The 244,895-nt window shown below is 43.4% G+C and overlaps 3 protein-coding genes across 6 annotated transcripts; 1 reads left to right on the top strand and 2 right to left on the bottom strand.

The window, feature by feature from the left end:
- The first annotated feature begins 21,607 nt into the window (after positions 1–21,607).
- On the top strand, positions 21,608–144,134 carry TMEM45B (transmembrane protein 45B). The gene is made up of 7 exons (XM_063436066.1): positions 21,608–21,672; positions 30,945–31,140; positions 34,126–34,338; positions 34,537–34,721; positions 38,477–38,622; positions 38,840–39,470; positions 144,079–144,134. Exons 2-6 carry the CDS (start codon positions 30,957–30,959, stop codon positions 38,952–38,954), a joined length of 843 nt encoding a protein of 280 aa, XP_063292136.1. The 5' UTR covers positions 21,608–21,672; positions 30,945–30,956; the 3' UTR covers positions 38,955–39,470; positions 144,079–144,134.
- On the bottom strand, positions 52,957–80,264 carry NFRKB (nuclear factor related to kappaB binding protein). 2 transcript variants are annotated; one of them, XM_063436698.1, is made up of 26 exons: positions 80,141–80,264; positions 75,416–75,560; positions 73,351–73,552; positions 72,461–72,588; positions 71,442–71,616; positions 69,478–69,579; positions 69,300–69,373; positions 69,000–69,084; positions 68,283–68,466; positions 67,866–67,974; positions 67,229–67,355; positions 64,959–65,024; positions 63,605–63,684; positions 62,980–63,023; positions 62,711–62,768; positions 61,777–61,951; positions 61,131–61,237; positions 60,412–60,535; positions 60,242–60,321; positions 59,659–59,867; positions 59,309–59,576; positions 58,963–59,154; positions 56,219–56,896; positions 55,910–56,016; positions 53,995–54,130; positions 52,957–53,580 (listed from the first exon to the last, which is right to left on the bottom strand). In XM_063436698.1, exons 2-26 carry the CDS (start codon positions 75,548–75,550, stop codon positions 53,455–53,457), a joined length of 3,771 nt encoding a protein of 1,256 aa, XP_063292768.1. In that variant the 5' UTR covers positions 75,551–75,560; positions 80,141–80,264; the 3' UTR covers positions 52,957–53,454. The 2 variants fall into 2 exon arrangements, with proteins under 2 accessions (XP_063292768.1, XP_063292767.1); XM_063436697.1 differs by having other exon boundaries at positions 62,711–62,771; positions 80,141–80,263.
- PRDM10 (PR/SET domain 10) lies at positions 91,360–132,509 on the bottom strand. Of its 3 annotated transcripts, none has more exons than XM_063436970.1 (23): positions 132,389–132,509; positions 121,247–121,440; positions 120,848–121,012; positions 120,128–120,187; positions 117,308–117,424; positions 114,873–115,116; positions 113,186–113,427; positions 112,659–112,859; positions 111,540–111,612; positions 110,434–110,551; positions 105,673–105,802; positions 104,885–105,112; positions 103,557–103,904; positions 102,179–102,334; positions 100,631–100,810; positions 100,433–100,543; positions 96,619–96,819; positions 95,628–95,759; positions 94,775–94,945; positions 94,511–94,651; positions 94,133–94,274; positions 93,328–93,437; positions 91,360–92,749 (listed from the first exon to the last, which is right to left on the bottom strand). In XM_063436970.1, exons 2-23 carry the CDS (start codon positions 121,319–121,321, stop codon positions 92,558–92,560), a joined length of 3,537 nt encoding a protein of 1,178 aa, XP_063293040.1. In that variant the 5' UTR covers positions 121,322–121,440; positions 132,389–132,509; the 3' UTR covers positions 91,360–92,557. The 3 variants fall into 3 exon arrangements, with proteins under 3 accessions (XP_063293040.1, XP_063293041.1, XP_063293042.1); XM_063436971.1 differs by having other exon boundaries at positions 132,379–132,404; XM_063436972.1 differs by lacking the exon at positions 132,389–132,509 and adding an exon at positions 132,297–132,339.
- Positions 144,135–244,895: the final 100,761 nt, after the last annotated feature.

Below are 244,895 nucleotides of genomic sequence, written 5' to 3' on the forward strand. Positions count from 1 at the left end.
CATGCTCAGCCATTCTTATACATCTTATAGGGAAACACTGAGACCTATAGCACATTCACAGCAGTCACCACGCTCAGCCAATCTGATACATCTCATAGGGAAACACTGAGACCTATAGCGCATTCACGGCAGTCACCATGCTCAGCCCATGTGATACATCTCATAGGGAAACACTGAGACCTATAGCGCATTCATGGCAGTCACTACGCTCAGCCCATCTGATACATCTCATAGGGTAACACTGACACCTACAGTTAGCCATTCTGATACAACGCATAGTCACAACGCTTAGCCCATCTGATACATCTCATAGGGAAACACTGAGACCTATAGCACATTCACAGCAGTCACCATGCTCAGCCCATGTGATACATCTCATAGGGAAACACTGAGACCTATAGCACATTCATGGCAGTCACCACGCTCAGCCCATCTGATACATCTCATAGGGAAACACTGAGACCTATAGCACATTCAAGGCAGTCACCACGCTCAGCCCATCTGATACATCTCATAGGGTAACACTGACACCTACAGTTAGCCATTCTGATACAACGCATAGTCACAACGCTTAGCCCATCTGATACATCTCATAGGGAAACACTGAGACCTATAGTGCATTCATGGCAGTCACCAGGCTCAGCCCATCTGATACATCTCATAGGGAAACACTGAGACCTATAGCGCATTCACGGCAGTCACCACGCTCAGCCCATCACGAGCTACCATAAACACTTCACCGGGACACTATAAGCACTTCCAGGCCTTACTCGCTGCAGCTTGGTCTCGCCGTCTCCTCCCACCCTGGACCCAAGTCCTGGATCCAGCTCCCAGTGGGTAGACCTCTCTTCCATAGAGTATAGCAGGTATAGCAATAAGTAGAGCAGTATAGCATCCTCCCCCCCCCCCCCACATGAGCTGAGGCTTAATGCTGGTAAGTCATCTGTTTATAACGGATGTGCATGGGCAAAAAATTAGGTTCATTTCGGATATTTGGGTAAGTAAAAACATTCGGGCACTTCAGCAATTCGGTTTGGTTCGGGACTTTGGCAATTCGGAACTTTGGCAATTCGGAACATCTGTGAGGCTCCCTACCCATAACCCTAACCCTACCCCTACCCCTGTCATCATTCACGTAATCCCTCTCTTATTTTGCCACTTTTCAGAAATCCGAGGTACTTAGGCCCCTCAGCACATCGGCAATTCGGCACTTCGGAGATTCAGAAGCATCCGAATGTCAGAATTTCCCGAAATTCACATTCAGAACGAAACAAATTCAAATGTTTACTGTTTAATGGAAGAATTTATACATTTTACAAACTCTTCCCCTGGGCCTGAGAGATAATTGAGTCAGGAACTGTACAAACTCAATTATCTCCAGGTACAGAAAAACACACAATTTCCAAACACCCCAAAAGAACCACCAAAATCCATGAAAATCGCACAAGAGTCACATCCCTGGACAGTCCCGATCTGAGTGACCAAAATATCCAAAAATCATTCAGATCGGTTCAGTAGTTCAGATTTTCTATGGAAGTCAATTCCAGGAGCATAAAAACGAACAAACTACCGAACATAGTCCATAGTTGTAACATGGAACTTGTTCACCCGATCCAATGCGAACGATTCCACCGAACAGTATCCTTCCAAGATGTAAAGAACCGAACTTAGGTGATGATGGAAGTTCAGCGGTGTTCGCAAGGCTGAGTGTCAGATTTTAGTTCCATGCACGTTACAAAAAAACTCAGCTGCCTGCGTTCGTGCAAACAAGATGGCCACCACCACATGTTCGTGAATACAAATGGCGTCCACCCAGCCTAACACTTAGAACACTGAGGTGTGAATCATTAAAAGGTGTCAATAGGGCTTAACAAGCCTTCGGGTGGTACTTAGTTCGTGAGTTTGTTCGGTTCTCGAACCATACAGGGTAATCCCACAAACCAATTATTTTAGCATGTCTTTTACATGGCCCATAGTCTTTGAGCAGGAGGCTAGCCAGCAGGCTCCTCCAGGACCTCGTTGCAGAGGTATCTTTGCCACAGGGAGCATTATTGCTGTGGAGCTCTGTTATTCACTCAGACACATTACTGGGCGTATTATTGCTGTGGAACTCTGTTATACACTCAGACACATTGCTGAGAGTATTATTGCTGTGGAGCTCTGTTATACACTCAGACACATTACTGGGAGTATTATTGCTATGGAGCTCTGTTATACACTCAAACACATTGCTGGCAGTATTTTTGCTGTGGAGCTCACATTACTGGGAGTATTATTGCTGTGGAGCTCTGTTATACACTCAGACACATTACTGGGAGTATTATTGCTGTGGAACTCTGTTATACACTCAGACACATTACTGGGAGTATTATTGCTGTGGAGCTCTGTTATACACTCAGACACATTACTGGGAGTATTATTGCTGTGGAGCTCTGTTATACACTCAGACACATTACTGGGAGTATTATTGCTGTGGAACTCTGTTATACACTCAGACACATTACTGGGAGTATTATTACTGTGGAGCTCTGTTATACACTCAGACACATTACTGGGAGTATTATTTCTGTGGAGCTCTCTTATACACTCAGACACATTACTGGGAGTATTATTGCTGTGGGGCTCTGTTATACACTCAGACACATTACTGGGAGTATTATTGCTGTGGAGCTCTGTTATACACTCAGACACATTACTGGGAGTATTATTGCTGTGGAACTCTGTTATACACTCAGACACATTACTGGGAGTATTATTACTGTGGAGCTCTGTTATACACTCAGACACATTACTGGGAGTATTATTTCTGTGGAGCTCTCTTATACACTCAGACACATTACTGGGAGTATTATTGCTGTGGGGCTCTGTTATACATTCAGACACATTACTGGGAGTATTATTGCTGTGGAGCTCTGTTACACACTCAGACACATTACTGGGAGTATTATTGCTGTGGAGCTCTGTTACACACTCAGACACATTACTGGGAGTATTATTGCTGTGGAGCTCTGTTATACACTCAGACACATTACTGGGAGTATTATTGCTATGGAGCTCTGTTATACACTCAGACACATTACTGGGAGTATTATTACTGTGGAGCTCTGTTATACACTCAGACACATTACTGGGAGTATTATTGCTGTGGAGCTCTGTTATACACTCAGACACATTACTGGGAGTATTATTGCTGTGGAGCTCTGTTATACACTCAGACACATTACTGGGAGTATTATTACTGTGGAGCTCTGTTATACACTCAGACACATTACTGGGAGTATTATTGCTGTGGGGCTCTGTTATACACTCAGACACATTACTGGGAGTATTATTGCTGTGGGGCTCTGTTATACACTCAGACACATTACTGGGAGTATTATTGCTGTGGAGCTCTGTTATACACTCAGACACATTACTGGGAGTATTATTACTGTGGAGCTCTGTTATACACTCAGACACATTACTGGGAGTATTATTGCTGTGGAGCTCTGTTATACACTCAGACACATTACTGGGAGTATTATTGCTGTGGAGCTCTGTTATACACTCAGACACATTACTGGGAGTATTATTTCTGTGGAGCTCTGTTATACACTCAGACACATTACTGGGAGTATTATTGCTATGGAGCTCTGTTATACACTCAGACACATTACTGGGAGTATTATTGCTGTGGAGCTCTGTTATACACTCAGACACATTACTGGGAGTATTATTTCTGTGGAGCTCTGTTATACACTCAGACACATTACTGGGAGTATTATTGCTATGGAGCTCTGTTATACACTCAGACACATTACTGGGAGTACTATTTCTGCGGGGCTCTGTTATACACTCAGACACATTACTGGGAGTATTATTGCTGTGGGGCTCTGTTATACACTAAGACACATTACTGGGAGTATTATTGCTGTGGAGCTCTGTTATACACTCAGACACATTACTGGGAGTATTATTTCTGTGGAGCTCTGTTATACACTCAGACACATTACTGGGAGTATTATTGCTATGGAGCTCTGTTATACACTCAGACACATTACTGGGAGTACTATTTCTGCGGGGCTCTGTTATACACTCAGACACATTACTGGGAGTATTATTGCTGTGGGGCTCTGTTATACACTAAGACACATTACTGGGAGTATTATTGCTGTGGAGCTCTGTTATACACTCAGACACATTACTGGGAGTATTATTGCTGTGGAGCTCTGTTATACACTCAGACACATTACTGGGAGTATTATTGCTGTGGGGCTCTGTTATACACTAAGACACATTACTGGGAGTATTATTGCTATGGAGCTCTGTTATACAATCAGACACATTACTGGGAGTATTATTGCTGTGGAGCTCTGTTATACACTCAGACACATTACTGGGAGTATTATTGCTATGGAGCTCTGTTATACACTCAGACACATTACTGGGAGTACTATTTCTGCGGGGCTCTGTTATACACTCAGACACATTACTGGGAGTATTATTGCTGTGGGGCTCTGTTATACACTCAGACACATTACTGGGAGTATTATTGCTGCGGAGCTCTGTTATACACTAAGACACATTACTGGGAGTATTATTGCTATGGAGCTCTGTTATACAATCAGACACATTACTGGGAGTATTATTGCTGTGGAGCTCTGTTATACACTCAGACACATTACTGGGAGTATTATTGCTATGGAGCTCTGTTATACAATCAGACACATTACTGGGAGTATTATTGCTGTGGAGCTCTGTTATACACTCAGTCACATTACTGGGAGTATTATTGCTGTGGAGCTCTGTTATACACTCAGACACATTACTGGGAGTATTATTGCTGTGGAGCTCTGTTATACACTCAGACACATTACTGGGAGCATTATTGCTGTGGGGCTCTGTTATACACTCAGACACATTACTGGGAGTATTATTGCTGTGGAGCTCTGTTATACACTCAGACACATTACTGGGAGTATTATTGCTGTGGGGCTCTGTTATACACCCAGACACATTACTGGGAGTATTATTGCTGTGGAGCTCTGTTATACACTCAGACACATTACTGGGAGTATTATTACTGTGGAGCTCTGTTATACACTCAGTCACATTACTGGGAGTATTATTGCTGTGGAGCTCTGTTATACACTCAGGCACATTACTGGGAGTATTATTGCTGTGGAGCTCTGTTATACACTCAGACACATTACTGGGAGTATTATTGCTGTGAAGCTCTGTTATACACTCAGACACATTACTGGGAGTATTATTGCTGTGGAGCTCTGTTATACACTCAGACACATTACTGGGAGTATTATTGCTGTGGGGCTCTGGTATACACTCAGACACATTACTGGGAGTATTATTGCTGTGGAGCTCTGTTATACACTCAGACACATTACTGGGAGTATTATTGCTGTGGGGCTCTGTTATACACTAAGACACATTACTGGGAGTATTATTGCTGTGGAGCTCTGTTATGCACTCAGACACATTACTGTGAGTATTATTGCTGTGGAGCTCTGTTATACACTCAGACACATTACTGGGAGTATTATTGCTGTGGAGCTCTGTTATACACTCAGACACATTACTGGGAGTATTATTGCTGTGGGGCTCTGTTATACACTAAGACACATTACTGGGAGTATTATTGCTGTGGAGCTCTGTTATGCACTCAGACACATTACTGGGAGTATTATTGCTGTGGAGCTCTGTTATGCACTCAGACACATTACTGGGAGTATTATTGCTGTGGAGCTCTGTTATACACCCAGACACATTACTGGGAGTATTATTGCTGTGGAGCTCTGTTATACACTCAGACACATTACTGGGAGTATTATTGCTGTGGAGCTCTGTTATACACTCAGACACATTACTGGGAGTATTATTGCTGTGGAGCTCTGTTATACACACAGACACATTACTGGGAGTATTATTGCTGTGGAGCTCTGTTATACACTCAGACACATTACTGGGAGTATTATTGCTGTGGAGCTATGTTATACACACAGACACATTACTGGGAGTATTATTGCTGTGGGGCTCTGTTATACACTCAGACACATTACTGGGAGTATTATTGCTGTGGAGCTCTGTTATACACTCAGACACATTACTGGGAGTATTATTGCTGTGGAGCTCTGTTATACACTCAGACACATTACTGGGAGTATTATTGCTGTGGAGCTCTGTTATACACTCTGACACATTACTGAGAGTATTATTGCTGTGGGGCTCTGTTATACACTCAGACACATTACTGGGAGTATTATTGCTGTGGAGCTCTGTTATACACTCAGACACATTACTGGGAGTATTATTACTGTGGAGCTCTGTTATACACTCAGACACATTACTGGGAGTATTATTACTGTGGGGCTCTGTTATACACTCAGACACATTACTGGGAGTATTATTACTGTGGGGCTCTGGTATACACTCAGACACATTACAGGGAGTATTATTATGTGGAGCTCTGTTATACACTCAGACACATTACTGGGAGTATTATTGCTGTGGAGCTCTGTTATACACTCAGACACATTACTGGGAGTATTATTGCTGTGGAGCTCTGTTATACACTCAGACACATTACTGGTAGTATTATTGCTGTGGAGCTCTGTTATGCACTCAGACACATTACTGGGAGTATTATTGCTGTGGAGCTCTGTTATGCACTCAGACACATTACTGGGAGTATTATTGCTGTGGAGCTATGTTATACACACAGACACATTACTGGGAGTATTATTGCTGTGGGGCTCTGTTATACACTCAGACACATTACTGGGAGTATTATTGCTGTGGAGCTCTGTTATACACTCAGACACATTACTGGGAGTATTATTGCTGTGGAGCTCTGTTATACACTCAGACACATTACTGGGAGTATTATTGCTGTGGAGCTCTGTTATACACTCTGACACATTACTGAGAGTATTATTGCTGTGGGGCTCTGTTATACACTCAGACACATTACTGGGAGTATTATTGCTGTGGAGCTCTGTTATACACTCAGACACATTACTGGGAGTATTATTACTGTGGAGCTCTGTTATACACTCAGACACATTACTGGGAGTATTATTACTGTGGGGCTCTGTTATACACTCAGACACATTACTGGGAGTATTATTACTGTGGGGCTCTGGTATACACTCAGACACATTACAGGGAGTATTATTATGTGGAGCTCTGTTATACACTCAGACACATTACTGGGAGTATTATTGCTGTGGAGCTCTGTTATACACTCAGACACATTACTGGGAGTATTATTGCTGTGGAGCTCTGTTATACACTCAGACACATTACTGGTAGTATTATTGCTGTGGAGCTCTGATATGCACTCAGACACATTACTGGGAGTATTATTGCTGTGGAGCTCTGTTATGCACTCAGACACATTACTGGGAGTATTATTGCTGTGGAGCTCTGTTATACACTCAGACACATTACTGGGAGTATTATTGCTGTGGAACTCTGTTATACTCTCAGACACATTACTGGGAGTATTATTGCTGTGGGGCTCTGTTATACACAGTCAGACACATTTCTGGGAGTATTATTGCTGTGGAGCTCTGTTATACACTCAGACACATTGCTGGGAGTATTATTGCTGTGGAGCTCTGTTATACACTAAGACACATTACTGGGAGTATTATTGCTGTGGAGCTCTGTTATACACTCAGACACATTACTGGGAGTATTATTTCTGTGGAGCTATGTTATACACTAAGACACATTACTGGGAGTATTATTGCTGTGGAGCTCTGTTATACACTCAGACACATTACTGGGAGTATTATTGCTGTGGAGCTCTGTTATACACTCAGACACATTACTGGGAGTATTATTGCTGTGGAGCTCTGTTATACACTCAGACACATTACTGGGAGTATTATTGCTGTGGAGCTCTGTTATGCACTCAGACACATTACTGGGAGTATTATTGCTGTGGAGCTCACATTACTCAGATTATTAGTACTGTGGAGCTCTGTGAACGCTTACATACTGCACATTATTAAGAATGCTCATCCAGGTAAGTAGGAGATTAAAGGACAGTGCATGTGATGGTGATTTGGCCAAATTTCACCGATCCTTCAGTCTGATTCACTGCCAGCACCTGTTCCTGGCAGTGAATAGGTTAATAACAGGTTGCAATAGTATAAAAATGAAATAGATGGGGTGAAGTCCCCCGACCAGATTACAGCCTCTTGAGGGCACGAAATGATTAAAATCCAGAAACGGACTAAAACATGTCAGCCAACACTCCATTACAGTGATAGATAATCACAGCAAACTGGCAGCTCAGTATTCCGTCACAGTGATAGATAGTCACAGCAAACTGGCAGCTCAGTATTCCGTCACAGTGATAGATAATCACAGCAAACTGGCAGCTCAGTATTCCGTCACAGTGATAGATAATCACAGCAAACTGGCAGCTCAGTATTCCGTCACAGTGATAGATAGTCACAGCAAACTGGCAGCTCAGTATTCCGTCACAGTGATAGATAATCACAGCAAACTGGCAGCTCAGTATTCCGTCACAGTGATAGATAGTCACAGCAAACTGGCAGCTCAGTATTCCGTCACAGTGATAGATAGTCACAGCAAACTGGCAGCTCAGTATTCCGTCACAGTGATAGATAGTCACAGCAAACTGGCAGCTCAGTATTCCGTCACAGTGATAGATAATCACAGCAAACTGGCAGCTCAGTATTCCGTCACAGTGATAGATAGTCACAGCAAACTGGCAGCTCAGTATTCCGTCACAGTGATAGATAATCACAGCAAACTGGCAGCTCAGTATTCCGTCACAGTGATAGATAATCACAGCAAACTGGCAGCTCAGTATTCCGTCACAGTGATAGATAGTCACAGCAAACTGGCAGCTCAGTATTCCGTCACAGTGATAGATAATCACAGCAAACTGGCAGCTCAGTATTCCGTCACAGTGATAGATAGTCACAGCAAACTGGCAGCTCAGTATTCCGTCACAGTGATAGATAGTCACAGCAAACTGGCAGCTCAGTATTCCGTCACAGTGATAGATAGTCACAGCAAACTGGCAGCTCAGTATTCCGTCACAGTGATAGATAATCACAGCAAACTGGCAGCTCAGTATTCCGTCACAGTGATAGATAGTCACAGCAAACTGGCAGCTCAGTATTCCGTCACAGTGATAGATAATCACAGCAAACTGGCAGCTCAGTATTCCGTCACAGTGATAGATAGTCACAGCAAACTGGCAGCTCAGTATTCCGTCACAGTGATAGATAGTCACAGCAAACTGGCAGCTCAGTATTCCGTCACAGTGATAGATAGTCACAGCAAACTGGCAGCTCAGTATTCCGTCACAGTGATAGATAGTCACAGCAAACTGGCAGCTCAGTATTCCGTCACAGTGATAGATAGTCACAGCAAACTGGCAGCTCAGTATTCCGTCACAGTGATAGATAGTCACAGCAAACTGGCAGCTCAGTATTCCGTCACAGTGATAGATAGTCACAGCAAACTGGCAGCTCAGTATTCCGTCACAGTGATAGATAGTCACAGCAAACTGGCAGCTCAGTATTCCGTCACAGTGATAGATAGTCACAGCAAACTGGCAGCTCAGTATTCCGTCACAGTGATAGATAGTCACAGCAAACTGGCAGCTCAGTATTCCGTCACAGTGATAGATAGTCACAGCAAACTGGCAGCTCAGTATTCCGTCACAGTGATAGATAATCACAGCAAACTGGCAGCTCAGTATTCCGTCACAGTGATAGATAGTCACAGCAAACTGGCAGCTCAGTATTCCGTCACAGTGATAGATAGTCACAGCAAACTGGCAGCTCAGTATTCCGTCACAGTGATAGATAGTCACAGCAAACTGGCAGCTCAGTATTCCGTCACAGTGATAGATAATCACAGCAAACTGGCAGCTCAGTATTCCGTCACAGTGATAGATAATCACAGCAAACTGGCAGCTCAGTATTCCGTCACAGTGATAGATAATCACAGCAAACTGGCAGCTCAGTATTCCGTCACAGTGATAGATAATCACAGCAAACTGGCAGCTCAGTATTCCGTCACAGTGATAGATAATCACAGCAAACTGGCAGCTCAGTATTCCGTCACAGTGATAGATAATCACAGCAAACTGGCAGCTCAGTATTCCGTCACAGTGATAGATAATCACAGCAAACTGGCAGCTCAGTATTCCGTCACAGTGATAGATAATCACAGCAAACTGGCAGCTCAGTATTCCGTCACAGTGATAGATAGTCACAGCAAACTGGCAGCTCAGTATTCCGTCACAGTGATAGATAATCACAGCAAACTGGCAGCTCAGTATTCCGTCACAGTGATAGATAATCACAGCAAACTGGCAGCTCAGTATTCCGTCACAGTGATAGATAATCACAGCAAACTGGCAGCTCAGTATTCCGTCACAGTGATAGATAATCACAGCAAACTGGCAGCTCAGTATTCCGTCACAGTGATAGATAGTCACAGCAAACTGGCAGCTCAGTATTCCGTCACAGTGATAGATAGTCACAGCAAACTGGCAGCTCAGTATTCCGTCACAGTGATAGATAGTCACAGCAAACTGGCAGCTCAGTATTCCGTCACAGTGATAGATAATCACAGCAAACTGGCAGCTCAGTATTCCGTCACAGTGATAGATAATCACAGCAAACTGGCAGCTCAGTATTCCGTCACAGTGATAGATAGTCACAGCAAACTGGCAGCTCAGTATTCCGTCACAGTGATAGATAATCACAGCAAACTGGCAGCTCAGTATTCCGTCACAGTGATAGATAGTCACAGCAAACTGGCAGCTCAGTATTCCGTCACAGTGATAGATAGTCACAGCAAACTGGCAGCTCAGTATTCCGTCACAGTGATAGATAATCACAGCAAACTGGCAGCTCAGTATTCCGTCACAGTGATAGATAATCACAGCAAACTGGCAGCTCAGTATTCCGTCACAGTGATAGATAATCACAGCAAACTGGCAGCTCAGTATTCCGTCACAGTGATAGATAATCACAGCAAACTGGCAGCTCAGTATTCCGTCACAGTGATAGATAATCACAGCAAACTGGCAGCTCAGTATTCCGTCACAGTGATAGATAATCACAGCAAACTGGCAGCTCAGTATTCCGTCACAGTGATAGATAATCACAGCAAACTGGCAGCTCAGTATTCCGTCACAGTGATAGATAGTCACAGCAAACTGGCAGCTCAGTATTCCGTCACAGTGATAGATAATCACAGCAAACTGGCAGCTCAGTATTCCGTCACAGTGATAGATAATCACAGCAAACTGGCAGCTCAGTATTCCGTCACAGTGATAGATAGTCACAGCAAACTGGCAGCTCAGTATTCCGTCACAGTGATAGATAGTCACAGCAAACTGGCAGCTCAGTATTCCGTCACAGTGATAGATAATCACAGCAAACTGGCAGCTCAGTATTCCGTCACAGTGATAGATAATCACAGCAAACTGGCAGCTCAGTATTCCGTCACAGTGATAGATAATCACAGCAAACTGGCAGCTCAGTATTCCGTCACAGTGATAGATAATCACAGCAAACTGGCAGCTCAGTATTCCGTCACAGTGATAGATAGTCACAGCAAACTGGCAGCTCGGCTTTCAGTTGGCTGTTTTGTCCTAAAATTTTAAATTCATGTTGACTTCCCGGCAATAATCACTTTACTGAATAATCCTGTAATACTATAAATTGCTTGGAGTTTGGAGATGGTTTACAGTTTGACACTTTCTGCCTACATGATGTATTTTGCTTTGCACTAAGCAAGTTGCTGCTTTATAAACAAACACTATTCTTTAAGTTAGTAGTAGTTACAGTTTGCCTGTTTTTGCCTAAATTTAGCAGTTTAGACTTTTGGTAATTTCAGTGTGTAAACCAGGGATTGTGCAGTAAATGACGAGTTTTGTAAATGATGTCAGCCAAAAATTCACGGTTTAGCTGATAAGCCCTGTAGCTGTTGTGATAACAACATTCACTGCGCAAATCCCTTCCAGCTGCTCTGAACGAATCGAACCCCTGTTTATAGATGGATGACAACATCAATTGTGCGCGGCAATCCCAAATAAATCATTTAGTTCATCCATTGATTAACAGGGATTTATTTAGTCAATGCAGCCAGAAGGGATTGGACACAGTTCTAACTCACACTGAATTGTAATTAACTGAAAACCCTAAACTGATAAATTAAAAAAAAAAAAAAAAAAGCCAAGCGGTGACTGAAGCCTAGTTGTAGAATTTTTTATAAATTAGCACTTTTTGCCTAGATTTTGTAAATCTGTCTTCCGTTCAGTGCGAGTTTGCTGTTTAGTGAATAAACCCTCCTTTATCTGTCTCAAAACATTCCCCTCTCCCCAGGTGACAGTGAATCAGTTGACAATGCCACCGGGATCACGTGGAGTCCAGAGTCCGGCTGGTTTTGCAGAATATCCAGGGTGTGTTTCTCAGCCTGATTTACAGGTATTGATCTGATATCTTTGGGTTTCCTCGCTATGAGCAACAGTTTGTTTTTTGTCTATTCCTTCAAAGGGTTTATTTGCCAAACTCTGTAGTGTAACATCTTAAACCTCACATGTAAAATGAACCCTAAAATAGCCAACTAGGGGCAAATTCTCCATATTGTCACAGCTCTGCTGTTTGAGCCTGAATTTTGTAACTTGGATAAGAATTGTGTAAAGTTAGAAGGTTAGTGTACAGCTCTGAATGTGTGAGAGATGGTGAGATCTATCACAGATATTCATGGCTGGTTTTATTGTGAATGAATGTAATGATCTGTGTATAAGTTGTCACTGTCTTTCAAGCGGCGCTATTACAGTCTGGGGTCTGTAATTTGCAAAGACCCCCAATGGTGACATCACTGCTGGTGGTCATGGAGAGTAGGAGAAGGTAAGTTTTACTTCCCTGAACCTTTCCCTCGTGGATGCCGCCATCCTCTGCCAGGAGTCAACGTCTGTGCTGTACTATCACGCTTGCACAATAGTACTCCATTTTGGGCCGTAGACGGCTGCGGGAAATGACAAGCTTGGCAACAAATGCAGATAACGTAAACCCTAGATTCCCCGTATATGCTTTAACTGGGTTGGAATGTCAATGAAATTCCTATACAGTGAATCTGAGACTCAATCTTTATGAAATACTCATTTTGGAGGGGTTGGGGGGATGACAGAGGGTGTGTAAAGCTTGGATTGTTTGATGCTCAGGTGTGTTGGGTTCTAAAAACCCCTCCAGGGTGTGTTTCTGAGCCTGATTTACAGGTATTGATCTGATATCTTGATTTAAAATGAAAAATAATAATGCAACCCCCACTAATATCAACCTGCCCCCTTCACCAGCTGTAGAGATCCAGGGCTAATGACTTCGGTTCTGCCCTGTGCACACACTATCTGACCTGTGCACGCACACACACATTGTAACAGAGCTCCCTGTACCCCCGCCAAGGACCGCTTCCTAGCTAAAACAGGGGACTAACTGCAGCACTTCAGCCGACAGTCGCCGCGGCTTGACTGGGGTCCTGGAACCGCTCCTTCCTGGAGCAAAATGGGGAACTCGCTCTATCCATCCCCAGGCACTGGACGACACTCAGTCCTGGGAGCTGTAGTCCTTACAAGGACTTTTCCTGTTGAATCCTCCACACTGGAACCGTGATTAGTGATTAGCCCTTTCCCTCCCAATAACCAGACGACACATAGTTCTGGGAGTACAAGCCGGAATGCTTTAATCCGGCCAGATGACCTGCTTTTATACAGTTTAGACACAGTCAAATACACCCATAACACTCCCACACAAAACAGGATAATCCCTCCCCTGGATCTGAGAGGAGACTAGTTACAAGCAAACATCTAACATACTCCTCCCCTGTGCTTGAGATTATTATTGAATTATCTCTCAGTTCAGAAACAGGCAATATAACAAAAAAAAAAAAAAAATACCCCAAAACACAGAAAAATCCCACAAAAGTCACATCCCAGATAGCCCCGATCTGGGTGACCAACATATCCAAAAACCACCAGATCGGCATAGGGGTTCGGGATTTCCATGGAAGTCATCATTTTTACCGCCTGTGCACATGATCCTATGCCCAAAACAGTTCCATGAAATCAGTTGGTCAAGTTCGGTAGTTTAAAACCGAACAAACTACAGAACGGAATTTATAGTTCTACCCTGGAACACAGTGTCAATTCGGCTTAACAATCTCCCGGGTGGTCTCTCGTTCGTGCGGTTGTTCGGTTCCCAAACAATATAGTCCCAAATCACACGAACAGAGTAGTTTGCAGGGTATTTTGTATGGCCCATAATCCTGGAGCAGGAGGCTGGCTAGCAGGCTCCTCCAGGAGCTTGTGGCAAATGACCAGACTACAGGGCGTTTGATACACACAGTATACCCCAATGCACACTATGCCTCCTATACTCACTATACCCCCTTTGCACACACTATACCCCAATGCACACACTATGCCTCCTATACACACTATACCTCCTATGCACACACTATACTCCCTTTGCACCCATTATACCCCAAAACACACTATACCCCTTTTGCACACATTATACCCCAAAGGACGCTATGCCTCCTATACACACACTGTACCCCAATACGCACTATACCCCCTATGCACACATTATACCCACACACATTATACCCCAATACACACTATACCTCCTAGACTATACACTATGCTAGATTGTTTGTTTTATTTGTGTGACTGTCTAAACTGGTGTGAGACTAAGTGACATGTGTATATGTCAGTGAGAGTGTTTGACACTGTGTGTGTCCATCCCTTAAAGGGACCATGAAGTGCGCTCTCCTGCCACCTTGGGGATGTGTGCTTAGACCCTGTGCCCCATCTCTCTCTATGCCCACCCTCTCCTCTCCCTGACAATGTTACAACCTGCTAACAGGAGTAGTGTAATCGGGAAGTCCTTCAAGCCCAACTGTAGAACATTACGTTTTTCTACATTCTGGAGATTTTCGAACTTGCATTTCATACTTGGGTGTGGATAATCTCATGTGACAGCACCCAATAATTGCTGCAAGCTCTTATGCTCTTTATGCTCACACAATGTCTACATGACTGTAAACGGTTAATGAAATTGCCTAAAGGAGTGTTGTATTAGTATTGTCTTTATAATATAATATTTTCATGAGCAAATACTTTGTGACTAGTGATGTCGCGAACATGAAATTTTCCGTTCGCGAACGGCGAACGCGAACTTCCGCAAATGTTCGTGAACGGGCGAACCCGGCAAACCACCATAGACTTCAATAGCAGGCAAATTTTAAAACACACAGGGACTCTTTCTGGCCACAATAGTGATGGGCCCCCACCCACCTGAGCGGTGGGTGAGGGCCCTAAACAAGAATAAGGGGGGGGGACCTAATGTCCTCCCCCCTGGCCCCCACCCCTGAGCGGTGGGTGGGGGCCCTAAACACAAATTGGGGGCGACCTATTGTCCTCCCCCCCGGCCCCCATCCCTGAGCGGTGGGTGGGGGCCCTAAATACCAATAGGGGGGGGACCTATTGTCCTCCCCCCCGGCCCCCACCCCTGAGCGGCGGGTTGGGGCCCTAAATACCAATAGGGAGGGGGCCTATTGTTCTCACCCCCGGCCCCCACCCCTGAGCGGCAGGTGGGGGCCCTAAATACCAATAGGGGGGGACACCTAATGTCCTCCCCCCGGCCCCCACCCCTGAGCGGCGGGTGGGGGCCCTAAATACCAATAGGGGGGGACCTATTGTCCTCCTCCCGCCCCCCACCCCTGAGTGGCGGGTGGGGGCCCTAAATACCAATAGGGGGGGACCTAATGTCCACCCCCCGGCCCCCACCCCTGAGCAGCAGGTGGGGGCCCTAAAAACCAATAGGGGGTACCTAATGTCCTCCCCCCGGCCCCCACCCCTGAGCGGCGGGTGGGGGCCCTAAATACCAATAGGGGGGACGGACCTATTGTCCTCCCCCCGGCCCCCACCCTTGAGCGCCGGGTGGGGGCCCTAAATACCACTCAGCAACCCACCAAGGCAGCCTACCAGTTTCAGTTTCCCGCACAGCCGTGGTGAGGCACCTGGACATGGACAAGTTGGTCCCTTACTCAGGTGCAGTAACCATTTATTGTGGGTGGGCTGTACAGTTGATTGTTTTCTGTGGGTGGGTTGCTGGACTAACCAGGGCACTGACCGACAGGAGGTCCGATACCCTGTTAGTCTGATTGGTAAAGGGGAGACATGTGGCGGAACCAACCTCGCCACCGGGCACTGGAGAAGCCTGGTTGCTTGCCTGCTCCCTTTGGACTATGGCCCTGCATGTTAAAGCTTCTATTTTCCCTGCAGAAAGGCTTATTCGTGCCTTTCTGCCGGGGTGTTCGGTAGATTGTATCTACCGAACAAACTACCGAATGCACGACCACCTAGGAGCGGGAGTGTGCCGCCAATTGACCTCCCTGAAGCTGCGGTTAACCGCAGCTTAATTGACGATCGCTGGGTGGCCTTTGTTCATTTACCGAACACGTGGCGGCGGCCATTTTAAAGTCCCGGACGGCCAGCGGTGTTCAGCGCTTAAACTATGGAACTAAAAATGGACACTGATTTGCACGAACACTGCTGAGCCGTCCGCCTCCTGGTTCCTATTCGTAGAGATTTAGCCGAACACCGGTTCATTCGGTACTTTGTTATATGTGAATGTGTTAACCCAGATAGCACAGCCATGGAGCCCATTCGTGTAACGAAAGACTATGGGAAAGACTTTGGCTCCATGGCAATTAAACAGTATGTATGTGATCTGAGCGCCATTCGGTAGTAATGTGCACTCAGATCTAAGCTATCTGGGGATATGTAGAATGTATATGTTTTATATACTAAATGTATCAGAATGTAATTTTATGTCTTTTACTGTCTTTTTGTTTGCCATGTGGGTAATGGAGTTTTGCCTCTGTCCTTGGAGACAATTGGATTACTTCCCCAATTATCTCCAGGACAGAGAGAAGGGATTGTGATGCATTGTGGGACTGTTTAAAGGTGTATGTCTGTGATTGGTCAGTGTCCTATATGTTTCCCAGTTTCCCATCTGGTCCCCTAGGGGAGTGTCCACCAGGTGGGAGACCTGCATAAAAGCCGGGCAGTTAGCCCCAGTAAAGGAGATTCTGCTTAACCCTCAAAGTGAAGTGTCCTCTCATTCTTGGGGGGAATTTGATTGTATGCCGATTGCCAGGAGTGTAAGCTGTTCGTAGGGCTTTTCCTGTTTGGCTGCTTCCAGTGTTCGTGTGTCTCTTGTTCGGGAGTTGGTGAATTTGTGCAGTTTGTGTCACGATTCCGGGGAACCAAACACGCTAACACACACACAGACACACACACAGAAAGTGTGCAGTACCGGTCCTTAGAGTGGCCGGGCTAAGCACACACAAAATAGTCAGGAGACAAGCCGAGTAAGGGGAACCAGAAAACAGAATAACGAGAAACAAGCCGAGGTCAAAGGGTAGGAGAAAGTCACAAAGTCAGTATAACAAGCCAGAGAGTACGTAACCAGAAAGCACACGTTCAGAATCAATACTATAAAGCAAAGACCACAACAGGGCACTGAGAGACAGGAAAGGTAAGTATTTATAACCTTATCTTAATTCTGATTGGATAACTTCCGAATTAACAAACACACGTGGGGGATATCTATACCCCCCACTGTGATTGTTGCACTGTCGCTTTAACGCCGGATCACGTGAGTGACCCTGGCGTTCTGATAACAGTGCCGGCTCCCAGCGTGCAGCGTTAGACATGCTGCCACTGGGAGGAGGAGAGGAGGACGCGAGCAGCGTGTCAAGAGGAGAGGACGCCGCTCGCTGACCGCTAAGGGGAGAGGGGGCCGCGGGTAGCGACGGACCGAGGGTGAGTGCTGCGAGAGGATTGCAGCCTCCCCTCACCGCTGCCCGCGGAGCCCTGACAGTTTGCAGTTTGGGAGATTGGTGATTGCAGTAGCTGCTTGTCTATCTGGAAGGGGATTATCGCCTAAACGGTTTTTAACCTCTGGTGAGCGAAACGGTCCGTTACAATTGGTGGCAGCAGTGGGATCATTCCCACAGCCCAGAAGGACAGCTACAAGGTAACACCATTCCCTGGATTTACAAACTGAGGGCAACATTAGTACCCGTACAGCGCCCCTATCTACAAAAGAACCAACTTCGGCACAGCAAGCATGGCATCTGACTACACTCAGGAGGAGTTTGACAGAGTGGTTGCCATACGGCTGGCTTGCTATGGACCCAACCCCTCTGAGAAACGCATGCAGTTCGCAAGGAAATTAGCAGCAGAGTACCTGCAATTCCTGGCAGATCGAGCCAGGGGTGTCGTCCGCCCTCCCCAGCTGCGGAGTGGGTTCCGGGGAGCTGAAGGTGGCGTCCTTCCTCCTCAGCGGCAGTGTGTACCCCAGGGAGCTGAAGGTGCCGTCCTTCCTCCCCAGCAGCAGTGTGTATCCCAGAGAGCTGAAGGTGTCGTCATTCCTCCCCAGCGGCAGTGTGTGTCCCAGGGAGCTGAAGGTGCCGTCCTTCCTCCCCAGCGGCAGTGTGTGTTACAGGGAGCTGAAGGTGCCGTCCTTCCTCCCCAGCGGCAGTGTGTGTTACAGGGAGCTGAAGGTGCCTTCCTTCCTCCCCAGCGGCAGTGTGTGTTACAGGGAGCTGAAGGTGCCGTCCTTCCTCCCCAGCGGCAGTGTGTGTTACAGGGAGCTGAAGGTGTCGTCCTTCCTCCCCAGCGGCAGTGTGTGTCCCAGGGAGCTGAAGGTGCCGTCCTTCCTCCCCAGCGGCAGTGTGTACCCCAGGGAGCTGAAGGTGCCGTCCTTCCTCCCCAGAGACAGTGTGTACCCCAGGGAGCTGAAGGTGTCGTCCTTCCTCCCCAGCGGCAGTGTGTACCCCAGGGAGCTGAAGGTGTCGTCCTTCCTCCCCAGCAGCAGTGTGTACCCCAGGGAGCTGAAGGTGTCGTCCTTCCTCCCCAGCGGCAGAGTGTCCTACAGGGAGCAGAGACCGTCTGTCTCGCACCCCAGCCGCAGGACAAAATATTGAAAGGGGAGACAGTTGGTCACCCTCTCCACCAGCAGAGAGAGTGTCAGGGAGAGGAACGGGTTACCCCCTCTCCCCAGCGGCAGTCTACCGTTCAGAGAGAGGAGCTTGTTACACCCTCTCTCCAGAGGCAGCCTAACCCACCAAGGGGAGATGTTGAGACCCACAACTGTGCAGGCGTGGCTTGGAAACGTATGTGATGATTGTCACTGGGAAACCAACCGATATCTTGGTGTAGGAACATAAAATGAGAATTGATCACTCACAGCCTTCAGATATCATCTCCCAACTTATCTTTACATAGTAGTTTCCAAAGAATTGTCATCAAAAACCCATCAAAGGTAAAACAAAAACATGTAAACCCTAACTTCCCCCTTTACCTGGGTTGAGTTAATCACAGTTTCCTTCTAAACCCAATGTAACTAACATGTTATGTTCACGGGTTTACGTTGATGCTTAATCCATCCATTGTTCTCGTTCTAAACTCCCAACAGTCTCCAAACTCGATGCCTCTATTTGTTACATTGTGTTTCCAGGATATAAAATATTACACTGTATTCCGAGTGTCCCGGCAGATTGTGGTTATGACGTACGATCTGCTGATAATTTGATGATCATGCTGGGGCAGCTTATAGGAGTATTACTGGGTCAGTACGTTTTTACACTAATAGAAGATAAAGTATGGATTGGAGGAGAGATTGCACCAGGTAATAACAGAATACGATGATCCACTGATTGCATGGAGAGATCTGGCACAATGCACGTTGTGAAATTGTGTGACACGGATCCGTGGGCTCATTTCACGTGTCGAGTAAACTACACACGTCCTGTATGTTCCAATATTTAATATTACTCTGACATTCAGGCTTATTTACTGAAGAGAGAAATAAAAGTGGATTTGAAATTTAAGGTCAAAATAGCCAGACTAGAAAAAATTCAGTTAAACTTTCACTTCATCTGTTCCAGCCTTAAATGTGAATTTTATTTTATTTTGTGGTTGGGGCTTAAATGTTTTTATGTTTTTGTTTTTTACCTTTGGATTTTTTATGACACTTTAGAACCGTTAAGAATGGCAGGCGTACTATGTTGTCCTGCAATAGGTGGGCTTTTACGCCACGGGCCGGCATAGTACGCCCTGGGGATTGCCGTCCCTCCATACTTGCCTTACCCAGCGATCTGACAAACCAGGCAGTACCCCTACAACCAGTCTAGCCTTTCGGGGCCATGTGATTGCAATGTCATCGCGATCCCAGGATCGGCTGGGATGTCAGGCAATCCCCCAATGCTGAAATAATGAAGAGAAAATAATAATCATACACCTTTAATTTATTTATTTTTATTTATTTTTTTACATTCTTTATTTTTGCAGTGCTTATGAATACATGCAAACTTACAGACATTTTGATATGAGTGTGGACAGCAAGCATGGAAACAAGATCACCCCAAAACATACGAAATACAGCACTTTTATTTTATATGCAGAAGTGTTAATGCAGAATACCCTTCTTCATATATTGACAATAATAAACAAAAAAAACAAGCTGGGAATACCTGTCTTCACTAGAAACCTAAGTTATACCAATTGGTTAATCATACAACTTTATTATTAAAAAATAAAAAAAAACTAATCTAAACACTTTTATTTTTTTAAATTCTAAAATGTATTTTATATAGAATTTAATTAATTATATATTGAGGGACCTGTCTGACATCACAGGCAGAAATAACAGAGAATTTAATTTGCAAGCCCGATATTTGACCCTGTAATTCTCCATAATATCTGTACATTTGGGGGAGGGGGGTAAGGGGCAGGGGGCTATTGTGCTCGTGTTAGGTCACTAAACACAATTTATTCATTTATTTATTTATTTTAGAGCATTAAAACATATAATGACATTGATATCCTCCGTGAAAGTGTAGTTTGGACATACCCCATTTTGAATACCATGTGTTGTCTACTTTTGCAAATGGTATGCCATGATGGGGGTAAATTTAATTTCTGGGCTGCTATATACTCTCTAAGGCAACATAGTCCCAGAAAACCAATATGGCAAATTTCAGTGTGTAAAAATGGAAAAGGGGGAAACCTTATATTTGACCCTTTAAATTTCCAAAAACCCCATAAAATCTGTATATGGGGGGGTACTGTTGTAGTTGTGAGGTATGCTGACCACAAATACGTGTATTTTATTTTCACTACATTGCTCCAAAAGGTCCACACTCACTGCCATTTATAATACATAAACGAGGTAGTTCATACGTAGTGCATCTTTATTTATAAAAAAAAAAAAGTTATAACATGACATATAAATAGCAGGCAGACCTCGTAAACAGGGCGTCAAAATAACACGGACTCTTTATCATCATGTGTTTCTCATTGACTGACTGAACGTGTGACGGTTCCCCTCAATGATGTGACAATGCGATAATAATGATGGGATTAAACACCTATTCACTACCTGCTCCATCTCTAAATGTCACTCGCTGCCTTATCCTGTGTAAAGGTTACAAGGCACAGCCCCACCCAAGTTCCCTGTCTGTGCACCTGTACCCTGCTGGTTCAGTTCTGCTATACAATCCTGTATGGAGAACACCTGTGGAGATTACCTGGCACAGGTAAGACATGTTACATTGCTCTTAATTATACCAGCAGGATGCCTTGACGTAATTAGATTATAAACCTAATTAATTTATTTAATTTGATTGACACTTTACAATTGGGAAATACATCATCTGTTGCAGATACAATTAGAATTTGCTTAAAATTGTGTGTTTTCACCTTAGTTTGGATCAACCGCAACATCTGGTGCCTTCAATCTGTGTGTGTATACATTGTATATACATAGTGTGTGTATAGATTGTGTATACATAGTGTGTGTGTATATATATATATAGTGTGTATAGATTGTGTGTATATATATATATATAGTGTGTATAGATTGTGTGTGTATATATATATATATATCGTGTATAGATTGTGTATATATATATAGTGTGTATAGATTGTGTATATATAGTGTGTGTATAGATTGTGTATAAATATAGTGTGTGTATAGATTGTATATATAGAGAGTGTGTGTATAGATTGTGTATACATAGTGTGTGTATAGATTGTGTATACATAGTGTGTGTATAGATTGTACATACATAGTGTGTGTATAGATTGTATATACATAGTGTGTGTGTGTATAGATTGTATATACATAGTGTGTGTGTGTGTATAGATTGTGTATACATAGTGTGTGTATAGATTGTGTATACATAGTGTGTGTGTGTGTATAGATTGTGTATACATAGTGTGTGTATAGGTTGTGTATACATAGTGTGTGTATAGATTGTGTATACATAGTGTGTGTATAGATTGTGTATACATAGTGTGTGTATAGATTGTGTATACATAGTGTGTGTATAGATTGTGTGTGTGTATATATATATATATATAGTGTGTATAGATTGCGTATAAATATAGTGTGTGTATAGATTGTGTATAGATTGTGTATACATAGTGTGTGTATAGATTGTGTATACATAGTGTGTGTATAGATTGTGTATACATAGTGTGTGTATAGATTGTGAATAGATTGTGTATATAGAGAGTGTGTGTATAGATTGTACATACATAGTGTGTGTATATAGATTGTATATACGTAGTGTGTGTGTATATAGATTGTATATACATAGTGTGTGTGTGTGTGTGTGTATAGATTGTATATACGTAGTGTGTGTGTGTATAGATTGTATATACGTAGTGTGTGTGTGTATAGATTGTATATACGTAGTGTGTGTGTGTATAGATTGTATATACGTAGTGTGTATGTGTATAGATTGTATATACATAGTGTGTGTGTGTGTATAGATTGTATATACATAGTGTGTGTGTGTGTGTGTATAGATTGTATATACATAGTGTGTGTGTGTGTATAGATTGTATATACATAGTGTGTGTGTGTGTATAGATGGTATATACATAGTGTGTGTGTGTGTATAGATTGTATATACATAGTGTGTGTGTGTATAGATTATATATACATAGTGTGTGTGTGTATAGATTGTATATACGTACTGTGTGTGTGTGTATAGAGTGTACATACATAATGTATATATGAAATTGGAAATATTGGTATATATGCCAGAGAAGGTATGCGGGAAGAGAACGCTGATCTGGCAACTTGTTCTAACACTCCACACCCTGTGTGTACACCTAGCTTTATGTATTAGCTTTCTGCATGACGATCTGTAATGAGCCGATTAGGATCTTCTATAACAAATAAACGAGGTGTCGTGTTTAATGGGGTAATAATGGATGGGTGCAGTTACTATGTGTTTATTGAGAACCGCAAAGTTTCCACCAGGTATTAATCCCTTGGCATTTCCCTATTACTTTATCATTTATTGCATGCAAAGGAAAATGCTGGGGGGGCAAAGGTCTGAATGTAAGATCACCATAGAAACCGATGGAATGTTCCACTCACAGTAACTGTAACTGGTGATTTATATAATAAATGGCTCAGTTTATAGATGTGTTGGTTAACAGATGGCCGTGTGGATTATTTAAATAGTAAATGTGTGCACTTTGATAGACTTGTACTCACACTGTGCAACCCCCAAATGTTTGTGGATCACTCGTTGATGGTGAATTGTGAAATGCAGGATACACTAGCCACATTGTGGGCTATAGAACAAAGTGTGATTAGTTCATATTTCAGAGTGGCTATTAGCCACAATAGCCGAATTAGGAAATCCTCCTAGTCAGCCATGCTTCTAGTTCACCTGTTTTGACCTAAAAATGTAGATATATTTTATATTCACTATGATTCACACATCGTTAAATAGTTTTTACATTTTTTTAAGTAGTTTTATGAATTTTTCCAAATCATACTTTTTTAAAGCACTTTCCAACTTACTATAATTTGGTGTTAAAATCTAGTGAAACTGTGCTATTTTTGTATGTGTGTGTCCATCTATGTATCTGGAATACGGTCTCGTGGCACGGCAAGGGTTACATTTTACAATTATCCAGTTGATCTCGAATTTCTGACATTTTGTCGCCATTTCTGGAAGAACCTGTTTTCATGTTTAAGTTGTGTTGGAAATGTAACAAGTTACACATTACACAGTTACGCTGTTACCGGGCTTGTATTGTTTGCACTCTACTTTGAAACATTTAGCAAAATGCGTGTCTCTCTGCGGCCCTGCCCCAGGGAGATCTATCTGATTAGGGACCAAATTCCTCCCTTTGAGCCGGAGGATGAAATATTTCTGTTCAAACTGGACTGTGCTGATTTTCACTGATAAAGGGTCAGTGTAAGAAGCAGTTCTATTGGAGATAGGAGTGCCCTGGCACCCCCCCTGCTCCATTTTTCAATAGTTTACCATTCCCTGGGCGTCTGTGGTCCAACGGCCCCCTCAGACACTAACGAGGACTTTCTGCCAATTACAAGCTTGGAGCTAAAATCCAAACTTTGCACTGGGTTCATTGATGATTAATCAGAATGTAACACTTTGACTGGAATTCTTCCAGTTCTCTCTTGATGAATGTGACCCATTCTGGGGTAAAGTGCTTATTGGAGCAGTCACCACAGAAACCAATGTAATGCGGGTTGACTTGCTTTAGAACTTTGCCCCAGTTTCTGTTTTTTCTGTGGAACGAAGTTATGTAACTATCTCCATGTATGGTATGTTGAGTTTGGGCCATGTTCTAGTATGGGAGTTATGTGTTTCGTTTGTCTGTATCTGTTCATGAACATATACTGCGTTATTCGCGAAGTTTACTAGTGGTCCCGTGTATTCCTCTCTCACCTTAAATTCAGTATATACAGAGATAACGTAGCCAAAATACAATGCATATTGTGCTTTAGTACCCTCCTATTATTACATATTGGCTGTATGACTCTTCAATCTACCAACACCCAGCTCACAGCTCTAATTAGTATGAATAACGATATGGGAAGCTCAGCAACAAATCAACATTAATTAAAAAGCCAGGTGTGTACAATCCCAGAGGTGCGATCGGAGAAGGAATACGAGTCTCTGAGGGTTTAAGTTTCCCATATCGTGTGTGAGACCATTTACCTTGAGTACACATCACTGGGAGTGCAACACCTGTTTGGGACCTGTTCCTGTGTAAAGATAATACGTGGAGACTAATGTCCGCTTACTGTGACCACACTGGTGTCTCAACCAGGGACACGGGAAAATATGAACATTCAAACATACGTCGAAGATGGTTTGGATTGCATGGTTGATTAATCTGTGTTCATTTGACATGTCTCTGATTATCGTGCTTGTGTTGCTTACTGTAATCTCTATTGTTATCCCACATGGACGTAAAACATTGCACATCCGTTCACTGTTTTGAGTTTTCTGTATTTTTACTTTCTACAGTTGTAACATGCATCATACAAGCTAAATATGTTAGATTAGTGGTTACCAAACTTTTTTCACTTGTATACCCCGTGGCAGCCAAATTCCATAATTTGCTCCCTCATATTAACAAAATGTTTGTAATTAATATTGTTGCAGCTATTTCAGATGTGAACATTGTTCTCTGCCCCATCTCCACTTTTACTCGGCCCAGAGCTCCCCTGCTTCTCATCTGCCCCAGGCATATTAGTATATACAGTGCAGATACACAGATCAAAAACACTGACATATAGATACACTGACACACATGCAGATACAGAGACCTACAGATAAAAGCACTGACACACATGCAGATACAGATTTTGTTATTTTTTATTTTTATTTTTTTTAAACAGCTAATTTAGGCAAAAAATAATGGGGGTTTAGTTACATTATATGATCATACATTGCATAAGCCTGCCACAACGTCAATGTACCCCATCTTTGGCAGGTCCTACTCTAACAGCCAACTGTCTGCTAAATGAGCTACTCACTTGGGGGAAAAATTCAATCTCGAGTTATCTGCAGGACAAGGCTAGTCTAGCCAGCTCCTTGGATCTGCAGCCCTGCCTGTCACCGGTGCCTCATCCCATGGCCCTATTTAGCCTTGTACTGCAGATAACTTGAGATTGATTTTCTCCCCCAAGTAAGTAGCTCATTTCGCAGACATCTTATCTCTCCCAACGCTCATTCAGTGTCTCCTTTTCTAATGATACCTCCTCCCCTCATCCTGTCTCTATTGGAGTTACCCAAGGCTCTGTTCTTGGTACCTTTCTATTTTCTCTTTATTCTGCCTCTCTTGGCAAACTTATTTGGATTCCACTACCACCTGTACGCTGATGACACTCAGATATACCTCTCCTCCCCGGACCTTTTCCGCTGCCATCCTGCAACGTATCACTGCTTGCCTTTCTTCCATCTCTCTGGATGTCCTCCCGCTTTCTGAAACTAAATCTCTCTAAAACTGAGCTCCTTGTCTTTCCTCCTCCTAATACTGAACCTTTTCTTTCGCTCTCCTTTCAAGTTAGTGGTATCCACACCAGTCCATCCTTGCAAGCATGCTGTCTTGGCATTATTCTTTATTCTGGCCTCACCTTTTAGCCTCACATCCAGTATATTTCTAAATCCTGTAGATTCCATCTTAAAAACATAGCCTGCATCCGCCCCTTTCTTACACAAGATGCTACTAAGGACCTTGTCCATGCTCTAGTAATTTCTCGCATGGATTATTGTAACCCTCTCCTTATTGGTCTTCCTAGAAGCCGCATTGCCACTGTGGCGCAATTAACCCATGTTCCTTTGAGTGTGACAAACCCCCACGTCACTGGACCACTATGTTCCCCTATGTTTCCCTGGTTTGTTCGGTAAAACCACATTCACCTAGTTTTGATCCTTGTTTTGTTCGACAACCGAACAAAACCACGAAAGATCCCGACCACCCGTATGCTTGTTAACCTCTATCACCCCTGTTAACACTCCAATAATGGTTCACACCTCAGTGTTCTAAACGGTCGATTGGGTGGCCGTCGTTCGTATGTACGAACACATGGTGGCGGCCATCTTGTTCCCGCTAATGCAGGCAGCGGTGTTTGGTTGTCAAGTGTATGGAACTAAAATCAGACACGTGACCTCGCGAACACTGATGAACTTCCACCCCCTCTGCATTTGTTTCTATACATCTGAGAAGAACACTGTTCAGTGGAATCATTCCCACGAATGAGAGGCACACGAGCAGCATATGGGTTGAAGCATCCGTTCGATATTTTGTGTATTTTCGTGGCCCCGAAAGAGACCAACCACTACCCCGGATTCTATGGAACTATTTTGGGCAGGAGCCTCATGTGCAGTCAGTCAAAACTTTGCCCCGGTGGCATTTCGGCTGTGTTCGTGGGATGTGAGCTCTTTTTGAATATGTTGTGCGCTCAGATCCAGGCTATCCAGGGATATAAGACTTGAGGGGGTACATGGTTGTTTTATGTGTGTTTTGGGGTGTTGTAAAAATGTTAGATTTTTCTGTACCTGAGATGTAATTATGTTTTTTCCCAGGTAATTATCTCTCAGGCACATAGGATCATGGGAGGGATTACCCTGTAAGTTTGTATGGGAAACCCCATGTAGGGGCTTTTGCATAAAAGGCCTTGTTCAAACGAACAACCTTAAAGGAGCTATTGGAAGCAAGGGGTAAGGTAGCTAGCAACAAAACGAAAGCCACTCTTATCGCCGAATTGATGGAGGGAGACCAAGCCAGCAGCGCTGCACCTCCACTAACTATGGATGAAACAGCGTTCCAGAGGGAAGTAAAGACAAGGCTGGCATTTTACAGTGGAACTCCCTCAAAGTAAACAGTGACCTGAGTTATGGCAGACGCACAGGACTATTTAATGGCCAGACAGCAGCAGGCAACACAGCTACAGATGGCAGACCAGCAGACTAGAGAGGGATCACCAGCAATGTTTGTCATCTCAGAGGGGAAACCAAAAATCCCCTATCATGCATTTAAGTCTTTCTCGGACACGGAAGAAAAAATTAATGTCTTCCTCCAGGATTTTGAAAGGTTGTGCCACCTGCACAACATCGGCTGTGAGGACTGGGTACCCCTGTTGGCAAGAAAACTGTCTGGACGCATAGCCGAGGCATAAAGGGCAGTACCTGATGAGGACAGCAAAAAATACACCCGGGTCAAGCAAGCTATTTTAGCGCGGTATTCCATCGCACCTGAGGCATACCGATGGCGATTTCGGGAACTCAGAAAGCGGAAAAAGACTCACACGCAGAGTGGGCTTGTAGACTCCAAAGAGCTGCAATGGGGTGGGTGCAGGCCACCCAAGCCACAACCGTGGAGGAGCTGCTCCAGCTTATACTCATGGAGCAGTTCTTCAATGGGCTGGAACCAGAAGTACAAGAAGCAGCCCGGCTGGCAGACGAACACCACGACGCCAGGCACCACCACCGACCACCACCCCACTTATTTTCTAGCCAGGCTATTCCGCACCGGGACCACCTGCACCAGCACCACATTGTTATCTATTGTTATCTGTGTTCTGCTATCTGTGCTAGACAAGTTTGTTGGTTTATTTAGAATTGATTTTTCTCCTATTGTGACTGAATGTTAGTTCATTACAAACACTGAGTTGTTCTGAATTGGAAGTTGTTGGGTTTTTTTTCATTTATTTATTCTTTATTCATTTTTTGACTATTATTGACAAAAAAAAATAGAAAAACAGACATAGAAAAAATCGACAAAAAATAATGATTTGCAAAAATGCAAAAAAACAACCCTTGTGGCTATCAGAAGGGGAAAAAATATAATAAATATAAATACCCCAAATTAGGAAGTGCAAAAGACTCCTCAATGTCTTCAATATCACAAATATAAAACACTAAAAAGCACAACCTAAGAGATACAAAGGGAGACCAAGGTGCAAAATAAAAACAAAAAAATAAAAAACATACAATAAAAGAAAACAAAAATGCACTTACAAACAAAGGTATAAAAGGCAGGGTATGGACAGTCTTCTTCAAATGCTTCTTCTCCTCTCAGTATAGAGATGAATAAAACAAAAGTATAAAAGGCAGGGTATGGTCAGTCTTCTTCAAATGCTTCTTCTCTTCTCGATATAGAGATGAATGCTTAAAACAAAGCACAAAGACAAACCATAGTGCATAGCTGTATGGTATTAAAAAAGTAGCTTTATTGAATACACTTACAAAATAACAGAAGTAAAAGGGTTCTTCAAATCAAACTCGATGTCTTCCACCAAAGATAAATATAGCCATCATGATATGGAGAGATATGGAGACAAGGAAGATGGAGAGATCCACAATAAAAAAAGTATAAAATAAAGCTTGCCACCCTACGCGTTTCGTCTAAATGACTTCGTCAGGGGCTTGTGGCAACAATATACACATAATACATACACATACACTTAAATACCCTGCCTTAAAAAACATGTTCGTCAGGGGCTTGTGGCAACAATATACACATGTGGTTTATCTCCCAACATGTGGATGTGGAATCCAATATGTTGGACGGACAATCAGACCAGTGAAAAAAAGATTTTTAGAGCACTGTAATAATATTAAGAATAAATTATTAACCCATTCAGTTCCCGTTCATTGTAATAGGTGTCAAAATTTCAATCCAAATATTTTTTCGTGTATTGGGATTGAAAAGGTGTCGTTAGATGAGAGAGGTGGTGATTTGGTACTCAAATTAAGACAGAGAGAAGGTTTTTGGATTCATACTTTGAAAACTATGCAACCAGAAGGTTTGAATGTAGATTTTGATATGGCATGTTTTTTGTAATTAGTCCATTAGTAAAAAAAATATGACGATAATAGTTGGATAATGTTTTTCAAACCACTTATTTTAAGGGGGGAAAAACTTGTCATTTTACCAAACAATGAATTATAGTGAATTGCAATATCTAGACCAAATTGAATGAATTGTGCTTTGTTTTTGTTATGTTTTTTTATGGTTTTTAAATCTTTCACTAATCTTTTACTGACATTTTTCTCCTGTGCCATTTTTGACCTTGCTGAAATATGTACAACAAACTGTACTACTACCAAGCAAAGGTTCTGTTCTATACATTACATCACTAAGCAGTAGGTTTTGTCTGTTTGGGTGGCTCAGTATTATTAAAAACTATAATAATTACAGACCATAGCAATAAACCTCTCTGATAATGTAAAAATAATGATATTTAATCATTTCCTCTACCAGTAAAACTTACATCATAGCAGTAAAGTTCTCCCAACCCAGTATTTGAAGGAATTAATTGGGATTAATAGGGAAAGCAACACAACAGATTTACAAACCCAGATAAATGGAAATTCAGTAGGGGTAAAGTGATTTCCTAAAGAAAATGTTTTAGTGTCTGTAAATAAATGATACAGAATGAGTTAAAACTTCGAGAACCGTTACAAAGACAATGTGTACAGAGAGCCGTATTGCGCACACATTGTATGCGGATTGGAGACATTGTGGTGGAATTTGGAGAAGGTCTAAAAACTGGGCAGAAGACCATGCTCGCTGGGTATATCGAAGGCCAGAATGGAGACATGAAAAACCCACCACACTGTTTACACCCATTTGTGTTGGAGTGTCCCTATGAAAGCCCAGCTTGTATAATTAGCACTTGACTGTCTCAAATCAAATCATTTACAACTTCTGAGTTTGGATCTTACGTCTTCGACGTTCTCCTTCCTTCTAACCGTTCTCTGGTAGAAGCTTGCGCTCAATACGTAGTTACTATGTTGTAAAATGTCAGCTGTACAGAGTTATTAAATTGAGATATTTCACAAAAAAGGCTGCCTTATATGAAAACACAAATTTTACATATTGTTTTAGTGTGTGTGCGGCAATGAATGCGTTAAAAGTTCCATGTTCATTGTCCATTGATGGAAACATTGTGTGCGCATCAGCTTTTGGGAAACGCATAATTTGTCCATATTTGTGATGCACTTTTTTATTTTCCTCACAGATATTCCCATAAATGGCGAATTTTAAGGGTCACGCCCTGCCAGGCAGTTTCTTCATTGTCTTTGGGTTGTGGTGGTCCGTGAAGCACCCTATCAAATACTTAAACAAGAAGAACAAAGGTATCTCCCGCTTCAACAGATTTTATCAGCGGCTGGACCTCATAGAGGGAATAACCAAAGCTGTATTTGCACTTGTGGGTAAGTGATTGGCTGGGCAAGGCGGGGAGATATAAGGATGGACTATATGTTATTGGTAAATGATCGGCTGCCACAGTTTATTTAACCCTTTAAGGACCTCGGACATATCAGGTACGTCCGACAAAAAAACGGTCGTTAACGACCTTGGACGTACCTGATACGTCTGCGGCGAATTATAACGCTGGAAGCGATCATGATCGCTTACAGCCGCTCTGATGGTATTGCAGCGATGCCTCGATGTTGAGGCATCCTGCAATACCCCCCCTCACTGCCGGGCCGCTGGGTGATCGCTCCCCTGGAGCGATCACTTTCGGCTTGCTCCACGTGGCGCCGACAGTGAGGCAGAGCAACAGAAGCCATCAGGCAGGCTTCCGATGCTCTGCCTGTGCTGAGTGTCTTGAGGGGTCGAGGCACTCAGTGAAGAATAAAATAATTAATAAAATACAAATTTAAAAAATATATATATATATATATTAACCATCCATTCCTATTCACTTATCCGATTGCCTCCAGGTCTTCTTCTCCACTGGGTTGACTGTCTGACAGCCCAGACAATCCCCCCTCTGCAAAATAGGACCCCAAGGGCCATGTGATCGCTCATGGCCGCAATAGGCGTCCATTGTGTTGCCTGCAGGGGGACTGCCTGAACTAACAGGCAATCCCCCTGCTGGTGAAAAAAGTGTTTCAAAAAGTTTAAAAATAAAAAAATAACGTGAATAAATTAAATATAAAAAAATAAAATCTATATATAATATATATATATATATATATATATAGATATATTGTATATAACGTCATACTAAGTGTATTTGTATAATACATATATTAATATAAAAATACACAGAGTAGAATTGCACATGTGTATATATATATATTGTGTGTGTGTGTATATATATATATATATATATATAAAATACAAAAATAATGAATTCAAAATAAATAAATAAAATTAAAATACCCTTAGAATGAAATTATATATATATATATATATATATATTTATATAAATAAATAAAAAATAATACAAAATATACATTTGTCCATATACATAAATAATGCCATAAATATAAACATAGACTTCAAATATATCAATAGGTGTATATATTTAAATTCTACGTGCATATTTATGAGATTTTTACATAATTAAGTAATTTTATTGATTGCAATTTAGGGGACCTGCCTGACAACCCAGGCTGACAGTCCAGAAATTTTAATTTGCTAGCACTATATTTAACCCTCTAACGTTCCAAGACACCCTAAAACATGTACATGGGGGGTACTGTTTTACTCGGGAGACTTCGATGTACACGAATATTTGTGTTTCAAAATAGTAAAACATATCACAGCGATGATATTGTCAGTTACAGTGACGTTTTTTGCATTTTTCACACACAAACGGCACTTTCACTGATGATCTCATTGTTGTGATACCTTTTACTATTTTGAAACACTAATAGTTGTGTTCAGCGGAGTCTCCTCAGTATAACAGTACCACCACATGTTCAGGTTTTATAGTGTTTTTGAAGGTTACAGGGTCAAATATAAGGCTTGATTTTTTAAAAAAATTTAGTTTCCCAGATTGGTTATGTTGCCTTTGAGAGCGTATGGTAGCCCAGGAATGAGAATTACCCCCATGATGCATACCATTTGCAAAAGAAGACAACCCAAGGTATTGCAAATGGGGTATGTTCAGTCATTTTTAGTAGCCACTTAGTCACAAATACTGGCCAAAATTAGCGTTCATAATAGTTTTTTGCATTTTTAACACACAAACAAATATAAATGCTAACTTTGGCCAGTGTGTGTGACGAAGATGCTACTACCCCATATTGAATACCCTGGGTTGTCTACTAAAAAATATATGGTTTAATGGGGGTAAATGATATTGGCCGGCTTCAAAAATTTCCCAAATAGGACATGGGTGCATGATGACCAGCTGTGAAAATTCCAAGTAGGAAAACTGGAATGTGCACCCTTCAAATAAGATCTTTTATCCCCTACAGAACCCGACACACCTATACATGGGTGGTATCACTGTACTCAGGAGATGTTGCTGAACACATATTGGGGTGTTCTTTGGCAGTAACCCTTAAAGTTCTCACTGTATGTATTCTTAAATTGCTATGTATGTATGTAAAAGAAATCACCAATTATTATTATTTTTTTTTTTAATTTGGCATTGATTGGTGGTAAAATGGTTGAGTGAAAAGAGTCAAAATACCCCAAGTTTAATATCTTAGGTTCTCTTCTTTAAAAAAATATATACATGTGAAGGGTTATTCGGGGATTCCTGACAGATATCAGTGTTACAATGTAACTTTTGTTAATTTTGAAAAATAATGGTTTGGAAATAGCAAAGTGCTACTTGTACGTATTGCCCGCATTTCTTCAGCAAGCAGGCTCAGAACTCACAAGAATGCGCCTGTTCAGCTCCTCGGCTAATGCCCAGCTGTCTTGTGAGAACTGAAATAGGAAGAATATGATTTAGACAAAGTATTACACAAGCTCTTTTGTTATAACTGCAATTCTTAGATTATTCCCATCCTTAGGGGGCAAGGCTTCTGCTATTTATACCAAATCCTTCAACTATTATCACGCTCAACCAGGTGATACCTGCATGGCTGTATAGCTACAGTCCAGTATATCCAGCTACTTTCTAGATAAACCAAGACAGCCCTTAAACCTTTAGTGTGCTCTACTTTCTGATGCTTCCTAACCCTTGACCCAAATACCCACCAACGCCAGCACTAACAGCAACATTACACATGGTATAATTCTGAATAATGAGCTTATCAATGCTCACTGCAATGCCATGCACATTATTCTCTTTAGATGGACTCCACAGGGCTGCTGTCTGTTACAGTCATACAATGTGTGTTTGTGTTTCATTCTGCCCAGTATGACAGTACGGGTGGTTGGCTGACCGTCTCTGTTTCTGTTACTATATTTATAGTGTTTGTGTTTGTATTTTATGTTGTTGTCTGTAGGTATTCTGGCTGAGCAGTTTGTTCCAGATGGACCTCACATGCATCTTGTCAATGGGGAGGATCACAGCTGGGTGAAACTGATGAACTGGCAACATTCCACCATGTACCTGTTCTATGGCATCTCGGGGGTGGTGGATATTCTGACTTACCTTCCTCTGAAGGTGCCAATGGGCATGGACCGACTCTTCTTGAGCCTGGCCGTGTTCATTGAAGGTAAGTCTGCGGACTGACTGACTGACTTTGCCTCTCCAACAACTCGTACTGGATATAACTCTTAGCACCCTCAGACATACAATACAATTCTGTACATTCCAAGGGTTCCTGTAACAGAATGGTTTTAAAGGTGTTTAAAATCTGATTCTTGACTTGATGGCCAATGTTATACTTCAACGTCTTCCCTTTTTGCTGCAGGTCTGCTCTTTTATTACCACGTACATAATCGCCCAGCACTTGACCAGCACATTCATTCCCTGCTGCTCATCGCCGTCTTCGGAGGTTCAATCAGCATTATGATAGAAGTGTTTCTACGGGACCACATTGTGCTGGAGTTGTTCAGAAGCAGCCTGGCTCTTCTCCAGGGTACCTGGTTCTGGCAGGTGAGTCCCAGCAGAGGAGACTGGTCCATAGGGGCATGACATCTCCTTTCTTTTCTCTCTCTGTTGGTCTGTTCCATCTTCCCACTACCAGTTTCCCCAAACTCTCCACTGTCTGTAGGCTGCATTATACCTCCGGAAGGACCGTCCCTATTTTTGGTCAAAATACCTCCACATTTTTGATGTGTCTGAGTGTATAACAGATACTAAAATAACAGAGCTCCACAGCAATAATACTCCCAGTACAATACTACAATAAATGTGTTTAGAAATCAGTCTGTGTAAATAAGATACATTGTTCTTGTTCTAAATTATATTTTAGTTTTATAAATTGTTATTAGTAAATCACTTACAATTCCTCAGAATAGCCAGCCCCTGTCCACACCCCAAAATTAGTTTTCCTCTTTGTCCATTTAAAATGTTGGGAGGTATGCTGCAGCTGCACATTTGTGATGGGAGTTATCTGAGCAGTAGTTGTGATGGAAGTTACCTGAGCAGTAGGTGTGGTGCGAAGTTTCTGAGCAGTGGTTGTGATGGGAGCTATCTGAGCAGTGGTTGTGGTGCGAAGTGTCTGAGCAGTAGTTGTGATGGGAGTTATCTGAGCAGTAGTTGTGATGGTAGTTATCTGAGCAGTGGTTGCGATGGGATGTATCTGAGCAGTAGGTATGGTGCGAAGTGTCTGAGCAGTAGTTGTGATGGGATGTATCTTAGCAGTGGTTGTGATGGGATGTATCTGAGCAGTAGGTATGGTGCGAAGTGTCTGAGCAGTAGTTGTGATGGGATGTATCTGAGCAGTGGTTGTGATGGGATGTATCTGAGCAGTAGGTGTGGTGCGAAGTGTCTGAGCAGTGGTTGTGATGGGATGTATCTGAGCAGTGGTTGTGGTGCGAAGTGTCTGAGCAGTGGTTGTGATGGGATGTATCTGAGCAGTAGGTGTGGTGCGAAGTGTCTGAGCAGTAGTTGTGATGGGATGTATCTGAGCAGTAGTTGTGATGGGATGTATCCGAGCAGTGGTTGTGATGGGATGTATCCGAGCAGTGGTTGTGATGGGATGTATCCGACCAGTGGTTGTGATGGGATGTATCTGAGCAGTGGTTGTGGTGCGAAGTGTCTGAGCAGTGGTTGTGATGGGATGTATCTGAGCAGTAGGTGTGGTGTGAAGTGTCTGAGCAGTGGTTGTGATGGGATGTATCTGAGCAGTAAGTGTGGTGCGAAGTGTCTGAGCAGTAGTTGTGATGGGATGTATCTGAGCAGTGGTTGTGATGGGATGTATCTGAGCAGTAGGTATGGTGCGAAGTGTCTGACCAGTAGTTGTGATGGGATGTATCTGAGCAGTGGTTGTGATGGGATGTATCTGAGCAGTAGGTGTGGTGCGAAGTGTCTGAGCAGTGGTTGTGATGGGATGTATCTGAGCAGTAAGTGTGGTGCGAAGTGTCTGAGCAGTAGTTGTGATGGGATGTATCTGAGCAGTGGTTGTGATGGGATGTATCTGAGCAGTAGGTATAGTGCGAAGTGTCTGAGCAGTAGTTGTGATGGGATGTATCTGAGCAGTGGTTGTGATGGGATGTGTCTGAGCAGTAGGTGTGGTGCGAAGTGTCTGAGCAGTAGTTGTGATGGGATGTATCTGAGCAGTAGTTGTGATGGGATGTATCTGAGCAGTAGGTGTGATGGGATGTATCTGAGCAGTAGGTGTGATGGGATGTATCTGAGCAGTAGGTGTGATGGGATGTATCTGAGCAGTAGGTGTGATGGGATGTATCTGAGCAGTAGGTGTGATGGGATGTATATGGGCAACTGGTTTGGGTGTGATGAATGTTATGTAATTCACATTACAATTGGGCTAGTTTTGACTTTTTTGAGTCACTGTTAAAGTAACTCCATGATAAAACTGTTCCACCCTGCCTGTCTCACACTGACATTTTATAAGCTATTTTTCTTTTTTATATTTAACTTTTTTTATTTATTTTTTTATTCTCTTTTTATTGAGTTTTCAGATGAAGAGAAACAGGTAAGGTTCAGTGCACAGTATAGGTAAACATCGATTTTTTTTCAATTTGAGTTAACAAACGGAATAATGTAACAGGGTGAGAAAGCAATTAACAGTCAGCAATCCCTAAAGCGTCATCTTTGTTATTGTGAGGACAGATCAATTCGATAACTATTTTTTCCCCTTCCTTCCGGTGTCCCTAATTGTAAATCTTTGGGTCTATATAAGGTACAAGTCCAGAAATCTAGGAAGCGCTGTGAGCTCAACCATAACATAATGCTTTCCTAATGGTTGTAGATAGCCTATCCAAGTTTGACATGTTTTCCAGAAAGTCTCAGTTAGAAGCTGAGTCAATGGACATGTGTCCATAGGTGTGGTATTGATTGACAACAGCACAGTTGGTGCTTAGAAGAGCAAGTTGCTTGTTTCCAGTGAAGTGCAATCCTAGTTGCGAGTATAATTAACATATCCAATTTTTTATAAGCCATGGATGTACCCGCAGGAAAAAGAAGGAACAGATATGTATATAGGTCAGTAGGTAGGATTGAAAAGTGAACAGCCGTCAGTAGGTTTTTTAAATTTTTCCCATAATGGCAGAATTCCCATTATGTGTCATGGTGCCTTCATCTGCTCTACATCTCCAACAAAATGGTGGTACTGAGTCCAAAACCTTAGCATAAAGTTTGACAGGAGTGAGATTAGTCTAAAATGGTGTCATTGGGTGGGGAGTTTGCAGGGTTTCGGCAAGGTAGAGGTATGATCCAGTGACATGCTACAAGGTATAGCTCCTTTGGAATACCAGGAACTGTAGAGAGATGTTAGGTGGAGATAGGATGTATATGTTTGGTAGTAGAGATTTGAGAGACCATCTGGACCATGTGCTTTATGAACTGATAGTTGTTGTATGGCCTTCTTTATTTCAGGACACTCAAAAGGCAAGGAGTTGCTATCAAGGTCCTGTGGGAGTAGCTTGGGTAGATGCACTGTTGCTAAGGAATTAGTCATGGCCAGTGCAGGAGTGGGCTTAGAGCAAGGGTCATCATTAAGGTTAATGTTTACTCCTAGACTAACATGGTATAGGCTTGTGTTCTCTGGTTTTTTAGCATATGTTGGGCCATCTAGGGCAGGCATAGGCAACCTTCGGCACCGCAGATGTTTTGATCTACACCACCCATGATGCTTTGCCAGCATTATGGGGGATGTAGTCCACAACATCTGGAGTGCCGAAGGTTGCCTATCCCTGATCTAGGGCCTGATCGCGTGTTGGTGTTAAGGTCAATATCTTAAGTGCTGCAGATTTCTGCTTCACTTTTTTTTCTTTGGTCGATCTTATTAGCCATGGCTGGTAGGATTGGCAGTTATTTGCAGGTAGTCCAGTTTAGACAGCTAATTGCTAGTCTATTTGTTGTTTTGGGTCGGTACTCTGAGCAGCTAGCAGCTCATGCAACTATGTTGAGTTGCTAGGCCCTACATTTAACGTTTAAAAAAAAAAAAAAAAGGGATTTATAACTTATTTGCTTCATCAGACAGGTCAATCAGTCCTCTCCTCTCCCCAGTAAAATACTGTGATTAATCGAATAATTGTATAAAGATTGTGTAAAACTGACAATTGCTAGATGTCCATTTTAATGCTGAAAAACGGTCAGATTACACCTAGAGTTCCTATCTCTTGGTTAGATGAAGATTTTTATAGTGCGTTAGGGTGTTTAAAACAAATTCCAAGCCGAGCAGTATCTGAGTGAGATTATATTAACTCTGCCTTCCCTTCTAGATTGGATTTGTTTTGTACCCGCTTTGGGGGGCACCGGAATGGGATCAGTCTGATCACGGCAATATCATGTTCATCACCATGTGCTTCTGTTGGCATTACGCTGTGGCCCTTCTTATCATTGCCATAAATTATTCATTGGTGTTCTGGTAAGTGATATAGGGAAATTGGAAGTAAATTTTAAAAAATAGCATTTTTATAAGAAGAAAAAATGTCTAAAATCATTATTAAGAACAATACTACATTATTTAATAAAATCCATGGATACTATGACATTTTATATTGAACATGTTTGACCCGTATGACAGCCCCGGGTGCAAAATGTAAATCTAAATGCACCGTTACTGATTAAATATGTTATTGCAGGTGTGTGTCATGGCGAAAACAATTGTCCGGGGATGTGACTCTTGGTATTAAGAAGTTAAATGGCAACCATGCGGAGGCACAAACCTCTCTTCTTGCAGAGTCTGAAGAGGACTAGACTGTGCACGGTTTTAAATAATATGGGCAATAAGAATTGCCCGGACTCCCTCTGGTGGATCTGCAGGACGAACGATACCTGCAAGAATGAAGTAAATTTTTGGACAGAGCAAAATGGAGTTGTTCTAAACTCTTAATACCGAAAACAATTATTTAAAGGAAAATACGGTGTGAAAATACACTGTGTGTCAGTGCAGGGCAAACTCCACAAGGACAGAGTTCAGATTTGACCCCATATTAAAAGGAACACTCCAATCGCGATAACCACTACGGTTTTGTTGTGGTTATTGTGCTTGAAGTGTTACTTTAACAAGCGCTGTAGAACTATGACTGAATTTGTTTGTAGATGTTTTAAGATGTATCAAAAGGGTACAATAGAGGGCAGAGATTCCGATTTTGTCTAATGAAATCAGTGGAGGCTGCCTCCCTCGGACCATCTATAATTATTAAAGGAACACTATAGGGCAGGAACAAAACCATGTATTCCTGACCCTATAGTGTTAAACCCACCATTTAGGTGGCTTGCACCCCCTCAGCACCCTTAAAAGCAATTAAAACGCACCTCATTTCCAACTCTGCCCCCTTGGTGACTTCAGAATAGAATCAATGCATCTCTGAGGAAAATTCAGCGTCCCCATGCAGTGTGAAGACGCTGAATGGCAGTGGTGCACACTGTGCAGCACTGAGCCAGGAAGCACCTCCAGTGGCCATCTGTGGAGTGATCACTTTGGAGGTGTCCCTAGGGGCAATGTAAACACTGCCTTTTCTCTGAAAAGACAGTGTTTGCATGGAAATGCCTGAAGGCAATGATTGTACTCACCAGAACAACTAAATTAAGCTGTATATTATACATTAAGCTATATATTATACATTAAGCTGTAGTTGTTCTGGTGAATATAGTGTCTCTTTAACGTTGGAAAGTCAGAAATAATTCTAATATGTTGAAGATAAAATGTAATTAAAGTTAAAAAAAAAAAAAAAGTAACTACCAGAAGTGTCTTGATTGCCTTTTAAAAGGTGCAATGTCTACAGCAGCAATATATATTTTACAAAGTGTAATTCCGTTATAATGTTGATTGCAGAGTAAACTTTAAAGGACCACTATAGTGCCAGGAAAACAAACTCGTTTTCCTGGCACTATAGGGTCTTTGGGTCCCCTCCAGCCTCAGGGTCCAACTCCTGCCGGCACTGGGGACTCTCCTCCCTCTTCCCACGTCATCCGCCGCATGCGCGGCAAGAGCCGCGTGCTTTCAAACAATCCATAGGAAAGAATTTCTCAATGCTTTCCTATGGACGGCAGCGTCTTCTCACTGTGAAAATCACAGTGAGAAGCGCGGAAGCGCCTCTAGCGGCTGTCAATGAGACAGCCACTCGAGGCTGGATTAACCCTATTATAAACATAGCAGTTTCTTTGAAACTGCTATGTTTACAGCTGCAGGGTTAACCCTAGATGGACCTGGCACCCAGACCACTTCATTGAGCTGAAGTGGTCTGGTTGCCTATAGTGGTCCTTTAAGTATTTTACTTTCATCTTTTACCTTCAAACTATATTTGCTTTATATCAGTCTAAATCAATTTATCAGTTTAGTTCAACATTTATCAATTTAATATATTTTTTTTGGAGTGTTTCTAAGCTTTTGCATCAAAGCACATGCACCACATAATCACCCACATCAGATACCTGTAGAATTTTATTTTTTTTACTGTGTTATGCTTTTAATAAAAATTCTTTATCAAAACTTGCCTATTTTGTTTTGTCTTTTCTTCTTCAAATATGTTCCATTTGAAAATGGTGTAAAGTCAGAGACTATTGAGATCAAGGGCGATACTTTCTTGCAGTGCTTAGGAATGTTACTTGGCTGCCTTTGTTGGGTAGATCAGCCAAACGTCTAATTAGATTAGTAGGCCTTAGGCATTGTAAACTAGCCTTGTCAAAATGTTAGTTTACACAACAAGCTAAAATAAAATGGATTGTAAAAGAAGAGAAAATTAGCAATATAAATAGGAAAAGTTTGATGGAGCATTATACAAAGTGAAAGCTTTGTATAAATTATCACAAACTAAAGTGAGAATTTAATTTCAAATTTAAGGGCAAAAGCGCACAACAGGAACCATAGCAGCTTGGAGAATTTTTCAGTCTGGCTACTTTGGGCATGAAGGGATACTCTAGTGCCAGGAATACAAACCTGTATTTTCCCTTCAGATTAGAGGCAGTGCTTAACAACAGGGATTTCTAATCTGGAGGGAAAAAACAGGCAGGCAATCCCCAAAACTTTTTTAAATACCTCCCCCAATTCCATCTTGTCCTATAAATCGACACTTACCCCAAACAGCCCCAGTTCTTTGCCTGACTTCGGCAGAGGAGGTTCTCAGGTTTTTCCCCAGGAGCAAGGTGAGAGGGCTGAAGCTCGGGAGGCTCTGCTCCTTTTTTTCGGATGTCCTTCCAGGGGTAAGCACACCGGACGTCTTCATCCCCCTGTGCTTTATTCACTTCCGTCTATACCGTGCCGGGCAGACAATGGGCGCATGCGTGTGCTAACTGGGAGGTCCTGGCGGTGGAACGCACGTACAGGTTGCGATGTGTTCCACCGTGGAATTGCGGCGCACACATTTTTTTTTTTCTTCCAAATTTTGGTTTCCAGGACTTAGAGAGGCTATTTAAACAGCAGCAACTGTTTGCCGGGTGAACTCAGAATCTGTTGCAAGTGTGTTCTCACCTGCCCTCCAACACACTTTGAGGCCATTTAAACCCTTAAGGACCAAACTTCTGGAATAAAAGGGAATCATGACATGTCACACGTCATGTGTCCTTAAGGGGTTAAGGTAAGACGTTTTGCTTTTATCTTAAGTGAGTCTAGGGTGAATTATGGAGTTTTGATTTTGTTCAGCTTTTCTCTCTCTCTCTTTTTTCTTCAGTATGTCTAATCCTGATCTTCTGAGAGAGCTTCAGAGAGAGGGAAATGTTCTGAGAAATCCAAACATTTAAGCTGCGCTGCATGTTCCCAACCCATGCCAGATGGATATAAGCGCAAAATCTGTTCCAATTGTACTAAAGAGGCTTCTGAGGAAGCAAAGGAATCAGAAATGTCTACCTTCCTAAATTGGTTCAAGCAAAGTCTGCAACAAACCTTTGTTGAAATGCAGACGGCAGCCATTCATTCTGCTCAGGCCTCTGCTTTCCAGGATTCTACAGTATTAAATCCGGCTAATAAAAGGCCTAGATCCTGGGAATTGTCTGACGTAAGCTCTGCTTCTTCTATGTCAGAATCAGGAAATGAGGATTCTAGTGATTCGTCCGAGGAAGAATTTTCTTTTCCAGAGGAATCTATTGGAAAATTGGTAAAGGAAGTACAGTGCCTAATGGGTGATCAGGAACACTTCAGGAGCAAAGGAAAGAAATCCAAAGCTTTTCCGTTTCATCCACAATTAAAGTATTTGATTCTAAGGGATTGGAAATTCCCAGGAAGGAAGCAGTTTATTTCTAAACACTTTAAAGCTCTCTTTGTCATCAATGAGGATCCCGAGGGCCTCCTGGATCCTTAACCTTCAGTAGACGTCCCTCTAGCTCAGCTGGGAAAGAAAACCACGTTACCTACAGGGGATTCGAGTGGCTTAAAAGACGCCATGGAGAAACGCATTGATTCTTCCTTAAAGAAACTGTTTGTTTACTCAGCATCTCAACCCAAAGCACTGATTGCAGGTACCTTGGTGGCAAAGGCACAGAAACATTGTCTGGAAGAATTAGAAAAGACGTGAATCCAAAGAAGATCCAGTCAAGTTGTTGCAAAATATCAAGATGGCATCTGACTTTCTAGTTGATTCATCTTCAGAAAGTCTGAAGATCTCAGCTAAAACAATGGGTTTATCCACGGTGGCAAGAAGAGCAATTTGGTTAAGAAACTGGTCGGCTGACTCAGCATCCAAAAATTCTGTGTGTGACCTTCTATTTGAACCAGGCAGACTTTTTGGTTCTAAACTGGATGATCTTTTGAAACAAATGAAGGATGGTAAGAAGGCTTTAACTGAAGATAACAGGAAGAAGAATTGGAATAAAATATTTTTTTAGTGTCCAATCCGCTTACAGGGGATCCTTTCGAAAGAACACTTACAGAGGTCAACAAAGGAAGGTGTTTGATTACAGGAGAAAAGAAAAGTTCTCTGATAAAAGGAATAGAAATTGATGACGCCATTCCTGTTGGAGGAAGACTCACTCATTTCCTGGATTACTATCTCGGATCGCTGTTTTTTCTGTAATAAGGAAGGGTTTCTATCTGGATCTATCAGAGATCCCAAAAAGAAAATTCCTGTGCTCTACAGTCCACTCGCATGCGAAAGAAAAAGCGCTAGTGGGAGTAGTGTCAAAACTTCTTCAAGGCGGGACCGGGCGGCCATGCCAGGAGGCTGCATATCAACAGGGCTCCCGAGCAAACAACGGAAAACAGGGTATTTACCCACCTTACCTGGCTTATACTGACCCAGGGGTCCTTGGCACGAGGCTCTGGAGTGTCCCGGTGTAGCTGGGGCGCCCGCAGCAGGGTAGCCCTAGGTCCTGGTACGAGACTCTGGGGCTCGGAGATTGAGGCCTACACGGGAGGGGAGTGGGGCGGACGGCCGCTGCCTCGCTCTCCACCCCGACTACAATGAACCACCATCTACCTGGCGGCCTCCTGGTCCTGTTTCCCCCCCTGTGGGCCGGGGGGGTCATCCCGGTCCCCATAAGGCGGGCTACCGACTAAGCATCCCACCTAGATGGCCCGAAGCTGGAGGAGCGCGGCCTCCACGCGGTCACATCAAAATGGCCGACGGCTGCACAGCAACTGAACCGACTGAGACGGTGAGCTGAGCTGCTACCATGGGAGGTCCCTGAAGGAACATGAAACGATCCCAGACACTGCAAGCTGACAGGCGAGAACCACCACAGCCAGCACTTCCTCTACATGCCCATGCCAAAGCGGTAACCCCAGAAGCGCACTCTGGGCCACCTTGGACCGAGCAAGCTCCATTACTGACCAGGGCTGGAAGAACAAGCAGGACAATCAGCTTCTCCCACTGACCGCAAGGTGCTACAGCCCTCGACAGCACAAGAGCCCTCGAGGACTGCGTCTGGCTACCAGTTGGGATTAGACCGGGGTGTGCCAGACACAGAGAGCTGCTGCTGGACTCTCTCACCAGGCTCCTCCATACGGGAACTGCTCCAATTACTACCTGACCGTAATGTTACAGTCTTTGGGCTGCATTTACCTCACTCCCTGCAGAGTTATTAACTGCCTACACGTATATATGTTTAGATACTCCAGCTTCATATTGTCTAGCCTAAAGCCTGCAAGATATCTAACTTAAGAACGAACCACTAGTTTAATCAACATTGTTTCGACTTACTCATGTAGTACCCACAAACGTGTTAGCTTAATCGATAAATATAAAATTTCATGCTGGTTTCCTAACTGATGCGAGTCTTAGCTCTAATAGCCCTCAAAGTAAGAATTGCATGACTAGATAGTAAAGCGGTGTTACATAGGGTCATAAAAATGACTAACTCTTACCTAATGTTATGTTCTAAACGAGAAACATTAATCCATGAGCTATTATTAAATTAGCACTGTTAAGCGACGACGAGCTTAATAATACTCTATCGACCTCACTATATAGTCAAGCTTGCTAAAATCATATAATAACACTATGTTCTGAACGTAACTACCACAAAGCTTGTCTTATCTCTGTTGACCAAATGTTTAAAACCTGTTCCCTTAAAAAAAAAATGTGCAACGTACCTCTTTTATGTCAATATAAGCTATGAATCGCCTGAGCTGTTATTGTGGTACCACAGGCTTGTCTGTTAACTCTATTGCACGAAAAATAAAGAATTAAAAAAAAAAAAAAAAAAAAAACTTCTTCAAAAGAATGTCATAGAAAGTGTGCATTCAAAAGACATATTTCTGCGTACTTATTCAAGGCTCTTTTTGGTTCCAAAGCCAGACGGTTCTTTCAGACCCATTCTAGATCTCAAGGCTGTCAACAAATTTATTCTAAAAAAGAAGTTTCATATGGAAACAAAGTCCGCAACTCATATTATTCCACCAGAAAACTGGCTGATTTCTCTGGATCTAAAAGACGCCTATTTACACGTTCCCATTGCAGATCCCAGCAAAAGATTCCTTAAGTTCGCTATCAACTTCCAGAGTCGGACTCTTCATTACCAGTTCAGAGCTCTTCCCTTTGGTCTGTCTTCAGCCCCAAGAGTGTTCACAAAGATTCTGGTAGTCATTTCAGAAGATTTAAGGGGAAAAGGCGTCAATGTCATCCCTTATTTAGACAACTGTTTTTTGATTGCAGACTCAATACGGCTTTAGACACTTGAAAAAAATCATGGTTGGTTGATAAATTACGTAAAGTCGGAATTGGTCCCAGATCAAATAATTCAGTTCCTGGGTCTGATTATAGACACACTCGCTATGAAAATCTTCCTTCCAGAAGAAAAAAGAACAAAGATTTCTCTGGCTATTCAGAACCTCAGAGAAAGAAGTTGGTGCTCCATCAGATCGAAACAAGTGCGGGTATAGGCGCTCACTAAAATAACTAAATAACAGGCAGCAGTAAACCAGCAGGACTTCCCAATAACTTCTAATTATAACCAGAAAGTGCAAAGACGAAAGTGGTATACCGCGCCACAAACTTATTTAAAGTGTACGGAGTGCAACAAACGTATATACATACAAAGGTTTCTGGTACTATGGTGGTACATACACCCTTAAAAGAAACAAAACACAAAACAATGAAAGTGCAGATTGTCAATAAATTGTATAGTCTATAGTCTATACTGAGACCCCTTCAAAGAAACATTTTAAGCTGCTGGAACAGGCAAACGTACAGCTTGGACATGCCTTTGAAACTCAACAGTCAGGCGCTGAAGAGTTTTCTCTGGTGGGCCTCGTCTCGTTTTCTGCAAACAGGCCTCTCGTTCTAAATGAAGTCGGTCAAAGTTTTAACAATAGACGCCTTAGGTCGCGGCTGGGGTGCTCATTTGGGAGAAAAGAAGAAACAAGGAGTTTGGCAAGTAAAAGATTTAAGAAGTTCATCGAACTACAAAGAACTGAAGGCTGTCTGGCTCTCATTGCTTTTCGGAATCAGATCCAGAATCAACATGACCAGATCAGGTCAGACAATTCTACAACAGTAGCTTATATAAACAAACAAGGAGGAACAAGATCAACGAGTTTGGAAGATATGTGTTCCAGAATCATGCTGTGGTCAGAGTTCCACCTTCTGTCAATTTCAGCGGTTCACTTAAAAGGAGAATTCAACATACTGGCAGACACTCTAAGTCGTCAACATTTAACGCAAGCAGATTGGTCCCTTTCTTCCCAGATCTTCAGTCAAATCACAAAGAAATTAGGTTATCCAGAAATAGACCGTAGGGCTTCAAGATCAAACAAGAAAACTTGCATCTCTAAACCCGGCAGACAGACCAGAGGTCATAGACTCCCTTTCAATTCCCTTGAAGTTTGGCCTGGCTTACGTGTTTCCTCCTATTTCTCGTATTCAAAGAATTCTTCAGAAGATCAGGATAGAAAGGGTGAGAATAATCATAATTCTCCCTTGGTGGCAGAGAAGTTAGTTTTCAGTTCTAAATATTCCCGGATCAACCTTTTGGAAACTTCCCTTGTCAGTAGACATACTGGAACACTCCATGGTACCACTTCTGACTGTGAGGAAATTCAAATTGACGGCATGGTGTCTGAATACCAGATATTAAAGAGAAAGGGTTTGTCGCCTGATTAAGATTTTGATGGCTGCTAAAAAGGATTCTACTTCCCAAATTTATTCCAGAATATGGAAGAAGTTTTGTTCTTGGTGTGTCAGGATCAAGGATAATCCAGTCTCCGCTTCCATTCCAAACATCCTTAGTTTCCTACAGAAGGGCTTTGCGAAAGGTTTGAAACCAGCCACACTCAACGTCTAACTTTCAGCTTTTCTTTTCGTTCAGAAGTTTAGCTTCAAATATCCTAATCTCCAGATTTTTCAAGGCGCTGTCTCATTTGGTTCCTACCATCAGGGAAACTTGTCCTCCATGGGATCTTAATTTGGTCAGCTCTCTGCGAACCTCCGTTTGAACCTCTAGAAAAGTCTTCTCTGTGCAACGTTGGATGAGGAATAAGCCAGACGAATGCATTCCTTTAACCATCTGGCCAGAGATCCTTTTGAAGCCATCAAACCTTTCCTAGGGCAATGAAACAAGACAAAAAGTCTGTTAGATTTCTTAAAGGCCTTTGTACTTTCCAGGTACTGTAGCAGAGATCTCTTAACGTCCAGACAGTGGAATTTAACTTCTAACGCATTAGAAGTAGGTAAAATCAATTCTTGACTGATGGTAGATGAAGAATATACTTTGGGGATAAAAGAAGGATCCAACACTACTTTGTCTTGATGGAAGACTAAAAAAGGAAAAGTCGCATTAAGAGCTTAAAGTTCTCCTAATCTTTTAGCCGAGGTAATGGCCACCAAAAACAGTTGTGAATGATAAAACCTTAGTGCCTTTCTCCATTAAAACTCATTCTACCAGAGATATATCCACATCGTGGGCCCTGTGGACTTCAGCTACGCCTTCTCAATTTGTTCTGCAGCCACGTGGTCATCTCTGCATACGTTTGCTAAACATTACAAATTAGACATATTGGCCTCAGAAGACGCATCTTTTGGGCGCAACGTGTTACAAGCTGTTGTGAAATGAGTCCCACCCTTACGGGATTGCTTTGAAAATCCCTGTTGTTAAGCACTGCCTCTAATCTGAAGGGAAAAGCAAAACATTTTACTTACCGTAAATTTATTTTTCCTGAAGATTAGAGGCAGTGCTCACTTTCCCCCCTTAATAAACTTAATTTTGCAGTTACCGGGCTTTTGTATTTTCTGGAGCTGTTTGGGGTAAGTGTCAAGATGGAATTGGGGAGGTATTTTTAAAAAGTTTTGGGGATTGCCTGCCTGTTTTTTCCCTCCAGATTAGAAATCCCTGTTGTTAAGCACTGCCTCTAATCTTCAGGAAAAAGAAATTGAAGTAAAAATGTTTGCTTTCTGGCACTATAGCTCTCACTGCCCCCTCTTCCTGGTAAATACAGGATTAAAAACACTTTAATTTACTTATCTGATTCCAAGCGCCGGTGTCCCTCGGCATGGGTCGTCGTTCCGCCCCCTCAGACGTCACTTAATGAGTGGGTGCTGCCACGCAAGCATTAGACCTCCCCATAGGTGAAAACATGGTGAAAATCTGACAAGCGGTAGGATGTCCAGCGTCAGATAACAGACCTAATGTCCGTTACGATTCAGGAAGCGCCTCTAGTGGCTGTCTGACAGCCACTGGAAGCAGACTTAGTGTTTCAATGTAAACATTGCAGTTTCTCTGGAATGGCAATGTTAAACATTGCAGCACAGCACCCAGACTGCTTCAATGAGCTGAAGTGGTCTGGGTGCCTACAGTGTCCCTATAAATATCAAATTCACATTGAATTACAGACAATTGTCATTTTAGAGAATAGCCTACAGAGCAGATTATAACACCAGTATAGATGTGTCAATAACCACACTATTGGTGTCTGGCGGATTTATTAAACCTCACTCAATCTGTGCGCAGTCTTTCTAGCACACAGATGTAATAACACTCAGTGTGCGTCCTCATCTATATATTGCTCTACGTAGAATGTAAATATTTCCAAACTCAGGAAATGGATACACTGTGTAAATAGTAACTCTGGAGCTACCGCTACATTCAATTCATTGTCTGAAAACAGCAACATTTTCCCTTCATACATAAACTCTCTCCATTCTAGCTGCAGCCAAAAGGGATTAATAAGAACTGCATCCAAAGTGCAATCAATGCAAAGTTGTGATAAAGACCCAGACCGTGCTATTCTAAGGTGGAACATGAATAGGGTCATACCCTCCCTTTCTATATATGCTGGGTCTGGGACTGGGAGGTGGGCCAGCACACTGAAAAGGAAGTAGATGTGGGTACACAAAACCCTCCTTTTCTCTCTGTCCTGGCAGGGAACGTGAGGTAACTGGGTAACAGGTCAGCAGTGGGTACAGACAACAAATATACGGTCACTCAGACCAGATATAATCCTTGAACATATCTATAGGGCAGCATATCCTTATAGGGAGTGAAATCCAATCAATACGGGTACACTATAGACACTATAGCAGGTATTAGTATAACGGGTACACTATATATAGCAGGTATTGTATAGCGGGTACACTATATATAGCAGGTATTAGTATAGCGGGTACACTATATAGCAGGTATTAGTATAACGAGTACACTATATATAGCAGGTATTAGTATAGCGGGTACACTATATATAGCAGGTATTGTATAGCGGGTACACTATATATAGCAGGTATTAGTATAACGGGTACACTATATATAGCAGGTATTAGTATAGCGGGTACACTATATATAGCAGGTATTAGTATAGCGGGTACACTATATATAGCAGGTATTAGTATAGCGGGTACACTATAGAAGGTATTAGTATAGCGGATACACTATATATAGCAGGTATTAGTATAGCGGGTACACTATATATAGCAGGTATTAGTATAGCGGGTACACTATATATAGCAGGTATTCGTATAACGGATACACTATATATAGCAGGTATTAGTATAACGGGTACACTATATATAGCAGGTATTAGTATAACGGGTACACTATATATAGCAGGTATTAGTATAACGGGTACACTATATATAGCAGGTATTAGTATAGCGGGTACACTATATATAGCAGGTATTAGTATAACGGGTACACTATATATAGCAGGTATTAGTATAACGGGTACACTATATATAGCAGGTATTGTATAGCGGGTACACTATATATAGCAGGTATTAGTATAACGGGTACACTATATATAGCAGGTATTCGTATAACGGGTACACTATATATAGCAGGTATTGTATAGCGGGTACACTATATATAGCAGGTATTAGTATAGCGGGTACACTATATATAGCAGGTATTAGTATAGCGGGTACACTATATATAGCAGGTATTGTATAACGGGTACACTATATATAGCAGGTATTCGTATAACGGGTACACTATATATAGCAGGTATTGTATAGCGGGTACACTATATATAGCAGGTATTGTATAGCGGGTACACTATATATAGCAGGTATTCGTATAACGGGTACACTATATATAGCAGGTATTGTATAGCGGGTACACTATATATAGCAGGTATTGTATAGCGGGTACACTATATATAGCAGGTATTCGTATAACGGGTACACTATATATAGCAGGTATTCGTATAACGGGTACACTATATATAGCAGGTATTGTATAGCGGGTACACTATATATAGCAGGTATTGTATAACGGGTACACTATAGCAGGTATTAGTATAGCGGGTACACAATATATAGCAGGTATTGTATAACGGGTACACTATATATAGCAGGTATTGTATAGCGGGTACACTATATATAGCAGGTATTGTATAACGGGTACACTATAGCAGGTATTAGTATAGCGGGTACACAATATATAGCAGGTATTGTATAACGGGTACACTATATATAGCAGGTATTGTATAGCGGGTACACTATATATAGCAGGTATTCGTATAACGGGTACACTATATATAGCAGGTATTGTATAGCGGGTACACTATATATAGCAGGTATTGTATAGCGGGTACACTATATATAGCAGGTATTGTATAGCGGGTACACTATATATAGCAGGTATTGCATAGCGGGTACACTATATATAGCAGGTATTGTATAGCGGGTACACTATATATAGCAGGTATTCGTATAACGGGTACACTATATATAGCAGGTATTGTATAGCGGGTACACTATATATAGCAGGTATTGTATAGCGGGTACACTATATATAGCAGGTATTGTATAGCGGGTACACTATATATAGCAGGTATTAGTATAGCGGGTACACTATATATAGCAGGTATTAGTATAGCGGGTACACTATATATAGCAGGTATTGTATAGCGGGTACACTATATATAGCAGGTATTGTATAGCGGGTACACTATATATAGCAGGTATTGTATAGCGGGTACACTATATATAGCAGGTATTGTATAGCGGGTACACTATATATAGCAGGTATTAGTATAGCAGGTACACTATATATAGCAGGTATACAAATTTAAACCTAATTTCTCACTTTATTTATTTTGTTGGTTTTGAGGTTTTTACAGTAACATATTTACTGAAACCACACCCTACAAGACGATCTCACAGATAATAAAATAATTTACAGGATAAAAGTAGGTTAGACAACCACACGGACACACCCAATGAATAGAAAACCAAACCAAAAAGTGTTAAAGCGCACACAATGATTAAAATGTAACTTTTTAAAACAATGAAGAGGGTCTTGTTACATATGTTGAGATAAAAGGACCCTAAATAATATAAATATAACACAGAACAACCATAGTGCAAACTGTATATTTATAAATAACAGAAGATGGTTATAATGGCTCACTCTCAATTTCAAGAGCACTTAAAGGACCACTATAGTGCCAGGAAAAAAACTTGTTTTCCTGGCACTACAGTGCCCTGGAGGGTGCCCCCACCATCATGGCCCCCCTCCCGCGGGGCTGAAGTTGGAGGAAGGGGTTAAACACTTACCTTACTCCAGCACCGTGCTCCCTTGGTGCTGGGGACTCTCCTCCTCCTTCGGACATCATCGGCTGAATGCGGATGCACGGCAAGAGCCGCGCGCGCATTCAGCCAGTCCATGGGAAAGCATTTTCAATGCTTTCCTATGGACGCTGGTGTCTTCTCACTGTGATTTTCAGTGAGAGGCGCGGAAGCGCCTCTAGCGGCTGTCAATGAGACAGCCACTAGAGGCTGGATTAACCCTAAAGCAAACATAGCAGTTTCTCTGAAACTGCTATGTTTACAGCAGGCAGGGTTAACCCTAGAAGGACCTGGCACCCAGACCACTTCATTGAGCTGAAGTGGTCTGGGTGCCTATAGTGGTCCTTTAAAGAATGGCTCTGAACTGTATAGGCACTTCATCCACCATTGGGATTGCTGTAAGATCTTTTGCTGGAACAAGGAAGTATACAGAAGAGACAGGAATCAGATGATAGCTAGATCTAGCACTCAATACCCGACTTGCTATTCTAGATTTCTATGTACACAAAACACTGAATGCCACAGATAATGTTAAGTCAATAAACACACACCCCATGAGCAAAAACAGAAACTATCACCATGGAAACCAACTGATTATGTCATTGTCCCTTGCTCTTTTAAAAAATGTAGTACTTACAAATGCGATTGTTATTAACCCAGCCATTCTCCACATTTTTAATAATAGCAATAAATGTGGTCTTTACTTCCTACAGCTCGACAGCACATATGCAGACGACACAATTTGATTCTAGGGGTTAATTCTCTAAACGACAAGTTAATGTCTGAATGGCTAAATAGCTGATCTGTAAAAACCTCCCAACTCAGTCATAGTCACATTATATACCAAGGAAGAAAATGAATGGTGGGGTGAATCCATATTTTAGTCGATTTAGAATTCACAATTCAGCAAATAAACAGCACTAGCTCTACCCCGTCCTGTGAAATCTAAATGTATCTAGTATTGGCAGCGAAGCAGGAGATTACGAATAATGAATTTCAGCTGTAAAGCATATACTGGGTATTAATTCCTATAGTCAGCGATATTAGGTACTGATATTATTTTGTTCTGTGTCCCCCTAACCCACCTTCATTGGTGGAGTGAGGTTTGGATAATTCAGGTTTGATTTTTAACATTAAAGTTTAATATTATTTGCTCTCATATATTGATATTTGTCAGCCAAGATTCTCTGTGTAGAAATGTCAGATCTAGCCCTGTTTTTGCTCCAAAGTAAAACTGGACATTAAATGGCACCAGAATAAAGCAGAAAAGATAGAGGGTGTCTAAACCATTAAATGGCACCACTGAGGTAAAGCAACATCACACCAGATAGGTTGTCATTCTTAAATATATTTAACATTGGATTCCACAGCATAAAATACATGAAATATTAACCACAAACATATTGTATCCCTCAAAATGAGGAAGTCTCAAATGCCACTTATTCATTTAAGAAATGTTTCTCATTTTTATTTTGGCTCCAAAGAGGTTAAACCAATATTGCCATTATCTGTAGCAAGGGATCCTAGAACAGATAATTCTAAAGTTGGGTCTACTCCTAGGGAAATGGAGGGGCACCGCTCTCTGGAATTAGCGTGTCCAGAAAACATGTGGCCAGATTTTGATGACTTGGAAACAAACATGCACTTCTGGCAGGTGGAATGACTAACCCCAAGAGTGAAATGTCTGGATCAGAATGGAGCGGTCACAATCAACTCGCTCTTGTCATAGAAAATCAACCAATAGGGCCAAAGTCATCATATCGAAGCAGGATCACCAAAACCTTGAGCCTTCCACTGGCCTCTGGTATGACTTTGATGTTCTCACTTCACTGTGGGTCTTGGGTCAGTTTGGGTGGTGGGGTTGTTGTTACTACAACAGTGGACACTGTTTTGGGTGTTGCAGGTGATGAGCCTTGCTGAAGATGTTGAGCTGGGACGGTTTGTATTCGAACCTGTGAGGAAGGAATTCAAACATGATCAATGTCAGATCGCATAAAAGGTTTTATAATCATCTGTTCAACATTACAGGAGAAAACTAGATCACATTCCTTCAAATGTTACCAAGGCAGGGGCCTTTATTTGAACCAGCTACACAGGCAACTTCAGCCCCTACAGTTGGAAATCCTGTCTAAAAAATATGTGTAGAGAAACAACTATTTTATCTACATTCAAAAAAAAATGACTGTTAACGATACATTTATAAACCACTCAATATCTTCTTGGTTTAGCCATACACACAATTAGACAAATGTAACCACAAATTCCCTCCATTTACACATTAAACTTATTTTCTATCAAACCCAGGTAGTTGGTATGACTGACAATCCCTGTCTCAATAGGCGATCCTAGCACTTTGCCATCCTTACCTGGGTAGTTTGACCCTGCTGCTGGAGCTGCTGCAGTTGCTGGGCAGTTAGGAAGCTCAATGGCTTGTTACCAGTTATAAGTTTAGTACCAGCCGGTACAGTCGTTAGGATGATATTACGACCCAAACCACTAATGCTGCGGGGAGGGGGAGGGACAACAACAAAAAACACACAAATCAGAATAAACATGCCAGCACAGGAGATCAACAGCAAAAGTCCCACAACAGAGATGAGAAATTTTCTGACCGATGAACCAGTTTAATGACTATGTTAGCAGAAAATACAGAGTTATTTACCAAACAAAGAATGAAGCAAATTAAAATATGAATGGCAACGTTGTGTCTAAAATAAACAAACTACAGCTGAAGTGGAGAATGTATTCAAATCAGATTTAATACAATTTGAACTTTAGTTAAAAAATCTGGCTGCATCTGCCCCCAAACACAGGTAAGAAATTGTCCTTTGTTCCCGAGATAGATACGAAATGGGAATAGAATTTCCGTGATTAAAGGACATGCTAAATAATGCATTAATAAACAGGTAGCTCTGTACACTGTTTGACATCTAAAACCAGGCATTCTAGATTTGTCTCCGCTGTACTGCATAATTAATAACCCCTTGCACCCAACCTCAAAACCAAAAAGTAAAAGAAAAATGTTTTAATCCAGCCAGTCCCATACAAACACACACATGGGATGAACACCGAGCGTGCACATTATTGACACCATGATGGCGTGCGCATAGTAAGTTTCAATAGTTTCAATGTAGCCATCGCAGGCTCTCTCAGTGCTGGTGCACAGGGTAACACCTGGAAATGTATACAACTTTCACAGTCTTTTTCCAACAGGGTTTTTTTTATTTTCTTAATTGCCGATTGAAAAGGCGAAAAACCAAACACTATAGGATGTCATAAATGTTCAAATGAGTGCCTAATCCACTGATATTGGGGTTTTGTGACGTAGTGGTGGGCTTACACAAGCTGAATCCCCATATTTGTGTGTGGAAATAGGTGATTTTAAGTAGCTTTGTAAGATTTAACGGAAGCTAATGTGTGAGCTGAAACACTGTATTTCATGCATTTTGACCATTGCATTAACACCACTGCTAAGAAATGCATGCTCCAGGTGTGCCCCCAATTCCCTTTTATCTGGATAGTGTCCGCATGGGACAAGTAAGTTTACGTACTTTACCCCTTGTCCCGGCTCACCCCGCCTCCATCGCTGAGATCATCAATCTTGATGATCTCAGCCAATCCAATGCTTTCCCATAGGAAAGCACTGGAAGGTTATTTTGCACGGGCAACAAGATGCCACACTGTGCCAAGCAGCACCTCCTCATAGAGATGCATTGAATCAATGCATATCTATGGGAAATAGTCAGCTCCTCCATGCTAAACACCAGTGTTGCACTAGAAGTGACTGCATCTCTGAATAGACACCACAACCACTACATTAATGCATGGAAGCTATACAGGTACATGGTGTGTCCTTACCAGAAGCATTTCATTCATCATTATTCTCTACGTGTTACAAGTAACTATTCTTTAAACTAAGTTGCTCCGTGACAGAGACTGCCCACTACTTGTTTAAAAAAATAGTAAACAATACAACACAGAAAATGCTGGTGTAAATAATGTTTCACACACAAACTGGAGTTGGACGCAAGAGAGCTGTTACGAGATTTAGCCACTGGCTAATCTGTCAACTAAAATTGAGCGGTAACGTCTAGGCCATAATAATAATAAACCTGTTCTAAACTATCCAAATCTGTAAGCTGGAGAGTCTCTACCCCAGCCCCTTAGCTAATCTGCGTTAGATCTTGTACAGCAAATGTGATGTCAAACACTCTCTTTGGAGGATGCCCCCTTGGGATCCAATTTCCCTCTTTTTACAGCTCATTTAAAGCCAATACTTACTTCGTGCCCAGATTGCCCTTGATGATTGGTGTAGTCACTAAACTCTTTCCTTTCATTGGTTGCCCGAGTACAGACAGTGGCACAGTGATTCGCGTTGGAAGTTTACCCTGCATTGGAAAACAAATACAGACAATTCTTGTAAGCAGAAAAGTTGTTCATTTTACTGCACAGACATATGATCTGAGTAATACAGACACAGACTGTGACAACAGATAAAAGGTATTTTTGCCTCTAGTGTGGTTGCTTCCTTCTGAAAAGGTGTTTGTTTATAGCGAAGGCAGCTACATTCCAAAGGCCACCTCAAATTACCTGTTGAGATGTAGTCACAGGAAGCTGTCTGATAGTGGTGGCTCCCACAGTGACAGTGGTTGGTGTGGGTTTCACTCCAGTGCTGTGCATGGTTGGAATGCAGACTTGTTTGGAGTTGGCTGCAGTGTTTACTACAGTAGAGGATGCAATGGACACTGGCTTGGCAGTCACCGTGATGCTCTGCGATGCTGTAACCTTGGGGGGTACCATGCCAAGTCCCTGCATGATCCGGATGGTGGTGGCTGGTTTGGCTTCCACAGCGTTAGCGGGCTTACTTTTCTGATCCGCTACAGAGACGCCAAGAGCTGGCATCAGCCGGAATCCAGTGGCGCTCTGTTCTACTGCTTTAATGTCCGGTGTGACCTTGACGGTGGCGGGCGCAGGAGGGGATGGTGATGATGGGTTAGACGTTACTTGTAATAGACTCTTGCCAGTGGTGCTCACTGGGGCCGCAGAAAATAGTTCCTGTGATAGCTTTACAGCAGTGACTTGGGATTTTGCAAGTGTAGCCATCATGTCTGGTGTGATGCGCAAAATGGTCTGCCCCTTGGCATCTGTGGTGATGGAAGACGGTGGGAGGCGCAGCACATCTTTACCCTGGATCCGAATATTAGTGGTCGAAAGAGGAAGGCTCGAACCAGTTTGTGTTTTCATTCCTAGCTGCCCAGACAGTGCCACCTGTTGGTGATAAAGGCAATATGTCAAAAACAGCAATGGTATCACATCAGATAAGACAATAATGTAGTAGTCAAAGGCACTAACATTTCATGCAAAAAGACAACCTGTGTTGTGTTTTATAAATGTACTCTATTTCACAGTGCACTAAATATTTACTATGAAATTTCATATTTTACCATTATATTATCTAACACACATTTACGAGCACGCTGCACTGTATTATGCTTTGTTTACATCACACGATAATCTGGGGAGAGTATATATATCAATCACAATTTATTAGGGTTAATCCACTCATTCTAATGTCTATATGTGAGATGAATCCATCCCAATAGTTCCTCTACTCTTACATTTACAGAATTACCGTATATACTCGTGTATAAGTCGATCTCATGTATAAGTCGAGTGCAGTTTTGTGACAAACAATTGTGAAATATGCAATGCCTTGTGGATAAGTCAAGGGTAAAACTTGGGGCTATGAAATTCTGTGATTTTTATAATTATATACACACATACTCATACTGCATTATATATACACACACTCATACAAACACACACTCTGCATTATATACGCACACTCTGTGCGCGTATATAATGCAGAGTGTGTGTGTGTGTTTGTATGAGGTTGTGTGTATATAATGCAGTGTGTGTGTTTGTATGAGTGTGTGTATATAATGCAGTGTGTGTGTTTGTATGAGTGTGTGTATATAATGCAGAGTGTGTGTTTGTATGAGTGTGTGTATATAATGCAGAGTGTGTGTGTGTATGAATGTGTGTATATAATGCAGAGTGTGTGTGGGTGTGTATAAGTGTGTGTATATAATGCAGAGTGTGTGTGGGTGTGTATAAGTGTGTGTATATAATGCAGAGTGTGTGTGTGTATAAGTGTGTGTATATAATGCAGAGTGTGTGTGTATAAGTGTGTGTATATAATGCAGAGTGTGTGTGTGTGTATATAATGCAGAGTGTGTGTGTGTATATATAATGCAGAGTGTGTGTGTGTGTGTATATATAATGCAGAGTGTGTGTACTGGGTGGGGGGAGGGCGTTTTTATTATTTTTAATATTTTATTTTTTATTTTATTATTTACATATTTTGAATTTTAATATTTTAATTTGTTTTTATTGTAATATAATTTTTTTTATTATTAAAAAAAAATTTTGTCCCCCCTCCCTGCTTGATACATGGCCAGGGAGGGGGGGCTCTCATTCCCTGGTGGTCCAGTGGATGGGCTGTGTAGGAGCAAGCTGGCAGCGAGCTGTTAATTACCTTTCCTGCAGCTCCTGTCAGCTCCCTTCTCCTGCGTTCCGGTCAGCTCCCCTGTAAGTCTCGCGGTCTGAGTGCCGCACAGTAACCCGTGGCAACGCTCTGACCCCGCGGCTCTAGCGAGACTTACAGTGGAGGAGAAGGGAGCTGACCGGAACGGAGGAGAGAGAAGGGAGCTGACAGGAGATGACAGGAGCTGCAGGAAAGGTAAATTACAGCTCGCTGCCAGCCCCCAACAGGACCGCCGGGCTTGTAATGAGCCTGGCGGTCCTTGTCTGTATTATGGCAATGTAAGTTGCCATAATACAGACACTGACTCGAGTAAAAATGTGCTGAAAAACTCGACTTATACTCGAGTATATACGGTACCAACGCAAAGTCAACAATCTTCTTAAACGCAGCTTTATATTACTCACAGGCAGGAAGACACGACACATATTTAGGTTGTATGGTCTATCTGATAGGACACAGTAAGAATTACACTGCAATCCAGTCACCTGGTTAATTATCAACACTTGATAATAGTTATACTAATAAACAAAAATTGTGCTTTTGCTCAACTTAGGAGACATGTTACTGCAAAGGTGAGGTTTGGGCTATAATCATCATTTAAAGGCAACACACACACAAAAACAAACAAACACAGTGAGTTCTAAGAACAAATGACGTGAAGACCAAGTGACTGGGGGAAGGGACAGTGAATGCAAAGTAATGGACAATGAGCAGTTCTGCAATCTTAAGTTTTCTATGGTAACATGGTATGGTCATGAGGAGGAAAAGTGATTTTACTACTTCATACCTGTTTGATGATACTTTGTCCGGTGATGCTCTGAAGGATGGTGGGACCCGTATTTGATGGAGCAGTGACCACTGTTCTGGATATAGCTGAGGAACTCAGGGCAGTCACTGCTATTCCTCCCTGAGTGGTTAGGGAGGTCCCTGGACGAGCTACACCAACAGCGTTGTGGGCCTTCACCGGCATTGTCACCACCTAAAAACATAAAAAGACTGTTTGATAGATACCTAGAAATTATTCCTAAATATTTTTCTAATATTATGTATTATTATTATTTATATAGCGCTATCAAATTCTGTAGCGCTGTACAATGGGTGGACTAACAGACATGTAATTGTACCAATCTTACCTGTGGTATAACCTTGGTTGGTGTAGAAGTAACTGGCATTCTGATGTGGGACACTGTTGGAGAAAGGGCCTGGGTCACTATTGTTGGTGGTGGAGTCGCTGGAACTACTGTAGATGGTGTGACTATTCGTACTTGGGAAATTCCAGAAGAAGAGGGGACAGCAGAAGTGCGCCCGGATGTCTGTGTCACAGTCGTAGCCTGGCTTGTTGCAGACTGAGTCAGCAAAGTGCTCAGTTGTGGCATAGTGGGAGAAGACATCAGGAGGACACTAGGAAGGTAACAAAAACAATTCTGGTAAAACAGTAAGACTGGAATAGAAAATATGGATCCATTGAACAAAGAACACTCACCTTGGGCTAGATTTAGCTGTTTCGGGTCCAGTGTTAGTTACCATCTTGCTGACAGAGGATGAGGTTGATGGGGACAAAGGTGTCAAAGGAAGTGCAGGAGTGGTTGGGGTACTGGGGGTCCCCGGTGTAAGGGGCATGCTAGACTCATTCAGCTGCCCGGGTTCTGGTGTCCCACAGCTCTTTATGGGAAATTCCTTGGTGCCACATTTCTGGAAGTATAATAAAAGTTCAATGAGCACATAAATGCAGACAATGGAGTCTATGTATTAAAGTGTCAGCTCTGAAAAACTGTGCAAACATGGAAAAGATGCAGAGTCAACAATGGAATGTTCCTAGCTTGAATAAAATATAGTGTGGTCTACTTAGTTATGCATGTTGGATGGTACATGACGCTATTTATGCATAATCTCCTTTGACTTTAAGGTTTTTGGAGGAGGATGAGGTCGGTCTTTAACAGTTTTTCTAATGTGAGTGGAAAACATTTAATGATCACCATTAGTGAACTCGAGTTTTGTTAGGGCAAATAACTGCCAGGAAAGTTATCCGAGCAGTGGGTAACTTGTAAAGATGCATAGAGACGTACCATCTTTGTTGGTGGCTTGGGTTTTTGCTGAAGAGCTTTTTTCGCCTTGGCGGCTGCTGCCTGCACCTGGTGAATCCGCTCTACAAAATAAAGGAGAAAATCGACAATGTTTTTTCTGGTTACAACGAATGTGAAAGTAGAAAACACAGGTCCATATACTTGTTTCTCACCAAACTCTTCCTCACTGCGATCGCGATGGAGATAGATCCACAGCTTGCGTCCGATATCATACTTCACGCAGGGATCTTTTTCATAGTGCAGTCTGTCCAGAGCTCCACTTACCACAGTATTAACCTATTGTGTGTGAACATATGGTATTCTAATCAAACAACCTGAAATCACAGATGTTCAAAATGTATTATAACTATGTATATAGATATCCTACAGCGGTTCTTATACTTCATCCACCGGTTAAAAGTCTTACAGCAAGGGACCATATCACAAATGTTTTATAAAAGTTTAGAACCAGGAAGGACACAGAGGTCTGGGCAGAGATCATTACAGAAGCTGCAAAGCCTGTGGATTTAAAGCAAATCTAGGAACATGAAGTGTGAATATTTTTTATTTGTTGAGATGCATTGCCTTAAAATGCATTGGGAAAAAAATGGATCGAGCCCATACCAGAGTGTTCCTTTAACCCCTTAAGGATCAAACTTCTGGAATAAAAGGGAATCATGACATGTCAAACGTCATGTGTCCTTAAGGGGTTAAAGGGAAATAATTTGCCCCGTGTTTTTTTTTTTACCTACATGTAAGGTATTCCAGCTGACAAATAAAAGTCTTCTCAAACATTTTCTAAAGCAGAACCTCACTCTAAAAACACAACCAATCTCGGGGTTCAGTGGATGAGAAATATATTTCTATTTACCACAAGGAAAGGTGAGCTCACCTGGGCACTCGTAACGTCAGGTGCCAGGAACTGGGAATCTTTTAGTAATTCACAGATTTCAGCGCGCGTTCCCTCTCCATTCGGTAGCCGGGCTGCAGCATCACGGACTGAAGCAAAAAAATTATTAAATAAATCATTGTTAAAAAGTGTTCGGGTAAAACACTGGGAAGTCACAGGGTAAAATATGTGAAATAATCCCAATATATATTTACTCTCCACACACTGAACGTCTTTAGTTATTAAACTTTAATAACATTTTTCTTTTATAGAAGCATGTCACCTTTAAAGGAGTTTTTAAAATATGAATTTATTTTGCTCAGCAGTCCAGTTTGCAGGTTTTTTTTAAAAGCATTTAGCAATTCACAAAGTACCATTGTTCAAAACGACAGAGGATATTGGAATGAGTCACTTCCTTATATAAGATATTGTTCTACAATTACTGTGCAATTACAAACTTACTGTTATTAAACCGCATTAAAAAAAAAAAGGGAACAGTCTTTATAACCATGAGTAATAAACTGCCTTTCGGAGCAAGAGATAATGTGTCTCCTCAATACTGCTCATTCAGCATGTTAACTTTATGAAGCAAAAATATTGCAGCTGGTCAATTCAGCGCGAACAGACACAGCTCTGACAAATATCGTACCAAGAGACAAAATTGTGACGTAAGCAGGACGGTCAGAACGCAGGAGTGAGTGCTCTCGAGCTTTGTTCAGGGAGGTTTCCTTATCAAAAACACCTTTGACAGGGCCCACAATGGACTCAAAGCCATGCATACGGAAAGTGAAGGCCTTGTGAGGCTGGCTGTAGCGGTGACGCTCCTGCAGAAACAGACATGCAAGGTTCAATGTAAAAGAGAAACCAGCGGAGTACAATGGCTCAACACTAAAAATAACAAATTATAGACAGACATGTTAAATAAGTGGAAAAATACTTCTTAATTTAAAACTATTCATACAGTACAATTATCAAACAGTCAAAGAGCAAATTATATATCCGAATCAGATGGAATCGCAATAAGAAATCGTATTAATATGGGTGACTGGGGTCAGGAAGAAGTAAAATTATAAATACACTAGTGGACAGGAGGAATAAATGAGAAGGAATAGATATGGACTCTTGACTGGCAGGGCAAGGAAGGGGCGTCACTACGAAGTGTCAAAGAAGGTGTTAACGAATAGATGGCTTATTAGGAGTTTGTGAAAGAACTGAGAGAGATGGCAGAAACAGTGCTGGTAGACTATATGTCATGGAACGAAGACAAAATCTGTTCCAATCTGGCAGATGGGCAGTCATCGTATCAGAGATACAAGTCTTGCTTCAATAGTCTCCTATTGGCTATACGTAAGGCTCCAAAAATCCAGATAGATAAATTTGTACGAAATGTAACAGGGAGGTTTATAAGTACTTCATACATAACTTACACCAAGTAAAAAATCATATGAGGAACATTTGAGAAGAGAGATCATCTTTGCGAAGTAGCAGAGAAATCTGATAGACAATTCCTATCTGATCCAATACTTCCAGCCGACACGTTTGACAGCTGTACTTTGCAACATTTAGTGAATCACTTTCCTTACCTGCTCCTGAAATATGCGCTTTTCATCCCCAGAGCTCGGCCGCACCATATAATCAGTCCTTCTGGAAGAAAAACAAACAAGTTAAAGCTTAAATGATTTGATAAATTTGAATAACTAACGTTATTAGTGTCTCTTTAGTATGCATTCTGTAAATATTCTTGAAGGAGATAATTATTTGGACCTGCTTATTACGGGACACTTTTGCAGAGAGCAGAGCTTGCATTTAAAAACAGAATATTTTCTATCAGGATGTGTGTACCGGTACTTACACTCTAGGAACTGGAGTGCTGGGATCCACCAAGCTTTCATTGTCCTGTAAAGAGATGCATATATTAACATAGAGGAAAGGCCTTTTTAGATTTCCTACTATATATAATTCATATGTTATGCTGAGGTAGATTAAAAAATGTACTTAGCTGGAGCCCCTTCTCCCTTCTCATCCATACCTACCCCAAATTATGCGACTAACATCACACAATACCAAACATACGGATGTACGTTGTGTTTTGGGATACCACCGAACCCGGACTCCTTAGTTAAAATATTACAGAACTTTATAAGAAAACATGAAATCAATGTCATTCTGGGAACAGAGTCACATCTGGAGGGGCAGTCAGAGTTTAGCAAACGTAAACTAACTAACATAGTTTGGCAAAGGTTTTACATCTCTCAAGTATTTTTAACAAAGTATTATTGACATCGGGAATTTTCAAATTTCCCAATAGTAAAACTTGGTCCAAAACACATCCATAAATACTGATACTGAAAAGAAAAGAACCATTTAACAGACAGGAAACTATGGTATTCTTGTTTTGGACCAAACTTTTCTGGGTTTTACACTGGTACATGTGACTGCAGTACCTGGGGTTTTAAAGAGCCCATTATGTAGATTACCTTGCTAAATATCTGGTCCTTTGTCTCCAGCCACACATGAAACAGAGTCACAAGCTCCTTCTCATAATCACTAGAGGAAGCTGCAAATGAAAAAAATTCATAAATAAATGTAGGGTAAAATGCGTGCATTGTTACAGAGAGAAAGGGAAGTTATTACAGGGTAATTTAATACACATATATAAAAATTTTTTAAAAATTAAAAAATAAAGTTTTCATTATAAGATATTTATTGTGCAAAATATCAAATCATGTTACAGGAAAATACTTGTAAAAACACAAGACAAGTCGTCATGGCCAATAAAGCCACTTATAGCTCCATGTTACCATATAAAACAATACTAACCAAGGAAATCATTGAATGAACTCCTACATACACAGCTCAAACGGAGGAAACCAGGATTGGCTAAGACATCCAAGTCACTTCCTGATCAGATCAAGAATCAGATTTGTAACAAATGAGAGAACTCCATGTGTGGGATCAATGAGCGACTTTAAGCCGTGATCAAGTGCAGTCGTTGCAGACAGTCTCTGCTGATTGGCTGCAGAGCAGAATAATGAATTGAAAACTATGCAGGCAGTCAGCAGACACGAGGGGTGAGCAGGAGGGACTGTAAACCAGCTTTTATCTGTAAACAACTCAGCCCTATACTGATCAGCCAGCAGCATTGTTTTAACACCTCCTTCTATCAAATAACAAAATGATATATATATATGTAGATTGTAGCTGTAATAGTCCAGTGATGCAGATGTAAAATAACAGACAATTAGTTTCTTGTAATACCTTTTTTATTGGACAAACAGAATTTTGTAATGACAAGCTACATATTCATTTTAAAGGTTTGACATTACAAAGGTCCACCAGTTACTGCTTTAACGTTTATGGCCTAGGACATGTAAAGATCTTATCGATGGGTTTTATTCGATTTAGAAATGTATAATACAAACATTCTTATTATAGACATATATGTCAACACACCTCTTAAATCTATGTTTTGTCTAACGAAAATACAGATTCAGGAATGCTGTCTGTAGCTCCTAGCAATCATGCCTTTTATTTTTTTACATACACCATCTCTTTAATGCTTGTCTTAGTAATAAGAGTCTATGATTTATTATTTTTAGCAAAAAAAAGCTGATTAAATGAATTTCAGTAAATTTCCAAATTCTCCAGTATTGTTTAAAACCATAAGAAATTATTTATGTGAATCTGACATAGCTACAATAACAATTATGAGAAGCTAAACCAGTCTAAGTTTCATAGTGTTCAAAACCCTCTGCATTGTTGACACCCACTCAGAAACTCTCTGGTAACTTGAATAAGTCCGTCCGGATAAAGTATTATTTAAGCACCTACCGACTGCTTTCCACTGCTGAGTCTTCTCCTTGAACTCCACAAACGGAGTGAAACTGGAAGAGGTACCTGCACATAATGACAGAGAGAGGATTGTTTTATAAAGAAGAATTAAACACACAAATCAGGGGAAACAGGTCAAGAGTATCGAGTGGTAATGGAATAAACAGGGCGGGTATTTTGTTAAAACATCTTTTAAAATTAATCTTGTACATGGCTCAATCATTACAACTCATTTTTACCTTACATTTTATGGTTTAGTTTTCTAGGACACCTGACAGTCACATACAGATGATCCCTGTGTTCATGCAGCAGTGCACCTGATATTAAGGTTCAGACTGACAAGTACCGATCAGCGCCTTCAGACTGACAAGTAGTGATGAATGCTACCCCAACCAGATTCCATTCTAGCTTGACCATTATGGCAACCTATTCACTGACCTCCCAACAGGATTCATACCAAAAAGACCTAAATTATTGCTAATGCAAGTTTCTGCTGGATTAAATGCCAATCTGTGCGGCAAAAGGGAGCAGGAGGATGATGGCCAGCGCCAACATACACATAATAAAGGTTAGCAGTCACAGATACAAATGCCATACAGCAAACAGATGATTGGTTAACACAGGATAAAGTGCTTCAGAAATTAATGTAAGCAAAGCCCCAGGCCCATATGGTATTCACCCACGCTTCCATTGGGAACCTAGTGTAGAAATATCCATGCCACTGCTTTTCATTTTTCAGGATTCTTTTCTTTCTGGAACTGTACCAGAGGAATGGAGAAAAGCAGATGTGGTGCCTATATTTAAAAGTGGTGCCTATATTTAAAAAATGGTTTAAAAGCTCAACCTGGAAGCTACAGACCCGTGAACTTAACATCTGTGGTTGGGAAACTATTTGAAGGGCTGTTAAGGGATAATATTTAAGAATTCCTTTTAAACATGATTTCACGAAAGACAGGTCATGCCAAACTAACTTAAATGTGTTCAATGAATAAGTTAGTGGAAATATAGATCAGGGTGATCCGGTAGATTTGATCTACTTGAACTTTGTGAAGGCATTATTTAAATTTAGACACAAAAGGTTACTAAAACTGAACTGAAATCAGTTGGTTTATACAAAAAAATCGTTGGATAGAACATTGGCTTAAACGAGTGCAGAGAGTAGTTGCAAATGGAAAATATTCAAATTGGATAAAATTGGTAAGTGGAGTGCCTAAGTGTTCTGTCCCAAGTCCACTTCTCTTTAATCGGTTTATAAATAATCTTAGAGAGGGCACTGAAAGTCATTTGTCGGTACAACATACAACACTCAAAGTGAGGTCTCACCAGTGTTCTGTACAATGGCATGAGCACTTCCCTCTTTCTACTACTAATACCTCTCCCTATACAACCAAGCATTCTGCTAGCATTTCCTGCTGCTCTATTAAATTGTCTTCCTACCTTTAAGTCATCAGAAATAATTACTCCTAAATCCCTTTCCTCAGATGTTGAGGTTAGTAGGGTATAAAATATTCTGTACTCTGCCCTTGGGTTTTTACATCCAAGATGCATTATCTTGCACTTATCCACATTAAATGTTAGTTGCCACAACTCTGACCATTTTCCTAGTTTACCTAAATCATTAGCCATTTGGCTTATCCCTCCTGGAACATCAACCCTGTTACATATCTTAGTATCATCCGCAAAAAGACACACCTTACCATCAAGACCTTCTGCAATATCACTAATAAAAATATTAAAGAGAATGGGTCCAAGTACAGATCCCTGAGGTACCCCACTGGTAACTAGACCTTGCTTTGAATATACTCAGTTGACTACTCTGTTGCCTGTCACTCAACAATATTGGAATCCAAACTTAAAAAAACAAAAAAAAGGCTTGATTGCTTTTTTTGCATAAACATAAATTCAAGGATACTATTGATATCTATGTAAAAAGGTTGTTGATCCAACAAGAAATCTTAACAAAAAATCTGACTGCCATTATGGAGTCAACATTTTTCTCTCATTTTGTTACATAATTGGAAATGGCTACAATGATTTTTTTTTTTGCCTTTTTTTGGCTCATCAGCATAAAATAACGGGCTTCACTATTAAACTTGATGGACTAAATGAAACAACTTTGTAATAAACAATAAATCTATGATCTGGATTATCCCCAGTTCCTGTATTAAAAAACAAAACAAAAACCTTTTAAGTCCACTTCTCCTTTGCAAAAACATGTTCTACTTTGATTAGCACCAGTTTGCAGAGACAGTAGGAGATTGAAGCCTCACCTTTGCTTTCCCCAGATAGATAAAGAAGAGCCGGGTGGACCAGGTCGATCCAGTTGGAGTCGGCAGAGAACCAGCTGTTTAAGGTGCTCGCAGGTGACATCTGCCAATCAGACACCTTGTCTTCGAGCTGACAAGAAATTAAAGTACATTTTCAGTAGTACTGTTTTCTCACTTTAGTCACAGAGAAAAATTCCCTGAAACTTATTTTTGTTTTTAAACACAATGACCAATATGAAAAGTACAAGAACATTTATGCGAGAGTACCAGACCTTTATTCTCCTCAATTATAGGAGAGAACTAGAACCTTAGACCCCAGTATAGGAGAGTACCAGAACCTTTATTCTCCTCAATTATAGGAGAGAACTAGAACCTTAGACCCCAGTATAGGAGAGTACCAGAACCTTTCTTCCTCCCTGTACAGGAGAGTACCGGACCTTTATTTCCCCCTTGGTAAGAAAGTGCTGGAACCTTTATTCCCCAGTATTGGAGAGTACCAGAACTTTTTCTTCTCCTTAATTACAGGAGAGAACTAGAACTTTAGTCCCCAGTATAAGAGAACACCGGAACATTTATTCCCCCAGTACACTAACGGAAAAATAACGAATTTAAACGTATTGCCTGTAATTCCCATTCTTACCAGTGGCAGGCTAGACAGACCTTCCACCATCAGAATGTCCAGCAGGAGACTAAAAAAGCACGCAGAGATCTCATTAAAGGCGAGAGGGGGCTTTACGTCTTCCATTGGTCTGTAGAGAAGGAAAAAAAAAAAAGACAGAATTGAGATACAGTAATAATAAGAAAAAGGTTATTTCATGCAAAGATGCAAAATACGGTTCTAAACAAGGAACAGGTCAAGTAACAGACTATAAAGTGTGTAGACTAAAAAATAAAAAAAAAAATTTAAAAATGAATAACTGGAGAATATAGTTTAAATAATTTTTTTTAAAAATAAAGAGCAGGTGTAGTTAGTGTAGAATGAAATTAATTTGTAGATTCACAGTGTTAGGTAGTTTAGATTTATTATATTTATTATTTTCACAATAATAAAACCCACTCTTCCTTCACAGCTGCCAAGCTAACAGGGGGAGTCTCCAGGGGTAGGAGGGGAGGCATCACATCGGGCACATCAGGTATCTCAGGATAATCTTCCACCTCGGTTTTTATGGTCTTCAGTTTTTTTTTCTTCTTCTCATCTTTTTCCTTCACACGTTTCTTCATTGTAGCCAGGTCAAAAAGTGCTAAAACCATAAAAGTACGTATTAAGTGCAGAAATTGGCCCAGGTGCACAAGGACAAGAGTGACATCTAGTATGTCAAACCTGGCCGTGAATTATTGAGATAATTAAGGAGTAAACCCGGTCACAATTGCACCAAAATGTTAGGCCAAAAAATAATGTAATATAATGAAATGCTTTAAAAAAAAGGTAAAGAAAAAAGTGAAATAAAACTATTTACTCTCAGTCTCTGTGCCAGTCTATAAAATAACACATCGACAACACAAAGCCCTCATGAAGGACTGAGTGGTTTACTAAATAAAATATATGGCAACTGAAAATATTCGGCCAATATAGCAAGAATGGAAACATTTGACTTCTCAGCTATTTTGACCAAAATTTGCAATCCTCTTGTTAGTTTCACACAGTTCCTGTATTAGTAAATAAACACCTGAATAATGTAAGTGCTCAAATATACTGTGGACAATAATCCAGAAGCGGCTAGAGGGACAGATATGAAAACATGCAGTGGCTCGGGGGCACACCAAGCTTCCTTACCTGCCAGGGATCCCTTCCTTCCGACATTCACGCGAGACATGATATCATTCAATGTCAAGTCATCTGTCATAAGATCAGGGTGATCCTGTGCAATACAAACATTCAGTGTAAAATGAAACTGGCAAGAAATCATGGAAAAAAGGATTCACACAGAATTCGCTACATTTAATATTGACCAGGGGGGAATATATGACCTTTCTAACTAAGCACTAGGTTATGAAGAGAGGGCCTGGTGATCATTTCACAAAAAGGGCATCTAAGGATATCTCACAATTAAAAAAGTACACTTTAATTTCTTACCGGCTGACGTTTACGCTTTTCACAATGTCTTCTCAGCATCAGCTTTAAATCATCGTTGTTGAACTCCTGTTTGTCTTTAATAAAAGTAAATTGAAACAAAAGATATTCACATTACATCTGTAAACACACTCACACATACAGTTTATAGACGGTGAAGAGGATTGCATGTTGTGCTCACCTGCAGATTTCATGTCCTGGGTGGAGAGTGTGGGAACAACACGGACAGGTACAGCAGCACTTGGTGATTGGCTGGGAGACCCTGGCAGCCAGGAAGTTAAATCTACAGAAAATGCAAAATGGGATGAAAAATGCAGATAGTCCATGGAGACTGTCCTCAGGTAAAGAGATATGTAATCAGTCCAGACAGTAACATTCATATTTGGCTCCGATATATTAATCACAAAATAATGGGTTTCAGACAAATGGCATTGCACAGACTTTGCAATGCCTACACCTTCAGAGCCTGTCAGTCACATGGCACTTCAGACTAAAACAGACCTTGTAAAAGTTAACATCAAGCGTCAGTACGTAAAGCAAGTTGACACCAGTGGCTCGACGGTTGCTCAGTGCAATACTCAGAGCTTCTCACAGAGAATCACTGAATTGGTGGATTATAACTATAACCACCTATGTGTTATATGTCTCCAATGCTTCACTATGAGGATTGGATAAAAGTCTTCAAGATTCCACAGTAGGACGATTAGGAGATCACGTTTTAGTGAGGACTCGATCTTGGCGCTATATAACAGGTAAGTTTAATTGTAACTTTTTTTGTAAATGGATAAAAAGAACACAGTGGACAAAATAAATAAATACATATAAGGCTGTTCCTTTAATAGATGCAGAATTACATTTTTTAATAGCTTTATTTAAAATGTATACTGTGACGGACCCTCCGTCAATCGATGCTCCTAGTGTTCACCAAGGACCATCAGCATCGCACCAGACACCATAAGCACTGCACACCCCACGAACCGCCGCAGCTTGGTTGGGGTCTCACTGTCTCCTACCCACCCTGGACCTACGACAAGGCTCCAGTGGGGGAACCGCTCTTCCTTCAGACAACGAAACAGGAACAGCTCTTAAAAGAGCTAGTGATTAGAACCCAGGGGAGTATACAGAGTATAGCAATCCCCAATGTGTTTATAGCAGTTCCCTACAACACGAGACGAGACTGCGAGTTGAGGGTAAGAAGGTCTGACAGTTTAATGGCACACACTGGTCCTTTATACAAGTTTTACAGCAAAGGTGACGCCCAGGTGGACCTAGTTGGGCACCGAATACAAAACATACAAACCAGTAAAAACAGAGGTTTACATTCAGACACTCCCATACAGTGTACAAAATCCATCCCCTCTGCCTGTGATACAATTAACTCTAAGCAGAAAAAACATACATTTTTACCAAGTCTGGAAAACACCACATATCCCCATGAAAGTCATATTCCCTGATAGCCCTGATCTGGGTGAACAACATATCCAAAAATCACCCAGATCCGAGCAGGGGTTCAGAAACTCCATGGAAGTCTCTTTTTGACCCACCGTGCACATGGTCCCATGCCCACAACAGTTCCAGAGAATTAGGGCTAACGGTCAGTCTTTCTGTCTGGAATACAAAGTACACACTTCACATGAGAACAGAGCCTTTTAAAGTGCATTGAGCAAGGTATATTGCAGGGCCCATAGTCCTGAGGCAAGAGGCTGGCCAGCAGGCCCCTCCAAGAACCAGTGGCGAAGTTGCTTTCGTCACATATACTTTTAGTCTCAGATTGGTAAAGCCAAATTGAATGTCATCTTTTAATCCTGCTATTCAGCGCTTATTTATTGATTAGGCTGCCAATCTTCTAACAACCGAGCAAACTTGCAATAAAAAATTAAAACCTGTGGGTCATTCCCACACTTCAAGCTATAAAACGGACAGCTCTGTGAAGATGGCCAGATGAGGAATATAATAAATATGTTTCACAAATCTTTTAAAATCAGAATTGTAAAATGTAGGCTGAAATGGCTGCTTTGGAAATAGTCTCCAAACTCCCTTCGTCACAGACTATATTTTCCAATTCAATTTAATTCACTGAAAGTTTGAGTTTAATGAATACGCCTGAAGCATTTTATGTAAAGCATAGCCATCTTTATATCTTACCTTCCTCCTCGGAGGACAACGTGCTGTCCCCACATTCGGCCTGCACCTCGCGGAGAATCTTCAGGTATCTGCGTTGGGCTCTTCTCTCCTTCTCTTCGGGCATGGTTCTTGCTGATGGAGGCTTTCTTTTCATCATCAGGTCAGGGCCATTTTTTCTTGCCAGATCTAGCAGCACCTGTGAATGTCGATTAATCAAAAACAATAAAATATAAATTAAAACTATTTGTTCTATGCAATAAGTTGTAACTTCATAATGATCCTTAATTTATATTCAATCAAGGTTTAACCCAAGACAAGAGGATGAATGAGGGACATCACGAACGAACCACTGGTGATAGGACGACAGAAGTTAAATGAAAATCCGTTTTCCTGACACTGGAGGTACCCTCTCCCTCCCACCTCCCACTCCCCGGTTACTGAAGGGGTGAAAACCTCTTCAGTCACTTACCTGAGGCAGCGACGATGTCCTTTGTCGCTGTCTCCTCCTCCGCGCCGCTCCTTCTACTGTCTCTGTCGGCCGGTGGGCGAGACTGATCCCACCCACCGGCCGAGGAGACCTAATGTGCATGTGCGGCAATGCATTAGCGCTCCCCATAGGAAAGCATTGAAAAAGATTTTCAATGCTTTCCTATGAGGAAATGAGCGACGCTGGAGGTCCTCACACAGCGTGAGGACGTCCAGCGACGCTCTAGCACAGATAATCTGTGCTATGTGTCAGGAAGTGTCCTCTAGTGGCTGTCTCTTAGACAGCCACTAGAGGTGGAGTTAACCCTGCAATCCAATTATTGCAGTTTATAAAAAACTGTAATAATTACACTTGCATGGTTAAGAGTAGCGGGAGTTGGCACCCAGACCACTCCAATGAGCAGAAGTGTTCTGGGTGCCTGGAGTGTCCCTTTAACTTATTTCAAATCAATAAATGTGCTTCCACCTTGTTTATATAGTATTACAGGGTCTCTTGTGGAAGGACAAATGAGGGCAATGGATGATTTCAGTACACAGAATTGTTCTAAACAAACCTTTCGTGAAGCCAGGATCTGTTTTAGCAAGGTATGAAAGTATTGCTGCTGAGAGGTGACGTAGCGCTTGTACTGGGATTTAATGCAAAGCTGTCGATACTTCACCACTTCTGGGTTAAAATGCCCATCTGTCCCACAAAATAAAATATGTATATGATTAATTAGAAAAGCAAGCTCTATGGGATACATACATATTACATTTTAAGGTCTGAGTGACATTAAAAGCTCTTTTTCCTTTCAGCTAAAATTAGAGGAAGAAGACTGGCCCCAGATGTTGTAGAACAACTCATACAATGCTTTGCCAGCCTTAAAGGGATATTCAAAACTGGAAGCGACCTCGATCTATACATTGCATAGATAATGCATTAAAAAATCTGTAAAATAAAGTACATTTAAACCACACATTCTTTAGCAGAATGGTCCACCCAGATAAGGAAGTGGGTTAAATCTTTTCAGTGTCAGTGGAGAATATTTGACTTATAACTGAGCACTTGGCAGAATTGTCATTGATCAGATGAGATAAATAGGAATGCTTATAGCAGCTGCATTGTGGCTGCTTTCTATTTACTGGCAGCTCCAATCACAGTTGGATGTAAGAGGACTGCAGCACAAGCGCCATCATAGTGTGCAATGCTTGGACGGGCAGGAACAAGGAAAGTTTCCTCCTTGAATGCGAGGCAGAGAAGTGACTCTGAGTGCTCTAACTCTCTGAAATCACTGCAGCTGTAACACCCTTACCACCTATGCAAGAACTATACAGTTTATAGAAGGGTCCCTTTAAGACTGGCAAAGCAGTACGAGAGTCTGTCTCCTAGTCATCCTTGGGTTACAGCAAGTATCAAAACGTGTGGAAAATGGCACTGTGATGTTAAAAAAGAAAAAAGTCTTACCCCGGAATAGCTTCTGTGCAATTTGAAGGGGGTTACCAAACCGAAAGTTGTCTCCTCTGAAGAGTGACTTGATTGTCTCCTCCTGGTGCTCGTCATTGCCCTCCGGACAGGATGGAAGGAACTGTTTGAGATGTTCCCTCTGAGAGTCAGATAGGACATTCTGCCAAGTGTCCAAACTGACCACATCAAAGAACAGCTCAGGCTGTTGCAAAAACAAACACAGGTCAAGCAGGGACAAGCAACTGTCGCTTCTGCAGAATGTTGAAATTAAATAAAAAAACACAAAAAAAATCACTTAAAACGCGTATATACATTTTTCAGGAGATTCTCATATTTGTTTAGGTTTATATAAAAGATTGAGCAAATGAAACAATGGGTCTTCTTTCTCCACCTCTCTCTATACTGACTGCCAGGTGTAAAGGGCAGAGCTTATAACAATGACTGACAGAGAGCTAAGATGGAGGTGGCTCTCTCTATGCTGACTGCCAGGTGTAAAGGGCGGAGCTTATAACAATGATTGACAGGGAGCTAAGATGGAGGTGGCTCTCTCTATATACTGACTGCCAAGTGTAAAGGGCGGAGCTTATAACAATGACTGACAGAGAGCTAAGATGGAGGTGGCTCTCTCTATACTGACTGCCAGGTGTAAAGGACGGGGCTTATAACAATGATTGACAGGGAGCTAAGATGGAGGTGGCTCTCTCTATACTGACTGCCAGGTGTAAAGGACGGGGCTTATAACAATGACTGACAGGGAGCTAAGATGGAGGTGGCTCTCTCTATACTGACTGCCAGGTGTAAAGGACGGGGCTTATAACAATGATTGACAGGGAGCTAAGATGGAGGTGGCTCTCTATACTGACTGCCAGGTGTAAAGGGCGGAGCTTATAACAATGACTGACAGGGAGCTAAGATGGAGGCGGCTCTCTATACTGACTGCCAGGTGTAAAGGGCGGAGCTTATAACAATGATTGACAGGGAGCTAAGATGGAGGTGGCTCTCTATACTGACTGCCAGGTGTAAAGGGCGGAGCTTATAACAATGACTGACAGGGAGCTAAGATGGAGGCGGCTCTCTATACTGACTGCCAGGTGTAAAGGGCGGAGCTTATAACAATGATTGACAGGGAGCTAAGATGGAGGTGGCTCTCTATACTGACTGCCAGGTGTAAAGGGCGGAGCTTATAACAATGACTGACAGGGAGCTAAGATGGAGGTGGCTCTCTATACTGACTGCCAGGTGTAAAGGGCGGAGCTTATAACAATGACTGACAGGGAGCTAAGATGGAGGTGGCTCTCTCTATACTGACTGCCAGGTGTAAAGGGCGGGGCTTATAACAATGACTGACAGGGAGCTAAGATGGAGGTGACTCTCTCTATACTGACTGCCAGGTGTAAAGGGCGGAGCTTATAACAATGATTGACAGGGAGCTAAGATGGAGGTGGCTCTCTATATACTGACTGCCAGGTGTAAAGGGCGGAGCTTATAACAATGACTGACAGGGAGCTAAGATGGAGGTGGCTCTCTCTATACTGACTGCCAGGTGTAAAGGGCGGAGCTTATAACAATGATTGACAGGGAGCTAAGATGGAGGTGGCTCTCTATATACTGACTGCCAGGTGTAAAGGGCGGAGCTTGTAACAATGATTGAATGGGAGCTAAGATGGAGGTGGCTCTCTATATACTGACTGCCAGGTGTAAAGGGCGGAGCTTATAACAATGATTGACAGGGAGTTAAGATGGAGGTGGCTCTCTCTATACTGACTGCCAGGTGTAAAGGGCGGAGCTTATAACAATGATTGACAGGGAGCTAAGATGGAGGTGGCTCTCTCTATACTGACTGGCAGATGTAAAGGGCAGAGCATTTAACAATGACTGACAGGGAGCTAGGATGGAGGTCCCAGTTGAAGAATAAAGAGGTGTGGATTTCCACATTAAAATTAACATTTCTAACCTCAAAATACACACAGAGTTAAGTAAATACATTATTAAAAATCCAAAGATCTGACAGTTCTCTTGAATCTATCCAAGACTGTAAAGAAGGTAAATGTTTGCTATGACTCACATCTTCCAGAAGGTCTTCAGGTAGACTGACTCTCGTTCCCCTCAGAAGACATTCTTCCATGATTCCTGTTCCATTATTCTCTACACTTGGCCCCAAATCCAACGGGTCCGTCAGCATAGGATCAAGGGAATCCATTGTCAATTAACTAAAAATAAATAGAATGGTGTCAATATATTCTATTTCAACCAATGAGGTTCCTCCAATAAAAGGTCATGGGAACCAAACTGAGTGTCCTAACATGGGTGTTAACCGTCTTACTCCATCCTCCTAAACATGTCCTAAGATTAGTCACCTGTCTGCTCTCATAAACATTCCCTTACCCTCTTCTCCTACACATTACAGCTAGCTTATGTCCCTTCCAGCCTGTCCCCCACCCAGACATTAACCCTCTCCCTCCAGCCTGTACCCCCCCAGACATTAACCCTCCCCCTCCAGCCTGTCCCCCCCCCACATTAACCCTCCCCCTCCAGCCTGCCCCCCCACACATTAACCCTCCCCCCCACATTAACCCTCCCCCTCCAGCCTGTCCCCCCCACATTAACCCTCCCCCTCCACATTAATCCTCCCCCTCCAGCCTGTCCCCCCCAGACATTAATCCTCCCCCTCCAGCCTGTCCCCCCAGACATTAACCCTCCCCCTCCAGCCTGCCCCCCCACATTAACCCTCCCCCTCCAGCCTGCCCCCCCCACATTAACCCTCCCCCTCCAGCCTGCCCCCCCACATTAACCCTCCCCCTCCAGCCTGCCCCCCCCACATTAACCCTCCCCCTCCAGCCTGCCCCCCCCACATTAACCCTCCCCCTCCAGCCTGTCCCCCCCCCCCACATTAACCCTCCCCTCCAGACTGTCCACCCCCACATTAACCCCCCCTCCAGCCTGCCCCCCCCCACATTAACCCCCCCGCCAGCCTGCCCCCCCACATTAACCCCCCTTAAGCCTGCCCCCCCACATTAACCCTCCCCCTCCAGCCTGTCCCCCCCACATTAACCCTCCCCCTCCAGCCTGTCCCCCCCCCACATTAACCCTCCCCTCCAGCCTGTCCACCCCCACATTAACCCTCCCCCTCCAGCCTGTCCCCCCACATTAACCCTCCCCCTCCAGCCTGCCCCCCCACATTCACCCTCACCCTCCAGCCTGCCCCCCCCCCATTAACCCTCCCCCTCCAGCCCCCATTAACCCTCCCCCTCCAGCCTGTCCCCCCCACACATTAACCCTCCCCCTCCAGCCTGTCCCCCCCACACATTAACCCTCCCCCTCCAGCCTGTCCCCCCCACACATTAACCCTCCCCCTCCAGCCTGTCCCCCCACACATTAACCCTCCCCCTCCAGCCTGTCCCCCCACACATTAACCCTCCCCCTCCAGCCTGCCCCCCCACATTAACCTCCCCTCCAGCCTGCCCCCCCCCCACATTAACCCTCCCCTCCAGCCTGTCCCCCCCACATTAACCCTCCCCCTCCAGCCTGTCCCCCCACATTAACCCTCCCCCTCCAGCCTGTCCCCCACCCACATTAACCATCCCTCTCCAGCCTGTCCCCCACCCACATTAACCCTCCCCTCCCCACACATTAACCCTCCCCCTCCAGCCTGCCCCCCCATTAACCCTCCCCCTCCAGCCTGCCCCCCCCCACATTAACCCTCCCCTCTAGCCTGTCCCCCCAGACATTAACCCTCCCCCTCCAGCCTGTCCCCCCCACATTAACCCTCCCCCTCCAGCCTGTCCCCCACCCACATTAACCATCCCTCTCCAGCCTGTCCCCCACCCACATTAACCCTCCCCCTCCCCACACATTAACCCTCCCCTTCCCCACACATTAACCCTCCCCCTCCAGCCTGTCCCCCCCCACATTAACCCTCCCCCTCCAGCCTGCCCCCCCCCCACATTAACCCTCCCCTTCCCCACACATTAACCCTCCCTCTCCAGCCTGTCCCCCACCCACATTAACCCTCCCCCCACATTAACCCTCCCCCTCCAGCCTGTCCCCCCACATTAACCCTCCCCAGCCTGTCCCCCCCACATTAACCCTCCCCTTCCCCACACATTAACCCTCCCCCTCCAGCCTGCCCCCCCCACATTAACCCTCCCCCTCCAGCCTGCCCCCCCCCACATTAACACTCCCCTTCCCCACACATTAACCCTCCCTCTCCAGCCTGTCCCCCACCCACATTAACCCTCCCCCTCCAGCCTGTCCCCCCACATTAACCCTCCCCAGCCTGTCCCCCCCACATTAACCCTCCCCTTCCCCACACATTAACCCTCCCCCTCCAGCCTGCCCCCCCCCCACATTAACCCTCCCCTTCCCCACACATTAACCCTCCCCCTCCAGCCTGCCCCCCCACATTAACCCTCCCCACACCTTAACCCTCCCTCTCCAGCCTGTCCCCCACCCACATTAACCCTCCCCCTCCAGCCTGTCCCCCCCACATTAACCCTCCCCAGCCTGTCCCCCCCACATTAACCCTCCCCTTCCCCACACATTAACCCTCCCCCTCCAGCCTGCCCCCCCCACATTAACCCTCCCCACACCTTAACCCTCCCTCTCCAGCCTGCCCCCCCCCATTAACCCTCCCCCTCCAGCCTGTCCCCCCCACATTAACCCTCCCCCTCCAGCCTGTCCCCCCCACATTAACCCTCCCCCTCCAGCCTGCCCCCCCCACATTAACCCTCCCCTTCCCCACACATTAACCCTCCCCCTCCAGCCTGCCCCCCCCACATTAACCCTCCCCTTCCCCACACATTAACCCTCCCCCTCCAGCCTGCCCCCCCCCACATTAACCCTCCCTCTCCAGCCTGTCCCCCCCCATTAACCCTCCCCCTCCACACATTAACCCTCCCCCTCCAGCCTGTCCCCCCCACATTAACCCTCCCCCTCCAGCCTGCCCCCCCCCCACATTAACCCTCCCCTTCCCCACACATTAACCCTCCCTCTCCAGCCTGCCCCCCCCCCATTAACCCTCCCCTTCCCCCCCACATTAACCCTCCCCAGCCTGTCCCCCCCACATTAACCCTCCCCTTCCCCACACATTAACCCTCCCCCTCCAGCCTGCCCCCCCCACATTAACCCTCCCCACACCTTAACCCTCCCTCTCCAGCCTGCCCCCCCCATTAACCCTCCCCCTCCAGCCTGTCCCCCCCACATTAACCCTCCCCCTCCAGCCTGTCCCCCCCACATTAACCCTCCCCCTCCAGCCTGCCCCCCCCACATTAACCCTCCCCTTCCCCACACATTAACCCTCCCCCTCCAGCCTGCCCCCCCCACATTAACCCTCCCCTTCCCCACACATTAACCCTCCCCCTCCAGCCTGCCCCCCCCCACATTAACCCTCCCTCTCCAGCCTGTCCCCCCCCATTAACCCTCCCCCTCCACACATTAACCCTCCCCCTCCAGCCTGTCCCCCCCACATTAACCCTCCCCCTCCAGCCTGCCCCCCCCCACATTAACCCTCCCCTTCCCCACACATTAACCCTCCCTCTCCAGCCTGCCCCCCCCCCATTAACCCTCCCCTTCCCCCCCACACATTAACCCTCCCCCTCCACACATTAACCCTCCCTCTCCAGCCTGTCCCCCCCCATTAACCCTCCCCTTCCCCTCCCCACACATTAACCCTCCCACTCCACACATTAACCCTCCCTCTCCAACATGCCCCCCCATTAACCCTCCCCCTCCAGCCTGCCCCCCCCAACATTAACCCTCCCCTTCCCCACACATTAACCCTCCCCCTCCAGCCTGCCCCCCCATTAACCCTCCCCCTCCAGCCTGTCCCCCCCCCCATTAACCCTCCCCCTCCAGCCTGTCCCCCCCCCATTAACCCTCCCCCTCCAGCCTGCCCCCCCCCATTAACCCTCCCCCTCCAGCATGTCCCCCCCCATTAACCCTCCCCCTCCAGCCTGTCCCCCCCCCATTAACCCTCCCCCTCCAGCCTGTCCCCCCCCATTAACCCTCCCCCTCCAGCCTGTCCCCCCCCCACATTAACCCTCCCCCTCCAGCCTGTCCCCCCCCCCCCCCACATTAACCCTCCCCCTCCAGCCTGTCCCCCCCCACATTAACCCTCCCCCTCCAGCCTGCCCCCCCATTAACCCTCCCCCTCCAGCCTGTCCCCCCCCCATTAACCCTCCCCCTCCAGCCTGCCCCCCCCCCCATTAACCCTCCCCCTCCAGCCTGCCCCCCCCCCCATTAACCCTCCCCCTCCAGCCTGTCCCCCCCCCATTAACCCTCCCCCTCCAGCCTGTCCCCCCCCCCATTAACCCTCCCCCTCCAGCCTGTCCCCCCCATTAACCCTCCCCCTCCAGCCTGTCCCCCCCCCACATTAACCCTCCCCCTCCAGCCTGTCCCCCCCCCACATTAACCCTCCCCCTCCAGCCTGTCGTCCCCCCCCCCCACATTAACCCTCCCCCTCCAGCCTGTCCCCCCCCCACATTAACCCTCCCCCTCCAGCCTGTCCCCCCCCCCCCACATTAACCCTCCCCCTCCAGCCTGTCCCCCCCCCCACATTAACCCTCCCCTTCCCCACACATTAACCCTCCCCTTCCCCACACATTAACCCTCCCTCTCCAGCCTGTCCCCCCCCCCATTAACCCTCCCCTTCCCCCTCCCCCTCCCCACACATTAACCCTCCCCACACATTAACCCTCCCCTTCCCCTCCCCACACATTAACCCTCCCCTTCCCACACATTAACCCTCCCCACACATTAACCCCTCCCCCTCTCTGTATGAGTCCGGTCTCACCGTTGGTTTCCGCACAGCCCGGTATCGGACCCCCAGACCCAACTCCAGCCCCGGGGACCATCCTCCCCACCGCCGGTTTCCGCTCCTGACACCGGAAGTCGCTAACCCGGAAACAAACTGTAGCACGCGTGAATTACTTCCGGTCTGCAGCAGAATAAATCCTCGATCCTGCAACATCCGGCCCGTGTGAGAGCTGAGCCACTCGGTGCAGCACGTCTTCCGGTCAGACCTGGGAGAGCAGCCGCAGTCCTGGTGTAATCCCAGCCCAGTCTGAGTGCTGGGTGTAAACTGTAACATTAACAATGGGCTCCCTCTGTCACATTATAATATTATTACTCCCTCTGTCACATTATAATATTATTATTACTCCCTCTGTCATATTATATTATTATTACTCCCTCTGTCACATTATAATATTATTACTCCCTCTGTCACATTATAATATTATTACTCCCTCTGTCACATTATATTATTATTACTCCCTCTGTCACATTATAATATTATTACTCCCTCTGTCACATATTATTATTATTTAGCACTCCCTCTGTCACATTATAATATTATTATTTAGCACTCCCTCTGTCACATTATAATATATTATTATTATTTAGCACTCCCTCTGTCACATTATATTATTATTATTTAGCACGCCCTCTGTCACATAATATTATTACTCCCTCTGTCACATAATAATATTATTATTACTCCCTCTGTCACATTATATTATTATTTAGCACTCCCTCTGTCACATTATATTATTATTTAGCACTCCCTCTGTCACATTATAATATATTATTATTATTTAGCACTCCCTCTGTCACATTATATTATTATTATTTAGCACGCCCTCTGTCACATAATAATATTATTACTCCCTCTGTCACATAATAATATTATTATTACTCCCTCTGTCACATTATATTATTATTTAGCACTCCCTCTGTCACATTATATTATTATTTAGCACTCCCTCTGTCACATTATATTATTATTTAGCACTCCCTCTGTCACATTATATTATTATTTAGCACTCCCTCTGTCACATTATAATAATATTATTACTCCCTCTGTCACATTATAATAATATTATTACTCCCTCTGTCACATTATAATAATATTATTACTCCCTCTGTCACATTATAATATTATTACTCCCTCTGTCACATTATAATATTATTACTCCCTCTGTCACATTATAATATTATTACTCCCTCTGTCACATAATATTATTACTCCCTCTGTCACATAATATTATTATTACTCCCTCTGTCACATAATATTATTATTACTCCCTCTGTCACATTATATTATTATTACTCCCTCTGTCACATTATAATATTATTATTACTCCCTCTGTCACATTATATATTATTACTCCCTCTGTCATATTATATTATTATTACTCCCTCTGTCACATTATAATATTATTACTCCCTCTGTCACATTATATTATTATTACTCCCTCTGTCACATTATATTATTATTACTCCCTCTGTCACATTATAATATTATTACTCCCTCTGTCACATATTATTATTATTTAGCACTCCCTCTGTCACATTATAATATTAATATTATTTAGCACTCCCTCTGTCACATTATAATATATTATTATTATTTAGCACTCCCTCTGTCACATTATATTATTATTATTTAGCACGCCCTCTGTCACATAATATTATTACTCCCTCTGTCACATATTATTATTATTTAGCACTCCCTCTGTCACATATTATTATTATTTAGCACTCCCTCTGTCACATAATAATATTATTACTCCCTCTGTCACATAATAATATTATTACTCCCTCTGTCACATTATAATATTATTATTACTCCCTCTGTCACATTATATTATTATTTAGCACTCCCTCTGTCACATTATATTATTATTTAGCACTCCCTCTGTCACATTATATTATTATTTAGCACTCCCTCTGTCACATTATAATAATATTATTACTCCCTCTGTCACATTATAATAATATTATTACTCCCTCTGTCACATTATAATATTATTACTCCCTCTGTCACATAATATTATTACTCCCTCTGTCACATTATAATATTATTACTCCCTCTGTCACATTATAATATTATTATTACTCCCTCTGTCACATTATAATATTATTATTACTCCCTCTGTCACATTATAATATTACTCCCTCTGTCACATTATAATATTATTACTCCCTCTGTCACATTATAATATTATTATTACTCCCTCTGTCACATTATATTATTATTACTCCCTCTGTCACATTATAATATTATTATTACTCCCTCTGTCACATTATATTATTATTACTCCCTCTGTCACATTATAATATTATTACTCCCTCTGTCATATTATATTATTATTACTCCCTCTGTCACATTATAATATTATTACTCCCTCTGTCACATTATATTATTATTACTCCCTCTGTCACATTATATTATTATTACTCCCTCTGTCACATTATATTATTATTACTCCCTCTGTCACATATTATTATTATTTAGCACTCCCTCTGTCACATTATAATATTAATATTATTTAGCACTCCCTCTGTCACATTATAATATATTATTATTATTTAGCACTCCCTCTGTCACATATTATTATTATTTAGCACGCCCTCTGTCACATAATATTATTACTCCCTCTGTCACATATTATTATTATTTAGCACTCCCTCTGTCACATATTATTATTATTTAGCACTCCCTCTGTCACATATTATTATTATTTAGCACTCCCTCTGTCACATAATATTATTACTCCCTCTGTCACATAATAATATTATTACTCCCTCTGTCACATTATAATATTATTATTACTCCCTCTGTCACATTATAATATTATTATTACTCCCTCTGTCACATTATATTATTATTATTTAGCACTCCCTCTGTCACATTATAATATTATTACTCCCTCTGTCACATTATATTATTATTACTCCCTCTGTCACATTATAATAATATTATTACTCCCTCTGTCACATTATAATAATATTATTACTCCCTCTGTCACATTATAATAATATTATTACTCCCTCTGTCACATTATAATATTATTACTCCCTCTGTCACATTATAATATTATTATTACTCCCTCTGTCACATTATAATATTATTACTCCCTCTGTCACATTATAATATTATTACTCCCTCTGTCACATTATAATATTATTACTCCCTCTGTCACATAATATTATTACTCCCTCTGTCACATTATAATATTATTACTCCCTCTGTCACATAACATTATTACTCCCTCTGTCACATTATATTATTATTACTCCCTGTCACATTATAATATTATTACTCCCTCTGTCACATTATATTATTATTTAGCACTCCCTCTGTCACATTATAATATTATTACTCCCTCTGTCACATTATATTATTATTTAGCACTCCCTCTGTCACATTATATTATTACTCCCTCTGTCACATTATATTATTATTATTTAGCACTCCCTCTGTCACATTATAATATTAATATTATTTACACTCCCTCTGTCACATTATATTATTATTATTTAGCACGCCCTCTGTCACATAATATTATTACTCCCTCTGTCACATATTATTATTTAGCACTCCCTCTGTCACATTATAATATTATTACTCCCTCTGTCACATTATAATATTATTACTCCCTCTGTCACATTATAATATTATTACTCCCTCTGTCACATTATATTATTATTATTTAGCACTCCCTCTGTCACATTATAATATTAATATTATTTAACACTCCCTCTGTCACATTATATTATTATTATTTAGCACGCCCTCTGTCACATAATATTATTACTCCCTCTGTCACATATTATTATTTAGCACTCCCTCTGTCACATTATGATATTATTACTCCCTCTGTCACATATTATTATTATTTAGCACTCCCTCTGTCACATTATGATATTATTACTCCCTCTGTCACATTATGATATTATTACTCCCTCTGTCACATTATAATATTATTACTCCCTCTGTCACATTATAATATTATTATTATTTAGCACTCACTCTGTCACATTATAATTTTATTATTATTTAGCACTCCCTCTGTCACATTATAATATATTATTATTATTATTTAGCACTCCCTCTGTCGCATTATAATATATTATTATTTAGCACTCCCTCTGTCACATTATATTATTATTATTATTTAGCACTCCCTCTGTCACATTATAATATTATTATTATTTAGCACTCCCTCTGTCACATTATATTATTATTATTTAGCACTCCCTCTGTCACATTATAATATATTATTATTATTATTTAGCACTCCCTCTGTCGCATTATAATATATTATTATTTAGCACTCCCTCTGTCACATTATAATATTATTATTATTTAGCACTCACTCTCACATATTATTATTTAGCACTCCCTCTGTCACATTATAATATTATTACTCCCTCTGTCACATTATAATATTATTATTATTTAGCACTCCCTCTGTCACATTATAATTTTATTATTATTTAGCACTCCCTCTGTCACATTATATTATTATTATTATTTAGCACTCCCTCTGTCGCATTATAATATATTATTATTTAGCACTCCCTCTGTCACATTATATTATTATTATTATTTAGCACTCCCTCTGTCACATTATAATATTATTATTATTTAGCACTCCCTCTGTCACATTATAATATTATTATTATTTAGCACTCCCTCTGTCACATTATAATATTATTATTATTTAGCACTCCCTCTGTCACATTATAATAATAATATTATTATTATTTAGCACTCCCTCTGTCACATTATAATATATTATTATTATTATTTAGCACTCCCTCTGTCGCATTATAATATATTATTATTTAGCACTCCCTCTGTCACATTATATTATTATTATTATTTAGCACTCCCTCTGTCACATTATAATATTATTATTATTTAGCACTCCCTCTGTCACATTATAATATTATTATTATTTAGCACTCCCTCTGTCACATTATAATATTATTATTATTTAGCACTCCCTCTGTCACATTATAATAATAATATTATTATTATTTAGCACTCCCTCTGTCACATTATAATATTATTATTATTATTATTATTTAGCACTCCCTCTGTCACATTATAATAATAATATTATTATTATTTAGCACTCCCTCTGTCACATTATAATATTATTTAACCCCTTACTGACCAAACCGCCTGTCCATTTTCTTACCGTTTTTACCATTTCTGCGGTGTTTGTGTTTAGCTGTAATTTCCCTCTTACTCATTTACTAAACACACACATATTATAAATAGTATTTCTCGCCATTAAATGGTCTTTCTAAAGATACCATTATTTCCATCATATCATATAATTTTAAAAAAAAACACACTTTTTCTAACTTTGACCCCCAAAATCTGTTACGCATCTACAACTGCCAAAAGACAACCGCGCTAAATAGTTTCAAAATGTTGTCCTGAGTTTAGAAATACCCAATGTTAACATGTTCTTAGTTTTTTTTTTTTGCAAGTTAGAGGGCTATAAGTACAAGTAGGACATTGCCGTTTCAAAAATCTATATTTTCAAATGTATTAATATTGACATTGCAACACTATCTGTCATAAATCTCACATGTACATTTTTTTTTATTTTAAAGTAGACAACCCAGGGTATTTAATATGGGGTATGTCGCTTAGTCACAAACACTGGCCAAAGTTAGCATTTATATTTGTTTGTGTGTTAAAAATGCAAAAAACAATTATGAACGCTAACTTTGGCCAGTGTTTGTGACTAAGTGGCTACTAAAAAAGACCGAACATACCCCATTTGCAATACCTTGGGATGTCTTCTTTTGCAAATGGTATCATACCTGTCCTCTCCTGATCTCTCCCCGTCCCTCTTGACTAGTGTCTCTGACTGCCTCTCTGCTGCTTCTAACTGGATGGCTGCCCACTTCCTTAACCCCTTAAGGACCAAACTTCTGGAATAAAAGGGAATCATGACATGTCACGTGTCCTTAAGGGGTTAAACTAAATTTGACCAAAACTGAAATTCTGGTCTTTCCTCCCTCAAGTGTCGTTACTCCTGTGTCTGTCTCCCTCCAAGTCAACAGTGCTACCATCAGCTCCACCACGCAGGTTCGCTGCCTAGGTGTTCTCTTTCACTCCGACCTCTCCTTCAAGCCTCATGTTCAGTCGATCGCCAAATCCTGCCACTTCCATCTCAAAAACATTGCGCGCATCCGCCCCTACTTAACGCCAGATGCGTCTAAGGTGTTGGTCCATTCCACTGTCCTTTCTCGCCTTGACTACTGTAATCCGCTTCTCAGTGGTCTTACATGCTCCCAACTTGCGCCGTTACAGTCCATAATGAATGCGGCAACGAGGCTCATCTTCCTGTCTGCCCGCACCTCCCATGCCTCACCCTTCTGTCAGTCCCTACATTGGCTTCCTATAAAATATAGGGCTCAATTTAAAATTCTGGTTCTTGCTTTCAAATCTCTACATAATGCTGCTCCCACCTATCTATCCTCCCTTATACACAAGTATGTCCCGTCTAGCCCTTACGATCTACTGAAGACTTAAGTCCATCTTCTGTCCGTATTCCCACCTCTGATGCTCGCCTTCAAGATTTCTCAAGGGCTGCACCGTTCCTGTGGAACTCGCTTCCCTCCTCTGTTAGATGCTCACCCAGTCTCTGCTCCTTCAAAAAAATCTTTAAAAACTCACTTCTTCATAAAAGCGTATCAATTAAACTGTTAATAGCTCCTAACTGATTCCTCTTCTGCAACTGTCACTAGTCTAATACTATCCTTACCTTTTTGTGTCATTTTACCCCATTCCCTCTAACATGTAAGCTCATTGAGCAGGGCCCTCAACTCCTCTGTTCCTGTGTGTCCAACTTGTCTGGTTACAACTACATGTCTGTTCGTCCACCCATTGTAAAGCGCTGCGGAATTTGACGGCGCTATATAAATATCATAATAATAATAATGGAGGTAATTCTCATTCCTGGGCTACCATGCACTCCCAAAGGCAACATAACCAATCTGGCGAATTTCAATGTGAAAATCAAGCCTTACCTTTGACTCTGTAACTTTTAAAAACACTATAAAACCTATAAATGGGGGGTACGGTTATACTCGGGAGACTTCGCTGAACACAAATATTAGTGTTTCAAAACAGTAAAACATATCACAACAATGATATCAGTAAAAGTGACGTTTGTGTGTGAAAAATGCAAAAAAACTTCACTTTTACTGACAATATCATTGCAGTGATATGTTTTACTGTTTTGAAACACTAATATTTGTGTTCAGAGAAGTCTTAATTTGCTAACAAATTACATTTTCTGGACTTTTGGCCCCTCCTGTCAGGCATATCCCTCAAATTGCAATTTAAAAAAAACCAAAAAACTTAATTATGTAAAAATATTACATAAACATGCACGTAGAATTTAAATATACATATATATATATTTGAAGTCCACGTGTATATTTATGAAATTATTTATGTAATTATGTATATGGATATATATTTCGTATTTTTATTTATCTATACATCGATATATAAATTCATTCTAAGTGTATTTTGATATAAATGTATATATATTAATATCAAAATACAGTTAGAAAAAATAAATTTTTTAAATATTTACTTTTTATATTTTATAATATACACACACACGTGTAATTTAATAAGTGTATTTTTATATTAATATAAAAATACACTTAGATATATATCATACTATCATATATATATATACACACTTTTTTTTAAAAAAAAAAATTTTATTTTAACAGAAGCAGAGAGACTGCCTGTCAGTTTAGTTACCATGTACGTCCGGGGTTCTTAAGCACCGTTCTTGTCAGACGTACCTAGTACGTATGCGGTCCTTAAGGAGTTAAATGACATCGGGGGAAAAAACTGCGCGCACACACACACACACACACGTTTTTAAAAAGAGCAAGGAAATTTTTAATCATTTTCTTCTGATACTTTCCATGAAGCACAACACCAGAATAATCACAGATAGGAACATACATTGTTAAATAATAACACGGGCCTGCAGGTACACAGAAGAGCTCATTGAGTTTCATATTACAATTTACACTAACTCCCAACTGTGTCGTCTCAGGAGAACGGCGCAGTTAGCCGTAACCATTGCGATCATAATATACAATGATCTTATGTAAACAGGTAGCAGCGCTGCTTGCGGTCAGGAACCCATTTAATGCTAAGATAAACTCATAACCAGTCTAGAACCTGTTGGAATAGAATAAATTAGTGCAAAATAGGTTCTCAGTATGGTATATTCCCTTTATCTCAAATGGGCAATTTCAGTCTTCTGGGACAGCTATAGAGTCGGGTTTTAAAAGGCCATAATCAGGGTAAACAATGTCCCCCGTTTACATGCTAAATCCTTAAACCTTCTGAAATTGAATGAATACATATCAAGTCTTATCAGTCTGTGATGGCTGCAATTGCCTATAATTTAGCCACTTTACCCCAACTTTGTCACGTTCATCACGTTTGTTAAAGATCTTTACTTTGGCTCACCACACTTAACTGTTCAGGCCTGCAAGTCTTTTTTTTTTGCAGATAAGCTGTGATTTGGTGCAAGGTACAGCCCAATATGGGAAAGATATATATATATATATATATATATATATATATATATATATATATATATATATATATTTTTTTTTTTTAAACATAGTTCTGGGGTATTCTTGTACTACATACGAGCAATCAGAAATGTTGGGGCTCATTGCTCAGTTTTCAGAATTCTGACCCAGAGTTATTCTAAATAAACTATCTTTCATCATTTAATTATTTATGTAACTGCCCAGACTCTTAAGGAATGCTTTTCACAACATGTGTATTTATCAGACATGCTGATCTCCTTGGGAAAAAAAAAATTATAAACCTATAAATAAATCGGAATATTAAACTGGAAGATAAAACTCGAATGAAAGCAGCCAATTGCTCAAACGACAACTAATATAAATGAAATCCAGCACAGAATCAGCAAGCTTTTCAATAGGTGATCCAAATCTCCCCTTTAAGGGAACTTCTAAAATACACATCATTCAGGACAGATATCTAACAGCAGCCCTGTTATATTGAGATGTTTTCTATATTTCCCAGTTAAATGGAACATCTGAGAACCTTGCTTAATTTAGATCAATCTCTCCAATTCTGATGCCATAGACTACATATCCCATAACGCTCTTTACAGTGGGATGTGAAGACCAGAAAACTTAAAATGGCAAATGCTGCCATATGTAAAATATCTATTGCTTAAATTAGGAAGTGACATTTTGAAGATAAAAGTGAAAACAGTATGATCTACCAAATGACTTTTCTTAATAAACTATTTATTTAAATACCATTGAGGAAGCAGCAATTCTTCTCAATGAGATACTATTAAAGGAGTTTAGAGAGAGTTCTTATTGCTTGCTGTGAGCAGTAAGAGGACAAACAATATGGAAGAATGCTTTTATATGTCTTTTATTCTTTGAATTTCTGTGTATCACAATCTCAGAATAGAACCTGCCTAATATTAATATCACTGGAGCCACATGCTATCTCACCCCAGAATTAGCAGCCCTGTGAGTAGCAAGATTAAGAGGGTACCAGACAGGACGCTGGCCCTGTGAAATTAGCAAAGAGAAAGTGTTCCAGAATAAAACACACACCCTCTTTGAAAAGGGTAGATCTTCTTAAATACAGGATGTGAAGTGTACACAATATGCAAAGGGATACTAAATGCATCAATATAACTTATGTATTTTATATTTTTTGGCCCAAAATATTACCTGTATATTTTATATCCGGTTTTGTTGTTTGTTTTTGGAGGGGTGGGGGGTGTTATGCAGAATTCTGCATGTTAACCCCACCCTGCCCATGTTAAACATCTCCGTTCTAAAACACTTCCTCTCCTAACCTGCAATATATAATAACACAAGTGAGCATGGTATCTGGAAGGACAGCAACGCTTTTTGGGAGTTTTGGTTTAGCTAGTAGAAACAGAAAAAATGACCAAAAAGGGCTAAAACATATATTACAAAACAACCAAATAAAGTGAATAATAAAGGTTATGTACAATGCTTGATTCTACACCTATCTAGTGAGTTCTCAACCACCCCCACCCTGATATTTATATTGAACATACTGCACCATATATATTTATTTGCAGAAAATATTGTGATCATTTATCAGGTTGTACATAACTTTTATTAATCACTTTATTTGGTGGTTTTATAATATATGTTTTAGCCCTTTTCTCTGTTTCTGCTTCATTCTGAGTGTCTTAAAGGGAGCACTTTTTTTCCTTAAAGGGTGTATTTGTGTTTTAGAGCATATAGTGAATTTTTGTTTGTGTACTATTAAGTTTAGCTAGTAGTTAACTGAACTAAAATTCCCAGAAACGCTAGGAGCAGAACAGAGTTACTAAGCCCAGAGTTCATAGAATTCTAATCACTCCACTTGGTTGTTTTTTTACATTTCTAATAAATAAAAATTGGCCATGTCTAGCCTAGAGTGCCAAATTAATCAATGAGCTGCATTGATTCGATAATTGTTTTTGGTTTACCTGCAGTTTAAGTATGCTAAGGAATTACCATGTATTTCTTGGAAGCATAAATGTGTTTTTTTATGTGCCTAGGTCAGGAAAATATAGAGAAACTGGTAAACCTAAAACTGAGCTGGAAAGAGCCATTACAACAATGTGTCACACTAAGGGTTACACAAACAATCAAAAAGTCTGTAAATACAATTACTAAAAAAAAAAAAATTAAACATTTTGGGCAAATTTATTAAAATGGTGCCTGGATATGATTCTGTAATGGAAGTTACTGCAGTAATAATCAGGTTTAAGGTGTACCACATAAAAAAAATAAAAAAAAATTAGATCAAAATAATAATATAATCCCCCCCACCCCCCAACAATATCAGATAAATGTGGTTTTATCGTTTAAACTTTAACGTTTTTGGGCATTTTTTTTTTTTTTTTTTTTTAATGGAGGCAAATATTCTGTAATCTGCACCTTGCTTCCCTACTCTCACATCCAGATAATTGAAATAATGTTTTTTAAATGTCAGAGAAAAGGATTCCATCACCCTTTTGCAATTTTCTCCCCCCACAGATGGGTGGCTCCTAGTTATGGTAGCCTCACAACATGCTTTAACCTTATATTAACAGGTAGCCTCACAACATGCTTTAACCTTATATTAACCGGTGAACTGGGGGCATAAAATGTTCTAGTAAAAAAGTCAGGAATGAAAAAAATGTTTGATTGTACAGGAACAATAATAAAATCGGTTTCACAATAAAGTACGGGGTGACAGTCCTCATGTCACTGCCTCTGGGTGCTTGCTCATCAAAATATATCTATATATAGAACAAAAATGAATAGGTTCGTTAAATCACAATAATGGCATCTCACCCGCAGTGCAGTATACTGCCTGTGGTGCACTCACACTGAATATTAGAACTAGACTGAAAAGAAGTAGTCAGTTCACAGTGAAACGGTAGAATACTCTGAATTGGTTGAGCCAGTTGTGTCAGAGATTTTGTAGGATTTTATGCAATGCTTTAAAATGGGTGTTACAAAGAATAGGTCTGACTTTACCATCTAGCTTTTTTTTCCTCACTCACTCAGGCACTCCTGATAACCAATATAATATTATTTAGAATGTAGGTGGTGACTAATAGAAACCTCTGTCGGGTGTAAACATGGCTTGCTGTAAATCATTTATGAGCAAATACATTACAAGTTTAAAATCTACTTTTGAAAATAATACACAAGTTCATCTATACACCAAGAATCTAACAATCACTTGTCAAAATGTCCTTCTCTCTTGGGCATGCCTTGTGTGCTGCACAAACACAAATAAAAATATTCACATATCTCCTGTGAATCAGCTACACATTTAATCTTGGAAAATCTGATCAGATGTCATGGATGACTTCAATTTAAAAACGTTCATGGAATGCAGACACTTAAATCTTTTTTCTACCTAGTGTCGTTAACAGTAGTAGAAATAGAGGTGATGAATTATCTTTCTGCAGTATGTGGGATGGCAGATTATAGGGGTATTAAATAGCAAGGTGCCACCATGCTTTGCACCAACTTTAGAAGCTCTTAACACTTGGGTACCTTCTGAAATGTGCCCTTATGCCAAGATGGTGACATTTTCAATGACAATCCCATGCATCATGGAACCAGGAGAAAACGCTTTTTCTTGTAAGATGGTTTTAACAGTTTTTTTGAGCTCGTTCCTGTGATCACTTGGTACTGCCTGTTGCCTTGCCATTCTGATATTTTTTAGTAAGACTCCAATAGGTTGGTCCGGAGTGGCCACAATCTTTTCCCACTCAGGATTCCTCTATGAACAGAGGTGCTTGCAGTCTATACAGTGTTTCTCGGCCACCTTTGGCCTCTCTCAGGGCTTGCTAATATGCACCTCGCTGCTACCGTTCATGTTGGTGGTCGTGGTGATAATGTACTGTGTTGTCTGAGATGGATTGGCCACATGCTGTTCGATTTGATCTGGGTTTGTTGGAACGTCTTCTGCTAAAACAGCATTCTTCTTCATTTCTAGGTCATTCTGCCCGTCAGAGATCACATAGTGTGTCTGAAGGGAGATAGCAAACAGTATTATATTGCACTAGAATAACAATTACAATCATTAAGCAGAGATAGAAACATGGATAAGAGACTTAAAGCGGACACAAACTATATAATATGGTCTGAAAAATGCTCTCGATTCTGATATCTTCTATTATCAGAGTGTACTGTAAAATCTATTTACATATGGTTCTGAAAATAAACCTGCTGATTGCTACTTTAATCGTCTCAACAACACTTTCATATGTATCCAACACTCAAGCAGGTAATTACTCACACATGGAAATGTACAGGACAATTAATATATATGCGTGTATGCGGGAATGTTTTCTTCCTATTATAGCAATTTATAAACAAAGAACAGACTCTGTTGTGTTTATGGATTCTGAGCTGAGAGAGGCCCACCATTTTTGTTCACTGTAGTTTAGGGTCAAATTAAATTTTTTTTTTTTTGCTCAGACTGGTTTGATTACAGCACTCATATCTTCATCTTCCAGGCAGCCTCGCCGATGGTTTACACAGGGAAACACGCACAAAAAACAATTCTAATAATCAGTCTTCTCTTCCATTCAGTACAGTCCCTACCTGAGTAACTGCCTTCACCTGACTACTGGTAATCGGAGTAACTGGTGTGCCCACTGCGGCCTCTGCAATCACATATTGCCCTTGGGGTAACATCATCTGAATCTCAGAGGCTGTAAAATCAGAAAAGGAGAGATGAGGAAGCTAATTCATCAGCAGGCCATAATTTGTCAATAATAGAGACTTTTAAGTATTTTATTGTAAATAGAGGTAATTGCATCTGGCAGGTAAACAGTTTTTTACTATGAAAATTCATCACAATGTCTATTGCAATGCATGCAATAACAGAAGGTTATTATAATGTACTGTAGGTGCTTACTTTTGGCCATGGACTGGGAATACAAATAAAATTATGCATTGTTTAGCATCTCTATTGCTTACTTGGAAGAAACTGTGCCCTTTAATGTAGTTTGGTGTCACATCTCCTATAAGCACAAGGTTAACATGAATAACCTTACAGAATGTAAATCAATACAAACTGCAAAGTCTCCACAATTTATAGTGCTTCAATGTTCTAAATACACCCAGTGTGCTTTGTAAGGTGTAAAAAGCACCACAGTTACCATTACAGCTATTCTGAGAGTAAGTGCCTAGTAAAAAATAAAAGCTAGTGACATCAGCCTTCTCCAAGAATAGCTTAATTGTATTTCTGCACATACCTGAAACAGATCCCACCAAGCAAACATGAGAGAAGCTGTTGGGTAAAGCTGGCAATAAACTTTGCTCCCACTGGCTATGTCAAGGTATTATTTATACACTTTTTTTATTCCAGCGATGTGTATTTAAAACCAAACAACCAAAGACTTACAGTATGGGTTCCAGCCACTTGGCAGGTAGGTGTGCTGCACAGTGTTGTTTGTCTGTGTTTGAGAGGCTTGAGTCTGCATTTGGGATGGGCTGACACCTTGCTCTGCTTCCTGTGACGTGGGACTTAGAGGCTGTCCTGCTACCTGCAGTCACAATAAGAAACTTTCCATCAGCTTCAACAATGGGTGCATAGTCACATGCTACGTTATGTAAGGAGTTTCAGCACTTAATGTGGTAGCATTATTCCTGAGCATCACGCAACCAAAACATCCCAACTTCAAATCAAGCATGAGTGAGGCCTTTCAAGCTGTTCATTCTTGAAAACTGTATTGCAGCGTATATTTGCCCTCTCAAGATGATGGAGTAAACACCAGTTTACCTGAGAAGGTGCCTGGGTACTGGACGCTTGTTCAGCCACCTGGATATGTTGTACCTGAATGGCATGCTGGGTATAGCCCTGCGTCTCATGAAGCTGCCCAATGTCCACCGTTGAATGCTGGGACTGGTGAGGGGAGGGTGCCTGAAAAGAGAGGGATATTTTGAATTTTTGTTACAGGCAGCAAAGCGTTCGGAAGATCTGCTATTCCTGAAACTTTATGGTCACTTTAGAAACAATCACCCCCGTTACAGAACATGCTCTTACCTGCGCTACTTGCACCACCTGGAGCTGGATGTGCTGCGGTTGCTGCATCCCAGCCGTGGCCTGAGAAATTGGGATGTACTGTATGCGTTGATAGTCACTCTGCACTGTACGGTATTCTGTTGTCAGTGTTTGTGATAACTCTGTCATCGCTTGGGTCAGCAAATCAGTCGTCTGCAGGACCAGTAGAGAATTAGGAGTTAATAGGTACAGACTACCTTTATATATAGATACATTTTTCCTGAATTACGAGGTTTATAAATAAAGAGATATGATTTTGCTACACATTTTATGATTCACAAAATAACACACAATATATTTTATATTTTAGCAATTAATGGTAGCACGATAGTGTTAGGAATATAAACCTGTGTTCCTAACACTAGTGTCACTCTACAAGCAGTGCCCCTCAATGGCAAATAAAGAGTTAATAGAATTAAAAATAAATTCACTCATTCGATTTCAGCACTGATACCACTCGGTGCTGGATCGTACTCCTCCTTCACCGGCAATTTGGAAACCTAATGTCCAGCAAGCACTGTGCGTGCATTAGAGAGAAAAAGAGTAAATCTTTATATTTTACTTTGCATACACCATGTTTGGGATACATGGTGTGTTCAATGTATATGGGAGTGATTTCAGTTTCACTTAACGCTAGCATTTTAATACTCTTTATAGCAGTACTACCAGTGTACTATATTACAGCTATAAAGAAAAAAATAGAATGAGTTAGGTTGCTGACATGTAAAACATATATACACGCATTTACATATACATATATAAACACATAAAAACCAATTACTGGACATCAGGAAAGCCAACCACTGCAAGAATGATCACTAGCGTTGCTACTCACCATCACCGTTTCTCCATTGGTGCCATCAGCAGTAAGGACGGCTGGGGCTGTACTGATTACAGATGGCTGTGATGTTACTGGCAGCATAGAATATTGCGGATGTTTTTTCCTTATGTGTTGGACCATCTTTGTCTAATGACATAATCATTATTAGGGAAGACAAAAAAAGAAAAGAACAGGTACAAATTTAGTTTCCTTTCACACGATTTAAAGCTTTATGGATGCACTATGATTCTTCAGACATCTAACTCATTGATTAAAAACACAAATCTTAACTTCAATATCAGTTAATGCTGTCCATGGTTCCTCCAGCTTCTTTTATAATCTATATACAATGCCTAAAATAATAGGTCCTTCTCCACCCCCTACAGTTTCCTTTTATGTTTAGCTGACTATTTTATATTTTTCCTTCTATTCCTAAAATAGTGTAATAGATTATGTTGTAAATATCAAGCTTTTTCCAGTTCAGTATCAATTTAGTTTTCTTTTTACAATACTGTCTAGAATATATTCAGAATTTAAACCTATAAGTAAACATTTTGGAACATGTTACCATTCAACTGTTTAAATAAAGTTATTTAATTACCTTTAATGTGAATATAGGAAACATACTATCTGTGATTGGAAGACTTAAAATGAACAATACTTTTACAGCTGGTTCTAGCTGGTTGCATTTTTTTACACAGCACAAACTACGTAGTTTCTTCCGTTGATTAGACCTGTTCAGTTTCTCTTCTGATGCTGTGCACAAACTGATAGAGCACTGTTTTTGTAGGGTAACATGATGAAAAGACCCAAAGATATTGGGAGTTACAAGCAACACAAGCTATAATACAATATTATGTGCTCTATAATACATGGAGTATTCAGCTTATTGGAACTCCTGATACCAGCAAATGCATTCCAATGGTTTCCATCAAGAACACTTGGATTAATACAACATTTACAGAATATCAACAGCACCGGATCCAGGAAGGGGAATCCATTGTACCTTGCTGCTGTATTGCTTGGAGCAGTGGAGACAGCACACCGGCGGGGTAGCTATAGTTCCTGTAAGCTGAGTGTGGGTGCTGAGCATAGGATCAGGCTCTCCAGGACCTGCAGGTCGCAGCTTACGGATGCTCGGGGGGAGTTCTGCTCCAGGGTGGTTTTTCAGGATATGTGCTTTGCGCTTGCTGGCACTCTTGTAAACCTGTTAAATCCAAAACCATTTATTGCATTAAAGAAAACAGGAACAATGTATTCTGCTGAGACTGACTGGCTACCAGGAGACATCAAGGGGTCTGTAAAATGAGCCATGCTGAGACAAACTTCTAAATGAGGAACAATCACCATGGAAGTCAACAGAATGTTCCTTGTAACCAGACTAGCTCAACACTGTCCAAATATAATCAGAGGATACCCAAATCATTCAGTATCAAAACACTTTCTAATCCATGATAAAAACACTATACATCCAGAAATGTAAAGTTTCCTGGAGAGGTGGTGATGTCAAAAAAAAAAAATCATAGGTCAAAAAGAAATGTATCTTTTAAAAACCCTTGCCCCAAATGGATTAAATGTAGACTTTGACCTTTTTAATTTTCCTAATTTTTTTTATAAAATATACTTTTTCAAATATTCTATGGAGAGAATTCCATTTCTATATATATTTTTACGATATGTATTTATGTTCATATGTATTTATCTGTATTTTATTTTTGATCTTAGAATTATTCACGTTTAGCCTATTGTACCATGTCTAAAAAATATATATTTTATGTTTATATACTAATACAATGTAAATGTCAGATATACCATTTTACACAGTTATACATATATTAGAACGTCAATTCTGGACTCCAAAGAAGTTTTACCTACATTGCTATATTTTCTAATAATCATGAAATCTGTGTCTCCAATATCCCCTCCACTTTCCCTATTCCATAATATTCTTTTTATTATCCAGCACAGGGTAAGGTCTCTCCCTAAGGCTATTTGCCTGTTTAAAAATTATTCATTTATTATTAAGTATATACTCGAGTATAAGTCGAATATAAGCCAAGGTACCTAATTTTAAAACAAAAAACTGGGAAATTGACTTGAGTATAAGCCTAGGGTGGGAAAGGCAGCAGCTACTGGTAAATTTCTAAATAAAATTAGACCCCAATAAAATTACATTAATTGAATATTTATTTGCAGTGTGTGTATATAATGAATGCAGTGTGTGTGTGTTTGTGTAGTGTGTGTATGTGTGTATATAATGAATGCAGAATGTGTGTTTGTGTAGTGTGTGTATGTGTGTATATAATGAATGCAGAGTGTGTATTTGTGTGTTTGTGTAGTGTGTGTATGTGTGTATATAATGAATGCAGAGTGTGTGTGTTTGTGTAGTGTGTATATAATGAATGCAGAATGTGTGTGTTTGTGTGAATGCAGTGTGTGTTTGAATGATTGCAGTGTGTATATAATTAATGCAGTGTGTGTATATAATGCAGAGTTTGGTTGAGTGTGTGTGTGTGTATATAATGCAGAGTGTGCATTATATACACACACACTCTGCATTATATACACACTGCATTATATACTCTGTGTGCATATAATGCAGAGTGTGTGTGTTTGTGTGAATGCAGTGTGTGTTTGAATGAATGCAGTGTGTATATAATTAATGCAGTGTGTATATAATGCAGGGTGTGTGTGTATATAATGCAGAGTTTGGTTGAGTGTGTGTGTATATAATGCAGAGTGTGCATTATATACACACACACACACACATACAAACACACACTCTGCATTATATACTCTGTGCATATAATGCAGAGTGTGTGTGTGTGCATATAACACAGTGTGTGTGTATATAATGCAGAGTGTGTGTGTGTAAACTGGGTGGGGGGGGAGGGCATTTTTATTATTTTAATATATTTTTTTAATATTTTATCATTTTAATATTTTATTATTATTATTTTAATATTATATTATTTTTATTATTTATTTGTATCATTTTATTTTTTTGTCCCCCCTCCCTGCTTGTTACCTGGCCAGGGAGATGGGCTCTCTCATTCCCTGGTGGTCCAGTGGCATGGGCTGTGCAGAGGGGGGGGGGGGGAAGAAGCAAGAAGCTACTTGCAAATGTAGCAGCTCCTGTCAGCTCCGTTCAGCTCACAGTTTAAGTCTCATGGTCTGCGTGCCGCGCGGAGCATTGCCACGGTAACCCATGGCAATGCTCTGACGGCCGCGGGTCTCGCAGCTAACAGCTTGCTCCGGCCCCCAACATATATGAGCCTGGCGGTCCTGGTCTGTATTATGGCAATGTAAGTTGCCATAATAAAGACAGTGACTCCAGTATAACCCGAAGGGGGCCTTTTCAGCACAAAAAATGTGCCAAAAAACTCAGTTTATACTCGAGTATATATGGTATATCTACCAAGAACTATTTTGTATGTTTAAAAAAAAATGAAATTTTTTTAGCTCCTCCCCCTGCCAGCACGACCTCTACATTACCCATACTCCCCACGGCCGTCATCTAAGATTACTGCCACCATTCAAAATAAGTACATAGTCACATGACCACTTCAATACATCCGTTTTTATCGCATAAAAATAAGCTTTAAAATAACCAATATATTAATCCCATCTCTCTCAAAATATAGAGTATTAATTTTTAAAGGTATACAGTAGATTATCATTATGATAATGAAGCCATTTTGGCGCCAATTTCAAATTGACAATCCCTCATATGTCAGATCATTCCTTTTTATCTCCACTTGAAGAAGCCCTAGAGGCGAACCACGTTGTGGTTACTATTGATGTTGTTTTTTATCACTATTATTTTATTTGGATTTTATTTTATCTCATACTGCCTGGCACCTGATTTTTATCTCCAGTGAGTACTACTCCAAAGACATCCTTGGTGGGGATTATACCACCCACGCCTGATCCATAGAGCAGTCCGTCTGCTCTGGCATATATGAGTGCATTTCCATTTATCCTTAATCCTGGCATTTTATTCATTGAGCACTATTGTTGTTTCTTTTTATGGTCCTCCTACTACAAAGACTTGATTCTCACGTATCCTTGCAAGTGAGGATTGTACCACTGTATGCCATTCATACTGGAGCTAGTTCCAGCTCCATAAAACATGAGTAGGACTATATAGTTTTCCTTTTATTTTCCACTGTAAGAACATACTACTCTATTATTCCTTTCTGTTGTTTCATACGGGCTCCACTGCTGAACCCACCCTGCTACGCCCATTGAGGAATTACTCAGACACTTGGTAGAAAAATACTTCTGATAAGTGCATATCTACATTATCTCTAGGACTTGTTTTACCATTTTGGACTTTTTACTATATATTTGTTTATCTATTATGTAATACATACTGCATATATCAGTGTACATATCATAATTGTGTTGCTACCCCTAGCTCCTTTTTTTCCTTGTAATTGCACAAATTATCTCCCAAAACCAATAACATTCTCATGGTGTAACCGATCAGCTATGAGAGGGCACAAACATTTTCCTAATTTACAAAAGCAGCTACTAATGTGTGTTCTGTCTTGAACACAAACGTTAAAAAGAATATAATTGGAAGAGAAATAAGTGATTTCATATAAAAAAAACAAAATAAAATAAAATAAACACATCCTAAGAGGCCAGTGTGCACAGAAGCAGAGCACCAACTGATGTGCAATACAGAAAAATCATTTGAGTATTGACTTGATGCATCATTGCCCGGAATGTAACACAAGGACGCATGTAATTATTGACAGATGGGATTGTGTCACCTTCTGGAAACAAATCCTGGTTTGTGCACCATTACACACCTTTTCACAGTATTGGCAGTAATAGTCACGGTTGGGTTTGATAATGGGCAAGGTCAGCTCAGGAACCTCCTCAATCTTCATTTCCGGGTGTCTCTTTGACAAATGATTAACCTAGAGGAGAGGATGTATTAGAGAAAAGTTAACTGCGGAAACCCAGAGCATGCAGCGCCCTATCCACCGTAACTCCATTGTTATTACCAGCATGCCGCGTCTCCTAAAGCCCATCATACACACACGGCACTTAAACATGAAGCTTTCATAGTCCGTGGAGGCTAGACGTGGTTTGAAAGTCTTTGTGCGTCCCGTGCGATCAGCTTTCTTGGCTTCTCTCTCTGGATTGTGCATGCGTTGCATGTGTTCTCGCAACTTGTCCTTCCTCTGATAAAAAAAAGGCAAATGTATTCATAAAAATCTGGGGGAAACATTATTCAGCTTGAGTCCTTGTTGATAAACTCCAATATTAAAATAAATTTATTTCCAACAGTGTTCCATTGTCAGAGAAACATAAAAACTAATCTTCCTGTATGAGAAGCCCTCACCGCTATTTTGAACAACTGCTTAAAGGGACACTCCAGGCACCCAGACCACTTCTGCTCATTGGAGTGGTCTGGGTGCCAACTCCCACTACCCTTAACCCTGCAAGTGTAATTATTGCAGTTTTTCATAAACTGCAATATTTACATTGCAGGGTTAACTCCACCTCTAGTGGCTGTCTATTAGACAGCCACTAGAGGTCACTTCCTGGGTTCTAGCACAGGTTTCCTGTGCTAGAGCGTCGCTGGACGTCCTCACGCTGTGTGAGGACCTCCAGCGTCGCTCAAAACCCCATAGGAAAGCATTGAAATGATTTTTCAATGCTTTCCTATGGGGAGACGTAATGCGCATGCGCGGAATTTCCGCGCATGCGCATTAGGTCTCCTCGGCCGGTGAGCGAGATTAGTCTCGCCCACCGGCCGACGTAATCACTAGGAGGAGCGTCGCGGAGGCGGAGACAGCGGCGAGGGACATCGCCGCTGTCCCAGGTAAGTGACTGAAGGGGTTTTCACCCCTTCAGTAACCGGGGATTGGTGGGTGGGAGGGAGAGGGACCCTCCAGTGCCAGAAAAACGGATCGTTTTTCTGGCACTGGAGTTTCCCTTTAAAGCTAGTGAAGAAGAAAATTCTCTAGGATGTCTGATTGGGACAAATCTAAGCTATTCAATTTTACCAAACGTCCAACCAGGCATTATCCCTGGATTCATAAAATTACAGCAACAACATTGCTAAATACATACATGTTTTATGGAGTCATAGAAAGCACTAAACAATGCACATACACACGTTATACATCTCCGCAGACCAATACAATCTTGCAACCAATAACAAAACACAATTATAGCATTTTAATATCCTTGGATAATGCATTTCAGAAGGGTATAAATTAGCGAATATACAAAATGAATTGTGTTGTGATCATTGACAAAGGTCCAAAGTAAATTAAAAAGGACCAATATCATCTCACCATCACACGGCAATTATGAAACATAGACTCAAGAGAATATTATTGTTCTCAAACTTGGATAAATGTTAACGTATTTATAAATTTACTCAAACATGACATTTATTTATTATCCACTCCAACTCATGATAATGGGTCTGCAAACGTTTCAAAGATGCAGAAACCCCCAAAAATCCCTAAGTAAGCATTGAACATTATGTGGATAAATGACCTTTGTGATAATGTCGAGTCATCTGAAAATCGACTCACCTTAAATTGTTTGCCACATGTGGAGCAGAGGAAGTCCTTGCGATCCGAATGCCTGAGCATGTGAAGACGCAACTTGTCCGGTCGACAGAAAGCCTTATCGCATTCCGTGCACTGATAGATCTTCTCAGAGTGGAAACTGCGCACATGCTTTTTAACCTGATAGTCAGGAAAATTATATCATCGCAGGTAAACAAGCCAGCCACAGAGAATCTAAACTAAAATTTACACAAAATGTGTAGACAAAATTACTGAAAATAATAGTCATGGTGAGACTGAGACAGGACCTTTCAGAGTTAGAGAACTTGTATAGAAGTATGATATTTTGGCACTTTATTGCAAAAAGCAAATCTGTGCTACCTAACCAGTCAATGTTACATAGAAACATAGAATGTGACGGCAGATAAGAACCATTTGGTCCAACTAATCTGCCCAATTGTCTATATACTCTCATTAGGTCCCTGGCCTTATCTTATAGTTAGGATAGCCTTATGTCTATCCCACGCATGCTTAAACTCCTTCACTGTGTTAACCTCTACCACTTCAGCTGGAAGGCTACTCCATGTGTCCACTACCCTTTCAGTAAAGTAATACTTCCTGATATTTTTAAACCTTTGCCCCTCTAATTTAAGACTAGGTCCGCTTGTTGTGGTAGTTTTTCTTCTTTTAAATATAGTCTCCTCCTTTACTGTGTTGATTCCATTTATGTATTTAAATATTTCTATCATATCCCCCCCTGTCTCGTCTTTCCTCCAAGCTATACATGTTAAGATCCTTTAACCTTTCCTTGTAAGTTTTATCCTGCAATCCATGAACCAGTTTAGTAGCCCTTCTCTGAACTCTCTCTAAGGTATCAATATCCTTCTAAAGATACGGTCTCTAGTACTGCGTACAATACTCCAAGTGAGGTCTCACCAGTGTTCTGTACAATGGCATGAGCACTTCCCTCTTTCTACTGCTAATACCTCTCCCTATACAACCAAGCATTCTGCTAGCATTTCCTGCTGCTCTATTACATTGTCTGCCTACCTTTAAGTCATCTGAAATAATTACTCATAAATCCCTTTCCTCAGATGTTGAGGTTAGGACGCTATCAAATATTCTATACAAATCCAAACGTACAGGTAACATTGTAACAATATAATCAATGTAATTCACTTCAACTGTTAGTGGTTTTAATGTTGTGGCTGATCAGTGTAAGTCATATAGACCATGTAGTTTTTAAATAAAGTATAATTTGCCATTTGTGAGATACATGTAGTTATACATTTATATATACACATAGAGAGACAGACATATGTAAATTGCATATCTGATTCAAGTAACATCTTTCAGTTTGAAATACAAGGAAAACTTGAGTTAATAATTGTCAATTTCTCACCTGTATAAAATCGGAGAAACGTTTCTTACATGTTGGACAGCTGAAGCAGCCATCGATGACATGCACAGCGACATGATCTTTCAACATGTCCAAGCGATCGAAAGATTCAGGGCAGAAGATACACGAATAAGTCTTCTGGTCCAAATGGTACTTCATGTGTGACTCCAGAGAGCTGCTGCTGATAAAGCCTTTATTGCAGATATCGCAGGTAAGGGGACAATTACCATCACGGCCATGGAACCGCAGATGCTGATCCAGTTTTTCCTTCTCTCTGAACGCCTTTCCACATTGCAAGCATTTAAATGGCCGGAACGACTTGCGAATAAAGAGATGCTGCAAAGCAGCGTTCTGCAAGACACACGTGTGATGTAACAGATAATGCAAATCAAGGCACAGGTGTCAAACATGCACAATGAATTTCAATATTATAATGATTTAGCACAGTTTGCATTACACACAATTCATTATGCACTGAGGCACATGCACCCCAGTTCAACTTGTGGACAGCAATCCAACATTTAAGCCTTTACTCACCACAACTAAAATATGTAAATAATCTGAACACAAATTAGTTACAAATAGGTTGCAACGAACATAAAATGTCCTTTACCTCAAAAATATTTATACTTTATATGACAGGCTGAGGTTAATGATCCCACCAATGAAAGCATAGTTTACATGGAATCACACCTACCTGCAGCTCCAGCTGGATGGTGAGCAGGAGGAGAGAGAGAGACATTACCATTAGCAAGGTTTGTTCCAAGCAGTAGCGCCGCCTTGCTGCAGGCTGGTGGAAACCTTATAAGAATACTTAAGGTTTGCCAGGATGAACTGGTCTGTGCAGTTCATTACTGGACCCCTGTCCTTTTGTTTTATTCTCCAGCAGAGGTATAAAGATTTGTGTGTATTCATTCACTGCCCATCTACTGTATACCCCTTGCCAATTTTATTCACTGCACCTTAAAAAAACGAGCATGATAGATGGCATTCTGCTGTTCTCCAAGGAGCTCACTAAAAAGGGAATTATGAAATGTTCACTAGGGACTTTTATGCAATTTCTGTCTAATATTTGCCATCACTTACTGAACTATCCACAATCCCTGGTTGAATGAACAACCCGGGTTCTAAATAAATATTCTGACCATTTCTACACCTGAGGATTAGTAGACTGCCAACTGTAGTCTATAAGAAAGACAGTTCACACGTTTAAAAAAAAAAAAAAAAAAGGAAGCATGACTACATACACTAATTTTGCACAAGACAAAATATTTAACAAACACACTCTCACCAGGCTGTATATGACAAGATTGCTAATTAAGGGATCTTACCCGTATGCGCTTGGCCCGTCGCATGTCTTCAGCAGTTAAAGTGCTATGGGATATGGATGGCGTGCTGGCTTCATGGGACACAGGCTGCAGCAGTTGATTTTCAGTTGGTGGATCCAGTTCGCTTTGAGTGGTTCCACCTAGTGTAAGTTCTGGCTGATCCAGTCCATTCAAAGTCGTGTGGTCAGAGTCCTCGTACTGTGATGTCTTATTTGGGAAATGAAGTAGATCCTTTGAGAAAGAGAGGGCACTGCTGAGAACTACATACCATACAGGACATAAACAAATAGTCAAAAAAGGAACAGCTGTACAGAAAAAAGCCGCACTGAATTGACTATTCTTCCACTCTCAGGTGGATTTCTCTAAAAGAGTAACAGTCTCTCCTCCCATAGGGAGTCCCTTGCTCTTTGACTATAGTGAAACATACGGATATGTCTAATACGCTGAATAATTTTGCACAAGTTAAAAAAAAAAAAGTACTTCTGCTGCAATTGCGTGCTCAAGACAACATCAACCCACATGATCGTCTGGGCATGACTGGGCATCTACGGAATAATGCCCAATGAATGAATGCTCGCCATTCCACGGTACCACATATATAAGTGTGCAAATGCATAAAATATTGCGAGAATTTAGCTGATTTGCAGTGGTATGCTCTTGCTGTACCCGAAAGACCAAGCATTTCACATGGGGAAGCGGAAAGTGTGGAATACATTTGTAGAAAATTTAGAGAGAGGGGGGGAAAAAAAGTACATGTTACAATTCTGTTTTAAAAACACTTTCATTGTTACCTGTGTTCCTATGCCACACTTTTCACGGTTGTCACTGTGGTTATCAAATCGTATAAATTTTGGGGGCCGTCCAGGTCTTCTCCCAGGGCCAAATTTTCTCTTCGTTCGACCCCGACCTCTCCCCTTTGTTCTGAAAAATAAAGAATTACCATCATATAGTCCATGGAGATCAGATCAACGGTTCACTTGCTGAAACGGGCCCTGATTGGCAATAGAAGACACACTGTGCAGCTATATGCAGCTTGGCACACACATTACTGTTAGATCTAAGATAGATATAGATTGATAGATAAATTGTTACAAGTTGGTGCAAAGTACAAGCAAATTTATTTACAGGTCTGCATCCCCTGAGGAAGTCAGTACAGAGCAGACAAAACACGTTGGGACATTTATAGTATTAACTTTACATCTATTTTTAAAGTTTTCATGGCTGCATTCTTCGGAGGACAAGTGAAATCAAAAAACTGAAAGCTGTGATTGTCTCTGTGTAATTCTTCCATACGTAAAGATATGCTCTTTGAGAACAAACATTTTTGTAACTGCAATTTTTGATTAAAAAGGTAATTTTTAAGGCAGTACACATTATGTTGTGCTTTCTCTTTGCATTAAAGTGTATTCCAATAGTAAGTTCCAAGCATTTGAAGTTGAATACCAAATAATCTGACAACTCCTCCCTCATACAGCCACGGATTTTGCTGAATATGTCAAATACATTGCAAATATAATTTCGTCAAATCTCTAAAAAATATGGTAAAATACCAGTATCACAGGAGATTTTTGTTTCTTATTCTACATATGATATTATTAAAAATGCATCATATGTAAATATATCTAGATAACCTCATTTCATGGATGGGTCAAATCAACATTATTAAAATAAATGCCCTTCCTCGAGTGCTGTAGCGTTACCAAACCCTACCAATTCAAATACCCTCCTACTACTTTGTCTTTAAAATTAGACTCTTCACAGACTTTATTTGGTTTGGCAGAAGACCAAATATTATTAAGTCCGAAATCCAAGGGAAGACAGACTGTCTCCTTGATCCCTTTAGATCTTATACAGGGAGTGCAGAATTATTAGGCAAGTTGTATTTTTGAGGATTAATTTTATTATTGAACAACAACCATTTTCTCAATGAACCCAAAAAACTCATTAATATCAAAGCTGAATATTTTTGGAAGTAGTTTTTAGTTTGTTTTTAGTTATAGCTATTTTAGGGGGATATCTGTGTGTGCAGGTGACTATTACTGTGCATAATTATTAGGCAACTTAACAAAAAACAAATATATACCCATTTCAATTATTTATTTTTCCAGTGAAACCAATATAACATCTCAACATTCACAAATATAAATTTCTGACATTCAAAAACATAACAAAAACAAATCAGTGACCAATATAGCCACCTTTCTTTGCAAGGACATTCAAAAGCCTGCCATCCATGGATTCTGTCAGTGTTTTGATCTGTTCACCATCAACATTGCATGCAGCAGCAACCACAGCCTCCCAGACACTGTTCAGAGAGGTGTACTGTTTTCCCTCCTTGTAAATCTCACATTTGATGATGGACCACAGGTTCTCAATGGGGTTCAGATCAGGTGAAAAGGAGGCCATGTCATTAGATTTTCTTCTTTTATACCCTTTCTTGCCAGCCACGCTGTGGAGTACTTGGACGCGTGTGATGGAGCATTGTCCTGCATGAAAATCATGTTTTTCTTGAAGGATGCAGACTTCTTCCTGTACCACTGCTTGAAGAAGGTGTCTTCCAGAAACTGGCAGTAGGACTGGGAGTTGAGCTTGACTCCATCCTCAACCCGAAAAGGCCCCACAAGCTCATCTTTGATGATACCAGCCCAAACCAGTACTCCACCTCCACCTTGCTGGCGTCTGAGTCGGACTGGAGCTCTCTGCCCTTTACCAATCCATCCATCTGGCCCATCAAGACTCACTCTCATTTCATCAGTCCATAAAACCTTAGAAAAATCAGTCTTGAGATATTTCTTGGCCCAGTCTTGACGTTTCAGCTTGTGTGTCTTGTTCAGTGGTGGTCGTCTTTCAGCCTTTCTTACCTTGGCCATGTCTCTGAGTATTGCACACCTTGTGCTTTCGGGCACTCCAGTGATGTTGCAGCTCTGAAATATGGCCAAACTGATGGCAAGTGGCATCTTGGCAGCTGCACGCTTGACTTTTCTCAGTTCATGGGCAGTTATTTTGCGCCTTGGTTTCTCCACACGCTTCTTGCGACCCTGTTGACTATTTTGAATGAAACGCTTGATTGTTCGATGATCACGCTTCAGAAGCTTTGCAATTTTAAGAGTGCTGCATCCCTCTGCAAGATATCTCACTATTTTTGACTTTTCTGAGCCTGTCAAGTCCTTCTTTTGACCCATTTTGCCAAAGGAAAGGAGGTTGCCTAATAATTATGCACACCTGATATAGGGTGTTGATGTTATTAGACCACACCCCTTCTCATTACAGAGATGCACATCACCTAATATGCTTAATTGGTAGTAGGCTTTCGAGCCTATACAGCTTGGAGTAAGACAACATGCATAAAGAGGATGATGTGGTCAAAATACTAATTTGCCTAATAATTCTGCACGCAGTGTATTTCCTCCCAGTTCCTTAGAATACTGGAATGATGCAACAGAGATAGCACCAAGCACTGGAAATACCTGCAACAGAATAGGATCAAATATCCCTTGGACTTACTCCCATGGCAAACAGTCCCATCACTACACTCTGTATGAACTCCCACCCCACTATTACTCCTCTTCTTCAATTGTGGAGAAAATTCGATAGTAATCAATTAGTCGGGTCACCCACTCTTTGACCCCAATAACTCATAACCCAAACTCCAAACTTTCATACTTCCTATTTATAACACACGATTAAATCCATATCAGACATCTGCCCAAACACACCACCATCCTTCATAGATAACCTTCATGATCATCAACTAACAGTCACTACTCTACTTGGAAAAACCACCCTACCTGCCTGCTCCACCTTCGAACAGGGGTGCTCCAAACCAACAATACACAAAAAGACCCTTTCTATGCTATATGCTCACCTACAAGAACAAACCTGCCCCTCATTGCCACATTTCACCAGAGAATGGGCGTCAGAGATTAGATGCTCCAACTGGATGCTCCAAATACTGGGATTGGAACAAAATATTTTCTTATTTACACAAATTTAATTAACATCCTCTCAATCGAAATTAATTTCAAATTACTCTCCAGATGGTATAAAAGCCCAATAACATTATATAACATCTTCCCTCAAGTATTAGAACATTGCTGGAGATCTGGATTGTGCAAAGGTACCTATGGTGGGAATGTCTTTTAATTTAGTCTTACTAGCAAGAAGTTCTCCCAATCATTGCTAACCATGCCAATATCCCCCAACCTTGTTCTTTTTTTTTGTTGTTGAAGTTTTCTTCCACCACTTACCCAAACCGAGGAAGAAATACATACAATAATAATTATTTTTAGAATTCCATCTACTGAATGCAGCCAAAGCACTTATTCCTAAATATTGGAAGCAAACCATCTCATCGCCACTTTGAGAATGGTTTTAGACACTCTTTGACCGAACACACCACCACAAACACACAAATATGGATCAGATGAATCACCTTTAACACTAGGGGAGATGTGACCTTCACCGAAACTCTGATAGTTTGAAGACTACTGATACTGGACACAGACGCACAAGTAGGAAACCTACACTCATCAGAAGTACAAAACAATTGGATATGGTGGATTGGCGCTATTGAATTGTGAGAGATGCAGCAACCCTAGTGTCAATAATTACTCAGAAGACACTACATAAAGTGCAAAAACAAGTACAAAGTACAGGGTGCGCAATTAAAAACACCACCACACAATGTGATATACTTATATCAAGGAGGACCTTACACCTGAGGAAGACCTATATGGTTGAAACGCGTTGTGCTTTTACTTTGGACATTTTTAATTATTTGTCTGTTGCTATATCCTGTTTTCTGCAGTTTATTGAAATAAATCCATTTGAGAAAAACCTTTGAGTTTCCTGAATATTTGGGAGTAACAGATTTCCAGGATTCATTCCAGCGACTTTATCTGCTTATAAGCCATCACAGCCAGAGTCTGCTATACGTGGCTCTGGGAAGAATAAGTGACCCATTACCTCTGTGTCCTTAAATATCTGTATATATACTGTATTACACTATGTGCAGTTTTATATGTTACAGATGACCAGAGACAAATCGTAAGGTCCTCCTTGATATAAGTATATCACATTGTGTGGTGGTGTTTTTAATTGCGCACCCTGTACTTTGTACTTGTTTTTGCAGGAAACCTACACTAACCACCAATAATGAACAGCCTCACTCTAATTATCTAATTTAAAAAAAACGTCCTAATACATGGATAACATGACAACATTACAAGTTTCTCCCATTTGAACAATCCAAGTACTCAAAAACCTACAGCCTATCCCTCTCTCCATCATTGTCTCAACACTATACAATGACATCACACTGGTATTCACTGGCCCGAATTCTCCAACATAAATGCAAACTCATGAGATCCCTTAACCATTAGCTTACTAGAGAAGATGGAAAGGGAGGGAGTGGTGATGCCAATATACTTTTGTCTACATGCATATTTTTGTCTGTCATGCATATTGTGCCTACCTTTGAAAAATTAAATAAATAAAAACATTTTTTTAAAAATAAAAAGAGAAAAAATAAGTTTGTAAATATATTTATATACCTGCTAAATAAATCGATTTTTTCGTCGTGTGTATTAAGGTGCAGCTGAAGCTGTTCTGAGCTCATAAAACGGCGGTTGCATTCATAACAAGGCCAGTTCTTTTCTTGTTCCCGCAGAACTAAAACAAAATAAGCCATAGATATATTAGCAAACAAAGTGACAAAAAGGACTAAAATCCCATAAACTTTAAAATCAGCTGACACACTCAGCCAATGAGTTCCAGCTTAGGTACTTCCCCCTCTCCTGTGCAGGAAGGGAGAGGAGCCCAGGTGACAATTCAAATCATTAAAACACTGTATGAATACTTAGAATGATGAAGGGGGGGGAAGACAAAAAGGCACTCCTGGCTTCATAACGAATACAAATAAGACATTTGTGTTTTTTAGTTGAAGCTATAGAAAGTTTAAATCATATTTTTGGATCCCCTACAATTGTAACAGTTCTCACAAATGAAAATGATCCCACAGGTAGAACAACAAAAACAAACTTATAGTCCATACTATGCTCACATATGTGGACAGAAGTAAAAAATAAATAAATAATAATTTGGTTTTGATTAAGGAAATTATAAAAAAAAAAAAAATCTTGCAGACAGATGAACAATTGTAAGCTAAAACAACAAACCTATAAGCTGGTGGAAAACAGAAAAGCAAAATGTCTAACAAGCATTGCCATGGAGTAGGTAACTGCAGTTGCAGGTTTTTGGCTTATTTTTGTTTAGAATTAAGTTTTTTTTTCTCCCCCTACTACCTTGAAATTATTATTTTTTTCTTCTGAATGTAGAAATGAAACCTTTCACAGTTTTTGGTGGCAGAATAAAATTACTTTCACATTTTCCACTATAGTTTAAGCTTTGCACAGTTTTGCACATTTCAAAATGGTGCAAACAGGCAATAACCGCACACTTATAGAATCAGATGTGAGAAAGAAGGGAGAAATAAAGATAGGACTAGTGTACATTTTCTGTTCAGGCACCTCAAGCCAAGTTGCTGTGCCCTTTCCCTCTTTTATGGAAGCTATTCCATTAAATATTAACAATATACAGCCCCTGCCATCACAGAAACACATACATAATCAGAGAGTCACTAATAAAAAGCATACATTACCCCTTCTTTCTTCCTGGGATATATCATGGATCTTCTCACTGACAAATTCCGCATAGGAGGCTGCATACCAAACCTGAGAGGAGAGTTAACATGGGCTATAATGGAACCATTCAAGCAATGGAAGACGATTATAGTGACATAGGAATTTAGTAATGACAGGAAGCTGGCAAAGTGTTTCTTTAACATATCATGATAAATAGTAAATTTAACTGGCACTGGTATACCCATTCAATCTAACCAGAAGTACCAGGGTTTGCCACATAAATATCACAGGTTTACAAAGGCAGTATATTTACCACCAATACTTGCATTTGATTATGCGCACATTAGTGCATACTACACACTTGGCATCCTGTACATTATTGGAGAGACCCAGTGCAAAGACCACAAAACCATTCATTTAAGTATATGTGTCTGCTTATTTGCTCCAACAAAATGTTACTTTTACGAGGACACTTCCTCCTACACACACACATACATTAGAATACAGAGATCTTTATTTTCTACTCTGGAAGGTCAGGGTGATACACGGATGTTATGATATCTTATGACAATATTTTTGCAAATGCTGCAGCTAACTCATGAAATTTACCTCTTCAACTTATGATGATTATGTGTTTTATTCATGAATGTTTTATGAGCATTGTTTTCTGGTTTTAAACCTTTCATAGCCATGGCTTTGATTATTTAAAAAAAAGTTACAGATGTGACAATACTCATGTACCATGACTAAGTACCCAGAGTGCAGCAGACTGTCAATTCTGTCAAAACAAGATACTTACCAAAGGCCGTGGATACTCCAATCAGTTAACAGGCTGATCTTTTAATAACGGATTTTTTAAATGGTCATTGATCACCTGGGTGTGAAAGATCCATTTGTTCACAGATTTAGGTACCAAATGACCCTCAATCTTTGTATACAATTCCAAAGAAATTTCCACTTTGGATAATTAGTCAAATATAACAGTTCTTCAAATGTGAATATCAATGGAGATTGAAAAGTGCTTCAAGACACATATAACATACAGGAGCAAAATATATTCCATTGGTTTCTCCAGCTGAGTAACTGGAATTGCACATATTTCAGGTTCTAGTAAAATAAAATAATCAATTCCATACCTTCAGCTCCTGTTTCGGCTCCACATTCTTGATTGTGGTGTAGTAGATGTGCTGGCCATACTGATAAGCCACTAGGTTTTGCTCCAGATGATTTTTAGCTGGCCGTACAAACATCATCCAGTTACAGAGACTCTCCTCTGACAGTTCAAACCACAGATCTTCCTGCAAATTCCCATCCGAGTTTGTGCTGTTCAGCGATACCTGGGAACCATAATAAAGCATCAGACAGACTGCAGCCACAAAGTAAAAGTAAACCATAACAATCTGTGTGCTAATAAATGAAGGTCTTTCAATGTCCCTGTTGTGTATTCATAGAATATTAAACATTTTCATTGTCAGTCTATGAAGCACTGCAGGTCTAACTTTCACAAACAGAAGTGTCCGCTTATGTTTAAAACTCTCTCTACCAGATCAGGAATTCCTGTCCCTTCAGGGTAAGAAGAGTTGAAGCTATCGGTTCTGTAACATTATGCAGGATACTAGTTGCTTTATAACCTCCCACTGGGACAGTTTGTGCTCCAACATACCTTTAGGTGGATATAACCATCCTTCAGCTCACTCTTTTTCACAAGTGGACCTTCCAAAGGGCCAAACTGAGTGCGTTTGGGAATACGGCGCTTGGAGTAGACACCGCCAAGGAAACGGTCAATATATAGGACTAGAGGAAGACTGGCACGTGCCCTGGTTAGGACTGGGCGGTTTGGGATTGGATGAAGGGCTCCGTGTTTAGGGCAAACGGAGGGATGTGCATTATTGCATTCCTCACACCCTGCAAAAACAAAAACAGGAAAATTATCATGACTATTTCAGTAATTCATAGTGGTCATGGCGCTTGGCATCTTTATGTGCAGATTATTTCTGTTTCAAATGCTTCGCATACAAAGATAGAGAACATTAGTATCAGATGTGTAAATCCACCGGTAGCACCACTAGCCAGCCAGGAATGAGAGTTGAGAGATATTAATTCAGTGCATACTGGGCGTCTGTCGTCAGCACAGATCCCAGTGAGGTGGAGTGACATCACTGGAGGAGGATCAGGCTGCAGGAGAAACTAGCCGCGGCATGGGATCTAAGGCAAGAGTGATGCATTCAAGTTTTATTCAATCCAAAAGGGTGATTTATTAAAACACAGGTTTTATATAATTTCAATAAATATGTATAATTATGTATAGGGAATTTTCACTTGTCTGGAAAAGACACTACTGGATAATCAGTATGACATTGAATGAGGGTTACTGGCTGCTCATGGCTCTGGATCCTGCTGATGGTATGAGCACTTTATAGAGAAGTGCAACGGTGTGTAGGCGCTACCAAATTAAAAATAACAGCACTTTATGTCTTGAGAAAGCCAAATTATACCGGCGAAATGCGTCAACATCAGAAGTAGTGGGCAGAGCTTGCAAAGCCGCTAGATACTAAACAACTGTGAGCCTGGGGACACCCATGGAGGGAGACCAGAACTCATATTTGATCAAGCGTGTTTGTGAGTAGCCACTTGGTGTTCCGTATATACTCACATAAAATCCTATAAGCGGCAGTGGATCATTTAGATCGTTTTTTTAAATTGTATGTTATATAATAAAGTTATTATTTGTTTAGGTCAGTCATTTGATGCTCATTGATTTAGAATTTTAAAAATGGACTTGTTCTGTTGTTATTTTACTGTATTTACCAGACGATCCAGAGTAGTATCTATTTTACACTTGTTAAACGATTTGCACTATTATCTATATAAAAGGTTTTTTTCTTCCATGTACAATTTTATTTGATGACATTGGGCACCATCTACTGGCATAAGTATTTGCACAATGTATTTTTGGGTGTGGGAATTCTCACCTAAATGTTGACTGTTCCACTTTTTATATATTAGTTGTATGGCTAAAGCGCAGTATAACTCTGCATATCAATTGTCAATCCATACCAGCCATTAGCTGCAGTGATAGGATGAGAGCAGCAGAGTAGGGGCCAGTCTGTGGGTGCAGAGGGACCCTCATTCATGGTTACACTAATTAAGAAAATTCAACACTGAACTGTGGAATAGTATCTGTGGCCTCTGGGCCCCATAACAACTTCAATGAGATGAACTGGTTATGGTGCATTGAGTGTCCTTTCAAAATGAGTTGCCCCTAAAGGTAAAGCGTTTTAAGCAAGCAATATAAGCTGGAGCATCACATACAGAAATCTATTAATATTTCTACATGTCTAGAAACGTACACAGATCATTTGGATCAAATGGACGTGGCGGGTCGGCCTCCCATTCATCAAAACTTGAATCTTCACCATCTTCATCATCGTCTTCATCCTCATCCTCCTCCTCCTCATCATCATCATCTTCTTCGTCATCCTCATCTTTTTCTTCTGAATGAGCATTGGGGCTATGCTGCAGAGTTTCCATGGTTGCTGAGCTTTCTGCTTCCTCCATAGGAGGCAAGCCATGATCATGCACCGATAACGATGCCTTAAGGTAAATAATACAACAATAGGAAAAAAAATAAAAACATGTAATACATACATGTCTTTAGAATTAAATGACTGTTAGAAATGTAAACAAAATGCTCAATATCGGTCTGTTCTACTCTAACCCACTGGATATATGGGATAACATTTATAATAATCTTAAAGAATACTAGCATGCTTTCTGTTGAATGCTAAATCCAAACACAGGAGAAGGTAAACAATTAACCCCATAATGACCAGACCGTTTTTCAATTTTCTTACCGTTAAGGACCAGGGCTTTTTACATTGCTGCTGTGTTTGTGTTTAGCTGTAATTTCCCTCTTACTCATTTACTTTACCCACACATATTATATACAGTATTTCTCGCCATTAAATGGTCTTTCTAAAGATACCATTATTTCCATCATATCATAATTTACTATAAAAAAATTTTTTAATAACATGATGAAAAATGTTGTTTTGTTTTTTTAAAACACACCTTTTCTAACTTTGACCCCCAAAATCTGTTACGCATCTACATTCGCCAAAAAACACCCATGCTAAATAGTTTCTAAATTTTGTCCTGAGTTTAGAAATACCCAATGTTAACATGTTCTTAGCTTTTTTTTTTTTGCAAGCTATAGGGCTATAAGTACAAGTAGGACATTGCTGTTTCAAAATATATATTTTTAAAATGTATTAATAGTGATATTGCAACACTGTTATCTGTCAAATCACACCTCACATGTACATTTTTTTTTTTTTTTTTTAAAGTAGACAACCCAGGGTTTTCATTATGGGGTATGTCCAGTGTTTTTAGTAGCCACTTCGTCACACACACTGGCCAAAGTTAGCATTTATATTTGTTTGTGTGTTAAAAATGCAAAAAACAATTATGAACGCTACCTTTGGTCAGTGTTTGTGGCTAAATGGCTACTAAAAAAGACTGAATATACCCCATTTGCAATACCTTGGGTTGTCTTCTTTTGCAAATGGTATGCCATCATGGGGTTAGTTCTCATTCCTGAGCTACCATACGCTTTCAAAGGCAAGATAACCAATCTGGCAAATTTCAATGTTAAAAAACAGAAAATCAAGCCTTATATTTGACCCTGTAACTTTCAAAAAAACCACTATAAAACCGGTACATGGGGGGTATTGTTATACTCGGGAGACTTTGCTGAACACAAATATTAGTGATTCAAAACAGTAAAACAATTATATCATCAGTGAAAGTAATGTTTGTGTATGAAAAATTCAATAAACTTCACTTTACTGACGCTGTGATATGTTCTCCTGTTTTCAAAACACTAATATTTGTGTTCAGCGAGGTCTCCCGAGTAAAACAGTACCCCCCATGTACAGGTTTTAGGGAACGTTACAGGGTTAAATACAGTACTAGCAAATTTAATTTGTTGGACTTTCGGCCTGGACATTGAGGCATCGCTGCAATGCCCTTAGAGTGGCTGGAACTTATCCCGATCGCTTCCAGCGGACGTACTAGGTACGTCCACGGCCCCTAAGGACCGTTTTTTGTCAGATGTACCTAGTACGTTCGCAATCCATAAGGGGTTAAAGGAGCGTCTGACCCAACACATTTTATTAATGTGTGCCAATACAGCATGGGTTGGTAGAAAAAAAAAATATGCTTCTGCTTGAAAAAATATTCATAATGCAAGGTTTGGGGTTATACAGTCCATGAATAATTGAAAGATGTGCTCCATTAGAGCTGAAAATGTTGTACCAGCTTCGGCTACATAGCGCTTCCAAGGGTTATGGCCCTGGTACACATGCAGGTTTCTTAATAAAGATGAAAAATAAATTAAAAAGAAGAAGTTTAAACAGGGAGGATAGAAACAACAACATCTCTGCAGCAAGGAAGCCACACATGTCTGCATCCCCTTTTCTTCTCTAAACACAGATAAATCACTGAAAAATGCAATAATAAATAGATTCCCCGACTAATCATTATTCTTAACATGCATGAGCTACACTTAAGGGAGAAACATCCCCGATGCCCGGTAGTGAGTATAATTCTTTTTTTTTTTTTTAATGATATCGTTAAAAAGGAAAAAAATAAATCTCTACTGAAAAAATAATCAAAATTACATCCGAGTCCAAGTACTGTAAGAGCCAAATATTTGAAGAAAGAAAGATCTCCTCCCCCTCCAAAAACATCAACAACACAGAAGGGATTACAAAGTTCTGCGTACTCTGTCCACTTGTGATACTGGCTCCAGTGACATTGTCTGCGCAGACTCTGGGACTCCACTAAGGACAGCTAGATTGGCAGTATTCATGCTCTGCGAAGCAGGCAACAGAACAGTCACCTGCAAACCAACAGCACAAGCGTGATGTTACAATTCGGGAATCAGAAATTATTTATTAACACATTCTCATTTTTCTGTTAAAAGATTTGGCAGTAAATGTTTTCATTGCTACTAGATTAAACCATTTTTGTTCATGTGCATGGCTGACAGAAACCCCATAGCACCATAGCTTAAACTTCTCCACAAGGGTGCTTTACAATGGGTGGACGAACAGACATGTAGTTGTAACCAGACATATTGGACACACAGGAACAGAGTGATTGAGGGCCCTGCTCAATGAGCTTACATGCTAGAGGGAGTGGGGTAAAATGACACAAAAAGGTAAGGATAGTATTAGACTAGTGACAGTTGCAGAAGAGGCATCAGTTAGGAGCTATTAACAGTTTAATTGATACGCTTTTATGAAGAAGTGGGTTTTTAATAATTTTTTGACGGAGCAGAGACTGGGTGAGCATCTAACAGAGGAGGGAAGCGAGTTCCACAGGAACGGTGCAGCCCTCGAGAAATCTTGAAGGCGAGCATCAGAGGTGGGAGTACGGACAGAAGATAGACGTAAGTCTTCAGCAGATCATAAGGGCTAGACTGGACATACTTGTGTATAAGGGAGGATAGATAGGTGGGAGCAGCATTATGTAGCGATTTGAAAGCAAGAACCAGAATTTTAAATTGAGCGCTATATTTTATAGGAAGCCAATGTAGGGACTGACAGAAGGGTGAGGCATGTGAGGTGCGGGCGGACAGGAAGATGAGCCTCGCTGCCGCATTCATTATGGACTGTAACGGCGCAAGTTGGGAGCACGTGAGACCACTGAGAAGCGGATTACAGTAGTCAAGGCGAGAAAGGACAGTGGAATGGACCAACACCTTAGTCGCATCTGGCGTTAAGTAGGGGCGGATGCGCGCAATGTTTTTGAGATGGAAATGACAGGATTTGGTGATTGATTGAACATGAGGCTTGAAGGAGAGGTCGGAGTCACAGAGAACACCTAGGCAGCGAGCCTGCGTGGTGGAGCTGATGGTAGCACCATTGACTTGGAGGGAGACAGACACAGGAGTAACAACACTTGAAGGAGGAAAGACCAGAATTTCAGTTTTGGTCAAGTTTAGTTTAAGGAAGTGGGCAGCCATCCAGTTAGAAACAGCAGAGAGGCAGTCAGAGACACTAGTCAAGAGGGACGGGGAGAGATCAGGAGAGGACAGGTAGATTTGCGTGTCATCTGCATAGAAATGATACTGGAAGCCAAAGGAGTTTATGAGTTTACCAAAAGAGGCAGCATAGATGGAGAACAGTAGGGGACCAAGGACTGAGCCTTGGGGGACACCAACAGAGAGGAGGAGAAGAGAGGAGTTGGGGAGAAGAAGCAGAGCCAGAGAAAGAAAAACTGAAAGAGCGCAGGGAGAGGTAGGAGGAGCACCAGGCGAGAGCAATATCTTGTAGACCGATATTGCTGAGGATGAGAAGACAGTGTCAACAGTGTCAAAAGCTGCAGACAGGTCAAGGAGAATTAGGATAGAGTAGTGACCACGAGATTTTGCAGCGAGTAGATCATTGGATACTTTGGTCAGTGCCGTTTCCACAGAGTGCTTAGCGCGGAAACCAGACTGAAGCAATGCCAAACATACTGCCATAGGGACTGCATTGAGTGCACATTCTACATAGCATTTACTGCGTGCACATTCTACGTAGCATTTACGGTCATAGGGACTGCATTGGGTGCACATTCTACATAACATTTACTGTCATAGGGACTGCATTGAGTGCACATTCTACATAGCATTTACTGTCATAGGGACTGCATGGAGTGCACTTTCTACGTAGCATTTACGGTCATAGGGACTGCATTGAGTGCACATTCTACATAGCATTTACTGTCATAGGGACTGCATTGAGTGCACATTCTACATAGCATTTACTGTCATAGGGACTGCATTGAGTGCACATTCTACATAGCATTTACTGTCATAGGGACTGCATTGAGTGCACATTCTACGTAGCATTTACTGTCATAGGGACTGCATGGAGTGCACATTCTACGTAGCATTTACTGTCATAGGGACTGCATGGAGTGCACATTCTACGTAGCATTTACTGTCATAGGGACTGCATGGAGTGCACATTCTACGTAGCACTTACTGTCATAGGGACTGCATGGAGTGCACATTCTACGTAGCACTTACTGTCATAGGGACTGCATGGAGTGCACATTCTACGTGGCATTTACTGTCATAGGGACTGCATGGAGTGCACATTCTACGTAGCATTTACTGTCATGGGGACTGCATGGAGTGCACATTCTACGTAGCATGTCTAGAAATTAAAATCTGAGCACAGTAAGCGAAAGAGTGATTTGCTTCTCGGACACCAGAACGAACATTTTCTTGCATTACTTTAATATCTTCTCAGTTTATTTTATTAAAGTCATGCAGACCCTACAACCTGGATATGGCTAAACACATCCTTAATTATAATACAGGTGACCTTAAAGTAAGGTGTGACCTTATACGGATGGCAGCCCTGGTTAACCAATAGCACAACCCAGAAAGACTGCGTTGTTGAGAAGAAGGTAATTTAAAAAAAAAATTGCAATTAAGTAACAGCACAGAAAAAAAGTGCATAATAATTGCAAATGGAATTAATTAGTCTCTATGGAATACTGCACCTTTGTTCAAGTCATATTTAGGTTTCTATGTCATGTGTGTTACCTGCTGTGTGGTAGCGTCCTGCTGAACATAGGCCACCTGCGGCTGGTCAGTAAAGAGTGTCTTGAAAAGAAAAAGAAAATTAAGATAAAACATTTACAAACAAACTCTACATAAAGTGAACTGTTAAAATAAAGTGGCAGTTTTTAAGTGGAAGGGTCCATTATAAAGCAACATAAAGGCCTCGAATAAAGGTATATATTGTCCAGATAATGTCTGGTTCAGGTTAACAATTATAATGCAGTCTATATATTATGCTAGTTAAATCACCAGGAAATATATAAATCTTATACTTTTTTGACATTTGTGTTTAGGTTTGTTTAGTGACACACACACACACACACCATTCTGGGATAGAGCAGTGAACACTGGGGGAAAACAGGTTCCCAACTTGCAGACACAGATAAAGTTGGCTATGCAACTTGATGGCTATGGCTATGCAGACAGCACACAGGTACAAATTAAGCCTTCCAATATTGAATACAGTTCTCTCTCTCTCTATACATATATACTTATTTACAGCAAATTCATGCACGTTGCACATATTCTTTCTAAATATAAATGCAATATAGATTTGCCCGACCATAGCAGCTGGTCTTTAAACAAACGATTAAGAGACGTTTACAGATCCCATCTACTCTTCCATTCCCATCCTAAATAAAAAGCTTGTCAAAAATCTGGGCTGTAGATGCCTCTATATTATAAGCTCTCTGATCCACTTACCTGGGAGCCATCCACTGGGTGAATATATACCAAGGTATGTTCTGACGCATCCACAGATGTGAATGATGATGCATCTGCAGTGTAAACCACTTGCTGTGGTGGTCGGTCCTGATCATCACTGTACACGATCTGTGCCACAGCACCTCCATCAGGAACAAAATGCACCTGCCGTAAAATATATGCATAGAAACAAAATGAAATCGTACATTGACAAAGCCACACTTTGGAAACCTACACAGAGACGGCCCTGCTCTTACGTTGTTTCATACTGATAATCAAAGTAAAAATAAACACTGTGTGAGAGAATGAGGATTTGGAAACATTAAAATATTCAGAAAGCTGCCTATAGCCACAATATATGGATAATTTGTGCAACATTATAACATAGCATTGCCTCACCTGAGCAGCATTAGCCTGGTGTTCCTCGGACGTGGGCCAAACGTGTGGATTTTCATCCTTGTGCTGGTCCATCATGTGTTTTGGTTCGAGGTCCCAGACAATGATCACTTACTGACAGAAGTTATCAATACAGAGATCTCATCTGTCCGCCACGTCTTTGTCCGCACACACAGTACAGTGTCTTGGAAACATGGCTGAAAGAAAGCACAGAACATGTTCGGAAAACATTGGTTGTTACTGTAGAACACGGGTTCCGAACCCAGTCCTCAAGTACCCCCTACCAGTCCAGGATTTAGGGATTATCCTGTTGTGTCTAAAAGGTTTTGTTTTTTTATTTAAAACACCTTAGACACAACTGGGTAATCCCCAAATCCTGGACTGTTAGGGGGCACTTGAGGACTGTGTTGGGAACTACTGCTGTAGAATGATTTACAAAGCTACTCTCGTAGAGTAATCACACATGAACTCTAGTGAAAGGAAGTGTTGGATGAATACAGACAGACCAAACAGAATGTATCCTCAGCTGCTATTCAAATCGACCTAAATAGCCTATTCCAGCCTAAATTGATTTTAATGGGAAACTAGAGTAATTTTGCAAAAAAAAATTTCCTTTGGAGTAATACCACTTTAAGAGTAGGATCTGCAGTCCAGAACAATAATCTACATGAAGGAAAAAAAAAAGAATTCCTTAAAGTATTACTTTTATTTCACAAACTCTATACTAGGATTATGTTAGAACATGCTATGAGTGAATGTATTGTCAAACAATCAAACACATCCAATACTGAAACACAATAAAGAATGCCATTGTTACGTAGATGGTGCCTTTGTAAACCCCAGAGTCATACTACCAACAGTCCTCAATCGTTCAGTTTACAATTTGGGTCCCTGTTCTTCATGTCCTGCCTCTGGGGACAAAAGAAAAAGGTCTCCAACAAGCTCATTATGAGCAAATTGCCAAACATTAAACAAACTCCATTTATTTTGTCCACAGGGGCACTTCAAAAGCACTCTGCACATGGGCAACTCTTAAGGGGGCATGACAGCACAACCACCAGTCAGGCTTTTTGGGGAGGACCTACCAAGTCACTTGTGACATGCACAGTGTTACTGTAATACCCCTATCGTCTTCAGGCAGAGCTCCGATTCTATGAAGCTTTAAATATATGCCCTTTGGAGAACAAAACAGAAAAAAATGCCAGCTCTAGAGCTTGTTTCAAACGAAAAGCTGGCAGACGCAATGCTTTATGTCATTTAAGCTGAAGTGTTTTTTGGTGCTTAGACTGAGCCTTTAAATTGCAGCATATTACTTGAAGCCAACTGTTATCTCAATTTGTATAAATTTAGACTGTGACTTTTATATCTCATATGTTGTATTTCTGATGATTACACTCATGACGCGATTGTCATATGAGGTACGCTTTGTTTTCTGTTGCTATGGCTATTTTTAGTGTGACATATGCTCAGAACAGCCTATGTTGAAACATTGAATATGGTCTGAGCCCAGGAAAAACTCCATCATAACAATATTCACAGAGAAACCTTAGTTATGTTCCTTCACAAGAGGCCTTTTTAGGAGGAGCAGAAGTCCTCCATCTGCCGCATTTAATCACTTGTTTGATGTTGGCAAGAGACGGCCACACTTGCAATGTTCTCAGATATTTCCAGAGAGCAAATCGGACTTTCTACGGATCTCTTCGGCCCTGCATTTCAATTGAGCTGGGACTAAAACAGACAGACAGTCTGTGATTCTTAACCCTACGCCTCGATGGCTTTTATTTGCATCAGTTTAACACCCTGAACGTGTTAACGACAACAAATAATCAGTAGGACAGAAATAATAAGAATCTGGATCACGTTGCCGAAAAAAACCCCTGTATTTGCACCACTTATAGTAAAATTGCCATCTCAAGTGTTGGGACATCGCAGATGAAAATATGTGTTTGACATGCAGCTATTTCCTATGTATTATTGGAACATTTCCCTTTATAAATATAATTGTGTGGCTGTAAATTTAATCACACTATATTCTGCAACATTAGGATTGATTTTTTTTATTTTTGAATAGTATCAACAGATCAATGCACACTTTGAGCACGTTGTGTTTGTAGTTGTTTCTATAGTAGTAGGGATGAGCAGGATTGAGTTGCAGATATCTGCCCATTTTATACAGTAGCCTCTATTTATACATCGGTAAGGGGGATGCAGTTGTAAACTAGGAGGGATTTTTTTTAAAAAAAAATCTGCTTTACATACTATCACACTCCAAGCATTTGAAGGCTAAGCTGTTGTTCCTCCTTAATGTTTCTGCTTCAAAATAACAGACATTACACTTGACCATAGCAGCTCCAGCAGGAATTAAATAACACCCCATGACATCCCATAGCAGTGTTGACAGTCACTGAGCTTGTTTAGTTTCGGTCTATAGAGATTGCTTTCTGCTTTACATATGAAATACCCAAATCCACATGCGTAAGTAGATGGATATATACGGTACAAACAATAAAGACGTGGAATTCAATGACATTTAATTGATGGTTTCATTTTATCACATATCACTAAATGTCCAACTTGGAAAGCAATCACAAAACTGTGAGATTCGCCGCTCTGTGTATTAGACATCCACAGCTCAAAACAAAGCAGCAAAATGCGTAACAGACAAGCTCAGCAGAGCCAATCGCCGCTTGTGCTTCCCACGCAGACTGTGTCACTTGTACCTGCCTTGCTGATTCATTACTTGTACAGGAGGGAAGAAAACTACTGAGCCATGCAGCCAGATGATGATTTATTTTAAATGAGGCTAAAATATAATGATGCTGCAGTTTCTGACAATCATAAAAACTCTCTCCAACATCCACAATGCTTCTCAGTGCTTTGAGATGGCCTGACAGAACACTGGATTCTATTTAATATGGAGAGATAAGAGGATACATTATAATAAAAGTTAATAACAAATACTCCTCTAGCTACTCATCCTTTTTAGAGAAACGTATACCTATAAATGTGATACTCATAGGGTGACTTTTGGGGGGGTGGGGGGTGGGGGGGACTCAATCATTTCAGCCCTTGTTACACTAATAATGGGGCTGTCATGTCAGGGTGTGTTGGAATGAATGGTTGATACAAGGTTTGTACAGAAAGTATTCAACCACTTAATATAACAAGAACGGTTTGCACAACATTGAAGTAACCTGGCCACCAAGGAGAGTGGACTGAAATGCGCATGCATGAACAATTACGACTTCACTGTACTAGTCAGTGGGGGCGCTAGACGCCGTTGGGTGAGCATATGCATTGTGTGGCTGTTGCATTCACAATGACCGAGCTAGTAGACCAACGAATCTGCATCAAATTTTTTGTGTCCGTCCCCTGCCCCATCCGTCGTCTCCCTCCCCCCCCCCCCCCCTCCCACCCCCCAGCACAGATTTGGCACTCTGAAACTTATGTCTTTTTTTTTTTTTTTAAACGAAAATCACCTTTGAAAGGGAAGGGATCTCAGACAGTCATTGAGATTCAGGTTAATACGACGAGGCAGCTAAAGGTGATTCCAACAAAAGATATTGCAGAGTGTTTTGAATAGTGGAAGAGATGCCAGGAGAACTGTGTGAGGTCCAAATGTGCCTACTTTGAGGGAGACTGAAGTGTTATTGTATCTTGTATCCTAAATGTCTCAATTTTTCTTATTACATGGCTGGATACTTTCTAGAGAGACCTTGTATATGCCACCAAAGCATCCAGTTCTTTTTCCATCCATCATGGACTGGGATAATGGGTTTGAAATCTAGCAAGGAATCGCTGCCTTATTTTTCTACAGAATGTCTGAGAAGTGACTCGGTGTGCTTTACACACCGAGTAAGTGAACAACACAACACATTTTTTCCCAAAAAGGTCTCACACGAAATGTCACATCCCAATTTCAGATTCCAGCTATTTCTTTAATTCATCATTCTGCCCTTAGCCAGTTTAATACACTTTTAAAACTTCTTGTCTCAGCATTTTCTGGAGACCTGGTTTGCACCCAGAAGCTAATAGATCTATAAAAGTTTTGCTTTTCCAACATTAATATAAAGTGATCTGTCACAGTCCCGTGTCTCAGCATTTTGTAAATGATTAGTGTGTACAGGTGGTGTGAAATGCACATCTTTACTTATTATTGTATTTATTAAGACGTCAAAGATTAAGGTTTCGTGAATTTTCAGGAGATTTTTTTTAATGCTAATTATTTGGGTATAAAAGTCATTCTGAAACAACCTTTGGTGGCTAATAACGAAAGAGTTGCAATATATCGGACTTACTTTTAACAATACAGATATGGTTTTTAATTACCTACAAAATGAGAGGTGACTACAAGACGTCAATTTTAAAAAACAAAAACGACTAGCCGGTTCACGTATTGCACTACCTTTATTACAATGTGAATGATGAAACTTTCATCTCTCTAGCAACTATCCCAGCAGACACACAGAGGGAACATCATTTTGAAAATTTCTTGGCAGCGAGGATATTATATCAAAAAATTAAAAAAAAAAAAGGAATACAGTGCCAGTTGATATCAATTCACAGCAAGAGCAAAAATGATCAAGCATGGAATCCGACAGTCATCGCAGCTCAACATCTTCACGGCTTGGGAACCAGCAGCAATAACAGAGGGTTATGTAAATCATTACTATAACATGCCTTTGTTAACTTATTTTACAAATATATCCAGTCAGTTTGAGGGAAATGATGGCTTGTAATCATTCCTACACACGACCAGCTATGTGGTGAAAGCTAAAAGGATACTTTTAGCCCCCAGATAGAACAGAGTCCCCAGACTCGGCTGGATGACGGTACTTGGTTTGTTATATGACTGACATCCAAGCAGAATGTACTCTCTCAAATCTTTTAATTTCACTATGCTTTACTGCCAGAGACCTCATTTTTCTCCATCCTTCACACGCCTACATATCATTTCTGACATGGCACAAGCATGATTAATTTGTAGGGCTGTGTGACAATAACTCTAGATTGCTGGAAAGGAAGAGATGCAGTAATCCACACAAATGGTGCCTTCCCTCTGCCTAAAGGATGCAGGTAAATGCCATATTCTGCACAATCCACAATAAAGGATTAACTATAAACCACAAATGCTCAGCCAGTGACGTGTTCCTCAGGACTATAATGCTGTTGAGACCTTAAAAACAGGACTTGTGAAGTGGGGACGGGATGCCTTTAAACTAGGAGAAGGGGATGGATGGTCCATGTGTGTATATGTATATGGAATACTTGACAACATTTCACAGATCTAGCACAGCAAGAGACGACATTTTATCCCATCACCCATGACAGTTGATGGGCCTGGCAAACCAGATATTTTAGAACTATATTTTTGGTTTGGGCATCCTCTAATTCTCTTTTTGTTTTATATTTCCCATGATGCTTAGCCAAATGTAACCATATCACATGACATTCTCACAATTTTTTTCCCCCTTTTTAAATAATGAATAGCTTCGCAAGAATGTGCAACAAGTCAATTAAAAGATTTATATCTTGATTGAAAGTAAAAGTTATTCACAGAAAAGAAAAACAGGTATGATTAGTATATTAAGAAAATAATAATAATAATAGTATAGAAAGTAAACAGGTCCTGTTATATTTCGGTTATTGCAGAATACGCCAAATTCACAAATAATGTTTACACAAAAACATGTGATGCCTCCTAAGAGAACGCTACTTCTGCAGTTATATTGCAGACAGAAACCTTTAACGCAGGAGTAAGTTCCCTGGTTTTAAATCAATGGCTCCACTCATCAACGCATGCTGTACCATCATCCCACCACAGTACATTAACATGAGATCCATTTAAAACAGCTCAGTAATGATCGCAGTGACGTATTAAATTGCCTCTCTAAAGTAAAACAAAAGTTACTATTATTTATAATTAACTTGGCCTATGGTTCATTCAACTAAAAATATCTTCTCATAAAAGGTTTAATGTTAATCTACATTTCTGGCAGATAATGGATTAACCCCTTAAGGACACATGACGTGTGTGACATGTCATGATTCCCTTTTATTCCAGAAGTTTGGTCCTTAAGGGGTTAAAGAGACCGGAGACACCACATACCGTTCTTACTCTACAAAAAAACTCCCAGCAAATGATCTAATCATGCAACACTGTTTTATTTCCTTGCAAAGGAATCTTAGAAAAATCTGTAGGAAACCAAGTTAAACCCCGCCACGTAAAACAATTAATTCACCAATATCATGCATAGTATAATCTCTCTCTCTATATATAAGTATATATATGATATACTTCCAGCCCCTCATCACTAAAAAGGGTAAGTGTAGTTAATTTAATACTTATAGAGCGCTGCACTCTAACAGAGTTTGGAAAGTGGACACACTGGTGGTATTGTACGACATTTCGACCAGGTAATAGGAGCCGCCATTACCCTGTGCTGTTCACATACAGATGAGGGCTCAGTGTATTATAACATCATATGTTATTACAGGTCAGAGCTCAGTGTATTATTATATTATTACATATTTTATATATACTATTATTATTACAGGTGAGGGCTCAGTGTATATATTATATTATTATATATTATTACAGGTCAGGGCTCTGTGTATTATATTATTACATATATTACTATTATTACAGGTCAGGGTTTAGTGTATATATTATTATTAGAGGTGAGGGCTCAGTGTATATATTATATTATATATTATTATTACAGGTCAGGGCTCTGTGTATTATATTATTACATATATTACTATTATTACAGGTCAGGGTTTAGTGTATATATTATTATTACAGGTCAGGGATCAGAGTATATATTATAACATATATAATTATTACAGGTCAGGGCTCAGTGTATTATATTATTACATATTACCGGTATATATATTACTATTATTATTACAGGTCAGGGCTCAGTGTATATATTATTATTATTACAGGTCAGGGCTCAGTGTATATATTATTACAGGTCAGGGCTCAGTGTATATATTATTATTATTACAGGTCAGGGCTCAGTGTATATATTATTACAGGTCAGGGCTCAGTGTATATATTATTACAGGTCAGGGCTCAGTGTATTATATTATTACATATTATATATATTACTATTATTATTATTATTATTACAGGTCAGGGCTCAGTGTATATATTATTATTATTACAGGTCAGGGCTCAGTGTATTATATTATTACATTATATATATATAATTATTATTACTACTACAGGTGAGGGCTCAGTGTATATATTATTATTACAGGTCAGGGCTCAGTGTATATATTATTACATATTATATATATCACTATTACAGGCCAGGGCTCAGTGTAGTAATATATATTTAGGTGTTCTTGCATAGCAAGACCACTTACTGTTATCTCACATATATATTATTATGAAGTGTTCTTGCATAGCAAGACCACTTAATGTTATCTCACATATATATTATTATTATTATTATTCTTATTATAGCCAAATTTACCACCCTAACTCCTCCCACAGTTTTTACACTACATAGACCAAAATTTACCAAAACGTGCAGATTGTTCCCGATCGTGTTGCTATTACTTTGTGGAACGTTTCGCCGAATGGTTCACGGAATATCGTTGTTCTTGTGGTGAAATTTGTCCCATAGGAATGAATGGCAAAGCTAGAGTGAGAGCTGGCAAAAGCTGAAAAATCAGGACATGATTTCTAAACTGCCACCACTCCCTCATTTTCAGGCCCACCTACACAAATCTTATATCAAAACGTTCAGCTATCCCTGCTGCCACTAAAAATGTCCACAGCTAAGCCATAGTCATTATAGTTTTCAAGATATGACCATTTGTTCGAAACTCACGCCGTCCATTGACATTCATTGAAACTCCACTCTGCAAAGATCACATTTGAAGGGCAATTTCTAAACTGCGACTGTGCCTTCATTATTAATATCTCAGAGACATACTATGCATCCAAATGTAGGTCTGGGTCTTGTGATTCTCACACTATAAAGCTCTTCGCTGTAGAAATTTATAGTTTTTAAAATACAACCGTTTGAAGATGGCAACCGCGAAAAAACTCTGGCCTGTGCAAGGCTGCAGCAGCAAGTGATGTCATAGACAGGGCCTGCTAATGTTTTTATAAATGTATGTTTTAATGTAACTGTGAAGCACTTTGGGCAACAACATTGCAATTAAATGTGCTATATAAATAAATAACAGTTACTCCGCCCACTCCAGTTGTAGACTACTGGTGGAGGCAAGAACACTTCACAATTTCCCCAGAAATTGTAGCTTTTCTAGTTAAGTGTTCTTGCATAGCAAGACCACTTAATGTTATCTCACATATATATTATTATTATTATTATTCTTATTATAGCCAAATTTGCCACCCTAACTCCTCCCACAGTTTTTACACTACATAGACAAAAATATACCAAAACGTGCAGATTGTTCCCGATCGGATTGCTATTACTTTGTGGAACGTTTCGGCGAATGGTTCTCGGAATATCGTCGTTCTTGTGGCGAAATTTGTCCCATAGGAATGAATGGCAAAGCTAGAGTGGGAGCTGGCAAAAGCTGAAAAATCAGGACATGATTTCTAAACTGCCACCACTCCCTCATTTTCAAGCCCACCTACACAAATCTTATATCAAAACGTTCAGCTATCCCTGCTGCCACTAAAAATATCCACGGCTAAGCCATAGTCCTGATAGTTTTTACAATATGACCATTTGTTTGCAACTCGCGCCACCCATTGACATTCATTGAAACTCCACTCTGCAAAGCTCACATTTGAAGGGCAATTTCTAAACTGCGACTGTGCCTTCATTTTTAATATTGCAGAGACATAATATACATCAAAATGTAGGTATGGGTCTTGTGATTCTCACAATATAAAGCTCTTCACTGTAGGAATTATAGTTTTTAAAATACGACCGTTTGAAGATGGCAACCGCCAAAATACTCTGACCTGTGCAAGGCTGCAGCAGCAAGTGATGTCATAGACAAAGCCTTTTACACCTGCTAATTTTTTATAACTGTATGTTTTAATGTAACTGTGAAGCACTTTGGGCAACAACGTTGCAATTAAATGTGCTATATAAATAAATAATAACAGTTGTAGACTACTGGTGGAGGCAAGAACACTTCACACAATTTCCCCAGAAATTGTAGCTTTTCTAGTTATTATTATTATTATTATAGCCAAATTTGCCACCCTAACTCCTCCCACAGTTTTTACACTACATAGACAAAAATATACCAAAACGTGCAGATTGTTCCCGATCGGATTGCTATTACTTTGTGGAACGTTTCAGCAAATGGTTCTCGGAATATCGTCGTTCTTGTGGCGAAATTTGTCCCATAGGAATGAATGGCAAAGCTAGAGTGGGAGCTGGCAAAAGCTGAAAAATCAGGACATGATTTCTAAACTGCCACCACTCCCTCATTTTCAGGCCCACCTACACAAATCTTATATCAAAACGTTCAGCTATCCCTGCTGCCACTAAAAATGTCCACGGCTAAGCCATAGTCCTTATAGTTTTCACAATATGACCATTTGTTTGCAACTCATGCAGTCGATTGACATTCATTGAAACTCCACTCTGCAAAGCTCACATTTGAAGGGCAATTTCTAAACTGCGACTGTGCCTTCATTGTTAATATCTCAGAGACATACTATACATCAACATGTAGGTCTGGGTCTTGTGATTCTCACAATATAAAGCTCTTCACTGTAGGATTTATAGTTTTTAAAATACGACCATTTGAAGATGGCAACCATCAAAATTCTCTGACCTGTGCAAGGCTGCAGCAGCAAGTGATGTCATAGACAAAGCCTTTTGCACATCTGCTAATGTTTTTATCAATGTATGGTTTAATGTAACTGTGCAACAACATTGCAATTAAATGTGCTATATAAATGATAACAGTTCCTCCGCCCACTCCAGTTGTAGACTTCTGGTGGAGGCAAGAACACTTCACACAATTTCCCCAGAAGTGTATTATATTATTACATTATATATATATTATTATTATTACTGCAGGTGAGGGCTCAGTGTATATATTACTATTACAGGTCAGGGCTCAGTGTATATATTATTACATATTATATATATTACTATTACAGGTCAGGGCTCAGTGTATTATTATATATATATATATATATATATATATTACTATTATTACAGGTCAGGGCTCAGTGTATATATTATTATTACAGGTCAGGGCTCAGTGTATTATATTATTACATATTATAAATATTATTATCGGTCATGGCTCAGTAATGGGAGCAGCCATTGCCCAGTGAGGTTGACATATTATTATAATAATAATTATAATAGTCTTCCCCCCCCCCGGCCACGTGCCAGGCAGGAGGTAAAGGGCGGGAACGCTCTCCCTCCCGTGTGATCCTGGGCAGCCCCATGTCGGGGAGGGGGGAGTCCAGCGGGCCGGTGGGTGATCGTGCACGGTTTCCATGGCGGGGCCGGCGGGCAGGGCCGCACACAGAGCCTCCTGCCGGTCGGCCTGTCCCGGTCACACAGTCTCCCAGTCCCGGCGGCCCCGCCTCTCCCGGCCTGTCAGAGCCCTGTCCCCCCCTGGGCCCGGGATCAGGTGCGGCGGCCCAGCGGATCCAGGGGGCGCGGGGCGGACTGAACCATCACACAGAGTGCGGCGGGGGGAGCGCGGTGTCCCCCCCGGGCCCGGGATCAGGTGCGGCGGCCCAGCGGATCCAGGGGGGCGGGGGCCGGACTGTACCATCACACGGAGTGCGGCGGGGGGAGCGCGGTGTCCCCGGGCCCGGGATGCAGCCCCCGCTCGGCCTCCCCGCCGCCTTCCCTCACTCCCCCCGGCTGGCAGAGCGGCCCCGGGCCCGCCATCACCCGCCGGACACCCCCAGGACTCGGGCAAGGAAGCGCCGGCGCCATTTTGGGTGGGACTAACACGACAACAACCCCCGCTCGGACCCAGCGCTCGGCACGGGGACGGCGGGGAGAGCGACCCCTCACAGCCCGGCTCCTGGCGGCTCCCAGGGGCCCCTCACAGCCCGGGCCCCGCACTCACTTACCTCGGGGACCGTGTGAGCCGCCGGGGCCCCGCCGCCGCCCCCCGGCCGGCACTTTCTGCCAATTAATGTGGAAAATCCCCACCTGCTCTTACCTCAGAATGGTAGCTGCAGACATGGCGGCTCTGCCCTCATTAGCATAATCTGCCCAGCAACAGGCGGAGGGCGGCCGCTGATTGGCTGCCGGGAGCGGGGGCTGCGAGGGCGCTGAGCGGGCCGGGCGGACAGAGCGGGACTCCGGGGCAGAGGGCGGACAGAGCTGGGGCGGGCCGGGGCTGCGGGATAGCGGAATTCGGTGTTTAATGAAGGCAGCCATTATTCCACCAACGGAGTGCTGACAGCCAATCAGATGGCGGGACACGTCCTGCGTCACATTCAGCGGCAGCTCTGCCGCCCCCCAACGGGTTGTAAAGGAACTGCAGGACAGAGGATTGTCATCAGGGACATTCTACTCTCAGCATGCCCAGGGACATTCTACTCCCAGCATGCTCAGCCTACCCAGGGACATTCTACTCCCAGCATGCTCAGCCTACCCAGGGACATTCTACTCCCAGCATGCTTAGCCAATGGTGCATTCTACTCCCAGCATGCTCAGCCTACCCAGGGACATTCTACTCCCAGCATGCTTAGCCAATGGGACATTCTACTCCCAGCATGCTCAGCCTAGCCAGGGACATTCTACTCCCAGCATCCTCAGCCCACCTAGGGAAAGGTAAACTCCCATCAGACTTAGCCCAGGGCAGGCAATTCCTGCTAGTCCATCAAAGATAAATATCTGTATTCTAAACCAGTTGAAGAAAGTCCAAGCACTCCAATGCTCTAAAGGCAAATTTATTGGAACAAGGGGAACACCGCAGCATTTCGACCCACAGATGGGTCTTTGTCAAGCGCTGGGCTGGTGTTTGTCCAGTATCTAGCTAAGCACCAATTTGGCTCATGTGAATCAGTGCAGTTCCTTTGGATTTCTTATTCTCAACCAAGTGTCAGATTCTTGGGTTACTGCTAACTGACATAATTTGCAACTCAGTCACAGTTTAACCCTGTTCTTAAATATCATCATTTAGAGTGTAAGCTCACGGGCAGTGGCCTCTACCTGTTGTATCGGTCTGTTCCTGTTGTGTTGTCTTTCCCAATTGTACAGCTCTGCGGAATATGTTGGCGCTTTATAAATGCCAGTAACAAATAAATAAAGCTTAGCACAGGCAAGCCACTCCAGATCCCCAGACAGTACTGTATTTAACACTTCCACTTGTGTATTAAAGCAAGAATGGTGCTTGTGACTCTTCTGAGAGCTCTGTAAATATTAGCTTGGTAGGAAGATAAGATTAGTAACAGATTATAGTGGATTCTGCAGAACATGTTTAATGGAATGAAGCGGTAAAAGAGGTTAAAGTTGCACAAAACGAGTGAACTGTTTCTCAGCAATAGTAATTACTACAGCAAAATGTGGGAGAGAGGTTGACCTTAGTAATGTTCCCTATCACACAATTTCTGCAGTAAAATAAACCTGAGCTAAGTAATACGTGATGGAAGGAGCACATGCCTGGAGGGGAACAGAAGATCTGTGCCTTCACTGCTACAGATCTCCGTTTGACCTTACGACATAGCATGTGGCATAATATATTACTTTTTCAGGATAGTCAGAGACCCCTGCTATGGAAATCTGTGCCTTGGGAGATCGGTAATGTAAACAAAAAAAGCCACACTAATGTTAAAACTAAATATATTGTGGAGAGTTCTTTTTAAAATTCACTTTAAATTACAAACCATTCACACTCTGGTGTATAACCTCGTGAGTTTGGGTGGGTTTCTAAAAAAATAAAGTTTGAGAAAAGAAACTCTCCGAGGTGTATAACGTTTCACTGTTTTAGAGCTAGGGTGCATAGAGATCTCACGTTAATCGTTTTGTGTGATCCCTTCCTCTGTTAAATGGACACTCTGCAGAGGACTGTGATGGTGCTAGGTGTACACATTTGATGTGTGTGATTAGTTAAAAACTTACTGGGAAAGATTCTGCTTTTAATACCTCTGTAAATCTCTCCTGTAAGGCCAGCCTTATTAAAGGGACACTATAGTCACCTGAACAACTTCAGCTTAATGAGGTTGTTCAGGTGAGTGCTACAGCTACCCGGAGCCTTTTTCTTGTAAGCACTGTATTTTCTGAGAAAATGCAGTGTTTACATTGGAAGCTTGGAACACCTCTTGTTGCAGTCAATCAGACGGCCACCAGAGGGACTTCCGAGTTCAGAGGCCCTAAAAAGGCCTCTCGTCCGATGCATTCTGGGTGAATGCATCAGACGGGCTATCAGCACACAAAGCACTGTGAACGCGCTTTGTGTGCTGATAGCCTGTCAGCACTGCTGCGGGCGTGGCTTCAGCTGACAGCTTCAGCTTCAGCTGACAGCTGAAGCCCGAACCCACAGGGAGCTGACTGTCCACAATAGTGGTTGAAGGGGGGGGGGGGGGGGAGACCTACTCTCCTTCCCCCCCCCCGGCCCCCACCGCTGTGCGGCGGGTGGGGGCCCTAAAATTATCAATAAGGGGGGGGACCTACTGTCCCCCCCCGGCCCCCACCCCTGTGCGGCGGGTGGGGGCCCTAAAATTATCAATAAGGGGGACCTACTGTCCCCCCCCCCCCCAGGCCCCCACCCCTGTGCGGCGGGTGGGGGCCCTAAAATTAAAATTATCAATAAGGGGGGGACCTATTGTCCCCCCCCGGCCCCCACCCCTGAGCGGTGGGTGGGGGCCCTAAAATTATCGATAAGGGGGGGGGCCTACTGTCCCCCCCGGCCCCCACCCCTGTGCGGCGGGTGGGGGCCCTAAAATTATCAATAAGGGGGGGACCTACTGTCCCCCCCCGGCCCCCACCCCTGTGCGGCGGGTGGGGGCCCTAAAATTATCAATAAGGGGGGGACCTAATGTCCCCCCCCGGCCCCCACCCCTGAGCGGTGGGTGGGGGCCCTAAAATGATCAATAAGGGGGGGACCTACTGTCCCCCCCGGCCCCCACCCCTGAGCGGTGGGTGGGGGCCCTAAATACAAAGGGGGGGGGGACCCTAGTTAACCCTCCCCCCCCCCCCAAAAAAAAATTATCTCCCTACCTACCCCCCTCACCCTAAAAATAATGAGGGGGGGTAGGTAGGGAGATATTTTTTTTGGGGGGGGAGGGTTAACTAGGGTCCCCCCCTTTGTATTTAGGGCCCCCACCCACCGCTCAGGGGTGGGGGCCGGGGGGGACAGTAGGTCCCCCCCTTATTGATCATTTTAGGGCCCCCACCCACCGCTCAGGGGTGGGGGCCGGGGGGGGACAATAGGTCCCCCCCTTATTGATAATTTTAGGGCCCCCACCCGCCGCACAGGGGTGGGGGCCGGGGGGGGACAGTAGGTCCCCCCCTTATTGATAATTTTAGGGCCCCCACCCGCCGCACAGGGGTGGGGGCCGGGGGGGGGGACAGTAGGTCCCCCCCCTCATTGATAATTTTAGGGCCCCCACCCGCCGCACAGGGGTGGGGGCCGGGGGGGGACAGTAGGTCCCCCCCTTATTGATAATTGTAGGGCCCCCACCCGCCGCTCAGGGGTGGGGGCCGGGGGGGGACAGTAGGTCCCCCCCCTCATTGATAATTTTAGGGCCCCCACCCGCCGCACAGGGGTGGGGGCCGGGGGGGGACAGTAGGTCCCCCCCTTATTGATAATTTTAGGGCCCCCACCCGCCGCACAGGGGTGGGGGCCGGGGGGGGGACAGTAGGTCCCCCCCCTCATTGATAATTTTAGGGCCCCCACCCGCCGCACAGGGGTGGGGGCCGGGGGGGACAGTAGGTCCCCCCCTTATTGATAATTGTAGGGCCCCCACCCGCCGCTCAGGGGTGGGGGCCGGGGGGGGGACAGTAGGTCCCCCCCCTCATTGATAATTTTAGGGCCCCCACCCGCCGCACAGGGGTGGGGGCCGGGGGGGGACAGTAGGTCCCCCCCCTTATTGATAATTTTAGGGCCCCCACCCGCCGCTCAGGGGTGGGGGCCGGGGGGGGCAGTAGGTCCCCCCCCTCATTGATCATTTTAGGGCCCCCACCCGCCGCACAGGGGTGGGGGCCGGGGGGGGACAGTAGGTCCCCCCCCTTATTGATAATTTTAGAAAGCGAGCTGAGCTGTCAGTCAGACAGCTCAGCTCGCGAACGCGCATTCCGCGCACATGCGCGGTAAAGCGCTCAGGTTCTTCATAGGGCGGCATTCAATGCCGCTCTATGAAGAACGCGATTGGTCCAGCGCGAAGCCGTCCCATTGGGCCCCGCGATTTCGTCATTTTGACGAAAAAGGGGGCGCGGCCTAGCGGGGAGCTCGGCGCTGGAACGGAGGTAAGTTTTTAATATAAAAACACCGATTTTTTTTTTTTAATTAATGAAAGTTCATATAAAAGCAAGAAGGAAGGCTGGGGGACCTGTCTTTCTTGCTTTTATATGGTGACTATAGAGTCCCTTTAAACTGTAAATTGCAGAGAATTAAAGGGACAATGGGCACAAGCTTCAAGTAATCGTTTTGGAGTAATTCCTGCAGCTCAGAATTTTCTGAGAAGAGACTAGGTTTACAATATTGTCTTGCTCCGTCTTTTGTGGCTGTCACTTGGTCAGCCACTAGATGGACTTCCAGTGTTTGGAGACTTTTTTTTTTGCAGCCTATGGATGGCTTGTTTTACTTGCATAGAGAGCTCCTTTGAATTGTGGGTTCACAGCAAGAGTTTCCAAATGTGAATGTCACACCTGGATTTAACTACAGACCCTTTACCTGATTAACCGATGGAGAAATAACAAATAGCCTACTCCTGACCATGAAACCGCTTTTGAGTCAATTGTCCAATTACTTGAAAAAGAGGTAACTACATATTAAAGAGCTTTAATTCCTAAACCCTTCCTCCAATATGGCTGAGAATACCTTCAAATTAAAGCTGTTAGAATGCATTTTAAGCCCATATTCAAAATTTGACCGTAACTTTCCTATGGACGTTCTGCACGCTGGATGCGGTTTTGCATTTTTGCAGAAGCGCCTCTAGCGGCTGTCAGGAAGATAGCCACTAGAGGTTGGATTAACCCTGCAATGTAAACTTAGCAGTTTCTCTGAAACTTCTATGTTTACATCTGAAGGGTTAAAACCTGGGGACCTGGCACCCAGACCATTTCATTGAGCTGAAGTGGTCTGGGTGACTATAGTGTCCCTTTAATAATTAGGGATTATTCTAGTTTACAGTGAATGAATAATCTAAATTTAAGACAGGAGGTGAATATTTCTTTACTGTAACTCCCAGCAGCAAAGAAGTAGTTAACAAGGTTGTAAAAAATTCAACCAATCATAACACATCATACAACAATACAATCACATCATACAACACATCATACAACAATATAGTGCCATCAGACTCCTCCCACTTCCTCTTTCTTGGTGATGCCGATCAGCGGTAGTAGTAGAATCAACTATGTAAACTGGAAACATTCTGGAACCATAACTTAGGTGTACGCAAAGAAGTAAACCATGTAAACGTGTTGTCGAGCAGATCCAAATGTGATTTTCACACTAGGAGAGAAGAAGAGAAAACTCGTGAAAGTATGGTCTCTTACATAAGAGAAAAAACATAAGTACGCACTTAAGTGATAGCTCCGATTTTCTGATAGGGTTAAAAGGACCATAATGATAAAATGCGATGTAGTGCTAGGTTGTACCAGATTAACATTAAACCATATACCTACAACAATCAATTTGCAAGAGGATGTACATGCAATAGTAATAGAAAAAGGGAAACTTACCCTAGGGGTGGGTTCCATAGTGAACGAAGGGAGGGAACGTATTCGCCTCCTGTCTTTAATAAAATTTAGATTATTCGTTCACTGTAAACTGGAATAATCCCTAATTTTATGGCAAGACAGGAGGCTTCATATTTGCTGTTTTAACGCTCTTGAATAACAGAACAAGCCGCATGTGACGTAGGTTTAAAATAAAAAGTTAGAAAGGCAGATTCCCTTGACCAATCTGCGGCGGATAAAATATCCGCCAACGAGCTGCCTGCATGAAAGGCAGAGGATGCGGCTGCTCCTCTAACGGAGTGGGCACCGAATGATTGATCGATCCCTGCTTGGGTAAGCAACCATCTTATCCAGCGTGCGATCGTGAGGGAAGAGACCGGTTTGTGAGGTCTAACGTAGGAGACAAAAAGAGGTCCAGTAGGGGCACGTAGAGAGTTTGTGTTCTCAATGTAACAACGGGTACACAGGGCTATACAGAGAGACGGCCTGTCTGGAAAGTATGGATAAAATACTGAGGAAGAATTAGTCTTAGTGCGTCTAGTAATAGTAAATCTGACACCGTCTGGTGCAAAGGTCACAGCATGAGAGTCAAAGGCCTGAACGTCTGAAACTCTGCAGAAGGACACCAGGCACAGGAGTAGGGCCAATTTCGCAGAGAGTTGGTGTAGGGATAAGGCCTCGTTAGACGGCCAGGAATCCAACAGTTGGAAAACCTTAGAAATATTCCAGAAGTTAGAGTATTTAGCCGCAGGTGGCCTCGTCAAACGTATGCCCCGTAGGAGTCTGCACACAGACGGGTGTTTCCCAACCAAGGAATTATCAACCGTGTCATGGGCTGCCGAAATGGCGAAAAATATTAATAGATCGGTATGATTTACCTTGATCGAAGAGGGATGATAAGAAATTTAAAATTGGTGAAAGAGGTGCTGAAACGGGATCGAGGTCCCTTTTCAGACACCAGCTGACCCAAATCCGCCATGCAGAGAGGTAGGTTCGTCTGGTTCCTGGAGCCCACGAATTCCACAGGAGCGTCTGAGCAGTGCGCGAAAGTCCCGCGACATGCCAGGCTCCCCTGAAACTGTCCAAGCTACCAATTGGAGATGGCCCTGTAGGGCGAGTGGATGGTAATCGCCCGTTGGGTTCCTGAGGAACCGAAGGGAGCGAGGTAGTAGGATTGGGTAGTCTACTGATAGTTCCAGGAGGGTGGGGAACCAAGTCTGGGCCCTCCATAGTGGAGTGATTATTACTATTTTGGCCATTAGTGCATTGACCCGGTGATGGTTCTGTTGAATCATCGAGAAAGGAGGGAAGGCATAGGCTCCTCTCCGCGGCCAAGGTTGCAGAAAATCGTTGACTGCCAGAGATAGAAGGTCTTGTAGCCAGCTGAAAAAATAGTCTGTCTGACGGTTCAGGCGAGATGCAAAGAGATCGAGAGTGAGGGGCCCCCGTAATAGATGAATGTGGTGAAACAGGAAGGGGTCTAATTGCCAATCGCTGGCATCTCTCCAATGACGTGAAAACCAGTCTGCAACTAGGTTGTCGGGTCCTGGGCGATATTCCACTCGAATGGACAAATTCCTTTCCAGGCAGAATTGGTACAGATCCTTGGTGAGATCGGACAGCAGTTTGGATTTGGAACCTCCGAGGCGGTTTACATACCGCACTGCGGAGATGTTGTCCATCCGAAGTACCAGGGAGCAGTTGGAAGCGTCCTTGGCAAAGCTGCGGATTGCACATGTAGCGCCCCAACCCTGAAGGCTTGCATCGGCTTCTGTTGAGATCCGAAGATCGCTTTCCCATTCCAGGCTTCCATATTGCGAAGCCACCAGTGGAGTTCGATGAGAACTTCGTCTGTCAGAGATATGAATTGGTCGTAAGAGGTTGAGCGATGCAAGTAGGAAGTTTTCAACCGTTGCATTGCTCCGTAGTGTAAAGGCCCGGGAAATATAGCTTAAATTGATGCGGACAGGAGTCCAAGAATGTGTGCAAGCTCGCGGAGCCGAGGTCGCTGTGAAGAGAGTAACTTTTGAATTTCAAAGTCGCCTGAACCGAATCTATTTGAAATCCCAGAAACTGGACTATTTGAGAAGATTCTAGATCTGATTTCTGGAAATTAATGACAAAACCAAGGTTTTGAAGGAGAGCAGAGGTCATGTGTGTGTGTGTGTTTGCGGAGCAAATGTTGGTCTTGGGCCATAATCAGGATATCGGATGGAGTGTACTCCCTGAGAACGGAGTAGAGCCATGACCGGCTTCATTAACTTGGTGAAACACCAAGGGGCGGCGCAAAGTCCAAAAGGAAGGCAGGTGAACTGCCAAACTTTGCCTTGCCAGAGAAATTGCAGGAAAGCACGATGACTCGGTGCGATTGGGACCGTGAGGTGAGCATCCTTCAGGTTGAATCTGGAGAACCAGTCTCCCACGCAGAGTAGGTCCCTGAGAAGATGGATACCTTCCATCTTGAAATGACGGTATGTGATAAATTGGTTCAGTGCTTTGAGATTGATAATAGGACGGTGGTCTCCCGTCTTTTTCAGTACTAGAAAAATGTTGCTGATGGTGAAAGGGAAAGGCAAAAGTTTGATCGCCCCTTTGTCTAGTAGTTTGTGTAACTCTGAATTTAAGGTTAGTTTGTCTGCTTTCGACATCTCTAAAGGTGTCGGAGTAAAGTTTTGAATGGGGTGTGTGAGGAAATCTATCTTGAAACCCCTGACTGTATGAAGGATCCAGTGATCCTGAGAAAGTAGTTTCCACTGTTGGAAAAAAAGGGTTAATCGACCAGCAATTGGTACATTTTTTAAATAAGTAAGGTCCATTACCTGAAGCAGTGCGTCCACGCAGGGATGCAGAACCACGTCCTCGGATAGAGCCTCTTGTGTTGAAGAGCTGTCTGTGATAGGGTTGGGTGGGTCCTGAGGACCAATAGTCTGTGGGTCGGGGTCTGTAGCCTGCAAAGGCTGCTCTACTGGTAGCTCGACCCCTGAAGCGACCAGCTCTCCCAAAAAAACTTTGTGTTTGGGAGCGGAAAACCCTGCGTAATGAGGACTGGGCTTTATTTAGAGTAGTAAAAACCGAGACATGCTTGGAGAGGTCTCGCATAAACCTGTCGCCGAATAATAGACCATCGGCTTCTGGTCCCAACTCTTTAGAGCTTAAATCTACCAATTTGGCATCAATTTTCTAGAGTGCTGCTTTTCGTCTTTCTACCGACATTGCCACATTGGCGTTGCCCAATAGGCATAGAGCTCGCTGAGCCCATTCTCTTACGGTGTGTGGGTCAAATTCACCGCTAGTGAGTGCCTCATCTGCCAGGATAAAAATCTGGATTATAGGACCTGAAATGTCCAGAAGTTTCTCTTGGGCCGTTTTTAACCCTTGTTCAATACCCTTACGAGGGTCTTTGCCAGATTTAGTTAAGTAAGTGACAAGCATAGGGTCAAATTCAGGGGTAGAGCCAACTTTGCATGGAATAGTAGGTCTTGGGCATTCAGCCATTAATTTATTTCTAATTTCTTTCTCGAGGGGCTTGCGAAGCCACATTTTGCAGAAATTGGCAATATGGTCAGGAGGGGCCCATTCTGCAGATCGTGGGTGACGAATCGCCCTTGGATCAAGAAAGGGGAGGCCTGAAGCATCCAGAAGGATGTCTGAGGCAGGCTCTTTAGATGGAGGGGCACCCTTAGTATCCTGATTGAGAAAAGTTTCCTTAACAAACTCCGACGCTGAGGAATCCTGGGGCACATTCGCAGTGGAATCCTCATCAGAGTACGTGGGGTCATAGTCATTTAAAATATGGCCAGCTAGTCGGGAAGTAGATCCCTCAAGGGGATCTGTAGGATCCTGCATGGTGCAAGGCAGAGAATGTTTAAAAAGTTTGGCAGGAGCTTTGCCTTTGCCCGCTGTAGCGCTATTCCCTTTCTAGGGTATTTTGCGCGGGGCATTTTCTTGGTCAGAAAGGTGGGAGTCCTCTGAGTCAGAGGGTTGGTGTGTAGAGGGATGAACCTCTGCAGCAGTCTGTTCATGATAGGCTGCCAAAGCCTAGGGAATGGACTCCGCAATGGTGGAGAAAAGCCATTCCCGAAGTTCTGCAGAGATTGCAGGGTCTTGACGGTCTGACATAATTTTAATTAGTGTTTTAGAAGAAAAATTATTAGAGCGAAAAATGGCAGTTTGAAATCACAGTTGGTATTAAATTATATTAGTCAGGTTTGACACTTAAAAGATGAGGCAACTCAGCTAAAATACTGGGAAATAAGGTGGGGGTCACCCACTACACGGGTTAAATCACTAATGTGTAATTGAATATTATGGGGGTCACCCAGTAATTAGAGGTGGTGATCTTCCACTTAGTTCTTAAGTAATAGGTGTATATATATATAATAATCAATACTAAAGCAGCTGGTGATAAACTAGTATAATACAGATATGTAATGATAAGTGGGGGTCACCCACAATACAGGAAAAAATGATATAGTGATAAGTGGGGATCACCCACAGAAATAAACAATACAGAAATAGATATGTGGGGGTCACCCACAGAATAATAAGGTGGTGTCAGCCACACAGTAATATTTTAATAATGTGAAAAATATATTATAAAAAAACAATTGCTTTATTAGAAAAACAGGGAAGGGGTCACCCAAACAGTTGAGCAGGCTGATCCTTGAGAGCAAAGTACCTGCAAGTGTATAGAAAGAAAGGTGATCAGACTTCTGATCCACATGGATACAACAACAACAAAACCCTTAATGAAAGGGTAACTTGCTGGAAGGACTTACCTTCCGAAAGGGCTATATTAGTGCCCACAGAAGAATCCTCCGGTCTGGAGCCGCGGAGTCCGGAAAAACCGTGAATACCGCGATCAAAGATGGCCGCCACGAGTAAGAGGGGGCGGCGCTGGCCGGCAAAAGGCGGGAAAATGCGAAAAGAGCGCGAAGGCTGCAATGAAGGTAACGGACTCCTGGGAAATGGAGTCCGTTACTGAAGAGATTCCCCTGACGGAAGGGGAGGGAAATAACCCGGCGGGCCATTTCTGTGGTGAAGTGAGAGAACGGCCTGGCGGGAATTGAATATTTAGTAGACCAAATTAAAGGTGTAAACCTTTTTTTAACAGAGATCAGAAAAAACAAAAATATATATATATATATATATATATATATATATACATATCAAATAGGTGAAATAAAACTGTTGTTAGTGGCAGTAACAAAAAGAATCCATGAACCTGCAATTAGGGTTACCCCAGTATAGACATATTCATGGAAAAACCATCAAACAATTAATGACAAGGTAAAAAGTAATTAATGAGACTAGGCAACGTAATCAGAATAGACTCACCTGGGAGGCAAGCAGCAAAGAAAGAGGAAGTGGGAGGAGTCTGATGGCACTATATTGTTGTATGATGTGTTATGATTGGTTGAATTTTTTACAACCTTGTTTACTACTTCTTTGCTGCTGGGAGTTACAGTAAAGAAAGATAAGCAAATATGAAGCCTCCTGTCTTGCCATAAAATTAATATACCGAATATAATGTGGACTGTGTTCATAGATCCAGCACTAAAGTTTTGTTAACAAACTGAAACCCTTTAACCCAAATTATTTCTACACTGTACTTCCTCCTTCTGTGTTTTTTTGCTTTACCACAAGCCATGCTGTCTGGGCAGCATAGAGAGTGTTTCCATAGATTGCTTTTTAAATCCTTACCACAAGCACCATCTATTAATCCTGCAAAAAGAAATGCATTAAACAGGCACTATGTGAGCACGTCTGTATCATCAAGAAAATAATCTTTTGAAAGCAGAAACATTAAGCAAGTAGGAGTCCAGGAATCAGTGCAGCAGAACAACAAAATGTAGAAAGCCGAAAAGTGAATCATTTATCCGATAATAAAATATTAACTGAGAAATGGTGAAAGAGCAGCTGTAAAAATGAAAGTGTGTGTATTTATACCCAGGGCAGGTGGAAAACCAGCTGAGTCAGAGATGCAAGGGGTCGTCACAGCATAGTAACATAGAATGTGACAGCAGATAAGAACCATTTGGCCCATCTAGTCTGCCCAATTTTCTAAATACTTTCATTAGTTCCTGGCCTTATCTTATAGTTAGGATAGCCTTATGCCTATCCCACGCATGCTTAAACCCATTTTCTGTGTTAACCTCTACCACTTTAGCTGGAAGGCTATTCCAAGAGTCCACCACCCTCTCTGTAAAGTAATACTTCCTGATATTATTTTTAAACATTTGCCCCTCTAATTTAAAACGATGTTCTCTTATATAGTCTCCTCCTTTACTGTGTTGATTCCCTTTATGTATTTAAATATTTCTATCACATCCCCCCTTCTCGTCTTTCCTCCAAGCTATACATGTTAAGATCTTTTAACCTTTCCTTGTAAGTTTGTAAGCTGGTTGTGCACATCGAGTATCCCATGGTGAAGGCGATCTCCCTCAAGCCTCTTGATGCCTTCAGCAGACACTTATGGGTAACACTATCTCAGTTGCAAGCAGCTCCTGTGACCCTGACTGGGGCGTTAGCAATCGACACTGAGGCCCAACGCGGCCCCCTGGGGAGCCTGGCTGCTGGGACCCCATCACCGATTGAGATGGACCACGCAAAATACTTGCCGAACCCCATCTCCTTACAGCAAATGGTTACTCTAACTGCTTACACACTGCTGTAACTCAACGAGCTGTTCCACAGCATCAACCAATCCTGGAGAAGAGTTCCTGGGCCCTTGCACATTACTCTAACTCATGTCTGGCATATGTGACCTTCATGGTGGACTGGCTATCTACACCCTGAGCGTGATATCGGTAATGGGAGTATGAAACTTGTGACTGTGTCCTGCCAGGATGGATTTGATGTTCTCGACAGGGGGATTGCGGTCACCTCTCCGTGGGCTGCGGGCCAGTTATGATAGGAGTTACTCTTCCGTCCCAGACAGGCTGTATATTTAAATTGCTCGTTTTTTGGGACCCAGGGGCATTTACTCGATATGGTATGCCTTTCTTTTTATTGTACTCTTTAGCGTTGACCGTCCCATGCCATTCTGTTTAACTTACTTCCTTTTTTTTTTTTTTGTAATTCTTTATTTTCAATGACAGAAAAGGAAACAGGTATATGAGCAGTGCATAGGCTTACGCAGAGGCTATGATTTGTATTTTACAGTGGTTTCACATTAATACAGAAAAGCAGAGAGTATGTTGTTAGGTGTAGATACCACTGTGTAAGCTTTCAACTTGTACTGTTTCTTTCTGACAGGTTTTTTGTTTTTAAGACATAGTACAATCAAGAAAACAAGAAAAATAAAACATAGATTTAACTTTGTAAACATAGAAGGTGATCGTGGGCCGGGGTACCGGTAAACCCGGACCAGTGGTGGGTGGAGGGGAGGGGGGGGGGGGGAAGCATCCTGGTTGTCCGTTCTTGTATAGGAGTACGTCTGGTCTGGTTATAGGACTCAACTGTTAATGTAATTTTCCCATGGTTCCCAAGTCTTAGTAAAGGCTTTGGTGGAGCCACGAACTCTGGCCGTAAGTTCGTCCATGAGGTGACAGTCCTTGATCTTGTTAATAACTGCGGACACCGGGGGGACGTCTGGCCTTAACCACGTTTGGGCTAAGGCCCTTCTGGCTGCTAGGGTGAGTTTGTTAAACAGGCGTAGGTCTGAAATGGGCCAGTCCTCTACCGGTCTGGCCAGGAGGAACGTCCATGGGTCTATCGTGATGTGTCTATCCATAACTTGGGAGATTAATGATTGGATTGCCTTCCAGTAAGGTTTAATTTTGGGGCAACTCCACCACATGTGAATATAAGTCCCTTTTTCTCCGCAGTTGCGCCAGCAGAGATCATTGGGTATCTTGTTCATGTGGTACAGTTGCACCGGGGTGGTGTACCACCGGAACATTGTTTTATAGGACTGTTCCTGCATCGTAACGCATATTGAAGTTTTAGTGTTTGCCTCCCATATGTCCTGCCAGTCGGTGCCTTCTAGGGTTTCCCCTAAATCTGATTCCCATTTGTCAGTGTAGTGGAGGGGTCCCCATTCTTGGGTAGAGGAGCAGAGGTGGGAGTATAACTGAGAGATCATACCCCGTTGGTATCGTTCTGCGTGGCAGATTCTTTCAAAGAAGGTCTGCTTGGTTTTGGCGGCTGTTTTCACGGTCCTTAGGTTGGCGTAGTTCCTCAGTTGAATGTACCTAAAAAAGTCTGCTGGGGTTAGGGTAGTTCTGGTTTGTAGGTCCGCAAAGGGGATTATTGTATCTCCAACGTACAGTTGGTGGACCCTTTGTAGGCCCGCTCTTTCAAGGCCTTTAAAGTCCCAGGGTCGCATACCCGGGGCAAAGGCCCTGTTTCTTAGTATGGGGGTGAGGGGGGAGGTGGCGGAAGTGAATCCGTATTTTATGGCTATTTTGTCCCACAATTGGATAGAGTTAGTGATGGCTGGGCATGATGTTCGTGGAAGTGCCCTGAGTTCCCTGGGTGTCCAAATGTAGAATTGAGGGAGATCTGACTGCATGAGTAACGATTCCAGGTCTACCCATCTTCTAGTGTCTGGGGGGGTATGCCACATCGCTATTTGTGTCATTTGGGCTGCTAAATAGTAAAAGTAGAGGTGGGGGAGGCCTAGGCCTCCTCTCGTTTTGGGGCGATAGAGTATGTTGCGGGCTACTCTGTGCCTCCTGTTTTGCCATATGAAGCGGTCTATTGTCAACTTACTTTCTTTACGTATTATAAGTAACCTCTGTTCATCGTACCATACTCTAAATGTAAAAAAATTGTGCAGAGACTTAGACATATATTTCAATCATCCTGTGTATCCACTCTAATGATACCTTCTGCAGTGTCTTTTTTTTTATTCTGTAAAACTTGCAATGCACTTCAAAAATAAAGAATTGGAAAAAAAATATCCTTGTGGGGATACGGTCTCCAGTACTGCGTACAATACTCCAAGTGAGGTCACACCAGTGCTCTGTACAATGGCATGACCACTTACCTCTTTCTACTGCTTATACCTCTTACTATACAACCAAGCATAATAAAGGCATTGCAAATACCAATAGTCTCTGTCTGCGGTCTGGTTTGTGCCTGGTGGGTCCACCAAACTCAAGCAGCTTGATCCCTCCAGGGCTCATAAAGATAGAGTGGTACACGATCAACTGGAATGCAGGGAATTTGATCCCATAAGATTTTATCTTATTATATATGTTTGTAAAGTGTATCGATGCTCTGCACTACATGTTCTTATATTTTTGTCCTAAAGGTTCAACACAAGGAATTAAAAGAACACTTTATATAAATACCATCAAATTTGTATATGTTTGTTTTGTGCACCAACGTTTTGGTTGACAGAAGAAAGAATGATTAGTAAAAACATAGTAAGCTCTTGGTCTTTGCAGGTGTGAGATTACTGTATTTTAGTTCCTCATTGTCAACAAGTGCTGAAAAAGAAAATATTGAGTTCAGGCCATAAACCAAGGGTCAACTCCATAGTAATCTCCAGTATCACAACAGCGCTAGCTTGGCAGGTTAGATGCTGTATTATGTAACGTAAAGAACACTGTGATAATAAATACTGTGAGTTAGTGGGCATGGCTGGATTATTGTATCGGTTTGTTTATGTCTGACCCTTTTTATATGTTATTTGTATTCTGCGCTGGTGCAATAACCTGTTTTTGGTAACTGTGGAGGGAAGAAAGGCTGACATGCAAATGGACTGAAGGATAGGCACAAGGTATCCATAGATTTATAATGGTGATAGATGTAAAGTCATGCTCTTGTTATTTGACTGTTTAAAGGGCCAGCACTCTTTGAAAGAAAATTTATGGTAGTTCATGATTTTGGCAGTGCCTCACTCATCGGACATCTGGTAAACACTCTGCAACATCCGTAGCTTACTCCCTAAACTGGATGCACTGCAAGCCTGGTGTTCCCATTACAAACCAAAAATCATTGTGCTCTCAGAATCTTGGTTAACGACTAAAATACCAGACTCTGCCATTGCAATACAGGTTTATTCATGTTTTAGAAATGGCAGAGCAGAGAGAGGAGGAGGCATTGTTATTTATGTTGACAATTCCATAAAATGTACCCGCTTATAAAACTTTAGCCCCTCTGCCAACTTTGATTTCCTTTCTGGCACAATTGAGATCCCGTGCAGTAAATCGATCATTGTTGAAGGAATCTACTACTCACCTAGCTCCCTAGTGTATTCCCTATCTGGCATAGCCCATCTCCTTAGTGAAACCATAGCTCAAAACCCCAAAATTGAACTTTTGCTCTTTGGAGATTTTAATATTGATTGGCTGCATCCTAAAAATAAAAGTTCTTGCTCACTGTTGAAGACTTTGCAGCGAACACAATTAATCTCCTCCCCAACTCGCATAAACATTAAAAGCCATAACCATACCCTGCTCGATTGGATTCTCTCCACTTCCTTCTCCTGATAGAATCCAGGAGGCAGGTGTTCTCCCTAACTGTTTCAGTGATCACTGTTTAGTGTACTGCGTGCGCAAAATAAAGGCAACTAAATCCTCTCCCAAGGTTAAAATCACCAGGTCCTTCAAAAAATTTAATCTTGAATCCTTCCTTAATGACATCAAGAACCTTCCATGACACAGATTAAACATTATCTCAGATCCAGACTGTGCAGTTGAATTATTTCAGTTTGAATTCTTTCTACAAGTTTGGAATTTGCATGGCCCGCTGCGTAAGGTGAGAGTAAAAGGAGCACATATGAACTGGATTACATCTGACCTCATCCAAATGTACCAATTTCAGGATTCATTGTGGTCAAAGTTCAAGCGTACTGGCTCTATGAATGATCACTGTGCATATAGACAATGGCGAAATATATGCATGTAGAATATTGTATATTCTATGTTTCTATTGATTATTTATTGATGTCTGGATTGACATAAGTAACAGATGGTATCAATAAGTCACAAGGTTTTCTTGTATGAGAACTCTGGAATGTGGGGTCATGTCCTTATTTGGCTAGAGTTATACTCTGATGTCAGTATGGGCATATCTATATAGTAACTGAACAAAGGGACACAAGGTCTCTCTGTCTCTCTCTCTCTTGATACGACGATGTAGAAACATAGAAACATAGAATGTGACGGCAGATAAGAACCATTCGGCCCATCTAGTCTGCCCAGTTTTCTAAATACTTTCATTAGTCCCTGGCCTTATCTTATAGTTAGGATAGCCTTATGCCTCTCCCTTCAGAAGTCCAGCAATTACCATCTGCTGTTGAACATCCATGATCATGTAACATCCTTTGTTGTTTTATTATGTATCCGTAACTCTAAGAATAAACCTGAAGAAACCGTAAGTCAGATTGCACATTAGTACTTTTCATTAAGATAGACGAATATTAACATGGCGAGCCTTTGACCCAAGACTATATATCCAAAATACGTATATATCAATTGACTGGAAAAAGACACAGAAGAAAGAAGATGCAAAATGTATTACAAAGCAAACAAAATTGGCCAAGGCCCAATATTTCTATGACAATCTGAACAATAACATCTCAAACCCTAGAAACTTTTGGAAAGTCTTAAATAAATTACAAACTCCCCCAATCCACTCCCAACCCCCCACTGTCAAAGTGGATAACCAAACCCTGCAACTTCCCTTAGATGTAGCAAATGCCTTTAACAATTATTTTGTCGGATGCTCTACTGCCCTGACTGCCAAGCTAATAAATGACACGCATCCTGAAACTACAAATGTGGATCAGGTCACACTAAATTTGCAAAGGCCCAATATAGACAAGTTTATTTTTAGACCTGTACCTGTTAGTGTCATTAAAAAAAACATCTTAATAATCTAAAAATGAAAAACCAGTCTGGACCTGACCAAATCCCAGCAATGCTGCTGAAGCTCAGTGTGCTAGCAATTGCTAAACCTGTCACAACCCTAATTAATGAATCTTAGGTCTCTGGGTACATACCCAAACTTTGGAAGAATGCAAAAGTAGTGCCTATCCATAAAAGTGGTGACACTACTTTGGTTTCTAACTATCGCCCAATATCATTGCTTCCAGTATTGTCAAAAATCTTAGAAAAATGCGTACATATGCAACTATATGAGTATTACCAACAATCAAACTATCTGACCCCTGATCAATTGTGTTTTCGCCTGAATCACTCCACTACAACTGCCCTCTTAAAAGTTTGCAATGACATCCAATCTGGCATGGAACAAGGAGACCTAACTGGAGCTATTTTCCTTGATTTTGCAAAGGCCTTTGACACAGTAGACCACGACATTCTACTGCACAAACTCAAAAACTTGGGTATTGGTGATTGTGTGCTAACCTGGTTTTGATCATATGATCGCTCACAATATGTGTCCATTTCTGACAGCGACTCCCTCCCTCTCCCAGTAACGTGTGGTGTTCCCCAAGGTTCCATTCTTGCCCCCCTACTATTTACATTATTTATAAATGATTTGCCTAATGTCTACAAATCCTCGAATGTACACATGTACGCAGACGACACAGTAATCTATGTAAGCAAATCCGATCTACCACAGCTTGAGGCTGTGCTCCAAGACCAGTTTACAGAGGTAGAAAAGTGGATCACAAAAAAAAAAACTCTTCCTAAACACAAAACTGTAACAATGATCTTTGGAACAGTACCTAAATTACACAAATTACACAATTCCCACCTATCCATCAAAACATTCAAATAGCACACTGACCGCAGTCCACTCTTTCAAATACTTGGGTATCTTGTTATCCCCATCTAACTTTTGGCCTCCAAATAGAAAAACTTGCATCTAAACTTTATCCAAAACTAGGTGCCCTGTACAGAAACAAATCCTGCCTAAGCCCTACAGTAAAGGAAAAGATTGAACAGCAAATGCCGATGCCAATTATTGATTATGGGGATGTAGTATATGCATCTGCACCACAATCCCACCTTAATAACTCAATACATTGTATAACTCGTTCTGCCGATTTGTGCTTCGAATGTAATTACAGGATCCACCATTGGTACATGCTAAAAGAACTGAACTGGTTGTCGCTAGAATGCAGACGCACCCTTCATCTTTCCAGCCTTGTGTTTAAGATCTTTTCTGGGAAGCTCCCACCCTACCTGAGCAGAATGCTCTCCTCGGTTGTTCCCAATAACCTCCGATCCAGTACCAGCACTTTATTTAGTCTACCTCAATACAAAAAGAAAGCAGCCCAATCTTCCTTTTCCTACAGAGCCCCGCAATTATAGAACGACCTTCCACACACTTTCAAATCTTCCCCAAGCCTAAAGTCCTTTAAGAGATCCCTCTCTACATACCTCAAAACAGAATGCACCTGTCATGGTTGATTATATATTTCCTACCTGTTTTATACTAAAATTTGTATATATTGTGTATTAATATTGTTTTTGTATTTTAGTGTACCCTATTGTATCAATGCAATGTTTTGTAGACCCAGGACATACTTGAAAACAACAGAAATCTCAATGTATCTTTCCTGGTAAAATATTATATAAATAAAATAAATATGGAAGGTTGCTGGTTTCATAATGATAGTCAGTTTAAATAGCTGTTAGCTGTTTGCTCCGTAGTTTCCTGTTATTTCCTTGTTTTATAAAAAGCCACCCAGTTCTGCATGATATATGCCTGGGTGAAAGCCTGTCTCGGCATAGTGAGCTGATACTGTATCGGTAGATCTTGGTGGCAACCTTCCATCGCTCCTTGTTGACTTCTAAATTTTTCTTTTTGCTGAGGATCTACCCTTTTCGGCTCAGAGGTCGCAGATCCGTTGTGTCTATTGTGGTGCTTTGGTGTACCTCTATAAAGCAGTATCCATGAAGTCTGTAATATCCATACAAACCTTGTTCTGGAGATCTGAGTTAGCCGTGTGTTCGTAACTTTGTTAAGTATGGCAGCCTTGTTTTTAGATCATGATAATATTGGCTGTTGCATTCTGGGTTTATTTGATTACAGTTGCAATTCAGTGATGTGGTAGTTACAGTCCATGAAACATCATGTTATGGTGTCATTGCCATCATCATTGTCTAGAATAATTATATTATTTTTAATGGATTTGGTATCTTGTATGTTTGGTTTAAGAGGAAATGTTTTGTTGTGTGTATTTGTACATTGTATCTCTGTGCCTCTTCTCTGAGAATTGAACTTGATGATATGATAAGCCATTCACTTATCTGTTATTTGTAGGCTCTGATGTTTTTATTTTTTGTGTCCCCGAGGCCGCCCGTGCCAGATTTGTGAATGATTCCTAATGATTTCAGCATGGCAGCTTGACTTGATTCATTAGCCGCACGCTGAGCCCAGAACGGCTAATGTATAACACTGCATTGAGAGAGTGAAAACTGTATAGTACTGAGTATAGAGACAGCTTCACACCAGCAAATGAGGGGTTAAAAATGAAAATAGCCAGCTTTTCCATGGTTGGCTGCTTTGATGCATATATCTTGCTGGTTTATAGCTGGCACTGTGAAATGAATCTGGAGATGTTAGCAGGCCCTTTCACAGGGAGATGAGTCAGATCTTATTTCTATCATGCTGACTACAGGCAGAGCTCACACTCATTATCAATTAAATAGAGGGAGGATTTTCATAAATCAACCAGGATCCACCTTGTAATATCAGGAAAGGGCAATCCGTGATGCAATGGGGAGGGATGGGCTGCGGTGGCTCAAAGCTGCACATCCATTCAATAATAAAGAATTGTCTTACTCATTGTACCTTGTTATATAAAGCCATTAGAACTGAATCCCCAGAGAGTTACATTGTCATAAATGGCAAAACAGCCTATGGTACATTTCTGCTACACTGCAATCCGCTGTACAGATCCAGCGCAGGTAAGAATGAAGGGTAATACGTGAGATTTTCCAGGAATCTTCAGAACAGAATGTAATAAATTATAGAGTGAGGAAGCAGGGAAGGGAGGCGGCAGACATTCTTTACCTATTCTATCTAGAGCCGCAGAAATAATTTATAACTGATACACATAGACATGAGATTTACATACCTCCCTAAAAGCTCATCAACTTAGCATATCATTACTCTCGCTGCGCCTGCCTGCCTGCCATGCATCACTTCATTCAACCTGTCCTTTCTAAATTAAATTTAGCCTTTCTACCCAAAAGCAGCTTCCAGCCGTTTCATAATATTGTTATTATTGACATTTATACAGAGCCAACATATTCCGCAGTGCTGTACAACTGGAGAAATATGCACCAAACCGAGAGGTAAAGAAGGCCCTATCCGTGAGCTGACATCTAGCTTTTGAATATCTCTATACAAAATACTTGGCTTGCTAGCGTGTGAGCTTACAATCTAAGGGAGCTCTAATGATGCTAATGCTTTGCAATAACCTCTGTGCCCCTCTAATTACACTGCACTTTACTTGTACATCTCCATCATTCCATGTCTTCCACATTGTAAGCAGACTTCTGTAAAGCAGAGTTCAGTTGGTGTTCTATACATAAAAGCACAAGTAAAACGGTAAAAAAAATTAATGTTCCTTTAGTTTGAAATAAAAAGGTCTAACACTGATCCAGCCAGTTTATAACAAGGTAATAAAACAAGCTCCCCATCCGTGTAAATAAATCATAGTTCGTAGCAGTCACAACATACTTCATTTTCCCTGTCAGTGTAATGTACACCGCAAATATTGTATCTCAAACCAGAGAAAGGGTCTGATGTTATTTATTGTGATCATGTGGTTGAGTTTAGTTGGACTGCACTGGAGTAATTTGCTCTTTCTATTAAAATAAAGTTGGTTTATACCAGACTGATTCAGTGCGCAGTGCAGAATACCCTGCTGTGCCTTATATAAGGTATTTGATCAATGAGAGGTCAGCCTTTATCTCCAGCCTCTGTCTGTGAAATTCAGGGCGAGAAAGCACGGAATGTTGCGTAGGCAGCAAAACAGCCTGATTGCAGTGACTGGCTGCACTATGAGGGCCGTACAGTTGTAGTTTAATGTCCGCCTCATCATGAATTGTCCATTACATCCGTCTGAACTCACCATTCAGATACTCTAGGCTAAATCAGCAAGCGCCTGTATTTCATTTGAAGATATTGTGTTGGCCTAAAATCTAAACATTTATTGTAAAGTAGTCTCTAAGCAAGCGTAGTGAGTTGCTGAATTCATACGTTACTATCTAACGCTGGTTCTGAGTGACACAGCTTCAAAGGCAGAACGTTGCCAGACCTGGTAAAACTTTGACATGCGCACAGTCGATTATTCGGCAGGTGCGCTGTTTACCCCAACCCCCCAATAACTTACAGACACCGTATTTCTGTTGGAATATAAAAGTCCACAGCTTTATTTATTATTATAAACAAGGTAACAAATTGGGGTCATTGCCACAAATGTAAATTTACCTCCACCCCCCACCGTACATAAATTACCCCCGGCAATGACCCCGCCCAATAACAATAAATAACATTATAAATAACAAATAACACATAACACCTGGCCTACCAAAGAGGCCCCATATCCATAACTTTTTTAACTGTAGGGGTGTACCGAGACCCCCCTACACCACCTGGTTCTGAGCCACCGATGAGCTCGAACCCACAAACCATTTCACACTCCATTCTAATCCAGCCTAACCAATTTATACTCCTCCTACCTTCCAATTACCCAAGCCCTATTGTGATGTAATTCCAGTAAAATACAAGTTTAGCAGGCTAAGATTGCCACAAGGCATATGTATGTATATGTGTTTGTAGTATCAGTTAGTTAATAACACGTAGCTAAGATACTGTCATCACTGTACTGACCAGGTGCAGGAATGTAAGAACTGGAATTACGCGTCCCTCTCCTTTGTATCAGATGAGCCACGTGGTTAGACCGGATGGATGAGTTTAGACTCTATTCATTAAATAGGTTAAGGGTATGTGTGGGTGTAGTTAATTGTGGGAGGAGCTACAGTGCTATATAAGGAATGTACTCTATGTATTCAGTACTCAGACTTTGCTGTATTTTGGTGACGCTAGTCCCTCTGAGTCCCGATCGGTGATCCAATAAAGAATCTCTTCCTTCCTGAAGAAACCTGTGTCCATCTCTCTGTGCTTGGCTTCCGTCAGTTTCTCCGGTATCATTTGGTGCATTGGCCGGGAAGCTCATCGTTCAACGGTAGCTGAGAGGCAGAGGCGTGAGACGGTCTATCTTTGCCCACGTTCTCTACGGCTGCACCCCTGAACTTCTGCGTGGACCTCCCTTCGTCTCGGCGCCACTGGTCTGTTGTCCAGGAGATCATCGGCCTCTACGTAAGAAGTGCTGGGGTGTCCCCGTCGATGAGTGTGAACTCAGGTTCAGGAACGAGGAGGTAAGATAACTGCTGTTTTAGACGGCAGGACCCGCTAGGGGTATACCGATTGTGCGGTAGGCCCAAAGGGCTTTTGAATCTGTATCTGCCCCCTCTGTCGGAGGGAAGGAGCGAAGGCGCACCGCTCGATCGAACGCTCTTTAGTCAGACCGTTTGATTTGGTTAGTCAGGCGGGGTCCTGGTGTAAGATAGCCCTAGCCGGACACCGGTGTCTTGTCTAGACTAGCGTTCTAGGGTGTATATTACGTTCGCTAGGTCGGAGGGACCGGGAGACTAAGCGGCGCCTGTGTAAATTCGGTTCGCTAGTTCTCATCCTATCTGGGCTAAGTGGGAAGGCGTGTAAATTTGGAACCCACTAGACTTTTGATAGTACGACTAAGAGGCGCCTGTGTAAATTCGGATCTCTAGCTCGCTATGTATATGTGGTGATTGGGCAGTGTGGCTAACCAAAACGGGTGTATATAGTTTTAGGTAGTCCATTCAAGGTACTGGCCAATAGTTTAGTTGGGAATTGTAAATGTGTTAACGATTGTTTTAGTAAAGTGTATATCTTGTTAGATAGCGCGAGCTCAGCCGTCTAGCGAGAGTGTTAATAGTGTGTTGCTGTATTATAGTGCACGGTACCATAACCCTGTATATTTACTGACATTGTATAATAAGTACTAATCATTGTCGTCCATTGCATGTTTTAACACCATAACCACTAATAATTGTATTGTGACCTTAACTTGTGCTTTGACCTATGCTAACCGTACTGTAACCGCTATTTGTAAAAGACGATGTTACTGGGTGTGTTATAGACGGGTAATTCGTATATAGAGAATTATAGCGTGGGTGACTGTGTAGTTACGCCAAAGGGCATAATATTGATTATATAGTGACTGGTGTAGCAGCTGTGTGTGTACGGGAATTCCCTGAGTGTTTATTGTTATGGTGTACGTTTCACTTGGTAACCATACCACGTGGTGCTGTTGCCAGAGGAAACGGGTGTGACTGTTGAATAGTACGCGTGTATAGTAATCGTTGTCGACGACGTTCCACTGTTAAATATGGGCGCGTCGCAGTCAACGATTCCGGATCCCTTAGGATGTATGGTTAAGAATTTTAAAAAGGGATTCAAAGTTTGTGATTTTGGGGTTAAGATGTCCCCTGTACGTTTGGTCACTTTGTGCACTAGGGAGTGGCCTACTTTGGTTGCGGCATGGCCGCCACGTGGCAGTTTGGATCCAACTCTGGTACAGCGCTTACACGTGGCTGTATCAGGTAGGCCTGAACTTTACGGCCAGTTTCCTTATATTGATTGTTGGAGACAGGCCGTAAATGACTCGCCAAAATGGCTCCGGACATGCCACGAGGAACAGTGTCGCCTCATGGTAGCTAGGACTTGTTCGTCCACTAGGGCTGGTGTTAGGCCCATTTTGGACACGCCCCCTGAGTCCGAGATCCCTTTGCCGCCCCCTTACTTTCCGGTAAGAGGAAGTGACGCAAATACAGGAAGTCCTGTAACCCTTCCCTCATTACCCTCATCCACTTCCGCTTCCTCCTCCAGTACAGGATCCACCCCCCCTCGTACTAAATCTCCCCTTCCGGAACCAGAACCCACCCCCATTAGAAACGAATATCCTGATTTGGCGCCACTTCAGACTTCCGGTCAAGCTTCATCTAGCTCGGCCCGAAGTGTTCTATTCACTACCTTTTCCCAAAACCAACCTCCCACATCCCCATACCCTATCTCTCCCCGACCGGAACCCATGACTGACGCCCCTCCACGTAGCCCCATACAGACCCGACAGTTGACCGGTGCCCAACAATTGAGACACTATCAGATGCCTCTTCGTCTGAATCCCGGGTCAGCCTATATTAATGCCGCAGGTCAAATGGCACAAGCTGACCCTGTCTTCGTATATGTCCCTTTCACCACTACCGACCTTTTAAACTGGAAGACCCATAATTCCTCGTATACTGAGAAACCACAAGCCATGACTGATCTGTTCACCTCAATAGTACAGACACATAATCCGACATGGGCTGATTGCCAGCAGTTATTAATGACTTTATTTAACAATGAGGAAAGGACAAGAATAAATCAAGCAGCCATTAAAGCATTAGAGGATAGAGCCCGTGCTTTGAACCAAGCTAATCCAGCAGCATGGGCCGCAACACATTATCCCAACACTGATCCCGATTGGAACGTAAATGGTGCTGATATGGTTCAACTCAGAGCCTATAGAGACGCTATAATTGCTGGCATGAAAGCCGGAGGAAAGAAAGCCATTAACATGTCGAAGACAGTTGAGGTGATCCAGAAAAGCGATGAAGCGCCCAGTGTCTTTTATGACCGATTATTGGAGGCGTACCGCTTGTACACCCCCTTTAATCCGGAAGACGCAGACAATTCCCGAATGGTTAACTCCGCCTTTGTCAGCCAAGCTTACGGAGATATTAAGCGCAAGCTACAAAAGTTAGAAGGGTTTGCAGGTATGTCAATCTCCCAACTAATGGAGGTAGCTAATAAGGTCTATATGAATAGGGAAACAGAAAGCAAGAAAGAGGAGGAGCGCAAGATGCGTAAAAAGGCTGATATGCTAGCGGTAGCGATCGCAGGCGTAGATAAACGGGGCCCAGATAGAGGCAATAATAGATGGAGTAGGGAGCCTTTGAGTAGGGATCAGTGTGCGTATTGCAAGGAAGAAGGGCATTGGAGGAACGAATGTCCGCAAAGAGAGCAGTACGAGAGAGACCAACCCAGGGCAGGCTACGGAAACTTTAGAGGCAGAGCGAGAGGTAGAGGAGGTCCCGGAGGGAGTAATGGTTATAGAGGGAGTAATGGGAACAGAGGAAGTGTTAGGGAAGATAGGTATATTCCAGCAGCGCAAAGGTCCCGCGATAGAGAAGGTAGGGACTTCGTAGGATTGGCTGACACGGTCATGGAGGACTATTGATACCGACCGGGCTCCATCCCCCTTGGTCGAGCGGAGCCTATGGTCGATGTATCAATAGGGGGGAAAAGGAGTGCGTTCATGATCGACACTGGTGCTGAACATTCAGTGGTGACTAATCTAGTTGCTCCTCCATCTGGAAGGACTATTACTGTGATAGGAGCAACTGGAAGAAGTGCTGAAAGACCGGTTCTTAAAAGTCGACTCTGTACATTGGGAGGCCACGTAGTAAAACACCAATTCCTTTATATGCCTGAATGTCCAGTCCAATTGCTGGGACGTGATATGCTATCCAAATTACAAGCGCAGATTACGTTCCTACCAGATGGAACAACATCTTTAAAGTTTAATGGACCTTCAGGTATTATGACTTTATCCGTACCAAAGGAAGAAGAGTGGCGACTTTATACAGTGTTGACTAGCCAAAACCCTAGGAGTGATGAGACATTGTTTAACATACCAGGAGTTTGGGCAGAGAACAACCCACCAGGACTGGCCCGCAATATTCCACCAATAAAAATTGAACTGAAACATGGGGTTTATCCAGTGAGCCTAAGACAATATCACATTCCGCAGAAGGCTAAGAAGAACATCCAATCCTATCTGGATAAGTTCATACGGTATGGTATCCTAAAATTCTGTACTTCCCCCTGGAACACCCCATTGCTGCCTGTTCAAAAGCCCGGCACAGATGAGTATCGACCTGTGCAGGACTTAAGAGCAGTCAATGATGCGGTTGTTAGCATACATCCAGTTGTACCCAATCCATATAACCTGCTTGCTTTAATTCCGGGCGGGGCTACTTACTTCACAGTCTTAGATCTCAAAGATGCCTTCTTTTGCCTCCGAATTGCCGCAGAAAGTCAATGTATTTTCGCTTTCCAATGGGAGAACGCTGTAACGGGCTCAAAACGCCAAATGACTTGGACAAGACTGCCCCAAGGGTTTAAAAATTCACCTACCCTATTTGGTTCAGCCCTAAGTCAAGATCTATTGGATTTCGAGTCCATCCCAGGAGAGTGTGTATTGTTACAATATGTAGATGACTTGTTGATAGCAGCAGTTACAAAAGAAATCTGTCAGCAAGCAACGCACGATCTACTACACATTCTCTGGAAGGCAGGATACAAGGTGTCTAGAAAGAAGGCTCAGTTGTGTTTGCCAACTGTCAAGTATCTAGGATTCCATATCTCTGAAGGTCAAAGAATTATGGGGCCAGAGAGAAAAGAAGCTGTCTGCCAAATACCAATACCCAAGAATAGAAGACAAGTGCGAGAATTCTTGGGGGCAGCAGGCTTCTGTAGGATATGGATTCCCAGCTATGCGATACTGGCAAAACCTCTGTACGCAGCTATCAAAGGTACAGAGCACGACCCCTTCTTATGGACCCAAGAACAGCAAACGGCATTTGAAGATGTGAAGAAGGCTTTGATGAGTGCCCCAGCATTAGGTCTACCTGATCACACACGACCATTCTACTTATATGTACACGAGCAAAGAAGAATGGCTGTGGGAGTATTGACACAGTACTTGGGATCATGGCAAAGACCTGTTGCCTACATGTCTAAACAATTGGATGCAGTGGCCAGCGGACTTCCACCTTGTCTAAGAGCCATAGCTGCAGCCGCCCTGCTAGTAGCTGAAGCCGATAAACTCACTCTGGGTCAAGAACTTTATGTACGAGTCCCACATGCAGTACAGACGTTGTTGGATTACAAAGGAAATCATTGGTTTAGTAACAGCCGTATGACCAAGTATCAAGCAATGTTGTGTGAAAACCCAAGAGTGCATTTAGAGACTGTAAACACCTTAAATCCAGCTACCCTTTTGCCACAACCTACTGAAAGTCAACATGATTGTTTGGAAGTAATGGATGAAGTATTCTCAAGTAGACCAGATCTTCGTGATTTTCCCATCCAGAACCCCGATGTTCAATATTACACCGACGGCAGTAGTTATGTGAAAGAAGGGATCCGCTATGCAGGATATGCAGTGACAACAATAGACAAGGTGATAGAAGCTCGGCCACTGGCGAAAGGAACATCAGCACAAAAGGCAGAATTAATAGCACTAACACGAGCGTTACAATTGGCTGAAGGTTTAAGAGTAAATATCTATACGGACTCTAAGTATGCGTTTTTAACCACTCATGCCCACGGAGCTTTGTATAAAGAAAGAGGACTACTGAATTCAGAAGGCAAAGAAATCAAGTACGCAGCTGAAATCCTACAACTATTGGAAGCAGTGTGGGAGCCGAAAGAAGTCGGTATCATACATTGTCGAGCGCATCTGAGAGGAGATGGTGATGTAACCAAGGGAAATCGGATGGCAGATAGTGCAGCTAAGCGTGCTGCTGAATCAGGAAGACAGGAGTATGTGGGGCATATAGCTGCTCTTATACCAACTCCACTGTCCCAATGGACTCCAGTTTATACAGCTCAAGAAGAGGAGTGGTTAAAGACTGAACCGGGAAAGTATCTGGAGAACAAGTGGTATCAGCTAGAAGATGGAAGAATAGTTATACCAGCATCGCTAGCGGTAGAAATTGTCCAAAATTATCACAACGGGACACATTCTGGGAGAGACAGTACTGAAGAATCTCTTAGAAAACATTTCTACATACCAAGATTGTCCAACTTGACTCAGGCCATTGTACGTAGATGTGTAACGTGTGCTAAAAATAATGCAAGACAAGGACCAGTAAAGCCACCAGGAGTTCAGTTTATGGGGGGACTCCCCATGTCCGATCTACAAATAGACTTTACAGTGATGCCTAAGTCGGGTGGACATCGTTACCTGCTGGTAATTGTGTGCACCTATTCAGGCTGGGTAGAAGCATGTCCTACTCGTACAGAGAAAGCAGGAGAAGTTGTGAGATTCCTGCTACGAGAAATAATACCCCGATATGGACTACCCTGTTCTATAGGATCGGACAATGGTCCAGCTTTTGTTCACCAGTGCCTACAACAACTGACTCATATGCTTGGTATAAAGTGGAGGCTTCATACTGCATATAGACCCCAGAGTTCTGGTAAGGTAGAGAGAATGAATAGAACTATAAAGAACCAGTTGGCTAAAATGTGTCAGGAAACCCAACTTAAGTGGAACGTTCTCTTACCCATAGCTTTATTGCGAATCCGCAGTACCCCTACCAGAAGGATGGGCCTCTCTCCTTTTGAAATCATGTATGGGCGACCACCTCCCGTACTTGGTAACTTAAGGGGGGACTTGAGTCAGTTGGGAGAAGGAATTACCCGGCAGCAGGTTGTAGAGTTGGGTAAGACTATGGAGGAGGTACAGAAATGGGTACAAGATAGATTACCTGTGAATATTTATCCCCCTGTTCATAGTTATCATCCAGGAGACCAAGTGTGGATTAAAGAGTGGAATAATGTACCGTTAGGGCCCAAGTGGAGAGGTCCTTATGTTGTTCTTTTGTCTACCCCTACAGCAATAAAAGTAGCAGAAGTGACTCCGTGGATACATCACTCCAGGGTTAAACCAGCAGCAGTCGATTCTTGGCAAGTTACAGCAGATCCAGAGAATCCCTGCAAGATCCGGTTAAAACGCACTACTCAGTCGGAGTAACGAGGAATTATTGTGGATTACAAATTTTATTGTTACAGGTGTGAGTGAGAAGGCCATAATAAAGCCTGTCCGCTTACCATCACATAGTGTATAAGCCAGGAAAGTCTCGAAGGGACACCTGTGAAGATGAGCAGAACTCCATTCCCTGCAGCCCCTCACATCCTGGAAGCTGAGGCGCCATCGCACGGACGAAGACTGAGGATGACGGCGAAAGATGTGCTTTTGATAGTGTTTATTTATATGTGTTTTTATATTCAGGAAGGTAGAGGTACCGACACTCCTAGCTGTGAGGTATGCATTAAGACTACGAGAACAGGTAACCATATTTCCCAAACCCTAATTTGGCATTCACAATACGAATGTAAAGGAGATGTATCGAGATGTAGATACTTAAATATAGATTATAGTGTGTGCCATTTAGGAGTAGGAGAACCTAAGTGCTTCAGTCCGGAGTATCAGCCTCGTACAATTTGGTTGACTCTCAGGAATGGAGATCCTCAGGGGACCCTAATTAATAAAACGGTGTTAGAATCCGTACATTCTTCGGGTGTTCTGCTATTTGATGCGTGTAAAGCGATATCGAGTGGTAGAAAGCCGTGGAATGTATGTGGGGATCTTAGATGGGAGAGGACGTATGGGTCTAACGATAAATATATTTGTCCCAGTAGCAAAAATAAATATGTAAGTCCTAGATGCCCAAATAAAGACTATAACTTTTGCCCATATTGGTCTTGTGTGGGGTGGGCAACTTGGGGACAGACAGTAGACAAAGACATGATAGTGACTAAGTTGCCGACTAGCCCTTATTGTAAGTCTATGGAATGCAACCCAGTCCATATACTCATTAATAACCCCGACAAGTTCTTAGATAAGTATGGAAATTTATTTGGGTTTCAAATATACGGGACGGGTTTAGATCCTGGGACATTATTGTTTATAGGAATAGAGACTGATACGGTATCCTCCCAGACTCATCAAGTATACCATTCCTTTTACGAAGAGATGAGTATAGATAATAAGATCCCCCATAATGCTAAAAACCTGTTCATCGATTTAGCTGAAAGTATTGCCGGTAGTCTTAATGTTACCAACTGCTATGTGTGTGGAGGTACTAACATGGGAGACCAATGGCCTTGGGAAGCAAAGGAGGTAATGTCCGGTTCTGAGGCAGTTCAACAATTAATATCTTCACAAGCCGATTATCAGATGAGTGTTAGAGGTAAATCTGAGTGGAGATTAAAGACCTCCATCATAGGTTATGTTTGCATAGCAAGGAAAGGAATAATGTATAATACTTCTGTAGGAGAATTAACTTGTCTAGGGCAAAAAGCTTATGATGATGATACAAAGAATACAACTTGGTGGTCGGCTTCAAATGTCTCAGAACCATCAAACCCGTTTGCTAGATACGCCAATTTAAAGGATGTGTGGTTTGATCTATCCATCACATCTACTTGGAGAGCCCCAGCAAATTTGTACTGGATCTGTGGTAAGAAAGCCTATTCGGAGTTGCCACAGGACTGGGAAGGGGCATGTGTGTTGGGTATGCTCAAACCATCCTTCTTCTTGTTACCGATTGAAACAGGTGAGACTTTAGGTGTTAAAGTGTATGATGTGAATCATAGGAAGAAAAGGGGACCCATAGAGATAGGCGCCTGGGAAGATGATGAATGGCCTCCCCAGCGTATTATAGATTATTATGGGCCAGCCACGTGGGCTGAGGATGGTACCTTTGGTTATAGAACCCCTATTTATATGCTCAACCGTATTATAAGATTACAGGCGGTGGTTGAGATTATCACAAATGAGACATCACAAGCGCTCAATCTTCTAGCGAAGCATAACACCAGGATGAGGACAGCAGTCTACCAAAATAGATTAGCCTTGGATTACCTTTTGGCAGTAGAGGGAGGTGTATGTGGGAAGTTTAACCTAAGTAATTGCTGTCTTCAAATAGATGACGAAGGGCAAGCAATAGCTGAGCTTACTAGCCATATGGTTAAACTAGCGCATGTGCCTACTCAGGTATGGAAAGGGTACAATCCAAGTAGTTGGTTTGGTAGCTGGTATGAGTGGTTTGGAGGGCTTAAGGCAGTGGTAGGTGGAGTCCTACTGATTTTACTGTTGTGTCTACTCCTACCGTGTCTTATACCCTTAGTAGTTAGGTCTGTGCAAAGCCTGATAGGAAGTATAGCAGAGAGGAAGGCTGCTGCACAGATAATGGCGATATATAAGTATAAGGCTCTAGATCAGGGAGAACCAATGCAAGAAGATGAATGTTGAAGATTCACATCATAAGATAAGTCTGGTCTGGTTCATGGTAACCTGAGGTATATGCAAACCAAGGTTAAGTGATGCCTCAAGTAATTGTGAAATATCAGAGGCATCAAAGGGGGGAATGTGATGTAATTCCAGTAAAATACAAGTTTAGCAGGCTAAGATTGCCACAAGGCATATGTATGTATATGTGTTTGTAGTATCAGTTAGTTAATAACACGTAGCTAAGATACTGTCATCACTGTACTGACCAGGTGCAGGAATGTAAGAACTGGAATTACGCGTCCCTCTCCTTTGTATCAGATGAGCCACGTGGTTAGACCGGATGGATGAGTTTAGACTCTATTCATTAAATAGGTTAAGGGTATGTGTGGGTGTAGTTAATTGTGGGAGGAGCTACAGTGCTATATAAGGAATGTACTCTATGTATTCAGTACTCAGACTTTGCTGTATTTTGGTGACGCTAGTCCCTCTGAGTCCCGATCGGTGATCCAATAAAGAATCTCTTCCTTCCTGAAGAAACCTGTGTCCATCTCTCTGTGCTTGGCTTCCGTCAGTTTCTCCGGTATCACTATCCCGCCATAGCAAGAGACTTGAACCCTTAATGTCTCGAGCGACCCCCACCACACATAAATAGGGCTTTGGAAATACCTTCCTGGAAACCTAAATTTAATAGATCACACCCCACCTCAGACAGGTGCACACCATCCCGCCTAAAATAACCGGGCAACCCGCCCTCCAATTCAAAGTGCCTCACTGGGACCCCCCCTATCCTCCTAATAAAGACAGACATGGCCTTGTTTACTTTACCTCGGCAACGTGCCACAGCCGCCGGGTCCCTGGCATGCCTCCAGTTCAACCGCGGCACCATCTCAGACCACACTATTGTAACTCCAGGGACCAGTGCCCTCACCCTATCCAGGTCCCTCTTCATTCTCCTGACCAACACCTTCTGGGGGACCAAACCTAAGTCATTGCCCCCACCGTGAATCAAAAGTATATCTGGGGCAAACCCCCTTGACAACATCCCAAAAATCTCCCCACTTATGCTCTGCCAGCTGAAACCCCGAAAACCAAACCACCGAAGGTCCACTGTGTCCAGAAGAAAACCCAGTTGTGTGCCTTGTCTCCGAACTGCGGCCCTCTTCTCCGCCCAGTAGACAAACGAGTGACCCACCAGCCAAGCGACCAAGCCTGAAAGGAAACAAATTCAGTTAACCGGCAGAGCACCCTTTACCCACATCCACAACATTCCATTCACACCAACCTTTCCGGCCTTACATATGCACGGAACCTGATGGATTCCCATCTCCCAATCTGCTTTATCCGCTCCTCCCCTAGTCCGAGACGCGCCGCCTCAGTCGCAGCCCCGATAAGGAAGGAGTGCGTACCAAATTGACCGGGCTGCAAGCCCAATCCCGTCAACCCCATGCGGAAGACTCGCAAGAACTGAAAGCGCGACAGCGCTTTCCCATCCTCGTGAATCAGGAAGCAACCACCAACCTTCGGGCGAATCTGTAAAAACACGTCCCCACACACCACCGGGCACACCGGGGACCCTGGTAGCGAGGACAGGACAATTTTCTTACCCTTCCCGAAGACGTCCGTCTTCGAGCGCCGGGGCCAAATCACGACCTTGTCCTGTTCGATAACCACATCCTCATACCGGAGGCCCGATGCCCCCGACCTATTGGCGCTCACCAATTCGCCAATACGAAAGGCCCCAAAGAAAGCCCATACGAAAGCCACAGAGAACAAAGTTACCTCAAATGCCGAACTGCACACTTCGTTCAACAACCCCACCAACCCCTGAAGGGTGGCAAAGGACACCGGCCTCCTCGTATCCACGGACCTCCTGCCCTTCTTGAAACCCTTCAAAGTTTGCTTCACCAAAAAATGTTTTGTCAAGTCTTCCCACCCGTTAAACTTGAACAGGAAAGCTAACGCAGACATGTAGCGCTCCACCCTAGAAGGGGACGACCCACCTGCCACCAACCTGCAAAGAAGCCACAACAGCGTATCCAACCTACCGGCTGCGGAATCGCCTGCTCCCGCCTGGGACATCATTTCCTCCCATTCACTCCAAACCTTTGTATAAGCGGTCCAAGTCCCCGGTGCCAGCGAGCTCCTTATGTATCGCCCAAGCACAACGTCCCGAGCCGCCACATCTCCTCCGGGCACGCCTGCCCTGTCGCTTGCGCGTCCGGTGCTGCTTCCCGGAACCGCACCCACTGCGAACGAGACAGAGCGTCAGCGACCACATTCAGCAGACCCGGCACGTGCCGTGCCCTGAAGACAATGTTCCAAGACATACACAAGAGCACTAGCTGCCGCAACAACCTAACCACTGGAAGGGACGAAGCCGATAGACTATTAATTACCTGTACCACTGCCATATTATCAGAGTGGAAGGTAACTTTCTTGTTCTTGAGCTCCTCGCCCCATAGTGATACCGCTACCACAACTGGAAAAAGCTCCAAAAAGGCGAGGTTCCGAATCAAGGGGCTCTCGGACCAAGCCGTAGGCCAAACTTCGGCACACCACTTGCCCCCAAGGTAAGCCCCAAAGCCAACGCTCCCCGAGGCGTCCGTAAACAGCCCGGCGTCGCCAGATGCCTTCATCGCATCCCTGAAAAACACCCGCCCATTAAATTTAGTGAGGAAGCGGTCCCATATGTCCAAGTCCTCTCTCATGCCTACCGACACCCTGATGTAATGACTTGGCAGTCGAACACCACAGGTAGCCCTAGCCAGCAATCTACAAAAAACCCTACCGATAGGGATCACCTTACAAGCGAAGTTAAGGCTGCCGAGCAAGGACTGCAGTCCCCGAAGCGTAACTTTCCTAGCGCCCTTTATCGCGTTCACCTGCTGGCGGAGCACCCTCAACTTCTCCTCCGGCAGCCTACATTCCCCCACGACCGAGTCGATTTCCAGCCCTAGAAAACTCAGGCACTCGGTCGGGCCCACTGTCTTGTCTTCCGCCAGAGGAATCCCAAACTGTTGAGCTATCCTCTGAAACACCCGCAGTATTTGGGCACATCTGTCGGACCCAGCCGGGCCCACACACAGAAAGTTGTCCAGGTAATGGACCACCGTACCCCCGCCCGTTTCCTTACGCACTACCCACTCCAAGAACGTGCTAAACTTTTCGAAATACGCACATGAAATGGAGCAACCCATGGGTAGTCACAGGTCCACGAAAAACTTACCCTCAAAAAGGCACCCCAACAAATGGTGACAGTCTGGGTGGATAGGAAGGAGCCGGAATGCTGCCTCCACATCCACCTTCGCCATCAAAGCCCCTCGCCCTGCTCTCCGAACCAACTCGACAGCATGGTCGAATGATGCATACGATACGGAGCACAGGGCCTCATCGATGTCATCATTTACTGACGCCCCTTTCGGGAATGATAAATGATGAATCAACCTAAACTTACCCGCCTCCTTCTTGGGGACTACCCCTAGCGGGGATACCCTCAAGTCAGGCAACGGCGGAGCCTCGAACGGCCCTGCCATCCTACCCAGTTGCACCTCCTTCAGCAACTTGTCCCGCACAACTCCCGGGTGTTCCCCCACCGACTTGAGGTTACTGCATAACTTCCCCACATCCCTACTCTGAAACGGTATTGAGAAACCCTCCGTAAAGCCTTGCCATAAGAATTCGGCGTCCTGACGGTTACCGTACTGTTTTAGCCACGGCAGCATCTCGCCTACTTTCACCGGGGTTGCCCCCCGCGGCAGCGGAGGGGGCCGACGCTCCATTGGCTCCCACTCCTGGTGCAGACTTACCTCGCTTAAAACACCGACTGGCTCCATGGGCCCCCCCACAACCGGAGCACTCGTGCTTAAACCGGCACGACGTTCCCCACTTGCATTGGCCCTCGTTAAAGAGCCAACAGAAGCCTTTCTTTTGCCCGGCCGATGCAGGTCCCCCAGGGGCCGCACCGGCCGTCCCGTGAAAGGGCGCAGCCTTTTGCGCCATCATGAGCCGCATCCAGAGGGGAAGGTCCATTTGATCCCACCGCATGCTGGGATTCGCCGCTAACCTCTGGCGAAATTGTTCGTCGTACCGCCACCAGGCGACCCCGCCATAAGTCCGGTACGCTTCCCCAATCCCGTCTAGGTAGCAAAACAGTTGGGAGCATTTATCCGGCGACTTTTCCCCTATCACGCTGGCCAGGATACAAAAAGCCCTTAGCCAGTTCCCAAATGTTTTAGGAATCTTCCGATACCTACGCTTTTTCTCCTCCTCCTCCTTCTTCGCGTCCTTCTTGTCCTCCTCTTTCATGTCTAAGAACTCCTCCAGCGGGAGTAAAGAAAAAACCTCCACAAACTCACCCTTCCAAATTTTCTCCTTGATGTCCACTTTGAGATGACAACCTAATGGGCCCGAGAAAGACACGTGCACGTTTTGCCGCGCAGCGTCGGTAATTTCGCCCCCAATACCAACCTTCTCCCCCGACTCCTTAATAGATTCGGACACAGATAACCCCACCTCGCTATCCTGTGCTGGACCCACGGCCCTACCCGGTAACCCTTGGCCCTTTCACACGTCCACACTCTCCCAAACTGAGGTGAAGCCATTTCCCCACCCGCCCATGAATCTAAGAAAGATTTTAAACAAGTCAATAGTGTTCCTGCGTGTGGTGTAACATTTGACTCACCGCCTGAGCCCGAAGCCGCAGAAGGCCGTGGGTTCGTTTCCCTTCCGTCCGCCATGCTTGGCTCCAGAGCATCCAATTGGCGCCGACTCCTGTCAGCCTGGCCCTGCCTCAGGACCGCGGGTGTAGTGCTGCGAGACCTGCAAGGAGAACGACACCTGGGTAGTGTGTCCACATGATCACATACCCGCCCAACCTCCTTATGCTCCTGCCTGTAGTTCCGCACCATGTCCGTCTCCCTGCCTGGCCCTCCCGGCCGTAAGCCGGGACCTGGCGAGCTCCTGCCTGATGACCCAGACGCACTGCGCCGCTGCCTCCACCTCCGTTCCCCTGAAACCGATCTCTTCCTGCTAAGCCTGCTTGTCGACCTGCTCCTCTCTCTACCCTTCCACCCGTCAGCCTGCCTCCTGTCATGCCTGGCACTGACGCCGCGCTGCTCCCTGCTGCGATGCGGCCTAGGGCTACGCGAGAGACCCCGCCGTCCCCGGGAGCCGCCCCTGTGGCCCTCCCGCTCTCTCCCAGCCCGTCCTGTCTCCATGCCCTGGGCTGATTCCTGGGAGCTATCCCGACCCGCTGAACCTGGCCCCTTTTGGGCCGCCTTGTAAACTGGGGATTCCACCTGTCTGTCCTGGCGCCTCCGGTCCGCTAAAGCCGCGGGCCCTGCCGGCCCCAAGGTACCTGGCTGAGCGGACCCGCCGTCTGTGTCCCTTGTGCTGCACCTGGCCCCACTAGAGGCCGCCCCCGTTGTGTCCCCTTGCACAGGGGCTCCCCCTGCCATCAGGGGGACCGCCTGATCACTAGAGGCCTCCGCTCTGCCCCCCGCCCGCTGCCCGGCCCCAGCGCCATTCCCTGACTCACCGGGCCGCATCTGCTCTCTGCTTCCTCCATCCGATCCGCTCTGTGTCCTGGCTCCAGCCGCAACCGTCCCGCCTGCCGCCTCCCGGCGGGGCGCACACCGCGTGGTAGGCCTCGGCCTAGCTGCTGCCCGCGCCCGGCCAGCACCGCGTCGAACAGACGGTGCCGGCCGCGGTACCTCCACTCCGCTGGGGCCCGCTACCTCATCCAGGGCCCCAACAGACTCCGCTGACGGGCTCCTCCGTCTGCCGACTTCGGGCTCCATGCCTGGGCTCAGCCGCTGGGGCGGTCTCGCCCTCCTCATGGAACGCCGTGCAGCCGCCGCAGGGGTTGTAGGGGGGGGACCCTGAGCCCCCAGTTGCTCATGAAGCCAGGCCAGTCCTCTATCCCGCACAGCAGCTCTCACTCCCTCCAGGATTTCTTCCATTGATGCCATGATCTGAAAGACAAAGAAAAAACCAACACAGACCTGCCAAAACAATTACCAGGTAAGTGTCAGTTTAGTTAAAATGTCCCTTACTCATAAAATGGCTGCTTAATATACTCCTATTATCCAACCCCCATATACAAATAACCACGCCCCTTTAACTGGTTACTCCCCTGCCTACTCCTGGCTCTGTCAAGGCCCACTCCCCTGACTGCGCTGTTCCATGGGCTTCAATAACGGAGGAATAAAGTTTGCAGTTTGTCAGAGCTGCAGTCTGTTGATAATCTGTGACTGCTCCAGGATTATGTATATGGAATTGTGCACCGTCCAAGATCTATCTTCAATGTCGCTGTATTAACAGACAGCAAGGTTATAATATCACATCCTAAATATGTTATAAAGCAGTGCGCGTTACATGGTACAGAGAGAAAGAGATCTGTTTCACCAATGGCACAGATAGCATTCCCCCTTCTGTATATTTCAATGGTTTGCGTTATCCGGCCCTCTCCCTAACACTGCTCATTGCACGTACGGTGCCACACAGAAGGAACATCGAGGGTTGAAATAATTTACATTATATGCTCCGGTTTACCGAGGTAATAAAAACGCAAAAAAAGCTTGCAATAAAAAAAATTAAATGGAACATCCCACGGCTAATTTTAGTTATTGGATTCTGCATGTGACAGTTTCTTTAACAATTTACCTAAATAATAGTAATTTATCGCCGCTGCTACTGAATCAGGTTAACATTAGGACACTCTACATCTGCCAATCACACACTTTCCAAATAAGTATACACTTAGATCGAAAGAGCTCTCTCTTCCATGCCCAGCTTGATTACCAGTTAATGAGAAGACAGGATAACTTTGCCAAGAAATGGAATATTCGATATTCCCCAATCCCCATACAAGGGATGGAATTAACATCATTGAAGATTCTTATTGTATTTAAATGGCCTTTGCTTCCTGAAGGAACTTGGACTGTAAAGATTTCCTGTATTGGGTTACCATTCATTACTCATAAGTCGGTTCATTTATAAAAAGAAATGCCGTCTGATATATTGTTGCACAAAATAAAATAGGCTATAAAAGATAAATTTTCTTCTTGTCCAAAGTAATTGATCAAATTTCAAAGTTTGCGTGACGCACAAAAGTCAACGTTTGACTGCCGACAGTAGATGTGAGGCTTTTTATTTCATGGCACACTGCACGCCATTATAAACGCCGCAGGACTGGCCCACCGACGGGCACAGCCTCAGGAGATTTGTGTGCTACATTGATGCATGTCTTGTTTCAAACGATTCAAAGGATCTGCAGAGCCACATTAACGCAGCATTTGTCCGCTCAGACCGAATCTACTCCCCAAACAGATTCTCTTTCAGATGACAGTCTCCAAGCAAACGTTGCCCCCCACCCACCACCACAACCATCCAATATCTCTGTGTTAGACATTTCAAATTAATTACATTCCACTTGCAATTTGTTACAGCTATTTTCCTTCAATCTCACCGTCTAATCTCCCCTGGCGAATAGCGGTTTGCTTTATCTATTCTAGGGAATTACAGGATTCTTAACCCTGCTTAGACTAGAAGGGGCTAGGTACACATGACAATGCATTGCTTACCCCTCTGGCCCTCAGAGGGTTAAGCCAAGTATTGAAATAATCCCGATATACTGCATCTCCTCCCCAATCTCTCTTGCTTTCCGAAAAATGCCTTTGGCTGTGACATTTGAAGTCTACAAGCTGAGCTAGATAAATATTTGCATATGTACTTTGCCAGCTTTGTAAAGGTTAGGAAAGTAAATTCCTTTCTGAAAATTAGTCAGTAAATTAAAACCACAATGTTACCTAATAGTGGTTTCCAAATCCCAGAAACAGGTGAAATATCTTTTTGTAACGTTTTACATAAGACGCAAAGTCGAATTACATATATTCAAATACAAATATTTTATTATATTTTATTGTCAGAGTGTATTAGTTGTAATGTAATAATAATAATACATTTTAGATAATTTATTAAAAACATTAACATAAATAAGGAAATACAGAAAAATAGCAACATTTAAAAAGATTCCTGAGTTTGCTGCGAAACCATCTGCTTTGCAGCTTCTTGCCATTTGTTCTGCCCAGTCTAGGAAGTACTGAGAGAACCCGTTGAATCCTTGATTTCTGATATTTTCACAGGCAGTGGGGGCCAAGAAGAATCCCTTTGCACCAGAGGTTTATGGGAGAACACTCGGGGGTCTGTTCACTAACCACCAAACGGTAACTAAATGCAGCTAGGTTTTCACAACTCGGCTTTCTTTTACCCCATTTGGCTATTTATAAATGGAAAATTCAGTTATTTCAACAGAATGTTCAATTCTATCCTGCCGCAGTTGGATCTGGTTAATTACAGTTACCCTAATACTACACAAACCCCCTTTATCCTATAACAACTGCCTCACCGGAAATCCCTCCAAAGCGTATGTTTGTAGCAGTGGGAAACATTTCCAATTTGGCCCCAATTCACTTATTTATTTTTAGTGAATCTCACTGCAATAATAAGATCCATTTGAAACTAGCCTGGATACATTCTGCTCAATTCATTTAGCCTTCAGTTGTAAGGAAACACAATGCACCGCGGTGGAAATATTACTAACCAAAACGCAAGAGAACTGAGCAAAAATGAATCAGACAAATTTACCAAAGCAAAATCATCATTTAGTGAACAGATCCTTTAATATCATTTCCATTTCACAGAAAATGTTAGTGGGACTTCTGCTAAAGCTGGTACCAGTGTGACTATTGGTGACTGACAAGTGATATCCCATCAATGCTTCAACTATAAATGGTGCTTTGACCAAGAACCAGAAAGGGTTAAGTTGCAGCTGTATCTTCGCTGATATGGCTGAATAATGTTAGAGATATACAATTCCCACAATGCGCAGTCTACTCATAAACATAACAGCCAGTCATTACTCCATGGAATATTATCCGAGCATTGTTCTCTATGTATAAACCTGCGGTTTGCTAATAACTGGAATGATTTTTAGGCAATGCTATTAAATTATCAGGCCATTAAATCAGCCATGACGGAGAGCCTGTCCCTTGCTCTGCAGCTAAAAGAAGAACCATTTAAACGCTCGCTGACCAGGAGGGTCAGAGAAATAAACACCTATCGGGTGTCCTCGCCTTGCTGCAGGGAGCAGACTCTCACTGGCCATTTATTTAGTCTTCTGGAAAGGAATTGTTGATTTATCTCACTGTGATCGGCCCATGTATCATTGTGAATCTCAGGTGACATGTTTCCCTTAATATCAACTAAAGCCTATTCTCCACATCCACCAGTTGGAAGGCCTGGCTAGAAGACTTTGGGCCTAAAGACGCTCTTGTCTGCTGATTGACATCCTCATACGCTGTTACTTCCTCACCATCCTCAGCCCCTTCAACAACACATATATAACTTATTAGGAGAGATTTATTAATGTGTCACTTTTCTGACACATTTTCTGTTATTTGGCTTTTTTTTCTGCCCTCTCTCATTTTTTAATAGTTGCCATTTTTGCCGACACAACGGATTTATTTTCTATTGGAAAAAAATGCAAAATTTCTCCCAACAATAAAGTAACATTTTGTGGTTTTCTAGAATAGAAATAGAATGGAATAGAAATGTTAGTGAGAATTTACTGTAAAAAGTTTTTTAGGTGACTTTTATAAATACAATCAAAAATATGACTTTGTTTAATTGTTACGTTTAAGAGCACATTGATAAATATCCCCCATCGTGTCTATCAGAGCAGTGACGACACTGCAGACATATGTGGACTACTATTCCCATGATGCTCAGTGACCCTGTCACATAGTTATTCTCTATCTCATTGCATGTGTGATTTGAGTGTGATACACCGATTAATATTTTAATTTAAATCTCTAATGAAAATAATCATAGCAACATATTTTACAAGGTAAGTAAAAACAACGAAACGGACTCGCATGTTAATCTGCGTTCCAGAAACACCTGGTTTCGGAATGTAATAAATCCAGAATTGTAGCGCTCAGCAAGCTGTCACCGTTAACAGGAAAACAATGCTTTTCCGACAATTATTAGCAGCTCTGAAAGTTAGAAGCGAGATTTATTTCTCAATTACATTGGATGACAAATGGCTGAGCGTTACTTACCAGCGCTAAACAATATCCCGTGTCACTTCCCACAGCGTGGCTTCTCGCAATGTGCGTCTGTGAGCCACAGGCAGGCTCAGAATCTTCAAACAATAATAGGAAAAAAGTAATGATAATATCAGTGAGAAGCCATCTCACTAGCACACGCTTAAACCTGTTTACTGTTAGGGACAAAGCATGTCCCTTAGGTTCCCTTATTAATACACCCAGCAAAGAGAATCAAGAGCATTATTAAAGGGGAGCCATCGTCTCACCATGAAGTAAAACAAGGAGAGTCACTTTTAACTTGTGTTAACCTTTTTATTTAATCTTCATATGATGCTGCACTTTCTTTAAAATTTTAACTAAAGGTTTAGAAAATTACACCATAATCAGTTCAGACCTGGCACAGGGAAGGCACACATTCCACTAGAGAACAAAAAAAAGACACATTGTTTCTGCTTAGCTTCCTCTCTCTATAGTCTCTGTGCTGACTGACAGGTGCAAAGTAAAGCACTGCATATCAGGCTGCTGTCAGTGTTCTCATCTAAGCTGTGCATATCAGGCTGCTGTCAGTGTTCTCATCTAAGCTGTGCATATCAGGCTGCTGTCAGTGTTCTCCTCTAAGCACTGCATATCAGGCTGCTGTCAGTGTTCTCCTCTAAGTACTGCATATCAGGCTGCTGTCAGCGTTCTCCTGTAAGCACTGCATATCAGGCTGCTGTCAGTGTTCTCCTCTAAGCAGTGCATATCAGGCTGCTGTCAGTGTTCTCCTTTAAGCAGTGCATATCAGGCTGCTGTCAGTGTTATCCTCTAAGCACTGCATATCAGGCTGCTGTCAGTGTTCTCCTCTAAGCAGTGCATATCAGCCTGCTGTCGGTGTTCTCCTCTAAGCACTGCATATCAGGCTGCTGTCAGTGTTCTCCTATAAGCAGTGCATATCAGGCTGCTGTCAGTGTTCTCCTCTAAGCACTGCATATCAGCCTGCTGTCGGTGTTCTCCTCTAAGCACTGCATATCAGGCTGCTGTCAGTGTTCTCCTCTAAGCAGTGCATATCAGGCTGCTGTCAGTGTTCTCCTCTAAGCAGTGCATATCAGGCTGCTGTCAGTGTTCTCCTCTAAGCACTGCATATCAGGCTGCTGTCAGCATTCTCCTGTAAGCACTGCATATCAGGCTGCTGTCAGTGTTCTCCTATAAGCACTGCATATCAGGCTGCTGTCAGTGTTCTCCTCTAAGCACTGCATATCAGGCTGCTGTCAGTGTTCTCCTCTAAGCACTGCATATCAGGCTGCTGTCAGTGTTCTCCTCCAAGCACTGCATATCGGGCTGCTGTCAGTGTTCTCCTCTAAGCAGTGCATATCAGGCTGCTGTCAGTGTTCTCCTCTAAGCACTGCATATCAGGCTGCTGTCAGTGTTCTCCTCTAAGCACTGCATATTAGGCTGCTGTCAGTGTTCTCCTCTAAGCACTGCATATCAGGCTGCTGTCAGTGTTCTCCTCTAAGCGCTGCATATCAGGCTGCTGTCAGTGTTCTCCTCTAAGCACTGCATATCAGGCTGCTGTCAGTGTTCTCCTCTAAGCACTGCATATCAGGCTGCTGTCAGTGTTCTCCTCTAAGCAGTGCATATCGGACTGCTGTCAGTGTTCTCCTCTAAGCACTGCATATTGGGCTGCTGTCAGTGTTCTCCTCTAAGCGCTGCATATCAGGCTGCTGTCAGTGTTCTCCTCTAAGCGCTGCATATCAGGCTGCTGTCAGTGTTCTCCTCTAAGCACTGCATATTAGGCTGCTGTCAGTGTTCTCCTCTAAGCAGTGCATATCGGACTGCTGTCAGTGTTCTCCTCTAAGCACTGCATATCAGGCTGCTGTCAGTGTTCTCCTCTAAGCACTGCATATCAGGCTGCTGTCAGTGTTCTCCTCTAAGCGCTGCATATCAGGCTGCTGTCAGTGTTCTCCTCTAAGCACTGCATATCAGGCTGCTGTCAGTGTTCTCCTCTAAGCGCTGCATATCAGGCTGCTGTCAGTGTTCTCCTCTAAGCACTGCATATCAGGCTGCTGTCAGTGTTCTCCTCTAAGCAGTGCATATTGGGCTGCTGTCAGTGTTCTCCTCTAAGCGCTGCATATCAGGCTGCTGTCAGTGTTCTCCTCTAAGCGCTGCATATCAGGCTGCTGTCAGTGTTCTCCTCTAAGCGCTGCATATCAGGCTGCTGTCAGTGTTCTCCTCTAAGCAGTGCATATCGGACTGCTGTCAGTGTTCTCCTCTAAGCACTGCATATCGGGCTGCTGTCAGTGTTCTCCTCTAAGCAGTGCATATCGGGCTGCTGTCAGTGTTCTCCTCTAAGCACTGCATATCAGGCTGCTGTCAGTGTTCTCCTCTAAGCAGTGCATATCGGGCTGCTGTCAGTGTTCTCCTCTAAGCACTGCATATCAGGCTGCTGTCAGTGTTCTCCTCTAAGCAGTGCATATCAGGCTGCTGTCAGTGTTCTCCTTTAAGCAGTGCATATCAGGCTGCTGTCAGTGTTATCCTCTAAGCACTGCATATCAGGCTGCTGTCAGTGTTCTCCTCTAAGCACTGCATATCAGGCTGCTGTCAGTGTTCTCCTCTAAGCAGTGCATATCAGGCTGCTGTCAGCGTTCTCCTGTAAGCACTGCATATCAGGCTGCTGTCAGTGTTCTCCTCTAAGCAGTGCATATCAGGCTGCTGTCAGTGTTCTCCTTTAAGCAGTGCATATCAGGCTGCTGTCAGTGTTATCCTCTAAGCACTGCATATCAGGCTGCTGTCAGTGTTCTCCTCTAAGCACTGCATATCAGGCTGCTGTCAGTGTTATCCTCTAAGCACTGCATATCAGGCTGCTGTCAGTGTTCTCCTCTAAGCAGTGCATATCAGCCTGCTGTCGGTGTTCTCCTCTAAGCACTGCATATCAGGCTGCTGTCAGTGTTCTCCTATAAGCAGTGCATATCAGGCTGCTGTCAGTGTTCTCCTCTAAGCACTGCATATCAGCCTGCTGTCGGTGTTCTCCTCTAAGCACTGCATATCAGGCTGCTGTCAGTGTTCTCCTCTAAGCAGTGCATATCAGGCTGCTGTCAGTGTTCTCCTCTAAGCAGTGCATATCAGGCTGCTGTCAGTGTTCTCCTCTAAGCACTGCATATCAGGCTGCTGTCAGCATTCTCCTGTAAGCACTGCATATCAGGCTGCTGTCAGTGTTCTCCTATAAGCACTGCATATCAGGCTGCTGTCAGTGTTCTCCTCTAAGCACTGCATATCAGGCTGCTGTCAGTGTTCTCCTCTAAGCACTGCATATCAGGCTGCTGTCAGTGTTCTCCTCCAAGCACTGCATATCGGGCTGCTGTCAGTGTTCTCCTCTAAGCAGTGCATATCAGGCTGCTGTCAGTGTTCTCCTCTAAGCACTGCATATCAGGCTGCTGTCAGTGTTCTCCTCTAAGCACTGCATATTAGGCTGCTGTCAGTGTTCTCCTCTAAGCACTGCATATCAGGCTGCTGTCAGTGTTCTCCTCTAAGCGCTGCATATCAGGCTGCTGTCAGTGTTCTCCTCTAAGCACTGCATATCAGGCTGCTGTCAGTGTTCTCCTCTAAGCACTGCATATCAGGCTGCTGTCAGTGTTCTCCTCTAAGCAGTGCATATCGGACTGCTGTCAGTGTTCTCCTCTAAGCACTGCATATTGGGCTGCTGTCAGTGTTCTCCTCTAAGCGCTGCATATCAGGCTGCTGTCAGTGTTCTCCTCTAAGCGCTGCATATCAGGCTGCTGTCAGTGTTCTCCTCTAAGCACTGCATATTAGGCTGCTGTCAGTGTTCTCCTCTAAGCAGTGCATATCGGACTGCTGTCAGTGTTCTCCTCTAAGCACTGCATATCAGGCTGCTGTCAGTGTTCTCCTCTAAGCACTGCATATCAGGCTGCTGTCAGTGTTCTCCTCTAAGCGCTGCATATCAGGCTGCTGTCAGTGTTCTCCTCTAAGCACTGCATATCAGGCTGCTGTCAGTGTTCTCCTCTAAGCGCTGCATATCAGGCTGCTGTCAGTGTTCTCCTCTAAGCACTGCATATCAGGCTGCTGTCAGTGTTCTCCTCTAAGCAGTGCATATTGGGCTGCTGTCAGTGTTCTCCTCTAAGCGCTGCATATCAGGCTGCTGTCAGTGTTCTCCTCTAAGCGCTGCATATCAGGCTGCTGTCAGTGTTCTCCTCTAAGCGCTGCATATCAGGCTGCTGTCAGTGTTCTCCTCTAAGCAGTGCATATCGGACTGCTGTCAGTGTTCTCCTCTAAGCACTGCATATCGGGCTGCTGTCAGTGTTCTCCTCTAAGCAGTGCATATCGGGCTGCTGTCAGTGTTCTCCTCTAAGCACTGCATATCAGGCTGCTGTCAGTGTTCTCCTCTAAGCAGTGCATATCGGGCTGCTGTCAGTGTTCTCCTCTAAGCACTGCATATCAGGCTGCTGTCAGTGTTGTCCTCTAAGCACTGCATATCAGGCTGCTGTCAGTGTTCTCCTCTAAGCACTGCATATCAGGCTGCTGTCAGTGTTCTCCTCTAAGCACTGCATATCAGGCTGCTGTCAGTGTTCTCCTCTAAGCACTGCATATCAGGCTGCTGTCAGTGTTCTCCTCTAAGCACTGCATAGCAGGCTGCTGTCAGTGTTCTCCTCTAAGCACTGCATATCAGGCTGCTGTCAGTGTTCTCCTCTAAGCGCTGCATATCAGGCTGCTGTCAGTGTTCTCCTCTAAGCACGGCATATCAGGCTGCTGTCAGTGTTCTCCTCTAAGCAGTGCATATCGGACTGCTGTCAGCATTCTCCTGTAAGCACTGCATATTGGGCTGCTGTCAGTGTTCTCCTCTAAGCGCTGCATATCAGGCTGCTGTCAGTGTTCTCCTCTAAGCGCTGCATATCAGGCTGCTGTCAGTGTTCTCCTCTAAGCACTGCATATTAGGCTGCTGTCAGTGTTCTCCTCTAAGCAGTGCATATCGGACTGCTGTCAGTGTTCTCCTCTAAGCACTGCATATCAGGCTGCTGTCAGTGTTCTCCTCTAAGCACTGCATATCAGGCTGCTGTCAGTGTTCTCCTCTAAGCGCTGCATATCAGGCTGCTGTCAGTGTTCTCCTCTAAGCACTGCATATCAGGCTGCTGTCAGTGTTCTCCTCTAAGCGCTGCATATCAGGCTGCTGTCAGTGTTCTCCTCTAAGCACTGCATATCAGGCTGCTGTCAGTGTTCTCCTCTAAGCACTGCATATCAGGCTGCTGTCAGTGTTCTCCTCTAAGCACTGCATATCAGGCTGCTGTCAGTGTTCTCCTCTAAGCACTGCATAGCAGGCTGCTGTCAGTGTTCTCCTCTAAGCACTGCATATCAGGCTGCTGTCAGTGTTCTCCTCTAAGCACTGCATATCAGGCTGCTGTCAGTGTTCTCCTCTAAGCACTGCATATCAGGCTGCTGTCAGTGTTCTCCTCTAAGCGCTGCATATCAGGCTGCTGTCAGTGTTCTCCTCTAAGCACGGCATATCAGGCTGCTGTCAGTGTTCTCCTCTAAGCGCTGCATATCAGGCTGCTGTCAGTGTTCTCCTCTAAGCACGGCATATCAGGCTGCTGTCAGTGTTCTCCTCTAAGCAGTGCATATCAGGCTGCTGTCAGTGTTCTCCTCTAAGCGCTGCATATCAGGCTGCTGTCAGTGTTCTCCTCTAAGCAGTGCATATCAGGCTGCTGTCAGTGTTCTCCTCTAAGCACGGCATATCAGGCTGCTGTCAGTGTTCTCCTCTAAGCGCTGCATATCAGGCTGCTGTCAGTGTTCTCCTCTAAGCACTGCATATCAGGCTGCTGTCAGTGTTCTCCTCTAAGCACTGCATATCAGGCTGCTGTCAGTGTTCTCCTCTAAGCACGGCATATCAGGCTGCTGTCAGTGTTCTCCTCTAAGCACTGCATATCGGGCTGCTGTCAGTGTTCTCCTCTAAGCACTGCATATCAGGCTGCTGTCAGTGTTCTCCTCTAAGCCCTGCATATCAGGCTGCTGTCAGTGTTCTCCTCTAAGCAGTCATATCAGGCTGCTGTCAGTGTTCTCCTCTAAGCACTGCATATCAGGCTGCTGTCAGTGTTCTCCTCTAAGCACGGCATATCAGGCTGCTGTCAGTGTTCTCCTCTAAGCAGAGTATATCAGGCTGCTGTCAGTGTTCTCCTCTAAGCAGTGCATATCAGGCTGCTGTCAGTGTTCTCCTCTAAGCACGGCATATCAGGCTGCTGTCAGTGTTCTCCTCTAAGCACGGCATATCAGGCTGCTGTCAGTGTTCTCCTCTAAGCAGAGTATATCAGGCTGCTGTCAGTGTTCTCCTCTAAGCACTGCATATCAGGCTGCTGTCAGTGTCTCTCCTCTAAGCACTGCATATCAGGCTGCTGTCAGTGTTCTCCTCTAAGCAGTGCATATCTGGCTGCTGTCAGTGTTCTCCTCTAAGCAGTGCATATCAGGCTGCTGTCAGTGTTCTCCTCTAAGCAGTGCATATCAGGCTGCTGTCAGTGTTCTCCTCTAAGCACGGCATATCAGGCTGCTGTCAGTGTTCTCCTCTAAGCAGAGTATATCAGGCTGCTGTCAGTGTTCTCCTCTAAGCAGTGCATATCAGGCTGCTGTCAGTGTTCTCCTCTAAGCACGGCATATCAGGCTGCTGTCAGTGTTCTCCTCTAAGCACGGCATATCAGGCTGCTGTCAGTGTTCTCCTCTAAGCAGAGTATATCAGGCTGCTGTCAGTGTTCTCCTCTAAGCACTGCATATCAGGCTGCTGTCAGTGTCTCTCCTCTAAGCACTGCATATCAGGCTGCTGTCAGTGTTCTCCTCTAAGCAGTGCATATCTGGCTGCTGTCAGTGTTCTCCTCTAAGCACGGCATATCAGGCTGCTGTCAGTGTTCTCCTCTAAGCACGGCATATCAGGCTGCTGTCAGTGTTCTCCTCTAAGCAGAGTATATCAGGCTGCTGTCAGTGTTCTCCTCTAAGCACTGCATATCAGGCTGCTGTCAGTGTCTCTCCTCTAAGCACTGCATATCAGGCTGCTGTCAGTGTTCTCCTCTAAGCACTGCATATCGGGCTGCTGTCAGTGTTCTCCTCTAAGCACTGCATATCAGGCTGCTGTCAGTGTTCTCCTCTAAGCAGTGCATATCAGGCTGCTGTCAGTGTTCTCCTCTAAGCACGGCATATCAGGCTGCTGTCAGTGTTCTCCTCTAAGCACGGCATATCAGGCTGCTGTCAGTGTTCTCCTCTAAGCAGAGTATATCAGGCTGCTGTCAGTGTTCTCCTCTAAGCAGTGCATATCAGGCTGCTGTCAGTGTTCTCCTCTAAGCACGGCATATCAGGCTGCTGTCAGTGTTCTCCTCTAAGCACGGCATATCAGGCTGCTGTCAGTGTTCTCCTCTAAGCAGAGTATATCAGGCTGCTGTCAGTGTTCTCCTCTAAGCACTGCATATCAGGCTGCTGTCAGTGTCTCTCCTCTAAGCACTGCATATCAGGCTGCTGTCAGTGTTCTCCTCTAAGCAGTGCATATCTGGCTGCTGTCAGTGTTCTCCTCTAAGCACGGCATATCAGGCTGCTGTCAGTGTTCTCCTCTAAGCACGGCATATCAGGCTGCTGTCAGTGTTCTCCTCTAAGCAGAGTATATCAGGCTGCTGTCAGTGTTCTCCTCTAAGCACTGCATATCAGGCTGCTGTCAGTGTCTCTCCTCTAAGCACTGCATATCAGGCTGCTGTCAGTGTTCTCCTCTAAGCACTGCATATCGGGCTGCTGTCAGTGTTCTCCTCTAAGCACTGCATATCAGGCTGCTGTCAGTGTTCTCCTCTAAGCAGTGCATATCAGGCTGCTGTCAGTGTTCTCCTCTAAGCACGGCATATCAGGCTGCTGTCAGTGTTCTCCTCTAAGCACGGCATATCAGGCTGCTGTCAGTGTTCTCCTCTAAGCAGAGTATATCAGGCTGCTGTCAGTGTTCTCCTCTAAGCACTGCATATCAGGCTGCTGTCAGTGTCTCTCCTCTAAGCACTGCATATCAGGCTGCTGTCAGTGTTCTCCTCTAAGCAGTGCATATCTGGCTGCTGTCAGTGTTCTCCTCTAAGCACGGCATATCAGGCTGCTGTCAGTGTTCTCCTCTAAGCACGGCATATCAGGCTGCTGTCAGTGTTCTCCTCTAAGCAGAGTATATCAGGCTGCTGTCAGTGTTCTCCTCTAAGCACTGCATATCAGGCTGCTGTCAGTGTCTCTCCTCTAAGCACTGCATATCAGGCTGCTGTCAGTGTTCTCCTCTAAGCACTGCATATCGGGCTGCTGTCAGTGTTCTCCTCTAAGCACTGCATATCAGGCTGCTGTCAGTGTTCTCCTCTAAGCAGTGCATATCAGGCTGCTGTCAGTGTTCTCCTCTAAGCACGGCATATCAGGCTGCTGTCAGTGTTCTCCTCTAAGCACGGCATATCAGGCTGCTGTCAGTGTTCTCCTCTAAGCAGAGTATATCAGGCTGCTGTCAGTGTTCTCCTCTAAGCAGTGCATATCAGGCTGCTGTCAGTGTTCTCCTCTAAGCACGGCATATCAGGCTGCTGTCAGTGTTCTCCTCTAAGCACGGCATATCAGGCTGCTGTCAGTGTTCTCCTCTAAGCAGAGTATATCAGGCTGCTGTCAGTGTTCTCCTCTAAGCACTGCATATCAGGCTGCTGTCAGTGTCTCTCCTCTAAGCACTGCATATCAGGCTGCTGTCAGTGTTCTCCTCTAAGCAGTGCATATCTGGCTGCTGTCAGTGTTCTCCTCTAAGCACGGCATATCAGGCTGCTGTCAGTGTTCTCCTCTAAGCACGGCATATCAGGCTGCTGTCAGTGTTCTCCTCTAAGCAGAGTATATCAGGCTGCTGTCAGTGTTCTCCTCTAAGCACTGCATATCAGGCTGCTGTCAGTGTCTCTCCTCTAAGCACTGCATATCAGGCTGCTGTCAGTGTTCTCCTCTAAGCACTGCATATCGGGCTGCTGTCAGTGTTCTCCTCTAAGCACTGCATATCAGGCTGCTGTCAGTGTTCTCCTCTAAGCAGTGCATATCAGGCTGCTGTCAGTGTTCTCCTCTAAGCACGGCATATCAGGCTGCTGTCAGTGTTCTCCTCTAAGCACGGCATATCAGGCTGCTGTCAGTGTTCTCCTCTAAGCGCTGCATATCAGGCTGCTGTCAGTGTTCTCCTCTAAGCGCTGCATATCAGGCTGATGTCAGTGTTCTCCTCTAAGCACGGCATATCAGGCTGCTGTCAGTGTTCTCCTCTAAGCACTGCATATCAGGCTGCTGTCAGTGTTCTCCTCTAAGCACGGCATATCAGGCTGCTGTCAGTGTTCTCCTCTAAGCACTGCATATCGGGCTGCTGTCAGTGTTCTCCTCTAAGCACTGCATATCAGGCTGCTGTCAGTGTTCTCCTCTAAGCACTGCATATCAGGCTGCTGTCAGTGTTCTCCTCTAAGCACGGCATATCAGGCTGCTGTCAGTGTTCTCCTCTAAGCACTGCATATCAGGCTGCTGTCAGTGTTCTCCTCTAAGCACGGCATATCAGGCTGCTGTCAGTGTTCTCCTCTAAGCACTGCATATCGGGCTGCTGTCAGTGTTCTCCTCTAAGCACTGCATATCAGGCTGCTGTCAGTGTTCTCCTCTAAGCACTGCATATCAGGCTGCTGTCAGTGTTCTCCTCTAAGCTGTGCATATCTGGCTGCTGTCAGTGTTCTCCTCTAAGCACTGCATATCGGGCTGCTGTCAGTGTTCTCCTCTAAGCACTGCATATCGGGCTGCTGTCAGTGTTCTCCTCTAAGCACTGCATATCTGGCTGCTGTCAGTGTTCTCCTCTAAGCACGGCATATCGGGCTGCTGTCAGTGTTCTCCTCTAAGCACTGCATATCGGGCTGCTGTCAGTGTTCTCCTCTAAGCACTGCATATCAGGCTGCTGTCAGTGTTCTCCTCTAAGCTGTGCATATCTGGCTGCTGTCAGTGTTCTCCTCTAAGCACTGCATATCGGGCTGCTGTCAGTGTTCTCCTCTAAGCACTGCATATCTGGCTGCTGTCAGTGTTCTCCTCTAAGCACTGCATATCGGGCTGCTGTCAGTGTTCTCCTCTAAGCACTGCATATCAGGCTGCTGTCAGTGTTCTCCTCTAAGCACTGCATATCAGGCTGCTGTCAGTGTTCTCCTCTAAGCACTGCATATCTGGCTGCTGTCAGTGTTCTCCTCTAAGCACTGCATATCGGGCTGCTGTCAGTGTTCTCCTCTAAGCACTGCATATCTGGCTGCTGTCAGTGTTCTCCTCTAAGCACGGCATATCAGGCTGCTGTCAGTGTTCTCCTCTAAGCTGTGCATATCTGGCTGCTGTCAGTGTTCTCCTCTAAGCACTGCATATCGGGCTGCTGTCAGTGTTCTCCTCTAAGCACTGCATATCGGGCTGCTGTCAGTGTTCTCCTCTAAGCACTGCATATCTGGCTGCTGTCAGTGTTCTCCTCTAAGCACGGCATATCAGGCTGCTGTCAGTGTTCTCCTATAAGCAGTGCATATCAGGCTGCTGTCAGTGTTCTCCTCTAAGCACTGCATATCTGGCTGCTGTCAGTGTTCTCCTCTAAGCACGGCATATCAGGCTGCTGTCAGTGTTCTCCTCTAAGCACTGCATATCAGGCTGCTGTCAGTGTTCTCCTCTAAGCACTGCATATCGGGCTGCTGTCAGTGTTCTCCTCTAAGCACTGCATATCAGGCTGCTGTCAGTGTTCTCCTCTAAGCAGTGCATATCAGGCTGCTGTCAGTGTTCTCCTCTAAGCACGGCATATCAGGCTGCTGTCAGTGTTCTCCTCTAAGCACGGCATATCAGGCTGCTGTCAGTGTTCTCCTCTAAGCGCTGCATATCAGGCTGCTGTCAGTGTTCTCCTCTAAGCGCTGCATATCAGGCTGATGTCAGTGTTCTCCTCTAAGCACGGCATATCAGGCTGCTGTCAGTGTTCTCCTCTAAGCACTGCATATCAGGCTGCTGTCAGTGTTCTCCTCTAAGCACGGCATATCAGGCTGCTGTCAGTGTTCTCCTCTAAGCACTGCATATCGGGCTGCTGTCAGTGTTCTCCTCTAAGCACTGCATATCAGGCTGCTGTCAGTGTTCTCCTCTAAGCACTGCATATCAGGCTGCTGTCAGTGTTCTCCTCTAAGCACGGCATATCAGGCTGCTGTCAGTGTTCTCCTCTAAGCACTGCATATCAGGCTGCTGTCAGTGTTCTCCTCTAAGCACGGCATATCAGGCTGCTGTCAGTGTTCTCCTCTAAGCACTGCATATCGGGCTGCTGTCAGTGTTCTCCTCTAAGCACTGCATATCAGGCTGCTGTCAGTGTTCTCCTCTAAGCACTGCATATCAGGCTGCTGTCAGTGTTCTCCTCTAAGCTGTGCATATCTGGCTGCTGTCAGTGTTCTCCTCTAAGCACTGCATATCGGGCTGCTGTCAGTGTTCTCCTCTAAGCACTGCATATCGGGCTGCTGTCAGTGTTCTCCTCTAAGCACTGCATATCTGGCTGCTGTCAGTGTTCTCCTCTAAGCACGGCATATCGGGCTGCTGTCAGTGTTCTCCTCTAAGCACTGCATATCGGGCTGCTGTCAGTGTTCTCCTCTAAGCACTGCATATCAGGCTGCTGTCAGTGTTCTCCTCTAAGCTGTGCATATCTGGCTGCTGTCAGTGTTCTCCTCTAAGCACTGCATATCGGGCTGCTGTCAGTGTTCTCCTCTAAGCACTGCATATCTGGCTGCTGTCAGTGTTCTCCTCTAAGCACTGCATATCGGGCTGCTGTCAGTGTTCTCCTCTAAGCACTGCATATCAGGCTGCTGTCAGTGTTCTCCTCTAAGCACGGCATATCGGGCTGCTGTCAGTGTTCTCCTCTAAGCACTGCATATCGGGCTGCTGTCAGTGTTCTCCTCTAAGCACTGCATATCTGGCTGCTGTCAGTGTTCTCCTCTAAGCACTGCATATCGGGCTGCTGTCAGTGTTCTCCTCTAAGCACTGCATATCAGGCTGCTGTCAGTGTTCTCCTCTAAGCACTGCATATCGGGCTGCTGTCAGTGTTCTCATCTAAGCTGTGCATATCAGGCTGCTGTCAGTGTTCTCCTCTAAGCACTGCATATCTGGCTGCTGTCAGTGTTCTCCTCTAAGCACTGCATATCGGGCTGCTGTCAGTGTTCTCCTCTAAGCACTGCATATCTGGCTGCTGTCAGTGTTCTCCTCTAAGCACGGCATATCAGGCTGCTGTCAGTGTTCTCCTCTAAGCTGTGCATATCTGGCTGCTGTCAGTGTTCTCCTCTAAGCACTGCATATCGGGCTGCTGTCAGTGTTCTCCTCTAAGCACTGCATATCGGGCTGCTGTCAGTGTTCTCCTCTAAGCACTGCATATCTGGCTGCTGTCAGTGTTCTCCTCTAAGCACGGCATATCAGGCTGCTGTCAGTGTTCTCCTCTAAGCAGAGTATATCAGGCTGCTGTCAGTGTTCTCCTATAAGCAGTGCATATCAGGCTGCTGTCAGTGTTCTCCTCTAAGCACTGCATATCTGGCTGCTGTCAGTGTTCTCCTCTAAGCACGGCATATCAGGCTGCTGTCAGTGTTCTCCTCTAAGCAGAGTATATCAGGCTGCTGTCAGTGTTCTCCTATAAGCAGTGCATATCAGGCTGCTGTCAGTGTTCTCCTCTAAGCAGTGCATATCAGGCTGCTGTCAGTGTTCTCCTATAAGCAGTGCATATCAGGCTGCTGTCAGTGTTCTCCTCTAAGCACTGCATATCTGGCTGCTGTCAGTGTTCTCCTCTAAGCACTGCATATCAGGCTGCTGTCAGTGTTCTCCTCTAAGCACTGCATATCAGGCTGCTGTCAGTGTTCTCCTCTAAGCAGAGTATATCAGTGCATGACATGCGCACAGTCGATTATTCGGCAGGTGCGCTGTTTACCCCAAACCCCCCAATAACTTACAGACACCGTATTTCTGTTGGAATAAAAAAGTCCACAGCTTTATTTATTATTATAAACAAGATAACAAATTGGGGTCATTGCCACAAAAGTAAATATACCTCCACCCCCCACCGTACATAAATTACCCCCGGCAATGACCCCGCCAATAACAATAAATAACATTATAAATAACCAATTAACACATAACATATGGCCTACCAAAGAGGCCCCATATCCATAACTTTTTAAACTGTAGGGGTGTACCGAGACCCCCCTACACCACCTGGTTCGGAGCCACCGATGAGCTCGAACCCACAAACCATTTCACACTCCAGTTTAATCCAGCCTAACCAATTTATACTCCTCCTACCTTCCAATTACCCAAGCCCTATCCCGCCGCTGTGACCAAACGGGAACTCCAAATCAATAGGGAGGGTGGGAGGGACAATTACCAGGTAAGTGTCAGTTTAGTTAAAATGTCCCTTGGACATAAAATGGCCGCTTAATATACTCCTATAGTCCAACCCCCATTTACCAATAACCACACCCCTTTAACTGGTTACTCCCCTGCCTACTCCTGGCTCTGTCAAGGCCCACTCCCCTGACTGCGCTGTTCCATGGGCTACATGACATGCGCACAGTCGATTATTCGGCAGGTGCGCTGTTTACCCCAAACCCCCCAATAACTTACAGACACCGTATTTCTGTTGGAATAAAAAAGTCCACAGCTTTATTTATTATTATAAACAAGATAACAAATTGGGGTCATTGCCACAAAAGTAAATATACCTCCACCCCCCACCGTACATAAATTACCCCCGGCAATGACCCCGCCAATAACAATAAATAACATTATAAATAACCAATTAACACATAACATATGGCCTACCAAAGAGGCCCCATATCCATAACTTTTTAAACTGTAGGGGTGTACCGAGACCCCCCTACACCACCTGGTTCGGAGCCACCGATGAGCTCGAACCCACAAACCATTTCACACTCCAGTTTAATCCAGCCTAACCAATTTATACTCCTCCTACCTTCCAATTACCCAAGCCCTATCCCGCCATAGCAAGAGACTTGACCCCTTAATGTCTCGAGCGACCCCCACCACACATAAATAGGGCTTTGGAAATACCCTCCTGGAATCCTAAGTTTAGTAGATCACACCCCACATCAGACAGGTGCACACCATCCCGCCTAAAATAACCGGGCAACCCGCCCTCCAATTCCAAGTGCCTCACTGGGACCCCCCCTAGTCTCCTAATATAGACAGACATGGCCTTATTTACTTTACCACGGCAACGTGCCACAGCCGCCGGGTCCCTGGCATGCCTCCAGTTCAACCGCGGCACCATTTCAGACCAAACTATTGTAACTCCAGGGACCAGAGCCCTCACCCTGTCCAGGTCCCTCTTCATTCTCCTGACCAACACCTTCTGGGGGACCAAACCTAAGTCATTGCCCCCACCGTGAATCAACAATATATCCGGGGCAAACCCCTTGGACAACATCCCAAAAATTTCACCACTTATACTCTGCCAGCTGAAACCCCTAAAACCAAACCACCGCAGGTCCACTGTGTCCAGAAGAAAACCCAGTTGTGTGCCTTGTCTCCGAACTGCGGCCCTCTTCTCCGCCCAGTAGACAAACGAGTGACCCACCAGCCAAGCGACCAAGCCTGAAAGGAAACAAATTCAGTTAACCGGCAGAGCACCCTTTTCCCACATCCACAACATTCCATTCACACCAACCTTTCCGGCCTTACATATGCACGGAACCTGATGGATTCCCATCTCCCAATCTGCTTTATCCGCTCCTCCCCCAGCCCAAGCCGCGCCGCCTCAGTCGCAGCCCCGATACGGAAGGAGTGCGTACCAAATTGTCCGGGCTGCAAGCCCAATCTCGTCAACCCCATGCGGAAGACTCGCAAGAACTGAAAGCGCGACAGCGCCTTCCCATCCTCATGAATCAGGAAGCAACCACCAACCTGCGGGCGAACCCGTAAAAACACGTCCCCACACGCAACCGGGCACACCGGGGACCCTGGAAGTGAGGACAGGACAACATTCTTACCTTTTCCGAAGACGTCCGTCTTCGAGCGCCGGAGCCAAATCACAACCTTGTCCTGTTCTATAGCCACATCCTCATACCGGAGGCCCGATGCCCCCGACCTATTGGCGCTCACCAATTCGCCAATACGAAAAGCCCCAAAGAAAGCCCACACGAAAGCCACAGAGAACAAAGTTATTTCAAATGCCGAACTACACAATTCGTTCAACAACCCCACCAACCCTTGAAGGGTGGCAAAGGACACAGGCCTCCTCGTATCCACAGACCTCCTGCCCTTCTTGAAACCCTTCAAAGTTTGCTTTACCAAGAAATGTTTGGTCAGGTCTTCCCACCCGTTAAACTTGAACAGGAAGGCTAACGCAGACATGTAGCGTTCCACCCTAGAAGGGGATGACCCACCTGCCACCAACCTGCAAAGAAGCCACAACAGCGTGTCCAACCTACCCGCTGCAGACTCGCCTGCTCCCGCCTGGGACAACATTTCCTCCCATTCACACCAAACCTTAGTATAAGCGGTCCAAGTCCCCGGCGCCAGTGAGCTCCTTATGTATCGCCCAAGCACAACGTCCCGAGCCGCCACATCTCCTCCGGGCATGCTTGCCCTGTCGCTTGTGTGTCCGGCGCTGCTTCCCGGAACCGCACCCACTGTGAACGAGACAGAGCGTCAGCGACCACATTCAGCAGGCCCGGCACGTGCCGCGCCCGGAAGACAATGTTCCAAGACATACACAATAGCACTAGCTGCCGTAACAACCTAACCACTGGCAGGGACGAAGCCGATAGACTGTTAATTACCTGTACCACTGCCATATTATCAGAGTGAAAGATAACTTTCTTGTCCCTGAGCTCCTCGCCCCATAGTGACACCGCTACCACAACTGGAAAAAGCTCCAAAAAGGCGAGGTTCCGAATCAAGGGGCTCTCGGACCAAGCCTCAGGCCAAACCTCGGCACACCACTTGCCCCCAAGGTAAGCCCCAAAGCCAACGCTCCCCGAGGCGTCCGTAAACAGCCCGGCTTCGCCAGATGCCTTCATCACATCCCTGAAAAACACCCGTCCGTTAAACTCAGTGAGGAAGCGGTCCCATATGTCCAAGTCCTCTCTCATACCTACCGACACCCTGATGTAATGACTCGGCAGACGGACCCCACAGGTAGCCCTAGCCAGCAATCTACAAAAAACTCTTCCCATAGGGATCACCTTACAAGCGAAATTAAGGCTGCCGAGCAAGGACTGCAGTCCCCGCAGCGTAACTTTCCTAGCGCCCTTTATCGCGTGCACCTGCTGGCGGAGCGCCCTCAACTTCTCTTCCGGCAGCCTACATTCCCCCACGACCGAGTCGATTTCCAGCCCTAAAAAACTCAGACACTCGGTCGGGCCCACTGTCTTGTCCTCGGCCAGAGGAATCCCAAACTGTTGGGCTAACCTCTGGAACACCCGCAGTATTTGGGCACATCTGTCGGACCCAGCCGGGCCCACACACAGAAAGTCGTCCAAGTAATGGACCACCGTACCCCCGCCCGATTCCCTGCGCACTACCCACTCCAGGAACGTGCTAAACTTTTCAAAATACGCACACGAAATGGAGCAACCCATGGGTAGGCACAGGTCCACGAAAAACTTACCCTCAAAAAGGCACCCTAACAAATGGTGACATTCTGGGTGGATAGGAAGGAGCCGGAATGCTGCCTCCACATCCACCTTCGCCATCAAAGCCCCTCGCCCTGCTCTCCGAACCAACTCGACAGCATGGTCGAATGATGCATACGATACGGAGCACAGGGCCTCATCGATATCATCATTTACCGACGCCCCTTTCGGGAATGATAAATGATGAATCAACCTAAACTTACCCGCCTCCTTCTTGGGAACTACCCCCAGCGGGGATACCCTCAAGTCAGGCAGCGGCGGAGCCTCGAACGGCCCAGCCATCCTACCCAGTTGCACCTCCTTCAGCAACTTGTCCCTCACAACTCCCGGGTGTTCACCCACCGACTTGAGATTACTGCATAACCTCCCCACATCCCTACTCTGAAACGGTATTGAAAAACCCTCCGTAAAGCCGTGCCATAAGAATTCAGCGTCCTGACGGTTACCGTACTGTTTTAGCCACGGCAGCATCTCGCCTACTTTCACCGGGGTTGCCCCCCGCGGCAGCGGAGGGGGCCGACGCTCCAACGGCTCCCGCTCCTGGTGCAGACTTACCTCGCTTAAAACACCGGCTGGCTCCGTGTGCACCCCCACAACCTGAGCACTCGTGCTTAAACCGGCACGACGCACCCCACTTACATTGGCCCTCGTTAAAGAGCCAACAGAAGCCTTTCTTTTGCCCGGCCGATGCAGGTCCCCCAGGGGCCGCACCGGCCGTCCCTTGAAAGGGCGCAGCCTTTTGCGCCATCATGAGCCGCATCCAGAGGGGAAGGTCCATTTGATCCCACCGCATGCTGGGATTCGCCGCTAACCTCTGGCGAAACTGCTCGTCGTACCGCCACCAGGCGACCCCGCCATAGGTCCGGTACGCTTCCCCAATCCCATCTAGGTAGCAAAACAATTGGGAGCATTTATCCGGCGACTTTTCCCCTATCACGCTGGCCAGGATACAGAAGGCCCGCAGCCAGTTCCCAAACGTTTTAGGAATCTTCCGATACCTACGCTTTTTCTCCTCCTCCTCTTTCTTTGCGTCCTTCTTGTCCTCCTCCTTCATGTCTAAGAACTCCTCCAGCGGGAGCAAGGAAAAAACCTCCACAAACTCACCCTTCCAAATTTTCTCCTTGATGTCCATTTTCAGATGACAACCTAATGGGCCCGAAAAAGACACGTGCACGTTTTGCCGCGCAGCGTCGGTAATTTCGCCCCCAATACCTACCTTGTCCCCCGACTCCTTACTAGTTTCAGACCCAGATAACCCCACTTCGCTATCCAGCGTTGGGCCCACGGCCCTACCTTGTAACCCCTGGCCTTTCTCACACGTCCACACTCTCCCAAACTGAGGTGAAGCCATTTCCCCACCCGCCCATGAATCTAAGAAAGATTTTAAGCAATTCAATAGTGTTCCTGCGTGTGGTGTAACAGTTGACTCACCGCCTGAGCCCGAAGCCGCAGAAGGCTGTGGGTTCGTTTCCCTTCCGTCCGCCATGCTTGGCTCCGGAGCATCCAATTGGCGCCGACTCCCGTCCGCCTGGCCCTGCCTCAGGACCGCGGGTGTAGTGCTGCGAGACCTGCAAGGAGAACGACACCTGGGTAGTGTGTCCACATGATCACATACCCGCCCAACATCCTTATGTTCATGCCTGTAGTTCCGCACCATATCCCGACTCCCTGCCTGGCCCTCCCGGCCGTAAGCACTGCGCCGCTGACCTGGCGAGCTCCTGCCTGAGGACCCAGACGCACTGCGCCGCTGCCTCCACCTCCGGTCCCTTGAGGCCGATCTCCTTCTGCTAAACCTGCTTGCAGACCTGCTCCTCTCTCTACCCCTCCACCCGTCAGCCTGCCTCCTGTCATGCCTGGCACTGACGCCGTGCTGCTCCCTGCTGCGATGCGGCCTAGGGCTCCGCGAGAGACCCCTCGGTCCCCGGGAGCCGCCCCTGCGGCCCTCCCGCTCTCTCCCAGCCCGTCCTGTCTCCATGCCCTGAGCTGAGTCCTGGGAGCTATCCCGACCTGCTGAACCTGGCCCCTTTTGGGCCGCCTTGCGAACTGGGGATTCCGCCTGTCTATCCTGGCGTTTTCTGTCTGCTAAAGCCGCGGGCCCTGCTGGCCCCAATGTACCTGGCTGAGCGGACCCGCCGTCTGCGTCCCTTGTGCTGAACCTGGCCCCACTAGAGGCCGCCCCCGATGTGTCCCGTTGCCCAGGGGCTCCCCCTGCCATCAGGGGGACCGCCTGATCACTAGAGGCCTCCGCTCTGCCCCCCGCCCGCTGCCCAGCCCCAGCGCCATTCCCTGACTCACCGGGCCGCAACCGCTCACTGCTTCCACCATCTGATCTGCTCTGGGTCCTGGCTCCAGCCGCAACCGTCCCGCCTGCCGCCTCCCGGCGGGGCGCACACCGCGTGGTAGGCCTCGGCCTAGCTGCTGCCCGCGCCCGGCCAGCACCGCGTCGGACCGACGATGCCGGCCGCGGTACATCCACTCCGCTGGGGCCCGCTACCTCATCCAGGGCCCCAACAGACTCCGCTGACGGGCTCCTCCGTCTGCCGACTTCAGGCTCCATGCCCGGGCTCAGCCGCTGGGGCGGTCTCGCCCTCCTCATGGAACGCCGTGCAGCCGCCGCAGGGGTTGTAGGGGGGGGACCCTGAGCCCCCAGTTGTTCGTGAAGCCAGGCCAGTCCTCTATCCCGCACAGCAGCTCTCACTCCCTCCAGGATTTCTTCCATTGATGCCATGATCTGCAAGACAAAAGAAAAAACCAACACAGACCTGCCAAAAACAATTACCAGGTAAGTGTCAGTTTAGTTAAAATGTCCCTTGGACATAAAATGGCCGCTTAATATACTCCTATAGTCCAACCCCCATTTACCAATAACCACACCCCTTTAACTGGTTACTCCCCTGCCTACTCCTGGCTCTGTCAAGGCCCACTCCCCTGACTGCGCTGTTCCATGGGCTACACTTTCCTCTTTCAATCATACAAGCCCACCCAATTCTATATTTCTCCTTTAACCGCTCCCCCTCTCTTTATATCAGTTGTCGTCAGCTCATGCAATTTTTTTCACAAACATCAAATTTTAGCTAATTAAATCTAAACGGCAAAATGAATAATAAAATGCTAATTTGGAAAGATTCTCTCCATTATTCTATTCCCCCTCCCCTGTTATTCTGTGTCCTATTTCCATCTATTTCCCAAACTCCCATGTTACATTCACCTCCCCTCATTTCCTGTTTCCTCTTTTTCCATTCCTCCTTTCCTATTATTAATTTCCTCCCTTCATATACAGGTGTCAGGAGGCTCCGCGTCCTGCATTGCCCCCTCCCCCCCCCCCCCCCCCCCCCACCTGGACGGCGGGTCTGGGGAGCAGCGATTGAATGAATGTAGAGCAAACATTGCTGGCTGTTTACTTTGTTGTTCTGCATCCACCACTTGTTCCTCCGTCACCCTTAGCTTAACGCCTACAAGTGGCTCTCAGACCAGTTCTAGAAGGCCATCAGGCCCAGGAACCATGGATACTTGAGTATAATTGACTAATTATTAATCCTCATCTGCCGCTGGCCGTGCCTACCCTTTTATGGTGCCATCAATAGCCACTAGATGGCAGCACAAAGCATTCTGAATTCCTTATAGACAATCAGATTATTTAGTAACGGGAGAATTTAAAATGAATTTTACATGGTTAGTTAGTAAAATGAAAATCGGAAGAGAATTTACACTGAATTTCAAATTCAAGGTATAAATAGCCAAACTGGAAAAATTCTCAGTCAGCTATGCTTCCGTTTTGGGTACTTTGGCCTTAAATTTGAAATGCACCTGCAATTCACACTTTAGTGAATAATACTATTAATTAATTAATTAAGATCTGGAAATGGAAGCCCAGCAGATGCAGAGAACCCAATGCATTATTTGTTACCGGGTCTGCACACTTTGTTGGGTTGGCCAACCTCCTTCAACTGGGATTTAAACAACTCACGGACGGCACTAGGGTTGATTCAGCTAGCTGGGAGAATAATTAAAGGACCACTATAGGCACCCAGACCACTTCAGCTCAATGAAGTGGTCTGGGTGCCAGGTCCATCTAGGGTTAACCCTGCCTGCTGTAAACATAGCAGTTTCAGAGAAACTGCTATGTTTACAATAGGGTTAATCCAGCCTCTAGTAGCTGTCTCATGGACAGCCGCTAGAAGCGCTTCCGCGCTTCTCACTGTGATTTTCACAGTGAGAAGACGCCAGCGTCCATAGGAAAGCATTGAGAATGGTTTCCTATGGACTGGCTGAATGCGCGCCCGGCTCTTGCTGCACATGCGCATTCAGCGGATGACGTCGGAAGAGGGAGGAGAGTCCCCAGCGCCGAGGGAACCCGGCGCTGGAGAAAGGTAAGAATTTAACCCTTTCCTCCCCCTTCAGCCCGGCTAGAGTGGGACCCTGAGGGTGGGGGGGGGGGGACCCAAAGACCCTATAGAGCCAGGAAAACGAGTTCGTATTCCTGGCACTATAGTGGTCCTTTAACCCCTTAAGGACCAAACTTCTGGAATAAAAGGGAATCATGACATGTCACACATGTCATGTGTCCTTAAGGGGTTAATGAACATAGATTTTGGATGCCAATGAGAATCTCCCATTTATCTGATTAAAACATACGGTTTATGAAGGCTCATTTTCAATACATTGCAATGGATGGCATACATTCAAAATAATTATAAAAGATCTACAGGAGGACACATATGTTGATTTCCAAGCAAGATCCTCCCTTTCATAACATTTAACCCTTTTTTTACTCTCTGATTCCAAATTGACTAATATAGCACTAATTATTTATTATTTAGTCATTGCACACTGCACTGCCAACATTATGTATGTTAATGGTATCTATGAAATGTCACTTATTGTTTCATGATTAAGACTCGTTTACATCTATAATATGACACTGGAGGCAAGTGCTGTAGCAAATGGCAATCCTTGGTCCAAGACAAAAAATAAAAAATGGATTGATCCAAGTTAATTTGGGGTAGGATATCAAGGCGAGCGTTCACCGTAAGGTCGCATACCTTCAAGTTCTACCAAAAACAGTTATCGTTCTTGTTATAGAACTGAAATCATTTCTGGTTATGCAAAGTGAAGATGCATGGATGAATGTCTAACTCGGAGATGATGGATAAGCTATATTTGGATATACCTAACAGAGAAAGTTTTCCATTTCTACAACTTTTAACTTAAATTAGAATTCACTTTGAGTTGACTTTAAATTCTCACTTTGATAATTTGATATTTCCTGACTGCACAGTTTCTGAAATAGAATGACTATAATCGTATAGGTGTCATGGTATAAATGCTTATTACAAATCCATTAAATATAATATGAAAAATGATCTGTGCATTAGGTCGGTCGATTTGCTTTTATTTATTTATCTATATTAATAAATACTGATGCACCCATGCATTCCGGACAGTGAACTTCATTTTTCCATGATTAATGTGGACTCATGCATACTGGCCACAATGTTCCCACGATTCCTTGCGGCAGTATGCAAATTCAGCTCTATCAGTTGCAGTTTGAACGCATTCGTTCCAACATTACCCATAATTCTCTGCCTGCCAATCACCCCGGCTCCATTTTCTCGTTTCCTCCATCCATTTCCATATAAAGGCGCTTTTTGCTGAATTTCCTTTCACACCATCCTTACCCCAGGTTTCCAGGTTTTTGTGATTACGGACAAACGTCACAGCTTGTAGCCCTTTCTGCTTGTAGCGCATACTGCGTGGATATAGAAGAGCACTCACATCTCACATGAGACGACTTTCTCTGGGATGCAGAATATAAAGTAGAATATCTTCTCTCTTATTTTAAATAAGCTTCTCATTTTATTAAACTTCTCTCAGGTGGCTGTGACTTCCCCTCAGACAGCATTTAATGCACATACCCAGATAGATAGATAGATAGGCAGTTAGACGGACAGACAGAGGGACAGACAGACAGAGGGATAGAAAGATAGAGGGAGGGACAGAAAGAAAGACAGACAGACGGACAGACGGACAGAGGGATAGAAAGATAGATAGACAGACAGACAGACAGACGGAGGGACAGAAAGAAAGATAGACAGACAGACAGTTAGACGGACAGACAGACAGACAGCGGGACAGACAGACAGAGGGATAGAAAGATAGAGGGAGGGACAGAAAGAAAGATAGATAGACAGACAGACGGACAGACGGACAGACAGACAGACAGAGGGATAGAAAGATAGATAGATAGACAGACAGACAGACGGAGGGACAGAAAGAAAGATAGAAACATAGAATGTGACGGCAGATAAGAACCATTCGGCCCATCTAGTCTGCCCAATTTTCTAAATACTTTCATTAGTCCCTGGCCTTATCTTATAGTTAGGATAGCCTTATGCCTATCCCACTCATGCTTAAACTCCTTTACTGTGTTAACCTCTACCACTTCAGCTGGAAGGCTATTCCATGCACCCACTACCCTCTCAGTAAAGTAATACTTCCTGATATTATTTTTAAACCTTTGTCCCTCTGATTTTAGACTATGTCCTCTTGTTGTGGTAGTTTTTCTTCTTTTAAATATAGTCTCCTCCTTTACTGTGTTGGTTCCCTTTATGTATTTAAATGTTTCTATCATATCCCCCCTGTCTCGTCTTTCCACCAAGCTATAATAGATAGATAGACAGACAGACGGAGGGATAGATAGATAGATAGATAGACAGACAGACAGACAGACAGACAGAGGGATAGATAGACTGACAGACAGACAGACGGAGGGACAGAAAGAAAGATAGATAGATAGACAGACAGACGGAGGGATAGATAGACAGACATACAGTTAGACAGACGGACAGACAGAAGGAGGGACAGACAGACAGAAAGGAAGATTGATAGTTAGATAGATAGACACACAGACAGACAGACGGAGGGATAGATAGACAGATAGACAGACAGACAGACGGAGGTACAGACAGATAGATAGATAGATAGATAGATAGACAGACAGACAGTTAGACAGACGGACAGAGGGATAGATAGATAGATAGACAGACAGACAGATGGACGGACAGACGGAGGGATAAATAGACAGACAGACAGTTAGACAGACAGACAGAGGGATAGATAGATAGACAGACAGTCAGACAGATGGACAGACAGACGTAGGGATAGATAGACAGACAGACACAGTTAGACAGATGGACAGACAGATGGAGGGACAGACAGACAGAAAGGAAGATTGATAGTTAGATAGATAGATAGATAGATAGACACACAGACAGACAGACGGAGGGATAGATAGACAGATAGACAGACAGACAGAAGGAGGTACAGATAGATAGATAGATAGATAGGTAGATAGATAGATAGATAGACAGACAGACAGTTAAACAGACGGACAGAGGGATAGATAGATAGATAGATAGACACACAGACAGACAGACGGAGGGATAGATAGACAGATAGACAGACAGACAGAAGGAGGAACAGATAGATACATACATGCATACATAGAGAGATAGAGAGACAGATATCTCTATTATAACAAAGTTTTTATCCAATGTTTCTCTTTTAGAAATCTTCTCCTACATTATGGAGAATACTTTAAAAATGAGAATATTTTTTGACTGCCGTAAACCACTTTATTTTATTTTTTTATAACTCGAGCGACAGCTCTCGCCCGCAGCGGGATAAATAGACACTATTTCCAGAAAGCATGAGAAGTTTATCCAAAGCAGTGCCTCTCAGTAACATTCCCGCAGTAATATCTGCAGCAGCTGCTGTAGCCGATTAGAAGACTTGAGAGGATGTGCTGATATTTCGCATCCTGATTAATCTTTTCTCCGGCTCTGGGCTAAACAGGAGAGTCATTTCGATGACAAATTAATCCACACCTCTTAGTTAGAATTGCAACATCTGTGATTGTGCGTAGACGGATGGGACGAGATGATTGTTAAACTGCAATTCTTTTAAAGTAAATTATTGAATTATTAAAAATTGAATTGAAAAAGTATAAACATTTTAGTGTGACTTTCTAAGTGAAACAATCTTATTTTGCCAGTTTGTTGCAGGTTTCTGAATCAGTAATGGAATTTGGGCTAACGAGGCCCAAAGAAGGGCGAAACGACCAATCTAGGGTTGCTGTATCTCTCGTGCAGAAAGAGCTTGCCGACATTTTGCTTCTGGGCTGCCCTTACGGGTGGGCTCATCTGATATGTAAATGGTATAGGTTCTCTTTGTAAAGGACATGAGCTGGGAGTTTCTCTAAGCTTTTGCCCGTTCTCAGAGTTTTCATATTCCCTGTTTTTTTTGCTATTCGTGCAGGTACGTTGCTAAGTTGCGTTGGGCTCATTAAAGCCCAGTTGGTTACAAGATTGTTACATTTTAAGGAGACATGTTGCAGGCTTGACGTACAACCTCATGAAATAATTAAAATGGAATTTATCATGACATGTATATAGGGAAACGATTATTGTATATGTAGCTTGTTAACCAAGAAATTCTCATTGTTTCTTCGTAGCCACTTTCTGGTGCCAGCCTGACTTTCATTTATATTAACGTGACTTTTTCATCACCTTTGCTTCTTCTACAGTACTTTGTCTCCTGTCCCATGACCACTCTATCCTTTAAGTTAATGCTCACAGGATCCCTGTAAACTGACTTTTAAACTGATGGACTGTTTGACTGATGATGAACTGTCCGACTGATATATATATATATATTTGTAAATATATAAAATGTGTCAATCCTTTAAAGCAGGAATCTCAAACTTTGCCCCTTCCCCCTAGATTTTGATGGCCTACAACTGGATGGAACAGATGGCCAGAGAATCATGGTAGTTGTAGGTAAACAACATCGGGAAAGCTTGATTTGAGATCCGTGCTTTAAACACTGCACAAAAACAATCCGTCGAGCCCACTCTGGCTGTGTTTGGCATGTTCTACGCCGGACGCTGGAAACACGCCCCTTTTCATGACGCTGCACATACGCGCTGATGTCATAATGTCAATGACGCATACCCGCGTCATCAATACCAGACCAGAATTTTTTGGAGGCGTGGTCGTAAAGCAAAAGATGCTCCCTTATAAAAGGGGCACCTTTTGTCTTGTTCCTTGCCCGATTGTGGTTCCTTGTGGTCCCCTATTGTTATTTGGTTCTCCTTGCATTATTATTGTTATTCCTGTGTACTGACCCGGCCTGGCTTCTGACTTTCCTGTTTTCTGGTTCTCTAACTCGGCTTTTGACCTCCTGATTTATGGTATCCTGACCCGGCTACTCTTATACGCTCTCCTGATTTATGGTATCCTGAGTTTTGGTTTTTCTTTGACTACTCTTTTCTTTAACGTTAAATCCGAACATTCTAAGGTTTGGTATTTGGATTTTCTGTGAGTTTACATACTGCATGTTTGGTTATCACTCGACCATCATACTCACAAACTGTGGCATAGTGGTGGGAAGAGCATGTTATAGTTTATTATTACTAAACATTTACATTTATATATGTTCTAATGTAGCAGCTGATGGCTCTATAGCTTAGATTACGGGGCCACATTCGGGTTTAATTATATTTTGTTTACCATAATTCTGGTTAGTTCAGGAATTTGTACAGGAAGTAAGTTTACATCTGTGTGTAGCATAATGATCTTTTTAGTTGGGATTTGTAAATTCCCTTTAAAACCAGTAACGAGTAGAGATTTCCGTATGAGAATTCCCTTCATATTCCTGTTATTGTTGTCAGGTCAATGAAGGTTAATGCAAGAACAACGACCAGTTCTGTTGTTGTTGAACTTGTCCAACCTTGTCTCCCTCTGTCCTCTCATTTATGTGCTTTGATTGAAGAATTAATATAGATTTGGGAGTCCTGTAAACTACTTTTAATCTGGAATTAATAGCAAACTCCTTCTAAACAATCCCGCACCCCATGTGTAGATGGGTCTGGATTAAGCTACGGCAGCAGGAGTACCATCCAGCGCCCATCCACCCATTAACTTGAAAAATGTGCCACCATTAGTATCCCGGGAGATTCTCTGGCATGACTTGTGCCACCAACCCAGAGTAGCAAGAGACAACCAAGATTACATCAAGTTTTACAAGTCCATGTGTGCACAGCGCTTCTGACATGCTGCTTAATGGCCTTACAATTCAACCTGATGACCTGTAATTTTTGGAAACTTTTTATAGGAAACGGAAAAGCAGGAAACCTTTGGGTTTCTCGTCAGGGGTCCTAAATCGAGACTATCCCAGTGTGGACACTAGGAAGGAATGCAATTATTGTTTTCAAATGGAAAGCCTGTCCTGTTTAGCTTATACTTCCTGCTCAGAGACTAGTCCTGATTGTCAGAAGTAAAGAAAGACAACTCGTTACAAATTTATCTTTCCTCTGTATGAAAGCATCCTGTTTCTGTGCTCAATGACAATTCGCTATTATTGTCAAACTGGCAGATTTCTTGAATAAACTATGTCTTCGCAAAATTGTAAGTAAGAGATATGGAATTTTGGTTGTATGGGTCTTGCAAAGTTTGGGTGCAGTAAGGCGGTGGGAGATGGATTGTATTAATCTATACTGACCAATAAAGTACTAGAGCACAGATGCTGGGTTTGAGTAATGCTAATTTAAAGTATATTTTTCAATGAACAGCTCTATGGGCTGTTAAATGCATAATGTTTTCAGCTGTCTTGTTTATTTTGCCAGTTTTATTTTCCCGATTTGAATACTTAAGTATAGTTTAGACACAGATCTCTGGTACAAAATAGAGACTGATAATGTTGTGTTACAGAATTTAATCTAGATTTTTAATTTGCTAATTTATTTAAAGTTTAGTATTTCAATTTGCAAAGGATAATGCTTAGTTGGCTTATTTATAAACTATAGTACGTTTCATGCTCTAGCTTGCAGGTGAGATTCAATCGCATTTTAATGCATCTTTCGTCAATCAAACATTCTGTGGATCATTCAAATATGTAAAAGTTGGTCAAGTCACAAATCCCAGGACTTACAGGTCAATTTTTTTGTTGTGTTAAAAAGGTATGCTGGACTGGCATGGCAAGTTTGGCAGTTTTGGAAAAAGCCTATCTGGGTGTTTTAATTGTAGATTATTAGGGATTTATAGACTCCTTTAACATGTTAAAATGTCTGTTGCTGGAGCTGGAACGTCAGCTCAAGTGTTTTGTTTAGTGAAATGTGTTTTTATGTACACACATGAGCAATTTTCTTAATACATTAAAGGGACACTATAGTCACCTGAACAACTTTAGCTTAATGAAGCATTTTTGGTGTATAGAACATGCCCCTGCAGCCTCACTGCTCAATCCTCTGCCATTTAGGAGTTAAATCCCTTTGTTTATGAACCCTAGTCACACCTCCCTGCATGTGACTTGCACAGCCTTCCATAAACACTTCCTGTAAAGAGAGCCCTATTTAGGCTTTCTTTATTGCAAGTTCTGTTTAATTAAGATTTTCTTATCCCCTGCTATGTTAATAGCTTGCTAGACCCCGCAAGAGCCTCCTGTATGTGATTAAAGTTCAATTTAGAGATTGAGATACAATTATTTAAGGTAAATTACATCGGTTTGAAAGTGAAACCAGTTTGTTTTTTTCATTCAGGCTCTGTCAATCATAGCCAGGGGAGGTGTGGCTAGGGCTGCATAAACAGAAACAAAGTGATTTAACTCCTAAATGACAGTGAATTGAGCAGTGAAATTGCAGGGCAATGATCTATACACTAAACCTGCTTTATTTAGCTAAAGTAATTTAGGTGACTATAGTGTTCCTTTAATTTGTCTGTACATCGATATGTATGGCATTACTACAACCATCAGCCTCTCAAAAAGCTTCTCAAATAAAATCCCCATTTTGTTTACAGAAAAAAAAACAAACAAAAAAAACATGACTTTGCTGACGTTCCCAATAAAGACATTTCAGATTTCGAGTGGATGAAGGTATTTCTTCCTCACGAAGAGAGACTTTGACCTCTGTAATTGTAGGTGTGTTACTGTGATTAAACGCTCATGATTCACAATTGAGTTAAATTGCTCCGGGCTACAAGTAAAGTCATTGCACATACGTGGAGTCATCTCACGTCGACATGTTTTGTAATTCACTGTACAACCCCTATTATCTTGCACATTATGAATCACAAGGAAACTCAATGATATACAATGCTCCCAGCGCCAGAGGAAATGTCTGCATCTGTCATCGACAAAGTCTGTTTTACATGTAGATTTCTAAAGTGATATTTTATGCTGGAAATGACCCCATTGTAATGTTTTCTATATATTCAAAAAAAGTCATTAAAACAATTGATAATGAAATTTATGACTACTTTTTTCAGTTCCTTTGGGAATAAAAATTCTTCTTGTTCAATATTATTTTTACATTTTTATTTATTTCCATTACATCCCAGGATTTTTAATATTTTATATTTACTGATGCCCTATATTTAATAAATATTTGTTATTGTTGGGGGCTAGAAAATAAAATTAAATGTAAAATATGTTAGCATATGTTTTAGGAGATTTTTATTTTTTTATTCAGTAATGTGAATTCCAGAGAAATTATAGTTTACACTTCAATGAGATGAAGTGGTTATGGTGCCTGAAGTCCCCTGTCTCTGACTCATGACTAAATTCGAAACTACTAAAAACTGTTTTCCATTGGTTTGCTACTGAATGAGGATTGCTTGGCACCCATGGCTCTGTCCCATAGAGGCTATGACTAATAAGGATTATAACTTCACATTACCCGTAATTAGTGATGTCCCAAACGGTTCGCTCGCGAATAGTTCCCGGCGAACATAGCGTGTTCGCGTTCGCCACGGACGGCGAACATATGCGATGTTCGGTCCGCCCCCTATTCGTCATCATTAAGTAAACTTTGACCCTGTACCTCACAGTCAGCAGACACATTCCAGCCAATCAGCAGCAGACCCTCCCTCTCAGACCCTCCCACCTCCTAGACAGCATACAATTTAGATTAATTCTGAAGCTGCATTCTTTTTTTTTGTATTATTTTTTGTATTTATTTTTGTATTTTTATTTTTTTTGTGTTTGTGTTTGTGTTTATTATACATTATCCTCCATAGCCAGTAACCTGTGTTTATTATACATTATCCCTCCCATAGCCAGTAACCTGTGTTTATTATACATTATCCTCCCATAGCCAGTAACCTGTGTTTATTATACATTATCCCCCCATAGCCAGTAACCTGTGTTTATTATACATTATCCTCCCATAGCCAGTAACCTGTGTTTATTATACATTATCCCCCCATAGCCAGTAACCTGTGTTTATTATACATTATCTCCCATAGCCAGTAACCTGTGCTTATTATACATTATCTCCCCCATAGCCAGTAACCTGTGTTTATTATACATTATCCTCCCATAGCCAGTAACCAGTGTTTATTATACATTATCCCTCCCATAGCCAGTAACCTGTGTTTATTATACATTATCCTCCCATAGCCAGTAACCTGTGTTTATTATACATTATCCTCCCCATAGCCAGTAACCTGTGTTTATTATACATTATCCCCCATAGTCATTTATCATTGGACCTAGGCAGCATGATGTAACAATGATTGACAGGGAGCTAAGATGGAGGTGGCTCTCTCTATGCTGACTGCCAGGTGTAATGGGCGGAGCTTATAACAATGACTGACAGGGAGCTAAGATGGAGGCGGCTCTCTCTATACTGACTGCCAGGTGTAAAGGGCGGAGCTTATAACAATGATTGACAGGGAGCTAAGATGGAGGTGGCTCTCTCTATACTGACTGCCAGGTGTAAAGGGCGGAGCTTATAACAATGATTGACAGGGAGCTAAGATGGAGGTGGCTCTCTCTAAGCTGACTGCCAGGTGTAAAGGGCAGAGCTTATAACAATGATTGACAGGGAGCTAAGATGGAGGTGGCTCTCTCTATACTGACTGCCAGGTGTAAAGGGCGGAGCTTATAACAATGATTGACAGGGAGCTAAGATGGAGGTGGCTCTCTCTATACTGACTGCCAGGTGTAAAGGGCGGAGCTTATAACAATGATTGACAGGGAGCTAAGATGGAGGTGGCTCTCTCTAAGCTGACTGCCAGGTGTAAAGGGCGGAGCTTATAACAATGATTGACAGGGAGCTAAGAAGGAGGTGGCTCTCTCTGTGCTGACTGCCACGTGTAAAGGGCGGAGCTTATAACCATGACTGACAAGGAGCTAAGATGGAGGTGGCTCTCTCTATACTGACTGCCAGGTGTAAAGGGCGGAGCTTATAACAGTGATTGACAGGGAGCTAAGATGGAGGCGGCTCTCTCTATGCTGACTGCCAGGTGTAAAGGGCGGAGCTTATAACAATGATTGACACGGAGCTTAGATGGAGGCACCCAGTTGCAGGATAAAGTGGTTTGGAATTCTACATTTAATTCTATTTTACGCACCTCACAAATAGATATTTGTTAAATATGGGGATAAGTAAATATAATTTTAAAAATCATCTGGAGTGACAGATCCCTTTTAAATCACTAGTGATGTCCCGAACAGTTCGCCGGGAACTGTTCGCCGGCGAACATAGCTTGTTCGTGGCGAACGCGGCGGGCGAACATATGCAATGTTCGGTCCGCCCCCTATTCGTCATGGAGGTGGGAGGGTCTGGGAGGGAGGGTCAGCTGCTGATTGGCTGGAATGTGTCTGCTGACTGTGAGGTACAGGGTCAAAGTTTACTCAATGATGACGAATAGGGGGCGGACCGACCATCGCATATGTTTTTTTTATTCTTTGTTTATACTCATTCCACATACACAGTAGAAATGTATTAACAAAGTATCATTAATAACTAGTAGGGTTTTGTAATGATTTGTAAATCTGGAACAATATTCTAACTCTAAAACATACAAGTGATATATGGACCTTTCCAAAACTGGTAAAATAAAAAATGGGTTTCTAATAATTTTGGTAGTTTTATTGTTCAATCATACACCAGAAAATGTGTCGACGTTTCAGTCCTCTCGGGGACTTTTCTCAAGAAAAAAAACTAAAATATTGAAATGATGTAAACATACTTTTTATTTATTTGTTCATTCTTTTTTTTTATTTTAATTCTTTATTTTGGTTGTGCACTGATTGAACAAACAGCCGGCGTGTGCCACAACAGCGACATCCGGTAGAGTAGGTAAACATTGGCATAATATGTTATGGCATTAGATATACAGGCACATTTTTTTTTTTTTATATTGTTTGAAAACAGTAGTTCAGGATCACGTTTGTTTTTAACTATGGTAATATACTACGCTTGACATGAAGAAAGCTAGATGAGTATATTGCTGATAAACGATAGGTACTAATTGTAGACATGTTTTGATGAGGAATACAGTATAATATACGAGAAGAGTATACCACCCCAGACAGCCCCCTATGCACATGAGCAACACATTATAGATATGGCAGTATGATAAGACAGGTTTGCCATGCCACCACAGTGAATGCAGACATTTCAAGAAGCAGGAGACTGTGGCATGTACTGCACATTTTTAAAAAGGATAAACTGGTTAATGCATATTGTGTCACTTAACAAGAGAACAGTAAGCCTGGTTATGACATACTATATGGAGTGACCTTAGCTCAGTCGAGTGTAGTTTGATCATATTTAAGTCACACATTTTGCACAGAACAGGCATAGTTAAGCAGGTATGTCATCTAATCAAGTTAAGTAGTCAATATGTAACGCTGCTTGATTGGTTAAGCTCGTGTATCTGTAATAGGCTATGCGGTATTTTTTGGCAGCCAGAATATGAGACAAGTCGATTGAGAACCCTGAAATACAGTTCTGACATTAGTGTGGGCTATATTAACAACAATTATGCAGTGTTTGCTGCCATGTAAGAGTGTGTGAATTAAGCTGAGGGCACAGGTTTGGTATTGCCAAAACATGAAAGATGCCTATCAATATGCTGGAGTGTCTGCTCTAAACACAAAACATTCTTATAAGCAAGATTGTGACCAGCTCAGCTGAAGTGAGGAGACGAGAAATTGGAGTCTTAATGTGAGAGCTACTCTGCTGCTGAAGACAGTGTGTTTTCAGGCTTGCCGGATCCCCTGGATCCTGAACTGTCCTGCCGCCGACCTGTGAGTGATGTGAGCCGGATCGTGATGGGAGGGTGAGTCCCGTATCTGTGGGTCGTCGTGTGTCTCTGCCCGGAGGATGAGGGAAGCGCCGGGACCCCGCTGAAGGCCTCTGTGCTTTCAATCTCGATGGAGGTGGGTTGTTTGATGAGGTCCGAGGGTGCATGCGGATGGCTGTAGTTAGGAGCTGTGCCGTTATTGTCAACGGTCTGCCCTGGTTTCTGCCGGTCCGGGTGTGTTGGGGCTTTGGTTTTGGCGCCATTTCGCATGGCCTCCGCCATCTTCAATTTGGTGGCTGGATTGCGGGTCTCGGCGGCCCTGTTACTTCATCTGGCTTGCTGTGCGGTGGTCTGGTTCTGAGGGTGGGGACCGGGATCACCCCCCCGGTCCAAAGGGGGGGGGTACGGAGCCGGTTCCCCGCGGGCTGACATGTGACTCAGCGCTGTTTGACAGGATAGCGGGGCAGCGGCCGTCCGCCCCGCTCACTGCCGCAGTAGGCCTCGGGAATGTCAGCGAGGAGTCCTCCTCCAGGTCACTGAAGCCCTTAGAGCCAGCCTCACCCTGGATCCAGAGCCCTCTACCCACTGAGGGCCACCATTGCCGGTCGGTTTTATATAATTAATCATGTTTTTTCATGCTTATCTGGGCTTAGGTTGCAGGAGCTGGTCCCGCTTGCGACCATCCAGCTCGGCGGTCCGGCCCCGCCCCCCTATTTGTTCATTCTATACACACTTTGCTCAATAAAGATTTATTTGATATACAAATATATAAAGATAATTTTTTATTTCTGTAAAGGGTTTGTTAATTCGTCTTTTCATGGATGATGCCTCTGGGGCAATATAGTCATTATACAGGTGTTTTGTTATTGGATAAATCAGCTTTGTACTTGCCAAATGGGCATTTCCCTTTTTTCTACATGGTTATTCCCGAATTACAGTGATTACTGCGTGTTTCGTACATGTTATGTATCTGGAATGCCCAGTTAGAGGAACCAATACTGATTTCAGATAAGGAAGTTGGTTCTGCTTAGTACATAGGTAATTCTGATGTCATAGATGGTAAAGTCCATTTGTGAATGAGGTTGTAGACCTTGGTTCAGAGAAGCAGTCAGGGTTATATTACTATGTTCCTTTACAGACATAACAGTTGGTCAAGAACCAAGGAAGGATTACTGGACAATCAGTCAGCAGTTAGATCATCTTGAAAGACCGTGCCCTAAAGAATAACCCATTGGAGGTGGGTGAGGTCTTCCTACTAGCAGACTGTGAACAGTCCTTGGGACATGTGCCGTCCATTGTTAACCAGTCCGATGAAGGGCTGCACGTGGTGGAACCATGTTCACTGAGCTATGAAAAATCAGGGACATCTTACTACGTCCTCTTTCTTTTGGCAATAAGATTGTCTAACAACCACTATAGGCACCGAGACCACTTCAGCTCAATCAAGTAGTCTGGGTGCCAGGTTCCCCTGGTCCCCACTGCTATGTTTACACTGCAGGGTTAATCTAGCCTCTAGTGTTCCTTTAATAGCAGAAAATGAAAAATGCACACCTAATTTTTTTAGTGCACCCGCGAACATTTGGACAAATAGTCACAGCCCTTGATTTCTGATCCATTTTATTTGTTTAACAGGATTCCTTATTCCAGATAATTTTGTTAGAAGTAAAATAAAAACTGTCAAGTGTAACTTGACATCACTTCTTGCGATTAACAGTTTGAATCTAATGTAAATCATTCCCTCGGGAGGAATGAGACCTTTGATACACAATGTGAATTCGACACCAAAATAAATTAGAAATGCAGTTATTTTCAATTAAGGAGATAGTAGTCTTTATCTCTCTCATTGTGTTTTAGAAGATCTCAGAGATAGCACAATAATGAATTAACTTGAAAACAATCCCAGGTCAGCTATTGCAGTTATCGACATTTTTGGTAGAACTATAACTGATACCGGAGAAACTGACGGAAGCCAAGCACAGAGAGATGGACACAGGTTTCTTCAGGAAGGAAGAGATTCTTTATTGGATCACCGATCGGGACTCAGAGGGACTAGCGTCACCAAAATACAGCAAAGTCTGAGTACTGAATACATAGAGTACATTCCTTATATAGCACTGTAGCTCCTCCCACAATTAACTACACCCACACATACCCTTAACCTATTTAATAAATAGAGTCTAAACTCATCCATCCGGTCTAACCACGTGGCTCATCTGATACAAAGGAGAGGGACGCGTAATTCCAGTTCTTACATTCCTGCACCTGGTCAGTACAGTGATAACAGTATCTTAGCTACGTGTAATTAACTAACTGATACTACAAACACATATACATACATATGCCTTGTGGCAATCTTAGCCTGCTAAACTTGTATTTTACTGGAATTACATCACATTCCCCCCTTTGATGCCTCTGATATTTCACAATTACTTGAGGCATCACTTAACCTTGGTTTGCATATACCTCAGGTTACCATGAACCAGACCAGACTTATCTTATGATGTGAATCTTTTAACACTCATCTTCCTGCATTGGTTCTCCTTGATCTAGAGCCTTATACTTATATATCGCCATTATCTGTGCAGCAGCCTTCCTCTCTGCTATACTTCCTATCAGGCTTTGCACAGACCTAACTACTAAGGGTATAAGACACGGTAGGAGTAGACACAACAGTAAAATCAGTAGGACTCCACCTACCACTGCCTTAAGCCCTCCAAACCACTCATACCAGCTACCAAACCAACTACTTGGATTGTACCCTTTCCATACCTGAGTAGGCACATGCACTAGTTTAACCATATGGCTAGTAAGCTCAGCTATTGCTTGCCCTTCGTCATCTATTTGAAGACAGCAATTGCTCAGGTTAAACTTCCCACATACACCTCCCTCTACTGCCAAAAGGTAATCCAAGGCTAATCTATTTTGGTACACTGCTGTCCTCATCCTGGTATTATGCTTCGCTAGAAGATTGAGTGCTTGTGAGGTCTCATTAGTAATAATCTCAACCACCGCCTGTAATCTTATAATACGGTTGAGCATATAAATTGGGGTTCTATAACCAAAGGTACCATCTTCTGCCCACGTGGCTGGCCCATAATAATCTATGATACGCTGGGGAGGCCATTCATTATCTTCCCAGGTGCCTATCTCTAAGGGTCCCCTTTTCTTCCTATGATTCACATCATACACTTTAACACCTAAAGTCTCACCTGTTTCAATCGGTAACAAGAAGAAGGATGGTTTGAGCATACCCAACACACATGCCCCTTCCCAGTCCTGTGGCAACTCCGAATAGGCTTTCTTACCACAGATCCAGTACAAATTTGCTGGGGCTCTCCAGGTAGATGTGATGGATAAATCAAACCACACATCCTTTAAACTGGCATATCTAGCAAACGGGTTAGATGGTTCTGAGACATTTGAAGCCGACCACCAAGTTGTATTTTTAGTATCATCATCATAAGCTTTTTGCCCTAGACAAGTTAATTCTCCTACAGAAGTATTATACATTATTCCTTTCCTTGCTATGCAAACATAACCTATGATGGAGGTCTTTAATCTCCACTCAGATTTACCTCTAACACTCAAATGATAATCGGCTTGTGTAGATATTAGTTGGTCAACTGCCTCAGAACCGGACATTACCTCCTTTGCTTCCCAAGGCCATTGGTCTCCCATGTTAGTACCTCCACACACATAGCAGTTGGTAATATTAAGACTACCGGCAATACTTTCAGCTAGGTCAATGAACAGGTTTTTAGCGTTATGGGGGATCTTATTATCTATACTCATCTCTTCATAAAAGGAATGGTATACTTGATGAGTCTGGGAGGATACCGTATCAGTCTCTATTCCTATAAACAATAATGTCCCAGGATCTAAACCCGTCCCGTATATCTGAAACCCAAATAAATTTCCATACTTATCTAGGAACTTGTCGGGGTTATTAATAAGTATATGGACTGGGTTGCATTCCATAGACTTACAATAAGGGCTAGTCGGCAACTTAGTCACTATCATGTCTTTATCTACTGTCTGTCCCCAAGTCGCCCACCCCACACAAGACCAATATGGACAAAAGTTATAGTCTTTATTTGGGCATCTAGGACTCACATATTTATTTTTACTACTGGGACAAATATATTTATCATTAGACCCATACGTCCTCTCCCATCTAAGATCCCCACATACATTCCACGGTTTTCTACCACTTGATATCGCCTTACATGCATCAAATAGCAGAACACCCGAAGAATGTACGGATTCTAACACCGTCTTATTAATTAGGGTCCCCTGAGGATCTCCATTCCTGAGAGTCAACCAAATTGTACGAGGTTGATACTCTGGACTGAAGCACTTAGGTTCTCCTACTCCTAAATGGCACACACTATAGTCTATATTTAGGTATCTACATCTTGATACCTCTCCTTTACATTCGTATTGTGAATGCCAAATTAGGGTTTGGGAAATATGGTTACCTGTTCTCGTAGTCTTAATGCATACCTCACAGCTAGGAGTGTCGGTACCTCTACCTTCCTGAATATAAAAACACATATAAATAAACACAATCAAAAGCACATCTTTCGCCGTCATCCTCAGTCTTCGTCCGTGCGATGGAACCTCAGCTTCCAGGATGTGAGGGCTGCAGGGAATGGAGTTCTGCTCGTCTTCACAGGTGTCCCTTCGAGACTTTCCTGGCTTATACACTATGTGTTGGTAAGCGGACAGGCTTTATTATGGCCTTCTCACTCACACCTGTAACAATAAAATTTGTAATCCACAATAATTCCTCGTTACTCCGACTGAGTAGTGCGTTTCAACCGGATCTTGCAGGGATTCTCTGGATCTGCTGTAATTTGCCAAGAATCGACTGCTGCTGGTTTAACCCTGGAGTGATGTATCCACGGAGTTACTTCGGCTACTTTTATCGCTGTAGGGGTAGACAAAAGAACAACATAAGGACCTCTCCACTTGGGCCCTAACGGTACATTATTCCACTCTTTAATCCACACTTGGTCTCCTGGATGATAACTATGAACAGGGGGATAAATATTCACAGGTAATCTATCTTGTACCCATTTCTGTACCTCCTCCATAGTCTTACCCAACTCTACAACCTGCTGCCGGGTAATTCCTTCTCCCAACTGACTCAAGTCCCCCCTTAAGTTACCAAGTACGGGAGGTGGTCGCCCATACATGATTTCAAAAGGAGAGAGGCCCATCCTTCTGGTAGGGGTACTGCGGATTCGCAATAAAGCTATGGGTAAGAGAACGTTCCACTTAAGTTGGGTTTCCTGACACATTTTAGCCAACTGGTTCTTTATAGTTCTATTCATTCTCTCTACCTTACCAGAACTCTGGGGTCTATATGCAGTATGAAGCCTCCACTTTATACCAAGCATATGAGTCAGTTGTTGTAGGCACTGATGAACAAAAGCTGGACCATTGTCCGATCCTATAGAACAGGGTAGTCCATATCGGGGTATTATTTCTCGTAGCAGGAATCTTACAACTTCTCCTGCTTTCTCTGTACGAGTAGGACATGCTTCTACCCAGCCTGAATAGGTGCACACAATTACCAACAGGTAACGATGTCCACCCGATTTAGGCATTACTGTAAAGTCTATTTGTAGATCGGACATGGGGAGTCCCCCCATAAACTGGACTCCTGGTGGCTTTACTGGTCCTTGTCTTGCATTATTCTTAGCACACGTTACACATCTGCGTACAATGGCCTGAGTCAAGTTGGACAATCTTGGTATGTAGAAATGTTTCCTGAGAGATTCTTCAGTACTGTCTCTCCCAGAATGTGTCCCGTTGTGATAATTTTGGACAATTTCTACCGCTAGTGATGCTGGTATGACTATTCTTCCATCTTCTAGCTGATACCACTTGTTCTCCAAATACTTTCCCGGTTCAGTCTTTAACCACTCCTCTTCTTGAGCTGTATAAACTGGAGTCCATTGGGACAGTGGAGTTGGTATAAGAGCAGCTATATGCCCCACATACTCCTGTCTTCCTGATTCAGCAGCACGCTTAGCTGCACTATCTGCCATCCGATTTCCCTTGGTTACATCACCATCTCCTCTCAGATGCGCTCGACAATGTATGATACCGACTTCTTTCGGCTCCCACACTGCTTCCAATAGTTGTAGGATTTCAGCTGCGTACTTGATTTCTTTGCCTTCTGAATTCAGTAGTCCTCTTTCTTTATACAAAGCTCCATGGGCATGAGTGGTTAAAAACGCATACTTAGAGTCCGTATAGATATTTACTCTTAAACCTTCAGCCAATTGTAACGCTCGTGTTAGTGCTATTAATTCTGCCTTTTGTGCTGATGTTCCTTTCGCCAGTGGCCGAGCTTCTATCACCTTGTCTATTGTTGTCACTGCATATCCTGCATAGCGGATCCCTTCTTTCACATAACTACTGCCGTCGGTGTAATATTGAACATCGGGGTTCTGGATGGGAAAATCACGAAGATCTGGTCTACTTGAAAATACTTCATCCATTACTTCCAAACAATCATGTTGACTTTCAGTAGGTTGCGGCAAAAGGGTAGCTGGATTTAAGGTGTTTACAGTCTCTAAATGCACTCTTGGGTTTTCACACAACATTGCTTGATACTTGGTCATACGGCTGTTACTAAACCAATGATTTCCTTTGTAATCCAACAACGTCTGTACTGCATGTGGGACTCGTACATAAAGTTCTTGACCCAGAGTGAGTTTATCGGCTTCAGCTACTAGCAGGGCGGCTGCAGCTACGGCTCTTAGACAAGGTGGAAGTCCGCTGGCCACTGCATCCAGTTGCTTAGACATGTAGGCAACAGGTCTTTGCCATGATCCCAAGTACTGTGTCAATACTCCCACAGCCATTCTTCTTTGCTCGTGTACATATAAGTAGAATGGTCGTGTGTGATCAGGTAGACCTAATGCTGGGGCACTCATCAAAGCCTTCTTCACATCTTCAAATGCCGTTTGCTGTTCTTGGGTCCATAAGAAGGGGTCGTGCTCTGTACCTTTGATGGCTGCGTACAGAGGTTTTGCCAGTATCGCATAGCTGGGAATCCATATCCTACAGAAGCCTGCTGCCCCCAAGAATTCTCGCACTTGTCTTCTATTCTTGGGTATTGGTATTTGGCAGACAGCTTCTTTTCTCTCTGGCCCCATAATCCTTTGACCTTCAGAGATATGGAATCCCAGATACTTGACAGTTGGCAAACACAACTGAGCCTTCTTCCTGGACACCTTGTATCCTGCCTTCCAGAGAATATGTAGTAGATCGTGCGTTGCTTGCTGACATTTTTCTTTTGTAACTGCTGCTATCAACAAGTCATCTACATATTGTAACAATACACATTCTCCTGGGATAGACTCGAAATCCAGTAGATCTTGACTTAGAGCTGAACCAAATAGGGTAGGTGAATTTTTAAACCCTTGGGGCAGTCTTGTCCAAGTCATTTGGCGTTTTGAGCCCGTTACAGCGTTCTCCCATTGGAAAGCGAAAATACATTGGCTTTCTGCGGCAATTCGGAGGCAAAAGAAGGCATCTTTGAGATCTAAGACTGTGAAGTAAGTAGCCCCGCCCGGAATTAAAGCAAGCAGGTTATATGGATTGGGTACAACTGGATGTATGCTAACAACCGCATCATTGACTGCTCTTAAGTCCTGTACAGGTCGATACTCATCTGTACCGGGCTTTTGAACAGGCAGCAATGGGGTGTTCCAGGGGGAAGTACAGAATTTTAGGATACCATACCGTATGAACTTATCCAGATAGGATTGGATGTTCTTCTTAGCCTTCTGCGGAATGTGATATTGTCTTAGGCTCACTGGATAAACCCCATGTTTCAGTTCAATTTTTATTGGTGGAATATTGCGGGCCAGTCCTGGTGGGTTGTTCTCTGCCCAAACTCCTGGTATGTTAAACAATGTCTCATCACTCCTAGGGTTTTGGCTAGTCAACACTGTATAAAGTCGCCACTCTTCTTCCTTTGGTACGGATAAAGTCATAATACCTGAAGGTCCATTAAACTTTAAGGATGTTGTTCCATTTGGTAGGAACGTAATCTGCGCTTGTAATTTTGATAGCATATCACGTCCCAGCAATTGGACTGGACATTCAGGCATATAAAGGAATTGGTGTTTTACTACGTGGCCTCCCAATGTACAGAGTCGACTTTTAAGAACCGGTTTTTCAGCACTTCTTCCAGTTGCTCCTATCACAGTAATAGTCCTTCCAGATGGAGGAGCAACTAGATTAGTCACCACTGAATGTTCAGCACCAGTGTCGATCATGAACGCACTCCTTTTCCCCCCTATTGATACATCGACCATAGGCTCCGCTCGACCAAGGGGGATGGAGCCCGGTCGGTATCAATAGTCCTCCATGACAGTGTCAGCCAATCCTACAAAGTCCCTACCTTCTCTATCGCGGGACCTTTGCGCTGCTGGAATATACCTGTCTTCCCTAACACTTCCTCTGTTCCCATTACTCCCTCTATAACCATTACTCCCTCCGGGGCCTCCTCTACCTCTCGCTCTACCTCTAAAGTTTCCGTAGCCTGCCCTGGGTTGGTCTCTCTCGTACTGCTCTCTTTGCGGACATTCGTTCCTCCAATGCCCTTCTTCCTTGCAATACGCGCATTGATCCCTACTCAAAGGCTCCCTACTCCATCTATTATTGCCTCTATCTGGGCCCCGTTTATCTACGCCTGCGATCGCTACCGCTAGCATATCAGCCTTTTTACGCATCTTGCGCTCTTCCTCTTTCTTACTTTCTGTATCCCTGTTCATATAGACCTTATTTGCTACCTCCATTAGTTGGGTGATGGACATACCTGCAAACCCTTCTAACTTTTGTAGCTTGCGCTTAATATCTCCGTATGCTTGGCTGACAAAGGCGGAGTTAACCATTCGGGAATTGTCTGCGTCTTCCGGATTAAAGGGGGTATACAAGCGGTATGCCTCCAATAATCGGTCATAAAAGACACTGGGCGCTTCATCGCTTTTCTGGATCACCTCAACTGTCTTCGACATGTTAATGGCTTTCTTTCCTCCGGCTTTCATGCCAGCAATTATAGCGTCTCTATAGGCTCTGAGTTGAACCATATCAGCACCATTTACGTTCCAATCGGGATCGGTGTTGGGATAGTGTGTCGCGGCCCATGCTGCTGGATTGGCTTGGTTCAAAGCACGGGCTCTATCCTCTAATGCTTTAATGGCTGCTTGATTTATTCTTGTCCTTTCCTCATTGTTAAATAAAGTCATTAGTAACTGCTGGCAATCAGCCCATGTCGGATTATGCGTCTGTACTATTGAGGTGAACAGATCAGTCATAGCTTGTGGTTTCTCAGTATACGAGGAATTATGGGTCTTCCAGTTTAAAAGATCGGTTGTGGTAAATGGGACATATACGAAGACTGGGTCAGCGTGTGCCATTTGACCTGCGGCATCGATATAAGCTGACCCGGGATTCAGACGAAGAGGCATCTGATAGTGCTTTAATTGTTGGGCACCAGTCAACTGTCGGGTTTGGATGGGGCTACGTAGAGAGGCGTCAGTCATGGGTTCCGGTCGGGGAGAGATAGGGTATGGGGATGTGGGAGGTCGGTTTTGGGAAAAGGTCGTAAATAAAACACTTCGAGCCGAGCTAGATGAAGCTTGACCGGAAGTCTGAAGTGGCGCCAAATCAGGATATTCGTTTCTAATGGGGGTGGATTCTGGTTCCGGAAGGGGAGATTTAGTACGAGGGGGGGTGGATCCTGTACTGGAGGAGGAAGCGGAAGTGGATGAGGGTAATGAGGGGAGGGGTGCAGGACTTCCTGCGTTTGCGTCACTTCTTCTTAACGGAAAGTAAGGGGGCGGCAAAGGGATCTCGGACTCAGGGGGCGTGTCCAAAATGGGCCTAACACCAGTCCTAGTGGACGAGCAAGTCCTAGCTACCATGAGGCGACACTGCTCCTCGTGGCATGTCTGGAGCCATTTTGGCGAGTCATTTACGGCCTGTCTCCAACAGTCAATATAAGGAAACTGGCCGTAAAGTTCAGGCCTACCCGATACAGCCACGTGTAAGCGCTGTACCAGAGTTGGATCCAAACTGCCACGTGGCGGCCATGCCGCAACCAAAGTAGGCCACTCCCTAGTACACAAAGTGACCAAACGTACAGGAGACATCTTTACCCCAAAATCACAAACTTTGAATCCCTTTTTAAAATTCTTAACCATACATCCTAAGGGATCCGGAATCGTTGACTGCGACGCACCCATACTTAACAATGGAACGTCGTCGACAACGAATACTATACACGCGTACTATTCAACAGTCACACCCGTTTCCTCTGGCAACAGCACCACGTGGTACGGTTACCAAGTGAAACGTACACAATAACAATAAACACTCAGGGAATTCCCGTACACACACAGCTGTTACACCAGTCACTATATAATCAATATTATGCCCTTTGGCGTAACTATACAGTCACCCACGCTATAATTCTCTATATACGAATTACCCGTCTATAACACACCCCAGTAACATCGTCTTTTACAAATAGCGGTTACAGTACGGTTAGCATAGGTCAAAGCACAAGTTAAGGTCACAATACAATTATTAGTGGTTATGGTGTTAAACATGCAATGGACGACAATGATTAGTACTTATTATATAATGTCAGTAAATATACAGGGTTATGGTACCGTGCACTATAATACAGCAACACACTATTAACACTCTCGCTAGACGGCTGAGCTCGCGCTATCTAACAAGATATACACTTTACTAAAACAATCGTTAACACATTTACAATTCCCAACTAAACTATTGGCCAGTACCTTGAATGGACTACCTAAAACTATATACACCCGTTTTGGTTAGCCACACTGCCCAATCACCACATATATAGCGAGCTAGAGAACCGAATTTACACAGGCGCCTCTTAGTCGCACTATCAAAAGTCTAGTGGGTTCCAAATTTACACGCCTTCCCACTTAGCCCAGATAGGATGAGAACTAGCGAACCGAATTTACACAGGCGCCGCTTAGTCTCCCGGTCCCTCCGACCTAGCGAACGTAATATACACCCTAGAACGCTAGTCTAGACAAGACACCGGTGTCCGGCTAGGGCTATTTACACCAGGACCCCGCCTGACTAACCAAATCAAACGGTCTGACTAAAGAGCGTTCGATCGAGCGGTGCGCCTTCGCTCCTTCCCTCCGACAGAGGGGGCAGATACACTGATTCAAAACCCCTTTGGGCCTACCGCACAATCGGTATACCCCTAGTGGGTCCTGCCGTCTAAAACAGCAGTTGTCTTACCTCCTCGTTCCTGAACCTGAGTTCACACTCATCGACGGGGACACCCCAGCACTTCTCACGTAGAGGCCGATGATCTCCTGGACAACAGACCAGTGGCGCCGAGACGAAGGGAGGTCCACGCAGAAGTTCAGGGGTGCAGCCGTAGAGAACGTGGGCAAAGATAGACCGTCTCACGCCTCTGCCTCTCAGCTACCGTTGAACGATGAGCTTCCCGGCCAATGCACCAAATGATACCGGAGAAACTGACGGAAGCCAAGCACAGAGAGATGGACACAGGTTTCTTCAGGAAGGAAGAGATTCTTTATTGGATCACCGATCGGGACTCAGAGGGACTAGCGTCACCAAAATACAGCAAAGTCTGAGTACTGAATACATAGAGTACATTCCTTATATAGCACTGTAGCTCCTCCCACAATTAACTACACCCACACATACCCTTAACCTATTTAATAAATAGAGTCTAAACTCATCCATCCGGTCTAACCACGTGGCTCATCTGATACAAAGGAGAGGGACGCGTAATTCCAGTTCTTACATTCCTGCACCTGGTCAGTACAGTGATAACAGTATCTTAGCTACGTGTAATTAACTAACTGATACTACAAACACATATACATACATATGCCTTGTGGCAATCTTAGCCTGCTAAACTTGTATTTTACTGGAATTACATCACATAACGGCAGAGTCTTAGTTGTGTTAAACAATAAAGAACATAAATAATGATAATAATAAGCTGAGGACCTCCTGAAAGACTGAAACAGCTTCACTGACTCCATTTGCAAGAAAATGTTGCTTCCATTTCTTTGAATCTCAGCTTGGGAATGTAGTATACTTGTCAAATTAACTGCACAAATCTTTTTTTTTGTTTGTTTGTTTGTTTTTCCTGATCTCACGTAGACACACACAAAACAAACACGTTTGTTCTTTTAGTTTCACTTCGGTGAGCTCAGCGTTTCCAACACACCCAGATCATTTTATTTCCACCTTCTTGCTTCCTGATAAACACTCTGTTCACACAGACAAAAACCTCTCTGGGACAGCCGTGTACATGAGATCAGGGCACGCATTGCAGAGAACCAAAAAAACAAATTAATAGACAAACAAAAAAACCTATGGAAACTTCAACCACTATATACGGATATTTACTATCTATCTATCTATCTATCTGTTTGTCTGTCTGTCTGTGTGTCTCTGTCTGTCTGTCTGCCTGTCTGTCTATCTATCTTTCTAGCTATCATTAGAAATCTGGGGTCCATCATTTTATTAATAATTTGTTGATCCTGCTAAACATTACCGATTTCGGTTGTCTGACCTGTAAAAACAGATGTATTTTGTTTTGCAAATGTGACTTTTACTGGAACAGATCAGAGACAATTTGGCATTTTTCCTGTTTGATAAATATCTAAATTCTTTACTTTGTTCGGGATTACAACCATTTCTCTGCTGTTATACAGTTTCCAAATTTTGCAAAAAATATAAATTTCACAGAATAGAAATATATATAATATTATTTTTATATTGTAATATTTTGAAAAATAAATATTTTAAATGTTTATCTAAAAGTATTAAATCATTTGAAAAGCGTATCGAACAATCTTCAGTGTAGGCCATGATGAGAGAGCTCATTAAATCCACAGAGCTCCTGCAGATATTGCGGTGAGGAGCTCTGTCCAACATGGAGGGGAGTTTTACGGCTGTCTGTTGTTTAACACGGCTCAGGAGGCATTTCTTCAACTGTTCCAAGGTGTTATCTTGGTTCAGTTTCCTAATCATTAACCATGTGGCGATGTTATGTCTGTCCTGTGTGAGAAAAGATTGTATCTGATTTGATAAGGAATATAATAGGCATATAAGATGTTGAATGTATTGAGTGGTGATCACCCGCCCAGTGCTGATAGGGTTACAATGAATCAATAAAAGGCTGTTTTATAACTGTTTGAATATGAAACGGCCGCCCCGTTCGTTACTGCTCTGTAGCTCTGAATAAATGTTTGGTTCCTGGGGTGTCCTGACTCTTAATGGAATGCTGATTATGTGTTTTACATGCCCTCTGCTATAATCATAGTCATAGCACGCAGTCCATAAATGCGGCGTAAAGCATACTAAAGTCATTAAATTACTTCCAGTGACTAACATCAATTGTAACAAATAGAAATTACATTGCATCTTAATGACAGATCACTCGAAATCAGGAGCCTATTATTTGGCTGACAGGCCTAGGTAAATACAAGTTCGGATTGCGGAGGTAGGCAGGAAACGGGGAATTTAATACCGGGGACAAGATGTGTGAATTTGTATCTCGTGGGTGGAGATTACTTTTTGTTTTATCTAAACAAAGAACTGAAAACTGCATAAGCTAAAATAGTCCAGCTGTGGCTCTCTCGGGGCCAGCTTCACATAGGGGATGTTGGACCTGAAGCTCCAGGCTTACCGGCTAAAATATTGATCCATACTTCCTGTGAAGGGCACACTCATAGGACTTCAAAATAAACAATACAACATCATTTTCAACAGCTGTGTAACAGCATAAATTCACCACTTTAGTCCCGTTACCAAACTTTCCTTAAAGGGACACTGTAGGTACCCAGACCACGTGAGCTCATTGAAGCGGTGTGGGTGCTGTGTCCATATTGCCCTTAGTGCTCACGGCCGTCTTTAGCGCGAGGCAAACAGGGCAGCTGCCCCGGGCCCAGTTGCTCCTGGGGGGCCCCAGAGCAGCTGCCCCGTGGGCCCTGCGATTTGAGCAGCCTCCATGTACCCGGCGGTGCGGCTACACAGAGCCGCACTGCCCCGCCAACTAAGGAGGCCCCCTGGGTGGCCCATGCACTAAGGGCCACCCGGTAAGCATGTGTGAGCAGGGGCCCGGTCGGGCGCTGTGACGCTTAAACAGCACGACCGGGCCCCTTCCTGTACCGGCTGGGAGGAAGTGAGTGCCGCGCGTCACTTCCTCCCACCGGAGATAAATTAATAGCCGCGCGGGAGGAGAAAGGCAGGAGGAGGGGAGTTCCAGAGAAGAACTCCCATCTGCCTCAGCCTGCCACTGAACCCAGGGCCGGCGCTACCTGTTAGGCTACCTTGGGAAGGGGCGCCCCCAGGAGCGCCGGCCCCCCTCATGCTGCAGCCGCCCGAGCGCTCTGTAGAGAGCCTCAGGCGGCTGCAGCTTTGCCCGGGCTCGTGTGTCCATGAGGGCGCACCGCCCGGGCGCAGCATGAGGAGAGGGACTAACAGGAGGGAAGCGCTCAGCGCTCCCTCCTGTCACTCCCTCACTGTATGGTCCGCCGGTTCAGGGAGCATCTGTCTCCTGTACCCGGCCGGACTAACAGGAAGTGCACACTGTATATATTTGTTTGTCAGTGTATATATTTGTCAGTGTATGTGTGTCAGTGTATGTATCTGCAAATGTTTTAATATATCTGTTTGTGTGTGTATGTGTCAGTAGGTCTGTCAGTGTGATTGGGGGTTGGGCGTAATTGGGGGGGCGAGGGGGGTGAAGGGGCAGGGCCTAGGGGGCCCAAGAAAATGCTTTGCCCAGGGTCCTATTCATATTATAGATGGCCATGTTAGTGCTGCAATGTAAAACTAACTCTGCCTCCAATGGCTGTGTACCAGACAGTAACTAGAGGGCTTCCTGGATTGTAACGGACCTTTGGTCAGGTACCTGACGATAAATGACCTCACGCTCCACATGAGGACCTCCAGCGTCAGATTTTCTCCCATAGGAAAGTATTGATTCAAAGCTTTCCTATGGAGAGGTCTAATGAGCGCACAGCATATGCTGCGAATGCTCATTAGCGCCCGCTCATTGCAGGATGGAGGACATCGGCGTTGGGATCAGTTAAGTAAATAAAGGCATTTTAACCATTTATTTTTCTGGGGCTGGGGGGGTGGGTGCGGGAGGTAAGGAGCAGAGGAAGCGATAGTACTTTGTATTTCTGACACTATAGTATCTCTTTAATATGTCAAGGTAGTTGGACTGAAACATTGATTATATGCAAATGCACGTCTCCTTAAAATAAATCCATTATTGTGTTTATTTTGAGGCCATCTGAGTGCTTTCCTTCACGTTGGTGTAATAGTTTTCAATTTTAAGCTATCTTTTCCACCTCTATGTCTGCACACTATGCTGGCGCAATGCATGAGTGGGCAGGTGTAGAATTAATCTCCTGGGTTGCCTATAGTTCCCAGTTGGGCCTTGCCAGCAGCCCTTCTATTCTGTGCTGCTTGGACTAATGAGGCAATATTAACCTGAGCAGCAATGGGCGGCTGTGATTGGCTGAGAGTGTCCGCTGTCCGCTTTGAGTCTATCATGGCCATTGCTGGTACAAATTAGTACAGCTAGGAGGAAGTAGGCACATTTTTGTAAAAGCCATACGTAGAGGGGGTGGTCTGGGCTGTGGATGGCCGGGGACCTTTGTTCAGTGTTAAACTGCTCGAAAATAGATCCCTATAAACATTTTACATGGAGTGCGTTCTGAGGAGCTGCTGCATATTACCTGTGTCTCGTTCCCTATAAGCATTTTACATGGAGTGCGTGCTGAGCACCTGCTGCGTATTACCTGTGTCTCGTTCCCTATAAGCATTTTACATGGAGTGCGTGCTGAGCACCTGCTGCGTATTACCTGCGTCTCGTTCCGCATAAGCATTTTACATGGCGTGCGTGCTGAGCAGCTGCTGCGTATTACCTGCGTCTCGTTCCCTATAAGCATTTTACATGGCGTGCGTGCTGAGCAGCTGCTGCGTATTACCTGCGTCTCGTTCCCTATAAGCATTTTACATGGAGTGCGTGCTGAGCAGCTGCTGCGTATTACCTGCGTCTCGTTCCCTATAAGCATTTTACATGGAGTGCGTGCTGAGCAGCTGCTGCGTATTACCTGCGTCTCGTTCCCTATAAGCATTTTACATGGCGTGCGTGCTGAGCAGCTGCTGCGTATTACCTGTGTCTCGTTCCCTATAAGCATTTTACATGGCGTGCGTGCTGAGCAGCTGCTGCGTATTACCTGCGTCTCGTTCCCTATAAGCATTTTACATGGAGTGCGTGCTGAGCAGCTGCTGCGTATTACCTGAGTCTCGTTCCCTATAAGCATTTTACATGGAGTGCGTGCTGAGCAGCTCCTGCGTTTTACCTGTGTCTCGTTCCCTATAAGCATTTTAGATGGAGTGCGTGCTGAGCAGCTCATTCGTATTACCTGTGTCTCGTTCCCTATAAGCATTTTACATGGAGTGCGTGCTGAGCAGCTCCTGCGTTTTACCTGTGTCTCGTTCCCTATACGCATTTTACATGGAGTGCGTGCTGAGCAGCTCCTGCGTATTACCTGTGTCTCGTTCCCTATAAGCATTTTAGATGGAGTGCGTGCTGAGCAGCTCATTCGTATTACCTGTGTCTCGTTCCCTATAAGAGAAGTTCAGGCCGCACTGGTGTTTGCCCAGGAGGTAGATGTTTTCTTGCTGTGTAATGTAGCACAGTGATTTCACATTTTACCGTCCACTGAACACGGTATGAACAGCTAAGCTTTCAGAGTGAGCTTTGGGGCCGCAGACAAACAAAATGACAAACCGAAGCATTTTAACGCTTTTCAAAACAAGAAGAGAGACAGGGCGCACTGTACCAAAATGGCCATTTCCACCAAAAGCACAGCACAATAAATGTATTCATCCATCATTTAAAATATCCTTTACGGTTTGTAAGCCTATCAGACCAAACCTGTGATGTTTTCCTTGCAGCGTGATAAGAGTGTTAGATCATTGTATATAGAATTTAGATTTAAAGGCAGCTATGATAGAACCTTTAAGAACCCCATAGCGTTCAAAATTGAAATGTAATAAGTGAGCGTATTCAGTGCAGTCAGACTGTGCCTACAAATTGTTACATTTTGTAAAAATTCATAAACTTGACTGATCACGTCACACTTAGGTGGGGTTATTCTCTAAATCGGTAACTGTCAGGAATTCGGCAGGGAACTACAAATTTAAGGCCAAAGTAGCAGAGCTGGATAAATAGCTGACTTGAAGATTGATATTTTGATATTTAAAACGTTTAATTCCCTGATAAATTCCTGACTATTCACAGCGTTCTGAACAATCCTGTGGGTCTTTTATTTAGGGGGCGCATTCAGAGATTAGGCGGGTTTATTATATATATATATACCCCCAGTTGTCCTTGTTTAGGAGAGAGTTACTTAATTAGGGTCCAAGTCCCTAAGTCTCTTTTTTCTATCCTAACCTCTTTTGAATGCCAATAGATTAAAAATAAAAGCAATAAAATAGGAATAAAACTGCTCAGAAATGCTACAAGTGACTGATAAACACGTACCACGTTAATGTATGAAATCCTACCGGGTAAGGTCATATTTTTCTCCGATGTCGATGGGCGAAATTCCTTGATATAACGGTGATACAGTCTAATCCTCGTGGGGATTAACACAGAAATGCAGAAACAAAGAGATTAAAATGGAATAATCTTTCTGGTGTGTAAATATTCACCACTGACTTTCTATAAAATAGAGATACATTAATTAAGTTAAATCAAAGCTTTAGCGAAATAATGTTTCCAGAGGCAGATCCAGAGCCCAAACTATGGGGGACAGATGGATGTGCACAAACAAATATACACAAACATTACAAACATACATTGTACAGCGCTACGGAATCTGATGGAGCTATATAAATAATAACATAATAAGAATGTATACAGTGAAAAAAGGGAATTTCAAAATTCTCAGAGTAATTTTGAGTAGTTTTCTGTGTGGCTATTTTGGGCTTAAAGGAACACTATAGTCACCCAAACAACTTTAGCTTAACAAAGCAGTTTTAGTGTATAGATCACGCCTCTCAGGTTTTACTGCTCAATTCACTGCCATTTAGGAGATAAATCACTTTGTTTCTGTTTATGCAGCCCTTGCCACACCTCCCCTGGCTATGATTGACACAGCCTGCCACCCTTAAACAATTGTATCTCCTGCTCTGTAAATTGAACTTTAATCACATACAGGAGGCTTATGCAGGTTCTAGCAATCTATTAATATAGCAGGGGATAAGAAAATCTAAATTACACAGAACTTGCAATAAAGAAAGGATAAACTTTAGATGATTCTTTACAGGAAGTGTTTAGGAAGGCTGTGCAAGTCACATGCAGGGAGGTGTGACTAGGGTTCATAAACAAAGGGATTTAACTCCCAAATGGCAGAGGATTGAGCAGTGAGGCTGCAGGGGCATGTTCTATACACCAAAACTGCTTCATTAAGCTAAAGTTGTTTTGGTGACTATAGTGTCCCTTTAAATTTGAAAATCACCGTTTATTCTCTGCAATCCTCAGTTTGGTGATTAACCCTGGATATAATTTAATTACCATACAACTTGCAGACAGAACAATACAATACTGATACACTGCCTGTATTTCTGTTATGGAGCAAGGGACACGTCAAAAAGGCTTTATGGGGAAGAAAGTCATTGAAAGCCGTATTCATCTATTTCACCCAACAATTCTGGTTCATTATCGTTACTCTACCGCTGATGTTTCAAATAGGAAGTAACTGCGTGCAGACCAAGAAGTTTGTATAATTAGAGTTTGAGCAGACGTTGACTCACTTGTAATAAGTGTTACTTATAGTGTGTGACACTGTGATCTCGCGTTCTCACAGAATGCTTCGCCATTAGGAATATAGATAGTTATCACCAGGGATGGCCTGGGACAGCCGCTTCCTCCTGAAATTTTGCAAAACCAATACTCTCACAGGACTATTCACTAACATGGGGGATTTCAGGCCAAAATAGATCAACAGCCACGCTTTTATTTCAGCTATTTTTATGTAAAACTTTACATTCACTTTGAACTCAGTTCCTGATAATTATCACCTTAATGATAAACCCTTTGATAGATTATTTGCAAAACAGATGTAAGAACACTATACCTCGGTCATATACTTGTTTTGCTGGGAAACAATCTTTAAAACGATGAAAAAAAATGGCGTTAGTTGTTAGTTAACAACACTCAATGGCGGTTGTACAGACAATTCACTTGCCAGAGTTATTACATTCTACCTGCGGAGTTAGCAGGTCGGCTATCTACATGCACTGTTTAGCAAATAAACCCCTTGAGGGTTTTTTGTTACTTTTTACAGCTAAGTTTCTCCGTCTGTGTCAGATCCTGTCAGCGGTTTACATGAATCCATTATTAATGTCCGTTTCCTAGCCGCCATTGCAGGATTGGGCTTTCGTTCGAAGCTGAGGCTGCGGATATTTGTGGAGGCCTGCGAATCCTTAATAAATAAATGAATGAAACGTCCCTTGTTCACACTTGCTGAGTGAACTTTCGGCTCCCAGAGTTGATCTTTACATATTACCATATTCTTTATTTTTGCTAGAAGTGTTAAAAAATCCATTGCATTATATTCCAGTATCGGACAAGCTTTAAAGGAACAGTACACCATTTATAAATTTTGACATTAGTATATGTCAGGTATGCTTTGGTTTTCTCTTTGTGCATCGTGCAATCCAGAACTTCACTTTGATTCAGGCTATGTCACTCCAAAATCCCAATTTCTGAAAATGTAATTTATAAGAAAAACAATGTATCCTTTTTACACAGACTGATTTCTAAACACATTTATTGTAATTTAAAGACACATTACTGGGAGTATTACTGCTGTGGAGCTTTGTAATACACTCAGACACATTACTGGGAGTATTATTGCTGTGGAGCTCTGTTATACACTCAGACACATTACTGGGAGTATTATTGCTGTGGAGCTCTGTTACACACTCAGACACATTACTGGGAGTATTATTGCTGTGGAGCTCTGTTATACACAGACACATTACTGGGAGTATTATTGCTGTGGAGCTCTGTTATACACAGACACATTACTGGGAGTATTATTGCTGTGGAGCTCTGTTATACACAGACACATTACTGGGAGTATTATTGCTGTGGAGCTCTGTTATACACTCAGACACATTACTGGGAGTATTATTGATGTGGAATTCTGTTACACACTCAGACACATTACTGGGAGTATTATTGCTGTGGAGCTCTGTTATACACTCACACACATTACTGGGAGTATTATTGCTGTGGAGCTCTGTTATACACTCAGACACATTACTGGGAGTATTATTGCTGTGGAGCTCTGTTATACACTCAGACACATTACTGGGAGTATTATTGCTGTGGAGCTCTGTTATACACTCAGACACATTACTGGGAGTATTATTACTGTGGAGTTCTGTTATTCACTCAGACACATTACTGGGAGTATTATTGTTGTGGAGTTCTGTTATACACTCAGACACATTACTGGGAGTATTATTGTTGTGGAGTTCTGTTATACACTCAGACACATTACTGGGAGTATTATTGCTGTGGAGCTCTGTTATACACTCACACATTACTGGGAGTATTATTGCTGTGGGGCTCTGTTATACACTCAGACACATTACTGGGAGTATTATTGCTGTGGAGCTCTGTTATACACTCAGACACATTACTGGGAGTATTATTGCTGTGGAGCTCTGTTATACACTCAGTCACATTACTGGGAGTATTATTGCTGTGGAGCTCTGTTATACACTCACACATTACTGGGAGTATTATTGCTGTGGAGCTCTGTTATACACTCAGACACATTACTGGGAGTATTATTGCTGGGGAGCTCTGTTATACACTCAGACACATTACTGGGAGTATTATTGCTGTGGAGCTCTGTTATACACTCACACATTACTGGGAGTATTATTGCTGTGGAGCTCTGTTATACACTCAGACACATTACTGGGAGTATTATTGCTGGGGAGCTCTGTTATACACTCAGACACATTACTGGGAGTATTATTGCTGTGGAGCTCTGTTATACACTCAGACACATTACTGGGAGTATTATTACTGTGGAGCTCTGTTATACACAGAAACACATTACAGGGAGTATTATTACTGTGGAGCTCTGTTATACACTCAGACACATTACTGGCAGTATTATTGCTGTGGAGCTCTGTTATACACTCAGACACATTACTGGGAGTATTATTGCTGTGTAGCTCTGTTATACACTCAGACACATTACTGGGAGTATTATTGCTGTGGAGCTCTGTTATACACTCAGTCACATTACTGGGAGTATTATTGCTGTGGAGCTCTGTTATACACTCAGACACATTACTGGGAGTATTATTGCTGTGGGGCTCTGTTATACACTCACACATTACTGGGAGTATTATTGCTGTGGAGCTCTGTTATACACTTAGACACGTTACTGGAAGTATTATTGCTGTGGAGCTCTGTTATACACTCAGACACATTACTGGGAGTATTATTGCTGTGGAGCTCTGCTATACACTCAGACACATTACTGGGAGTATTATTGCAGTGGAGCTCTGTTATACACTCAGACACATTACTGGGAGTATTATTGCTGTGGAGCTCTGTTATACACTCAGACACATTACTGGGAGTATTATTGCTGTGGAGCTCTGTTATACACTCAGACACATTACTGGGAGTATTATTGCTGTGGAGCTCTGTTACACTCTCAGACACATTACTGGGAGTATTATTGCTGTGGAGCTCTGCTATACACTCAGACACATTACTGGGAGTATTATTACTGTGGAGCTCTGTTATACACAGACACATTACTGGGAGTATTATTGCTGTGGAGCTCTGTTATACACTCAGACACATTACTGGGAGTATTATTGCTGTGGAGCTCTGTTATACACTCAGACACATTACTGGGAGTATTATTGCTGTGGAGCTCTGTTATACACTCAGACACATTACTGGGAGTATTATTGCTGGGGAGCTCTGTTATACACTCAGACACACCAACAATATGGAGCTCCTAGAAAAGAGGGACATTAGGAGAGATGAGATGGACAGAGGGATTTGGGCCCAAAATAAGGAATTTCCAAATAAATGAATGGGCCAATATAAATTCACCCAGCCGTGCAGTAAAATATTATGGAAAATTTGTTTTAAATCAAAAGTTTTGGTTTTAAATTCACATTTCATTGTTTAGCCAAACTAACCTGTTGCCAGATGAAAGCTCTTCAGATAATATCCCAACGTGCTGACCATATTGATCGATTTTTATACACTAATGATGATCGATAACATAGAAAATTATTTTAAAAACAAAGCCCTTTTTTACATTAAAACTTTATTTCATTTTTTAGGCAAATTTAGTGACACTGATTTACTACCACAGCTGCTGGCGATGGGTAAAATGTAATTTACTAATGCACGCCAGATTCTTATGAAGGTTAAGTTGTCCAAACAACTCACATTCTTGTGGTTGGTGTAATATAAAACGTCAACAAGTCACAGCCTCACTAAAATGCAGAATATTGAATATTAAAATATAATCGTCTTTTTAAAAAAATATATATTTCATAAAATAATCCTCGTATAAATGATCACAGGCGCCCATAATCCTTGGATGTTGATTTACTTTGAGTTATAATATTCTTGCATATAAAGTGCCCTCGTCACATTAATTCTAACAACCATTTACATGCTAATAGAGAATGAAAACAGGGCGGCCTGGCAGAGCCGTGAATTCAAATTAAGTATGCTTCTTAGAAGTTTATTATTTGCAATGCGTTTTTCTTAGTAAGTATGATAATGGGTTGTATGTGTTTTAAATAAGAAAAGAATGCTTCTTAATGGAAACTAGAAAGCGCACAGAAAGGGTCATTTAAATTATCCTATAGAAGGGAACACACCTTTTCTTATTTAGTGTCCCTGGGGTGTATTAATTACCGGCTAATTTAAGAAATTCGCTATTTCTTTTCTTTACAGTTTTTTTGCTGGTTTTCTGTCCGTTCTGCAGAGAGAAACGGGTTATTCTGTAAAATGATCAGAAATAGACCAGGGTATTGCAAACTATAAGCCAGGTGAGTTATGAATTGCAAGGTGAGTTTCAATTGCCATTTTATTAAATATCGTTGATTTTGCTGAAACATTCCAGAGTTTTGTTTTTGATGAAGAGTTGACATTGGATTTTTAGTCGCGAAACTGTGATTTGCGTGTCTCCTGTGTATTTCTAATCAGGCAGGACATCCCGTCCTTATTTTTTACATTCGTGTAACTCTCAATATTTGGTGTTTTTACAATAAATAACTGACAGTTATCAGCGCTTCACTCACAGCAGAATGGAAGACCATAGAGACTAACTGTCGGTTGTCAAACACGGTCTGACCCACCAAAGTGCATGTGAATGGGTAGGGATGAGGTTTTTTCCATTTTGTTACAAATACTTCATTTAACGATACACACAGTTACCCTTTAAAGTGGCCATTGAAAAGAAGTCCCATCCTCCACTTTCAGCTGTGTTGGAAAATTGTCCCAAATCAGTACTTTTCGTTTGCCTTTTGCAATTCAATTTTTATTTCACTCCAACTAGCAGGTTTATTTACAAAACTCATGATTGTCAGTAATTCAAAGTGAATTTTAAATTTAAGGACAAAATAGCCGAATTCTCCATGTCTACTATTCTTCCAGCTTGGATATTTTAACCTTAAATTTGAAATGTGAATAAACCCTATGTTTCTATTTAGACTTGGGAATGTTCTTCACATTCTATCCATCTCTGCCGAATATTTCCCAATCTGTTCATGCTCTGTATCAGCCGGTATCAGTTCCACATCTGGCTATCTTGCTAACCGCACGCCTGCTCGTTCTGTGATCATGAATTTCCTGGTTTGATTTCTTAACGAAACATAAAAAGCTATGTCTGGCTTCTAGCTAGTTCCTCGTATTAAATCTCCATATATGTGATCGTGAAACTCGTGAAACATTATCATGAGACAGCAAATAAATGACTAAGGAGTGACCAAAAATATTCTCTCATTGCTTGTGTTTGACCAGAAATGTTTTTTGTTTTTTGTTTTGGGTGAGCAAATCGCTCTTGAGGTTCAATTAGAGACAATGTTTTGACAGTGTAGGTCCATCATCTAGAACCCACCCAAGACTGACAGACATCTTAGTTAGGAAAAGGGTGTGGACCAGCCTTATTAACCAACTTTTATCTTTAACTCAGCATACTTAGATGTAGATCTTTGGAATAACACGCATTTCCCACAATTAGTTTCAAGATCTAATGTCCTGTTTACACTTCGAGGCTGGACAAGTCTCCCCAGTGCTCACCCACCAGTGAAAGACTTATATTCAGAATCCTGGCCTGGCAAAAAAATCCCACAGCTGTGACCATGGGCGTAGGAACCCAAAAAAATCTGGGGGGGATAGCATTTTTACTCGCCGGGTATATTCTTATTCTGTAAACTAGGAGTTGTTTATCCCATTGTACAGCGCTACGGAATTTGCAGTCGCTATATAAATGATTAAATAATAACAACATTAAAGGGTCACCACAGGGAAGGGGTTTTACTTACCCGGATACAGCGCCGGGATCCTCCTGATTAGAACCACCCCTACCCTTCCCATGAATATTAGAACCACCCCTACCCCTTCCATGCACAAAAGAACTCCACCTACCCCTTCCACGCACATTAACCCCCTACCCCTTCCATGCATATTAGTACCCCCCTAACCCCTTCCATGCATATTAGAACCCACCCTACCTCTTCCATTCATATTAGTACTCCCCTAACCCCTTCCAATAATTTTTCTACCTACCCCCTCCTCCCATCCATATTAGTAGCCCCCCTAAACCCTTCCAATTATTTTTCTACCTACCCCTCTCCCCTATCCTTATTAGTAGCCCCCCTAACCCTTTCCAATTATTTTTCTGCCATGTTAACTAACGCCAGTGCTGGAGTGCCTACATTAAAAGGCCTGCAGGGACAGGCTATAGACACCAGAACCACTACACTAAGCTGCAGTGCTTCTGGGGACTATAGTGTTTCTTTAATGTGAGGTAAATTAGAGATTAGTGCAACGAATAATATGCTAGATTGCCTACTTACAACCAGATGAGGATGATGATGGGCTCTAGCTGCAGTCTGGCTCCACTGGTCTGGTGTAGAACAGGCTCTCTGGAGGCTGTTTGTAACTGTGGTCACAAAAATCAATGTTCTGTGAGAACGGGAAGCAGCTCCATTTTTTGGGGGCCCTTTACACAGCTCAAGGTCTGGATCCCAGGGTCCACCTTCATGTTCCACCAATGAGTTTGTTCACAGGGGGTGGAGTGTGTAGGGGATGTCCTGATATGTGTGTAAGGAATGCATTGTGTGAATCTGTGTTTGTATGTGTAAGGGCTGCAAGGTGTGATTCTGTGTATGTACGGGATGCAGTGTGTGCGTCTGTAAGGGGTGCATTGAGTGTATGTACGGGGTGCATTGAGTGTGTAAGGTTGCATGATTGTGTGAGTGTGTGTGTGTGTGTGTGCACGGGGTGCATTGAGTGTGTGTAAGGATGAATTGTGTGTTTCTGTGTGTGTAAGGGTGGTATGATTGTGTGATTGTGTGTGTGTGTGTGTGTGTGGTGGATGTCAATCTCTCTCCCTCCCTTGTCACTCTTTCTCCCCCCCCTCCCTCCCTGCTTCTTTCTCCCCCCCTCCCTGCTTCTTTCTCCCCCCCCCTCCCTCCCTGCTTCTTTCTCCCCCCCCCTCCCTCCCTGCTTCTTTCTCCCCCCCCTCCCTCCCTGCTTCTTTCTCCCCCCCCTCCCTCCCTGCTTCTTTCTCCCCCCCCCTCCCTCCCTGCTTCTTTCTCCCCCCCCTCCCTCCCTGCTTCTTTCTCCCCCCCTCCCTCCCTGCTTCTTTCTCCCCCCTCCCTCCCTGCTTCTTTCTCCCCCCTCCCTGCTTCTTTCTCCCCCCCTCCCTGCTTCTTTCTCCCCCGCCTCCCTCCCTGCTTCTTTCTCCCCCCCCTCCCTCCCTGCTTCTTTCTCCCTCCCCTCCCTCCCTGCTTCTTTCTCCCTCCCCTCCCTCCCTGCTTCTTTCTCCCCCACCTCCCTCCCTGCTTCTTTCTCCCTCCCCTCCCTCCCTGCTTCTTTCTCCCCCCCTCCCTCCCTGCTTCTTTCTCCCCCCCTCCCTGCTTCTTTCTCCCCCCCTCCCTCCCTGCTTCTTTCTCCCCCCCTCCCTGCTTCTTTCTCCCCCCCCTGCTTCTTTCTCCCCCCCCCCTCCCTGCTTCTTTCTCCCCCCCCCTCCCTGCTTCTTTCTCCCCCCCCCTCCCTGCTTCTTTCTCCCCCCCTCCCTGCTTCTTTCCCCCCCTCCCTGCTTCTTTCTCCCCCCCTCCCTGCTTCTTCCCCCCCCTCCCTGTTTCTTTATTTCCCCACCCTCCCTCCCTGTTTCTTTATTTCCCCTCCCTCCCTGTTTCTTTATTCCCCCCCCTTCCCCCCCTGTTTCTTTATTTCCCCTTCCTCCCTCCCTCCCTGTTTCTTTATTTCCCCTCCCTCCCTCCCTGTTTCTTTATTCCCCCCCTCCCCCCTCCCTCCCTGTTTCTTTATTCCCCCCTCCCCCCTCCCTCCCTGTTTCTTTATTTCCCCCCCCCTCCCTGTTTCTTTATTCCCCCCCCCCCTCCCTGTTTCTTTATTCCCCCCCCCCCTCCCTCTTCCCCCCTTCCTGTTTCTTTCTCTCCCTCCCTCCCCTACCTATGATGTAGCGTGGCCGAGCGCTGTATAGTCCGCCGGTACAGGGAGCTTTTGTTTCCTGTACCCGGCGGACTAACAGGAAGTGCACACTCAGTGTGCACTTCCTGTTAGTCCGGCCGGGTACAGGAGACAGATGCTCCCTGTACCGGCGGACTATACAGCGCTCGGCTCTACAGTGAGGGAGTGACAGGAGGGAGCGCTGAGCGCTTCCCTCCTGTCAGCTCCTCTCTTCATGCTGCGCCCGGGCGGTGCGCTCTCATGGACGCACCAGCCCGGGCAAAGCTGCAGCCGCCTGAGGCTCTCTGCAGAGCGCTCGGGCGGCTGCAGCATCAGGGGGGGCCGGCGGAGCTGGGGGGGATTTCCCCATACCTGTCCCCCCCGCATGATTTGCTGGGGGGGATGCGTCCCCCCCATCCCCCCCGGTTCCTACGCCCATGGCTGTGACAACAAACAAACAAACAAAACGACACAGAACAACCAAACAGTATACCTACAGACGGGATCATCATCTAGGTGCTAAGCAGGACTCCTCACGGACTTATATGTATTTCCTACTGCCCAGATCTATTGGGTAAACCCTCTCTTCCCCCTGTCCCGTCACGTAAATGTCTAACCCTTACATGTTTTTTGGTTTCTAGATCACAAGGCTGACATTCCATTTGTTAAACTAACAGAGACACAGTATGTGATTGTACATTTTCTAGATTGGAATAATAAAACAATACACAAGATCCAGCGCACTCACTTATCCACTAAACAGCAACTTCAATGTTGATAGATTTTATTAGCATATTTAAAAAACACCTAATCTAGGCAAAAATAATGGGGATTTAGTTACATTATATGATCATACATTGTATAAGCCTGCCACAACGTCAATGTACCCCATCTTTGGCAGGTCCTACTCTAACAGCCTAATGTCTGCTCTTATGAGATTAACCCACTTACTTGGGGAAAAAAATTCCATCTGGGGCTCTCGCAGTACAAGGCTAAATAGGGCCCTGGAATGAGGCACCTGTGACAGGGAGGGTTGCAAAGCCAAGGAGTTGGCTAGACTCCCAAATATATATATATACATGAAACCAGGGGGCTGCACTCACCAGAACATCTGTCAACATTAAAGTTGCTGTTTAGTGGATAAGTGAGTGCGCTGGATCTTGTGTATTGTATAAATTGGCCCCCAGCAACACTCCATTTATGCATGTTCAGGTGAGAGCAGCCCCCTGGTTTTGGAATAATAAAACAGCCAGGCGATAAGACCTGACTTTGGATAAAAGTGCCATGTTGCTACAGTCGTTTGTGTGAAAGCTATAGATATATTCACAATAGATATTATTGTATCTCACCCCTTATATGCTGTTTAACTCATTCCACGCAACCGAGGCTTGGAGGCGGCCAAAAATAATTGTCTTCGATTCTGACTCCCATTTCAGGATAAATATCAAGCAGGGATTTTTACCAGTGAAAATGTTTTCTCTGAAACGCTGAGTACAAAATATCCTAGGAATCTGTCTTTCTTAACCTTCAATCTGATGTAAATTCCTTTCTCCCGAGGTAGAAAATATATTCATACTGCGCTCTCTTTAATTGTGGTATGAAAGCGCATGCTGCCTCTGTGCTCTGTCAGTTTCCTCCATGGATGTCGTATTTGGGTTTAATATGTTTGACATTGTTTTGGTTTCTCTCAGACAGAGAGACTTGCGAGTTTTACTCAATATAGCAGGAACTGTGGAAATCTGACCGCCTAACAAAAGTAAATGGACAATTTTCCCAATGCTATAATATTTATTTATCTACAGGGAGTGCAGAATTATTAGGCAAGTTGTATTTTTGAGGATTAATTTTATTATTGAACAACAACCATGTTCTCAATGAACCCAAAAAACTCATTAATATCAAAGCTGAATATTTTTGGAAGTAGTTTTTAGTTTGTTTTTAGTTTTAGCTATTTTAGGGGGATATCTGTGTGTGCAGGTGACTATTACTGTGCATAATTATTAGGCAACTTAACAAAAAAACAAATATATATCCATTTCAATTATTTATTTTTACCAGTGAAACCAATATAACATCTCAACATTCACAAATATACATTTCTTTTTTTTTTAAATTCTTTATTTATAACAAGGTTGAACACCATCAATACAAACAAAATCAATAGAAATATCACATATCAGACATATTCACAGGCTTAGACACATAAAACATACATCTTGTGGCATAGAGCCCATATGAGCGGCTGTATCCGTAAAACATTAGGAAATCGTCTCTAAAGCGTCCAGATATGAGGATGGTGATCTCCCAATTTTTAAATATATATAAAAGACAAAGAAATCCGAGATGGCTATGATGTCTGTGGTTGGGGATCTAGTAGAAGAGTTACACAGACGTGTTGACATAACTTTCATGCTATCTGAGATCCCCCTCCAACCCCGGTATCAGGGATACCTAGCGGCCCCACCACATGAAACCTGAAACGTTTCATGTCGCGGTGCCCCTCGCCCAGCACACCAGATCCGGGGCTCAGGAGACTGTGGAGTATAACATGAAGCCATTCAGATGAAAAAGCGAGTGAAAGCAGAAAAAGAGAAGAGGAAGGGAGAGTAAGATAGGCGTAGGAAAGTGGGGCTAGAAAAAGATCAGGGATAGGGGTGGAATGTGGAGGGAGGGGGGGGGGGGGGGAGAGGGGGGAGGAAGGGAGGGGATATGTGGGCCCGCTGCTCCTAATCGCCTATGCCGCTCTCTATCCAAGGTGTCCAGATTTTCTCAAATTTCGCATTTGTACCCCTGACCCTCGCAGTCAGCTTGTCCATGAGGAAGTTATCCTTAATCTTTTGCATTAAAACCTGAAGCGATGGCGCCGAGGCCTGAAGCCAGACTTGTGCGAGGGCCCTCCTCGCCGCTAGGTTCACCCTATGTACCAGCTTCTGTTCAGTCCTGGTCCAGTCCTCGAGTGGTCTGGCTAGGAGGAACACCCACGGGTCCAGCTTTATCTCCCTGCCAAAGAGATCCTTTAATAACCCCGCCACTTGCCTCCAAAAATCCTGGGCCACAGGACATTCCCACCACATGTGCAAATACGTTCCTTTTTGTCCACAGCCTCTCCAGCAAACATCTGAAGATAACCTGTGCATTCTGCAGAGCTTCACCGGCGTGGTGTACCACCGAAACATAGTTTTATAAGCTTGCTCCTGCATGGTTACGCATATGGAGGAGGTCGCCGCTGCCTCCCAAATCTCCTGCCAATCCACCCCTTCCAGTTCTTCGCCGAGATCAGCTTCCCATTGGGCTATATAGGTAAGCTCTCCCCATTCTGAGGTAGACGCGCTCAAGAGCGTGTATAATTTCGTAATGAGGCCTCTTGGGAACCTTTCCTCAAGGCATAGGGTTTCAAAGTACGTAAGGGGTTTCAGCGCACATCGTTTAATCCCCGGAGACTGTGCATAGTCCCTAAGTTGGACATACCTAAAGAAATCCGACGGACGCAGAACAGCTCTAGTTTGTAATTCTTCAAACCTAAGGAGTGTACCGCCCTCGTATAATTGACATAAGCGCTGAACGCCTGTGCCCTCTATTCCTTTAAAGTCCCTAGCTTCTAGACCTGGGGCGAAGGCTTTGTTCCTCAGATAGGGGGTCAGCGGGGACTCCTGGGAGGTTAGCCCATATTTAACCGATGTTGCGTCCCAGATTTTGACCGAGTTCGCTATGGCTGGACAAACAACATGCGTCCTCGGTCTATGGTCCCGAGGGATCCAAATATAGAACTGAGGGAGGTCCGGAACCAAGAGAGAGGATTCCAGATCCACCCACCTTCTCTCTTCCGGGGGAGAATGCCAGTACGCGACTTGCGCGAGCTGGGCCGCCAGATAATAGAAATAGAAATTAGGTAAACCTAAACCCCCCCTTGACCGCGCTCTGTACAGGATATTGCGGGACACCCGGTGTTTCCTATTCTGCCAAATAAACCTCCCTACCGCCTGTTGGAGAACCCCCAGGTCGGACTTAGTCAGCTTAACCGGAAGGGCTTGGAAAAAAAATAAGATCCTAGGGAGCACATTCATTTTAACTGCATGGATCCTACCAATCCATGAAATTGGTTTATCCTGCCAGTGTTCCATGTCCGATATCAGGGATCGAATCAATGGGGCGTAGTTCTGCTTGAAGAGCTGAGCAGGATCTGCCGTCAGACATATCCCCAGGTATTTAATGTGGTGTTTCTCTATTCGAATATCATGCATACTCCCTACGCATGTCGGAATCGCGCATGCAGATAGGGAGTGCACATGATTTAGGCAAGTTCACCTTATAGCCTGCTAATTGACCATAGGATTCCAGTACCGCTGCTAGCGCGTCCATCGACTCCGGCGGATGTGTCAGAGTCAATAGGACGTCGTCTGCGAAGGCGGAGACCACGTATCGTTTGTCCCCTATCGATATTCCCCGAATTTCGGGAGTGATGCGTACTTTCTGTAGCAGGGGTTCCAGCGAAAGGGCGAAGAGTAGAGGGGACAGAGGGCAGCCCTGTCTGGTGCCATTGCTCAAAGTGAATGGTAGTGCCTTTGCTCCCGCTATCCGTACCCGAGCTTGAACATCAGTATACAGAGCCCCAATTGCAGTGACAAAGGATTCCGGTAAGCCAAAATGCCGAAGGACCTCAAATAGATAGGGCCATTTAACTCTATCGAAGGCCTTTTCTGCGTCGAGTGAGAGGATCAAGGTTGGGATCCCCTCCGTCGCCTGCCTCCATATTAGATCGATGTTGCGCCGAGTATTTTCATACAGTTGTCTGCCGGGTATAAAACCTACTTGGTCGGGATGGATTAGGTGTTTCAGATGGGGGTTCAGGCGGGTCGCCAGGATCTTAGCTAAGATTTTGGAGTCGTGATTTATCAGCGAGATAGGGCGGAAGTTTTCGGGAAACGAGTCGTCTCTGCCCGGCTTCGGCAGGAGAACTATGTCGGCCAGCGACATGTCCTTGTCCGGCCTCCCCCCCTCCATGAGATCGTTAAACAACGTCTCCAGATGAGGCGTTAACGTTTCCCGAAAGATTTTGTAATAACCCCCCTCGAACCCATCCGGTCCGGGGGCCCTATTGCCTTTCAATGTGGAGATTGCCGCATCTATTTCCTCCGTCGTAATTCGCGCTCCCAGAACAGCGGTATCCCCTGAACCCAGCTTTGGCAGTGCCAGCTGCTCCAAGAATTGTCTGGTTTCGTCAGTCTCGCGGCGTAGTTGGTCACCGCCGACTGTCCCGGAGTGGTTGTATAACGCTGCATAATAATCAGAGAAAACTTTTGCGATGTCCGTGGGATCGGTGCGATACACCCCAGCGGAGTCCCTGATTCTAGTGACATGGGAATGGCCCTGTCTCGGTCGAAGCGAACGAGCCAGCAAAGTGTCCATTTTATTGGACTTCTCATAGTACGTCCTCCTGGACCAAACCATTGCTCTGGCCGTATCATCGATAAGTATCTCACGCACCGAGGAACGTAACCTCTGGACATCCGCCAAGGTGTCGGCGGATGGGGCGGTTTTGTGTCTCTCCTCAGCCTTGCCCAAAGCCTCTAAGAGAGACGACAGTAGCTGCATTTTACGTTTCTTCTTTAATGTGGCTTCGCGGATAAATATGCCCCGTATAACCGCTTTATGAGCGGCCCACACGGTTGCTGGGCGAATGTCGGGAGCCACATTTCTACCGAAATAATCGGACAGTTCCGTGCGGATCGTCTCCACCACTGCCGGATCTTGCAGCAAAGAAGTATTCAACTTCCAGGACCACGGCGACGCCGTGCACAACTTATCTAGAGATATCGTGATCTCAGCATGGTCTGACCACGTGATGGATCCGATCGAGGATTCCAAAGTCTTTGCCGCTAAGTGTGAGTTAACCAGAAATAAGTCAATCCTAGAATACGTACCGTGAGGAGCGGAATAAAAAGTGTAGTCTCGATCTTCAGGGTGGTGAGCTCTCCAGATGTCTAATAGGCCTGTGCGTTGGATGAATGAACGAAGCAATTTATCCTGACTTCCCCTCCCGTGCGATCTTGGCAACCCGCCCCCCTGGCTTCGGTCTACAGCTGGACATGGGGTGGCGTTGAGATCCCCTCCCACAACAATCATGCCATGCGGCAGGTCATTAACCGTTTGGGCCATATTGTCCCAGAAAGCAGCAGAGGGGTCATTGGGAGCGTAAATATTGAGGAGATGGATCGTATGGGAGTACAAACTCCCTGAAATCACTAAGAAGCGTCCCGCCGGATCCGCTGTCACCTTCCCTATCCGGAGGGGGCATCTATGGTGCACAAGTACCGCCACACCATTTCTTTTGTTTAAAGTCCTCGCCTCATGTACCGTTCTATATGTATGGTCCCTTAAGGTAAACTTCGCGGCCTTTGGAACATGCGTCTCCTGCAAGAATGCTATGTCAGGATTAAGGCGCTTGAGTTCCCTAAACATAAGGCGTCGTTTCCTTGGAGCATTGAGTCCCTTAACATTTAGAGATAAGATCTTTAGAGGCATATCGGTGAGTCAAGAGGTAGGCAGATGGTATTAGTCGAGCCCGCAGAGGGTCGACATAATAGCTGCGTAACGGGCTCAGCGACAACCCCTCCCAGTAGGGCATAAGCAGGGTAACGGGATGGGGGTAGGACAGAACTAGGGAAAATGGAATAGGACGGGAGAAGGAAGAGTAGAGAGAGTAACAGTAAAAATAACTTACGCCTGGTCTTACCTGATGCCAGGACAACACGGGGTATATGTTGACGCCCCTCTAGGGTACCAAATGGACCCCAGATCGGCATGAACACAGACCAATCAAGATGAGCACCTCAAGGGTGCCAAACATAACCAATATGGAGACAGGACAGCAGCTCGTAATCAATGGGGGACAATAAAACTGCTTTATAGATGTCAGGGGGGGGGGGGGGGGGAGGGGCCACATTTGGGCCGTCCCTGGGCGGGGCCCGAATATTACGACCCAACCCAAGGAAGCACCGACCCAAGTAATCAGGGGAGGGCAGCGAAACGTTGTCACCTCCCCCCAGCCTCCGGTATACTATATAATCAGGGGGAGGCTAAACACATTATCTGTAAAAAGCCTATCCACGCATCAGTGGGTATGCTTAACTAAGAACATCATATATACAAGTAACTAGTTATCAACCATAGTGTAAGTGATCCGCATTTTCAAGTGTTTCAATCCGGTACCCCACGTGGAGATTGGGAAACATACTATCTGAACAGAGAACTACCTTAAAGGGTATAGAAAAAATTGGTACTTAAGTAGCCAGTGGGGGAACCGATTGTGGAGGGCAGAGAACAGGCGAATGTGTACACATTGCATATCCCAATATAGCTAAGGGGGGAGTGATAGATCAACCGAATCTAGGGTACCAAGTGGAGCAATGTACACCACCTCCCCCTCCCCAAAACATGCCCCCCGAATCGATAGGCCTCGGGGCCATGATGAGACATGCTACAATAGAAAGGTGAAACAACTTAACTTAACTTAACCTCAGGCCCGGGGAGATAATAGAACGACACTTAGCAAAATGCAGACAAAAAATGGAACACCTATTAGCCTCGCCCGCAGCCCGCCGCCCCACAGTGCTCCCGTCTGTTCATCATTACACGGTAACAAGATATACATGACCCCAGCCCACATCAGCCCAGCAAGGAAAAACCTAATAATAAACGGGTGGCGGAGCTAGTCCAGTCCGAAGGCAAGGAGGGGGGCCTATCCAGCCTATCAAGTAGGTAATACATAAAAAGAAATTACTGTTTAACACAAGCTAAATATACGTTCAAAATAATTGAATAAAAACAAATAAAATCGCTAGCCACCTCGAGCACCCCCCGCCGCCCACCGCCCCATCCCGATTTCCGATCCCGGCCAAAGCATGAACACAAAACACAATTGTCAACAATCCACTAATATTGAGCTGAAAATGCAGAAGTAGAGCAATGAGGCTCACCGTACAGTGGGGGAGTAGTAGTTTTTATGTCCACGAGGCAAAAAGGGGGAATCAAGGCCAGGATTGGGACAAACGATCAACCCTAACCCTCCCCAACATCAGCGGACCCACCCGCGAAAATTACGCCCCATAGGCCCAAGAAGGCCGCAACGAAGGTCTCGGATGCCAGTGCCCATAACAAAAAAAAAGAAGAGGGGGGGGGGGGGGGGAGAAAAAAGAACCCCCAATGAGGGGCCCAACATCCCCCACCCAAACAAGATATCCCACCCGCAGGGCCTTACCATCAGGGACGGCCACCAGCCGTCCGATATCAGAGACCGAGGCAGAACATCACCTCAGTCCTCTGCCGAATACCATTCACGGGGAAGGGCACCCAGGACCTCCGCCTGCACCGTCGGGATCACGAAGTCGTCGGGGGGACGGATCCCCAACTCCTTCAAGAACTTCGCTGGATCGCCATCAGGAAACATAATTTTTGTACGCCCGTCTTTGAAGGCCAGCAGCCGAAATGGATGCCCCCAGGCATACTTGACCGAGTGGTGCTGCAACAGTTCGGTAAGAGGGCGCCATTCCCGCCGTCTCTGCAGGGTCTGAGGGGTCAAGTCCTGGTACAGAGCGAGGTCTGCCCCATTGTGAGTAATCGGGTGGTCCCTGCCATATCGCATCAAGGCCTCCTTCGTTTGAAATGAGAGGAACTTGATGATAACATCTCTGGGGCGCCTGTCGTCCGCTCTCTTAGCACGGAGCGCTCTATGCGCCCTTTCAATATGCCAGAGATAGTCAGGAATATCGGGGAGAAGCGGCTTGAAAATGCCCAAGACCACTTCACTGAGAGCACCTTCCCCAGCCTGTTCCGGCAACCCCCGTAGCCGGACATTATTTCGCCGCGATCGATTCCCCAGGTCATCTATAGCAGAGTGAGCAAACGACAGTTGGGAGGTGAGATGATTAATTTGGGCCGCGGCTGCATTGTGGGCCACAACTGTAGACTCCACCCGCTGCTCGAGGGCCGCCGTCCTCACCCCCAAAGCCTGAATCTCGGCCTTAACTTCCGTCGTGGTGCGGACAATCTCCGTGGCTAAATAGCTACGTACTTCAGCCAGCTTAGTCAAGATCTGGCTGGTATCGGAGTCCGGAGACCCCATTGCCCCTCCGCCCGCTGGGCTCGAAGGCGATCTGGGTGTACCCGGGCCTTCACGTCCGCCATCTTGTGAGCTCGGTCGCACAGCGCGAGAGGCCGCGAACATTTCAGGTACAGAGACCTCCGTTACCTTTTTCGTCAGTTTTCGTTGGGCTCTCCTGTCCATCTCGGGATCCCCAACTATTGTAGTAATTTTCGAGTTCTGTCTCCGCTAATATGAGCTATTGGCACCGCGGTCGCAGCAGAGCTCTACCCGGACACGTCCAGCTCGCTCGGCTGCAAACCACGCCCCTCACAAATATACATTTCTGACATTCAAAAACAAAACAAAAACAAATCAGTGACCAATATAGCCACCTTTCTTTGCAAGGACACTCAAAAGCCTGCCATCCATGGATTCTGTCAGTGTTTTGATCTGTTCACCATCAACATTGCGTGCAGAAGCAACCACAGCCTCCCAGACACTGTGTGTACTGTTTTCCCTCCTTGTAAATCTCACATTTGATAATGGACCACAGGTTCTCAATGGGGTTCAGATCAGGTGAACAAGGAGGCCATGTCATTAGATTTTCTTATTTTATACCCTTTCTTGCCAGCCACGCTGTGGAGTACTTGGACGCGTGTGATGGAGCATTGTCCTGCATGAAAATCATGTTTTTCTTGAAGGATGCAGACTTCTTCCTGTACCACTGCTTGAAGAAGGTGTCTTCCAGAAACTGGCAGTAGGACTGGGAGTTGAGCTTGACTCCATCCTCAACCCGAAAAGGCCCCACAAGCTCATCTTTGATGATACCAGTCCAAACCAGTACTCCACCTCCACCTTGCTGGCGTCTGAGTCGGACTGGAGCTCTCTGCCCTTTACCAATCCAGCCACGGGCCCATCCATCTGGCCCATCAAGACTCACTCTCATTTCATCAGTCCATAAAACCTTAGAAAAATCAGTCTTGAGATATTTCTTGGCCCAGTCTTGACGTTTCAGCTTGTGTGTCTTGTTCAGTGGTGGTCGTCTTTCAGCCTTTCTTACCTTGGCCATGTCTCTGAGTATTGCACACCTTGTGCTTTTGTGCACTCCAGTGATGTTGCAGCTCTGAAATATGGCCAAACTGGTGGCAAGTGGCATCTTGGCAGCTGCACGCTTGACTTTTCTCAGTTCATGGGCAGTTATTTTACACCTTGGTTTTTCCACACGCTTCTTGCGACCCTGTTGACTATTTTGAATGAAACGCTTGATTGTTCGATGATCACGCTTCAGAAGCTTTGCAATTTTAAGAGTGCTGCATCCGTCTGCAAGATATCTAACTATTTTTGACTTTTCTGAGCCAGTCAAGTCCTTCTTTTGACCCATTTTGCCAAAGGAAAGGAAGTTGCCTAATAATTATGCACACCTGATATAGGGTGTTGATGTCATTAGACCACACCCCTTCTCATTACAGAGATGCACATCACCTAATATGCTTAATTGGTAGTAGGCTTTCGAGCCTATACAGCTTGGAGTAAGACAACATGCATAAAGAGGATGATGTGGTCAAAATACTCATTTGCCTAATAATTCTGCACTCCCTGTATAATTCTTGTGTAAATTGTCCACGATTTGTGATTTGGTGAATTAAACTCTGAATGGTGGTCATTCAGTTTTCTATATATTCTATATTAAAGGTGTGACGGCTACCCAGGTAGTGAGAGGGTATCAGCCGTTGGAGATGTCCTTTTTCCCGGCAAGCTCTGCCTGTGTAGTAGTGGAGTCAATTATTCCCATCCACGAGATCCAAGAGAAGAGTCAGGCAGAGCTATTGAAAGAGCAAGGTGGTTATGCAGTAAATCCCCTTCCAAGAACGAGACGAGGCTACGTTTTGAAGGGTCAAGAAGAACTCTGGTTTAATGACACACAC

This window comes from Pelobates fuscus, chromosome 11 (genome assembly GCF_036172605.1).
Source record: "Pelobates fuscus isolate aPelFus1 chromosome 11, aPelFus1.pri, whole genome shotgun sequence".
Lineage (NCBI taxonomy): Eukaryota > Metazoa > Chordata > Amphibia > Anura > Pelobatidae > Pelobates > Pelobates fuscus.

What these genes read in the sequence shown, in the direction of transcription:
- NFRKB (XM_063436697.1), bottom strand. Translation starts at nt 75,550, where the DNA reads ATGGATTCCCTTGATCCTATGCTGACGGACCCGTTGGATTTGGGGCCA. An exon ending in GTCTGTCTAGCCTGCCACTG is followed by an intron (nt 67,356 to 67,865) that starts GTAAGAATGGGA and finishes ATTTCTTGTCAG; the next exon opens with CTCGAAGACAAGGTGTCTGA. An exon ending in AGCGCATATTTCAGGAGCAG is followed by an intron (nt 61,952 to 62,710) that starts GTAAGGAAAGTG and finishes CTGTTTCTGCAG; the next exon opens with GAGCGTCACCGCTACAGCCA.
- TMEM45B (XM_063436066.1), top strand. Translation starts at nt 30,957, where the DNA reads ATGGCGAATTTTAAGGGTCACGCCCTGCCAGGCAGTTTCTTCATTGTC. An exon ending in AGCTGTATTTGCACTTGTGG is followed by an intron (nt 31,141 to 34,125) that starts GTAAGTGATTGG and finishes TGTTGTCTGTAG; the next exon opens with GTATTCTGGCTGAGCAGTTT. An exon ending in CCTGGCCGTGTTCATTGAAG is followed by an intron (nt 34,339 to 34,536) that starts GTAAGTCTGCGG and finishes TTTTTGCTGCAG; the next exon opens with GTCTGCTCTTTTATTACCAC.
- PRDM10 (XM_063436970.1), bottom strand. Translation starts at nt 121,321, where the DNA reads ATGATGGACCAGCACAAGGATGAAAATCCACACGTTTGGCCCACGTCC. An exon ending in GACGGGCCAAGCGCATACGG is followed by an intron (nt 103,905 to 104,884) that starts GTAAGATCCCTT and finishes TGTGTCTTGCAG; the next exon opens with AACGCTGCTTTGCAGCATCT. An exon ending in GTTTCTCCGATTTTATACAG is followed by an intron (nt 102,335 to 103,556) that starts GTGAGAAATTGA and finishes CCTGACTATCAG; the next exon opens with GTTAAAAAGCATGTGCGCAG.